Here is a 288,358-nt window from a genome sequence, read left to right on the forward strand (position 1 = left end):
GAAGAAAAGAATGTATTTCACTGGCTCTTGTAAAACTGAGGAGAGATAAAGGAGGGTCCTGAAGCAGGCCTGGCGAGAGATTTGAGTGACAAATCAGGCCTGCAGTGGCCCATCCAATGCATCGTTGGCCCACCAAATTAAAATTCCTGGAGCAGAGCCTGCCTGGGAGGCATCCCAATTGTGGTGGGAGCCATTGATGGTATCCACATTGGCCTAGTTCCGCCACAGGCAAGTGAACCCATCTATAGGAACTGGCTGAAACATGTAGACCGCCAACTGGATGCAGGAGTTCTTAACTATCACTCCACCTACATCCACCGCCTTGTTTTTATTATTACCAGAGGCCCATATATTAAAAGAAAACCCTCTGGGTATTGGGACCACTGGATAGTTTTTAAATTTCACTCTCACTTCACTATCACTCAGCCGTGGCCCGTGGAGGTAGTTCTGTGGGACCGGAAAGGCGGGGCAGGGGAGGAGCAGAGTGGAAGGTACTAAACACCGGAATATGGATAATTGGAGGTAAGTAAACAATTAAATAAATAAAATTGTTTCCTTACCTCCAATTATCCATGTTCCGGTGTTTAGTACCCCCTACCCTGCCCCTCTCCCGCCCCGCCTTACCACCCCACGGACCTCCCTCCACGGGCCGCGGCTGTTAACACTGCACACTCAGCAAAATACCCGCTTCGTTGTAATACAGGCATTGTAGCACACCCGGGACACATTCTGTATCACTGGGTGGGCCCGATGATGAAGCATGCCACCAACTAGGTTGGTGGGTGAGGGCTTCATAAAGAAATTTAAGTGTTTCTCATCTTCCCCTCTCATACAGTCCTGAGTCCTGTATCACGCATAAATAGACTAGTCCTCTTTGATGACACATAATAATTCTGGGGATATGGACTGGCCTTCTAGTCCTCTCTCTCTTTTTGATAATTGAATTGACTTTTACCTTGGCATTACTAGGCATTCATGTCAGTTTGTCATCAGTTGCACATGATATTGAGTTACATACAGGGCTTTAATTGGGCCTGGTCTCACCGGTGCTGGGCTCCATCATTTATTTGAAGTGGCCTCGGTACGGGTCTCTATCGGGCTCTGTTTTGTGCCCTGCCACAGGCAGTCCGTTCTTTTGACTTGAATGCATTGACAGCAGACGCATGGTCACACTCCTCACTTCTCACTGGTGGATAAGTTACGGTATGGAGTCATGCCAGTCAAAGGTTGCAGGGAAGTGAAATCCTTTAAGGAATAATTTTGTCTCTTGAATTCACTCCTTTGGAGACTCATGAGCAGCAACATCGTTGTGGTGTCACCAGGGCTTTCAGATGCAAGCCATAGTTGGAGCTGCTTATGCAACTGACAAACATTGACAAAGCGGGTAGTCCGGAATTGTTTTAGGCATCATGTTACTTGTTGTATCAATCAATCAATCAATCAATGACATTTATAAAGCGCACTACATACCCGTAGGGTCTCAAGGCGCTGGGGGTGGGGGGGGGGGGGGGTGCCGCTACTGCTCGAACAGCCAGGTCTTCAGCTTCTTCCTGAAGGAGAGGTGGTCTTGGGTCAGGCGCAGGCCGGTCGGGAGGGAGTTCCAGGTCTTGGCGGCCAGTTAGGAGAAGGACCTTCCTCCTGTAGTCGCTCTTCGGATGCGGGGGACGGCGGCGAGGGCGTGGTTGGCTGATCGGAGGTGGCGTTTGGGAGCGTAGAAGTTGATTCGGCTGTTGAGGTAGCTCGGGCCTTGGTCGTGTAGGGCTTTGTGTGCGTGGGTGAGGAGGCGGAAGGTGATTCTTTTGTTGACGGGGAGCCAGTGAAGGTCTTTTAGGTGTCCGGAGATGTGGCTGGTTCGTGGGATGTCGAGGATGAGTCTGGCTGAGGCGTTCTGGATCTGCTGGAGTCTCTTCTGGAGCTTGGCGGTGGTACCGGCGTAGAGGGCGTTGCCGTAGTCCAGTCGGCTAGTGACGAGGGCCTGGGTGACGGTCTTCCTGGTCTCGGTGGGGATCCACCAGAAGATCTTCCGTAGCATGCGTAGGATGTTGAAGCACGCCGAGGAAACGTTGTTGACTTGCCTGGTCATGGAGAGGGAGGAGTCCAGGATGAAGCCCAGGTTGCGTGCATGGTCTGTCGGTTTGGGTGCGGTGCCCAGGGCGGGAGGCCACCAGGAGTCGTCCCAGGCGGAGGGTGAGGGGCCCAGGATGAGGACCTCCGTCTTGTCCGAGTTCAGTTTCAGGCGGCTGGTCGTCATCCACTCGGCTACCTCTTTCATCCCTTCGTGCAGGTTGGCTCTGGCGGTGGCGGGGTCGTTGGTCAGGGAGAGGATCAGCTGGGTGTCGTCGGCGTAGGAGATTATGTTGAGGTTGTGTTGGCGTGCGATGGCCGCGAGGGGGCTCATGTAGACGTTGAAGAGGGTGGGGCTCAGAGAGGATCCTTGAGGGACGCCGCAGATGACTTCGGTGGCTTCTGACTTGTACGGTGGTAGGCGGACTCTCTGTGTTCTTCCGTCGAGGAAGGAGATGACCCATTCCAGCGCCTTGTCCTGGATTCCGACGTTGCTGAGGCGCTGTACTAGGGTGCGGTGGCAGACCGTGTCGAATGCCGCGGAGAGGTCTAGGAGGATGAGGGCCGCTGTTTCTCCGTTGTCCATCAGGGCTCGGATGTCATCGGTGGCGGCGATGAGGGCGGTCTCGGTGCTGTGATTGGCTCGGAAACCGGACTGTGAGGGGTCGAGGGATCCATTCGACTCGAGGAAGGCGGCCATCTGCTTGTTGACGGTCTTCTCGATGACTTTGGCTGGAAACGGGAGGAGCGAGATGGGGCGGTAATTCTTGAGTTCGGTGGGGTCCGCTGTGGGTTTCTTGAGTAGAGCGCTGAGTTCGGCGTGCTTCCAGCTCTCGGGGAAGGTGGCGGTGTCGAAGGATGTGTTGATGATGTCTCGCAGGTGGGGTGCGATGACAGCGTCAGCCTTGTTGAAGACGTGGTGAGGGCAGGGGTCAGTCGGTGATCCGGAGTGGATGGAGTTCATCGTGCGGATGGTGTCTTCGGTGCTGATCGGGGTCCAGGCGTGGAGGGTGGTGGTGGGGGGTGGTTGTTCGGTCTTGGTGTGTGTTGGTTGGTTGTTGAAGCTGTTGTGTATGTCCGCGATCTTGTTGTGGAAGTAGAGGTCTTGCGATGGGGTGATGTCGTTGTTTCCTGCGCTGGGGTTGGATAGGTCTTTCACGATGTTGAAGAGTTCCTTGCAGTTGTGTGCGTTGTTGTCCAGCCGGTCCTTGAATGCAGTTTTCTTGGCGGCGCTGATGAGCTGGTGGTGCTTCCGGGTGGCCAGCTTGAAGGTGGTCCTGTTGTCTGGTGTAGGTTCCCTTCTCCAGACTTTCTCGAGGGCTCGACAGTTCTTCTTGGAGCTCTTGAGTTCGTCGGTGAACCACGGGGCTTTCTTGCTGCCGGGTCTGCTGGGCGGGGTCCTCAGCGGGGCGAGTTCGTCCGCGCAGTTGCTGATCCACTTTGTGAGGTTGTCGGCGACCTGGCTGGGGTTCGCTGAGCTGGCAGGAGGGTGCTGGCTCAGGGAGGTGGCGAGCTGGTCTGCTGTGATCTTGTTCCAGCTTCTGCGGGCGGCCTGTTGCTGGTGGTGGTGGGTCGTCGTTCTCTTGAAGGTGAAGTGGACGCAGCTGTGGTCCGTCCAGTGGAGTCCGGTGGCGTGGTTGAAGACGATGTCTTTGCAGGATGAGAAGACTGCGTCAAGTGTGTGTCCGGCGAGGTGGGTGGGGGTGGACACCAGCTGCTTGAGTCCAAGATTGGCGAGGTTGTCGAGCAGGGTGCTGGTGTTGCGGTCGTTGTTGTTCTCCAGGTGGAAGTTGAGGTCCCCCAGGAGGATGTAGTCGGCGGAGGGGAGGGCATGCGGGCTGACGAAGTCGGCGATGTCCTCGCTGAATTGTGTGCGTGGTCCCGGGGGTCGGTAGATCAGGGTGCCTCTGAGGGTGGTGTTCGGGTCGGTGTGGATCTGGAAATGCAGGTGTTCGGCGGTGGTCAGGGTGTTGTCGGTGCTGGTCGTGAGACGGATGGTGTTCCTGTGGATGATGGCGATGCCTCCTCCCATCTGGTTGGCGTTGCGGTCCCTCCGGACGATCTTGTAGCCCTCTGGGATAGTGATGGCGATGTCGGGAGCTGAAGAGGCGTTCATCCAGGTCTCTGTGAGGAAGGCAACGTCTGGGGCTGTGGCGTCTAGGAGGTTCCAGAGTTCGATGGCGTGTCTGTGGACGGAGCGGGTGTTGAGCAGGATGCACTTGAGGTGGGTGCTGGTGGTGTTCGACTTGGCGGGTGCTGGTGCGGGGCAGGTCCGGATGCAGGTGAATTTGCAGGCGTGGCAGCTGAAGGGTCCGTGGGTGCGTCGTGGTGTGGCTTGGTGGCATTCTGGGAGTCGGCCGGTGTTGAGTGCGATGAGGGTGGCGGCGGAGTACGTCAGGCGGGTAGGTCGGGGTCTTCGTGGGCCAGGGGTCCTGGCGCTGGTCGCGATCCGGTCGCGGACGGGCGCAGACGGGCTTACCTTTGGCGCGCCTTCGGCGCACAATCGGCGCGCCCGCTGCGCGTGACCGCTGCGCGTTCGCACGGTCGCCATATAAGGCGAAGTGCGCGGGTGGGCGGGGCAGCTGGGAGGCGGGAGCGGGGAGGGAACAGAAGGAAAAAAGGGGCGGGGTCTGCGGTGGTGGCGGGAAGCGGGGAGCGGGGAGGGAAGACGGAGGGCGGCGAGGTAGGCGGGCAAACAGGAAGGAAAACGCTGAAAAAACAATAACAATGAAAAAGGAGAAGAAGACGCTAACACGGGCACAGAGATAGAATACAGGCACAAATGCAAGTCAAAACAAGGCAAAAACAACAACAGCGGAGTCAGCCGGCAGCCGGCAACGAGGCAGGCAGCGAGGCAGAGGGCAGGCAAAGGGGCACACGCAGCAGCTGGTGGCCGTGCGGCGCGGAGGTGTCCCACAAGGTATCATATATCTGGGTGCAATGGCAGTGACAGATAAATTCAAGTTGGGTAGCCCAATATGCTGAGTACCGAATTTTGGCTAAGGTTTTTAGGCCACACCCTTAATTACATTGACCAGGCCTCTTTGAGAGACCCCACCCCCCTGTTTTTTCATCCCACTTAAAACCCTGGGTACCTATATTGCTCGTTAGCGATGTGACATGGCTAAAGGGCCAATTTCATATGTACAGACATTGTATTGATATTGTATTTCCGAGGACATGTCCTCTGGTACTAACTTGTTGATCATCCCATTCAGTTAATGCTTGGACATTTGGGAATTTTCTATGTATATCTGACTACTATGCCCCAACTTCATGATTTGTGTTGTGCTTTTTGTGCTTACCTCCTGTGGTTTGTGAGGGCTGACAGAGTTTTCATGCATGTGTTGTGTTGACTCGAGTCTTTCTGCTTTGAGGTAATGGGACTTGCACACTGTATTGTTGTGGTTGCATTCTTGTACTCTGCTTTCAGTTGCATATGACTTCATCAGTGGCACTGTGAATCATGTGACCTCTTAAAGTTATTAGCTGTATGTGCACGGCCTAAATACATATGGGGGTATCCATAGTTAGCTACCGAGTGCGGGATGTGGTGGTCATTTGGCTCCATGCTGTTTGTGTGGGGAGTCAGAGGGCCTTGTGGGAGTTGTGGTCTTGCTGTCAGGCTTCAATGACCACTCCCCAGTAAGATGGCTATCTACCTGTTATGAGGCACTTTTAATGGAGTTACCTGCCACATGGGTGTGAGGTGGGGAGGGTGAGCCATGCTGTTTGGGAGGGAGGTCAAGGTGCCTGAGCTGACCACCTACCTGTGAGGTTGAGCTGATTAAGGAAATGCTGTCCTTGTGATCCATTCATATTCAAAGCATGCATTCAACATGAGTTTGATATGTTGGAGAGATTGGAACTCACATGTTGTGCACAACAGTGCATTGTAGTGTGATGTGATCATTTTGTTAGTACTTACCTGCCTCCAGTCCCCCCTCGATTCATGTGAGACTCTATGGATGCATTATGGCAGGCACCTTCTCCTCCAATTCAGTGAAGGTTAGTGTCGGAATGGGAGGGCTGCCACTAGTGTTCTGGGCTGCCTCATGGTTCCTCTGGGTCCGACGCTTGAGCCTGGCCTTGGGGTGGAGCCACCGCATCCTGTTGTCACGCATAGTGCATAGGGGGGTCCCTAAGGCCTTGACTTTGCTGTGGATCCTTGCCCACATCAGATTATTGTGCGCAAGTGGGGTGTATTGGACCAGGTGCCCAAAATGTGGTTCTCCCATGATTCTCTCGTCTATCATCACTGTCAACTCTGAGTCAGTCATGTTGTGCCTTTTCTTGTTGTGCATGCTACAAATGGATGCGGGGTGCAGGGTGCAAGGCGGTGCATATGTGATGTGGGTGAGGTGTGTGGGTGGGAGTGTGGTTGTGTGGAGATGGGTGGGTGTGATGTTGTGCAGTGTGAGTCAATGGTATTCTGTCTCTCTGTCTCGGTTTGTGGTGTGCAAAGGTTGCTGGCCCAGGAAGGGGTTGCTTTCTTACTGTGGTATGTAGGTGTGTCCACATGAGTTATGACCTCCAGATGTCTCTTCCATTCTGTGCATGACTTTCCTTACCAAAAGCAAGTTGGGGTGTATCATTGTGGCGTGTGTGTTGTGATTGAGGGTGGCTGGGAGAGCAAGCACATTTCGGGCCTTTTTGTGGAGTAGGTTGCGTCCGCCATGCATTTGGCCTATGTGCGTGCACGGCGGTCGGACGCAGTGCTCGGAGTGCCAGCTCCGCATTTGCATCGTAATTAGCCGTGCGGTAATGCTGCGGCGGGAGCAGGCTTTTCAAGCTGTTTTACAGTTTTCCTCGATAGCCGCAGTCGGATTTGTAGCTTTTCCGACCGTGGTGGACGGTCTTTTGTGACATCCAGCCACGGCGGTCTGATTTTACATACATTGCATCGTTATTTGACCAATGGAAATGCCACGGGTCATGCGGGGAGATTTTTCCCAATGCCATGGCGGTCGGAGGGCTTTTCCGTACGCCATCGTAATTGGGCCCTAAGTGAGAAACATATCCATTAGTTGTGGTGATTCTTAATGAACAGCAGATTAAGTGTCCCGCGTCCTCCTTCCAATGAGTTTTGAAAAGTCTTTGGAAGAAGGACTAATGGATATTTTCCTAGTGTGGTAGTGACTCCCTGGTTTTATATATGTATTTGTGGAGGACTGATTAGCCCCATTTTCGTGTTGCGGATTCAGGATTTGAATATTAAGATTTTAAACAAGTTTTCAATGTAATAATTCGACCCATATCCATTAGGAGAGAGATATATCTCAGCGACCGTTGACCCTGTCACCAGGCAGGTCGCCCCCCCAGCCACCGCGCAGTCCTCCTCGTGCCGTGTGCTGTGTGCTACGCTCTCTGAGCTCGCCGTATTTCACCCCGCTGTGTGTTCGCCGTTTTTTACCCCTCTGCGCTGTCCCATTAGTCTCCCCTCGCTCCCCTTGCCTTCCGCTTCCATTTAGCTTTGTTTTAACGCTGTGTGTTTGCCGTTTTTCCCCTCTGCACTGTCCCATTAGTTTCCCCTCGCTCCCCTTGCCTTCCGCTTCCATTTAGCTTGTTTAATTGTTTTTGTTGTCTTTTGTGCTTCCCCACGCTCCCCCTTGCCCTCTGTGCCCTCCCGCCTCGCCCTCGTTTTCCCACTACTGCTCCCTGCGGCCCGCCTCCCCGCCGCTCCCATTCGCCACCCCGCTCCCGTCTCCCAGATGCTCCTCCCTCCCTAAGCCCCTTTGGAGGACGCACAGTGTACGCAAACCCATCTGCGCCCGTCCGCGCCTGGACCGCGCCCAACACAAGAACCCCTGGTCCATGTCGATGCCAACGCACCCGGCGAACTTACGACGCAGCAACCCTCCACGCACTCAATGCCGGCCGAATCCCCGCCTGCTACTGAGCCACCCCGAAACGCACCCACGGACCCTTCACCTGCCGAGACTGCCGATTCACCTGCCTGCGAACCTGCACCGCACCCGCCATGCCGAGCCCCAGCGACAACCACCTCAAGTGCATCCTGCTCAACACCCGCTCCGTCCACAGGCACGCCGTCGAACTCTGGAACCTCCTCGACTCAACATCACCAGACGTCGCCTTCCTCACAGAAACCTGGATGAACGCCTCCTCAGCCCCCGACATCGCCATAGCCATCCCGAATGGCTACAAGATAAGCCGGAGAGACCGCGTCAACCAAACCGGTGGAGGCATCGCCATCATCCACAAAAACACCATCCGCATCACCACCAACTCTGAGGACACCCTCATCGCCGCCAAACACCTTCACTTCCAGATACAAACCGCCCCCAAGACCACCCTCAGAGGCACCCTCATCTACAGACCCCCGGGACCACGCACTCAATTCAGCGAAGCCATCGCAGACTTCGTCAGTCCACACGCCCTCACCTCCACAGACTACATCCTCCTAGGGGACCTCAACTTCCACCTGGTGAACAACAAGGACTGCAACTCCGCCTCCCTGCTGGACAACCTCGCCAACCTCGGACTCAAGCAACTGGTTAACAAACCCACCCACTACGCCGGCCAAACGCTCGACCCCGTCTTCCCCTCCAGCAAGCACATCTCCTTCAGCCACTCCACCGGACTACACTGGACAGACCACAGCTGCGTCCACTTCACCTTCAGGAAAACCACGACCCACCGCAACAGATCCCCCGCAGAAGCTGGAGTAAGATCACCGCCGACCAGCTCACCACCTCCCTCAGCCAGAACCCACCCACCAACACAACGGACCCCGACGAAGCAGCCCGCAACCTCACACAATGGCTCACCGAATGTGCTGACGTACTCGCACCAATGAAGAACCCTCCCAGCAGACCCCCCAGCAAGAAAGCCTTGTGGTTTACCAATGACCTCAAAAACTCAAAGAAAACCTGCCGCACCCTCGAGAAAGCCTGGCGCATCGACCAGACGGCAGAACGCATGACCGCCCTCAAGACCCGCATACACCACCAGCTGATCCGCACCACCAAGAAGAAAACCTTCAAAGAACGACTGGACAACAACACCTACAACAGCAAGGACCTTTTCAACATCGTCAAAGAGTTCTCCAACCCCGGCAACTGCAACACCGACATCACTCCCTCGCAAGACCTCTGCAACTCTCTCGCCTCGTTCTTCCACCACAAGATCGCCGACATACACAACAGCTTCGGCGCGCCGACCACGCACCCAACCACCGAACCAGCGCCCCCCACTACCACCCTCCGCACCTGGACCCCTGTCAGCACTGAAGACACCACCCGCATGATGAACACCATCCACTCCGACTCCCCCACGGACCCCTGCCCACACCACATCTTCAACAAAGCCAACGCCGTCATCGCACCCCAACTCCGGAACATCATCAACAACTCCTTCACATTCGCCACCTTCCCGGAGAGCTGGAAACACCCGGAGCTGAGCGCCCTCCTGAAAAAACCCACCGCGGACCCCACGGACCTCAAGAACTTCTGCCCCATCTCGCTCCTCCCTTTCCAGCCAAAGTCATCGAGAAGATCGTCAACAGACAACTCTCCGCCTTCCTCGAGACCAACGGCTCCCTCGACCCCTCACAGTCCGGCTTCCGACCAAACCACAGCACCGAGACCGCACTCATCGCAGCCACCAATGACATCAGGGCCCTGCTCGACAACGGAGAAACCTCTGCCCTCATCCTCCTGGACCTCTCAGCAGCCTTCGACACCGTATGCCACCGCACCCTAATACAACGCCTCAACAAAACCGGAATCCAAGGACCAACCCTGGAGTGGATCATCTCGTTCCTCGCCGGAAGAACCCAGAGAGTCCGCCTCCCCCGTTCCGATCCGCGCCCACCGAAGTCATCTGCGGCGTCCCGCAAGGATCCTCACTCAGGCCCACACTCTTCAACATCTACATGAGCCCTCTCGCAGTCATCGCCCGCCAACACAACCTCAACATGATCTCCTTCGCCGACAACACCCAGCTGATCCTCTCCCTCACCAATGACCCCACCACCGCCAAAGCCAACCTCCAGGAAGGAATGAGAGACCTCGCAGAATGGATGAAGATCAGCCGCCTGAAACTGAACTCCGACAAGACGGAAGTCCTCATCCTCGGACCCTCTCCCTCCGCCTGGGACGACTCCTGGTGGCCCCCTGCCCTGGGCAGCGCACCTAAACCAACGGACCATGCACGGAACCTGGGCTTCATCCTGGACTCCTCCCTCACCATGACCAAGCAAGTGAACGCCGTCTCATCATCTTGCTTCAACACCCTACGCATGCTCCGTAAGATCTTCCGATGGATCCCCACCGAAACCAGGAAGACGGTCACCCAGGCCCTCGTCACCAGCCATCTGGACTACGGGAATACCCTCTACGCCGGAACCACAGCCAAACTCCAGAAAAGACTCCAGCGCATTCAGAACGCCTCAGCACGACTCATCCTGGACAACCCTCGCCGCAGCCACATCTCTGCCCACCTGAAAGACCTTCACTGGCTCCCCGTCAACAAGAGGATCACGTTCAGACTCCTCACCCACGCACACAAGGCTCTCCACGACACGGGCCCGAAGTACCTCAACAGCCGCCTCACATTCTACACACCCACCCGCCAACTCCGCTCCGCCAGCCTTGCCCTTGTCTCCGTCCCACGATTTCGGAAATCCACCATTGGAGGAAGATCCTTCTCCTACCTGGCAGCCAAGACATGGAACTCCCTCCCCACTCACCTTCGGCTGACCCAAGACCATCTCTCCTTCAGGAAACAACTCAAGACCTGGCTGTTTGAGCAGTAGCGACCCCCCTCCCATCAGCGCCTTGAGACCCTTACGGGTGAGTAGCGCGCTATACAAATTCGATGATTGATTGATTGATTGATCAGTAATAACTTCTTAGAGAAATATAGGGGTCCTGCATAGGGAGAAGAGGAAAAATAGTTTTCCTGAATATACTATGAGTATCCCACCGACTTCTAAAAAGGTTTAACATCCAGTACCTTTGGGACCCATCAACTAAACAAGAACCTCATATGCTCTTGACCAGCCTTGTGACGGTGTATTAGGCCATTCACCCCTACTGTAACATCTATAGAATCTAGATGAATACTGCATAGTCAGTGAGAGAGATAATTTATATTGTTGTCCTGAAGAAGGTGGTCCTGTATTGTTTTCCCACCGAAACGCTTCAAGGCTCTCTTGGGTTTTGTTAAATTTGAGGAACATTGAGTAATCTGTGATATTTTTGTACTTTATCTTATTGATTCCTTCAAATTAACAAGTTTCTAATGACAAATTTGTATGTCTTGAATGTTGTGTCTCTCTTATTTGTGATGTTCGAACAATATATATTCTGAATACTTTTTATGATATCACTTGGAGTGTTTTTAACTATATGAATTCTATTAATTGTACAATTGTTTTTTAATCTTTATGCTTTATTAAACAAATTTTATTTAATTGCCTTTTGGGTCCCTTTAAGAATGACAGTGATGTATTTCTGCTTCATGAGATAGCGGAGTGTGAATGGTTTGACTGTTTGATTGATGATTCCTCCAAGAGATCCTTCTCTATTGACATATTGCTGGTTTAACCCCCTCACTGCGGCGGCTATTCCGCCGCAGTGCTAAGGGGGCGGGGCGGAAGAGCGGTGGGCACATGCTGGTGACGGAACCGCTCCGTCACCAGCGTCGGTTGCGCTATGCTTATGACGGAGCGGTTCCGTCATGGCCCCGCCCGCTCAATAGAACGCTCAGCGCAGGCGCGGAATTCGCGCCGCGCATGAGCGGCGAGCGGGCCATGACGGAACCGCTCCGTCATCAGCACAGCGCCACCGCAGCTGATGACGGAGCAGTTCCGTCATCAGCATACAAGGGGTTAAGGAACTCTGTCTCTTGGAGTAGTGGGGCCGCTCTCCTCTTCGTAGACAGTATTCTTTTTATGCAGGAAGAGACACCTTCCTGCACCAAAACAAACCTCTGGGGCATTATCCCCTCTTTCTAGGTGTACTGCAGAATGCACATTTCTCCTCGCTACACATCCCCAGGGAAGGCGTGGCATTTTGACTCATTCCCAGGTTTACTAATGTTAGTAAACCTGGGAATGAGCCAAAAACCATTGGTGTATGCATGGGAACACCTCTATCCGGGGAAAGCCTTTCCAGGGAAGAGTAACGTAAGGCAGCAGCTTGCTCTCCTTTGCGTTACTCCAGATTTACTATGCCATGCAGCACCATGCAAGGGGGCTCTGCGTGGTATAGAACATCTCATTTAAGAACTTGCATTGCCCTTGCGTCAACGTGTGTGATGCTATGGAAATGCAAGCCCTTAGTAAATCTGGGTCCTGGTTATCTAAAAATATGTTATATCCAAAGCCATCGACTAGGCTGTGACATATAATGATTTTTTTCATTGTGTTTTGATGATGCAACAATTAATAAGATAAAACCTAATGAACAAAAAAAATGTATGGAGGAAAGCTATGCATTTTTGAAAAGGTCCAAAAAAATCAGAGTTTAGAAATAACGGATATTTGTACCACTTTTAATTTGGGGTTATCCATAATGTCTGGTGATTTATATAGAATGTATTTTTTTGCATACTGTCTTGCATCTGGAAGCCAAAAATGTTAAGAAATTCAATAGACAATGACAATTGTTCTTACATTCCCATACTTCTGTCAAAAATAGTTCCCTCCCATGTGTTAATGGTCCTGTTGCTCATTACATTTAAAAACACTCAAAGGCAACGTTCAGGTTTTTTAGTTAAATTACACTGGGCCCGATTTATAGAACTAACTTAAGACAAAATCCTAAACTTACTACTTTTGGTATTCATAGAAGTTAGGATTTTGTCTTAAGACAGACTTAAGACAGACTTAAGACAGATTTAAGTTAGGATTCTGTCTTAAGTCTGTCTTAAGACAAAATCCTAACTTCTGTGAATACCAAAAATAGTAAGTTTAGGATTTTGTCTTAAGTTAGTTCTGTGAATCGGGCCCACTGATTCCTGAGAAAGGGATGGCCAGGCTATTTCAGTCTGGTTTTGGATGGACTCAAGGTAGCCTATCAACGCCATGCAAATAAAATAAACTAGACACTCCTCGGAATTTAAGGTAGTGTGGCTTGCAAGAACCCACTACTTTTTGTTACCGAGAATTCCCTGAAAATGTAAAATGTTGGCAAATTTCAATTTCTGTCATTTGCGGCAATCAACAAAATTCTTACCATGCCACATTCCCACACTCCTAGCAATAAAAAAAGGTAGGGTACTTGGATGGGTGGGTCTGCCACCCGCACTGGAGAGGTCTGAAAATGCAACATGGAGAGATAAATATATTTTCTTTGAGTTTTAATCATCCTGGGGATGAGGGTAGCTACCGTATTTGGGCCTTATGTTGGCAAGCACCTAGGGAAACCTCTCGACTGCAGACATTTCTGACAACTAGAGATGCGGGGTATCCAGGGTGTTGTGCCTCGCATGGCTCTAACTGCGTTTTCTCACACAGAATACCCTGGAAATGTCAAATTTAGGCTTAAATGACAGATTTTCCTCACATTTATGTGAGTGAAAAAATAAATTCTGGAATCTGAGGGAATCGATAATAACATTTCCACCCAGCATTCTCACACTTCTGATAAAAATGGTAATCTAAGTGTGAAGGAGGACCTGACATCTGGAACAGGGAAGTGCCCAAAATGCAGCGTGGAAACATGAAGATTTTTCTATTGAATTTCAATAAATCTGGGGTTGTGGGTAGCCACAGCACATGGGCCCTAGGTCTTTGAGGACTCAGAGAATTCTAACAACCCCAGACATTGATTGATGGAGTGAGAATTCGCACATTAAGCGACTTGCTCTTCTCATGAACCTCGTTAACATGTAATAGTACTAAACACTCCGGTTCGTCCTTAATATTACACTTTTTCAGTACACGCGGGTGTCCTAGAGATGCTTGCATATGTGTTTACTAACCGTAACACCGCTTGCATACTACTGAATGGCCGCTTCGCAGAAAATCAGTCTGCGCATGCGTCGGTCATACCCATGTGATGTGACGCACTCGCAGATTTGGAGGGAGAAGTACGCTCATGCGCATTGTAGCTGACATGTCCGCTTGTTTCTAACCATGCGACTTGCTTGCACACGCTGCTTTGCATTTCTATCTATTTTTGCATAATCACTAACCGCTATAGTTATTGTGAAGTAAGGGGTACAGAGTAGATTATCATGGTGTACAGTGTATTTTATTTTTCTGTGTTATTAATTTGTTTTCGCTTACTTTTCATGTACCACGCGTCATGGGCCTGGTGAGGGAACCAACTCCATATTGAAACCCGTTCCGACCCTGTCATGTGATGAGGGAAAACCCACACTGCGCAGAAGCAGAACCAAGCCAGCTGGCTTCTGAAGCAAGATACGCCTGGGAACCTACCTAGGTCCTGGGAGAAGATGCTGCTATCTACCTAAAATTTGTTACATTGTTTCTGTCTACTGTATGCAACTATTGTTTTTCCATACTCCTATGCCTGGGAACACGAATGTAGGGGGCGGGTATGAAAAATTAAATATTCATTGTGGGAACATAGGATTTAGGAGGTAATAGTGACCTAATCACCTCTCCTGCCCAATCATAAGTTGGGACCCTGTCACTTGCAACATTTGTGGCTGGTCTGGGGACCCAAGAAGAGTATAACTAGCCTAGTTAGTTAGGGAAAATTGTCCGACTTGTCCGTATAGCAGACCTGTCACCGACCCCACGACTCTATAGGTGATTGATACAGAGAGCTGCGGAGCGCTCTGTCCGAATTTTCCACCAAACTCCAAGGGGTGGAAATAGTCCTAAGTGCTGGCGAAGCACTTTGCTGGGAGATTCGAGAACCCAATCGGGGTTATTGGCGGATTCTGTGCAGTGAGGGGGTAACGCAGGCGTTGCATCCGAAGCTGTAGGGGTTGTTCGTGCCCTTTGGTGAGCCCAGTCCTGACCCAAACCTGAGGGGTATCCTGTCCTGGATTTCCGTGAGCTGTACCTGCTCACCTATTGGCATTCTGAATACTTGAGGGTCCTTGTCCTCGTCCTTTCCCGAAGCTGACCCGTGGCCAGGGTTAGTCCTCATTCCCGTCTTAGGTAAATATACCTGTGGGTGTCCGTCTTCTATCCTTTCCGTCCTGCTCTTTAATAAAGCCTCTATGCCCATGATATTTTCTCTCTGTTCTCTCCATTTATGCCTTTGCAAACTGTTTGTTAGCATGTTCCAATATTTCCCTTTCCTTTAGGACATATTTGACACTGTTTTGGCTTAATCAAAGTGTGGTGAACAATAATAAATGTGTGAGGACTAAGCTAGATAGAATAAGATTAGGGTATGAATCACTTATAGGCTATAGAAATTCACTGACTAAATGTGTTTAAACTTGTCGTCCCTAGTTTAAGCCCAAATTGAATAGCATGTTCCCTGTTACCCGTACCCTTTAGAAAACTCTATTGCCCTAAATGGTGTTATCCCTCATTCACAGTTATATAGTCTTTTTGATTCTGCTTATTGATGCTTTTATTAGCATTTGCCTTATTATTTTGTCACTTTAAGTTTTACATTTCTATATAAAGCTTTCAAAACGCCTCAGGTGTCTGTGGTCATTCAGAAAAGTATAAATTAATGTGGTGCAAGTAAACCAAGTGTTATTTGAAGTGTTATCACCTGTCCTCAAGCTCCTGATCCATCAGGAGGAGTTAGTGCCTGTGGTAAGTCAGGTGCTATGGTAATAGTGTTACAGGAAACACACATAGAATACTGATAGTGGCGTGTAAAATCACCCGGCTTACAAAATTGTTTTTCGTAAACGCGTCATGGGCCCAAGTGCGTGTAAATCTGGTAAAATCTGAGCCGGGTGACCTGCGCGCTCTATCACTGAACACTAGACATCCAGAGGAGTTCTGGGCGGTGTGGTGTGTGTGCATCCCACTGAATGTTCCGAGGTGCCTGCTGATTCCATGGTCCAAATACTGAAGCTCAACCCCTTGGAAATTGGGTGCAAATTGTATTCAGAACACATGTTTTAATGTTGTCAGGACATTATGGGTAAAGAATGTAGTGGGATCCATGCTAACCATACCACCATGGACTCCCTCTGGTGTATAGTTTCAGAAATGTCTGTGGAAGATAGGTTTCCCCAAGGTGCTGGGTGACGGGGGCCCAAATACTGCAGCCCCCCTTCCCCCAGGGAAACTGAGAGGAATTTTTTTTTAGGAATAGTTTGGACTTTAGCAGGGCATTCTGGGTCAAAACAATCCTAGTGGGATCCATGCAAGCCACACCACAGTGAAGGCCCCTGGGTGTCTAGTCGTCATAAATATAATGGGCCTCATTTGAGAGAAATGACGCATCGCTGCGTGAAAGCAGCGATGCATCACTTCTCAGTGCGCACTCCTTGCGACATTCCTGATGCGTCATATTTAATGTATGACGCATCATGTCGCAAGGAGTTACAGATACGTCAGTATTTCTGACGTATCTGTAAGCGCAAAAGTGACGCATTGCTGGGGTGTGTCACAAATGTGACGCAACTCCAGCAATGCGTCCTTTCACATGGGGCAAGCCCCATGTGAAAGGGCCTGCGTCAGTCTTACGCCTGCTGTGAGGCAGGCGCAAGATTTTGACGCAACGGTGTCCTAAAAGTGACGCAGTGAAATCTCATAGATTTCACTGCGTCACTTCTACGATCCTTTCTTGCGTCAATACGCCCCCCTTGCATACATTATACCTGGCGCAGGTATAATGTGGCACAGGGGTTTACAAAGTGACGCATCTACCTAGATGCGTCCCTTTGTAAATATGGAGCAGCAAGGCGCATTTTTTACGCCACTGGTGCGTCACAAAAAGTGACGCACCGGCGGCGTAAAAGTGACGCACAGCCTCATAAATGAGGCCCAATGTTACCAAAAGGCAGTTCAGTTTGAGATTCAGAACAGAAAATGCATAAATTCCATTTTGGCGTGTACATTAACCTTCACCATTTCTTTATTGTACAGTTTTCTTGTCTTGACTAAGTGACCAAAGTTATATAGGAAGTAATGCCTTAACCTACAGGGCGTGGTAAGTGTAATCATTTGATCCTCATCTAGCACTTGGAAACTTCCTTTTGTTGTGTTTTCTAGCATTTGTATAGTGCACAATGGCAACCAGTGTGGTGTGATTCCAGGCAGACCTGTGTGTGTGGCTGTAGAGGTGTGTGCTTGTAGTATTAGCTATGTGAATAGAGGCAGGTGTAGGGAGTGATCTGTGTGTCACTCCTACCTTGGCCTACTGCCTTCGACCTATACATGAGATCCTTATAAAATCAAGTCTAGGCAACACTTTGACTATATCTCCATGCCTTTTTGTGGTTGTTTGCCCTGGCTAAAATTCTACAAGTTGGAGGGTAAAACTTTATTGATGCCCACACCTCGGAAAGCTCAGAAGGACATTTCTTTCTTGTGCCTTTTGTGTGCTCATTGGACTTGGCAGGGGCCCTCCTAAAAGTGAAAATATGCAACTAACCTGCAGTGTGACTGCTAAAAATCCAATCAACATTTCCAAAAATCCAACTCCTTGCACTGCATAGTAGAACGTTGGGGTTAATTGGAGGACATCTCTGATACACAATCCTCCGACACTGTGAGCATAATTACATTCGAGCACACACCGAAAAATTCTAGAAAGACTCTCCTAAATTCCTAAAAATGCATTTCCATTAAGATTTAGCAAAATGAAGCACAGTGTTAGTAATCAGGCCATAAGTGTGACCAACGTGTACCCAATCACTTGAATCATACCAAATACAATGGCTTACATATTATTAATAAATATGAACAATTGTGGATGATGGTAATTCTTTTGGTGAAAAGTCTCGTACGATTTTACAATTGAGATTCAGTAATTTCAAAGATTGACTATGCAGGTCAAAAGAGCCATTGAAGATAGTATCTATGCATGTCCATTTATAATGACACACCCTCTCAAACTGAGCCTTCCAGAACTTCAAATGTGTGTGGTGTGAAGTGAAGCAAGTCAGAAAGCACATGCCTGGCGTATATGGTCAGGTGGCACTAGTCTTGAGTTTCCTGCCTCCTTCTCTGCATTTTCAACTGGGTGGACTCCTCTTCACTGTTGCAGAATCCGGTCAGCAAGTGTCAGTCCACCAGACTTGCAACACCCTCCACAATAGGTGAAGTGAAGACTGCTGCTTCTCACCAGTGAGACTGATGATAACGGGCAACTCACAGTCAAGGAAGGACATCAGGCTTATGGTGATGGTCTAACGATAGACAACAAGCGCATTGCCACCTGGATCAGGTGTGCACTGTGCAGACAATTTCTTTGACAAAGATCGGGATTTACGTGCTGCATCATATGGTTGAAGCACCTGGTCAGTTTTATCATCTCCACCCATGTTTTTGTTATAATTAAGTACAGATTTGGGCTTATTCCTTTCTGTCAAATGTTTGTGACAGGGGAAGGGCGCTCATTATGAATTGTCGTGAGCACATGGACTTCCAGTCTGCCACAAAATTTCTTAGTGAGCAGTTCATTTCAACACAAGGTACAGCACTGACCATTTGTAGCTTTTTAGCTTTTAACAAACAAATGCTGAGGGAATCCTTTGTGGTAGCTTCAAGTATTTCCACATGGCACAGTGCCAACAGTGGATAGTGCTCTAACCTGCTAAATTCCTGTATAGAAACTGTCTGTGTAAAGGCTATAACCTTTATGAAAGAGACTAAGCAAGGTCCTCACTAGGGTGACCGCCTGTCCGTAAATTTCACAGACCATCCTTTATTTGGGCCTCACGTCCATTGTCCATGATGATCAGGGCCGGACTGGGAACCGAAACCGGTCCTGGCAAATTGCTCGGCGGGGGGGCTGAGAGGTTGCGGCCGAGCAGTTTGCAAGGACCGGTTTCAGACGATTTTGTTACCGGGTGCCGATATTGCAGACCCCGGTAAAAAAAACAGCCCCCAGGGGCCCAAAACCGGCCCCCACCCTAGCCGCGTAATGGCGAAACGCCTGGTGCCCGCTACGACCAGTCCGGCCTTGATGATGATTCCTTTTACAGACACCTTTTATCCATAATTCTGGGGATTGCAGCGAGCTTTGCTGTTCCCCTGCGAGAAGCCTCAGTGTTCTGCAGATCTCTCTGTTGGGGCTGCTCGCAATCCTCCTCTGAACTCTAGAGCAGCCCCTTCCTGACCTCACACCGACTGTCGACCTACCTGTCATTCTGTGTGCTGGCTGATTGTCACATTCAGAATGACAATAGGCGATAATAAAGACATTTCAGTTTCATTCTGGTGATGAATTTGCCTAGTCCCAGTTTTGGCTGATCAAGTAGCACAGAGAAATAATGTGCCTCCTGCAAAGCACAAGGTGTAGCATGCCGATGATTGTTCTTTATGTAGATCCCTCATTGGTTACTGCTGTTTTCACTGAGTTGCTTTTGTTACTTGGAGTTGTTTTTTTTCCTGAATCTTTCATTATTCTAAGGTTGCTAATTAATGTTCCTTTGGATAATAATAATCCTTATCAGTAAAAACAACCCCAACCACTAGGTTATGTTTTAAATCCTGAGTTTTAATTTTTCCAGACAAGGCACTCCTAATGTATAATGCCTACCAGTATGGAAGACATGTAACTCCTACACCTTGTAGTCCTCATTATCTTAAGTAACATTTCCTATACATTGACTTGCACACCTATATAAGTCATTGACTCTGTATAATATGTTGGTGGCCTACTCCGACTCTGTACCCTACATGCTTGGAATGTGTAGCGCTATGGAAGAAATTAAATACCCTTGACAGAGTGTCCATGTAGAGATGTGGGGCACCCTGGGAGGGTACTAGAAGGGAATCTATGGATAAGTTGGTCTTTCTGGGGGCGGGGTGCCAACAAAGATTGCCACCCCAGCTCCCACCAGCACTTACGTTGGCCTTGTCTGGGACTTCGCCAGAGGTGGGCAAGACAATGAAAGCTTGAGGCAGCTTCGATTCTGAAGCCTGGCTCTGGTTCAGCTTGGGGTCCCAATGGTACCTCGAGCCCATTACGAGCCGCGATTCCATATGGCTCCTGTCTGCCACCCTCATTCTACCGTCTTGCTCAAAGAGGTAAAGCAAAGTATTAACATCTGAAGAAAAAAGGAGATTTGTACAAAGTGAAACCACAAACCTAAATTAATCGTGGCTTCCTCTTTCACCAAAATGTGTGATCTGAGACAAATATTTTACCGATCCATCTTCAATTTTTACATATGAAGGCACCTTCAAATAAGTGAGTTTAGAATACAAGCTGTACAAAACCTATTGTGTTTCATTTAATAGACTGTAATGTTGCTCTTTCTATAACAATCTAGGTCACATACAGGATTCCCATGATAACTGTTCACTAATGGCATCGTCTGTCGCCAGAATAGAGGCGGGCCAGTAATGGTTCTAAGTTCATGTTTAACCCCTTCAGTGCTCATGATGAGCTCAGCTCGTCATGACCACACCCGTTTCTATTATGGTCCAGCACAGCAGGGGAATATCTTAAGCAGCCAAGGTGTTAAAAACTATCACTTTTAATAAGTATTTCTCAGTGCAGTCCTATAATGTGATATATTGATCTGAAATCTCCCACAGGTTAAGAAATACATATTTTTGAATTATGAGTCAACTTTATCATCTTATATGTGAGGTTTGTTGTTTGATTTACATTGCAAACAATTTCACGGCTCGCATTATGTACAGGCTTTAGAAGCCAAACCTGAGCCTGGCTAGGGTCCGGCTCGACTTGTTCTGTTAACTTGTTGGCTCGCCCAGTTCTACTCGTAGCCATCATTCCTGCAGCCTGTGGCGGTCCCAGGCCCTGAGGCAATAGCACTCCAGAAGCTGATTGCAGGCTGGACTGATAGGAAGGCATAGTCTATGAACCGAGGGATTTCATTTTATTGTAATCCTTGTTTCTGTAAAGTTTTTATTTCTTCAGTTAATGGGAACGAAGAACCCAATTAGGAATGCCTAACATAACTTGGCCGGTACGCACTAATTCCAAAATCTCATAGTGCCGCACTGTGCTGGAACCTTGGATGGATTTCTCCCTCATTTGTTGAAAAAATAGCCTTTTCATAACAAACAGTGGTTTTCTGTCTGTATGTATATTTGATTTCAGTAGCACAACCCTAGCCAAAAGGCAGCAGAGCACTGTACAAGGTCCAAGTCATGATTTATGTCTGGGTACCTGTGTGAAGTCATTGAGGGGCAAATTTACTAACATTTCACATAACACAGCGCAGTAAGTGAATTGCGTGAAAGGGAAGGAGCAGAACAGCACCACAATCTTCAAAAATATGGTGCTTTTGGATTGAAAGCTCTGACTTGCAAGTTACAAAAAGTGAACCTCACATCATCTCTATGTTCACTCCTTATTCAACCTCTTCTTCTCTCCGTTCCCTTTTCGCTATCTGTTCCTTCCTCTTTCCTACCTTGCCATCTTCCTCTCTCTTTCCCCCACATGGTGTTTCTCGGTTCCCTCTACTTCAGATTTTATAGTCCCTCTCTTCCTTTTTTCTTTTTTTCAATCTTTTCTCTGTCACCCTCAGGATCTTTCCGTATCTGTTTTGTTCCTTTCGCTACCCCTACTTCTTCTGTGATCCTCTTTTCTCCATCCTTTCTTTTTCTCTCTCAGCTGGCATATCTTAGCTTGCTTTTCTCTTATCTCACTGTTCACTCTCACTTTTCCAAACATCTGTCTCTCCATCTCTGTATATATTCCTCTCTCCTCTTGTCTCACTATCATTTATCTTTCCATTTCACACTCTCTACTAGTGCTACTGCCTGTGAACACCAAGTCTACTTTCAGCAACACAGTGCTGCTTCTGGCACTATCATTCATGATGCGGGGTAGAACTGTGAAAACTACCCTATATATATTGGCATTCAAATTCTGCTTGGTGTGTATCTATTTGCTAGTTTTTTCATCTTCAAATACGTTCAACTATGTGTGAATGTTTGGTCAATACTGCAATGTGTAATATAAACTAAAGAACATAAACCTATTTTTGGTTTTACTTCTGTAAGCTGTCTATTTTATAATTGTGTGACATTCTCAGATGTGTCTGTAAAATTGACCTTTTGTCCAGAATTTCGACCCTTTATCCTGAATTTGTACTGTCACTTTCCCAAATTTACCTTCTTGTCAAGCCATCACCCTATTTATCACACTCTTCATATTAGTTCCCAATTAGGAAGAACAGGCATCAGGAATTCTACTGAAGTTCTTTCTAGTACACTCTAATGCTGTATTAACTAGTGGAATTCTTGCCCAACATATACATCTTGATGCCATTTCAAGCGCTCTTACTATATTTATGCTGCCTGAACAGCGGCTACACTCTGTAGGAGATTAAAGTTTTGACCATGCCTAAATTCTGCCTGGTGTGTACACCTCACAAAACTTTGCTGAAATATATATCAGGACAATCCACATTTTGAACATTCTTTCATGGTCTGGATGGTTCTTTGGCAGTGCCGTAGAGTTATTATTGCAATGCAGCATAAATCTAAAACAATCACTGATCATGTCAAGTGAGAAGTTGGGTGTTGCCCAAGCTGAGACAGAAGACTACTTAGGGGGTCATTAGGATGTCGGGCGGATTGCCTCCGCCAGGCTGGCAGTAGCCACTGCCGGCCTGGCAGAGGCAATCCGCCCGACATCCGTTGCCCAATCCCCCCCCGCCATATTAGGATGGCGGGGGGACCGCGGCGGTGAAAAACACCGCCCGCCTGTTTTCCGCCCAGGTCGCCTTGCAGCCGGGTAAGAAAATGTTTGACATGGTGGTGGTGTCTGTTAGACACCGCCAGCCATATTACAATGGGCATTTTTCAATGCCTTTCCGTGGCGGATATGCCGCCACGGAAAGACAGGCGGACTTCACTTTGGGGGCCCCCTGCGGGCCCCCAGCGTGAAGCACAGTAGGGGGATGCACACGGGGGGTACCTGTGGTACCCCCCTGCATTTGCATAATGAAAGCCGCAGGCACCGCGTGGTGCCTGCCGCTTTCATCATGCAAATACTGCAATGCATTGTCAGCATTTTGGCGGGCGGGTCAGAGAGCACCGCCCGCCACAATGCTGAATATACAGGATGTGCCCGCCACTGTGGCGGGCACATCCTAATACCACCCCCGGGAACCCTGCCCTTAAGGCGGGCGGTCCCGTTTCCTAATGAGCCCCTAAGTCTTTGCTAATGGTGTGCACAATATCCCCATGAGCAAAACAAGGACCCACAATTCTTTCAACTTCCCACATGACTGGGGATCTATAGGGAAGCACTAGAATGAGGCAGCAGAGTGCTCCCTCAAAAACTGATTAGCATGCAAATTAGTTTGCTGCATAATTTCCTCAAAGAACACCATATATAAGATGTTTCAAATAGTCAAAGTGAAAAATAAATTACAGTATCGACTTTATATCTAGCAACTCCAGTCAAAGCAGGAATTACAGGCTGGAAACCATCAGAGGTTGCAAGTGAGCACCCTTTCTGTGTTCCGCAAGACACCTGCATGTGATCTGGACTGTGCTTTGCTGCCACTATCTCTCAGCTGTAAATATTATGCTTGTGAAGGGACACCACAACTGTCTTGCTGTGCTGCATGGCCATGCTCTTCACCTTCACTTGAAAGAATGTGTCATCTGATAGGACTCCACCAATGGAAAAATGACTTCCAACTTCTGATCCATAATCATCTCCCTTGGATGCAGTCTCAGTATCTGATCTAGCTCAGAGACCTTCTTTATTACATGGCTTAAGGCCTGTGCAGCAGTCAACCAAGGGTGGGCCCCAGTGCTTGCATTTAAGCCGGTTGGGACAAATTGCATATTTGGGGACCTGTACTTGCATTTCTGCATCAGATGGATACATATACGAATTGTAAAGATGGTGTGAGAGAAGGACGGCAAAACTGTCACAAATGGAGAAAGCAGGAACCTGCAAGGATGACATAAATGGGCAGGGAGTGTCTGTAGTGGATTAAAGAGCCATGAGATGGAGTTAAGGCTACTAGCTTTGGGTCAATGGGTAGTGGCAGAAACACTGCCTTGCTCATGCCAAGGATAAACAAAAAAAAGTGATGAGTGGAATTCTTGAATTAACCAGTGGTACATATTCTGGCCAACATCCCAGTTCCTCATTATTTTGCCCACCATGCCATTTCAGCCAAGACCCAGCAGTATACAGGTCAGTCTTGGTCCTGCTATAATGGGAACAGAATAGCCCAAACTGTCAGGCCAGGTTCCATGGAAGAGGAGCAAAAGCAATCCCAGACTGGTTTTTAACCTATTTGGACTTTGCCACACGTGTGCAGCATGAGTCCGATGGCACAGTGAGAACAGGACCCGCATGCGGGCATGCCCATAGCTCTTAGGGCATTTCATTGAGGCAAACAAGACGTGATAGGTGGAGTGCTTGATATTAATATCAGCCACTGATTATTACTCTGAGCGGCCTTCCAGTCCATTTTTCTTTTGCCCACTATTCTGCTTTAAACAGAAACCAGCCATATGCAAAGGATGACAATAGTGGCATAGAGTTGAGTGGGATACAGCAGAACAGCATACAGTAGAGTAGCATACAGTGAAATGGTGTATGGTGGAGTATTGTAGAGTGGAATGGCATTCTGTGGAGTGGCATACAGTGGAGTGGCATACACTGTAGTGACATAGTTTGGAATAGCGTACAGTGTGTTGGTGTAGAGTGCAGTGGCATACAGTGGAGGGCTGTATAGTTGTGTGAGGTACAGTGGAGTGGCTTACAGTGTTGTGGGGGTAGAGTTAGTGGCATAGAGTGTATTTGGGTACAGTGGAGTACTGTATAGTGGAGAGGAGAGGAGTACAGTGGAGTGGTGTAGAGTGAATTGGCATACAGTGGAGTGGTGTACATTGGAATAGCATACAATGGAGTGCTGTAGAGTGTAGTGACATAGAGTGGAATGGCGTGCAGGAGAATAGCATACAGTGGAGTGGCGAAGAGTGGAGTGGCATAGATTGGAGTGTGGTAGAGTGAAATAGCGTAGACTGGAGTAGCGTAGAGTGCAATGGCATAGAGTGAAGTGGCGTACATTGCAGTGAGGTACATTATAGGGGCATACAGTAGAATAGCGTAAGGTGGAGTGGCGTAGAGTGGAGTGGCAAAGAGTGGACAAGCATACAGTTGAGTGGCATGGATTGGCATAGAGTGGAATAGTGTATAGTGGATTGGTGTAGACTGGAGTTGCATACAGTGGAATTGCGTATAGTAGAATAGTGTACAGTGAAATAGCATACAGTGGAGTAGAGTGGAGTAGCATGCGCTGTTGTGGCGTACACGAGTGGCATACATTCAAATAGCGTACAGTGGATTGGCGTAGAGTGCAGTGGCATCCAGTGGAGTTGAGTACCGTGGAGTGAGGTGCAGTGGAGTACCGTACAGTGGAATAGGGTACAGTGGACTGACCTATAGTGGTCTGGTGTACAGTGTAGTGTGGTAGAGTGCAGAGGCATAGAGTTAAATAGCATAGAGGTGAGCAGTGTAGAGTTTTTTGTAGAGTGTAGTGACTTAGAGGGGGGTGGCGTGCAGTAGAATAGCATACAGTAGAGTGGCAAAGAGTGGAGTGACATTGAATGGAGTGTGGTAGCATACAGTGGAGAAGCATAGAATGCAAAGGCATACAGTGGAGTAGCTTACAGTGGAGTGATGTACATTATAGTGGCATACAGTCGATTATCGTCGAATGGAATAGCTCATAGTGGAGTCGTATAGAGTGCAGTAGCGTAGAGTGGAGTGGCGTAGAGTAGAATAGCGCACAGTTGAGTGGCATAGAGTGGAGTAGCATACAGTGGAATAGCGTATAGTGGGGTGGCGTACAGTGGATTAGAGTACAGTGGAGTTATGCAAAGTGCAATGACTCAGAGTGGAGTAGCGTGCAGTAGAATAGCATACAGTAGAGTGGCAAAGAGTGGAGTGACGTATAATGGAGTGCGGAAGAGTGTAATAGCTTAACGTGGAGAAGCATAGAATGCAGTGGTGTACATTATGGTGGCATACAGTAGAACATCGTAGAATGGAATAGCACATAGTGGAGTGGCGTAGAGTGAAGTAGCGTAGAGTAGCGTAGAGTGGAGTGGCATAGAGTGCAATAGCATATAGCGGAGTAGCATACAGTGGATTAGTGTACAGTGGAGTGGCATTGAGTAGAGTGGAGTACAGTGGTGTGGGGCACAGGGGAGTGGCATAGAGTGGAGTGACTGGGTGTGGAGTATGCTAGAGTGGAGTGGTGTACAGTGGAATAGAGTACACTGGAGTGGCGTACAAGGGAAAGGTATAGAGTGGAGTGGCATACAGTGGAATAGCGTACAGTAGAATAGCAAACCCTGAAATAACGAACAGTGGAGTAGCATACAGTAGAGTGGCATGCAGTGAAGTGTCATACAAAGTCAAACACTGGCCCCTGCAGTGGATGCAGTAGTCCACTAAGCTACTGGGCTGGTATAGAAGCAGTTTACAATACATCACTAGGGCATTCAATGTGAATTCCACAGTACTGGAGCAGATTTACCACACTGTAAATCCACATGTAAACTTTATCATTACCGTGCAATAAATCAGACTCACTACTGTGCAATTGCAAGTTAAACCCCATGGAATGGGGTATTAAAATTTTAAACCCATTTTACTGGTCAGTAATATCAATTCACAATTTTGCGGGGTTTAACACAAACATCTACCACCTGCTTCCGAGCATGTTGTGAATGTATGTGGGATCACTAGCTGGGGTGAAGGGGAAGGGTATGGATATGGAAGCACTAGGGAAGGGACGTGAAAGGGTATTTCTGGCAGGGAGAGCATTGTTTAATTGCCCTTGTTTGAAAATAACAGACAAGAAATGGGGCTTGGCTGCAGCATTTTGCAGTGTGGGATTACCGCACAGTAAAACCGGGTCTCGTTCTCCCACACCGTGGAAAATCCGTCCTACTTAGAATCAGGCAGAGCAGAATTACAATACAATACAATACCTCTGAGCCTAAGGGCTTTTTAACAAATCACTGTTAAATTTAGTGTTATACTGACCAGAGGTTCCATTTGATGTCCACCATCACTAACAAAATATTTGTATGCATTAGTCTTTCTAACACCTTCCCACGTGCAATGAATTCTTGGATAATTATTGTCTCAATGGCACAAAAACAATCTACGGTACGTGCTTCATATTGTGAATGCTGGTTCCTTGATCCTCAGCAACTATTTGTTCACTTTTGTGCTCTGTGGGTTTTTGGATTCTGAGTGAAAGCCTTTGATAACTGGAAACGGTTTTGGCTGTAGACATTGGGCCTGATTCACAGAATGAACTTCAGACTCAATCCTAAACTTACTACTATTTTGGAATTCACAGAATGAACTTACTACTTTTGGTATTCAAAGAAGTTAGGATTTTGTCTTAAGTTTGTCTTAAGACATACTTAAGACAGACTTAAGACAAAATCCTAACTGAAGTCTGTCTTAAGTCTGTCTTAAGTTTTTCTTAAGAAAAACTTAGGACAAAATCCTAACTTCTGTGAATACCAAAAGTAGTAAATTCATTCTGTGAATGCCAAAAGTAATAAGTGCATTCTGTGAATGCCAAAATAGTAGTAAGCTTAGGATTGAGTCTTAAGTTCATTCTGTGAATCTGGCCCATTCTTCTTCCAGTGAACCTTGGTTGTAAGAAAGATTGAACCCTCTGTAAGCGCCTGATTCACAAAATGTTATTCCATGAGTAGGTGTGAATTGTTATTGGCTATTAGAGCTCTCTATACAATGTTGTCGGATAAGGATAGAGTATTTGCCACACGTGGTAAATACCTCCTAGTCCTATTTTTCAACAGCAAAATGAGGAATAACATGATGAATCGATCCTTAGCCCACTGAATCTGAAAGTTTCACCTATTGTTATGGGCCATTTCCCCCAATAAATCTTGGCAGGTTTGACAAACAGGAATTTATCAGGGAAAAACCACAACGGTGTAATAGTTATCACACAACTCGTATTTCCGATTTCTGCGTAAACATGTGTTCACACAGGGATCAGAATTTAGCCCTAAACTCGTAGTAAGTTGGGAGTAAGCCACATATACTCATTGAAAAATCTTTATGATGATTGACTTACAGAGCAAGGCAGATAGTCTTAGCAAGGACCTTCCAATATGCTGAAAATAATGTTGCATCAGTAAATAGCTGCAGGCAACTCACAACCATGACCAAATCCTATTGACAATTTGGAATAGAAACAAAACAATCGGATGGTCCAAAAGTTTGAAAAGCATTGTTTCCCTTTCTATGTAACTCAAAACCAACCAGGTTTGCCTTCTGAAACATCACCTCGAAAAAATGGTCACACTTGGATGCAGTACAAATCCACAGATTTTATTATTTACATTCTCAAAGCTGGAATAGGTTTGGCCAGTGCCAACAATATACATAATAAATATATTTGAAAAGAGAGAGTTAAAACAAAATTGTCTACCAACATCCCACATCAATGCCTGTTGTAGGAGTCAATGGAGAGAGCAATGTGTGTGATACTGTTGGATTGATGCTTCTTTGGCTTTTGGGTCTTAGGAGGTTTGGGTTGCAGCACCTTTAGTTGTGATATATGTTTTACTGGTAACTTTAAAAACAACTAGGTAAGTGACCATCATTTTATTACAATATAACCTGCAGAACCTTCTGAGGAAATGCTCTAAAAATGGATGTCAAGTAGAAAGGATGAAAAGTTATATCCAGTTTAAGACCAGTACGGCCGGATTCACAGAGGTTCTTCTGTGAATGGTTTTTTCATACCTTCACCTTATTTGTTAATTTCTCTTAAATTTCCAAGTCTGATTTACCAAGCATTTCTCAGGAGAAGAGGTGTGTGACTCTATAGTTGGGTCTACCATGTGAATTTCCAGGTGTCTGAAATGTGTATACCTGGAAGCTGCAGGTTTATAATGCACAAAAGGTTTTTTCTTTGCGAGTTGGTAGATCTTCCTCCTGTAAATACACCGGTCAAGGCAAAGCCTTTACTAACACACGAATATCCTGAGAAAAAACTTTGTAACCAGGTCCATAAGGTTGACACATCAACCATGTAAGCCCTGCACACATGCAACATTTAGACATGCTACTCGTCCCACCTTGTAGTTTTTGTAGGTTAGCTTCTGTTGGGTTTCGACAAAGTGTGAGTGTGTACTAAATGTTGTACTGCTCACCACTGAATTGGTTATTCCTCTGGCTGGACAGTATTTGATTGCAGTAGTGAGTGATTTTTAAGGGTTAGATTTTTAGGATGGTGAGTGCTAACTTGTAAATTGTGTGCTCCCATTTGTGTCACTGTTTAAGAAAAACAATTGATTAGTTGAGGTTTATCAGTCTAAGAAACATGCACTTCCTCGCCAAGTAAATGCCTACTTTTCTGTCTGTATGATGTGTGACAGATGGACAGGGGGAGTTATCCACCTGCCTGCTTTGCATAACTCCCTCAACAGTATAGTAAACTTCCTCCAACACTGTTCAGCTTTGCTAGAAAAAGACCCTGATAGCCCCCAAAACTTTGCCTGCAAGGTGTAAACAGATAAGAAACTTTTAGAAGTTTTCTAATTGACCCCAGGCTTCTGTTGCAAGTATGTACATACTCACTCACTCATTCACTCACACACATGCCACACAGAGTAACACATGCAGTCATAGTAAGACGTAAGAAGTTGGCAATATGTCGGACAACAGATAAGTCATGCATCACATGTTATACTGGAAAGGCTTCATTCTAAATAGGAGTACTGTCTCTGACAGTCAGCTCATACAGTTTACGGGTATTGCATCACAAAGTGAGTATTAATTTGAACAATGGTTATTCTTTGAACCCCTAGTCAAGATGATGATTATTGTAGACAAAAAAGGAATCTAAGTGTCCCGGCTGCGTCTGGTAAGAAGTTTAAAGATAAAATCTATGCCCGGTAGGTGCCATTATCCTTGCTCAGCCTATGGGTCTCAACTTGCCCCGCTCACATCCTTTTGTTATGGTATGGTGTGGGTATTTATATAGTGCTTACTTCCTCGGAAGAGGCGCTGCAAAGGATCCAACCATGGACTTTGAAAAGAACATCAGTATGGTTTGAAGTAATACAACTGACTGAGAAGAGAAATTAGCAATGGAGAAGAACTCATTAGATTTGGTTGAATTTGATCAAAGTTTTTGAATATGGGTATTGGGATTTGTATTTTTAAACTAAACTAGTTATGGTACATAATTTTCAGAACCAAAAAGTAGGAGCAGCAATAACAGAGCAAAGCAGATAGAATATGTGCAGAAGTCCCCTCATTGTGCACCCAATCTCAATGTTAAGACAAATTCAATAAAGAAGGCACTATCTCGCTGCTATAGCTCTAGTCAATTAAATAAAAACATTTTGTGTGAAAATTTGCAAAATTACAGAGTAGAATCCATTGCCATCCAGATGCTTCACGTGTGGCATTGCGATGTTATAAATGTTGGTACTTGTAGAAAGAGGTCAGCAAGTTAACAGGTAGATATAAACCTAATTGAAGGCTCTTAAAACATAATATAGTAAAACAAAAATGCAAGATATCCATCACATGGTTAGTGTAAGAAGGAACACAACTTGTAAGACTGACATGAAGCATAGAAAAATAGAGGAAGGAATCTGTAAACACTATTGGCTGAGGACAAAGTATGGTAGAGATGATGCATCATTATGCTGTTTTGACAATTATATTTTTTAATGGGGAGGATCCATTGTGCCTAACTGATTTTGGGTTACCTTAGATCCCTGAAAAACAACCATTGTAGGATAGTTTGTTGATTTTCTTTTTAGTTTCATATTTATATTTTATTGTAAACACTCTAGATGTGCAAGGCTCCGCCAAGCCCAAGGAACCTCAGTGCAATCAGAACAGAGTACTCAGTTTTCAAAGGGAGGAACTCCCTAAGTCCATGGTGGAGGATCACTTCATTGCAGCCAATCCTTTTCTTCCAAATCTGGTGACAAAGGTTCCGACACGCTGACGTGCCACTCTCCGCTCATCTACCAATCACTTGCCTCAGGAGACGCTTGAGGGGCTGTGCTGAACAGTACAGGGAAGGTATGTTTTCTTCAACGTGTTCCTTGGGTTTTTAGAGGAAATCCCAGATGGCTTTGGCCTTCATACTATATGCTGCAAATGCAAACAGAGAGAATTCAATAAGTGTTTAAATTATTCATCGCCTAGGCTTGACAGTTGCATTATTTAAGCGCTGAGTCCTATTAAAGCAACTATTTCCTGGATTAGTGGTTCAATATACTGTTGAATAACAACATTAGGTTTCAGTTCATATCACTCACCAGTTCTTTGATATGTGAGATCAGACTTTTTTATTAGTATTTCTAGCCACTCTAGAAGATGGCTTCCCTTGAGACTTTGAATTAGCTGCTGCTAGAACTTATTGCTTACTTTGTGTCTTACACAAATGGCTTCCTTACCTGTGCGTACAGTATTTCCTTAACCCCCCCCTCCCCCCAATCAGATATAGGGGCCCCTATTTTGCCTTTAAGTAGGAGGTCCATACCTGCAAGAGCAGGAAAAATGCAACCACTAGGTTAATTTCATGGTATGTATATTTGTATAGTGCATGACTGACACTGGTGTGGCCTCTCAGTGCTGTGTGATGTCTTGGGTGGGAATTACTACCCAGCTCTGGCAGGGATGGATGTGTGTTCCTACAAACCTCTGGTACATATGAATCAGCGTTCCAACACAGCTCCGGGAGGTATGGGTGTGTGTTCCTGCACAGTTCCGGGAGGTATGGGTGTGTGTTCCTGCACAGCTCCGGGAGGTATGGGTGTGTGTTCCTGCACAGTTCCGGGAGGTATGGGTGTGTGTTCCTGCACAGCTCTGGGAGGTATGAGTGTGTGTTCCTGCACAGCTCCGGGAGGTATGAGTGTGTGTTCCTGCACAGCTCTGGGGGGTATGGATGTGTGTTCCTGCACAGCTCCGGGAGGTATGAGTGTGTGTTCCTGCACAGCTCTGGGGGGTATGGATGTGTATTCCTGCACAACTCTGAGTGCTATGGAGGTGAATTCCTGCACATCTCTGGGAGGTATGAATGTACGTACCTACAAACCTCTGGGACATGTGAATCAGCGCTCCTGCACAACTCTGGGAGGTATGGGTGTGTAGTCCTGCACAGCTCTGGGAGGTACGACTGTGTGTGTGCCGGCACAGCTCTGGGAGATATGGGTGTGTGTTCCTGCACAGTTCTGGGAGGTATGGGTGTGTGCTCCTGCACAGGTCTCGGAGGTATGGATGTGTATTCCTGCACAGCATCAGGTGTTATGGAGGTGAATTCCTGCACAGCTCTGGGACGTATGGATGTGCGTTCCTACAAACCTTTGGGACATATCAATCTGCGTTCCTACTCAGCTCCGGGAGGTATGGGTGTGTGTTCCTGCGCAGCTCTGGGAGGTATGGATGTGCGTACCTACAAACCTCTGGGACTTGTGAATCAGCGCTTCTGCACAGCTCTGGGAGGTATGGGTGGGCATTCCTGCAAACCTTTGGAACCTATCAATCTGCGTTCCTACTCAGCTCTGGGAGGTATAGATGAGTGTTCCTGTTCAGCTCTCGGAGGTATGTGTCTGAGTTCCTGCACAGTTCTGACAGTTATGGATATGCATCCTGCACAGCTCTTGTTTACATGTCTATAGAGGTCTGAAGAAGTGAGGGTTGGTGTGGGGTGGCTAGAGGAGCTATGTTTTTCATACTTTATATTCTGCATGAGTTTTGTGTCTCTAGGGGGCATATTATCAAGCAGGCGAAATTAAATTATCGCCGCTTTTGTGGTAGTTTTCGGCTGCAAAGCGGCGATAATTTCATTGCCCTATTGGCAAGCTGTCGCTAACATCAGTTAGCGAAAGCTTTTAGGTTATAGCGAGCGGTTTGGGGTCCGCTTTGCATGTCAGCGATATTTATCGCTAATGACATGCAAAGTGGGCGTACCCAACCAGTTAGCGACTGAATGCAGTCGCTAACGTCGCTATCGCCTATCAGCAAGGCAGGCGTAGCGATAAAAAAGATAGCGCTAAGCGCGAATATCGCTAAAAACAAACACCTGCTCAGACCAGTTCTTAGCCATTATATCCAATAGGAGGTGGATATTCTGGCTAAGACCCTATTGGCGATGATGCGTGAATATCGATGGTTTTCTAGCTATATTCACGCATTTCGCCACTATCGCCGGATATTTTATCACTTGGAGATAAACGTTGCTAATAGCACGTTATCTCTGCAATAAAATCCGGCGATGCTTGGCAATAAAAAAAATGTCGCTGAGCTTCTTTAGCGATAAATATCGCTAGTTGTTGATAATATGCCCCTAGGTGCGGTGTGCAAGTCTTGAAGGCCGGATCGGTCTCTGCAGTACTGCAGTTAATCTTAGAAGCTGCGGATGGCTGGTGTCAGGGGCTGGATTTCCTGCGTGTGTATTGAAGGTTGTATGTATTGCTTGTGCAGTGTTTGCTTAATGAGTTCTCATTAGGCGTGACCCAGGAAACGTGATGATATATCCTTACCTGAGGAGTGACCTATACCGGCGGTACCTGCTAAATCCAGCCCATGAGTTACAATATGAGGGTGCAGTCAGAAATATGGAATTACCGAGGGAATCTGTACTTCTGGGCCCAATTCTCCCGGACGTTCCACACTTTCTCCTAGACTTTTCCCCAGAGATTTCTTTTGTTTTAAACAGCTGGAATCTCTGGGTGAAGTAAACCGGTTTGCGGTGTAGCCATGGCTCTCACACCATAACTGTCGCCATCAGCCTCATTAGAAGTAGGCGGCCTCTTGTAATGAGGTCCCAAGATGTTTTTTTAATTTTTTTTATTTTTATTTAAGTTTCAAGAAAGAAAACAGAAGCTGACAATTCTAACATAGAAAAGCCATCAGGACAATATATCAATATATGCAATATATCACCACAAAACAATGGATTACAGAGCATGGTAATAGGCAACGGGTGATTCCCCACTTGCAACTGTAGACAGTGTGTAGACATCTAGACCACAATCTTCATTTCAAAACATGGCAAGCATGAATATGAGATAAACCATAGGGGGAGCATGACCAGAAAAGGCACAGGCAGACCCACCCCTCCAGTACCTGAAATTCCAGAACATACCTAGTGGCTTAAGCAAATTAAAACAATACAGAGTCGCATCATACAACTAATCGTCAGCGGTGTGTACATGTACAGGAGACTCAGGCTGTTTCCGAGCCCAATCTAGAAATGGTTCCCATATGTTGAGGGGCCTTGAGGTTGGGGGCGTAAGTTCCCAAAAAGTGCTCAACTGTGTGTAGCCATACGTGACATCATGCAACCAATCCTTGATTGTGGGTGCCCTCTTCTGTCCCCAGCAAATAGCAACCTGTCTTTTAGCAGAAAGTAAAAGGAGTGCATGCAGCTTACGGTGCTTTGGCGGGGTATCCTTCACATATCCCAGAAGGCCCAGGACCGGGGAAGGAGCATCCACACAGGCTATCATTTGTTTCACAGCAGCAAAAATCTCAATCCAGAATCGGGCTACCTGTGGTCATTCCCAAGCAACATGCAAGAAAGCGGCAGGAGTATATTTACAGCGCCAGCAGCTCTCATCTTCCCTAAGCTTCATACGGTGCAGCCCCACAGGCGTCCTGTACAATCTATGTAAAAATATAAAATGAATCAGGCGTAGCCTATAGTTTGGAGAGATTTCAGTGAGCTGTCTACAGCAGAACTCCCACTGGTCTTCTGTCAGCGGCGTGGATAGCTCGCTATTCCAGCCCTGAAGGGACGTGGGATTCACCACCAGGTTAGTGTTTTGCATTTGGGTATATAGACGCGTGAAAAGCTTGCGGGGGAAGAGGATTTCAAAATTTTCTCTAAGGAAAGCAATGATGGAGCAGCCGCAGGGAACCCGTCCCATAGGGCCCGGCATGCCGTACGCAACTTGTGATGTAAAAAGAGCTCTGCAAAGGGTGTAGCCTGATCTGCGGCCGCTACTGGGGGAGGCCTAAACTCATCCTGACGATACATGTCTGCAAAAGTGTGGAGGTGCATGTCGTGAGCTTGAGTTTTTCTGATACCATCCAGGATACACGGAAGCATGGGATTCTGAGCCAGCGGGATGGAAGGAGCATAAAGTAATGGGATATCTGCCCTCTTCTGCAGCTCACCCCACTCCCAACGCAGAGTACACGCCGTGTCCACATCTCCTCGGCGACACTGTGACGTCTGATATACTGCCACCTTGATCGGGACAGGGGCTGCCATATCAATTTCAACTGCCACATGTGGCTGGTACGGTGTTGGGTGGACCCCAAATTGCAGAAATTGTGCCTGAGCACATAGAGAGTATAGGTGCATGTCTGGGGCTCCTAGGCCACCCTGCCACAGTGGGAGCGTCAGGAGATCCCAGGAAATTCTGGTTTGTCTACCGGCCCAAACCAAGGAAATCAGCTGAGATCTAAGGGTGGTAAAAAAATGTAGTGTAAGGGGGATTGGCACATTGACAAATAAATAAAGGAACTTTGGTAATATAACCATTTTCACCGAAGCTATTTTCCCAGCCACAGACAGAGGCAGGTTGGACCAGAGTGCAACCTTCTCCTCTAGCCAGGTAATCGCCCTTCCAAATGTAAGTTCCATATCTCCTGTGTGTCACGGCTCAGCCACACCCTAAAATATTTGACTTCCACGGCTTCCCATCTCAAAGGGAACTCAGATGTTTTTTGGGGTGTGCCATCAGTCAACGGAAACACCGCTGATATTGCCCAATTGATGGAAATGCCAGCAAGACCCCTAAAGCGAATGAACTCCCTGAGGATTGGGTTCAGGTTCTCCTGAGGTGTGGACGATGTACAGGGTAACATCGTCCACATACAGCGAGATCAGTAGACTCTGGGTACTAAATCCAATACCCAGGGCAGTGTGGTACTGTCTGATCCGGGCAGCCAGGGGCTCCAGAGCTATGGCAAAAAGCAGGGGCGAAAAGGGGCATCCCTGTCTAGTGCCACGCATTATGGGAAATGGAGCAGAAAGCAATCCGTTAACCCTTTTCGGAGCCATCGGCAGAGTGTATAATAGTCGGATACGATTAATAAAGAGTGGGCTCAGACCCTTACGTGATAAAATGGTCAACAAATATGTTATGTTATGTTATTTTGTGTCTTTTATAGCGCTCGGCTACTCAAGGAGTGTCCCGGCGCTTTATTGACAACCTGAAAAACACAAACACAACACATAGATTAAAAGAGAGCGGGGGCAGCAGAAAAAAGAAGTCTAGGAGGCAAAGAGTCAGGTTTTCAGGCTCTTCCTGACGGCCAGCAAGTTTGAAGTGCTGCGCAATGTCAGAGGCAAAGAGTTCCAAAGCTGTGGAGCCCGAGACTTATAGGCAAATAGGGCCATTCAAGCGTGTCAAACACCTTTGTGGCGTTTAAGAATATAGCAGCAGCATGCACCTCTGGATGGAGATAATGTAGGACGGAGAAAAGTGTCCGCAGATTATGAAAGGTCGACCTCCCAGGGATAAACCCTGATTAGTCTGGGAATGCAATCATAGGGAGCAGAAGTTGCAACCTATTCGCAAGTCGCGTAGCGAGGATTTTGACGTCCATGTTTATTAGGGATAGTGGCCGATAGAAATCAATCTCTGTTACTGCCTTCCCGGGTTTTAACAGAGTGATGATTATAGCTTCCCTCATGGACTGGGGTAGGACGCCCACCTCAAGGGCTTCCTCATAGGCGCAAATAGTAAATGTAAATTGTAATGTAAATTGATACTTGTATAGCGTACTACTCACCCGCAAGGGTCTCAAGGCGCTTGTACGAATACCGCTGTGGAACCCATCCTGGCTTTCCCTGTGAGGCGTCCACTCCTGGGCACCCCCAAGGTGGAGGCCAGGCATCCTTAGCGTTGTGGGGGCCGTTGTGGAGATTAAGCAAGCTATTGCCCAGAGTTGCAGAGTGGGACTCCATGATTGGAATAGGCACCGAGGCGAGAATTATCAGGTCCGTGGAATTTTGAGCCCAAGACCCACCCAGGCAGGGAATTGAACCCTGGTCCCGGGCTAGACTTCTGCATCAGGGTCTGCCGCTCTAACCATTGAGCCACACTTCTCCATAGTGTGGGTGCCAATTCCTCCACATATGTTTTAAATAACGAAGTAGTCAGGCAGTCAGGCCCAGGGGCCTTATCGAGTGGTAAGCTCTTTATGACCTGAGCTACATAATCCGCCGTGATGGAGAGGTCCATATATTGCCTATGAACATTATTGAACCAAACTATCGCAATGGAGTCCAGAAAGTCCTGCAAACACTCCGGGCTCGTCTGTTGTGTGGTCCAGTGTAAAGATTAGAGTAAAATGTCGAGAAGGTGTCCAAGACATCCGACTGACCCCTAATAACGTCTCCATCAGCGGTGTTAAGCTTGTGCACAAACATGGTGGATCTCGCTGGACGGATCATGCCAGCCAGCATGCGGCCTAGTCTGTCTCTCTCACCATACCTCCGCACTTCAGCATATTTACCCAGGAATTTGAAATCGCGCTGGGACTCTTCGGCAAATTCAAATAGTTTAGCTTTCAGGAGTGCAGCAGAGTCCGAGTCATTTGTGGAGTAAAACTGTTTTTCAAGATCTTTTATCTGAGCTTCCAGGGTAGAGATGCTACCCCTAATAGCCTTCAATACGCCAGCCTGTCTAGCTGTACATTGACCCCTAATAACCACTTTAAAGGCCTCCCATAGTGAGGCCTCGGTATCCACTGAGCCAGCATTAATAGAGAAGTAGTCAGTAATATCAGAGTGGATTTCTTCTTTAAATGCCTCATCTAGGAGAGCATGTGGGGGCAAACGCCAAGTGAAAGAGCGGGGTGCATTTGGGAGTCGTACCCTAAGCATACATGGGGCGTGGTCTGACAGAGCGCGCCAAGTGGAGGACCTCTAAAGGCTCAGGTAGCAACATCCCGTGAGACCAACCAAAAATGCAGGTGGGCCCAGGCGCTATGGTGACTAGAAATGCACGTCCCTTCTCCGAGTAATGGATGATGGATACGCTACACATCAAGTAAGTCACCATCAGACATAACAGCTTGTAATGCAGCACTAACTTGTGGATGTAGGGCGCGAGGCATGCCCCATCTGTCTAGGTCATAGTTCAATATAACATTGAAATCACCACCCCAAAATATCGTACTACAACCAGTAGTTCTGATTCTAGATCAGATATCACAAAAAATCTAAGATCTCCGCTACACCCCCCAGTTTACTATGTAATAGTATGAATCTTCCCTCAGGATCCATGAAGATGGCGTTCTCCTGCTAGTCCACCCCCTTCTTTATCAAAATTGCTACTCCATGAGCATAATTGGAATAGATAGAAGAGTACACTGATCCCCACCTATTGTGGCGCAATCTTTGGGATGGTGTGACATTTAAATGAGTTTCCTGTAAGAAACATATATCAATGTTGGGTCTGGTTAGATAGGCATGCACCAACCTGGCCTTACTATTGTCGTTTAACCCCCTTATATTACATGTAAGAAAATTCAGTGTATCAGTGTGCGGTCTGGCATAAATTGTTCACATGCAAAATGTTAGTCCAGGCAAGGCGTAGACACCCAATAACAGTCACATGTTTCAATCCACATCGTACCTGCATGTTGGCTAAAACAATGAAACAAACCCTACCCACCACCCACCATCCACCCCAACCCCCCAATTAGGTTGAGGCATACCCATTCCAAACTTAACAGGTAAGAAAATATAAAGCAATGACAGGAGATCTCCCATGAGGGCGGGGCGACACCGGCAAACTACCCCGTCTGCACAGGGTGGCCGAAAGTACTGCAGAAGAGCAGGAGGCAAGTACGGCTTGAAGGATATATAGAAGCGTTTATGGGCCACCGGGCCCCCGGTTACCCCACAGCAAAACAAAGGAACTGGACGGCGAAAAGGAACATGGATAAATTATAAATATTGCCTTCATCCCGGTCCACCACCACACACCAGAATGTCGCTCGAAGGCAGAACAGAGTTAGTCATTATCACTAAGATGGCCAGCCGGAGTTCCACCAGCAGCATCCGTTGCTTTCGCCTTCTTCCCACCTACATGCTTGGCAAACTTCAAAGCAGATTTCGCATCCGTGAAATAGGGAGCAGTGCCGTCGTGTGGGACCTTTAGCTTATCTGGATAGAATAGGGAGTAAGGGATCTGCGCCTGCATGGGGATACGCTTGGCGGGGAGGAATTCCTGGCGAGCCGCCTGCACCGCCAGGGTAAAGTCGGATAAAATGAAATAGTGTTACCTTTATGGGATATTTGGCCTTTTTCCCTCGCTAGGCGTAAAACCAGTTCTCTGTCCTGATAATTCAGCAACTTGGCCATGATCAGTCTAGGTGTCGCACCAACAGGCGGTTTCGGCCCCAGAAGAGCCCTGTTTGGAAGAGCCCTGTTCGCAATGTAGTCCTTTGCTGCGCCTCTGAGGTGTTAGCCAGGTTATTGTAATGACATCGATTTCCAAGCGCTTAGAGACCTGCAGGTGATTGGGCGCGCTATAAATCTAAAATAACAATAACAATAACAAACCTGTGGGCCCTCTCCACTTCGAAGACCGATGATAAGTGAGGGTCGAACAGTTCGTGTAGTAGGTCTGCAACAAAGGTTTCCATTTTGGAAATGGCGGTCGTCTCCGGTATGCCTGTAATGCAGAGGTTATTCCTTCTAGACCTCGCCTCCAAATCGTAATTTTTGGCCCTAATAATTCCCAACAGTTTATTCATATGCAGCAGCTGTTTTTTGGTTTCCACCTGGAACTTGTGGAACTCAGTGTGTCTATTTTCAAGGCCATCCAAACGGGTCTTGTGGGTGGTCTTGACAGAATCCAGTTGCGTAGTTAGAGTATCCAACTTGGTGTCTATGTTGCATAAATGAGAGCGCATCTCCACCATCAGAGTTATTAGGTCTTCCCCTGATCGTCCGCCATCAACTCGTTATGGCCAGAACCATGGGCATCTGATTCAGGGTCTTTCTGCCCTTTCTTGGGACCAAGGATCCTCCCTCAGCCCGACACTGTTCAACATTTACATGGGCCCGCTTGCACACGTCGCCCTACAGCATGACCTCAACATATTCTCCTACGCCGACGACACTCAAATGATCCTCTCCCTCACCGAGGACCCTATCACCACCAAAGCCAACCTCCATGAAGGAATGAAGGCCGTCACCGACTGGATGAAGATCAGCCCTCTGAAGCTGAACTCGGACAAGACGGAGGTCCTCATCCTCGGCTCCAACCAGTCAGCCTGGGACGACTCCTGGTGGCCAATAGCACTGGGGGCAGCCCCGACCCCCCGACCACGCCTACAACCTGGGAATCATCCTTGAATCAACGCTCTCAATGACCAAGCAAGTCAACGCCGTCTCCTCTTCCTGCTTCAACACCCTCCGCATTCTTCGCAATATCTACAGATGTATCCTGACAGATACAAGAAAGACAGTCACCCAGGCCCTCGTCAGCAGCAGACTCGACTACGGAAACGCCCTCTCTGCGGGAGCCCCGACCAAGCTCATCAATCGACTACAACGATTCCAAAACGCCTCGGCATGACTGATCCTCGATGTACCACGACACGGCCACATCACCCCCCACCTAGGAAACCAGCACTGGCTTCCCGTCAACAAGAGGATATCCTTCAAGCTCCTCATCCACGCACACAGGGCACTCCACAAGACCAGCCCAGCCTACCTGAACAGTCAGCTCTCCTTCTACACCCCCAACCGTCAGCTACGCTCTGCCGACCTCTCACTCGCCACTGTCCCGCGCATCCGAAGAACAACCACCGTCGGGAGATCCTTCTCCCACCTCGCTGCCAAGACATGGAACACCCTCCCACTGAGCTTACGACAGACTCAAGACCTGCTGACCTTCAGGAGGACACTAATGACCTGGCTGTTCGATCAGTAGCGGCCCCCACCTCCCCCCCCCCCCCCCCCCCCAGCGCCTTGAGACCCTCACGGGTATGTAGTGCGCTTAACAAATTACTGATTGATTGATTGATTTATTGTGTCTAGTGGAACGCTTGTTTTCAAAGTTCAGTTTGGGTTGCTTCGGATCTTGTTTGCCCATCTTGGCAGCAGCCCGCACCTGGCCACGCACCGTACGTGCGTGTGTCAGGTCCTGACGGCGGCACACGGCCAGAGCAATCCAGTAGCTCAGAGCCCGGGCCAGGGGTCCCACAAATTGCCACCACAACGTCACCCCCTGAAGTACACCTCTATTACCACCAAGTACAAGTTGATAGCGACACAGCAATTGTAGACTATCCGGGGACTGTTACACCTCAGCCAGGACTTATACAAGTTAGACCATGCAGCACCAGGCAGACGGAGATGAGCTACCTGTGATCGCAGAGCAATCAGGAGCTCACGCTCTATGTCACCGACTCGAATCTCCGTCTCTCCACCAGAAGCGTGTAGCGATGCCTCCTCAACTCGGCAGAACCAGCTTAACTCTGTGTCCCAGCTTAGCGGCAAGTATGGGTCCCAAGATGTTAGAACAATTTGTACTAATCAATTTTGAAATCTCGAACCCTGCAATTCGAAAAATCACAGGGTTTGTGGTTGCAATAAGGATATTTTCAATGTACAGAAACCATAATGCGGGTCGAAAAATGTTTTCTGTTACCCATACGGAATCACAGTTTTGAATGGGTGTGAAAGGGCCAATGGAGGGGTGTTCTTTCCAAATTATGATTCAGTATGGTATGTGTTAATGGCTTGTGACCCCAATCCCAGTTACCCACTCCTCAAAAGTGGTGGCATGAGGTTTGCAAAGGGGAAGGCGTCTTTGGGAATCGTTTTGGCAGGCTTAGCGAGAACACAAAGCAACCCTGGCAATTTTATCAGACCGGCCTCCCGGAGGGGGGAGGTTGCAGGGGGTGGGCGAGAGTGCAAGTGTGAAGCACTGCTGCATAATTAAACCAGCCCCGAGCACTGCTGCTTTTGTTACTGGGGACGGAGATTGCAGTGCCGCTGCAAAACTGACCACCACCGCTTCAAAACCGACCTCCACCCTTCCAGCCTCACAGGGAAAGGACAATGCCCGCTACGGCCAGTCCGGCCCTGTTAGCCAGAGTAAACAGTGACTGCCACCTCTCACTGATTTTTCCCAAACAGGAAAAATATTCTTTTTATACCAGCATTAGTTCCTCTAAGGAGCCCAGGCTGCTTTTTTAATTATTTATTAAAAAAAAAGAATGGGTTCCATTTAGGGATGCAAACACTTGGATGGTGGTTCTCTGTGTCTTGCAAGTCACTATCACTATATTTGTAACAAATCATATGAGGTTGCAACATGATTAATTAATAAAAAATATTAAGGTTGTTTTATGACCCCCTGCAAATGGATTGTACCATGGAAAATTGAACATAAGAATACCGTGGCATCAGAGTATCGGGGGCAGAGTAGAGAGAGGCAAAAAATGGAAAGGTGCTTTTGTGAACCGACCCAATAGTACATATGTCAGTATTATTCACAAAAAGTCGGCGTGCAATAGGTGACCACCTTTTTGTGAATCGATTCTTAATACGACAAGTGGCATATTTACTAGAAAATGGCACAGTGCTGCAAGCCATCTTGCTGCGATAAGCTGTGTCATTAGGAAAGTGCAGGGATACGTCATGTTTACACCAACTTGACCGGTCCCTGGACTTTCCTCTGCAATGATGTAGAAATGGCTGCCTAACGCCAATGCAGGCAGCCATTGTACCACGGTGCAAGGGGCCTGTGTTGCAGGGATGGTTGTTTTTGTGCATGAAGGGACACCTTCCTACACAAAAACAATCACTGATGGCTTTTTCCTCCTTCCATGTGTGCTGCAGAATGCAGAAGACATAGAAAGAGCAAATAATGAGCAGAAATATAGGTATTTATCCTCGTTGCACCACTTTAATGCCTCCCCAGGTTTACAACAACTTGTATATCTGGGACTATGTCAGAATTCATGGGTGTTGCTTGAGAACATCCAAAGTAACACCCATGGAACGCCCCTTTCACGCAGAGTAATGCGCAAAAGGGAGCCATATTTAAAAGGCAATGAAAAGCAATGCAGGGTGACTTTGCGTGGCCTTGTAAATATGACTCAGCATTGTGCGCCACGAGAGCGTCATACAAAGTGATGCTCCGGTGGCACAGGGGCCTCTTAAATATGCCCCTAAATGTTTCTACAGTTGCATGTGGGGATGTCATGCAGTTTATGGTGGGCCCAAGCGATCAGCCCCTGAGGGGGAGAGTGGGATGAATGGCTTCTCCAAGCCTGAACTGTGTGAGAAGGAGGTAGACTCTGGGCAGCAAGAAATGCATGTGTGGTTTCAGTACAAAACATTTGCCACTGGATTGACCTGAGGTGCAGTAGTGTTGGAGTGTCATGCAGGGATAGTGCAGACAGTGAAAGAATGTAAGAGATAGGCTGGACTGGAGCCTTACAGAGGGTCAAGCTATGATGCCAGCTGACAGCTTCAGTGGTGTCCGATGATCGCCTGAGCACATCATAGATACTCAGGTTCTGTTATGCTATTCTTGTTTTTGCTTAAGCGGTGCATGCCTCCCAGAGGGAGGCCACAGAGCACGAGGCGCTAACACAGTTGAAGTGCTGAACATGAGGGATAGATTAGGCACAATGAATCCAGGGCACAAAAGTAAAGAGAGAATTTGGGTGCCTGCTCCAGAAGGGTAATTCCTAAATTTATAGCAAAGTTCTGACTTTCCTGAAAGTCATTTGCAAAATTGCAGGAGTAGACATGTGCCTAGACATTTATCCATACACAACAAAAATATTGTAAGTTCACACTTTCTCTATGCGGAAATGTCACACTCATTTGCATTTATACTGATTATCTATTTTTGTGTTTTTCTTCTGGGAGCTATTTAGTTCCCTCCTATTTCTCACCCTGAAAACTGATTTTCTCATGCCCTGGAGCACATCTCCATTTTCAAAGTGGCAGTACTTAATTCGAGCCAGTAGTTGCTGGTGCTGCCCTATGGCAGCCACGGCCCGTGGAGGGAGTTGCGGTGGGGCAGAAAGGCGGGGCGGGAGAGGGGCAGGATGGGGGGTGCTAAAAAACGGAATATGGATAATTGGAGGTAAGTAACCAATTTAATAAATAAAACGAATTTCGTAGCACACCCTGCATCGAATAATGCGATGCAGCCCGCGCTACAAAATTCGTTTTTATTAATGTATTAATTATTAATTAGGCCTGGCCGGGGACAGTGGATCAGGCCCTTAACCTTATGTTGCTGACAAACATGTATACTAGAGCAAGGGGAGGGTCAATCCACTTAGCCTTCATGGACCTTAGTTCAGCCTTCGATTGTGTCAACAGAGCTAAGCTGTGGGCTGTACTTGGGTCCATGGGGGGGTCGAGCCAACCTTGCTTTCTTTCCTGCAAGCCCTCCATGAGGGCCTTTCTGCCATGGTTAGATTTGGATCAGAGGGGGAGTGCACTTCGCCCGTGGAATTGAAGAGAGGGGTGCGCTTGGAGTGTATTTTGGCCCCCTTTCTCTTCGCTCTGTATATCAATGGTTTGGAAGCAGCCTTGTTGGAACAAGATCTAGATGTCCCATTAGTGGGTGCTCGCCGTTCACCAGTTCTTCTATATGAGGTCAATGCAGTCCTCATGTCTAGGCCTGCAAACAGGCTGAAGCAATTGATAGAGCTGTGTGTAGGGTGTATGGAAGGTCTGGGCCTTTCCACAAACCATTTCAAATTCCGTGTGATGGTAGTGGGAGCTAAAAATACCAGTTAAAAAAGCTTTGTGTCAAAGCGTCAATCCATTTGTGGGGTAGAGCACTTTTCCTACCTGGGGATTCTTTTAGACTACAGGTTTTCTTGACAACCACTGATGAAGAAAAACTCAAAAACTCGCTGAAACTTAAATCGGGGGTTATGTATCATGTCCCCAGTTACAGTTGGTCGAAAACTCTTTTCTCAAGGGCCTCCTCAAAGTTCCTGCAAGCATCCCTTCAGAAATGTTGCGCGAGGAAGTAGGCATTTGTAACATACCAGACTGGCTTGCCCTTCGTCCCTTGATCTTCTGGCTATCAGTCTGGTTGAAAAAAGATCTCTCACTTAATTACCTCATAAAACGCGACTGTATGGTGGTGAAAGGAGCAATGAGTATTTCTTGGCTAGCCTATCAAGCTTGATTTTATGTCTTTGGGTCGACCTGAGCTGTTTTCTAATCCTGAAGGGATAGTCAAGAGTGGCATCCCTTGGGTAAAACATGCCATTTTTGAAAGGGCGGTTTCAGAACTGGAAGCCTTAGCCCTTCATCAGCTTTCGTTCTGACAATTCATTATGATCAAGACAGTGCAGGGTATTGAACCTTATCTACTGTGGTTATTGTCTTCATATCATAGGAGGCTCCTGACTTACTTCAGGTATAACAAGATTTATCAGCTTTTGTTACCTAGAGGGTCTTTATGTACAGTCTTGGATCTTCCTCCTTGCTCTTCCAATCACGTGTCCCTCCCTTATACTTTCCATCTTGTTATGATATGTCCTAGATTTAACCAGCGGCGCCACAGCTTAACCTGGTCTCTTCTGTTGTGTCACAATTTTATTCAAGTGCGGCCAGTTTTTTACTTTCTCCAGATGTTAAAAACACCCACTATTTGTTACTATTTAGCCCGTTGTTTATCAAGAGTTGTTCATGGGCGATGAGTTATAGATGGCTGGTTTTAACAGGACAGTTGTTCTTTTAAATGATGAGATTATCTATTTTCATCCCATGAGTTTTTATCTTTAAGTGGATTTTATGTACTTTTTATATCGATTGTTGGTAGATTTGGGATACCAATTTTATATATTGCATGAGGTATTTTCTATGTACTTTTATGATTTGAAAAAAAATCGAATAAAGTTATAACTAACTAACAATGCCTGTCTAAGGTTTACATTTATACAGATGTACTAATGAACACTTTTTGTCAGTTAACTCTAAATTATTTCCAAGAGAGTTCGAAACATGTTTTTCTAAAATGGGGTTTTTATATATATACACACACCACCTGCCTTTTAGTTGCGTCCGTTCTGAGGTGCAGTGAGACTGTAATGTAAGGGCCTGTTCGGCATTGAGGATCCCGTCAAAAGAGCTTGCGATGCAAAGTCCAGCACAGGGGATGTACCGCACAGTTGGGACGATGCGTTAGTTCAGAGGAGGAGCGAGGCTGTGATGCAGAGCCCAACGTCGAGTCACCGCCAACGAGGGATGTGAGGGTGTGTGGTGAGAATGCATTGTGAAGCTGCGGTTCCAATGGCGTGTGACACAGGTCGTTTTGATGAGTCCACTCCATGCAGCAGTGGCGATGTGACGGTTCTGCTTGGGTTTGCCCTGCCCAGTAGCGGAGTTGCATTGGTTCTGCTGGATCCACAGAGCACCTAAGCCAACTTCCAAGGGTCAAGTACTGGGGTGGCTTCACTCGGAAGCGTAGACTCATAGATGGATGATTTCAGGCGCAGTTGCAAGGTTGTTGGAAGCTTGGTGTGGCCCTGAGGCTTCAGGTCATGAGGGCAGTCAACTAGCTATTGGAGTCAGTCTGGGAACTGGGTTCGAGAGATGTAGGTCCAGTCCTTCATACCCAGGCAAGACACGCCAGACAGAAGGTCAGCGCAGCAGAGCAGCAGTTCTTCAGAGCATCAGTCCAGAAGAGTGGCATTACTTTCAGCAGCACAAGAGTCTTTCTGCCTGGCAGAGTATCCATAGGTCCAGAGGTGTACTGAAGAGTTGATGTCTGAGGTCCAATATTTATACCAGTTGTGCCTTTGAAGTTGGTAGAAGCTACTAGAAGTTTCCATTCCCCTGAGGTGTCAGGCATCCCCTTCTTCCCTGTACTGGCTCCAGCTTGTCTGGGGTCACAATAGCCAAGTGATATGCCCTTTGTGTGATTGCTCAGGCAGAGGCTTTGTGATGTGCAGGTGTGGTAGTTGATAGCTCTTCCCCTTGTTTACTCAGAGTGGCCCATCCTGCCAACCCCTATCTTCTTTTTGTCGCACTGTCTCGGAGAAATAAAAAAAAGACCAACTGCCAGCTACACCTAGTCATGTGACCCAGTATCAGGCTACAGTCACCAAATGGGTAGGACAAGAAAATGTCACATTTCTAAAAGTGGTATTTTCAGAATTGTGATTAAAAATCTGACTTTACTATTGAATAGGGATTTTAAATACAATTCATTAGACACAAAGCTCAACCTGTCTACCTGGTCCCAATTGGAAATTACAGTTTATTTAATATAATAAGGTAACTGCAATGTTATCCTTTAGGAGAGGTAGGCCTTACAGTAGTGAAAAATTAATGTAAGAGTTTTTCACTACTAGGACATGTAAATCTTAAAGGTACATGTTCTGCCAAGATCCTGGCGAAGGCCTTGGCCATCCGGCTGAAACTGTACATTACGGACCTGGTCCACCCGGACAAAGCAGGCTTTATGCCACAGCGGGCAACCTGCCATAATATTCGACGGGCCCAGGTCGCGATATCAGCATGGAGGTGCCTTGGGGAGCAGGCAGCGCTATTTCTTGCTGATATGGACCGGGCGTTTGACTTCCTGAGCTGGACATATTTGTTTGCTCTGTTGGGACGCCTTAACCTCGGCCCGCACTTCTAGGCATACGTGCGACTCCTCTACACAGATCTCATGGCCTCGGTGCGGGTTGTGGGGGGATTTCCCGATCCTTCTCCATCAGGCCGGGGACGAGACAGGATTGCCCCCTCTCCCCATACCTGTTCGCGCTCGCTATGGAGCCCCTCGCGGCCTGGGTGCGGATAGATGCCCAGCTTGAGGGATTTCGATGGTCGCCGGGCCTTACGGATCGGATCGCCCTATACGCCGACGACGTGTTATTTTTCCTTACTGACCTCCATTGATCTGGGCCGAGACTATTGCGCATACTGCAAATTTTCGGTGAAACTTCAGGTCTCTATATGAATCCGGGGAAATCCACACTCTGGATACTGGGAGGTCCGCAGTCGGTAGGGGAATGGGCACAGGGGCTTTGGCTGGCCACTGACGGAGTAAAATACTTAGGAGTCTTCTTGTCGGAGGACGCGGCGGTAGCTCATGAGCGTAACCTTGAACCAGTGTGGGATCGCACGCGTGCGGACCTGAAGGTGTGCTCGAAGATGCCGTTATCTATACCTGGTAGGTCTGCCATCTTTAAGATGGTGGCGCTCCCCCGCCTCGTGTACCAGCTGCAAAATCACCCCTCGCTGGACTCGCACTGTTGGTTCCGGCGCCTTAACTCGGTACTGAGCGGGTTCCTATGGGAGGGGGGCGCGGCGCGGGTGGCACTGCGTACGTGCTTCCTCTCGACATACACTGGGGGCCTGGCCACGTCAGACATACTTTCGTATTATCAAGCGTCCCATCTTCTCATGCTAAATGACTGGTGGTATGGCGACAGGGGCGATCCAGCGTACGCGGTTGAGAGGGCCTTGATGGGCACTGCGTCGGTGCATACGCTCTTGTACTCGGTGCCGCTTAGGAAGTCCCTTCCCTCTATCACGCAAGTGGTCTTTCTGGTGTGGCGGCAGGCCCTACGTAGGATGGGCTGGTGGAATGTCCTCACCCAAGAGACTCCGCTATGGCGCAATGGCCGGCTACCCCAGCTGGACAAATTGCTGGGTTTCCGGGGTTGGGACGAGATTGGCATCTCTACCCTAGGAGATGTCATGTCAGGGTGTGTGCTCAAATTGTTTGAAAACTTGCGGGACGAATTTGGAATGCCTCAAACTCAGTTCTTTAAGTACCTCCAGTTTTGACATGCCCTGACACCGTACCTGGCGGGGATGGAGCGACTCCCTGAGTTCAGTCCGCTGGAAAATAAAATCTTCATGGGGGAACTGCCCAACAAGAAGTTATCACGAATCTACCAGACCCTGGTGCGGCATTGCTCCTCGGACCTACAACGACTTAAAATTGCATGGGAATAGGATGTCGGGGACCTAGATGAGGAGGACTGGGTGGAGGCACTGGAGGGTCCTAGAGGGGCAGCAATCTCTACGCGGTTGAGGCTCATCCAATTTCGATACTTACATCGCACCTACTACACCAGACAGCGCTTGTGGAGGGCGGGCTTAGTGGTGTCTCCCGACTGTCTTCGGTGCGGGACGGAGGTAGGCACATTACTGCATACGGTCTGGGTCTGCAGGGCACTGCGGAGATTCTGGGATGGTGTGTTCCAATGCCTCAACGAGGTTCTGGCCTGGGTGCTCCAGAGGGATCCAAGACTGGCCCTGCTACACGTTATGGCTGGGGTAGGGGGAAATAGATACAAGCGTCACCTACTCTTATTGGGGCTCACACTGGCCAAAAGGGACATTGCACAGTCATGGAAGGAACCCCGGGCTCCCTCGCTTGCGGCCTGGAAGAATGGGCTGGACTTCTGCATGGGGTTAGAACAACCAATATTTATTGCACAGGGCTGCCCTCGAAAGCACTTTAAAATCTGGAAGAGGTGGGCAGACTATCGGGGACTGGAGCTGGACCCACCGCCTGAAGATACCGTCCTCCCGACCCTCTGATATGTGGACAGACGTGATGGTATTGTTGGTGCATTGGTGTACTTGGCATGCTTTATACATGATTTGCATTTTACAGGTGGAGCAGGCAGCGTCACGTGGGGGGATGGGTTGAGGGAGGGTGGAGGGGGGCGGGGGTTGTTCTTTCTTGGTTTCTGCATATTTGCAACTATGCGTCATTCTGGAAAAGGGCTGTTTTTGATGTAGTAGCATTGATAAGTGCACTTGCCTCTGGGTTACAGAGCTTTGCGTGGTATGTCATTTTTTTCTTACAGCCAATAAAATCTGTTTTTTTTAAAAAAAGGTACATGTTCTACTTTTTAAATACATTGTACCCTGCTTTCTGCACTGTTCAGGGCCTCGCCTAGGGGTGCCTTAAATGTATTAAAAAGGAAGGTTTGTGCCTGGCAAAAGGTTTATTTTGCCAAGTGGAAATGACAGTTCAAACCGCACACACAGGCTGCAATGGCAGGCCTGAGACATGTTTTACTTAAGTGGGTGGAATAATCAATGCTGCAGGCCCTCTAGCATTTAATTTACAGGCCCTGGGTACAGGTAGTGCCACATTTAGGGACTTACAAGTAAATTAAATATGATAATTGGGTAAAAGCCAAGCTAACGTGTTTTAAGGAGAGAGCACAAGCACTTATGCACTGGTTAGCAGTGGCAAAGTGTGCAGAGTCCTAAGGCCAGCAAAAACGAAGTACGTAAAAACAGGAGTTCTGAAGGCAAAAAGTTAGGGGGAAACGACACCAAAGATGCCATGGTCTAACAGTTTTTAAATATAGTGAAATACTGTTTTCACCTATAATCAACCAAGAATTTTTTTTAGTCTGAGCTTGGAAACTTTTAGGTTCCATAATGTTCCTTGATATAATACGATTTCTTTTTGAAAAAATATATTTCATCTCCCTTATTCAAATCGGTATGCTCATACTTACCCTTCTATGGCTATAATCCAATTAATACATGTCTTGCCCACATATTTTATTCTTTCTTTACACATGTATAATACATTTCTATATGCAGAACAGTCTTCTGCTCCTTGGTTGATATGTAAATGAATAGCAGGTATTACAGGAAGGTGATCACAGACATCCCAAATTACAATCTTAAAGTTCTTGCAAAACTTAGAAAAGGCCGAATTTTAAATCATAAGATAATTATTACGACTATATGGTTACCTCTTACTTGTCTATCACTTTGGGCGTGGCCATTAATGAAAAAAAAGTAATATCTTGAAGCCATTGGAAAATAACTTCACCTCTTTTACAATGAACGTCTATATCACGAGTAGGGTTTGGTATGCAGAATAAATCAAGCTTAACTCTTTCCACTACATTCCTTGAGAGTGCCCATGCACCACCTATGGAATGCCCCCTTGAGGCAAAGTAACGCATAGCAGTTCATTGGGTTACAATCCAACTCAAATCACGATTTGCGGTTGTTTGTAAATGCCACCTATCTACCTTACGTTGGGTCTGTATTAAAAAAAATAACGCAGCCCTGATGCAAAGTCATGTCACGGCTTGGTCATGGGGATGGTATTCACTCTTGTTAAAAGGAGTTATAGGTGGGTGCTGTGAAAAGCTGGCTGGGCAAATGATGTACACTTATGTAAGTGGATACCCTGTACCAGTCCAGACAACCCTTATGGTGATTTAAGAGGTCTTAGACAACCATAGAATGCCATCTACATGGTAGCTGTGTAGAGCAGCCTTCAGGCTTAGTCCAGAAAGAGTGTGAAGCAGCTTGTTTTACCAGAACACAATCTTGTATGTATAGATTAGGTGAAAAAGAACCACACAAGGTATTTATAAAAATATGTATTTATTATATGATACTCTCTAACACGTTTAGATATCCCCTACTAGGAGATATGCACAATGCACACAATACTTTTCAAAGAAATCACATAAATAGCATGGAATACACAGTGGACCCCAGGGGGGTACAACAAAGTGGTATGAGAACCATGACTCGGGTCAAGACAATGTCAAGAGGACGTAGAAATTCTGGGGCCTCAAGGAACCACCCAAAGTGAGTAACTAGGAACCCCACGGATAGCGGGAGCAGTGTGGGAACATGACCGCGTGCTCCGTACAAACCAATTTATAAGTCGTGGTTGGAGTTTTAAAGAAAAAGGACCCTTCCCAGGGAACCCTGAAAAAACTCAGTGGAAAACAGAATGTTGAAGAGCCACCCTACTCGTGGATACCCTAGTACCCACGTTACCGACACCAGAGAAGTCGGGTGCATGGGTGTGAATTGGCATCGGAAACTGTTGTGGAACCAAATGGAGGACTTCAGGAAAGTGCTGCTGCTGGTGAAGGAGAACGTGTCCGATGGAATTCGAAGTTGGATTCTAGTTCAGAGGTACCTGCAAGCAGAGGGGATAAAGTCTATGTCACTCAGGAGTGACCAGGAGATCTGGATGACGAATGCCCACCGATGTTGGGAGTTGCAGGAGAGTTGACGAGGACCTTGACTCTGCAGTTGTTAGGACCAGGTGATGCTGAGGAAGACCAGGAGCTGTGCACAAGCTGTCCCACATCTAATATTGAGTGCTGAGGGGTCGGTGTCGGGTGGGAGCACTAACAAGCCTTGGCAAATGCAGCCAATGTAGAAGTCGAAGAAGGTGCAGTGTCGGGACCAGAAAGGTCCAGGGGACCCACCACAAGCAGGGGAGTCAGGGCAGGCCCCAGCAAACAGGGGAGCCCAAAAGAAGTAAAGGTGACCCTCAAATGGACCCATAGGCCATAGGCCCTGGAGTTGCGAGAGGACCTCAAGCACCAAAAGATGCAGGTCATGATGCACAAGATGTGGGGTGGCCAAAGATTCTGGTCACTAGAGATGCTTGAGGTTGTGGCTACTTGGAGGCTAAAGATCTTTGGAAGCAAGCCAACAAGCCTTTGCGACTGCAAGTTGACACATTGCACAGGGGTTCTATTATTGCCGCCCCCACCAGGGATACTGGCCTCAAACTTAGTGAGAGAGCAGGGCAGGCATCAAGAGCTGTGGAGAACCACCACCTGTGTTGCAGAACCTTTCGGGGTTCGGAAGATCTCAGGATCAGCAGACCGGTCGACTTAGTTGCGGTGCCTCCGAAGGCAGGGAAGTGTCTCCTTCACTTCAAAGGAGGTTCCTTCAGGTGTCTTTTATGCCCACATGCCTTGGAAGGCTCCTGTATAGCGCACAGGCACAGACAAAGCAGCAGACTGGGAGGGGGGCGAAATCGAGCCCAAATGAAGTCTAGCAAAATCCAGTGTGTCCAGAGGGTAGAAGGAGTGGTATATAATCTGAATATTATCCCATGATGAATCTAGGGACCCACCCACAGGTTAGCCCCTAAGTACCCTTAGGAAAGGGTTGGGTCTATTCTGGGGATCCTCCATGGGGAGGAGCTGGACAGAGGGGAGGTCACTCCCATGTCCTTTGTCCTTTTTTGCACCAGAGCGGGAGCCAATGGTTCTCAGAGCTGGTTTGAAGTAGACTATACATGGGGACACCAAATATGCCCCTCATGCAGACTGAGTGGCACTGGCAAGCACCCCACCCTGCCCCAATACACTAAATCCTGTCTGGGAGGTGGTCACACCTCTCTTTGACAGGATGGCCATTGTTCTGCCTTTCCCTGCTCGAGCTTGGCTCAGCAGCAGGAGGGCAGCATCGTGTCTCTGGTTGGCAGCAACCATTTTGTGCTGTCCGGGTCTAGAAGACTGGTGCCGGGGACATGGAAGCCTAACGGAGGGCTCTTCCAGTGCTTGAAATCATACCTCCCACACCGTTTATGGAGTGGGGGTATGATTCCAACATGTTTGATACCAAACATGATAGGATTCGTTGCAGCAAGCTTCGAGATGGTCATTGCAAAATTACGCAGTGCCCCTCTATATGGTATATGGCTGCTTCACTTGCAACCCAGGAGAATGGACACCGTAGGCTGTAGGGGTGTCTTGCTCATACAGGGCCACCCTCACACTTAGAACCAAGCACCCTGCCTTCAGGATTGCAAAGGCCTGCTGTAGGGGCGACTTATAGGTTTTAAGAGCAGTGACCCTAGATATAGGAAACCTATATCTTTAGTAAGTGGTGCTAGCACCTTCTTACAGAGGCTGCACTGGCAGACCTGTAGTTCCATTTTGAATGGTCTCCCATGGGTGGCATAATGCATGCTTCATTCCATGGGGGGCTTCTGGGGTACCTATGCCCTGGGTACCTTAGTACCATATACTAGGGACTAATAAGGGTACCCCAGTATACAATCTGGGATGTACTTAAGTACCGAACACAACAATTTAAGGGAGAAAGCAGAGAGACTGGGGTCCTGACTGGCAGGATCCCAGTCAGATTAGTAAAAACAGCTTATCACTAGGCAAAAAGTGGGGGTAACCATGCAGAAGGATCCTACCTTCCTACAGGTGCCTACAAGTGAACAGATCTAAAACTCTGCAAGGTAGCACACCTGCAGGGGCACTCAAGGCAGATGGCACCAGGGCAGAAAAAAACAGAACCAAACCTGTCAGGAGGATGCTCTTAGGAGCAGCATGGCTTGTGGATATTGCACCAGGAAATTTCCGGTGTATATTAGCTTCAAAGTACTTAAAACTCTGCTGCGGAACAGCATCAAAATGCATAGATGACACATGCCAGACGTGGTTCTCCTGAGCTCATCAGAAGGATGAAATCTGGGGCCGGCAGGAACATAGCTATTGCACCAGGCACTTTCGACTCTATAATTGCATCAAAGCGCTATTTCCATTTTCCATGTACTAGTGATATATGTACATGTTCGTTTAGCATGCCGTTGCTCATAGCTAAGTTTGCGCTTCACAAATGTACACACTCAGGGGCTCATTAATGAGTTTGTCATCTTGCTGCGCTGCACTGTGTGAAAAGGAAAGGGTAGGCATTAACCGTATTTAAGGCAATGCAGCACATTCCTGTCCTTTCCCTTGTGCCCCTTTGGCAGCCTAGCGCCAAAGCTGGCACCCTGGCACCACCGTGCATGGGTGCCTGTGTTGCGCGCAGGATTGTTTTTTTTGGCAGGAAGGGACACCTTCTTCCACAAAAACAATCCTGGGAGACCTATTCCTCTTTCTATGTGTGCTGCAGAATGCAGCGCACCAGTAAAAAGGAAGAAGCAACGCCCATGGAACGCCTCCATGGGGCAAAGTCATGCAACACAGTGAATTGCGCTGCGTTGCGTTACTCCAGATCTTTTAAGCCACTCATAGCCAATTACAATGGCTTGGCGCGGCTTCAAAAATCTGACTTAGAGGTTTGCATCACGCATGCACCACGTTGCGTGGTGCAAACGTGACGCAACCCTCTGATAAATAAGCCCCGGCCTCACTGTGAAAAGGTGAGGTGTATTGAAAGACCCCAGCAAACCGTCCGAGCACTACGGGGTTAACGCAGCCAGTTCTCTGAGGGAGGCTGAAAGCAGCTGGAGTGAAGGGCTGATGGTCTTCCTGGCACTCCGCTTGGCTTCCTTCAGTGCAGCGCCTGCTCCCAAAGCCAGGTATTAGTGCCGGATGTAAGTGGAACGACGAGAATTGCATCCATTAACTTCCTGAAGTCTTTTTATTCATTTTCCTCTTCGAGTGCCTGACCCTGCACATTTGCTCAATTTGTACTCGAGCACCTCCCCCTCCAGTTTTAAGCGAGGGGAGGAACTGAGGCTCTGTAAGCAGTAAATGAGTGTTTTTTCAGCAAACAACACGGAGAGAGTCACTAATGGAGTCATGCTGGCCCAGCCGCGAGTGTAAAACCGCGTATTAGCTTTTATAGAGCGCACTGAAACCCCAAAAGACTTCCCAGCGCTTAGCCAAATAATCAATACCGAGTCAGAAAGGTAAAAAGACAGGCTCGATCTCAATCAAAAAGGACAAAGCAGTATTTTTCTGAAAGATTTGAGACATCTTTTTTAAAGAATTTCAATTGGGTGCTTGTTTAACATCTTGCGCGCCAGCGCAGTGAGAAAGCGGGAACATGCTACATATTAGTAAATAGGGTGCATTCCAGCCCTCTCCGTTTGGCACTTGTGAAGCAAGTTCTTTGCTGTTTTGTGCTGCATCAAATATTGATAAGTCTGGACTTTAGTGTTTGTGCAACAAGTACCACCAGGTCCTACTTGAAGGTATGTGCCTGGAAGTAATAATGCATCCAATGTGGATGCAAACATAATTTGAGCAAGTTATGTTTAATTACATAACACCTAGGTGTAAATCGCGAAGACATATGTTTCTGAGGCCTCATTTATGAGGCCGTGCGTCACTTTTACACCGCCGGTGCGTCACTTTTTGTGACGCACCAGTTGCGTAAAAAATGCACCTTGTTGCACCATATTTACAAAGTGACGCATCTAGGTAGATGCGTCACTTTGTAAACCCCTGCACCACATTATACCTGCGCCAGGTATAATGTATGCAAGGGGGGCGTATTGACGCAAGGAAGGGTCGTAGAAGTGACGCAGTGAAATCTATGAGATTTCACTGCGTCACTTTTAGGACACCGTTGCGTCAAAATCTTGCGCCTGCCTCACAGCAGGAGTAAGACTGATGCAGGCCCTTTCACATGGGGCTTGCCCCATGTGAAAGGACGCATTGCTGGAGTTGCGTCACTTTTGTGACACACTCCAGCAATGCGTCACTTTTGCGCTTACAGATACGTCAGAAATACTGACGTATCTGTAACTCCTTGCGACATGATGCGTCATACATTAAATATGACGCATCAGGAATGTCGCAAGGAGTGCGCACTGAGAAGTGACGCATCGCTGCTTTCACGCAGCGATGCGTCATTTCTCATAAATGAGGCCCCAGGTGTGAATTCCAGTTGACATGGCTCGTTTTAGCAAACACCATTTATGCCTGGTTGTAAAAGACCCCGCAAATCTATATATATGTTGTCGTTGTTGAGGAGTGTAGTGTTCTTCATGCCTCATATGAGTTGTTGGAGGCACCGTGGCCTAGTAGTAAAATTGATGACTTTAAACCCAGTGCACCTGAATTCAGATCCCACAATTTCATGCACAACTACTTTTCCAGGCACAGCCAGGAGTGCTTGAACCATGCTAAACATTACAAATCTAGTTCAAACCTACAGTACAAGCTTCAAAACCGGCAGCCCAGGGCAGAGAGTTGGACTTTAAAGTGCTGTAGCTTCAATAATTTCCACAATATTCATAAATTCACACCTCCCTCCCCAATAGCTTGAGTCAATTCAACACAACTTACCTAAAAAAACAACCCCACAATTGGACAGAAACATCTGTAAGCCCTAAGTCTTGAGCCACCAATTTATCATAAATGTCTGTCTTTCCCCCTCATATGTAATTGCTGCATATTTTCATATTATAAAAAAATATAGCAAGCGTCACCACCTAAACCAGATTTTCCTGATCGAGGATTTATCAGCAATATAAGAGCCTTCACCTTATGTGTCCTAATCCATGTTTCCCAAGCTTTACCTGGTAGCGGAGCTGTGCCATCCGGATGAGGGTAAGAGTGGTCTGCTCAATTCAGACACTCTGTTCATCACCACCCCCTTTTGTAAATCGATTTTGGCCACTATAGGTGTGGCAGGGTATACTCAGACATGAGTCCCTTTCTCACTGCTCCATCAGGATTCAAGCAAGCCGGGCCGAAGAGGCTGAAATGCCAGAAACCGGTCCCCGGTAGCTTGGCTCCTTTCTGGTAAAGAATTGGCTTGGTAGTTTAGTCTGCCCTGTTCCCATGATGCACTGGGCCAGGGACAGACTGATTTGCATATAGCCAGGTTCTGAGCTGGGATGGGGCAGTGAGATAAATAACGGTGATGGATCAAGCCCTGATCTTTGGACTGGGTAAGAGTGGTCTGCTCAATTCAGACACTCTGTTCATCACCACCCCCTTTTGTAAATCGATTTTGGCCACTATAGGTGTGGCAGGGTATACTCAGACATGAGTCCCTTTCTCACTGCTCCATCAGGATTCAAGCAAGCCGGGCCGAAGAGGCTGAAATGCCAGAAACCGGTCCCCGGTAGCTTGGCTCCTTTCTGGTAAAGAATTGGCTTGGTAGTTTAGTCTGCCCTGTTCCCATGATGCACTGGGCCAGGGACAGACTGATTTGCATATAGCCAGGTTCTGAGCTGGGATGGGGCAGTGAGATAAATAACGGTGATGGATCAAGCCCTGATCTTTGGACTGGGTAAGAGTGGTCTGCTCAATTCAGACACTCTGTTCATCACCACCCCCTTTTGTAAATCCATCCGGATGAGGGGCAGAGCTTAGGGCAAGATATGGCACCTACTGCGGAGAGAAGGAAGGGATGCCCTACTGCAGTTGGAACACTCTCTTGGGTGATCAGTGCGCCATACAAATCAATGTAACATACATTACATGGGAATCGTAAATATGACCCATTGGTTAGGAAGGAGGTGTGAGCACAGCAGCTTGCAACAATTCTTGCAGTCTTTGCAAAGCTATTAAACCACCTTTCATCAAGTTTTATGGGCATCGAGTGTTTTACTTTAGTTGATGCTGCAAAGTTATCACTCAAAGTTTATCAGGGGCAGGCTCTGGCTGCTGCCATATGTAGGGGTGAGCTTTGGGGGCGTGGGACTCACTAAACCCCTCAGCTTAATGGAGAACACTTCACTGCACAAGCTAGTCATGTATTGTACTCTCTTGCAGTCAAAGTTTGCTTGGAAGTATGGTTTCCCATCATTGAGATGCAGGCCAGGTCGAAATGGCTTTCATTTTGGGTTTGGTTTTGGGAAAGCCAACATGCAAGTGTATTCAAGGGTTCCTGAGCGAGTTCTGCCAGGCGGAAGGATGGCAGTAAATCTCCTGGTTAAAATCTGCTCTAATTACTCCTTGGACCCCTATCCTTGATCGCATCTGGCACGCTCCAGATACCTACCATACACCAAATGATCTTAGGAGACCATAGGAAACTTCTGCGAACAGTATCTGTCCATCGTGTATCCTACATTCTCTTCCATATGGTCTAGTATTCCTAGAGGTTGATTTGGGCCCATGGAAGAAAACACTACCCAGCTCTTGTATGTGAGTGTGTGTTGCAAGAGAGAATTTGAAGCTGTCACCCACTTCTTACTTCCTATTCTGTACACTCAGGGCCAGATTTCGTAAGTCCTAGCCATCCCATTGTGTCACGCAAGGAAACTCAAGGCAATGCAAGGGCTTAAGTGATATTTACTAAGCCACGCACAGCCTTGTAAATCCAGAGCAAGAGAGCGCAAATCGCTGCCTTGCGTTACTCTGCATTGTGAAGGCGTTCCACGGGCAGAGAGGGGATGTTCCCACGCATCCACACGTGTATTTTTGGTGCATTCACAAATTTCCTAAGGGTAGTAAACCGGAATGCGTCACATTGTTATACCATCCCAACAGAGGTATTACAAGGAGGAAGATGTTTATTTCTACTCATTATTTCCTCTTTCTACATGTTCTGAATTCTGCAGCAGGCGCAGAAAGAGGAAAATGCCTCCGAGTATTGTTTCTGTGCAGGAGAATTTTCCGTCCTGCACAAAAACAATCCTGCCTGTTAATCAGGCGCTCTGGTGCAGTGGTGCCTATGTTGGTGCTAGGCTACACACAACGCACTAGCGCTGAGAGAGAGCGCAGGAATGCGCCACATCTGAGTAAATATGGTGCATTTCTTCTCTCTCAATTTGATGCTGCAAGGCAGCTTGTTGTCTTGCTAGGCACGCAGGCACAGATTTAATAAACCCTTGTGTTTCGATTGTGTCACACAAGGCAGCGCAAGGGCTTAAGTGATATTTAATAAGCCACACAATGCCACCTTGCCTGGCTCTGTGTGGCATAGTAAATTGAGAGTAACCCAAGGCAACTTGGATTTAATCTCAGCTTCCTAGCTTGGCCAAACCATGTGACCCTACGTAATTACTTTTCTTCGCAGTGCCTCCTTTTCCATGATCATCACATTTGAAGCAACCTTGAAATAATTCAGATCAGGATGTTCAATGTACAAAACTGTCTCTTGTATAAGGTTCAGTAGGCCATAGTGGTGTTCCATCTATAAAAATAAAAGCTTATACAGGAGGCACAAGACAACTTAAAATTGTTAATATAAAAGGTGTGTGAAACACTAGACTGCTGAGTGCAGTGTTGTAATCTAATGCCCTAAAGTGAAATAACCTCCAATACACTTTTTTGAAAGTCTGAAATCCTGGACCTCAGCTGTACATAAAGTGCCAATCATCAACACTTGCAGCAGGAGGGGAGTCCAAGCTGAGCTAAGAGCTGTCCTCAGCCTCTATGACACTGTTGTTCCAGATGGAATGCCACACAGGCATGGCCGCAGAGATTTATGGGGCACGGTCCTCACCACCTCACTGCCACTGTCCTGTTGTTAGTCGTGCTGAGGAAGGATATCTTTGGGTGTTGGGTGAGTGACAAACAGCGACAAAGCCTACGTGTGCCCGACACCCATAATAAGTTAGCTGCAAGCACAACTTGTACGCATGGTTATGGCCTGTTTCATAGCTTAGGCTATGTTAATAGTGTTCAGAAAATCAATAGGTGTGGGGTTAGGGGGAAGCATAAAGCGGTTCACTCATCTTCCTATTGCAATCCTAGAAAATCAAAAGGGGAGTGAAACCACACCATTCTGGATTCAAAAGTCTCATAAAGAAGATTTTTGGAGACCGTCACCCACTGGTGTATATGATATCCACTCATGTACTTTTAGCAGATTGTATCATTATCGGGTCTCCTACCTGGGCCTCCTACCAGTTCAGTTAGGTAGCCAGGAGGGAGAGTATCTGGGTATAGACATTTTTTGGGATCTGCATCAATAGCTAAAATTACCTCCTATCCCCAATACAAAATCAAACGGGGATGGGGGTAAGATTAAAAAAACAAGGGATGTATTTGGGATATGCTATCAATCCTTCACATCTCACCAAGGCGGTCTACATGTTTCAGCCATCTTACGCCTAGGTAGGTTAGTTGGCCCTTTTTCAGGACCTATGATTATCAGATCCCAGTGTTCACAGTAAAGACACTACGTTTCGGAACTTTATAAAGCTATTGGTAAGTACATTTACATACATTTTCTGTGTTAAAATTATGCCATTCCTTTATGTAGGGTATGGACTAGTCCCATATGAAACGTGCTTGAGGTGGGCAGTCTTGTGACTAAGTAGTGGAGTAGGTCTTGCCTAGTTGAATTGCCTACAGCTTCCTCCCTGTCATGAATGGTCCTATTGGTAAGTACATTTACTAACATTTGCTGTGGAAATGTATGCCATTGCCTTATTCAAGGTTTGGACACGCGCAAAGCAAAAGGTGTGGAGGCAGGCAGTCTTGTGACTAAGTACTGGAGTAGATTTCGCATTACCTAGTGTCTTCCCCATCCTGAATGAAGCAAGACTGAGGAAATGAGTCAATGTACTTACCAATAGCTTTATAAAGTTGTTGTACCACACTGGGAGCACATCTTGGGCCAATCGCATACAGTGAACCAGCCCCTCTCGTTCGACTTGTTCTCTGCACACATGCCCCTCTCAAAAACTCCCGTCAACCACCCTTGCTGCCTTATGTTGCATCAAAGCCACTCTGACATGATCACAGCATCTCAGTAGTATGCACTCCCATTGCTCGCAAGAGCCATATCGGATCAATGAAAAAACACCCTGATATCCATACATGCTTTCTACTGTATGTGCCCCCCAAGATAATAGTACATTGACACTACACCACCACTTGCAATATTCTGATGAAATGAAATGCTTTATTCATGCAAGCTGGCTTGATGCAGAACGAAGCCTGATTAGAAAACCTACCTCGCGAGCAACATGAAAGTCATAAGGCATGTTAGAAATGGAGGCTTCTAACATCCTTAAGAATAAATGAGATTGCTTGGCATACAGGGGAAATGGAAGGGAATTCTAGGGTCCATATTACAGAAAGCACACGCAGCCCTCGTCTGTGCACTGTGCACAGAGACTGCCAATGCGCCCTATAACAGTGAATGCACTGGTCATGCCTACACTGGGAGCAGCACATTAGTCAAAGGTGGGCCAGCTGTTTGAAGTCACCAGTCTGCCTTTCACCTTGCCAGCTAGCCCCATTTAAAAGGGTAGATGCAACTTCAGGCAGGAATAGTGAGTGAGGGCACCTAGCCGCAGTGGGATGCCTAGGGACCGGGTCGTGCCGCTGTAACCTCCTTCCACCCCTCTAAAGGAGCACACTTGGGTGGCACACTGACTGTGTGCCACTGCTATATGGTGCAAAGTCAGCGTACTTCCAATGGCCTCTTTGCCTCTACGCCCATGGCGGGGGCACACAGGCATAGTGCTTCCTAATTTGCATGGTGCCTTTCCCTCTGGAAAATGAGGGAATTTTCCCTCGAGGTCATGCATCACTAGCTTGCGCACATAGGCCATGAGACTGGTGCAGTGGCTTGCAGTGGTCACCCTCCTTCCTGTAATGGAGATTTGTTACTCCAGAATCAGGGAATCCAGCACCCGCTCTTCCTCCACCGCACGGTCCAGTTGGGTGGATCGAATCCTCCGCGGAATGCTACCATGGTGAAATGACGGAATGTGCCTTAGCATGGGAGAGGAGCCCAGGCTGTGCCGCCTGTTGATCTTTTTCATGCGTAAATCCAACTGCTATAGAGAAATAAATCTATTGCAGGTGGTAAGCATGGTTCAGATAGCTGCTACACGCTCTCCAGATGCGGCCACTGCAGATTTCATTTTAATAATCATAAATTGTCTCCACAACTTCGGATGCACACTACAGGCTAGGTCAGTTCAACAGAAATGACTTAAAACTAAACTGACTTCCTCTTAAAGACACCTCAGAACTGTCTTTCATATTTTTCTCTGTGGCTTAGACATAACAAAATGTCGTTTTCCCCTTGAATCGTCCATTGTTTTGGTAAACCTTAAAGTGCTGCTGAGTCACGTTGAAAACTTATAAAATGTAAGAATCGCTGCCACTGCTCTTTTGTGTGACTTCATAAAAATGATATTGAACTGCTTTTGTTTAATAACTAGGAAGAGTAAACTCTTTGAGGAATGAATTCTCTGTGCTTGTGAGACTGTCCAAGAACTTGTTCGAACACACACGCCACACTCTATCGGAAGAGAGGTGTAATTACTATTAGCTACCTCGTGAGTATTTCCTTATGCTTGCCATATACTATATATTGGTGATTGTTGGTTGAACGTTGTTACTTGCCGCATGATACGCACGCCGCATTAAACATATTGGAAGGAAAATATAGCCCCTGCTATTTACTCGTCTATATATTTTTTATGCACCTGTTGCATGTAACTTATTGGACATGCTCTTGTAGCCAGAGTATTGGTTCCTATGTTTATGCCTAAATATTACTACATCCTATCATGACGGATTATTGGGGCCATGAGTAGCAAATGATATACTTTCTTTATGTCGCAATATTTAAGTTGTGTTCTAAATACGTAGTGGATTACTAAGATCTCCACCTGACTTTGTTCTTACACTTTGACCTCTATACTAGGCAGTCGCATAGGTAAGATATAGCCTTATTTCTCACTTTTATTATTAACCTCGTCCATGATCATGACGAGCCCAGGTCGTCATGAGTCACAGTGGAGCTGTGCTCATGACGAGCTGGGGTCGTCATAACTGCCACGGTTTGCCCACGCGCAATTGATTCGCCGCCTGTGAGGGTGAATTAATCAGTGGGCGGAGTCGTGATGAGCCCATCCTGTCATGAGCGCAGCTCTACTGTGACTCATGACGAGCTGGGCTTGTCACTAGCACCGCAGCGCCCCCCCCCACCCCACTCCGTGGGGGAATTACCCCCGTAGCGAAGGGGTTAAGGATGTTTAGACATATTTACTTCACAAACGGATGACTGTTTTATATAAGTAGGAACTATACCTAGAGTCCTATTTATGAGAAGTGTCGCATTGTTGTGACAAAGCAGCAATGCAACACTTCTCAGTGCAAGTGCACCCTCCTAGTGACACCATGGATGTGCAGTATTTACAGTACATGTCGCAAGGAGTTACAGATACGTCAGTAGGCTCAAAAGTGACCCATTGCTTGGGTGTGTCTGAAAACAGACGCAACTCAAGCAATTCTTTCTTTTTACTTGGGGCAAGGTTTTGACGCAATGGTGTCCTAGTCGTGGTGCACTGAAATCTTATAGATTTCAATACTCCACTTCTACAAGGCTTTAATGCAGGGGAATGCCCACCCTGCATACATTATTCCTGACACAGGTTTAATGTAGCGCAGGGGTTTACAAAGTGACGCATCTGCATAGATGTGTCACTTCGTAAACATGGAGCAATATGGCGCATTATTTACTCCGCCTCAGCATCACAAAAAGGGAATGCAATGGCAGCGTAAATGTAATGCAGGGCTTCATAAATAAGGCCCCTAGTTTTCAACCCTCATCCTCCAGATACAGTACCTTATGGACCATTTGACATTAGCATAAGGTCTTATGGTAAGAGACCTCATTTCACTATGAAATATCGGCCTTCTACAGAAGGTATGTATTGTAACAGTTTTTTTTACACTTTTCTTACCTTTTTTATGCAGCTGACAACATACATTGTTGGTGAAATTAAGAGTTCGATACCTGACATATATCTTCTACTTTTCATTTAGCACAGGAGTATACACCTGTTACAACGCATTTGTTACAACGCACTACCGTTACAACGCGACTTTTACAACGCATACCATTACAACGCATTGCACTGGGGGGCGCTCTAGGATAGGGAATAAGTATAATTTACTATCCAACACCTTCCCTAGGGTCCACGGGGACTGGAGTTAGAATAGTAAATTATACTTACCACTATCCAGCACCTCAAAGCGCTATGCGTTGTAATGGTATGCGTTGTAATGGTCGCGTTGTAACGGTAGGTAGTTGTAATAGTATGCGGAGTAACATGGTACATCCAGCACAGGTAATGTCATTAAAGAAAACATAGTTTGATGGTTTTTCATGATAATTTATATTTACTTCATGCCCTTTCTTTCTCCTTTCTCTTATACTCCGAGAATATATATAGTTATCCAGTGTTGCACTATCTGTCTGTCTTTGGGGGAGAGGTGTGGCGCCGCGGCCAGGGCGACTGACGCTGGAATCTGGGAATCACGGTTTGATCCCTGGTGCCGGTGGCTGATTAGCCCAGCACCATGTGACTCTGGGTAATAGCTTGCTTAATCTTCCAGACAGCGCCTAGAGACCTTTATTGGTGATTGTTTGCCCTTTACAAATGTGAATTATTATTATTATTACCTACATTACCTGGCCGGACCACCAATTTACTTTCCAAGTTACAGGTGGGTCCATCAGAATGCCATATCAAGCATGATGTAAATGGGACCGCCTTTATTTTGTCTAATTTCATTTTAACTGTTTTCTTTTTAAGACACAGCACCTTTTTAGAAAGTCTTCTCCAATCACAAGGTCTCTTCATATGACAAGATGAGATTTTGCTCACGATTGAATATTTAGGGTAGGTTATGCTCTTTGTATATATGTATAAAAACCTTTTTCTTTGGTCTTTTCCTTAAACACTGATAACTCTATTTGTATCCAGCTAGATAACTCGCCTCTGGATTTCTCGTAACTCGATACGGACATATACCCTGAGCAGCTGATTCTCACATATGATTGGCTGACTTGTGTAAGGACCACATGTAAGTTATTTTACTACAAGGAATGATGTTCATAGACCATTCACTTTAGGACTGGCATTTAGCATATACGAATATGGTTTGGTCTTTTTCCAGATGTTATTACTTCTGAGTCGATTTTTCTAGACGGACATCAAATATGACAGTACTATTCTCCTTCCTGATTCATAGTAGATGCATCATCTTACTATGGATCAACTTTAATTGGAGCCTTTATTACCACAACCTTTATTTACTTATTGCTAGGTTGGTTTACATTATCTCTTTTAAATACTTACCCCCACATTTGAACTCTTCACTTGGTGTCATGTCTTATGTTATGGGTGTGGAATCCTCAAAAATCTAATTCTTTGCACTCTCTCTCCTCTTCTTACTTTCTTGATCTTACTCCTTGTTCTATGGGTTATACTTTGGATTTCTTCTCATGGTCAATGAGTTATATGTTATTCATCACCAGTAATATAGTATATCTCAATAAGTTTCACTTAAGTTATTATATATTGTTTCACTGTCACTACAGTCTTTCCTGCCCACCACTGGTTCGGCAATTTTATTTTTATTGCACATACACGCACAAGGTTTGTCTCTATTTTTTCTCACATGTTTTCTGACATATTCTGACTGTTATATATTTACACATGATTTCACAGCCTTGAAAAAGTCACTCTGACGAAACACATTTCGGCTGTTATCCATTGTTGAATATACTAAAGATTGGCTGTTTCAATTACGAAAGTACGGAAGATTACAGAACCCTTTTTTCTTCATTAAACCATATAATTGAATCATCAAAACGAATCTTCACTTTCATGGACTTTATAACTTCTCTAGACTTCTCACTGAGTGCTGTGGTATCTTTTGTTGTTGAAAAACAGCATCCAATAGGTATTTGCAGAACTGTTTCCCTCCAAGTCTAGAAGGCTATGAGTCAATAGTTGTCTCTGTTTTCTCTTGCCTTTTTTTTATGAGTGGGGTGTATTATCATCCTAGTCCATAAAGGAGGCATTTGACCTGCTTGTAAATATATGCAAATAGATTATGTGGAAGAATCTCCAAGGGGGACCTGATTTGACCCTGCTTCCAGGCAGGTCGCTCCTCACGCAGCGTAGCTCCACCTGATTGCGCCCGTGCTACTCCCAAGCTTCCGCTGTGTTCAAGGCCCGTCTGGCAGGCCTTGGTCTGCTCTGTAATTGTCACTCAGTTTGTGTTTTGAAATACTGTTGTTCTGTTGTTTTGTAAATCGTGCTTTTTCCTACCCTCTGCCTGTGCTTTGTATTTTTGCCCTTTCCTGCGCCCCCTCGCCGGTCCCGCTTCCCGCCGCTGCGTCCACTGTGGCCCAGCATCCCCCGCTCCCATTCGTCCATCTCCGCCCACCCTGCTGCTCCTCCCTCCCACCTCCCCTTCTTATGGTGGCTGATACGCGGCAGTGAGAGCGACCCTTGACCCTGCCTTCAGAACAGGTCGCTCCCCCATGCTTCGTAGCTCCACCTGACTGCACCTGTGCTACTCCCCAGCTTCCGCCGAGTTCAAGGCCCGCCTGGCAGGCCTTGGTCTGCTCTGTAATTGTCACTCAGTTTGTGTTTTGAAATACTGTTATTCTGTTTTGTAAATTGTGCTTTCCTGCCCTGTTCTGTTGTTTTGTATATCGTGCTTTTTCCTGCCCTCTGCCTGTGCTTTGTATTTTTGCCCTTTCCTTTGCCCCCTCGCCAGTCCCGCTTCCCGTTGCTGTGTCCCCTGTTGCCCGCCCCCCCACTCCCATTCGTCCTTCTCCCCCCACCCAGCTGCTGCTCCCTGCCACCTCCCCTTCTTATGGCGGCCAAGCGCAGCGGGCGCACCGCTGGTGCGCCAAAGGCGCACCTAAAGCAAGCCCGTCTGCGCACGTCTGTGCCTAGACTGCGCCCAGCACCAGAACCCCTGGCCCCCGGGGATGCAACAACACCCAACTGAGCTATGATGCCAGCCCCCTCCATGCACTCAACACCGGCCGAGAACACACCTGCTACCGGGCCACCCTAAAGCGTACCCAAGGACCCTTCACCTGCAGGAGCTGCAGCTTCACCAGCATCAGTCCAGCCAAACCGCCAACTGAGATACCCAACTACCTCAGCTGCATCCTTCTCAACACCTGCTCCGCCCACAAACACGCCGTCGAACTCTAGGACCTTCTCGACTCCACCACCCCAGACTTCACCTTCCTGACAGAGACCTAGTTGAACCCTGCCTCAGCACCCGACATCGCCATACCCATCCCGGAAGGCTACAAGATCACCAGCAGAGACCGAACCAACGGAGTAGGAGGAGGGATCGCCATCATCCACAGGAACACTCTCGGAGTCTCAACCAACACCGACGACACCCTCAGCACTGCCGAACACATGCACTTCCAAATCCACACCGACCCCAACACCACCCTCAGAGGAACCCTCGTCTACAGACCCCCCGGACCCCGACCGCAGTTCAGCGACTCCTTCGCTGACTTCATCAGCACGCACGCCCTCGCCTCCACAGACTACATCCTCCTAGGAGACCTGAACTTCCACCTCGAGAACAACAACAACACCAACTCCACCACCCTGATCGCCAACCTCGGACTCAGACAGCTCGTGATAAAACCCACCCACGTCGCCGGCCACATGCTCGACCCCATCTTCACTGCAAGCCCCCACGTCGCCTTCAACCACACCACTGAACCCCACTGGACAGACCACCACTGCATCCACTTCACCTTCAGGAAGTCCACCATGCACCACCGCACTCAACAGAGGTCTCGACGCTGCTGGAGCAAAATCACCGACGACCAGCTAACCACCACCCTCACCCAGAACCCGCCCACCGACTGTACCGTTCCTGACAACGCCACCCGCAACCTCAGACAAAGGATCGACGACTGCGCTAACATCCTCGCCCCCTAAAGTCACCCTCCAACATCCACACCAGCAAGAAAGCCACCTGGTTCACCAAAGACCTCCAGGCCTCCAAACAAACGTGCCAAAAATTGGAGAAGAAATGGATCCGGACAGCTACACAGCCCTCAAGAACGCCACCCACAGACACCATCAACTCATCAGAGTCACCAAGAGGACCGCCTTCAAGGTCCGCCTAGATAACAATGCACAAAACAGCAAAGAGCTCTTTAACATCGTGAAGGAACTCTCCAACCCCAGCTCCAACACCAACGACATCCCGCCTTTGCAAGACCTATGTGACACAGTGGCCACCTTCTTCCACCTCAAGATTGCAGACATCTACGACAGCCTCAGCGCCACGACCACCCCGACAACCACCACCCCCATGACCACCACCCACACCAACCGCCTGCTATCTTGGGCCAGCATCAACGATGAGGACACCAGCAAGATCATGAACACCATTCACTCCGGTTCACCATTAGACCCATGCCCTCACCACATCTTCAACAAAGCCAGCACAGCCATTGCACCCCATCTCCGGAGAGTAATCAACATCTCCTTCGAGACAGCAACCTTCCCAGAGAGCTGGAAGCATGGCGAGATCAACGCCTTACTCAACATCATCTCCTACGCCGACGACACCCAGCTGATCATCTCCCTCACTAAAGACCCTCACACCGCCAAAACCAACCTCCACGAAGGAATGAAGGATGTCACTGAATGGATGAAAAACAGCCGACTGAAGCTATAGACAAGACGGAGGTCCTCATTCTCGGCCCCACCCCCTCAGCCTGGAGAGACTCCTGGTGGCCGACAACACTGGGAACAGCACCGACACCCACCGACCACGCACGCAACCTAGGGGTCATCCTCGACGCCACCCACTCCATGACTAAGCCGGTCAACACTGTCTCCTCATCCTGCTTCAACACCCTCCGAATGCTCCGCAGGATCTTCAAGTGGATCTCCACCGAAACGAGAAAAACAGTCACCCAGACCCTCGTCACCGGCAGGCTGGACTACGGACACGCCCTCTACGCAAGAACGTCGGCCAAGCTCCTGAGACGGCTTCAAAGCATCCAGAATGCCTCGGCACGCCTGATCCTCAACATCTCCCGCTGCAGCCACATCACCCCGCACCTGAGAGACCTGCACTGGCTTCCTGTCACCTAGAGGGTGACCTTCAAGCTCATCCTCCACGCGCACAAAGCTCTCCACAGCACCGGCCCAGCATACCTCAAAAGACGACTCAGCTTCTACACACCCACCCGCCAGCTCCGCTCCTCCGGCCTCGCCCTCCCACAGTCCCTCGCATTTGAAGAACGACCGCCGGCGGCAGATCCTTCTCCCACCTGGCCACCAAAACCTGGAACACCCTCCCCACAAAACTAATGCAGACCCAAGACCTACTGGCCTTCAAAAGGCTCCTCAAGACCTGGCTCTTCGATCAGTAGCAGCACCCCTCCCCTCGCCCCAGCGCCTTGAGACCCTAACGGGTATGTAGTGCACTTTATAAGTGTCTTGATTGATTGATTGATTTGATAATAATAATGGGAATTCTGTTTGGGCCAGCTGCCTTTGAAGAGTGTGGTTTTTTGACGAGTGAAAAGATCTGATCTTGTTTTATCTGGAGTGAAGAGTTGAAGTATTCCAAGAGATTAAAGGTGGATGAGGTCCTTTTCAAATAAAGTTTCTTAATGTAGGTGTGCCAAATTTCATATGGTATGAAGTGGTCAGTTGCACTCCTATGCAACCCAGTATTGCAGCAGATTTAGTCTGTATAGAAGTTTAATTACCCCTCCACAGCAATAGCTCATTGTTGGGTCGTTTGAAAAATAAGATGATTCTGTTTTGCTAAATAAACATTTTTGCATATAGTGGGACTGACTTGGAGGGCAACTGGTAGTCTGCAGAACCATTGGGTCAGCGGAGGCATGTGCTCACAGCAGAAGACTGCATATTCCATCTAGAGATCCCTGTGCATCCAAGTGGACCTCAAGAGGAGCCGCTGAAGGTTCCACTGGTGGTCAGTCAGCAGCTTCCTGCCACCATTGAATAATGCAAGGGAACTGTAGGTTTGGTTTTGCAGTTGCTCTGAAAATTCGCTGCGGGCTCCAGCAAACCTTATGTAAAGCCCTCTGACTCGGATCTAAGTTGCATTGTGTTGGTTACTAAAGGAATTTGTGATTTTTTAGGTATTCTTGTTGACCCTGCACTCAGGTGCTATGCGAAGCTCGATTCGCCATCCCCTCCCTATTCCTACCATGGGTTCTAACCATATCCTCCCTGAAATCCGTACCAGAGCACGTGTCACCTTTTTTACCGAACATCAGCTTGTTATTTTCTGAAAATACTTTCATGTTGCCACCAAATTGTAAACAAACATTCCTGTCTCCACATGCCACCTCGAAAACACACAATTTATTCCAAAATATCATCTTGTCTTTTGTTTCATTAACCCCAGCACTCATTTTCTGAAAATAACTAATTTTGAAAATAACTAATGTTGTCTTCTGAGAGACCTCCGGTGACTTCTGATGAACTAAAGAATTACCTTCAAGCTCCTCATGCATGCCTATGAAGATCTCCACAATGCCGGACCTGCAAACCTCAACCACCGCCTCTCCTTCTACACATCCACCAGCCATATCTGCTCCGTTCAACTCGCCCTGGCCACCATCCCATGGATCTGCAAGACCTTGACTAGAGGAAACTCCTTCTCCTACCTCCCTGCAAAGACCTGGAAATCCCTGCCTCTGCATCGCAGGCAATCATTGTCACTGCCTCAATTCAGAAAGGACCTCAAGACCTGGCTCTTCAACTGAACCTCAGATCCCCCCCACAGAGCCTTTCACACCCTTACAGTTGAGTAATTGTGCTTTACAAGAAACCTGATTGATTGCAATATAAGCATGTTACTTTCCATAAGTGCTCCCATGCTCACAAGCTACAATCTGGACAGGGCATTTATAAGGCACATATTTAAAAGTTCACCAGCTGCCAGCACTGAAGAATATTCTGCTTAAGGTTCATCTGTCAGCAATTTGTAAATACAGAAGGCAAAAAAAGAAGTCATCTTCATTATCTGAAAAGTTATAAAAAGGCGTTTAGGAAATGTCTTCCTGTTCATAAAAAAAGTTCTAAATAACATATTGCTCAGACCCAAAGTTAGACTGAATTACCCAACTAACCTTACAGAGAGCACCCAACAATATCACATATTGTGAGCACAAGGATAGGAAACACATAGACTTAGACAAAGGACCACAGAATACTACACTATGCTTCCTTCTTTCCAAAAGGAAAACACAAAGAGAAGACATTACCTCCACAGTACCAACAACAAACACGACAAACAGTGGTATTAGAACAATTTACTGGGGAGCTGCCATCAATGGTACATAACTGAAGTCATAGGGATAGTGAAACATCTGAGTGGTATACAAAGAACAAGTGTAACAAATGAGCCACACCTTTTCGGCAGGAGAGTGGTAAGGGTGTGGTATGTGTAGCTGGTGGTACATTTTGCATCGAAATAGCCACTAAATTTGCACAGATATGCGGTTTTAAATTTAGAACCATATAGCGCACAAATGATAATGTGTGGAAGTCGTGTTTGAGTTAGTTTTTGTCATTTAAACATCACCAAGTAAAGTATCTTGATTTATTTTGATCCAATTAATGTCTTTGCTTCCATTGAACTTCAGAATTACGAAAATGTGCTTCATTTATGCTTTCCTATATCTTGAAATCTTTGTACAGTTCATTTACAGGTATTTACATTTATAGCTTGTTAGGGAAAGAATTGACCTTTACAGGCTTTCCTTCCACACTTCTGTCCCGCAGCAAAATAGTGGCATAGTTCAATTTTACACAATCCGTCCACTTTGAAGTCAGAGAAAGAAAAGTAAAAAACAATCTGAAATCAAAAGAATAAGCAGCAACTTGTCAGAAGGCATAGCCTGATATTTGACCGCTATCCCTGAATGCACCGCAAATGTAACAAGATAAAAACAAAATGTAAAGGCATCATTATTGCTTATTCACCTTCTCAACTTCAGAACCCTACTTCGAATGTCTACACACTCCCAACCCTAGAACAAAAACGCACCAATACATCAGACAAACAACCAACACACCATTAAGAAATAAGCCACAGCACACCCATGCATGAACGGCTCTTCAAAGGCAGCAACCCCACATTCACACAGACCAAAACAAATACACTCTAGTGACCCATCCAAACATGACAGTCCCATATTCTTGCTCCCACACAGCCCCTCTATACCTTTCAGATCCATAGAGGGCATTCCCAGCGCCCCTCCCCATCCTTACAGGACGCCACTACACTCAACCTATACACAAATGCATCTCCATCCCCTCAGCTTGATAAACCTATCCCCCACTTGAGATTCTTTTTCCACACAGGGATATACCTTAATATAAATCTCCTCATCCACACAGGGCATCATCACCAACACGTGGCACTCTCTCTACCCTCTGAGGGCATTTTAACCCACACAGGGCCTCTCTGCCCATGCAGGGCTGCACCATTATACAAATCTATCCACTAACAAAGGGCAACCTCTCTGCCTAGACAGGGCGGTCTATTGGTCCACACATGGCATGCCCACCCAGAAAGGGCTTCTGCGCCCACACAGGGAACACTGGCAATTTTTGTGAAGTACAAAAAGTGCAGTAAAAAGAAACAAATACCTGGCAGACTTAACATACTGGCAGAGGATTGATCTGTATATTATGTTTAATCATCAAAAAAGAGCAGAAGATGAATTAATGAATGATTTACATTTGTGCAGCGCAACAGCTGACTCCAAAGAAGCGCCCCGGTGCTAACCAGCACAATGTCTATTTCAAGGACCAGAAAATGTTCAACCTTCTTTTAAGAAGGTCTTCGGAATTGATCTTTCTTAGCTCCAAGCTAAGCTCATGGCATCATTTTACTGCCACAGCGACATGGAATACATGACAGTCTTTGGTTTGGGGACTGCAACTCTCTTGTGGATACAAATTCTTTGAACCTCCTCCAGAGATAGATGGGCCCCTTCTATATATCACTATAAGAATGATCAGTAATCATCTTGCTTACTTGCAACCAGTGAAGTTGCTTCAAATAAGGGGAAACGGGCTGCTATCTCGGGAAAATAAGTATCAACAGTGCTGCTGCATTTTGGACATAAGGGTCCAGGATAAGGTTGTTGTGAAGTACAATTTATTATAATAGGAAATCTGGTTCCCTGAGACATACTGGATTATGTTGGCCTTTTTTCCTACCTACCTGCCCGCATGTGTGACTGTAGGTTCTTCTTCTCATCAATATTTGTGAAAGGGTAGTCTTGCTACAACTGTAACTGCCTTTATTCAATGCTGTTGTACCTTTGCAATGTTTGAATGTATTTGTTTTATTTTACCCCAAATCTAACTGAACTTTTTCTAATGCTGCTAAATGATTGTTTTTTTTATTGTTGTTGTTTTTATTTTGTATTTATTGTCCAATGTTATGTGTTTCAGGATATGTGGAGATACCAAATAAACTATGACAGTGACAACGTTTTTGTCAAGTAAAAAGCTCCAGGATTTGGAGTTGAAACCAATTTAATAAAGAGTATTTATAAAGCTGTCATTGAGACTTCTTGTTTGGTGGAAAAAGGGAATTTGTTTTGCCATCATTTAGCCTGTAAAAGATGCTTGCCAGGATATCTGGTTTTGTGTATTTGAAGACTTTGATGTGTGGTTGAGGGTTGTCAGCATATTGAATTAATTTGACACCTAATTATTTTAAGAGATAACCTAGTTGATTAATGGAGACATTGAAAAGCAGTGCGGCCACTATAAAAGAAAACATGCAGAACAAAAAAATGTAGTGGGGTCCTACTAAAAGAGTATTGCTGCATTTTTACATAGTGGGTTCTATTAGAAACGTAGGATTTCCTTCTAAGCCCATTGTTTTATTTAGAATCGTTTTGAGGATGCCATTGTTGACAGTGCCAGTGAAAATGAGAGGTTGAATATTTTTAATAGACACATGGAGTTCCAGAGTGGCAGTTTTTGTGGAAATCGGATTGGGGTTCTTGTCGAATTTTGTTAGATTTGTGGAAATGTTCTACTGTGCTCACAAGTAATGCTTACTGTGTTTTTAGGAGATGTTTTATAAGACCAGTTTTTAGAGAATATGGAATAGACCCTGCATTTAGTAATAGATTTAACATTTACAGCAATGTTGGACTAGATTTGTATTGCCAGATGGGGATATCAGGTTCACTGAGTAGTTGGAAGGCTCTGACCACAAGACTGGATCTTTCCTTAAATATGGGTATCCGAGAGGAGCTCTCATTCCATGTTTGTGATTTTATTTTGAAAAAAAGTGGCAAATGCTTTGTATCTTTCTTCAGACACAGAGTAAGTGTTCGCGGAGGTGCAAGATTCTTTTTATACTTGGAATTGTTTTTTCAATATGTTCTTGGCTAGATCAATCTGTGATGAGAAGACATTTTCTTCGTTTTTCAAAACGTTTCTCTTTTAATTTTGTCTTTTTGATTTCGGGAGGTGATTCTGAGATTTGGTGGGATTTTCCTCCATCTTGTCTCAAAGAAATGGGTGTTCCACTTTTTGGGGATCAGCTTTACTGGTCAGAAATGTACTTTATTTAGAGAGTAGGAGGTTAGTGGCATACTGTTCTATAAGTGTGGCTGTATCAGTACATGGGTTCACTCTTTCAGCAGTGTTTGAGTTGTCATTAGAGTGTAAAGTTTTGTATGCAAAATGCCCTAGAGGTTTTAGCTCTATGTTTCGGAGATCTCTGCTCCAGGTTTCTCTTTTTGGTGGTTGCCTATTAGGAATGTTCCTTTAGGTGCAGGTGGTAAAATGCATACGGGAGTGGTCATTCAAGTAAGCCAAGTTTAAGGCTTCTTTTTAAGAGGTATAGTGGGGACGTGAGTGTGTGTTCTGAGTGGTTGACATTGTCAAGGATGGGTGAGAGATTCGATTAGACTATGTTGACTGAAGAGTTCTGTTTCAAGTTAAAATCCCAAAGAAGATACTGTCTGAGGAAGGGTTTAGTTGATTTATCATGTGGTCTATACAGTCTGAAACAAATTTCTATTTTTTGCTAAGAGGGTAATGCAGGAGATGAAATACAGTGGGTATGCGGTACTGAAATTGATGTTATTGAGAAGAAATTGGAAGGAATGTAATGTGGGGTTGTTCAAGATAAGACAGATAAGGGGATCTTGTGATCATGGAGCTATCTACTACCCTTTCCTATCTGGTCTTGTTTTAATAAATGGTATTCATTTGGGACTAGGGTGTCAAAGTGAGATTGAGTTGTCTGAGTTAACCAGGCACTAGTAAGGGATAAGAGATCCATGTTGTCATTGTGAATCATAATGGCTGTGCAATTAACGAAGGAAGATTTCAAGTGAGTAAGGAATTCTGATTTTGTGTTTTGGGACATTGTTGGGATCAGAATGTTTTTAAAGTGGTCGACAAATGTTTAGAAGCTGGAGGTGGGGTTGGTGGCCTTCTGGATTCTTGGTCTGATTGGGCTATTCAAAGGAAGGATTAAGCAGTGCTGTTTCCAGGTGTGTTATTCCAAGAAAGGAAGTTTTCAACTCGTTGTGATTCTTGAATGGAGCTTTTCTTCATGATTGGTGGGTTTTGGTGACAGAGTTGAGGGGATATGGCTGTGAAGTTTGCGGACATCGAGATCTGTTTTTCACAGTGGGGGAAAATTGCCTTTTCTTGGGGCTTTAAGAGAATGGAAAATGCATTCTTAGATTTGAAGGCAGCTCTTGAGGACATTCAGGATAGTGGTGGAAGGTGAACTAGGAGTTTGTTGGAATCAAAACATTGTGGAAAATTTGTCGAGGAGGAGACTGCAGGATCGTTTCACAGAAGGGGATCATTATCCACTTGTGGGATAATTATTATTATTATTATAGGAGTTTATAAAGCGCCTGGTGACGCCTCCCGGCGTGTCCCCGCGCTTAGGAGAGAGTATTGCTTGGGTGGAAGAAGAAACAGGCAGCAAACATTGAAATTAGCTAGTGAAAAGATGTGTTTTTAGAAGTTTCCTAAAAGATGTTTCGCTTTTTTCCTGTCTGATATTCGTAGGGAGGGTGTTCCACTCCTTGGCCGCAAGAGTGCGAAAGGACCTGCCTCCAAGTCTGGCTTTTTTTGGGCGCGTGGTTTTAAGCAAACCTGTTCCCTTGGAACGTAGAATTCTGGAGGGTTCATAGAGAGAGACTAGGTCAGACAAATAGGAGGGTGCTCTCTGATGAATGATCCTATGGCACCAGAGAAGTGTAGTAATGGTTGATGGATGGGGACATATTGATCAGTCTTGGTTTGAATAGGTTCTGCTGTAGCTACACTCCATAGGAGTGTTAATTTTTATGTTTTGGAAAATACCTGAGGGTTTGATGCTGTATCTATAAAAATCATGATGGCTTTGTGCAAGCATGGCGTTTCAAGGGAAAGTATACGGAGACTAATGGGTTGAACAGGGTGTTACGGATGCATCCTGACTGTGAGATTGAGCACTGTTTGTGTCAGAGTACAAGCTTGGAAGCCCTGAAATAAAAATGCAGTTTGTTGGCTAGACCTGGAATTTATCACTGAAACGTAGGCCGACGCAGCTGCCGGGGACAAACTTGCCATACCAGTACCCATTGGATATTCAGTGCGCAGACTTGACCGGTGGGGAAATGAGGAATGGCATTGCTGTGATTCACCACAACTCTTTCACATCGTCATTTACTGAACTCAGTAGTAGTAAAGAACTAGAAGCAATGGGCTTTAAACTTCGACTCACTAAACACTGCACTTTCAATGGAATACTTATTTGCTGCCCACCAGGTCCCTGTGCAGAGTTTTTACTGAATTCCTCCCAGCTGTTAGACCTAAAAGACAATTCCTCAGATTTAACCATTTTGGGTGATTTTAACTTTCACCTGGAAAACACCTAAAGTAAGTAGACTGTGCAATTCACTGATATGTTGATGAGTCTTGGTTTAGAGCAGTTGGTTAATGAATCAACTCACGTAGCTGAGCATCTACTTGGTATTTTCTCAGACTGCCTGCACCTATCAATTGCGCCAGCCCTCCCTCTGGTTTGGTCTGACCATCTGGCAGTTATGTTTAATATCAAACCAGCCCTCTATATCCCCGACAATAAACAACCACTACCCACTAGGCTTTCCCATAAATGGCAAACTATTGGGTCACAAGAGCTGACAAAAGCCTCAATGGTGACTCGGCCACAGGTCACACATGACCCTAACACAGCAGCCAGATCATATCAGCTCTGGCTGGATAAGGCCCATGACAAGATAGCACCTCTCAAACCCAATAAGAGTAGCAGGGTCCTGCCCAAGTCAGAACCCTAGTTTAAGGAAAGTTTAAGGCTTCTAAAACAAGCTTGTTGGAGGCAGGAAAGAAAATGTAGACTCTACTATGCAGAGTCAGAAAATGAGCAATATAAGAGACTTTTAGCCACTTCTAAAGATATGATTTTCAAAGCTAAAACCTTCTATTTCCGCAAAAAATTGAAGAGGCAAAAAACTCAAAGGAACTCTTTGCCACAATTAAGAAGCTTTCTAAGCGCCTGAAAAGGTAAATTATGATTTCAATCAATCTTTCTGTGACTCACTGGCCATTTTCTTTCAAGAGTTGGTACATTCGGTGTTCAACCTTTTCTCCACAAATGCCTCAAGCTATAGGGACTATCTTAACAACCTCCAAACCAAAGGAAAGGAATATATGACAGTGTTAGCTACCTTCTCCGAACTATCCCCTGAACAAATTATCATCCCAATTTTGCAAACTAAGGGGTCGATTAGGATGGCGGGTGGACACCCTATTGGGAATGGGGACCCCCCGATATGCTGTCGGCGGTCCCACATGGCAAATTAGGATGTTATGTTATGTTACTGCGACTTATAGAGTACTACAGCTGCCCCAGCAAAGGGGCGTCCCGGCGCTGAATCACAGGAAGACTGACAAGCAGATGGAACAGACACAGACTATGGAGCAGGAAAGAGGTAGGTCTAAATGGCCTTCCTAAATTCTAAATAATTACTGAGGCCACGAATATGCCTAGGAAGAGCGTTCCAAAGGATGGCCGCTCTACTACGAAAAGAGCGTCCACCACCGCGAACACTTCGTATCCGGGGAACTACCACCAAGTGCTGCTTCTGTGAGTGGAGATGTCATGAGGGGACATAAGGTAGAAGGAGGTTGGCCAGAATAGTGGCCAATTTCAAAGCCTTGAAGGAAATGCATAAGGCCTTAAAATCAATGCGCCTGGCAACAGGTAACCAATGAAGACGGTGGATGGTCACAGTCACAGAGTAAGGCCTACGCACACCTAACAAGGTTCTAGTTGCTACGTTTTGTGCCCTTTGCAGCCTCCGAACCTCCGCCTTGTTAGACCCCAGATAAAGAGAACAGGCATAATCAAGTCTGGACAGTACAGACGCCTGAATGATAACCTGACGTGTAGGTGCATCAAAGAAGCCCTACAGAGGTCTGAGCCCCCGTAGGATTCCAAAGCAAGTCCCTGCCGACTTTTTGGTCTGCACTCGATAGTTAAGAGATGAGTCCAGCCATTCCCCTAAGTTTTTCACTGCCTGCTTACGGGAGGGGGCCATGCCCAGACTAGCTGGCCAGCAGAGTTCACTCCACCATGGTCCTTTCCCACTAACAATACCTCTGACTGTTTGGAATTCAGCTGGAGACAGTTGGCGGTCATCCACCCGGCCACTGCTGCAAGGTCGCCATGAAACTTCAGGGTGTCCCGCTCGATGTTATTTGAGAGTGCCACCACCAACTGTGCATCGTCAGCGTAGGAGACCATGGTCAGACCACTGCTGTTGGCGACTGCAGGCAACGGTTGGACATAGATATTAAACAGCATGGGACTAAGGGAGGAGCCCTGTGGTACCCTTGTTTAACAGAGTCTTTGCTAGCGGTAAACGGGGAGGCTATTACTGAGAATGACCTCTCACGAAGGAATAAAGCAAGCCACTCCAAGGCCAAGCCGATGATTCCCATTTCCTCCATACGTCTCAGCAGTATATCATGAGACACTGTGTCAAACACGGCGCTCAGATCCAACAGGATCAGTGCCGATGTTTTCCCCGCGTCCAATGCTGACCAGAGATGTTCTGTCACAGCCAGGAGGGCAGACTCCGTGCTGTGACCAGGTCGAAAGCCGTTCTGAGAGTCATCCAGGATGTCATTAGGAGTCAGGAAATCTGACAGGAGAGAGTTCACATATGCCTCCGTGATATTGGCCTCCCAAGGAAGTAGGGAAATAGGGCGGTAGTTCATTGATTTGGCTGGATCAAGTGCAGGTTTTTTAAGCAGGGGAATTACCTTGGCCTGTTTCCATGCCCTAGGCATGGTGGCCGTGGCAAGAGACCTGTTTATCACCTGCCTCAGAGATTGAAGAATAATAGGAAGTACTTTCCTGAATTGGTCGGGCTAAAGCGGGTCGGCGGGGGATCCTGACTTAACCCTACTGTAAAATGCTAACATCTTTTCTACCGGGATAGGTGGAAATTTATCTAACGTATTATCTTTTTGACAGCACCGTGCCACCGGCATCCACTTTTTTAACTGAAAAGATGGCAAGGTCCTCACAATGCTCATTAGACTTAATGGTCAACCCTGTGGTGGTCTGCCGATATTTGCAAGTTGTTGAGTATTGAGAAGATGCTTTCAGATGGATTATCACTCTCACTAATTTGATTTGCCTAAAAGGCCGTTTGTGCCGAGTGTATAGCTTTATGATATCTCTTAATTGCCACCCGATAGATATCCTTAGCAGCAGGGTTAAAGTCTGTTCTCCATATCCACTGCAGCCTCTTACATCCCTTGCGTAAAACATCCTTTACAACGCAAATTTTACCACGCAGTGCATTTATGACGCAACTTTTAGAACGCAAACCATTACAATGCATTGCGCTGGGGGGCGCTCTAGGATAGGGAACAGGTTTCATTTACTGTCCAACACCTTCCCTACTATCCACGGGGACTGGAGTTGGAATAGTAAATTAAACTATTCACTATCCAGCGCCCCAAAGCACTATGCGTTGTAATGGTATGCGTTGTAAAACCTGCGTTGTAAAAGCATGCGATGTAAAAGCATGCGTTGTAATGTCGTATATCCATCCCTTGCGCATAATGGCAAGTTCATTTTTAAACCATGGGCGCATTTTTGATTTGCGGTTGACAAACCATTTCATAGGGATTAGGCTGTCTGACGGCTGGTTTATCCACTCAGAGAACACCTTATGGGCCTCATTAGAGTCCTCAGGCAAATGGGACAGGTATCCGAGAGGCAGGCATCAAATTGCTCCCAGTTCAATTTGTGCCAGGGGCGTTTGAGGGAGGTCATCTGATACTCAGACAGCACGGAAAATGGGCCATGAAGTGACATTGAGACCAGAAAGTGGTCCGTCCATCCAGTCGTAATAGGCACATGCACAGTAACCGCTAATATATTAGTAAAGACTGGGTCTAAAAAGTGGCCGCAGTATGTGTTGGACCCGAAACCAGCTGAACCAACTGGCAAGCCGGGAGATCGGCCACCAGATTAGCCATATCAGTGTCCTCGAGTTTGTCCAAATGCAGGTTCAGATCCCCCAGGACTATGAAATTGGCGGTATTAACCCACAGTGCCACAGTGGCAGTCACATTGCCCATGTTTTACATTGCGGTGGGTGCTGCTAGCTGCAGCACCTGCCACAATGTAAAAATAGGATGTTTTGCATATCCCTGCACTACATGACAGGCACCATGTGGTGCCTGTCACATGGTATAGGGATATGTAGGGGGGTACCACAGGTGCCCCCCTGGTCCCATGTCTGGGGAGAAGATGAGTCCCACTCCGACGTGAATTGCAATGAAAAGGCTGGCAGGGAGAGACATTGTTATCCTTATGGCGGTGCCTGGCAGGCATCACCACCATTCTTGGGATGCAGTGCGGTCCAACAGGCAATCAGAAGGATTGCTACTGTCGGACCTGTGGCGGTCGTGCTTTCCGTCCGCCAGCTCACCGCCCACCATCAAGATCTGGTGGGCGGGAAAGTTGCTTAGAAAGGAGGGGAGACCGCCACCAACAGGCTGTCGATGGCGGTCTCCCTGCCATCCTAATCAGCCCCTAAGTCTGGATGGCCTCTCGATCCATGCCCACCTAAAATAACACACCTAGCACTAGAAATCATATCTTGTCATCTAGCTGATATCTTCAATCAAATGATTAAACTCGGGCACTTTCCAAGTGACTGGAAGATAGTTTCCATTCTCCTTATGCTTAGAAAAATTAACCTAAATCTTGCAGATCCCAACAATTACCGGCCGATCTCAAGTCTTCCTCTCCTAGCTAAGATAATTGAATATATGATAAACTCTCATCTGACCTCCATCATTGAGGACCACAGCAATCTAGATCCCTGCCAGTATGGGTTTAGGAAACAACACAGTACCAAACTAGCCTTGGTTAGCGTATCAGAACAAATCAGACAAGCATTAGATGGTGGTGGCAATGCCGTGTTCATTCTATTAGACCTATCTGCAGCTTTCGACACTGTTAATCACAACTTCCTACTGGATCGGCTTGCCACCATTGGAATAAAGGTCAAAGTTTACAAATCCTTTCTATCGGGAAGAAAGAAGGGCCATATTATCAAGAAAGGGCGATACATTATCTCCGCTTTTATCGGCAGGAAACTGCTGCTAAAGCGGCGATAATGGGCTTGATAATAGGCACTTGTGAATTCCCATAGAAGCCCAGGTCTGGTGTTAACCTGGGCTTCTATGGGAATTCACAAGGGCCTATTATCAAGCCCATTATCGCCGCTTTAGCGGCAGTTTCCTGCCTCTAAAAGCGGCGATAATGTATTGCCCTTTCTTGATAATATGGCCCCAAGTTTGTTGCAGCAGACAATTTAACCTATCCACCCTTTTCCCTGCCACGTGGTGTCACCCAGGGGTAGTCTCTCAGCCCAACACTCTTTTAATATATATGTGGCACCTCTGGCCAAACTCATCAGGTCCTTCGGATTCTCAGCAGTAGCATATGCAGATGGCTCCCAAATAGTGGTCTCAGTATAAACCAATCCAGAGGACACAGCAAGGTGGTTTCTCAGCTGTATGCAGGAGATAGTGAACTGGATGGCTCAAAGCTGTCTAAAGCTTAGCTCGGGTAAAACTGAGGCTCTCCTTTTCAGAAGGAACTGCACCTTCTGGTCCACAGACTTGTGGCCATCAGAATGTGGTTACCCCCCTATCGCAGTTAATAATGTAAAAAAATCTAAGAGTAGTCTTTGACAATCAACTCACCATTAACCCCTCCCCTGCTGATGACGGAACCGCTCCATCATCAGCTGCGGTGGCGCTGTGCTGATGGCAGAGCGGTTCCGTCATGGCCCGCCCGACGCTCCTGCGCGGCGCGAATTCCGCGCCTGCGCTGAGCGTTCTATTGAGCGGGAGGAGCCATGACAGAACCGCTCCGTCATAAGCACAGCGCAACCGACGCTGGTGACGGAGCGGTTCCGTCACCAGCATGCGCCCGCCGTATTTCCGCCCCGCCCCCTTAGCACTGCGGCGGAATAGCCGCTGCAGTGAAGGGGTTAAAGGACATGTCAACTCTTTTACCTCAGCCTCTTTTTTCACTACGAAACTCCTAAGGAAAATATTACCGTTAATACCTAAAGACCTGCAGAAAATGGTAACCTCTTCTCTGGTGCTCTCAGAAAATTGACTACACCAATGCCCTCTTTGTTAACATCCGAAAGAAAAACCTCAATAAACTGCAGATTGTGCGGAACGCGGCAGCATGCTTATTGTTAAAGTTCCTAAAAAAGAATCAGTTGCGAGCACTCTTCCCCTGCTTCACTGGTTACCTATAGAGAAACGTATCAATTTTAAGGCTCCATCAATCGCTTTTAGGACCTGCCACGGACAAGGCCCCAATTTTTTCAGGCAAAACTTTCTTTGGTACATCCCAGCCAGACCCTGGCGTTCAGAAACAGCATTCAATCTGACCATTCCCAGAGCCAAGAAAGCGCAATGGGGAGGAGGAAACTTTATTGGAAGAATATCACATCTTTGGATCACTCTCCTCCTGCCTATAAAAAAGAAAACTGACCTACTTACCTTTCAAGTCATTTCAGCCTGTCACCTTCTGAGGCTCGCACCTAGACACCCCAGGGTAGTAGTGCACCTTTATGAATGAATATTTCATTTAATTTAATTGGAAAGGTTTGGCATTTATGGTGGTTATCAACTTTGTATTCAAATATGCTCTTTTAAGTTAGCACATCGAAATGTCCTCCCCTCTCTACAAGGGATTCTTTTGTTGAAGAGTATCATGCTTGCTATTTTGCTGGATGTGGTTTCCTTTGGGTTAGTAATGTAGAATTACTGGCCCACTAACCGGCAATGGAGCATAAATCGCTAGGGCCCGATTCACAGAACTAACTTAAGACAAAATCCTAAACGTACTACTTTTGGTATTCACAGCAGTTAGGAGTTTGTCTTAAGTTTGTCTTAAGACAAACTTAAGACAGACTTAAGACAGACTTAAGACAAAATCCTAACTTAAGTCTGTCTTAAGTTTGTCTTAAGACAAACTTAAGACAAATCCTAACTTCTGTGAATACCAAAAGTAGTAAGTTTAGGATTTTGTCTTAAGTTAGTTCTGTGAATTGGGCCCTAGATTTTTATCAAACAGTGACATTCTGTCATATTGAAGTCTTTTATTCCTGCCTATTTGATGCTCAGATAGTGTTCTACTAATATAATACATCAGTAAAATGCTATATTTATACGCTTACTCACAAAGCGCTCTTGAATTTCAAAATGATAATAAGAAGTGTGTGCAATAAATAAAAATCTGAGTTTGGAAAACGATTGATGTTCAATAAATTGAGCTTTATAGCAAAAATATATTTCAGAACTTCTTTTGTGAAGGAACTTTTTTTTAAGGAATTAGAGAAGAGTACTCTACGAAAATCCCACTTTTTGCTACTCAATTTCCCATTTTTTTTTCTTTTTGTTTATATTCAATTTAAATTGTTGAGACACAGTGAAATGTACAATGGAGTCATAAAATGTTTTACAGAAGCCATATTCTGGCATGCTTGTTTTACCCATCTCCTTCACAACTTTTAACTTCCCTGCCCCATCTTTACCCCCGCCCACCACAGAAAGCTGTTCGGTCCCTCTAAAGCTAAGAGCCGCAGACACTGTTTGACACTGCACATCAAAACACCCAATCTCCTTTCAGTAATATCAAGTTTGACTCAACCCACCAGCAGGATGACAGACTCCAAACAGCACCAAGAGGAAGTTAAGAACAATGAAGATTTAGCTGCACAGACACTTTGTAACACAAATACCATGTTTTCCGCATACTTAGAAAAGTGTATATCAAATTCTCTTTTCAATTTACTCCAGTTTTCATGCGGATAGATCTTGCAGATGTATAGTGGTCTTACCGTTGTGAAATGGACTGTGCAGTATATGGCTATCATTAAAAGGCCGATGATGATGGATGCAACAGAAACCCAAAGCGCATTTCGACCTAACCGTCGCGAACCTTCTATGTCTCCCTGATTGTAGCTGTTTAGAGCCTGCAAGACACAAAAGGGATAGTTATTGGAAACTGCATCCGAAATGAAAAATAACACTAAGTAGCTTTATAACATTGTTTGTCAATCCTACAAGATTCCAGCTTGGATATATTGTTTGAAATCATGGTAATCATATTAAATGAGCAAAACACATAACAGCTGATGGAAGGAATGCCTGCAAATAGTCAAACCCCTGGCAATCGCTTGGCATAGCCTTATGACCCATCATCTTAATGTCCTCCAAACCAGGTCCCAAAGGCTCACTCTGCAGCATGTTGCACCCAATTGAAAAGGCCAAGAAAGGCTGACATTGTTCTTGAGTTGCTTTTTTTCCATGTCTGTATTGGTTTTTTTTGGGAGTATACAGACACAGGATTTCACCAACCCAACTCAACGATATCCATTATGTCAAATAATTTACACTGAAAACATATAACCATGCGTCATTAACACTATAACTTCCCCTCTCATGTATCTTCCATGCAGTAACCAAATATTGTTCCATAAGCAACTTCAATACATTATGTTGATAAGGTGAGTGGTTAGTCTACCTGTATTGGCCCATGGTAGATCATGTTCAGGTTGTCTCCTCTACCCTTGGGCTTTGCCCCTGCCCTTGAGTTGCTTGTATTCTCCTCAGAGAGGACATGGCTTGGCAGTTCAGGCTAGGCTATCCCTACTTAGCAGGGACAGGGCCATGACTGATCTGCCTATCACTGAGTCTCTTCTGCGTTGGCAGGATGGGCATAAAGCAATGGGTAGGACTGCTACCCCAAGCGACTGCCAGTGGTTAGGTGGTGTGCAAGCATTCCTACCATCCCCTTATGTGTGCTTGAAGCTTACTGAATGAGCCAGATCAATCATTGATTCATATGGTTCAGATCTGATCACACCTTGATATGACCTTTCTAATTAACTTTTTATATAGATGTCTGTCAGAATAGCAATAACAATTATATTGTCTGACATCAATATTGTGGACTAATATCATTTCCAAATATCACTCCATTGGGTGCAGATTTTCTAATATTCACTCCAACAGGGCAATATCTATGTAAATTATATTTAGTACACAATATTCATATCAGGCATATATTTTGTAAGTTAGATTATTATACAACAACACTTTGGTACCATACAAAACTGTGTATCTTATAACTATTGTTATCCATGTGCCCTTTACCGAAGCGCTCCTTCTCCCCGTGTTGGAGTCTCAGAGTCTCAGAGACCCCTCTGAGGGAGTCCACAGTGTGAAGGGAGTCACACACAGCAGAGGTGTGGGAATGGCGCCCCTTGCCAAAGCACTCCCTATCTCCTTGTTGGGGAGGGATACAGTATTTATGCCCTGGAGTCTTAGAGATCCCTCTGAGGGAGTCCACAGTGTGAAGGGAGTCACACACAGCAGAGGTGTGGGAATGGCGCCCCTTGCCAAAGCACTCCTTGTTGGGGAGGGATCCAGTATTTATGCCCTGGAGTCTTAGAGACCCCTTTGAGAGAGTCCACGGCGTATAGAGAGCCACACACAGTGGAGGTGTGGAAACGACGCCTTTCCCACTGGGATCACAGCACACCGGATGGTGGACACTGTTTTTCCGTGTCTCCTGATTACGTTTCCTTCTCCCTCTGCCCCCTCTTTCCCTCTTTCATTCTTGTTCTTCCTCTCCTGCTCCTATCCTCTCTCCCCTGAATCTCTCCCCTTGTCTGCTTTTTCCTTTAAGTATTTGTTTTTAACACATGAAACTGCGCTTTAGCAACTGGTAACTATGCTCTGAAACTGTGTATCTTGTAACAATGTAACTTGTAACTATGCTATGAACCAATGCTCGTCCTCATGCTCATGTAAAGCGCTCTGATACCTCTGGGTCTAGTCAGCGCTATATAAAACTTTTCAAATAAAAATAAATAAATACCTTTTGAATAGTAGCTTTTCTTGACAATGCATTCATTTTGATTGATTGATGCAGCAAAAAAGTTGAGTTCAGCCAAAGGCCAGCGTAAATACTCTTTTGAGTGGAACTTTGATTGGGCGCCTTGCGTAAGGGGTTCCTCCACTGGGAAAAATACCTTCCGGACTGAGAAATAAAATAATTTGCATTTAAATGGGATAATTAATTCCTCTTGCGTGGAGTTCTCCATCATAAGAACTCTATACAGGGGGAATGTACTCCCAACAAGGAAATCCCACGGAATCTACATGGAAATATGTCAGGTGCAGTATTTCTTGAGGATCCCTTGATGAGTTTGTGAATTTCAAAAAGTGGAAAATCTACACTCATCTATAAATATAAATATCCCAGAGTAGATTCTCTAATTTGTTTTGTGACTAGGCCACGAAACGTCCTGCTTCCACAAATGTGTATCCCATACGGTGTAGATTACCATAGGTATCTAGCCAATTAGACCATAGTGGGTTTCATGCACAAGCCTTAAGGTCTTGTAGTGAGCCATTTGTCGAACCCAGAGCCAGTGGAGAGACATCAGTTCTTTGGTGATGTAATTAGTGTTAGCTTCAGACCTATGTTGTGACATGCCACATTATTAAGAAACACTTTTAGATGTTAAGATTTGGGTTTCTGACCATGTAATCGAGGCAGCAATTCCTGCACTTCTGCTTGAAACATAAGGGCCCAGACTTATTATGATTTCACTTGTGTGGCGCAGCCCCAACGCAGAATTATTTTTGGCATTTATTAGGTTATGCAGCCAATTTGCGTAATGTAGTAAATACATAGTAACACAAAGCAGCATATTTATAGAACTGCCTTGTGTCACTTCGCGTCAGGTATGCGTTACATGGGTGGAGCATGGGCGTTCCCATGGCTCTAGGAAGCACACGGTGCCCAGCAAAAGAAGAGAGCAGAAATGCACCATATTTTTGTAAATATATTCATATTTATATTCAAGGTATGTCTTGAGTGCATGGCTACCCAACAGGCTTCCCAGCGGTAATGGGTCATCCAACCTTTTGTGTATCATGTTGTTAAGTAAACAGATGTATCTTGAGTTGTTTCCTAAAGCCGAGTAGTTTGTCGTTCAACCTGAGGGCTAGGGGTAAGGTGTTCCATAGTATGCAAACGAGCATCTCCCATTCCTGGCTTTCTTTACTCTGGGACTCTGGGAATGGACAGTAAACTAAGGTTGCTGGATCTTAGCTCTCTTCTGAGTTGGTTCGGGCAGGTCAGATGCTGCAGGATTTGCGGCCCTTTATTGTGCATCACACGATGGACTATGCAAAGAGCTTTGAGCTGAAGATCCTTTTGCATGGGCAGACAGTGTGACGTAGCTAGTGCGAGAGAGGCAGGCCCTCTCCTGCACTAGCTCTACATTGGGAGCATTTCTGCCCCCCCCCCCCCTTTCACGCAACACAGGGCAACAAGCTCCTCTGCTCCACTGCATTGCATGAAATAACAGTCAATGTGCACCAGAATGAGTGTGGAATGCTGGAGAGAAGCTACATTATTCTAGCTTATGAAACAGACCAGCATGAACATGACTCATTTTGAGTGTGCTGCATGTAATGGGAGGGTTAAAGTCATTAGAAGAAAGAACACAATTATAAAAACTGCTCTATGAGCACATAGAACATTTTATAATGCCCCCTAAAAGGACAAAAAACAAAGGTTACAGTGGGGGGTGGATTCTGCTGAATGTAAAGCTATTGGAGATCTTACAGTTTTAAATGTACATCTGATTATTTGGTTGATTGAGATGTGTTGGGCACAGGACTGGTTGCTTTGGAAATGTAATGCATTCAGGGAGATGACACACGAGTCACCAAGCATAAAGATTCATTTTAGAACAATGGCGGAATGCGGATGCACATCTAGGCCCAATTCAAATATACAGATGTATTACCAGGTGTAACTCTCCATTTTTTTTAATATTCAGAATTTCCGAGTGGAGATTTAATCTAGGTGTAGACTTACATGCCTTTTCCCACTTAACTGAGGGGTGAACCCTCCTAAAAGAGAAGGTATGAATGTAAAGTTACTATTAGTAACTTTTCACCTTTTGATGGAGAATCTCCATCATTAGGGTGGAGATCTCCCTATGGGAAAATATAGGAAAAACTAATAAAGTATACTATTTAAAAGTACAAAAAATAGAATATAATTTGGTGTAATATGTTAGTCTACCAGAAAATCATCAACACAAATTCATTGGGCCAAAATATTGTGTCAAGAATGTTGAGTATCATGAAGGTAAGTTTATATAGATAAGCATAGGTGTACTCTACTTAATTCCTCATGCAAAAACATTAAACATATAAATATATATCAAGGTACACACAAATATTAAAATAAGATAAACATTAATTTATTGTAAAAATATCATTTTTAAACAATAATATAAAAAGTTACTCACCAGCTAACTTTTATTTTTATGTTATTCACAGTAAACATGGTTTTAATTAATGTATTTATTTACATTAAATAATTCTGATATTTTTCAAAGTAAATTGAAAGGTTTAGTTTAATCTTTCGAAATATTGCTTACTTTCTTAATAGGTTATAAGAAAGAAAAGAAGAAACCAAAGCACAGTGGGTCATATTTACAAGCTCTTATGGCCACCACAATGTCACTTTTTCTGATGTTGTGGTGGCGATAGGGGCTTCACCTTATTCACAAGGTAGTGTTAAGCCACTTAATGTGGCTTAATTCCATTTTGTAAATAAGTCCCCCTTTCACACGATACTTAGCGTGAAAGGGGTGGGCAATGGGTGTTGCGGTGGGCTTTCCTCCTCAACACCCATTGATTTTGATGCTACACTATATTTACAAGGAAAGTGTAAATATGGGAAAGCGTCAAAATTAAGACCAGGGGAAAAACGGTCTTAAACAGGTGGAACGAGGAGAAATGTTTCATTTCTCCTAGTTTTTGCTGTTTCTATGTGTGCTGCATTAAGCAACACAAATAGAAGTTTCAAAAAACCATTTCAGATTATCACAAAAACGACCTTCCCCTACAATGCAGGCCCCTCTTGCACTATGATGCAAAGGTGTCTGTTTTTGGAACTAGGCAGCTAAAATTAGCCTCAGCGCGGGAGGAAATGCAGGGCTGCCGGTATCCTTGTAAATAAAGTAAACCCCTGCGTTTTGGAAGTGGCGGATCGCGGCGTTAACCCAAGGTGGCTAACGACGCACTCCGCCACTTCCTCGTAAATATGTCCCTAAGGATGCACACCCATGGTGCTGGAAGCTTGTCGAATGAATGCTAACTTTGTTATGCCAGTCCATTTTCACAGTATGGTGGCAAAGATGTGCCCTTCATTGCAGCTAGAATGTAATTAGTAGTCATTGTATCTTGCTTTCTTTGAAAACCTAAATACATTTTGGAATTGTTTGTAGCAATCTTGCTGCCTATTCTTGATTTTTTTCTTTGCATATCAAATATATCCACCAGATATAAAGGCCAGATACGAAGGCGGCAAACCTTGCACATTGCAAAATTATCGGATTCGCTGTCACAAAGTCAAGGTAGCAATCTACGAAATGCACAATATGAGTGTTAATGTATTTGTTGCTTTCAATGTACACTTTGAGGCTCAATAAACATGGTGTGAAAGAGCTGTCCGTCCCTTTCTGGTGATTTGCAAGGAGATGTATCAATGCTTTCAGCCGCGGCCCGTGCATTTAAGAGTGGTGGGGCCCGGTGGGCGGGATTTCGAAGGACGATGACAAGGGAAAATTAACCATTTATTTAATTTTCTCTCGTTATCGTCCGTCGATATCCCCCAACCCGGCCACCCGCTCTTACCTGCACGAGCCACAGCTGAATGCTTTGGGACCACAGACGCGGTTTCCAAGCATGCATTGTCTATAAACACTCAAAAAGGGGTAATACATCTTCACAAAGTGGAAGCTGTACACAAGGGATAGTTTCTACTTTTTAAATGAAGACTAAAGGCAATGTCATTTGCAATGTCATTTAAATCAAGCCACCACAATGCACTTTGAAAAATGCATTTTTTTTTGCATTTTTCAAAGGAATTGTAAATTACCATCAACTTGACATTGATGGTAATTTGTTATTCCAAATTGAGAAAACACAATTTGTGAATGCATAATGCATCACATTTGATTCCCTAACTGCATTTACAAAATAGGTCATCTCAAAATTTGCAATTACCTACTTTGCAAATTGCTTTTGGGTTGATACATCCCAAATGGCAAGATACCGGTTGCAAAGGGGCCGATTCTGCGATTCGGCCCTTTTGCAACCAGTATTTTGCTTGATGCATGTGGCCCAATGTGTTATTGTGTTCCCATGGCTGTAGGCCACCCCCTTGAGATTGATTATATTATGCGCACATGCAGGCACACTCCTGGAAACATATACAGGCATGCAAGCACACAGGCAAGGCAGAAGGCCATGTCCAGGAGCTGGCTCCACATATCTGAGCACTTAGCAACAGTAAACTCATGTAAGTGTCCACCGCTTGCCAAATTCTTTGCTAGAGAGAATTACCTGCCAGCAGCTGATGTGGTTTGCATGGGGATGCCCGATCCCCGTGACAGGCATGCACACTGATGAAACAATTCATAGGTTTTTGCCATCTTTTGCATAGCATATATTCAAAGAAAAGAGCATTTTTTAAAGAATAGATCTGCCTTGTGGACCTTGGTCAACTCCACTGATCGCTGGTTTCTCCTAAAACAAAGGGGCAGATTTATGAGGCCCTTGCGCCACGTTTACGCCGCTGTTGCGTCACGCAAGGCGGCGTAAACGTGGCGCATCCCTACGAACGATTTACAACGTGACGCATCTAGGCAGATGCGTCACGTTGTAAAGCCCTGCGCCGCTTGTGGGCGTTCCGGCGCAGGGTGGGCGTTCCGGGGCAGGTGCGCCTCGCAAAAGTGGCTGAGTGAAATCTATGAGATTTCACTCAGTCACTTTAAAGCCAATGCTGCATCAAAAGCCTGCGCCTGCTTGAAGCAGGCGTAGGTCTTGACGCAGCATTGTTAAAATGGGGCACCCCCGAGCCTTGCTGGAGCTGCTTCGCGCTTGCGACGCAACTCCAGCAATGTGCCACATTTTGCACCATGGTGCGCCGCATTATAAATGCGGCGTACCATGACTGGCGGAGATGTGGTGCACTGTGGCGCATGTTAACTGGCGCATCCCTGGGGATGCGCCAGTTAACATAAATCTGCCCCAAAGTGTATAGTGTTTCTGTGCAATAATTGTGAAAGCCGCTTCCATAATCCTCATGTCCCGGGTCTCCATGGCTGATTGTAGGTCTTGGAACTGAGAAGAAAGTCTTCTATTCCTGACCTACAATACAGGATTTTGCAATTTAATATAGACTTGAGCTTCTGTAGTGCAGAATGTCTTAAATGAGTCTGGTGGCTCAGTTGACTAATGTATCCTTCCACATAGTCACAGGTTTGCACACCATAACCCTTGTCCCACCATGTTTTGCTCTTCATAGACAGCCTTTGCTTTATACATGCCTTGAGCGTAGGTGTATACTGAGCATGGTGGGGAAGAGGGGGAAGTCATAGCATGTCCATAAGTGTCAAATTCCAGTGCTTTGATTTTTTTCAGTCAATTACATCTTTTTTTAATGGTGTACCACATTTAACTGCCATGTATCAATCATGCTCTGCTCACAACCGTCTGCCCAGCCCTGAAACCCAACTCGCTTTGGCCATATGCTGTGGGGGTTGGCCAAGGGGCCTCCTTGGGCTTGCACTGCACTCAATTTGCTATCTGTCAAACCTTTTGCAGGTTCATCAAACAGCACCAATGTTATTAGTGAATGTAGAATAAACATTTTATTGCCCCATTTATCTTTGCCCCCCAGATGGAAGTGCTCAAAACTTGATATAACCACAAAAAGTTAAACCTTCCAAAATTCTGAGAAATTTGGCACAAATGTATCAAATTCCTTCTCCCCCTCTTCTAATCTGCCCCATTAGAAAGACCAAAGAAAGTATAAGCAACAGGAGTAAATCCATAGACCAGGTTGAGATCTGGGTGAGGAAGTATAAGCAAACAACAATATCTCAACCGGTATTATTTAGAGGACTGGTTGTCAAACATGCACAAAACATTACAAGAAAGTAAGGTAGGGAAACTCATAGTTTTTTTAGATGTGCTCAAGGCATCATATAGTTGAAAGAATGCAAGACATTTGCAGAACAAAAGAAACAAGGGTTTAGGAAGAATTGGAAACAGTTGTATCTGCACTGTAAGCCATTAATATGCTAGTAACCCAAAAACTTTGTGCACGCAAGTGCTCTTGACACTCAAAGGTGAACGGCGAAGGTGACACGTGAAGGGGGAGAGTACGGATGGGTCAGCAAGGCTCAAACCCACTGGAAGAATATCAAAGTTGCAGGGGGATGGGTGTTGATGAGCGAAGAGGAGGCGAGGGGGGCGGATAAGACCCGTAGGAACTAGGAGGCAAAGTTCTGCTGGAAATTCGTCCCCTGTGAGGTAATGCCAATCAATGGATGTAGACCTGAGAGGTGGGGAGGGGTGTAGGATGGGGAGCACGTCCAGTCCCAGTGGAATCTAGAAGGAGTGTAGGTGTTCTTCAAGACGGAAGGTCAGAGGTCTGAAGGCAGATGTGGGACCCGGGTCAGAGCCCCGGTCATCAGGTGGCTGCCCAAGATGCAGACACAGAGGGTGATGGTCGGTGTGCTGAAACGGAATATTGTGGAAGCAGCCAGGGCCTGTGATGAGGCTGAAGTCCTGATCTGCTTGTCCTGGGTCAGATCTCTGATCCACAGGGTGATAGGCGGTATTTTAATCCTGAAGGCAGTGGTTTTCGCTTTCGGCGCACCGTCCATCACCCTCTCTAGCTGCATCTTGGGCAGCCACCTGAGGATTACGGGGCATATTACCAACAACTAGCGATAATTATCGCTATGTTGGCTTAGCGGTAATATTTTTATCGCCGAGCTGCGGCGATTTTTATCGCTTAGGAACCCTGCTATTATCAAGGTTTATCTCCTAAGCGATAAAAATCGGCCGAAATACATGAATATCGCTGAAAAGTCAGCGATATTCTTGCATTACCGAGCTAATGCTCTTAGCCATGTTATCCACCTACCATTGGATAACATGGCTAAGAACTGCTCAGGGGCAGGTGTTAGCTTTTGGAGATAATCGCGCTTAGCCAGCGGGTCCACCTTTTTTAGCCACTAGGAAACTTCTAACTTGTAAATATTAAAAAAAAATCCTTGAGTCAAGGCCATATCAGAGAATTGCATCATTCCCTCTGCCCCCATCATATCTCCCAGCTTCCTTATTCCCTGCCTCCCCCATTCTACAAACACAGCATCTGAGAATATCTCCTGAGGGAGTGCAGGGTTACCAATCAGTCTAGTATACGCATTATACCTCCCCAGGCCAAATTTTTTCGTAAAAGCCATCCAGATATTGTGTGCTGCAATCACAGTTTTGAATTTGGTTCTTTTGAAGTAGCCAGGGTCAGTATATTTCAAAAAGGCGTTCTCTGCCTCAGCACCCAGCACCAGTGCATATATAGCTACTGTTCCTAGTGCCTCCTCCACCTCCGTTTTCGCTCCCCCCAATAACCCCGTCATATATTGTAGGGCTGCTGTCCAGTAGTACAACTTCAAATCGGGTAAGGCCCATCCTCCTCTCTCACTAGGCAGTGACATGTACCTCAACGCTCTTCTAGTCTTGCCATGTGCCCAAACGAACCTATTTATCATGTGTTCTAAAATAGTGAATCACTTTGTTTCGAACATGAGCGGGATTGCCCTAAATAGATAGAGAAACTTCAGGAGGAGAATCATCTTGACGATGTTGGTGCGCCCTACTATGGAGAGATGAAGGTTGTGCAATCTATCCAGATCTTTCTTAGCTTTAGTGATTATTGGCCCAATGTTTGTCTCCACTAAACTATCCAAATCTGCGGTAATGCTTACCCCTAAATAAACTCCTGATTGTACCACACGAGGATCAGAGCATTCTACAGTCCCATTCTTTTTTTTTTTTTGGAAAACCTTTATTTGACATTTCAACCAAGTACAAACATGGGCCTACAACCCCCAGGGCCGGCCGCTAAGCAGTTGCAACACAATAAAACAATCAAAACCCAGACTCAGCATCCCGGGGAGCAGATCTGCCACTTCCACAGTACGTACTGGTTGTAAAACATATCACGTTGGTAACAGGATAAAAAGGTTTCCATTTTATAATATAAGATAGAAGGATCAGGTGCCATACAATATCACAAGTTGCGAAAAAGGGGGGGGGGCGAAATAGCAATATGTCCACAGGTAAATCATCTTCGTGTAAGTCAGCGGCGTTAAAACATACTATTCAGGATAAGCGAGCGTACAAATATAGTTCGCACCAGCTGAATGTCCGCCCAGTAGCACTGAAACATCGCGAGAATTAAGGGACACATAGGAAACAGCAGAGATGGCCAGAAAAATGAACCCATTACACTGACCCGGAAAAGAAGAAAAGAAAAGGGCAAAGGAAGATAAGAAGAAAAAAGGCCATAGAAATAAAACGAAAAACAAAACACCCATCCCCCAACCCCCCACCCTGCACCCCTGCAGATGACTACGACCTACCCCCCTAGCCTGTCGCCCAAGAACTGAAACCCGAAATATAGAAAGATCCAGAGAAAGACAGAAAGAAATTAAACCCCACCCAAAGAGGGGAAATGGAGGAGGGTTATCTTCTACTTGCTCCCGGTCTCTCCCCCCGGCCCTAACAAAGGAGTCCCCCCGAAACTGTCGCATCTGAATAGTCCAAACTGAGAAAACATCCCGGGGGGAACCACCAACCCTGCCCCGGACTCCGTTAAGTTAATGAAGCAGTCCTGTTACCGATAAAACCACAATGAACAACCCAAACAACAGTCTCAGCCTTGGCCCCGTCGATCGAATTCGCCGAATCCCTCAGACAAATAAAGCCCCATCATCAAAATGTCAAAAGATACACAGAAGTGGTCGGAACATAGTTCAATAGATGGAAAAAGAACAGTAGATCCCAAAGTAAGCAGCTGGTACCAACGATGACCCTCCCCGTCTCCGAGGCCAGGCATTATCACATCCGCCATCTTGATAGACCGACAGGGGAGGGGGTTCGACACAATCCAAAACAGTTCACAGTACCAATTAAAAGGTTCCAGGATAGGGACAGCAGTTGAATGTTCCGACAGCTGCAAAACCGGGGATTCCAAAAAATTAGTTAAGTCACCGATCACAGCCCATTCGACTAGATCCACTTCTGTAGGGGCAGGCACCGCTTCCAGCACCGGGTCTAAGTGCGCCACTGGGGCGTCGATCAAAAAGCAAGCTGGCTGCCGGGTCTCGGGCATCGAGTCAGGATCCGATCTCAGTCCTTTAAGTCCATCTGCCGCCGACAAGAGGCCGTGAGTCTGAGCTGCCACAGTCGCCTGAAGTGCCTCTAGGGCCGCCAGCACCGCCCGCAATGACGGGCCACTTTGGGCCTGCTCCGCCCGGTTCCATATTTCCTCAGGCATAATGATCCCCACAGAGAGGCGCCTTCTCCGGGGTAAGATCAGCCGGGGCAGGACTGAGCCGTGAGGGACCAACCGTCAGCATGCATTAGTGCGCGACGAGACTCCAACCCAAGGTGCGCCGGCGATACAAGTGCCGGGCCTCCGGGTCAGTGACCCCCGCAACACAGCACCGTGCGTCACTCGTCTCCTCACCTCCAACACAACACCAGGCTGCAGATGGTAGCAAAGCAATCCAAAAATTTCGAAAGTTCCAGAGACCGGACCCTGCCGCCCTCAACAGTCCGCTGTTGTTCAACTCAGACCCGGCTAAACCAGCACTCGAGACCCCGGCTTCCAGACTGGGTTAGGCCACAAATCGGTCCTCGACGTTACTCCGCTCCACAATGTCAGAAAAACCCCGGGATCACACCATCTGAGTGCGGATTAGTTCACACATACGGATCCTGTGCAGGAAATCAGGATAAGTGACAGGATCTTGGAGCGTAAGACGGAGGTCAGCGGAGCTACAGTCCCATTCTTAATAATTTGCGTCTTAGAGGTGTTCAAGGCATATCCTGAGACCTGACCAAAGCGCAAAGCTTCCGCCTCCACCTGTCTTATAGCCTCTGTGGGATCTTGGGTAATGACAGCCATGTCATCAGCATATGCCAAGATCTTGCTATGCCCTCTATGAGTATCTAATGGGGGAATCCTGTCATTCAGCTCCATTTTGCGAATTAAAGGGTCCATATACATGGCAAAAAGGAGTGGAGAGCACGGACAGCCCTGCCTCGTGCCTCGTTTAATCTGCAACGGCATTGTATATCATGTATTCACTCAAATTCGAGTTGTGGGGGCTACATATAATACTTGTATAGCTTTAATGAAACCCTCCCCGAAGCCGACGCGCCTTAAAATTGACCATTGAAAAATCCCAGGAGACCCGATCGAATGCTTTCTCGGCATCTAGTAGCATAACTGCCATCGGGTCTCCTGGAACTTCCATGGCATCAAATAAAGTAATAACCTTACGTATGTGATGTGTCGTGCCTCTTCCTGGAATAAAGCCATGTTGATTAATGCTCACCACTGCGCCTATTATCCTTGCAAACCTGAGTGCCAATGCTTTAGAAAAAATCTTCGTATCCGTGTTCATGAGCGTGATTGGCCTGTATGATCCTGGTTCTGCAGGTGGCTTTCCTTTCTTTAGAATAATCACTATATCTGCCCCTGCCCAGGTACCTGGTATAGATGCCCCTGACTGTGCCTGCTGCATTGTAGTAATTAGATCCTGACTAATTATATCCCAGAAGGTTTTAAAAAATTCAATTGGGATCTGGTCTGTCCCTGCTGCTTTACCAGAGCGGAGACTTAACAGGGCGACCATAATCTCTTCTGCCTCCAAGGGTGCATCTAATCTCTTCCCATCCTCATCAGAAAGAGTGGAAACTGGAATATCCTGCAGGTATGCCTTTATTTCAGAAGGGTATTTTTATTGCGCCTCATTATATACCGTGAGATAGAACTGTCTAAAGACTTCACGTATCCCTTCAGGGTCTGTAAGGAGTCACCCAGCAGGGTCCGTGATTTCCTTCACTTCACCTGTAGCTGCTTTCTGTCTAGCATGAACCGCTAGTGTACGGCCCACGGATTCACTAAGCTCGTAACACTGCCCCCTATTTGCTAAAAAGATTTTGACGGCCTTAGTAGCTATATTCTCATCTGCCTCTGCTTTTGCCCTAGCTACTTTAATAAGCACCTGCTCTAGCGGTACACCTGTTATCACGAGTGAGCCAACTCTTCTTCAGCATTTAATAACACCCTGGTTAGTTCTACTATCCTTAACCGCTCTTGCTTCTGTTTGAAGGTGCTAAAGCTTACTGTCTCCCCCCGAACATCCTTACCTGGCACAATATGTGATCATGGTTAATATAATAGAGCAACGGATGTATGACGTTACAACGCATGCTTTTACTATGCATGTCTTTACAACGCGTTTTTTACATCGCAATCCATTACAACGCATAGCGCTTTGGGGTACTGGATAGTGAAAAGTTTAATTTTCTATTCCAACTCCAGTCCCCGTGGACACTAGGGAAGGTGTTGGATAGAAAATTAAAAAAGTTTTTAGGAGAAACCCTTTTATGAAAAGGGAGGGGTTAAGTACTATGAAACAAATATAAAGGTTCCCTTTTCATATGTTTTTAGTAAGGAGACTGCCCTGAAGGACGGTCCGTGAAGTCGTCGTTTTTGGAAGCAGAGAACAATTTTTGAAAAATTGAAGCAAGCACTGCTACAAACAAAAGCACCGCTGCATCATCTAGAAAGCAACCATAAGTCTGCACTTCGCACACAGAGTTGTCAGGAAGGAAACTTTATCCGTTTTCAGTAAATAAAGTAACGACCGTCCTTCTAAGGATTCAAATACAAGAAATCCAGTGAATATTGATAAATCACCCAGAGGGTCTGTAATAATAAGAAGAAAATAAAAACTCCTTCTACTAAGAATAACAGTCATAAGAACGAGAAATGATGTAAATATTGGGATAGCTTGAAATCGCCCATTGATAAAAGCGACTTTCCAGCAGCTCATTCAGAGTGGTTTTAAATGAAATATTGTCCTGAAGAAGGTGACGATCTATATCACCGAAACGCTGCGTCGACATATTTTCTTTGTTCATATGTATATTGTTTTTAAATCATGAAATGTTTTTTATGAATAAATGTGATGTTTTTAATCAACATTTGTATAAATAGATAATAAATCTTGGAGATATACTTGATAAATCTTTTTGTCAGCACATTCTCATTGGCTCTACTCGATGCATGATTCAAATTCTTGAAATAGATTTATTTCGCTGAAATTGTAAATTTGTCAATCCTTACACAACCTCAGATACAACTTATGTCTCACCAACTATCCCTGATTTGGATCCCTTAGAGACCTCAGTCTCCTTACTAAAAACATATGAAAAGGGAACCTTTATATTTGTTTCATAGTACTTGGATAGAAAATTAAACTTATTCCCTATCCTAGAGCGCCCCCCAGCGCAATGCGTTGTAATGGTGTGCGTTGTAATGCCTGCGTTGTAATGGTAGTGCGTTGTAAAAGTTTCGTTGTAAAGGTTGTTCACCTAGAGCAACCTGTGTGGGGGGCCCTCGGTAGCAGTGGTTGAGCTGGAACTCTGTGAGCATAGAATGAGGAGAGGCCCTTCACCGCAACTTCCTCTCAGAGCCATCGTTCTAAAAAGTCCATCATACTATTCCCCTCAACTCGCTCTGGTAGGCCCACCGCTCATATGTTGTTTCAGCGAGCTCTATTTTCTGTGTCTTCTGCTCTCTTTTCCAAAGTACGTATCTTTGCCTCCAAGGTGGATGGTCACTCAGTCACTGAGGACAGCATGGGAGATACTTCTGTCAGGTCTTTTTCTGTCGTGGTGACTCTTTCTGTCCGGTGGCGATGGTCATTGCGCAGGATCTCCATATCCGTCACCAATGTATTGATTTTGGCCTCAAGCAGCACTCAAGAGGCTCTAATCGCTTGTAAGATATCTTGGAGGGTGGGGCATCTGGGGGGGCAGGGTTAGAGGTCTGGCTTTCATCAGCTCATGGAGATTCAACAATCTCCTCCGCAGGTGCGCCTCCCACCTCCTGGTCTTTTCTGTGGGCGAACTTCCCCATATTCCCTGTGGGAATAGATATCTCCCATCACAGTAAGTGGTGTCTACCCCCTACTGTGTCTGGTTGACCGGTGTTGCTTCTATGTCCCTCCCGGTAAGGAGCAGGGGGAAGGAGACAGGGGCAAGTCCGTCAGTGGTGTTCTATGTACCAATTGTATATTTAAGGGATGCAATGTATGTCCTATATTTAGGACCCTTTAGCACTCTTCCAGAGTCTGTTATTCACTTACTAAATATCAAGGCCAGTAGCCATCAGAATACCAGGGTAGCCTGCTGACAACAGTTTTGTGAGCCCTCTCAGTGGCCCCTATAAGAGCTGTGATGTACTTATAATCTGGTATGTGCATTTTCTCTGTCCTCCACTGCTCTGCCTGCACTTCTTCGCTGCCCCCCACTACATGCCCATGTTGGTGCAGGCCCAGTTCCAAGCCAGTCCTCACTACCATTCTCGCCTCAGGATTTCTCATTTTCCTGGTCCAGTTATGTCAGGGCTTGTGGCTGCATGAGACTCGTGACTGACAATGTGGGGCACAAGCTTTCTGTACCTCCGCCGCCTGACTGTAATGCAGTGGGCCTAAGCGCGAACCATCTGTCCTCCTGCGCTCTCTGATGTCCCCTCCATCGAGCTCAGCAATGGTGTTCGCGCCAGTTGCTCTTCTCATGTAGTTCATGCAGGACCCATTTCCAACAGGACCCATGGCAGATGATGGGAGTTTGCCAGTCAACTCCTCCTGAAACGCCTGTCCTCAGGCCACACCACTCAGGCCCCTGCAGCGCTCACAGCACTGAATCCAGAAGGGGGACCCCAATAGTAGCAAAGGTTCCATTTGTGGTCTGACTCACCACCAAGGTATTGTCATGCTTCAGTAGAGGAGGCAGGGAATGGCAGTGCCTGAAGGCTTCACTCACTGTTTGGTGTGCTTGATAAGCCCTCGGGCATCTCAGGTGGGTTAGTTCCATGCCGCCTCCCACTGGCCTCATTTTGTCAGTCCTCATCACATTTCCACGCTGTCATTCGCATGCCATTCCGGGGCCCAGTGCAGGAATCACCCGGGCTACAGCGGGCATGATCACTTTTACCCCTCTTTTTGCAGTAACCTGCTCTGCCCCTGTGATTAAGGTCTGCCCTCATCTTTCAGGTGTCCGGAGGTGCTGCTGGTGGCCAGTCGCCATCATAGACGGCTTATTAGGTCTTCAGCAGCCCGTGGCCACAATCTTGAAATCACTGCCTCACAGTGATATCTCCTCCCTCTGCTGGCGTCAAGGATCGCCAAGCTCCACCACTCATACGGAGGCCATGGGTGTCGGGGGACTCATCACTACTGTTTTGGGTCCCCGGAGCCAGCTAGTAGTTACACGATGGCGCTGGATGGAGATTTATCAGCAGGAATGCTTCCTAAATCATTAAGTGTCAAGCCATGTTTCTCCAATCCACATTTGATGCAAAGTTACCAAACAGAACTAATGTTATAAGCAAATTTAGATTTTATTGCCCAACCCACTTTAACTGTGCCCCTGATGGATTGGCACAAAACTTGACATACCAATAAAAAACAATCCTTCCATACGTTTTGATACAGTGGCAGCATAATTAGTAAATTATCAATTTTTTCACCAGAAAAGGGAGATGATGCTTCTTTTCAGAATTGCTGCTGGTAAATTTGATGATAGAATGGATACTGTTGATATAAGCTATAACTTCTTCCAATGTGTTACTTCCTGCATTATCTTAGCCATACCAGTCGTTTGATGCTAGAAGTAGCAACGATATAGCCCTCTAGTTTGCCCAGGAAGATATCTGCATAAGGTGAAGCCACCCGATTGCCCATGGATGTCCCTTTATCTGCAGATAGTGTTTACCATTGAAAGTTGTTGGATTTAAGGATAACTCTTGCAAAGTTGGTAAGCACATTGGTTGATGTCTTTTTCTCAGTTCTTATATTAAGAGTTTCAGATAATGGCATAAGACCATCCTCATGTGGTATGTGGTGTATAATGATGTAGCCTCAAATGTAGCCAGAAAAGTGTTACCATCAAATGTTTAGGTTTGGTTTCATTTTTCAATAATCTGAAGGAAGTGACGAGTATTCTTAACAAATGATGGAAGCTCCTGGTCAATGGGCTGGAGGTGCAGGTTAACAAATAAAGATAGTCTCTCAGTGGCTCTATCATTGCCAGAGATGATGGGACAGCCACTATTGTTAATTTTGTCAATTTTCGGATATATCTCAATAAAAATCTCACAGGCCTAGGTTAGGAGTGAACAAGTATATCTGCTTTTCAATTATAAATAATCCTTTGTACTTTACATCTATGTTCTTAATTTCTTTATTCAAGTCTTCTGTGGGATCAGTTTCTAAAGATATGTAAGTGTTGGTATCCATTAGTTGTCTCATTACCACCTCAATATAATCACTTTCATGGCAACCATTGCACCGCCTTTGTCTGCCGGTTTATAATGACATCCATTCTCTGGTGAAGGTGGTGCTGGGCTTCTCTTCCGCGTGTGTAATGCAAAAATCAATTTTAGGTGTTGGTTCCTCAATGAGTTTGTTGATTTGTAAAATGTATGTATCAAGAAGAGGATTTCTACCACATTGCTGAGTCCATGATTTGGGATGGCGGAACTTCCTAATTGGATCTGGAAGGTAGCTTGATAGATCAATATTGAAATTATCGTTAAAGTATTCTGCAAGTTTGTGTTTCTTCTCAAATTTCTTTAGGTCTTTCATCATCTTGGCCATATTATGGTCCTTAGGTGGAGGTCGTTGCTCAAAAGGCTTATTTCACATGGTAATAGGAGCCCTCCAGTTAAGTCAATAACTGTGCCTGATGTCTGGAAGGGTTGTAGCTGGTTGATGCTTTGCAGTCTTTTTTGTCTTATAAACCTTTGTCCTTTTTATGCTGTTTACTCACATAACTTGCACTGAAAAGAGAATCTCCAGAAACAGATTGATTTATGAAGTGGTGAGTTGGAAGAGAAGGTATATAAAATCTTAACATGTTTCTTTTTAGTTTTGCAGATTTTATTCTAAAAGCAATCCTGGCTGTCATCTTTTTTACTTCTGCACTCTTCTGTAGTATGTGTACCACTTCAAGGCACTTTAAGGTTCGCACTTTTTGGTTACTTTTACAGATGCTGATAGTAGAGTCACTGGCATGTTATGCAGTCAAATATTCCACAGAGCAGACCATACAGAGTTAGTTAGTTTAAATGGTGGCTTAGACCTAATCTCAAACAACATGGGCTAGATGTGAAGTTGTTTTTTTATAGATTTGTAAATGTGCTATTGTAAATTGCCACTTACTGATTTTCTCCTTGATGAACAGTGCATATCTAGGATGTAGATTTGTTCTTGACATGGTGGTTGCTTCTGGCTTGAGCAATCCCAAAAACAGTACACTAGAAGACGAAGGATCACAAGGAAACAACAGATAGCAAGGGCAACAATATGGATTTCAAAGTATACAATGAGTCACAAAGAATTGAAATACCCAAGAAAGAAGTGACTCAAAAAGATTGCCTCAATAAAGAACAAAAATATATTCCTTCCTCAGATAGAACAAGATTGTTTAATCGGTGGCTGCACAGCTGACACTGCTGGATTTTCAAAAAGCATCATGAGTGAAGATTCCATTTGGAATGCGGAATCAATGCAGTTGTGAAATCTCTTGAGATTTGCAGCAATCAGGTGGTATTATCAGTGATGTTCATTACATCTGGATGTGATGATTTTAAAAGATACATACAGTAATTTTGTCTACAACCCAGTAGTTCTTCCTTTAAACATGTTCCGCAGGAAAAATCTTCGAATCTGGTAGCAAAAGGTACACAAAGTTAAAAGGATTGGCTACAAGCTGGAGATGTTTCTTACTCATTATTGCAGATTTGTGGTTCCTGAATTGTGTACGGAGGTCATTCACTATTTGGCCTACATATTTGTTTACATCTTTGGCCCTGAATCACATAGATAATGCATGTTGAGAGGCGTGTAAGATGCCATCTTATCTCATAGGTCTTTTAGAATTACAGCAATGAACTATGCATTTGTTACAGCTTGCTTGAGTTCATCGCTCACAACAAGAGATCATAAATTGGGAGCTCTGTGGTAAGCAGTGACTGGCGGTTTTGGAAAAACCTTCACAAATGGAAATCTGTCACTTTGTTTGTGCTATTGGTATTCAAAATAAGTGCTTTCCTAGGTAACGGCAAAGACATATCAATTTGTTGCTGTATGATATGCAGTATAAAATGATCTAGCAAGCATCTGTAGATGTTCTTTACAGGTGTCCTCACTGCTGCAGATGCTTCTTATTCTGAATGCTTGACTGTAGATGATTCAGAAAAGAGGGTGGTGATGAACAGAGTGTCTGAATTAAGCAGACCACTCTTACCCAGTCCAAAGATCAGGGCTTGATCCATCACCGTTTTTTAGCTCACTGCACCATCCCAGCTCAGAACTTGGCTAAATGCAAATTAGTCTGACCCTGGTCCAGTGCATCATGGGGACAGGGCAGACCAAACTACCAAGCCAATTCTTATACTGGGAAGGAAACAAGCTACCGGGGACCGGTTTCTGGCATTTCAGCCGTCTTCGGCTTGGCTTGCTTGAATCCTGATGGTGCAATGAGCTAGGGACTCACATCTGAGTATACCCTTCCACGCTTATGGTGGACAAAAATGATTCAGAAAAGGGGGTGGTGATAAACAGAGTGTCTGAATTAAGCAGACCACTCTTACCCAGTCCAAAGATCAGGGCTTGATCCATCACCGTTTTTTAGCTCACTGCACCATCCCAGCTCAGAACTTGGCTATATGCAAATTAGTCTGACCCTGGCCCAGTGCATCATGGGAACAGGGCAGACCAAACTACCAAGCCAATTCTTATACTGGGATGGAAACAAGCTACCGGGGACCGGTTTCTGGCATTTCAGCCATCTTCGGCCCGGCTTGCTTGAATCCTGATGGTGCAATGAGCTAGGGACTCACATCTGAGTATACCCTTCCACGCTTATGGTGGACAAAAATGATTCAGAAAAGGGGGTGGTGATGAACAGAGTGTCTGAATTAAGCAGACCACTCTTACCCAGTCCAAAGATCAGGGCTTGATCCATCACCGTTTTTTAGCTCACTGCACCATCCCAGCTCAGAACTTGGCTATATGCAAATTAGTCTGACCCTGGCCCAATGCATCATGGGAACAGGGCAGACCAAACTACCAAGCCAATTCTTATACTGGGAAGGAAACAAGCTACCGGGGACCGGTTTCTGGCATTTCAGCCGTCTTCGGCCCGGCTTGCTTGAATCCTGATGGTGCAATGAGGTAGGGACTCACATCTGAGTATACCCTTCCACGCTTATGGTCGTGACTGTAGATGATGCTGCGTTTAGTATGGTGTGGATTACATGAAGCTGAGTATAGATACAAATGTGCATCTGCAGGCTTTTGGTGCGGATCAGTTATAATTTGTTGTTCATAAATGGTGAGAAGCATATCCAGAAAAGGGAGATGATGCTTCAAATTAGTATTGCTGGCGGTGAATTTTATTTTAGGATGGATACTGTTGATATAAGCTGTAAATTCCGTCAAATTTCTACTTCCTGCGTTCCATATTACAAATATGTCATCGACTTTTGTCATGTGCTTATAACTTTGGATCCGCTTGGCAAATCTTCACAAAACCTTCCAAAAAAGTGCTCTTTTTTGACTAGTTTGTGTATGGAAAGTTTTGGAATGATCCATCAAGCGGGAGTCGAGAAAATGGAAGGTCCCAAAATACAAAATCCCCATACATTTTCCATAGACTTTTTTAGACAGCACTGCCACAGAAATTGCTAACGGAATTATACCAAATGAGGCAGGAAGCTAGATCTTGGTCCATAAAACGTGCTTTTTATGATTTGGCGTAAATCTGTTCAGTAGTTTTTGAGAAATTAAGGTTAAAAATATTTGCATGTCTGATCGGTTCGGACCATGAGAGTCTTGCGAGAATCTTGCAGGAGCGCACGTTTAAAAATAGAGCATTCAGATTGGCCCAGGGAGCTTCTTTTCCCTTGGGATGATTTGCTCCCACGGCAGTCAGACTCCCATGGGAGCCAGAACTCTGATTGGCTGCCAGCAACATTGAAAAAAAAATTTGCTGCCAGCAACATTGGAAAATACTTAGGGTCCTGTCCTGTAGTATTTGCAATGTAATCTGTCTTGCATTTGTGAAAGTTAGAGCTATTGGGGTTGCAAATTACAATGTTTCTTAGTTATGTTTTTTTCTAAAATATATCCCAAGAGTAGAATCAGCTATAAAAGAAAATTCACGAATCAAGAAAAGAGTGCATAACCACAGGTTGTTACGAGTTGTCCTTCTGAAGTTTTAAAGGGACCTATATTAGCAACATAAGGTACTGCACCCTTAATGCAGCCTTCTAAAGGATGTTGTTGCATAGTTTGCCCTTAAATCTGTTCACTTGTTTTTTTATAGCTAATTAGATGGAGTCACCAGAGAACCACTACACTAACTTGTCAGAAATTTTGAAGAGCGTCATGATCTAGCCTATCTTGTGAAGAAACCTAAAGAAATAATTTCCTAGCGTCGTTAAGTGGATGAAACTAGAATCTATTTTCATTTGTCAGTGCGCAAGCAAGGGCGATTCTCCAGACATGCAGCCTGCAGATCAGGAATGCATAATAACTTGCAAGCCTTGTTACTGCTAGTTTGTTCCGAGTGGGCTGGGCAGGAGCTCCACGATCCATTTGTTGCTTTCACTGATCATGATGCACACACTGGGTTTAATGTATCCTTTTTAGGTGATACCCTCCCTGCAGACATGAAATGTGCCTTTATCTATGAGTTTGCAATCAACCTCTGCCGGGCACCCCGAAAAATGATAAGGAAAGAAAATAGATGCCAGACAAAGTAAACTGCAGCATTTTATGGGTCCTGAAGAGGAATGGGGGAGGGGAGGAGAGAGTGGGAGGGAATGAGGAAGAGAGGAAGAGTGAAGGGGCGGGCGGGGAGACAGTAAAGGGGCAGGTGGATGGGAAAGAGAGATAAGAAAGAGTGCTAAAGAAACAGTAGATGGGGGAGGAGCTTTGCGGGCAACCAAGATGGCCGCGTGAGCTTGGAGCTCCGAAGACCCTCCGATCCTCCGCATTAATCCTGTTACATATCCTTGTCTGTGTTTGTGGAATATTAACTGTGAACCGACGCTGACACGGGACCCATTGTCCGATCTCAAATCCGACGTTCCTTGGCGCAGTTACACCGTGTGGAAGTTCGCGGACTGCAGTGGGACCAGGGCCCGGGCCGGGGCTGGCGGGTGCGACACTGCCAGCCGGAGGTGACGAGGCGCTCGACTGACTGTTCCAGCCCACAGCGGAGCTGGCGTAGTGGCGGAGTGAGTGCGTACCAGACGGAGTGCGGGGCAACTAATCCCTAGCATCGGTGGGCGAGACCCAAAGACCTACACCGAGAAGTGTCGCCTGAGGCTCAAGACCCCACGCTCCGCGACATAATGGGCGCCATTGAAGGCATGAAGGCCGAAATGCACCAGCAGCACAAGGTGATGGCGCACAAGGTGGACACCCTGGCAATTGAAGTTAACCTGACTAGAGCGGACTTGGGCAAAACAAATGAGCGGGTCAAGTCGCTAGACATCAAGACCTCGAGCCTCACCACGGACGTCTCGGACCTGCAACTGAGGTCCGGAATTTGAAGTCGGCCAACGACCTTTTTGCGAGGAGGCTTGAGGATTATGAGGGTCGGGCCAGGCGGCAGAACGTCCGCATTATCGGTGTACCGGAGGGGGTAGAGGATTCGGCTGTGGACCTTTTCGTCGAGGACTTGGTCAGAACCATCTAGCCCCTAAGGGACTAAGTAAGTTCTTCTCCATGGAACGGGCGCACAGGATGCCTGGGGGCCGGCCGAAGGAGGGTGCCCCTCCGAGACCCATCATCGCCCGAGTGTTCAACTTTAGGGACCGTGACTCCATTTTGCAGGCCTCAAGGAGCGGTGGGCCATTGCAGTTCCAGAACGCTGGCATTAACTTCATTCCGGACTTCACTCAGTCCGTGCAGAGACGGAGACAAAGCTTCATGGGAGTGAAACGGCGCTTGCGGGACATGGGCATGAAATATGCTATGCTGTTTCCTGCAAAACTGAGGATCGAACATGGAGGCCGGGCTCTGTTCTTTGACTTGCCGGAGGTGGTGGCGGACTGGCTCGACACCTTACCCCAGCGGCGTGAAGACAACGAGGAGCGGTCGGAAGAGGCTACAGGCGGCCACGACCGGCAGGAGTGATTGATGGCTACATGACTTTTGGGACAATGGGTCTACCCTAAGCAGTTCGGTTTGGTAATCCTGTACTCATGGGGGGCTTTCCTGTATTTTTCTATTTGGAGGATGGGGGGATAGGGTCACCGCCTTTCTCCTCAGGGGCTTTTCGTAGATTAGTTTTTTTTAGGGGCGACAGGCACACTACGAGTTGGGTGGGCTCTTTAGTCTAATGCAGGGGTGCAGGGTGGGGGGTGGACGGTTTCCTTGTTTTTGTTCTTGGTTTGATCCCTTTTTCTCTTCGCTCCCTTTTTGGCAAGGCAACTGGTGGTTTGATTCTGGTCATGTAGCGACTGTGCCTGCTGAGGGTGGGATGGGTGTGGATTTCGATGATGGGGGGTAGGAAACTGAATGTTTTAAGCTGGAATGTCAATGGGCTGGGGGACCGTATTAAGAGGGGTATCGTACTACAAATGTTCAAGAGGTGTGTGCCTGATGTAATACTGTTGCAGAAAACGCATTTGGTAGGGAACACGTGCCACGCACTTAACAGAAAGGGCTTCAAAATGGTGGCACACTCGGGGTTCTCCTCAGGGTCCCGGGGGGTGGGGATTATGGTGCGCTCAACCCTCCCCTTGGAGATAGACTCAAGAGTGGTCGATGAGCGAGGACGTTACGTCGCCGTCACGGGGAGGTGGGAGGGGCATACCCTGGTTTTAGTTTCGATCTATGCTCCCCCGGGGTTACAGACGGACACCTTTAAGGACCTTGGGGGCACCATTTTAGGTCTTCCTGAGGGGCTGCTTCTTATGGGAGGTGACTTCAATGCTGTAGGCTCAGGGACGTTAGATAGATTCCCATCCAGAGACCTCCGAGGTGCGCAGACCTGGCTTCCCGACTTTCTGGACACCTTGGGACTTGTTAACTGCTGGAGGCTTCTGCATCCTACCCAGAGTCAATACTCGTTTCATTCAGGGGCTCTCGATGGCCTCTCCAGAATTGATTATGTCCTGACATTAGCGGTGCACGCATCGGCGGTCTCTGAGGCCAGACTGATGGCGAGGGGCATCTCAGACCATTCTCCGGTCTGGGTGTCCTTTGATTTTGATATTGGGGTAGCTGAGAGGGTGGCGCCGATTAACCCTGGTACTTTCGTGATCCCAAGACTCGTGGACTCCTGGCCAAATCCATGGAGTTCTACTTCTCCGAAAACACGGGCTCGGTTACATCCGCTGTCTCCTTATGGGAGGCCTTTAAAACCGTCCTGAGGGGGGAGGCGTTCTCCTTAATAGCTGAGGTGCGGAGACGCAGAGACGTGGACGTGGTGTCAATCGAGTCCGATACAGCGGATATAGACTCTCAATTGGAGGTCGGCTCGACGCCGGGCCTCCTATCAATCAAACAGTCGGAGTACAGGGCTATTGTCACGGAGCGGCGAAGGCCATGGGTAGAGAGCAGCAGGGGCGAATCTATGAGGTCGGGGACAAGGCCGGCAAGCTCATTGCCTGGCTTGATAAGAAGGAGAGAGCCAGCCGCGTGGTCCCGGAGGTGCTGGGGAAGGATGGCACGGTTGTCACCGACCCCAGTGCTATTGCTCTGGTCTTCGCTGAATATTTCGCGTCCATCTATGCCTCGGCCTCCGAGATGTCGGAGGAAGACTTTGGCGTCTTGCTGCGAGACATAGAGGTACCGTGTTTGTCGGAGACTGAAAAAGAGGACATGGATAGGGACATCGCGGTGGACGAGATCGCTCTGGCGATACGCTCCCTGCGATCTGGCAAGGCTCCTGGCCCCAACGGCATCCCAGTGGAGCTGTATAAGATTAAACAGGATCTCGTTGCTTCGCCCTTGCGGGCTATGTTTCTTGAGGCGCGGGAGTCGGGTACACTTCCCCCCGACCAGAGGCTGGCCACCATTGTGGTCATTCACAAGGAAGGGAAGCCCAGAGATTTGTGTCGGTCGTATCGTCCTATCTCGTTACTGAACGCCGAGCCCAAGATCTTGGCTAAATTGCTCGCCAACCGACTGGTTGGAGCGATTGGCGACTTGGTGCACCCGGACCAGTCTGGCTTTATCCCACATCTTAACACCGCCCTCAATTTGAGCAGACTTCACGGGGCCCTCGCGAGGGTCCGCACCCTCCAGGAGCCGGCCATCTTGGCGTCCTTGGATGCCGCTATGGCCTTTGACTCCCTTGAGTGGTCATACTTGTGGGCGGTGCTGGAGAAGTTTGGGTTTGGTCCGGGGTTCATAGGATGGGTCAAGCTCCTATACGACAGCCCGCTTGCCAACGTGGCGGTTAACGGCCGCGCATCAGCTTCATTTGCTCTCGGCAGGGGTACCAGGCAGGGATGCCCCCTGTCGCCCCTTTTGTTTGCACTGGCACTGGAACCACTGGCGGCGTGGCTGAGAGGGCATCCGGACATCAGGGGGATCAAGTGGTCCCCGGGCTTTGAGGATAGGGTGTCTCTGTACGCAGATGACATTCTCCTGTACCTCACCTCGCCGTGTATGTCCCTTATTGTTGTATGTGATGTACTCCGCACCTTCGGCAGACATGCTGGCCTCGTCATTAATTGGTCGAAGTCCCACCTGTATGTCCTGAGGTGTGAGGTCCCGAGGCTCCCGCGGGACTGTAACATACAGGTCGCGAGGCAGGGGTTTAAATACCTGGGTATCTACATTTCTGCTGATCCCAAAGTACGTTATACGAACAATTTGCTTCCCCCTCTTGCGCGCCTTTGGCGTGATGTAGAAGGGTGGCGGAAGTTGCCGCTTTTCCTGCTTGGACGGGCGGCCTTGTTCAAGATGATGTCCCTGCCCCGGTTTCTATACGTGCTTCAGAACACCCAGCATTTGGTCCCATCTGGGTATTTTAGAGAGGTCGAGGGCCTACAGCGGACCCTGCTTTGGGATGGTAGGCCGCGCATCGCCATTACTAAACTGACCCTCCCGTGGTATGACGGGGGGGATTGCGCTGCCTGACATCCGTAGGTATTATTGGGCGTCTCAGCTGGCTGCCCTTAATCACGGCTTCTATGGTCCAACCATAAATCCGGGCTTTGCCATGGACCGGTGGCTCCTGGGTGATGGGAAATATTACAGGGCTCTGTACTCGAGGTCTCTGGATGGAAGAATGACAGGTCCCACTAAGACATCGGTCCACATCTGGAACTTGAAAAATTAATTGTATTCTCTGTCTTCTTAATTTCTACCAGTCCGCCCACATACCTGCACTTAAATTGTGTCCCCACTGTGGTTTATTAGTGTAGCTCGAGGCGCCCGGCCGCCATCTTGGGACTGCTCTGGATTAAGTGTGCCACTGGTCAGAGCGCTCTAGTGCTCTGCGTGGACACCAGGTGAGCCTGTATTTAAAGCTCACATTCTCCCGCGCAGCAGTGACGCGCAGCGGAAGCGCCTGTCTCTCGCCTGAGTCAAGCCAGAGTCTGCCCGTCTGCGCCCGTCAGCGCTAAGGAGGCGCGAGAGGCGGGAGACTCTGATCTTCACTCTTATCGCCCCAGGATGCCTCCTGATTCAAGTATGTCACGTGATTATTTAATATCACTTTGAGGTCCTCATGCTCCCTGTCATCACTCCTTAGTTCCCCACACTTGGTATGGCCCGGCTTGCTGTGCTCACTGCCGGCTAACTTTAAATTCTGATTTGCCGTCAGAGACATCCAGCGATTCTATTTTACTTCGAGGTGGGCTAATTAACGCCCGCTCCTTAGTAAAAAACGCTCAGAACATCTTTGATCTTATTACTGAATCTCATCTGGATTGTCTTTTCATCACGGAAACATGGCTGAAGCCATGGTCTAATCCTGCCCTTGCCATTGCCCTACCACATGACTATCATATCCTACGGTTGGATAGACAGGAACAACGAGGAGGGGGTCTTGCAATTATCTATCGGAACAATCTTAAATGCACTATTGAAGCATTGACGGAGCTAAAAGAGTCAGAAGCACTAGCTTTCTCTCTAGCAATTCATGACTCTCTTGTATTTTCTGGAGTCCTTATATATCGCCCCCCAGGCCCACCCTCCACATTTCTAGACTCTGTTGGTGACGTGTTGAGTGATTTAACTCTCAGGTTCTCTAATTTTACGGTGTTGGGGGACCTCAACTTACATCTTGAAGCCCCAACTGATCCTGGAGTCAGTGGCTTCCTAGACACAATTGAAGTGTTGGGACTCACTTTGTTGAATCGTGAACCAACACATCAAGCAGGACATCTATTAGATGGTATCTGCTCTAATTTTTCCAGCCTGATAGTTAAACCTCCCTGCCCTCAGGTATGGACTGATCATTTTTTAATTCCCTTCCTTATAGCTGAAACCCGGAAATCCTTTTCTAACTCCCTAAAAGGTACAGATAACCTCTATATAAAACCCACTCCGAATTGGAAGACATTAGCCAGAAGAGCCGACATTGTTGAAAAACTTAAAAATTAATTACCAACTTTCGCCGATTGTACTTCTTCAGACTATCAAATCTTTTGTGATTGGATTGCTGGAGCGGGCAAGTTGCTTATACCAGCTAATAATGAGAACATGAAACCTAGGAATAAGAAAAAAAATGCCCCGTGGTTTTCATCAGCTCTTAAGGCTGAGCTAGGCGAAGTGAAAACTCTAGAACGGAGATGGCGTCGTAATTACGACACAGCCGCACGTAATATCTATATAGCAGCTAGACGGAAGTATCATGTAGGATTAAAACTAGCAAAAAAAGCCCATTACCTACAGGCCATTTCTTCTGCAGGCCAAGAACAAAAAGCTATCTTTAGGATTGTTAGGGATTTTATCAAGCCCTCAGCTCTATCGCAAGAGATCCCTCCATCACAAGATCTCTGTAACGCGATATCTGATTATTTTGATAACAAAATCCTAACTATCACTAATACCTTCCCATCAGAACCTACCATCACAACAGATGGTGAACAGATAGCGAAGATGACTTCCCCCCTCCGTTTTGACGAGTTTTGCCCAGTCCCCCTGGAGGAAACTGCCAAAGCTATTTTAGCCAGCAAATCAGGTTCCCCTTTTGATCCCTGTCCTCCTCCGGTGTTGCACCATCTAATAGAGATAGTTAATCCTATGTTTAACAGTATCATCAATTCTTCTCTAGCAACAGCAAGTATCCCAGAGGACTGGAAACTTGCAGCTGTCAAGCCACTCCAAAAAAAGGCCCTGGCCGATCCTACTACCCTTTCCAACCTGCGCCCGATCTCTCTGCTACCCATCTTATCTAAGCTGACTGAAAAGTTTGTCAATAGCCAACTGACAAACTTTTTGGAGAAGAATAACGTTCTCCATCCGAATCAGTCCGGCTTTCGGTCAGAACACTCTACCGAATCAGCTTTACTATACTCTGCTGAAACCTTAAGAGCAGCAATGGATCGGGGAAAACAGGCTGTCCTTATCCTTCTTGACCTGTCGGCAGCCTTCGATACCGTGTCCCATAACATCTTACTGGACCGGTTGGCTGCCGCAGGTGTGGGAGGACAGGTGTTGACTTGGTGTAGGAACTTCCTTACAAACAGACGCCAAATAACAGAGCTTGGCCCATATCAGTCTGAGGCTAAAAACGTCAGCTCAGGGGTGCCACAGGGCTCCAGTTTGAGCCCTGTTCTTTTCAATCTATATATGGCACCCCTGATGAACTTGATCGAGTCATTCAGGATCAGTTCTATTTCATACGCTGACGACACCCAACTGATTTTGGTGCTGGATCAGGAACAACCAGGTGCCGAGGAAGACCTTAGGAACTGTCTTGCAGCTACATTCAAGTGGATGAATAACAACCATCTAAAGTGCAACGCCGGAAAAACGGAAATTTTACCCATAGGGATCAATAATCCTTTTTCCCCCACAGTATGCTGGCCATCGGATGCAGAAGCTCCACCTAACACAATTGCATCCGCCCGTAACCTAGGCATAAAGTTTGACAACTGCCTATCCTTCAAACCTCAGGCTGTAGCAGTGGCAGGTATGTGCTTCCAAATTATTAAAGCACTTAGGAAATTTTTTGACCTCCTTCCCCACTCGGCGAGGAAAACAGTCGCAGTGGCCTTAATAAATTCTAGGCTGGATTACTGCAATGGACTTTATGCTGGAGCAAACAAAACCGTGCTCCACAAATTGCAGCCCGCCTCGTACTGCGTCTGCCCCGTAGATCATCTGCCTCTGAAGCTCTAAATATCTTACACTGGCTGCCAATAGGAAAGAGAATTCTGTTTAAACTTCTCTTGATTACTTTTAGGGCCTTCCATCAACGTGGCCCGACCTATTTACGTAGGGGGTTCAAAAGATACTACCCAGCACGCTGCCTAAGATCCGGTAGTCAGAACTTACTTACCATTCCCCGCTTTAAACTGGCTACAAAGGGTGGCAAATCCATCTTTGTACTAGGAACCAAGGCCTGGAACAAACTCCCCCTTTCCTTGCGGTCTTTCTCCCAAGAAGCCCCTTTTATAAAGGCATTGAAAACTTGGATTTTCTCCATGTCTGACTCTCTGTGTAGAACCCTAGTGTAGTGGCTGTGTTTAAGAAACTGGACTTCTTTCCCTATCCAACTCTTCCACCTGGGTTGTGTAAGCGCCAAGATACTCCTTGGAGTGGTAGTAGCGCTCTATAAATGCCCACTACATTACATTACATTACAGGGGTGGAAAGGCAGACTCACGATGGCGACTCCACTCTATGATTCTGATCTGTTGGGCAAATTGTGGCATACCAAGGGGTTTGATCGCTGGGACTTGATAGGCATCTCTAGGGTGAAAGACATGATTGCTAAGGGACAGATCAAACCCTTCGAGGTGCTGCATAGAGAGTTTCAGTTGGGGGAGAGGGAGTTCTTTAGATACGCCCAGTTGAAACACGCCCTTCTGGCAGTCATGCCGGAGGGTGAAAAGATCCCTGAATCTTCCCCGTTGGAGGACAGGTTGCTGGACGGCTACATGCCCGACAGCGCTATCTCACTGACCTACAAGAAACTGATTAACGTCCGTACAGACCTTCTCCTGGGGGTGCGAGATCAGTGGACCCGTGATGGAATTGAATTGGACGACGAGGACTGGCAGTGTGCGGTCTTGTCTCCGAAGGAGGTGGCAATCCCGGCCAGACTGAGGCTAGTACAATTGAAAATCCTACACAGGGTCTATGTCACTGGCCCCCGACTGATCCACATGGGCCACTCGGTGGATGGTCTTTGTCGACGAGGGTGTGATTCCCTAGCAACCTTCTTGCATATCATATGGGAATGTAGGGCGGTGGCTGCATATTGGAGGCATATACACGTAGTGATGGGTGAAGTGACTGGAGTTGACTTGTTGGCTGAAGCCCGGCGCTATCTGTTAAATGTGTGGGGCCCCACGGATTATACCAGTTCACAGACTCAATGGGTCACTCTAGGCAACATGGTGGCAAAAAGGGACATTGCACAGAAATGGGGAGCGGCTTTGCCCCCCACAGTAGAGATGTGGAAGGCTAACATGGACTGGTGCATGTTCCGGGAGAAGACGGTGTATGTTGCCAGAGGCAGGCCCAAGAAATGGAACAAGATTTGGGGGCCCTGGAATGAGCATAGGGGTGATATCTGCCTCCCGCCGGACACAGCGCCCTCGGAGGAGCGACTGTCCCCTTAGCTCTTGACTCCAGCTGAATTATTGGTATGCAATGTCCTGTCTCCCTTCCTCCCCCGTTATCCATACATATGACCTGTTCGCATTTCTTGTTCCGCATATAGGCCCATCCTTCCCCTGGTGTGGGGCGATGCCGCATTCACGTTCCTTTGCCTTGCCTTCTTGCACTGTTTTAGGTGCCTTTCCTTTATTGCACTGTTTTTTCTCTTTTTCATAAAATAAAATAAACCTCATATGATTTTGCACTGTATTCTGTGTGCACCACTCATTCTGCATAACGACTTGCTGCCTAGCCTCCGGGATGTATGGCTGAATAGCTGTGTACTACTGTGTGGTAAATAAAGGTTTTCCAAAAAAAAAAAAAAAACAGTAGAGAGGCTTATTAAAGTTAGGTATGCTACAGCGAATGTTTTTTAAACAGTATTTTAACATGACACTAACTACAATGCACATGTTTACATCCTATTATAAAGCTATTTATAACATATTGGAATAGTAACATTGCTTGTAATATTTTACATGGCATTCACATGGCATTATTTACATGGGCAAATGAAAAAGTGCCTAAATAAATCTCACAGGGTACACGGTGTGCTCCTTTGTTTGCCTGCAGTGCCCACAAGCCCCCCCCCCCATAGAATCGCTTTCATCTGGAGCCGTGTAAGTGGAACCGTTGCCATTAATCACAGCAGAGCAGAGGGGGGAGGCCAGTGTGTGACGGGAGACAGGCCAGCTCCCTGAAGACATTTTTGAGTTTCCGGAAAAGAGCAGCACACCTGAGGTCGGCCGGTGTGCTCTGGCAAAGCTGCCCTGTTCTCCTTACCATGCCTGCCATGCCTGCTGTCTGGTGCTCAAGCAGTCATAAGAGTATTAAAAGCAAACTCAACCAGCGCATTGGACCTGCGCACCTAATTAGGAATATCTAAATAATTTAAATGTATTCATTGGTATTTATTTTGAATTAATTGTTAATTAATGTTTAATTGGTAATTAATTACATTTTAATTGGCAATTAATTCTACTTAATTGATTAATTGATAATGATGTTAATTTTATTAAATTATTTTCCGTAGTAGGTTGTGGGTTTATAGGGGAATAGGGTGGGAAGTAATTTAATTATAATTAATGAAATATTTTTATTTATTTACTGGTATTTATCTTGAATTAATTGTTAATTATTTTTTATTTGGTAATTAATAACATTTTAATTGGTAATTAATTTTTATTAATTGATTAATTGATAATTATGTTAATTTTATAAATTCATTTCCTGTAGTGGGTTGTGGGTTTATAGGGGAATAGGGTGGGAAGTAATTTAATTGTAATTAATTAAATATTTTAATGTATGTATTGGTATTTATTTTGAATTAATTGTTAATTAATTTTCAATTGCTAATTAATTGTTAATTGCTAATTAATTTGTATTAATAGGTAATGAATTTTAATTATTAATTTGTATTTGTATTTGTATTTTTAATTGAATAATTATTATATTATATTAACTTGGTAATTACTTTTAATTAATTGTTTATTGATATTAATATTTAATGTATTTTTATTAATATATGAAGTATTTACTTTCTCTACTGTTGCACTCACTGGAGTGGGAATAGTAATTTTTACCCCTACGCTATCCAAAGCTTTCCCTACTGTTGCATTCACTGGAGTGGGAAAAGTCATTTTTACCCCTATGCTATCCAACGCTTTCCCTACTGTTCCACTTACTGGAGTGGGAAAAGTAATTTTTACCCCTACGCTATCCAACGCTTTCCCTACTGTTGCACTCTCTGGAGTGGGAATAGTAATTTCTATCCCTACGCTATCCAACGCTTTCCCTACTGTTGCACGCTCTGGAGTGGAAATAGTCATTTTTACCCCTATGCTATCCAACACTTTCCCTATTGTTGCACTCTCTGGAGTGGGAATAGTAGTTTTTACCCCTACGCTGTCCAACGCTTTCCCTACTGTTGCACTCACTGGAGTGGGAATAGTATTTTTACCTCTACGCTATCCAATGCTTTCCCTACTGTTGCACTCACTGGAGTGGGAATAGTAATTTTTACCCCTACGCTATCCAACTCTTTCCCTACTGTTGCACTCTCTGGAGTGGGAATAGTAATTTTTGCCCCTACGCTATCCAAAGCTTTCCCTACTGTTGCATTCACTGGAGTGGGAATAGTCATTTTTACCCCTATGCTATCCAATGCTTTCCCTACTGTTCCACTTACTGGAGTGGGAAAAGTAATTTTACCCCTACGCTATCCAACGCTTTCCCTACTGTTGCATTCTCTGGAGTGGGAATAGTAATTTTTACCCCTACGCTATCCAACGCTTTCCCTACTGTTGCACGCTGTGGAGTGGGAATAGTAATTTTTACCCCCACGCTATCCAACGCTTTCCCTACTGTTGCACTCCCTGGAGTGGGAATAGTATTTTTACCCCTACGCTATCCAACGCTTTCCCTACTGTTGCACTCACTGGAGTGGGAATAGTCATTTTTACCCCTACGCTATCCAGCGCTTTCCCTACTGTTGCACTCTCTGGAGTGGTAATAGTAAATTTTACCCTCCCTCTATCCTACAGTAAAAATATTGTATATTTTTTTATTATTTTTTTGTAAAAAGATTTTATTGTTTTCAACTTCCCCCAGAACCTTTCAGATGATAATCATATACAAAACCGTTATACAGGTGGCCCATCAAATATTGTCATTTAAATCAAGGTTACTCAATAAACCCCCCACCCTCCAACAATCCTAACACCCCCTCCCCTCTACCCCCACACCTGTCAGTGAGCCCTTCCTATTTAGCCCCCAGTTGGAACAACCCAACTGTCTTGTCTTCCAGCCAAACAAACAACACAATACTTCTTAGAAAAGAATTGGAGCCAGAAAAAAATAGAAAAAAAAGAAAACTCAGTTGGTAAGAAATATGTTCCCTGGGGTCACCACTATGGTTCACCTGTGTCACTAAGCCCAGAATATGCAAGGTGGCCCTCCCTCATACAACAACTTGGTACATCATCTCATGCCTTTCTTCCTATTAGTTCGCCAATACTGCCCTCTCAACCTGATCCACGTCTACATCCTCCTCCCCTTCTTCAGCATCCACAGCAGGAGTTTGGAGATCCGCCACCAAAGCCCCCCATGCCTTATCATTAGCAGTGCGCCTAGCTAGTTGTAATCGAAGTGTCTCCTTGCTCCCCGCCCAACTTAAAAAATCCGCTCTCCATCTCAGATAATTAGGCCCTGTCTTCGACTTCCAGTGCATGGTAAGCTCCCTTTTTGCCATAATTAACCCTAAGTCATAGAACCTACTAGTAATCTTCGTGCGAGGGGTATGTGGGAACCAAAGTAACAAGCACGTCCCCATCTCTGCCTCTATCGTTCATCCTGTCGCCTGATTCAAACATGCTATCACCTCCTCCCAGTAAGACCCCAACCCCGTACAAGACCAGAACATGTGCCGGAAATCACCCCCCTCTGCATTACACCTTGGGCACTGAAACAGGGAGCCACCGAAATACTGTAGGATTTTTACCTGCGTCAAATAGGCCCTATGTATTGTGAAGAACTGAACCAATTGGAACCTGGCGTTTCGTGTACCCTTCCAGGCACGTCGCACTAGTTGAAGCCATGTTGCCTCTGGTATGGGCTTACCAATATCCTATTCCCACTTGCCTCTCAGAAGATCCAGGGGTGGGAGTCGCTCGGTCGATAAGCGTCCGTATATGCACGTGATAGCCTTGAACGTACCTGCCGCCATGACTTCATACTGGCAACCCAGTGAAGTCGGGGTTCCAATAGTCCCATCCTCCACTGCCGTTGAATCCCCATTATTAGGGCAGCATGCAATAAATAATCTCCCGGCAGTAACCCAAAAGTGCTCTGCAAGTCTTGAAAAGATAACAGAGCCCCGTCTCTGAATAATTCCCCCAACATATGGAGCCTAAGCTCCTCCCAAACAGCCAACACAGACCTGTTCCCCCCATGCGGAAGGGCTGTGCACATGCCAAGAGGGATCTCCGGAGCATATTGGCGTGGGAATCCCTCTCGTCTTTGGCTCCGGTTCCAGCATAAACGGAGTGTCGGTTCCTCAAGGGTGAACTGATCGAGACTGATCTTCTGCTGGAGAACTATAAATGACAGTACATGCCGGGGAATCACTCTACCCTGCGGTCCTTCAGGGCCTCTAAACTCCCGAGCCACCGCCTGCGTGAGCCACTGTCACTGCACTGCTAGATAGTACCACTAAAAGTCAGGGACCGCCAGTCCCCCCTCTGCCCTTAGTCGCATCAACGCGAGCAACGCAACCCGCCTCCTACCCGAACCCCAGATGAACCCTGTAGTCAAGGTCCTAAGCCTCTGAAAGATTGACGCCAGGATCCATACAGGTAAAGTGCGAAAAAAGTAGAGCAAACGTGGGAGCGCCACCATTTTCAACAGTGCCACCCTCCCCGCCACTGACAGTGGGAGGGTTCGCCAGAACCCCATGCTGCTCTGGAGCCCCCTCATCGCTCTGCCCACATTACCCTCCAGTAGGTCGGGTTGAGTGTGATAGATGTTAGTACCCAGGTACAGTAGACAATGAGGTTCCCATTGCAAATCCCCCACAGACAGAGGCACACGGTCACCCGGGGTCAAAGGGAACAAGCAGGTCTTACCCCAATTCACCCTTAGCCCAGAAAAGCAACCGAACTCCCGAAGCAGGGCTTTGGCACCCTGCAGAGAGTCATCCACATCATCCAAATACAACAATAAATCATCCGCATATAAGGAAATGTAGTGGTTCACCCCCGCATCGATAGACCCTCATAAGATCGTCCCAATCGAGCGTGCGATGCCAGTGGTTCAATGGCCAAGGCAAACAACAAGGGGGATAAGGAACAGCCCTGGGGGGTACCTCTCCCCACCCGATATGCCGCTGAGATGGTAGGTCCCGTTCGAACCCTAGCAGTAGCTGAGTTGTATAATAGTTCAGTCCACCGTACAAAGTGTTCCCCAAGGCCAAATTCCCTCAAGACTTGAAACAGATACGGCCACTCCACACTATCGAAGGCGTTCTCTATGTCGACCGAGAGCACCACCGCGCCCGGCGCCCTATCGTGTCCTTCTCCCATAACCCTAATAAGCTGGCGTATACACGTCGCTGTGTTCCTGGTGGGGATGAAGCCCGCCTGATCCGGGTGTATCAGAGTACCCATATGTTCCAGGAGTCGATTTGCAAGAATCTTACTCAGAATTTTGCAATCCACTGTAAGCATCGAGAGTGGTCGATATGCCGATCGAGAACGGGCATCCCCCCATCTTTTCAACAATGGTATTATGATCGCTTCTCTGGCAGTCGAAGGCAACCTACCCAGTTCCCACGCCTCCCTGTACATAGACTGTAAGTGTGGTGCAAGGAGGTCTACATACGCCGCATAAAACTCCACAGGGAGGCCGTCTACTCCCGGTGTTTTCCGCCGAGCCATGTGTTTAATCGCCGTTCGGATCCCTCCTAGTGAGATTTCCCCCCCCAGTTTGCTCCCCTGTTCTGGGTCAAAGCGCGGGAGCTGCGCTGCTGACAGGAAGTCGCTAACGCCATCTGGAAGGTCCTGCATCGTAGTCTTATAGAGCGACGTATAATAGGTCAAGAATTGATCATTAATCTCCTTTTGTGAGTATACTAGGTTCCCGGCTGTGGTAGTCAGCGATAAGATCGGAGTGCCCCGGACTGCCGGGTTAGCCAACGAAGCCAGTAGGGACCCCACCCTGTCCCTCTCTGCATGAGCCCGTACTTGGTATTCCTTATGGTCAAAACAGCGTAACCTTTCAACTTGAGTAGCCACTTTTTTGCGTGCGGCAAGGACTGCCTCCTGCCCCTTTGGTTGTATATGGCTAGCCTTTTCTGCCCGGCGCAAGTGATCCTCTTCCTGCTCTATATCAAGCAATAATGTCTTGCGAGCCCCTGCTGTGGACGAAATACACACCCCTCTCACCACTGCTTTAAAAGTGTCCCAGTCCAGGGCCCTGCTCGATGCCGTCCCCCTACTTTCTGTGAAGTAATGCTCAATACCATCTCGGACCTCAGCACAAAACACCGGGTTCAAGCGCCAAGTGGGGATCGCCTGTCGCTGCCTGGTCCACTGTACAGTAACCAGACAAGGGTTGTGATCAGATATCGTCCTTGCAAAATATTCAATATGGCAAGTCAGTTCCTGAGCTTCCGGCGAACATAAAATACTATCAAGCCGCACATGTAAATCATGCAGCACCGAATAGAAAGAATAATCTCTATCCGTAGGGTCATGCATCCGCCAGGCATCGACTAGACCCCAAGTGTTTTGCCACTCCCGCCTCACCTTTGCCAGCCGGTGAACCGCAGATTGAGCCAACGGAGGGTGAGATCGGTCCAAATCTACATCAGTGATTGAATTAAAATCTCCCCCCAGAAAAACCGTGCCAGTCAAGAATGTCGCCAGCTTCCCAGACAATCGTGAGAAGAAAGCGGGTTGTTCTACATTCGGGACATAAACAGTGCACAGTGCTACATCCCTCCCATCTAGTCGTCCTTGTACAGCCACAAATCTCCCCTCTGGATCAATCACCGTCGTCAAAGGCTGAAAGGGAACACCTGATCTCACCCAAACCAATGTCCCCCATGCATATGCGGAATAAGTAGTATAAAACAATTGGCCCCTCCATCTCCTCTGCAGTGCCCGCCCCTCCATCTGATCAATGTGTGTTTCCTGTAAAAAGGCCACTTGAATCCCCCTACGCACTAAATAGGCATGGACCTTGTAACGTTTCGTCATGGAACACAGCCCCCGCACATTCCAGGTGATACATTTCAACCCAGGTCGGGTCCCCATACGTGAGCATGCAACAGCACAACCACCCCATTAGCCCGGTAGGCACACTGACAGTCCCCTTAAGCCTCAAACATCCCCAACAAACCCTCATCCCTCCCCTCCCCAGAACAGGTGCTAAACCACAGTTACCCATCCAAACCCAATCCCACATAATGGGAACTCCATGGTAGCTACCAGAGTCTCACAAACCGCGTGAGGTTGAGGGGGTAGCTCTACACCAAGACAAGCCGGACAGCAACTCCGCCGCCCCTCCTCCCACGCTCAGCATCAAATGAAAAGTCCCCGATCACCTACGTCCCAGAGGAGCCCCCCTCCAAACAACCACAGCTCGCATTCCACTAATCTGTAAAACATTGGAATAAACCTCCCGCCAATGTCTCAAGGCCTACAGCTGCACCCTCCTCCAACGTGCTCCCTAGCTAGGATTTCACCTCCTTACTGTATACAAATGGGAACAGGTAAGGTTCATTAGTCTAGAAGGCCATCCTCAGTCCCCGGAGTAACATGGGGCAGTGAAGTAGTGTGGCTCACTGGTTAGAGGCGGCAGACCCGAGAGCAGAGGACGGCCCGGGACCAGGGTTCGATTCCCGGCGCGGCAGGTTTCTGGACCAGGGTCAGCGGACTCGATAATTCTCTCGCCTCAGTGCCCACTCTGATCAGCGATCACACTCGGCAACTCTGGGCATTAGCTTGCCTCATCTTCACTAACGGCCCCACCAGACCGCCGGGGATGCCTGGTCTCACCCTGGAGATACCCATTAAGGGACCATCTCTCAGGGAAGCCAGGAAGGGTTTCGCAGCGGTCGAAGCGCCTTGGGACCCTACGGGTAAGTAGTGCGCTATATAAATGCCAATACATTTACATTTACATTTACATGGGGCAAGGTCGGGCCATCTTCCTTCGAGCCCTCCGACACCAACTCCTCCGAACCCCGTTGAGATCCTGAGTCCGCCAAAGGGGCAGCGGCCGCTGCTCCCGATATGGTGGAGACCGCGCGGAGGGCCGCCTGCCGTTCCAATTCTGTCTGAGACGTTGTTGGTGTTTGGCTAATTGCCGCTTGTTTTCTGGTTCGTCTGCATCTTCGAGGTTTTGGCCGGGTCTCCCCTGTCCTCTCATTCTCTTTATGGACATCAGTCCCAGCTCAATATGATTCTAGCCAGCTCCATTCGTCATCCGGGGTACTATAAAAGGATGCCTTACCATCCACCATCACCCTCAGGCGAGCCAGGAACAGAAGACAGTACTGTATGCCCTCGTCTCAGAGGGCCATTTTGACTGCCAGAAATGAAGAGCGGTTGCGCTGGACCTCATAGGAGAAGTCTGGGTAGATGGAGACAGAAGCATTATCCACTCGGTAGGGGCCCATTGTTTGCGCTTTCTGTAGGATAGCATCCCGGTCTTTAAAGTGCAATAGGCGTGCCACCACAGGCCGAGGGGGCCGGCCAAGAGCCGGCGGGCGGGCCGGGACTCGATGAGCCCGTTCCAGCGTACAGAACTGCGACAGTCTTTCAGGAGCAACCACATCACGCAACCAGGCTTCCAAGTAGTTTATCATACTGTCCCCTTCGATTTCGTCGATTGCGCCCGCCAGCATCCTCAGCCCTTTTCTCCAGGTGCTGCACCCTCCGCAGCAAATCCCCCACCACCACATCTGTCGCCTTCTGGGCCGGTTCCAGCGTCTCCAAGGTAAGTTCCATTTGCTTGACACGATCCACCAATTTTCCGTGGTCCGCCCGCAACAGCCCCAAACTCGTCGATACCTGCACTATGTCATGGTGTAGAGCTTTCCTTGTGTCCGAAATGGCCTTCAGAATTTGGTCGATCTGCTGTTGTTGTAGCCCTGCCATCTGTGCTCTGGATGGATCTTGGTCCTGACTGTCGGGCAGCTCCTCAGTGGGGTCAGGAGGCATCACGCCCGGTTTTGGCCGTGGCTTCCCCATATCCCAAGCCTCCAGTCACTTTCCAATACGGTCGCCAGCCAGGATCTCACAACGGCTGTCCCCAGAGGTATGGGCGTCGGCACAGGCGGACAGCTTTCGCCAATCAATGCAGGCAGGGGTCCAACAATTCTGGCCTTTCTTCCACAAGTCCCTCAGCGGTTTCAGGGGGACATCTCAGGTGCCCAGGCGCACCCACCCAAGACCTCCGCTGTGAGGCGGCTCTCCAAGCACCACCAGGCGTTGTACAAATGTAGACGAACTACACCCTCAGAGATGGAGCACCCCACCGTGGTAGCCCCCGCCAGGCCGGCTCCAGCCATAAAGGGCCAGCACTTATTTCACTGTCCTAACCTCTGGGCGAATGGTCCTGTGGAGGCCGTTCTTGTAAGCCCTGCGGTACCACCGGCCCTCCAGCACTGCCGCGCTCACCAGCGATGTCCCCTCGGGCGCACAATTTGCCTCAAACACCCCCTAGAGTAGGGGGGATGCCCGTTAATCGGCCATAATCCAGCTCGGCAATCCGCAGGTCAAGGAGGCCCGAGGTCTCGTCCAGCTCCGCAGGTTCCTCAGGAGTCCCGGCTGCGTTAGGCGGGCATCAGCAGCCAAACCCAGGAGTCCCGTCTGCGATCGGGAGGGGCCGCCGGTTAGTCGCTGATGGTCCAGTGGTGGGTGGCGCGTCCCCGCACCTCCCCTATGCCTCTCGGTCTTTTCCCCAGCAGCCCGTCAACAAGCACTCTCTGCCACCTCCACTGGCCGGCGCCTCCTCCTCGAGTCCTCCGCCCGTCCCTAGCACCTATCAGGCCACTACGCCGGTTCCGCGGGGACCCGACTTCTTCAATCCCCCAACAGCCGCAACACTCACAGAAAGGGCTGGGCCCCCGCTGGAACCGCGGCGATGTCCTGTCGCTGGGAGTGCATGCGTGTCTCCGAGCTGGCTGGCCTTACAGGCGCTTGGGGGCCCTCCGCTCTTGCGCCACCACTGTGTGTTGCACGGGCGTCCTTCAGCTGCCACCAGTTCTCAGCTGCAATGTCCCTCGGCGATCGGAGCCCCCCGCGGCACTCCACCATCGGCTCTGGCCACTGTCCAGGCCGTGCTAACGTTGCCTCCAAACGCTGGTGTCAGGTGCACCACATCGGGTCCACCCGCAGCAGCAGCCGGCCGGCCCCCTCTCCGCAACGGCCTCCCAGTCACGCAAGGCAGAGGATGCAGCAGCGGAAACAGGCCTCAACAAGATGGTCGGCGCCCCTCGGAAGGCCGGCAGAGATCCCAGCTCCGGTGCAGCCGGCAATCGCCTCCCGTGATCCCAGGTGTCGCACAGGGATCCACGTGGTCCGAGGGGCTCCCCCGATTCACAGGTGCCGTTGGGTCAGCACTTAAACCAGGATAATTATTGAGGCAAGCGCGGAGCTCTCAGCTCACGTGTCCATGCTCATCGTGGTCAAGCCACGCCCCCCTATTTTTTTATTATTATATTAATATATATATATGTTTTGAAAAATTAAATTGTATGTTTTTTTTATAACTCAAATTAATTATTTTATAATTTTAAGGTTATTTAAGTATTTTTAAGTATATTTTAGTTAAATATTGTTAATATGTCATTAATTTTAAATTATTTTTAAGACATTTTAAAAAAATCGATATTTTGACTAACTATATTTTTTTAAACGATATTTTTGATTCAATATTTTTGTACTTACCTGTTTGCAGATAGGAATTCGATATTTTTGTAATTCTGTATTAGTGTAATCGATATTATGTCAGTGATCCGCATGCATGCAGGTAGTTCTGAACATGGCTGCCTACCTTGAAATTGGTCTACAACATAGGGAGAGCACTTCTAAGCATCTTGTCCCTCAGTTACCGATGTAAACCACACTCTATCTATCAAACTCGGGCCAATACTGGGACTGCTTCTCTTTTCCACAGGTCCATACAACCTTTAATCACAAGATTCTTTAGTACTAATCTTTTGGTACTTCATCGTATTAGGCGTACCAGATACAGAGGTCATTTTTTTCTTTTCTCATTGCTAAAGAAGTGCAACTCCCTACTGAAGTCTACTGGGGGCGCCTTTTACATCTTCCTTTCTTCAAGGCGCAAAAACACCTGGCCCAGGGGTCTAATGCAGGCCCCTGTTGTTCAGGGGCTTCCCCATCCCTTCAGGGGGCCTCTAAACCTTCAGTGGGCCACAGTCAACCAAAGGCCAATAAATATTTGTGAGATATCGAAGCGCTGGGCGCATTGTGCCCCCCCCCCCCCTCGCCCCACCACTTTCAACAACACCTGCACCCAAATATACTTGAGAACAGCCTTGGAAAAGAGACGCGTGTCTTTGATGAGTGTTTAGGACATGGGAAGAAGGAAAAAAGGCACAGACACTACCACTGGAGCAGGACGCCAATCATTGACCGAGAGGTAACACACCGAGACTGTAACAGGGAACACCGTAACACCTGAACAGATACAACATTGCAGAGAGGGAGTGAAAACACCTACACCTTGGATAGGGAATGGTGTGAGGTTTGTATCCTGTGGGAAACTACATCAACTGAGAACGAGAGGCATTCACGGTGACGAAACTACATCAATAACTAATAACAATTGATTACTCACAACCCATGGACTTTGTCCTCTCTCTCTTCCTCTCTCTTTCTTTCTTTCTGTCTCTTACACACACAGACACAAAGACAAATACAATTATCATGATCCCTACGGCATCCTCCATTGGATCTATCCAAATTCGGATCACTCAGAAACAACAAAGTAGCTGATCCCACACACAGGCTCTACTGAAAGTTTGAATACGCATCCCCTTTCTTACCGCCTTTTACTGGCACCAAGCACAGCTCTTGGACAGGCTTACCACCCACAAACACACTGATCAAACACATGCAGGTTTCACAGAGGGTTGCAAGACCACCTCTGTAGAGTATTCAAGCTTGGGATTGCCCACAGACACACTGATCACCCAAACCTGAGACTCATTTGCCAGATACACACAACCACACAACAGCATGGTTGTATACACACAAACACGCACAGACATACGGAATGTCTGAAATCCTCTGCTTCCCTTTGATGCCCCTCATTTTTGGACTACACACCAGCAACAGACAACAGAAAGGTGGAAGATTGAAAAAAAACAGACAACTCCCTACGGAAGCAGCTTCACTAAAAAAAAACACAGTCTGTAGACAACTATGTTCACCTTACTGCCAGTCAACAGTGCTAGGATGCAAAGAAATTGGCAAACACTGTGCTGTACAAAAACTTAACAAACTGTACAAAAACTCATAAGATAACAGAGCATTACACTAATCCTTGCAGTCGAGAGGTGAACACAGGGCTGACATAAGCACATAGCACTGTTACTAACACAGGCCAAGCCAATGAATTTTGAAAAGCTCAGCTTGCAAGTGCTGACACTTCTGCCAGCGTGATTCAGCTGAGATAGAATTCCTCAACACCAGCTGGCAACACACCAGAACCTTGACTGCAGACCTGGAATCCCAGAAAGGCGAGGGTATTTCATACAACTAATGAGATTGCGCTGTGATACACAGCAGAATACACGCTAGCACATTTTACAAGAACATTTTAATATGTTTCCAAAGTTTACAATTGTTGGTAACTATATTATTTATATATAATCTGTAAATGTAAAGTCACCAGTGGCGGCTCCTCCGCTATGGCGGAGGACCGTGCCCCTCCTACTAGCAGCCTCAAAACTTTGAAAAATAAAACGCTAATAAAACGGGTTTATTATTGTTATCTTTTTCTTTCCTGGGCGAGTCTTGGAGGTGAGGCCATCACGTGGCAGTCATGAGGGGGAGTGGTGGGCACTGCTATCAGTGATAGTGTCTGTTTGGCCGCCTGTCTCAGGTCAGCCAAACCAATATGTGCTCTGAGATGTCTCCACCCCAAGCCGCGTTGTCGGGTTGGAGACAGCAGGTACAGGATCCCAGTCTCCCAGTCTCACTGGCAGTGCAAATCCAGGGCGCTCAACCCAATCCTGGCGCTGCTCTCATTATGAGAGCAGCATCTGGATTGGCCACAGGGGAGTTCGGGAGCCTTTGCCTGCAGTGGACTGGAGCCAGAGAGCAGGAGAAGATGGGCGATGCGGCAGGTAAGTCATTTTTTTTGTTTGTATTTTCATCGTCGTTCCCCGCCCTACCACTTTGCCCTGACACCAGCCACAACTGAGAGTCACCAAGGCCCAGCTATAGAACTCGACTGACATTAAGAGATTGCAACACTGCATGCTGTTCAAACACCATTTATTCCGCTGACCTTGTTTTTTTTGTCTTTGCTAAGTGCTGTATTGATCTCAGTACTTTACTCTTGTCGAAACCACGCATTTACTCTAAGAAACAATGGACGTTAATGTTACATTTGCACACCACTTGCTTCTAATACCTAAAAGTGCTTGGAGTTGGTAAAAAATGTAGAATGGCCTGTTGCACTAAGACAATCATTACAATGAGTAGCAACAAATGGGATTGTCCTGAATGTGGTTTCTACCAAAATAATGATGGTTAAATATCCACCTGTGATTCACAATAGCAACTACCCAGATTTCACCGCAGCAGGCAGACGTGGAGTTGAGAAGAGTGCATCAGTGCTCCCCTACCTAGGCACACCTTGACCATGCTGGCAACCGACATTGTTGAGTTGATATTTGTGCAGGTCAACATTCTTGATTTCAATATTTTGATATAAAATCCTTGGAGTCATAGCTTTTGTGTGGTTACTGGGGAGGCAGCACAGAGCTGGGCAAATGTACATCTGGGGAGGCAAAATAAAGTTGTAGACTGGTACTTAACGCTGACCCAGCTCCTTTTGAATGAATAATGAATAAAGCATTTCTATAGCGCATGGCTAATCAAAAAGAGTGTCCCGGCGCTTTTCAGTATTCCAAAGGGGAAAACAGGAGATTGTTGCCCTCACATCCCACACCATAGGAATATCTGGCAGGCATCACACACCTAGACCACTGTCTGTCTAAACAGTGAGGCAGAAGTTCTGGGTCACCAAAGAGGGTAGTTCAGGTGCAGTCTACCAGCCCTTGGGTACAAAGCATTCTGGGAATTCGAAGTCACTTCCCAGCAGAAATGGAGGAAAAGCCTTGCAGGATCCCTCAATAAAAAGAAGTTTGGAGCAAGATTGAAAACCTAAGTGACTTAGGGCCCGATGTAGGTAGCCCTTTACCGGTCGGAAACGGCCGAAAATACTGATTTTTGGCCGTTTCCGATCGGTAAAGGGCTACCGAGATGTAGGGGCACATTTTCGGTAATTTTACCGAATCGGTATCATTACCAAATCGGTAAATGTACCGATTCGGTAATATGTACCGAATCGGTAAAATAATTACTGATTCGGTAATATTTACCGATTCGGTAAAATTACCGAAAATGCTATGTAGGTAGGCAATGTACCTTCTGCACATGGCTTACAGAATCGGTATTTTACCATGGAATACAAATCCATGGTAAAATACCGATTCCGGTGTGCATGCACATGTGTGCATGCACACCTATGTCATGTGACAGGCAGACCTGCCCTTAGGGCAGGTATGCCTGCCACATGGCACCTGTGCCTGTTTTGGGGGTGCCAGAGGGTGTCAAAGTGACACCCCCTGCACCCTTGTGAATTCTTTAATTACCGATTCGGTAAATACCGAATCGGTAATGCCTAATCATTCCTATGGGCTTCAAAGCCCATAGATGAATGGGCATTACCGATTCGGTATTTACCGAATCGGTAATTAAAGAATTGTTAAGGATTCGGTAACGAATCCAGATGTTGGGACCTACATACCATTTACCGATTTTGAAATACCGAATCGGTAGGATTCGGTATTTTAAAATCGGTAAATGGCATTTACCTACATCGGGCCCTAAGGCCTAGATGTAGGTAATAGCAATTTACCGAATGGTAAATACCGAATTTTACAGATTCGGTATTCACTATTCGGTAATTGCTATGTAGGTAAAATATTCTGTAAAAATACCTAATCTGTAAGATTCGGTAATTACCGATTCTGTAATTACAGAATCGGTATTTGCCATTGATTCCTAGGGGCCTTGAAGCCCATAGGATTCAATAGCAAATACCGATTCTGTAATTACAGACTGGGTAAAATTACCGATTTTGCAAGGGTGACAGGGTGTCACTTTGACACCCTGTTGCACCCCTGTTTCTGGCTTGTGTGCCATGTGACACACAGACATGCCCTTAGGGCATGTCTGTGTGCCACATGGCACAGGTGTACATGCACAGATGTGCATGTACACTGGAATTCGTTATTTACCATGAGATAGTATTCCATGGTAAATAACGATTCGGTAAGGGCCTGTGGCACTGATTACAGTGCCACCTACATCTTGATTTACAGAATCGGTATATTTACCGATTCGGTATTTTACCGATTCTGTATATTTACCGAATCGGTAAATATACCGATTCTGTAAATAAAATGCCCCCTACATCTCAAAAGTCAAATACCGGTCGGAAACGGCCGAAATCGGCCGTTTCCGACCGGTATTAAGGCTCCTACATCTGGCCCTTAGTACACTATTGTTCGAATTTAGTGATGGACAAATATGTTTCCTTCTTTAGACAGGTGTCCCTGGCTTACACGTGACTGCTGCTGGCACAAACTCCCCCTCACTTTATCCTAAGACTCCGAGAGCTGGAGTGAGAAATAGGGTGCTACAATTCTACATATATTTTGAAATGGGCAGGGGGAGTGGGGCGGTGGGTGGATGACGACTAGAGAGATGGTGAATGAATGCAAGACATTATAAAACAAAAGTTCCGATTGGCTGTTTGGTTTTCTAAATGCATAGGGGCTGATTTATGAGGCTGTTGCGCCTCTTTGCGCCGCAATTGCGACACTTTATTTGACGCAACTGTGGCGCAAACAATGCGCCCTATTTACAACGTAAAGCACTGCGCCATAAGGAGGCGTTCCTGCGCAGGGGGGGCGTTCCTGCGCAGGAACGCCTCCTGAAAGTGGCTGAGTGAAATCTATGAGATTTCACTCTGTCACTTTCAGGGCAATGCTGCATCAAAACCCTGCGCCTGCTTGAAGCAGTCGTAGGTCTTGACGCAGCATTGTGCAGATGGTGTACCCCGAGCCTTGCTGAAGCAATGCGCCACATTTCCGGCACAGATGCGTCACGCATCTGTGCCGTTTTTGCACCATGGTGCGCCGCATTATAAATGCGGCTCACCATGGGTGGCGGAGCTGTGGCGCACTGTGGCGCACGTTAACTGGCGCATCCCTGGGGATGCGCCAGTAAACATAAATCTGCCCCATAGTTTGGGGAGACCTTGGTTTCACTTGAACTGAAATGTCTTGGATGAGCTATTCCCCTCTGAGATATAATGAAATGTTTCTAAAGTAGTTTAGGTTTTACTCTTGAACGGAATGGCTTGTATTTTGTCAAACCAAATTCCCTAATGCTTTTTACCCCGGAGGTAGGGTACCAAACTATTGTAGTTAGAATATTGTCTGACATAAATATTGTTTATAAAAATATGATTCTATAGAGTTAATAACAGAAAATCAACACTGAAGAGGAAAATAATTTTGTGAACGATTATTAGGACCCAAAGGGGCAGATTTGTTAATTTTTAGCACAATACAACTTTGCCCGAGGAGAAAAAAGCCAGTGCAGAGAAATATTTATTAAAAATTGCCTTCTGCTGCTGCCATGCCCTACTCTGGCGCATAAACACACATGTAATGCATGACATGTTTGGAGAAATAATAACATTCCTCCAAATCAGCTCCTTTAGCAAGGAGTCATAATTCTTCTTTTGCTCTTTTTTTGCAAAGAACATTGGGGCATATTATCAAGGAACGACGTTAAAATTATTGCCGCATTAGCGGCAGGAAACTACTGCTAAAGCGGCGATAATGGGCTTGATAATATGCCCTTGAGAATTCCAATAGAAGCCCACGTTCTGGTGGTAATGGGTTTCTATTGGAATTCTCTACGGCATATTATCAAGCCCATTATCGCCGTTCCTTGATAATATGCCCCATTGTGACTATCTCAGTAAATCGGGTTTGCGTCCAAATGAAGGGTGTTTGCATTTTACACCCATGTAACGCCCCCTTGACGAAAAGTGATAAGGAGGCGTTCCTGCGCAGGGGGGGCGTTCCTGCGCAGGAACGCCTCCTGAAAGTGGCTGAGTGAAATCTATGAGATTTCACTCTGTCACTTTCAGGGCAATGCTGCATCAAAACCCTGCGCCTGCTTGAAGCAGTCGTAGGTCTTGACGCAGCATTGTGCAGATGGTGTACCCCCGAGCCTTGCTGAAGCAATGCGCCACATTTCCGGCACAGATGCGTCACGCATCTGTGCCGTTTTTGCACCATGGTGCGCCGCATTATAAATGCGGCTCACCATGGGTGGCGGAGCTGTGGCGCACTGTGGCGCACGTTAACTGGCGCATCCCTGGGGATGCGCCAGTAAACATAAATCTGCCCCATAGTTTGGGGAGACCTTGGTTTCACTTGAACTGAAATGTCTTGGATGAGCTATTCCCCTCTGAGATATAATGAAATGTTTCTAAAGTAGTTTAGGTTTTACTCTTGAACGGAATGGCTTGTATTTTGTCAAACCAAATTCCCTAATGCTTTTTACCCCGGAGGTAGGGTACCAAACTATTGTAGTTAGAATATTGTCTGACATAAATATTGTTTATAAAAATATGATTCTATAGAGTTAATAACAGAAAATCAACACTGAAGAGGAAAATAATTTTGTGAACGATTATTAGGACCCAAAGGGGCAGATTTGTTAATTTTTAGCACAATGCAACTTTGCCCGAGGAGAAAAAAGCCAGTGCAGAGAAATATTTATTAAAAATTGCCTTCTGCTGCTGCCATGCCCTACTCTGGCGCATAAACACACATGTAATGCATGACATGTTTGGAGAAATAATAACATTCCTCCAAATCAGCTCCTGTAGCAAGGAGTCATAATTCTTCTTTTGCTCTTTTTTTGCAAAGAACATTGGGGCATATTATCAAGGAACGACGTTAAAATTATTGCCGCATTAGCGGCAGGAAACTACTGCTAAAGCGGCGATAATGGGCTTGATAATATGCCCTTGAGAATTCCAATAGAAGCCCACATTCTGGTGGTAATGGGTTTCTATTGGAATTCTCTACGGCATATTATCAAGCCCATTATCGCCGTTCCTTGATAATATGCCCCATTGTGACTATCTCAGTAAATCGGGTTTGCGTCCAAATGAAGGGTGTTTGCATTTTACACCCATGTAACGCCCCCTTGACGAAAAGTGATGCAAAGCAGCGCAAAGCGCTATTTGGTGCAAAAACAGTGCACCTTTTCAGTGCAAAAAGCTTTTGCACTAATCGGTAAATACCATTTCAAGAACGTTGCCGCTTTGGGACACGTTTCATCATGTTGCCCCAGCGGAAAGTCTTAATAAATATTCACCAATCTGTATGTCAGATGATATTTCTGTATACCTTATTGTGACATACAACCTTACCTTGTGTTCTTGTCGTGTATGGCTATTACCTAACTGTTAGACCTGGCACCTTGGCGTGAGTCTCCCTTCCACTTTTTGCTGATGTGCCTCCGATGTTTTTCTGGTTTTCCGATACTCAGGGCACTGCGCCACGGCTGATCCGTGCCGCAGTGCAAGTGCCCCCTACTGTAAACTGTACATACGATTGGTATCCATGATTGGTGCATTGGATTTACTGTTAGTCCCTAGTAAAGCGCACGAGGGAGTGCCGGGGCTTGTAGATGCCAATACTGCTGGTGGACCTGCAGCGCTGGTTGCGCCACCCACCTAAGCAGCCGTAAAAATATGTCTGGGAACTGCGACCGCAGAACCCGCGTGCGGTCTCGTACTGTCACGCTAGCTGGGCAAGTGTCCCCACTTGCCAGCCCCGACCCTTCCCTTGACTACATATTAGACACCCCTATGGTAGGCCTGCGGGCAGGGTGCTTTGGAGGTGCAAGGTAGGACAAGCCCTGATGTGCGTGGCCTGTCCTGGTAGTGACTTACAACGAAGACCGTAGTTCACTACTGAAGGCTACCTGCTCCATTAGGCCAGACTGAGCTGCGAGGATTATTACGACCTATAACCCTCGCAGGCTCAAGGAGCATGGTAGTGAGTCATGTTTAGTATGCCTGAACTCAGGATAATGAGATATTTCTTGTAGTCAAGTTTATTTCGGTATCCTGGGTTTGCAAATGCTACTTTTAGGAAGCTAGCATTTGCTTGCTTAACCATTTCAGTTGCCTCTGCCAGTATGTGTATCCGACTGTCTGGGATGTGTGAGTGACAGGGCTGGAGGGATGACAGGTGGTGAATGCGCAGATTACACCTTAGTGGGAGGTAGGAGTGCCTCTTGACTCGAACTGTCACTGTGCTCGGCCACCACAATGCTGGCTCCACCCTCCTGGGGAGCGGCGGATGACTCTGCCGGCACCTGGCCCAGGAAGGGCGGAGCCCCCATCAACAAGGTACTCTGGCCACTCCTGTCCGGACAATGCTGGCTCCACCTCCTGTGGGGCGTCTGATGCGCCTGCCCCTCACACTGAAAGCGGAAGCCGGAGTACACCCGCCGGGGTACTCCAGAACTGAGAGTGGCTATGCAAAGGCCCCCCTGGCCTGCGAGAACAAAAGAATTGGCCTATAAAAGATGGAGCCCTGCTCCTTGAAAGTTAGATCCAGTTTGGGCCACAGAACGACTCTGCCCTACGAGAAGGACCGCGAGAAGACAAGGAAGGGTGCTGACTCTTGCCTGTGTCTGGTGCCTTGCTGCTGAAGGAGAGGAAGACAATAAGACTACGAAAAGACTATTGTGCTACTTGTGCCAAACTCGGCAAAGAGATCTCCAAGGGCTTGGAACTGAACTTGCCCCCTGACCAGCGTCCCAGGACCAGTGGACGCTACCCCCTTGGAAAAGCGACTGCGGGTGTTGACCATCGCCGCGGCACCGACAAAGAGGAAGCTCCTCTAAGGCATCCAAACCCTCCCGACCACCGTGACCGGGGCCCAAAGCTACAGCGGAAGCACAGTGAGGACCAGCCGCCGCTGGCCCGAACATCGTGACCACAACTGCGCTGGGAGCCCGAGAGCAAAGCAAAGGAGGACCCGTCCGGTCCAAGCTATCGAGGCGACTGCATAGCGAGCCGTCCCTCACCTGCAAGGACAGACAGTTGCCCTACGAGAATCCACAAGGTCGGTAGCCTGCCCGACAGCCCAGCTGTGAGCCCACAGCTGCATCGACATTTGGTTGGGTACGTCCTGCACTTAGGGACCGTACTGCCACTTGTCACCGCCACACAGCCGCCGTCTCCAAGACCGGAGCGAGCAACAAGGAAAGGACCGTGCCGCCACAGAGCACCGCTGCCCCGGACGACCAGTGACCTGCTCGGCCGAAGAGCCGCAACGATCAGCGACACCGGGAAGGCAACGCGACGTGGGACAGATCCCCTGGAAGCCGCTGGCTCCACCAAGAACTTTGTTCAACGCCGGCCTACGGGCCCCAACGAACTACAATAAGAACTGTGGTAACCTAAAAGCTGATATCCTGCAACCGTATCCGTAAAGTTATTGACTGTATTCATAAGCCTGCGTAAAGTTTATATAAAGAGATATATTTTTACAAGAATACAGTCTGGTCTCGTTGTGTGGTGGGTTGGTTGTAAAGGTGTACTGTTGCAAGTGTTTAACCCTATGTGCCCCAAAGATTAGCCTAAGACTGCTTAAGCCACACTACCTAGAGGGTAAGCAGAGGTTGTCTGGAAGGTAACCCTCAGCCCTGACGAGGAAGAGAGAGTCCCTGCTTGACGCTAGTGTTTCACTGCGCCAACTAGAGCCTCCCCCTTCCTACATTGGACGCAGCGGTGAGGATTTTTTCGAATTTACACTTGCAATAGTTATACCTGAGCTTCTGACCGCTACACAGGGATTACGGTACAGTTACTAAACCACCGACTTGGCTTTTTGAAAGAAGATTCCGAGTGCAGAAACCATGCCGGGCACAAAGAGCCTGGATGGAGCAGAGTCCACGACCTCCGAGGTGTTGGAGGTAGAGTGGGACGCCGCAAAGCTGGACAAATACACACGGATGGAACTGAAATTTTTCTGTAGGAAACTCAAAGTTCCGCACGCTGGCTGCAGAAACAAGCCGGAGCTCTACAAGGCCCTGAGAGCCTGGGTGGAGTCCAGAAAGACCCCGGAAGAGCAAGACGTCCTCGCCGAGCAAGATACGACGGAGGAGCAGAATGCGCTTGGGGACCTGATCGACCTGGAAAGGCAGGACAGCGAGCACAGCTTGGGTAAAGGCCTGTCGCCAGAGGAGCTGGCGGACAGGAAGGAAACCCGGAATCACGAAAGAAAGTTGGCAGAATTGAAAATCCAGCTGGAGCTGGAAACAAAAAGAATGGCGCTGGAAGAACGAAAGCACCAAATGAATTACGAAATCAAAATGAGGGAGATGAGTCTCAAGGAGAGAGACTTGGATCGGCCTCCCTCTGGTGGCAGCACATCGCCAGTGCAGGTAGAGTCAAGAGTGCATATCCCGAAGGACGTAGTCAAGGAGTTCTTTAAGGGGGATGACATAGGACAATGGTTTAGGGCATATGAGGTAGCCATGTCCTCCCACCGGGTCCCTGAAAAGGATTGGGGAGCGGGGTTGTGGGGAAGGTTCCTTAGCGAAGGGAGAGATACCTTGCTAGATTTGCCCGTTGAGAATCAGAGGTCCTATACCCACATGAAAGAAGCTTTGTTGAACAGGTATGGGCTTACCCCTGAAATGTATAGACAGAAGTTTAGGGGATGTACTAAGCGGCCTGGGAATACGTATGTGGAGTATGTGACTTACTTTTGCAGAGCGCTGGATGGTTGGGTGAAAGGTAACAAAGTGAATGATTTTCAAGGTCTCTTTGATTTAATTGCATGGGAGCACTTGTCTGATCACTGTTTTCCTGAGTTACGCCAACACCTGATCGATAGCAAGCTGTCCAACCCGAGGAAGCTTGCTGAAGAAGCGGACCGCTGGCTCAGCACCAGGGTCCACAAGGGTCCCGTGGGAGATTCCGCCAAGAGTGGGCAGGGTCCCCAGCAGAAGAGTGGGGGGGACAAGGGGGGAAAACAGAAGGGGTTCCAGAAAGGCCCCCAAAGTAGTTCCCAAGGGAATCCGCAGCAGGGTTCTCAGCCTCCCCCACCCCCGAAGCAGAACGGGGCCCCGACAGGTAAACCTGTTCCAAAGGGGCCCTTCAATTGTTTCAAATGTGGCGAGCCTGGGCACATATCGAGTGACCCCAAGTGTCGCCTATTTGGAAAACCCGCACCCACTGGTGCTCCGCCCCGACAAGTGACTAGCGTTCACCTGGGAGAAGAAATGATGGTCCCGGGGGGTGGAGATCCCGTTCACATGACCCTGGTCTCGTTAGGAGACAGTGAGATGATCCCTACGAGCTACCTGCCCTCTAACACTAAGAAATATGGGCAGGTGGTGATCATCAATGGCAAGGAAGCTGAGGCTCTTAGAGACACAGGAGCCAGTGTGACTGCAGTGAGGCAGCACCTGGTGTCTCAAGAGCAGGTTGTACCCCATGCCTACTGTAGGGTTAGCAACGCTGATAATTCTGAGAGTCAGTGTCCGATGGCTCAAGTTCCCTTCGAGTGGGGGGGGGTCTCTGGTACTCTGCAGGTCTGTGTGAGAAAAACCATGCCTGTTGACTGTTTGCTAGGGAACGACTTGGAGCACTCCCCTTGGGAAAAGGTGGAGAAAGCGACTCACCTGCGGATGGTGGGTCTGCCTGACTGGGCGTGCGTGACCACCCGGTCGATGGCAGCCAGTAAGGGTGATCGAGAGATCCTGGGGCCTGATGGAGAGGCCCAGGAACCGGCTTTAGGGAGAAGGCGCAGGGGGCGCGGGAAACCGGCCCCTGAAGTTCCTACGGTCCAGGAGGAAGCAGACCTTGAGGGGGATGCCCTGGAGCCTACAGGGGAACAGATCGCCGAACTGGGGGACCTGCCTGAGCTGACCCATTGGCAGCAAGAAGGAGGACCCGCCAGGGAGGAATTCTGCAGGGAGCAGAAAGAATGCCCTTCTCTCGTGGGTATGCGGCAGCAGGCTGCAGACCAGGCCAATGGTGGTCAGGCCAAAACACATTACGTATACTGGGAGAACGACCTCCTGTATTCGGAGCCTAAGGCTGCTGAACCGGGGTCAGCCCGTGTGCTGGTGGTACCCCAGAAGTTCAGAGCCTTCCTACTGGGTCTGGCTCATGATGTGCCTTTAGCAGGACATTTGGGGATGGACAAGACCTATGACAGGCTTGTCACCCACTTTTACTGGCCCCAAATGCATAAGAGTTCAGATACTTATTGCAGAACCTGTCCGACTTGCCAGGCAAGTGGGAAGACGGGAGGGAAGAACAAGGCCCCCCTCCAACCCTTCCCTGTGGTCGGTACGCCATTCCAGCGAGTGGGTATTGACATCGTTGGGCCTCTGGACCCCAAGACAGCCATGGGCAACAGGTTTATCCTGGTCTTGGTGGACCATGCCACCCGGTACCCTGAAGCCATTCCTCTGAGGACAGTGACGGCTCCCGTGGTGGGGCGTGCACTGATGGGAATTTTCTCACGAGTAGGATTCCCTCTAGAGGTAGTGAGCGACAGAGGGACCAATTTCATATCGAAATATATGAAATCCCTTTGGCAGGAGTGTGGCGTAACGTATAAGTTCACCACACCCTACCATCCCCAAGGTAACGGGTTGGTTGAGAGATTCAACCGAACCCTCAAAGGCATGATCATGGGCCTGGAAGGTCCGATGAGGCGTAAGTGGGACGTCCTCTTACCATGCCTGCTGTTTGCATATCGCGAGGTACCACAGAAGTCCCTAGGGTTCAGCCCCTTTGAACTGCTGTACGGCCACCCCGTGAGAGGACCACTGAGTTTGGTAAAGGAAGGCTGGGAGCAATCTCCCAGGAAACCTCCCCAGAATGTATATAGCTACATGCTGGCCTTCAGAAACCAGACCAGGCGCTTCAGACAACTTGCCGAGGCAAATCTGGAAGCGAGCCAGGAAGAAATGAAGCGGTGGTACGATCAGAATGCCACTCTGGTCGAGCTTCAACCTGGACAAGAGGTGTATGTCCTGGCCCCAGTGGAGCCCTGTGCCCTTCAAGATAAGTGGACAGGACCATTTGAGGTTGTGGAGCGGAAGAGCCCCGTGACATACTTGGTGGACATGAAGACGCCCAGGAACCCTTTGCGGGTCCTACATGTCAACCGCCTCAAGCCCCACTTGCGAAGGTCCGAAGTGGGCATGTTGTTGGCAACCGATGACGGAATGGAGGAGGAGTCAGAGCCTCTCCCGGACCTCTTGGTGGCCTGTGAGAAGGATGGGTCAGTGGATGGAGTTAACCTCTCACCCTCCCTGACCGCCGAACAACAGGAGGACTGCCGCCAGTTGCTGGGGCAGTTTCCAGACCTGTTCTCCCTGGTTCCGAGTGTCACAGATTGGTGCGTCCATGATGTGGACACTGGAGACAGCTTACCGGTGAAGCATAAGGCTTACCGGGTAACTGACAGGGTACGGGCCTGCATCAAGGAGGAGGTCTCCAAGATGCTTGCCCTCGGGGTGGTTGAGTCTTCCAGCAGTCCTTGGTCCAGCCCCGTGGTCTTGGTTCCGAAGGCTGCTGCGCCGGGAGCCACACCCGAACTACGGTTCTGTGTGGACTACAGAGGACTCAATTCAGTCACGAAGACTGACGCGCACCCCATCCCCAGAGCTGACGAGCTCATTGATCGGCTAGGGGCTGCCCGGTTCCTCAGCACGTTTGATTTAACGTCTGGGTACTGGCAGATCGCCTTGACCGATGGGGCAAAGGAGAGGTCGGCATTCTCTACACCAGATGGGCATTTCCAGTTCCGGGTCATGCCATTTGGATTGAAGAATGCCCCTGCCACCTTTCAGAGATTGGTCAACCAGGTGTTGGCTGGACTGGACGAGTTCAGTGCCGCCTACCTGGATGACATCGCGGTGTTCAGCGGCACCTGGCCCGAACACCTGCGACACCTCTGGGAAGTGTTGATGGCCCTGCGCAGAGCAGGCCTCACAATCAAGGCAAGCAAGTGCCAGATTGGGCAGGGTTCCGTGGTGTACTTGGGACACCAAGTTGGGAGTGGCAAGGTAGCCCCCTTGCAGCCCAAAATCGAAACCATCCTGGCTTGGGAACCCCCCAAAACCCAGACTGCAGTGAGAGCCTTCCTGGGGCTCACTGGGTATTACAGGAGGTTTGTCAAGGGCTATGGCACGATTGTGACCCCCTTGACAGAGCTGACTTCGAAAAAGCAGCCCAGGAATGTGATTTGGACTGACACCTGTCAGAAAGCTTTCGACACCCTGAAGACTGCCATGTGCACGGCGCCCGTGCTCCTGGCCCCTGATTTCTCCAAAGAGTTCATTGTGCAAACAGACGCTTCAGAGCATGGTGTAGGGGCTGTTCTTTCACAGATGACTGAGGAGGGCTTTGACCAACCCGTAGCCTTCATAAGTCGGAGGTTACTTCCACGGGAACGTAGGTGGAGTGCAATAGAGCGTGAAGCATTTGCTGTGGTCTGGGCGCTGAAGAAGCTAAGACCCTACTTGTTTGGGTCTCACTTCCGAGTTCAGACGGACCACAGGCCCCTCAGATGGTTGATGCAAATGAGGGGTGAGAACCCGAAACTGTTGAGGTGGTCCATTTCTCTACAGAGTATGGACTTTACGGTGGAACACCGCCCTGGCACCGATCACGCCAACGCTGACGGTCTGTCCAGATTTTTCCGCCTTAGTGATGTGGAACTCCCTGGGGAAGGGTAGTTCCCCCCACATTTCAGCTGGAGGGGACACATGTTAGACCTGGCACCTTGGCGTGAGTCTCCCTTCCACTTTTTGCTGATGTGCCTCCGATGTTTTTCTGGTTTTCCGATACTCAGGGCACTGCGCCACGGCTGATCCGTGCCGCAGTGCAAGTGCCCCCTACTGTAAACTGTACATACGATTGGTATCCATGATTGGTGCATTGGATTTACTGTTAGTCCCTAGTAAAGCGCACGAGGGAGTGCCGGGGCTTGTAGATGCCAATACTGCTGGTGGACCTGCAGCGCTGGTTGCGCCACCCACCTAAGCAGCCGTAAAAATATGTCTGGGAACTGCGACCGGAGAACCCGCGTGCGGTCTCGTACTGTCACGCTAGCTGGGCAAGTGTCCCCACTTGCCAGCCCCGACCCTTCCCTTGACTACATATTAGACACCCCTATGGTAGGCCTGCGGGCAGGGTGCTTTGGAGGTGCAAGGTAGGACAAGCCCTGATGTGCGTGGCCTGTCCTGGTAGTGACTTACAACGAAGACCGTAGTTCACTACTGAAGGCTACCTGCTCCATTAGGCCAGACTGAGCTGCGAGGATTATTACGACCTATAACCCTCGCAGGCTCAAGGAGCATGGTAGTGAGTCATGTTTAGTATGCCTGAACTCAGGATAATGAGATATTTCTTGTAGTCAAGTTTATTTCGGTATCCTGGGTTTGCAAATGCTACTTTTAGGAAGCTAGCATTTGCTTGCTTAACCATTTCAGTTGCCTCTGCCAGTATGTGTATCCGACTGTCTGGGATGTGTGAGTGACAGGGCTGGAGGGATGACAGGTGGTGAATGCGCAGATTACACCTTAGTGGGAGGTAGGAGTGCCTCTTGACTCGAACTGTCACTGTGCTCGGCCACCACAATGCTGGCTCCACCCTCCTGGGGAGCGGCGGATGACTCTGCCGGCACCTGGCCCAGGAAGGGCGGAGCCCCCATCAACAAGGTACTCTGGCCACTCCTGTCCGGACAATGCTGGCTCCACCTCCTGTGGGGCGTCTGATGCGCCTGCCCCTCACACTGAAAGCGGAAGCCGGAGTACACCCGCCGGGGTACTCCAGAACTGAGAGTGGCTATGCAAAGGCCCCCCTGGCCTGCGAGAACAAAAGAATTGGCCTATAAAAGATGGAGCCCTGCTCCTTGAAAGTTAGATCCAGTTTGGGCCACAGAACGACTCTGCCCTACGAGAAGGACCGCGAGAAGACAAGGAAGGGTGCTGACTCTTGCCTGTGTCTGGTGCCTTGCTGCTGAAGGAGAGGAAGACAATAAGACTACGAAAAGACTATTGTGCTACTTGTGCCAAACTCGGCAAAGAGATCTCCAAGGGCTTGGAACTGAACTTGCCCCCTGACCAGCGTCCCAGGACCAGTGGACGCTACCCCCTTGGAAAAGCGACTGCGGGTGTTGACCATCGCCGCGGCACCGACAAAGAGGAAGCTCCTCTAAGGCATCCAAACCCTCCCGACCACCGTGACCGGGGCCCAAAGCTACAGCGGAAGCACAGTGAGGACCAGCCGCCGCTGGCCCGAACATCGTGACCACAACTGCGCTGGGAGCCCGAGAGCAAAGCAAAGGAGGACCCGTCCGGTCCAAGCTATCGAGGCGACTGCATAGCGAGCCGTCCCTCACCTGCAAGGACAGACAGTTGCCCTACGAGAATCCACAAGGTCGGTAGCCTGCCCGACAGCCCAGCTGTGAGCCCACAGCTGCATCGACATTTGGTTGGGTACGTCCTGCACTTAGGGACCGTACTGCCACTTGTCACCGCCACACAGCCGCCGTCTCCAAGACCGGAGCGAGCAACAAGGAAAGGACCGTGCCGCCACAGAGCACCGCTGCCCCGGACGACCAGTGACCTGCTCGGCCGAAGAGCCGCAACGATCAGCGACACCGGGAAGGCAACGCGACGTGGGACAGATCCCCTGGAAGCCGCTGGCTCCACCAAGAACTTTGTTCAACGCCGGCCTACGGGCCCCAACGAACTACAATAAGAACTGTGGTAACCTAAAAGCTGATATCCTGCAACCGTATCCGTAAAGTTATTGACTGTATTCATAAGCCTGCGTAAAGTTTATATAAAGAGATATATTTTTACAAGAATACAGTCTGGTCTCGTTGTGTGGTGGGTTGGTTGTAAAGGTGTACTGTTGCAAGTGTTTAACCCTATGTGCCCCAAAGATTAGCCTAAGACTGCTTAAGCCACACTACCTAGAGGGTAAGCAGAGGTTGTCTGGAAGGTAACCCTCAGCCCTGACGAGGAAGAGAGAGTCCCTGCTTGACGCTAGTGTTTCACTGCGCCAACTAGAGCCTCCCCCTTCCTACACTAACTAATCTAGTGCTTAAAACATTGCCAGAAATAAACCGAATGCAGGGGCAAAGTTGAGTGTCATTGTTATAATAATAATGCTCACCCGGAAGTGTTCCTGCTTGTCTACTTCACACATCTTAGTTTTATTGGCCCTGTAAACACATACGTCAAAGGGGAAGGTGACTTGTTCCTGCAGTGCACCTGGTATTATTTACCAAGTGCGTGACTTTGAGAAAGGTGTGGCTTCTGTAAGAGGAAGAAAATCTATTGTTTAGATAATAGTCACTGCACACTGGTCTTCATATGAACTACCCTTCATTAACACATTCATCCCATTGCAGTCTCAGCACTCTGTGGTGCTTTAGCTAGACCTGTGCCATACAAATGGCATTATTTACATACATAAATGCATTCCCTCTGAGCAGGATAGTTTATCCAAACAGCACTTAGCAGCACATCAATTTACAATAACCTTAATTATATGTAATCCCAAAATGTGAGAGCTGTGGCATTTGGGTGCATTAAAAGCCGCAGAGGATATGCTTATACCACAAAGCACAATTTGTTCCTGGTGCCTGTTTAACTCCTCTTCCTGTCTGTGCAAGTCTGAATGGACTATAATGCAGGAATATTAAATGTCCTCCCCTATCCTGAACTAAAAACTCGGGGGCATATTAATGTAGGTTTTGTGTCACCCTCGCACTGCACAAGGGGATGAAAGGGCGATGCTAAAACTAAGGGGTTTGATCCTGAGTGGATTGATAAATACAGAGCAACGCAACGCATCGCAAATGGCTGCTGCGTTACTCTGCCCCAGAGAGGAGGTCCATGGGTGAAGCGTGGGTGTTCTCATGCATCCACCCATGGATTTTGATGTATTCCGAGATTCGCTATCAGTGGTAAACCTGAGAGTGAGTCAAATTGCTCAGCCGCCCCAAGGGAGGTGTAACAAGGATAAATAGCTTCATTTCTACTCGTTACTGCCTCGTTCTATCTGTGCTACATTCTGCAGCACTCGTAGAAAGAGGAAAATGCCTCAGCCTTAGGGGATCGTTTTTGTGCAGGAAGGTGTCCTTTCCTGCACAAAGACTTTTTTGTTATGAAACTCCCTAATCTCCTCATTTAGTGCAGTGTCCTCAGAAGAAAATACTTTCAGTTTTCCACTTCGATTCCATCAAGATGGCGGTCGGATGTGCCACACTTTTGGCATAAATTTGGAATGTTAGCACTCTAGTTGCTCATAAGAACATTGTAGTAAACTGCTAATCACAAGGGAGTTAACTGGCGGTGTGCTGCTGGCGTTGAAAGTGCATTTCAGAAAGTTTTAATGAAATAGAAATGGAAGATATATCACTTAAAATGTGTCCTATGTTTTCTTTCTACAGCACTAACCATAATTTATATGAAAAAATGAAACCCCTTGTTGTGTTCCTTTCCAAATTAAATGTTTTAAGTTTTACCAGTTTGATGCACTCAAAAAAGCTTCAGGTGTCCTACACTTTTGTCATAAGTAAGACCGTTAGCGTGCCAGTTGTTCTTTATAACACTCTGAGACGCTGCAGTAGAACACAATGGAATCATACTAACAGGCTGCTCCTGTTGGAAATACATGTTTGACTGAGAATGTCAGACTTCATTCTCATATGGCTGAGATACATAGTGTGAATTTACAGAAAATATGCCCTAATTTTAACATCTGGAGTACCTTCTAGAACCCCAATGGCAAAATAATGAGAAAACAGTTTTCTCTCAAACATGATTCTTGAAATCCCATCAGAAGGCTTTTCCACAGGGTAAAATCACGTTGGCTACAAATTATTTATATTGTAACTAAAATCAGTTATCACTTTTTATACGTTCTCCTTTTTGAGCCCCTCAAAACCTGCCATTTACTCAAATGCGTTTCAATGGAGTACTATCATGTATATTGGTCCCAAGGTGGCTGCCAGCACTTTCTGGTTGAAGTGCTGACAGCCAACCAGAGCTCACCATGAGATCCGTGCTTAGGCTCTGCCCAGATATCCAAAGGTGGATTTCCTTTAATTTCTTGAAAACTGCTGACCGGATTTACACCAAATAACAAAATATGTGATCTGCGGAACAACATCTTCCTTTTATACAAATTTGGTGTAATTTGGTCCGGCGGTTGGGGCTGCAGCTGTGTCTAAAGACTCTATTGGAATTAACATGGGAAAATCACTTTTTGACACGCCCCCTTTTTCTAGGGCCCCACTTGACGGATCACCCCAAAACGTTCATTGCACAAAAAGAAGAGCCAATAGACCACTGCCCTGTGTTTTTAACTATTCCCAATGAGTAGCAAATTGCGACCTACCTCATGAATATTAACAGGCAGGTCAATGTGCGACCTACTAGGAATCACAATGAATGTAAAATACACTGTTGTACAGAGCTGTTCGTGATTCCCTAATAGCGAATCGCAAAGATTCACTATTAGGTAAACACAAACGGAAGTCTATGTACATCTGCCCCTAGTCCCAGAAATAGAAGTCTGTGTATGACAGCAGAAATAATAATCCCTACGGCAGTGCCTGGCAGGCACCATCATTGTAGGTATCGGAGTGGCCTCTGACAGGCTCCTTTAGCCTGTCGCATCCGTGGCGGTCGGTTTCTCCATCCGCCTCCTCTCTGCCCGCCATCCTAATGGGGTGGGCGGAAAACATGCATTACGATGGCGATGAGACAAGCTGTCGGTGGCGGTCTTACCACCATTGTAATGAGGCCCTAATTTCCAACAGTGATGAACACTTACCTAAATTCACTGGGACTTGGCTCAATGACAGATTGTTTCCAATTTTTAGAGATCTTACCCACACTGTGTTTAAATGATTCATAAAACAAAGAGACTATAAAAGGATGGGCGCACTTTATTTGCTCACCTGAAATGTGCTGAACTGGAAAACCCACCCCAAACTATTCATTATTGCAATGTTTGGTAACAAAATGCACAATGACCTCAAATAGCTATGCAGTTGTCACAACTATATGCAAATCGTCAGGATACAACTAAAAATTGCTTGAGAATTACTTCAACTGACCCGACACTTGTAAACCCTAAATCTGAAGCCTTACTGATCAGTGACTTCAACATATTAGTATACAAGCATGACAAGAGACATTTATTAGGCCTAATCAATAATATGAATACACCTGGACTCAGTCAAGTTGTTAGTGGCTACAAAAGTAAAGCAGGATATGCACTTGATCTCATTGTCAAATACTGCATCAAACCAGGGCTTAATTTGTAAAAAAAAACATAAGTGCCGGACCCTCGTCAGGAGGCCACTGCAGTTTGCACCACACATTGCTAATGCACTTACACAACTACTAACCATTACACAGCTGCAACTTGACAATTCAGACTGTACGAGGCCGCCAAACGCTGTAAGAATGGCTTGTTGTCCAGGTATTAGTTGTTTTTAATGTATATTGAATTACATGTGGCAGCTGTTATAAGTGCAGCTGTCATGAGTGCAGGTTATGACAATTAAGTGCCGGTGCCACCAATTAGATGCTTGTGCAGAGCACCGGGAACTACCAGCTCATATTTGGCAATGCATCAAACAATGCAATATATTACATCCAATCTCAAATATGGACAGATCATATTTATCTCTCAATATGTCCTAAATCTGTGTCACCACCCACACTATAATCTTAGAACTGAACAAGCACCTAAATCCAGTAGACTTAGTAAAGCTGTCAATGAGTTAGATTTTATCAAAGAATACAAAGAGGCTGTAGCCACAGTGATACCCATCAACGAACTATGCTATGCAATTATGACCATTTACCACAACATCACATCAGTCCCCAAAAAGCTAGCCCTAAAGAAGATGAGAAACCCAAAGAAGGTCAAAAAAATGGGAACCAGCATTGATGCGGACAGCCATTCACCTTCAAAGTCTCGCTACAATTCAATTGTCCAAGCTCTGGATAATTCTTCCTCACCTTCAAACCGCCAATTCAAGTGAGCTAGCAATTTGCTTGGCCATGGAGCACCGAGGCTACGTAATATGATCAGTAAAGGCCTCCCAACAAGCCGGTTAATAATCTTCACTTCTTCAAAAACAAAGCCTCCAAGGTGTAAATGGACTTTGCACATTTGTCAAACCACCCATGAAAGCACTTTCTTGGCTCAGTACCATAAAGCAAGGATCAAATTTAAGTCATTATGAATTTTTCCAACCAGGAACCTTGGTGTAGCCTCTGGTGCTTAATTTGAGCCTGTGGCTTCTGGTGCTCAGACCAGCACTTAATTTTTAGCACTAGCAATTATGAAAGTTTGCCACATGGTGGCAATGTCTGTCTAATTTACAGATGCGCACGCCAACAGTTTATTAATTCAATGTATGTTAAAAAAAAGACTAATACCTGCCACCCAAACCATTGTCATAGCTTTGGGGGCATGGAATAGTCTGAATTGTCATACGTGAAAGAGTGTGACTGTTAGTAGTTGTGTTGGTACTGCGATTGGCAGAGCTGGCAGGGGAAATGGGTGGTGAAGCTGCAGTGGCCTCCTGACGAGGGAGGGCCCTGGAAATCATTTTTTTCTAAATAATAAACTGGTAGCCTCTCTACCCACAACATCCCTTCAAGTGGGTAAAACACTGGGACCGTAAATGGTGGAGGGCACTAGGCCTTCATATCAGAACTATCTGAGGTATGTTCTTTTTTCTATTCCATGCTGCCACTGGTTTTGTGTTATTAGTTTTGAGTAAGTTTGGGTGGTGAACTCCACTCCACTCAAGGAGTTTGCAGAGTTTTCCGCACTCCGTGTTACGTGGAGCTCGCAGAGTTCTGAAAAACTCCGCTCTGCTAAGTTTTTCTCCTTGTTCGCGCTCATCAACATCAAGTGTGGGCAGTCCGAGCGAGGAAAATCCACCTCCCAGAGAGATTTTTCATCATTTGCGTTCATCAACGTCAAGTTGGAAAGAGTGAGCGAGGGAAATCAACGACACAGCAGAGATTTTTTTGCACTGCGGAGTTTCGCTTAGGGGAACTCCGCGTACTCCGCCCAGGCTTAGTTTTGAGTTAACTCGTATGTTTTAAGACTCAAACCACCACAATGCCAACTGTTTTTACATGTTTGTTTTCCTTTCATTATATGAAGAGAGTGTATATTTTCTACTATGTGCATCAGGTATTTAGGAGACTAAGGGCCAGATGTAGGTGGCCCATTACCGGTCGCTAAACCCGAAATTCTGTAAATTTCAGGTTTACTGACCTGTATTGAGCCAATTGTGATGTAGGGGAGGATTCGGTAAATAACGAATCGGTATTTACAGATTCTGTATTTACCGAATCATCATTTACCCAGTCGGTATTTACCGAATCAGTAAATGACATGTAGGAAGCACTTTAAAGAGTGCTCATGTGCTTTAAGGATTCGTCATTTATCACTAACTATTAGTACGTGGTAAATAACGAGTACCTTTGAAAATGCAAATCTGTGCATTTTCAACTGTGCCATGTGACAGCAAACATGCCCATAGGGCATGTATGTGTGCCACATGTGCACACAACCACTATTCAGGGGTGCAACAGGGTGTCAATGTGACACCCTGCCACCCTTGAAGCTTTCCCTATTTTACCGAATCGGTATTTATCGATTCGGTAATTCCCATTTGGTAATTTTTACCGATTTTTTAGCTACATAGCATTTACCGATTCTAAAATACCAAATCGGTAAAATTTAATAAAGACTCTCACACATTGTGTGTTCCTGTGTGCGTGCTACACTATGATGAACTCGGCTTCTCTATTTCACGTCAGTGGACTGGAGGTCCCAATATGCTCAATTGCTTGGTGTACTTTCCTAAAAGTGTCTAGTCAGCCCTCAACAAATGTCATAATCCATAGCGCAGACTTCTTGTGTTGTACTACAGCGGCCTGGGGAGTTTGATCTTAAATGTCATATTAGCAGGAAAGTTCATACATCTCTTCAGGGCACAAAGATTAAAATGAAGTGCATCTCAGGCTGTATGTCAAAGAAGAATTCCAGTGAAGATTTCCTTGCCAGAGAGGCGGAAATAAAATTCATAGGATTTTTGTCAGAGCACACTGTACCCTTTGCTGCTTATGATCGTTTGGGCCATCTCATAAGGACATATTTCCCGACACTAAAATTGTGCAGGGGTATGCTTGCACTAGAACAAAAGCAACCTGTGTGTATTAAATTATGTCGTCACTGTCCCAGAGTTGTTGGTTGACTTAGTGGCTGATATGACATCTTCAGCTTTTACTCTGTGTGTTGATCATAGCAATGATCAAGGCATTAAAAAAATTAACCCATTACTGTATTTATTTTTGATATGAAGCAGGGGTTGGTATGCTGCAAATTTAAGCAAGGAAAGTACAGCTGCAGGTATATTTACTGCAGTATCCAATGTTATGGCAATGCATTACAATATTGTATTGGCTTTGATATAGATAGTGCCTCAGTTAATATGGGAAAGCATAACTGTGTTAAAACTAGAGTACTGTCTTTGAATTGGTTCATAATGCAGCATCCCATGCAGCTTCTGCCTTCTGTTCTAACTTGAAACATTTTGATATAGAAGACTTGCTTGCAGATGTCTACTTCTGGTTTGACTATTCTTCAAAATGTAAGAATGTGTTTGCTGAATTCTGCCAATTTGTTGATTCTGATTACGTCTGGATGCTAAAATGTATTTCTGTGAGGTGGTTAGGAATGTCTACATGTTTGGATAGACTGATTCTTCAGTTTGCTGCTCTGCGATCATAGTTTCTATCAACACCAGACAGTGACAGAACTAGCAAGGCCAGCCAAGGAGACTTGTTCAGAGCTTTAAGAACCCTATGTCTGAGGTCTAATATCTATTTCTTCAGGCTGTGGTACCTGCTTTTGTTAATTTTAACCTTTTGCTTCAAAGTCATTCACCTCCTGTATGATGCCATGATCAAACTAATTGTTGTGCTCTTGAGTGTTTCATGTAGCTGTCGTACTGTCATTCAAGGGGAGCCCAGATGCCAGTTTACCTGATTTAACATCAGAAGAATGCCAGATCCCAGAATCAAGTCTGTATGTTGGCATTATTGTCCGTGGAATGTTAAGAAACATGCTAGAAAGCGGGGACATTGATCCAGGAACCCAGAAAGCTTTCTATGAAGCAGTGCGCAGCTTTCACCAGAATGGAGTAAAGTATGCTTTAAAAGTCCTTCCGGTTAATGACAATGTGCTTAAGCATGCACAGGTCTTTAACTTTTTGGAGAAACAAAAGCATTGTTTTGATGGTGTGCTATTCTTGGTAGAATGGTTTGCGACTTACCTCAAGTTTACAGAGCAGGACCTAGTTTGCTTAGAGCAATAATTTGCAAATTACCAAGTCACCGACTATGGGTCACATAAAAAAATGCAAGAGAAAGGGCTGCTATTAAAATAAACTGTGGTACTGGTGAGGTTGTCTCTCACAAGATGGTTCTCATTTGGCATTCCCTTGTCACAGAAACTACTGTTTTTGGCACTCAGAGAGGCAGATTTTTCCTTCTATCTAAAGTATCCAAACGTATCTTTATGTTGCCACACAGCAATGTTGATGAAGAAAGGGTGTTCTCAAGGATAACTAGGAATAAAACCAAATTTCGCCCCAGCTTATCATGTGATAGGACAATGTCTTCTATTTTAATGTTTTAAGTGAATAGGCCTCAAGGTGAAATGTGTTATAAATATTCTACATCTGAAATCATGAAAAAGAAGGCAAGAACTGTGACATGGGGTTAGAATAAGTTGCATGGAGGCACATAATACCATCTTAGCCTGTGTGTTAATTTGGTTTCAGATGTAAGTGCCCATAACCCTGATACAGGTTAGTGTAAGGAACGTGTTACTGTCAGCCTCTGATACTGGACACTGTGAATGATCTGACTGGGCTGTTCGCGCTGGTTTTAGTGTTTACTCTTATTTCAAGGTTTGTCAAGTTGGACAGGTGTTGTGCTTGGTCTAGACATTATGTACATATGGACTTCAACTGTATATTGTTTATTTCATAATGCAAATAACAATCTGTTGCATCCAGTAAGTATTTTTGTATTTAAGTGTGCATGTGTCTGCATATGTGCTCAGAACTTTAATAAAGTACTGTTTCTGAAATACTTGTTTAATATCATGGTAGTGCATTTGTTTACAGTACGATTAGGTTACAGGGGCACTAGCTTAGTGCCCTTCCATTTCTTGTGCTCTGCAGCAGTTTCAAGATCTTCTTGGAGTTTCTTGTTGCTTAAATGGCTGTAATGTGGGATATTTATAAGTTTCCCTCATCTTCATTGCATGACTTTTGCTCTTGAGAAGGATTGACTCATAGTCATTGAAATGTCCCTCATAATTTCAGTGAAATTATGAACATGTCACACAGCAATCTGAAACCTTGGCAGCTATGGATATTAAGAACCCTCCCGAAAACGGAACTCTAGAAGAAATCATTTGCCTGAATCCAATTTGCTCGTCAAATCCAGGTGATGGCTTTCTCTCAATCCTTCTGGACTAACCACCTTCGATCATCTGTACCTGGGGTGCAGCACCTGACTTCAGTTCTATGATGTTTTTGGAAGATGCTAGCCAGTTCTTCACAGACACCAAAATTAATAATGTCTTCAATGCCCATTCTTCCACTTCAGATCTATGATAGCTTCTCTGTTCTTGACATTTGACCTATTTATCATAATATGAACATGTTTATTCAAATGCACCTGCCCTGCCTTGTCAAATTTTCTTTCTCCCCCCCCTTGCTCTTTGAAAAACAGTCCTACCTCTCTCTTTAACTCCAGGAGGTCCAGTGTTTGTCACTTCAGGAGCACTGGATTCTGATTTCGTAGAGTCTCTGCCACTGAGAAAAGGCTCAGGACTGATGTGAGGTAAAGTACCTGTGTGTGTGTGTGCGCATGCGTGTGTATGTCCCATGGCTTTGAGAAGGGTATCTTACTGTTACCAGCATCTGTTTCCCAGAAATCCTGTAGTGGAATAGTAATATTGGTGCGCCCTAGAATGTGTATTCCATCGTAACTTGGTTCCAACATATCCACTGACCTTGATGGGCCTAGACAGCTGGTCACTCACCAGTAGCCCAGGATGAAACTAAAGCGTTGACAGCTTCGGACATAGTGTCCGAGAGCGAAAAGTCACAAGGCGTGCATAAAACACCCTGAAAAGGACCTCTCCCTGTTCCTTCTTCGAACCTTAATATCACACAAGCCTGACTCGGAGGGAAATGAAGGAGTTTTCAAATGGCAGCCATCTACTCTATTTCTTTCCAGCTTTCCAGCTGAAGACTCTGCTGGTAAATGTACTGAATAAGTACAGGGTGTAGGATGGACCTGGTGGTAGTCTTGATGAATATTTGTGCAAACACACCAACACTGGGGATAGAAACAAATACAATAGACCAAGCACACACTGCACAAAACCATTCCATAACTTCATTCAAAACTCAAGGATCACCGCATTCCCAAGAATGAGGTTGGGTAAGGTCTTATGGAATATTATGTGCCATACAAAGAAGTGACCTATATCTAGTCTATGTATTTATATAGGAATGGGCACAGTACGTGCTCAAACGAAGTCAGAATGGCATGGTCAATGCCTGGTCAATGCAATCTAGTGGGGACAGGAAGGGGAAGGACTTATGATTGGAGGGTGCGGTAGAAGCTGACATTCCTTGTCAGCTCTCTTGATGCTTACAACAGAGCTAGTAAGAAAGTACCTTCTCTGGACCAGTCTTTTCGCATTATGTGTGGTAACTCTCAATACCAGCATCCCTTTGCCCCACTCAACAACAGATATGCTAACTTCACAATTGTGAAGGCACAGCCACCTATATCACACGCCAATGACAAGTTTTAATTGCATTGTAAGCATCAATTTTGCATTCGATTGGCAGTAATCCACAAAACCAGCCCCTAAGATGATAGTGTTGATGGCCAGGGAGCACATGTAGAATGAGAGTGGGAACACAGGACTGCCTAGAAAGTCTCACACAAGAGGAGAAGTGAACACGGAATCAAGTACAATGGACAGATGCTCTCAGTATAGATAGCGCGGTTCATCTAGGGATACAAAAACACGAATTCCAGGACGGCTGTGGGTCACAATGTCCAATCCCTCATAGGGGGACTCTCCTTTTGGATCAATCCATCACCAGGCTTTTCCGCTCCGAACAGCACCAAAGTCTAGATGCAAATGGTGAATGTTGTGCTATATAGAAGTAGTGCATGAAACACTGTAACACAGTAACTCGCACCAGCAGGACAATTAGACAAGCCATCATCCACCACCAAGTAATTTCATCTTGTCACACCCCAGTGGTTATGTAACATTTGGGCGCATAGATGGAAGTCAGGTTGGATTACAGGAGGGCAGGGATCCCCCGGCCCATTGGCCTGGATCAATCTAGAAAACACACCAGGCTCTCTGTTGACACTATTGTCATACATTCTGGAGCAGCGCCATTTTGGCTCCACCCTTACACGTTACAAACGCGCAATATATATATGCACTTAGCACATGTACTCTTTGTGCTCTATCATTATTAATGTAAAGTGTTGCACTAAGACGTATTACTGGAGTGCATTCACTGTTGAGGTAGAGACTTGTATATTCTGTGTGCTTTAACCTTATTAAAATTAATTATACTCCTTAGTGACTTGAAAAAAACACGTTCACATTATTAAATGTACTTACTTTAGAAAACGAGTACAATTTATGTAATGTGTGCACTAATGTTTTCATATTTGCTTTTATAATGTATTGCTTAGTCACATTTATATCCATGTACTTAAAGTTATTTCACCTTTATGCAAAGTGTAACATGAATCTAAAGTACTGACATTCTCTGTTCATTTGTAGTTGTATGTGCACACGCAAAATAATTGTGCACTATGGATTTAATATGTTAAGTTACCATGACTACGCCCGTATTTCTTTCTGCATAAAATACTGATTTCCATTTTCTGCTAGCATGTCTTTTTCTTGCAGGTATGGTCACATGGTTTATGAGTTTGAGAATCGATGTAACACTGTTCTAGTGATATGAGAAAAGAGAGTTCTCCCAAATATTTTGAGGCCCAGAGGAGGGAGACAAACCAAGCAAAAAGAAGACAGAACCTCTGGAGGGACCTATATTTCTTTCAACATTGAATATATCCAAATGGTTAGTAAAAAATATGCCAAAGGGAGATCCTTGAAATATTATTCAAACATGAAAAATTTTTATTAGACTATTTTGTCATTTAAAAAAAAAGTTTTTAGAGACTCTTATATATAAATACATTTCATTATCACTGTGCAAATTAACATTTTTACATGCATTTGGTGATAATCCTATCATTCAATAATTTTGCTTAGTTGTTTATGTTGTTAGGTATGTCCTTTATTCTTTATTGATACTGTGTGACAAATGTGTGATTCTGTGTTCCTGATCAATAGGATCAATTGCTACCAGAGGGCATTTTGAATGATAGGATCTCCCTTTGGCATCTTTTTTACTAACCATTTGGATATATTCAATGTTGAAAGAAATATAGGTCCCTCCAGAGGTTCTTTTTGCTTACACTGTTCTAGTGATAGAAAGAGCCCGAGAGGAAAAGACCTAGACAAGGAACATGGCGAGCCAGAGCGTTAACTGACAGACTCTGTTCATTAATGCTGTGAGGAGTCACAGGTACTCAAGGACAATATTGCTCCCAGGTTTGGCCTTGGAGAACTCCTCAATGCTGCAGTCCTGAATGTGAGACTGGAAAGGACAATGGAGCCCCTGATGATGAGCATAGAGGAGTGTTACTTTGGAGACTCTTGTGGTAATAATTGATGCTCACACTGTCTAATGTCAGAGCCCTTTGCTTTGTATTTTGAGAGATGCAGACCTGTATGCTTACCCATTTGACTCTATGCTGAGAGTGGCTTAGGCTAAAACTTGTTACCTTATCCCTAGATGACTCTTGACCGAGCTTCTGAAATGCTGACATCGTCTCACACTTCCCTGCTTTTTCCCAATTTTCTGCATTTCCCCAACTTTTTGAGATCCATTCAGAGTTAAATGCCTTTATTAGTTAAACTCCGATTTTTGATGCCTTTAGATATGACTCATGTTTAGGCGAGAGGACCAGAGGCGTTTCTCCAAGCATCAAGTCTTACTGTTGCTTTTCTGTATTGCTGTGACTGAGCTTCTTGTCGGTCTTTTGCTGATGCACCTGAACTTCTTTAGAAGGTTGGGCTACCCTGTTGTCATTCTGTATCTTTGCAGCATGGTGTTGAGATTTATATAGCTTAGCCTGACTGCTAATTTGTAATACACCCTTTTAACTTTAGTCACTGATTCCTGGTCTTTTTTGTGTAGCCAAATGGGTTACATGGTCAATCTGATTGCTTGATTAATGCTAACTCCTTTTGCCTCTTAGTTGGCGGAAAAGGTTCATCGGATTACCAATGGTAAGAGGGTTGGTCCAGCCCTGGATCAATTCTAGGACCTCTGTCAGCTGCCCCCAGACACAGATGCAAAAACCTTTGGAGGTGTATTTCATTGATGTTTTACACTTACATCCCAAACTGAATATGGTAATTGTTACTTAGGCAAAAATCTTTTTTTTTATCAGCCAACCAATGACAATTAAGAGAGCCTGAACTTGAGTAGAAATTCTGGGGCATATTATCAAGAAAGCTCGATACATTTTCGCTGCTTTTATCGGCAGGAAACTGCCGATAAAGCGGCGATAATGGGCTTGATAATATGCTCTATGGAATTCCAATCGAAGCCCAGGTCAACATGGGCTTCGATAAGAATTCCATAGAGCATATTATCAAGCCCATTATCGCTGTTTTATCGGCGGTTTCCTGCCGATAAAAGCAGCGAAAATGTATCGAGCTTTCTTGATAATATGCACCTCTGAACTTTAGGCTAAGCCTAGATACCAATAAACATTTACATACTGATATTTCAAAACTATCCAATAGATTGGAATCAAACAATATTAGAATCCAGGTCGGACCAAGGAATTCCTTCCTGCAAAGTCTAGTGCAAGTCGGGCTGGAAATGCTTTGTTGTAAAAGAGAACAAAATGTACAAGAGGAGTTTTGCTTGCAGCAAAACCAGACCGAATTTTAAGACCCCCCTCCAACCCCCCCACCCTATTACATTGGCTCCCACCTATCAGTTTGCATGAAAAATTGCCAAAGCAGTTCAGGGGTAGGAGTCATGATGATTGCACATTTTCATGGAAATTTATCTAAAAGGACCGAAGCTGTAAAACATTCAAAACAGATTTGCATATGTAAGTTCATCTTGAAAATAACCACAGGGCATCTCTCGCTCCTCTGTGTATAATTTTGTGAGGCATTGACTATTTTCTTAAAACTCGGCAGGCAACAGCGGAAGCAAAATAAACCCTTCTTCAGACGCACCTTCTGCTAATGGTGCATAATGAGAGGAAACAAATCGATCTGTTCTGCAGAGAGATTCCTTTCGGGTGTCGAGGGAATACTGCTCCAAAGTGGGATGTTATTGATGGCTCTTGCTACCTGCCAGAGCTGAAGTAGCAGGACAGTGAGCTGAGGATGACAGGTCACCACGGTGGGGTTCTGTCTGTATGTACAGAAGTTTAAAGATTATAGGTCACCATGGTGGGCATATGTGCTCTTAGGGAGCAATACAGTCAATAAAGGATAATGGGTCACCATGGTGGACATTTAGCTGTTTAGGTCGAGCAGTACAGTGAGTTATACATTATAGATCGCCGTGGTGGACATGTGTCTGTATATATAGAGTAACCGGGTGAATAAAGGGTGATGGGTCACTGTGGGGACATATGTCAGTATATATGATGCAATATAATGAGTTACAAGTTATGGGCCTCATTTACAATACTTTGACGCACGGCGGCGCAGAAAGCCTTCCTACTGCGCCGCCGGGCATAAATACACCACGAGGTACATTGCATTCCTGTCCTTCTCCCCTGCGCTGGAGCACAAACATCAGCCGTGTGTCAGCGCAGATACCCTTGTCCCATTTTCCAAGGGTGCCTGCACTGAAGGGATGATAGTTTTTGTGCAGGAAGGGACACCTTCCTGCACAAAAACAATCATTAAAGGCATTTTCTTCTTGCTATGCGTGCCGCAGAATGCAGCACACAAAGAAAGAGGAAGAAACTAAGAGAAATAAAAGTATTTCTCCTCGTTGCGCCTCCTTATGCCTCACTTGGGGAGGCGTAGGATTCTCGCGGATTCTCAGGTTTACCAAATGTTGTAAATCTGGGAATGCTTCACGTTCCATGGATGTTGTGTGGGAACAGCCGCTGCAACACCCATGGAACGCCCCTTTCATGCAGAGTAATGTGTGAAAGGGAAACATATTCACAAGGCCATGAAAAGTCACGCTGGGTGAATTTACATGACCTTGTAAATATGAAGAAGCCCATTGCGCTTTCGGTGCCTCAATAAAAGTGACGCACCAGCGGCGCAATGGGCTTGTAAATAAGCCCCTTTATGTCACCATGAGGGGCACATATCTGCATGTATTGAGCAATACAGTGAATAAAGGATAACAGATCACAATGGTGGGCTTATGTCTGCGTATCTAGAGCAATGCAGCGACTAAAAAAGTTCGCCATGGTGGACCTTCATCTGTACATACAGAGGACTGGGGTAGAGAAGCACATGAAAGTTTAGACGACAATCCGACTGGACTAACCACTAAAACAGATGAGAGGCCCCCATGAACAATATACAAATATGAGATGTAAGACACATAATATTACGTAATATCATGAGATAACAAATAATCAACATAGAAGAGCAAGAAAAGAAGCATAACACAGATGATGAGGCACTGTTGGAGTGTGAAAGGGATAAACACCACTAACAGCAGCGACATTACATCACCACATAGGGCAGAGAGAGAGAGACCAGACCTGGCAATATTGTGATCGAAAAAAGGATAACAGGTCACCATGGTGCAATTGATATATTTGGAGCAATACGGTAAGTTAAAGGTTAGGTTTCACCATTGGGGACATACATTTGTATATGTAGAGAACAGACATATAGAGAATATCTCTTTTGCATATTGAACAATGAATTGTTGAGTATGTTATGTTAAAGTATTTGTAAAGCGCATGGCTGCCCTAGCAACGTGGCCTCCCAGCGATAGTCTTATGAGGGACAGCATAAGAAGATATACAGAGGGTTAGAAAGAAAATAGCCAGGTCTTCATGGCCCTTCTGTAGGCCCAGTGATTCTGAATTCATGTAATGGATAAAGGTAGTGCTTTCCAAAGGGCAGGACAGAAAGAGCGCCTTCCAGCTCTCTCTCTCTTGACACAGGGGACACAAGCTAGCTAAAGATTAGTTGAGTGCAGGGTCCGCAAGACGACATATGGGTGGAGCAGATTGGAAAGAATGGAGGTCCCCTGAGAGGTAAGAATTTCATGAGCAATGTATAGAACCTTGAAATTTATTCTCTTCTCTACAGGGAGCCAGTGCAGCCTGTGGAAGAAGCTGGAAACCGAGCAGAACTTAGGAAGGGAAGATAAGAGCCAGGCCGTAGCGTTTTGGGCAGCTGCAGTCTTTTGGTCACTGTCCATTGGATCCTAGATACAGTGCATTGCAGTAGTCCAGCCTAGAAAGTATAATAGACTGGATAACAACCTGGTGAGTATGTGAATCAACAAATCCCAGAATGGGAAGAGGTGTGGCGCCGCGGCCAGGGCGACTGACTCCGGAATCTGGGGATCATGGTTCGATCCCCCGGCACCGGCAGCAGATTAGCCCAGCACCATGTGACTCTGGGCAATAGCTTGCTTAATCTTCCCGACAGCGCCTAGAGACCCTTAAGGGTGATTGTGCGCTTTATAAAATGTGGATTATTATTATTATTATTATCAGCCTATGAAGGAGTCCAAAACAAACCCTTACCATCGATGTTGCCTGAGCTTCACAAGTCAAGGCGCGGTCAACCCAGACACCCACATTTTTACTGCCGCTTTGGGCTGGAGGGTGGTCCTAATGACATACACTTCATCATTGCAAAATCTGTTTGACTTTTCTGGTTGCACAGCTGTGGATGTTGCCATTCTCTTTAAATGCTTCTGTTAATGTCTTAAAGTTGTTACGTGTTGTTGACTTAGTATAATCAGTAACACAAATGTTAGGCTTCAGGTGCTTGGTCGACAAGGATCTCAGTTTTCAGAGCTGCTGCATGACCTCTTCTTATTATCCAACAACTTCCTGTTGCATGCAGGTTTCTAAGCCACCCAGGGCTGCATTGATGTATAGCAACTAATTATGTATTCTATTATGTCAAAATATATGATTCTCCATCATGAGACATTCCACACATACTGCAATCTCACTGTGAAATTAGGAGGTGCCAGTTCGAGATTTCCCAATGACTTCTGAATGAAAAAGATGGTATGAGGATTTATTGGTGCGGATGTGGGAGGTATTGGGAGGTGGTGGTGAAGGGTGGTGAGTGGATCATTGTTTGAGGATGTTAGGAGTGTCAGGAGGAAGAAGGATGGTATTCTGAAAAGTAAACAGTAGTCCTTTAAATCCATCCAACAGAAACCTTGGCAAGATTGTTGATCTGAGCACATTCCATAGAAAATGGCTACTTACAGCTTCTAAGCTCCAGTTCCAATTATACAACCAAGGAGATTCACCATGTAAGATGCAGGTCACAAGATCCAATGTATTTTGTGGGTTAATGCACCCATGTGAGTGTTATGTCAGCTGAAGAAAACCTCAAAACTGTTTTTATGTCAGCAGAAACCCCTAAAACTTAAAGTTCTTCACAGGCAGCAGTCATTTATGCATGTTGTCTGGATGGAACAAAGTTTAAGAAACAGAATGTGGTTAGTAGGCGGGTGACAACAATGTGTTATTGGGACACTAACAAACTACCACGCTACTCAATATGTTTTTATATTTACATGCCTTTTTTGATCTTAAACATATTTACAATTTGAGATGCCCACAATCACACATTTTTGGTTACGTGTCAGAAATGTTATTAGAATGCATGTTTTAGGTCCAGTGAGTTCAGGCTTTATTATGAGTTGCCTGGAGCAGTATCCGTAGGGGAAATACAACTCCAGGTGATTCTATGTGGTCTGGTGTTTCCAAACCTTGGATTACCTTGGTCCTGAAGTACTGGGCCAGGTGTTTCCAGACCTGAATATATCATGCCTGATATCAACGCTTGCAGATTTGCACTCAGTAAAACCATGGCAGGGCAGTGAGCAGAAGCACAGCCTGGCACCTGCAGCACCGTTTGGGGGCGGACAGAGCCCCCCCCCTTCCACGTTAGACCTGACACCTTTGGTGTGGTACTACCCAGACTTTTTCCCTTTAGTATCCTCTTTTGGCTGAACCTGTTATTGTGGGCATTCGGACTCTGTTAACCAGTTGTCCAGTGCTTGTGCTCTCTCCCTTACAAATGGTAAAAAACACCCATGATTGACACATTTAATTTACTAATTTGACCCTATTATATGATACGGTTTCTCACACCGTATTAGTAAAGTCTTTACGGGCATTGGGCATCTCTGGATTGGCGCTTGGCTGGCTGTCTTCCTTTTTATCAGAACGAACATTCCAAGTCTTCTCCACTAGGGCAACCTCAAAGTCCTACACATCCCTGCTTGAGGTGCCAAAGGGCTCAAATTTCAGTCCACTCTTCTTTAATATCTACGTGCAACCCCTGGCAGTGATTGCTGACGAAGCAGGATTGGCACTTTTTTCATATGCCGATGATACTCAAATCATCTTTTCTCTATCGGCTGATAAGAGATTGGGACTTTCTGCTCTGCAATTGGGCTTGAGCAATATTGCATCGTGGATGCAATTAAATTTGCTCAAGCTCAATGGAGATAAGACGGAAGTGCTTATTTTTAGTAAAAATTCTGAACATTGGGGCCCTCAACATTGGCCAGCTGAAATGGGGCCTTTACCAACGCCTTCCTCTCAGGTCCGCAATCTAGGCTTTATTATTGACAATACATTGTCAATGAAACAACAGGCTGTCCAAAGTGTAGCCACCTGTTTTACCATCTTGAAATGGTTAAAAAAATCATTTGGATGCTCCCTGTCGATACCCAAAGGACGGTAGTCCAGCCATTCGTAACATCTCGCCTGGACTAAGGTAACATCCTATTTCTGGTTTCAAACAGGGATGTATTGCGCAAGCGTCAGGTGGTGCAGAACTCTGCTGCCAGATTGCTGCTTGGACTTCCTAGAATGTCCAGTACGGTTAATGCCCGGAGAGAATTACACTGGCTCAGGGTGGAACAGCGTCCTAAATTTAAAGCCCTGTGTTATATGTTCAGAATTAGGATTAGCTCAGCTCCGAAATACCTACAAGATCTGGTACGCCCTTACCTTCCTTCTCGCCTGCTTCGCTCCTCCTCAGAAGAGAAATTCGATGTGCCCAGGATCAAATTAATAAGAATGGGAGGGCGATCCTTTTTTTTTCTTGGGCCAACGTTGTGGAATTCTCTACCTGACGTGATGCGGAAGGAGAAGCTGTATTCCAATTTCCACAAGCAATTAAAAACTTGGCTGTTCACTCAACAATTCTAATTTTAGATTTCTAGAGTCTCTTTATGGCCTGTGCTGGGAAACCCTTGGTTGGGTAGCTGTGCGCATTAGAAAAATAAACTAACATAACATAACATAACATAACATATATGGTGCTACCTGTGCCCCGGGCCTGTAAATTAAATGCTACTAATGGGGAGACAGTGCTTAACATGCAAAATGATGAGTGCCAGTACCAGGGCTCTGCACAGAAGCCCCCAGGTGGTGCAATTAAATGTCAGAGTGCCAAATACCAAGGATGCATAGGCCTGAATCCACCTCATGCCTCATTAATCCACTACCAGGCACTCCCTGCTCTTTTATTTCCTGCTTTCTGTTTTTGTAGCATTTTTTCCATCTTTCTCTTCTCCGTCTTTCCATTTTGTCTGTTTTTTCCTCTCTTTTGCTCTCCTAAATGTTTGATACTTTAAAGTATGTATTGGTCCCCTAACATGAGTGCCAGTAGCCCCCACCAGCAACCACCAGATGAAATTAAGCACTGGCTGCAGCACTCATTGATCCACCCACTAAAGTAGCTCCTCAAAACATGTCTCAGGTCTATAACTGCAACCGGTAGTGCAGTTTTAAACTGCAATTTCAACCTGCAAATTAAAAAAAATTCCAGGGCTACACCTTCCAATTTTACTACTTATAAATCAACCCTAAGGTAGGCTCTAAAGCACGGGTACTCATAGTACGGCCCGCGGGCCGGCAGCGGCCCGGCAAGCCTTCCGTGGCGGCCCGCAGACCATGAGACATCGTACCAGTGTTAAAAAAAATAAAAATCCAAGAGTGTCGGCAAACACTGCCGGTTGCAGAGACACGCTGAGAGAGACTGCTGCTCTGTGGGGCCGGGCGATTCATTCCAGGAGGCCAGAGTGGGGCTGAAGGGGCGCTAAGAGGTGAACAAAGTCCCATTCACATGCAAATGGCCTTTTTAAAGACCTGATAAGTGCTCGGGTGGGGCTGTGTGTCTGTGCGCGCTGGGGAAGCTGTCTTTCTCAGCCCAGTGACACACAGGCAGGGTGAGATGATAGAGTGAGGTAGAGGGACAGAGACCGAGGGAGAGGGAGGGAAAGGGAGACCGAGACATGGAGACAGAGAAAGGGAGACAGACAGAGGGAGGAGGGCGACAGAGGGAGGGAGACGGAGTGAGGGAAGGGAGTGAGGGAGGGGGTGAGGGAAGGGAGTGAGGGAGGGAGTGAGTGAGTGAGGGAAGGAGAGGGAGTGAGGGAAGGGGAGTGAGGGAGGGAGGGAAGGGGAGTGAGGGAGGGAGTGAGGGAAGGGAGGGCAGGGGAGTGAAGGAAGTGAGTGAGGGAAGGAGAGGGAGTGAGAGAGGGAGTGAGGGAAGGGGAATGAGGGAAGGGAGTGAGGGAGGGAGGGAAGGGGAGTGAGGGAGGGAAGGGGAGTGAGGGAGGGGAGTGAGGGAGGGGGTGATTGAGGGAAGGGTAGTGAGGTGGGAGTAAGGAAGGGGTGTGAGGGAGTGAGGGGAGGGGAGGGAGCGAGGGAGGGAGGGAAGGGGAGTGTGGGAGGAAGTGAGAGAAGGGGAGTGAGGGGAGGGGAGTGAGGGAGGGAGTGAGGGAAGGGGAGTGCGGGATGGAGAGAGTGAAGGGGAGTGAGGGTGAGGGAAGGGGAGTGAGGGAGGGAGAGGGGGAAGGGAGAGAGGGATGGGAGGGAGGGGAGGGAGGGAGTGAGGGAAGGGAAGTGAGGGAAGGGAAGTGAGGAAAGGGGAGGGAGGGAGTGAGGGAAGCGGAGTGATGGAAGGGGTGGGAGTGAGTGAAGAGGAGAGAGGGTGAGGGAAGGGGAGTGAGGGAGGGAGTGAGGGAAGGGAAGGGAAGGGAAGTGAGGAAAGGAGAGGGAGGGAGGGAGGGAGGGAAGGGGAGAGTGAAGGAGTGAGGGTGAGGGAAGGGGAGTGAGGGAAGGAGAGGAGGAAGGGACTGAGGGAAGGGAGTGAGTAGAGGGAGTGAGGGAAGGGAAGTGAGGAAAGAGGAGTGAGGGAGGGAGTGAGGGAAGCAGAGTGAGGGAAGAGGAGTGAGGGAGGGAGTGAGTGAAGGGGTGTGAGGGTGAGGGAAGGGGAGTGAGGGAGGGAGAGGGGGAAGGGAGTGAGGGAAGGGAGCGAGGGGAGGGAGTGAGGGAAGGGAAGTGAGGAAAGGGGAGTGAGGGAGGGAGGGAGAGAAGCAGAGTGAGGGAAAGGGAGTGAGGGAGGGAGTGAGGGAAGGGGAGTGAGGGAGGGAAGAGGAGTGAGGGAAGGGGAGTGAGGGAGGGAGAGGGGGAAGGGGAGTGGGGGTGAGGGAAGGAGAGTGAGGGTGAGGGAGGGAAGGAGAGGAAATAGAGGGAAGGAGAGGGAGAGGGAGGGAGGGAGGGAGAAGGAAGGAGAGGGAGGGAGAGGGAAGGAGAGAGGGAGAGGGAGTGAGACAGTCAGAGTGAGGAAGACAAGGAGGGAGAGAGGGAGATAGAGGGATGGAGGGAGGCAGAGATATATATATATATATATGTTGGGTCTGGTGGCTCAGTGAACGAATGCGTCCGCTGCAGGGACCTGTGTTCAACCTCATGCTCACAGTTTTTTTTGTTGCTCTAGCCCCGCCCCCTCCCTCACTGACCCCGCCCCCACCGGTGCGGCCCTCGGACACACACCACTGTAAATTTGGCCCATGAGAGAAAGTTTGTGAGTACCCATGCTCTAAAGGCTCACAGAATGTGGTGCATGGTATATTAAAAGCAGGACATGTGAAGTTACGTTTTACCTGTTTTGACAGTGAAAACCTCCTAAAGATGTTTTTCACTGTAGCAAGGCTAACTCTCCCAAAGGCTAACACTGGGTTAACTTATTACACTTAAGAAATGACAACTTCCGTTTGGGAGCAGATAGAAAAATACTTCTTCCACTAATTTAAAGTCCTCTTTAATTGTAAAGTCAGATTTAAAATTACTTTTCCAAAAACACCACTTTTAGGAAGTTGGCATTTTTATGCCTAAACCAAATGTGCCTTTCCGCAAGTGTTCAATGTCATATGACTGTTAATGGCTCTCCTGTGGTGTGATGTGTATTCCTTTCAGACTGGGTACAATAGGACCTTAGGTGTTGGGAAGGGTGATCCTTTCCTGAGCAGGATGGCCTAGGAGAGTTGTATTTAGCCCTTCCTGGGCTTCAAAGAGTAGTCAGAGGGCTGTGCCCACTCCACTCCTCGCTTCCAAAGCTGCCTGCCCTGTTACTGGCAAATGCAGCCTATACCTGGGTCTGTCTGCCCTTTGTTATCCTAGACAGTTTGGATCCAGGCTCAGAGGAAAAACTGACCAGAAGCAGTTTAGGGGTATACAAAGATAGAGACCCCTACACAGAGGTCGGCACTGGGTATTAAAGTGGCACCCTCAGAAACTTTCATCAGAATTCTCCTGGACCTTGGAGGATGCAGAAGAAGGACTGCCCTACTGTCTAAAGAACGAATATTGGACCTGCTTGCTGTGAACCCAGGAACCCATAACTGACTCCAAGGGTCAGTTGGGTGGCCTCCTTTTGGAGTTACAGGGGTACAAATTGCTTCCAGGGCTCTCCCCTGCAACTGCCCAGCTGACCTTCACCAATAATACCTACCTGGACCCTGCTGCTGGCCTCCACTGTAGTGAGTCTTTACCCCAGGATTTGCCTCCCCAGATCCTGGACTCTTGGCTGGTATGTGCTCCTCCTACCTTAAGAAAGACAGCAATAACTGAACTCCAGGTGAAAATACAGAGGACCTGTGCTCTTCACATTAGAAAAAGATGCCTGTGTCTCCTCCCAATGCACAGATTCACTGGTGACCTGATCTTTGGGTCAGCAACAACTGCCCATGTCTGCAGCCAAAACAAACTCTGACAGCGCCCTTTTCTCCGTGCCGAAAATGATCTTGCAAATGCAAAGCTCTGCTGAGGCTACTCACGTGGTGCTGGACTGAGTGAGAAGGTAAGCTCTCCACCAGGACAAAACAGGACCCTGTACTGGAGCCCCACTTCATTGTAGTCGGCCTGAACATTTGACTTTGTGACTGTCCAGCATAACCAGATGACCACAATTGGCACTTTGTGCTTCCTGGTGCTCTTTTTTCCTGAAACTTTACACATTCTTAATTCCAGTTCTACTCACTGGATATGTGTTGTTTTGGTGTCATTTATCTATTAAAATGTACTCTATTATCTAAAGTGTCTTGAGTTTTGATTGTGTTTTGTTTTCACTTTATTACAGTTTGAGTGCTGAATAAATACTTTACAAATTGCCTCTAGAGTTAGCCTGATTGCTTGTGTTCCAAGCTACCAGAGGATTAGGCACAGGTATTTTAGTAACTTTTGTGTTCCACCCTGACAAGGATTGTGTTTATTATTTGAGTGGGGTCTTCACCCACTCAAATAATAAACACAACGGTGCTCAACTTCCCTGTAGCTTGCCACAGAGCAGTCAGGCTTAACTTAGAGGCAATGTGTAAGTGCAACATTTCAAACAGTAATACAGTGAAAACACCACACTAAAAGGATCCCAGACCAAGTTTGAACAATAGAGTCTAATGTAATAAATAGAACAAGACCGAAACAAAACAAAATCCAATTAGATGAACCGAAGTTATGATTTTTTTAAAGAATACACTGCAGAATGGTGGCTAACTGCGCCAACCGCTGCTATCTGGCCATGCTAGACTGGGTCAAAGTCAAACGTTCAGGCCGACCGTGATGAAGCGTAGGACGGATGCAGTACCAGATTAGTCCAGCAGAAGTTTTACTTTCTCAAGTTTTGTGCCTACAGTCTCATTCGCGTAGGAGACGGTTGCAGGGAGCAAAGAGACTGTTGCAGGTGGTCGTCGGCATGAAGTGAAGAGCAGGCCAGGCGTAACGGATGGGTGGACTGGAGCTTTGTGGTGGAGGCTCTCCACGTGCATTTGATGCTTGCTATGTGAAGAGGCAGGCTGGTGGCAGCTTGTGCTGAATTTTGGTGCGAGCGGCTTGATTCTGGTGGGAATGGGCACGATAGCGGGAAGAACACAAAACCTTGATTTACAGAGCCTGTGAGGCACACCAAGAGTCCAGGAGAAAAGAGGCACCCCTTGTTGGTCGGGAACACAATACAACTGGGTCCAGGAGCTGGTTGGGGTACCTCTTATGTCCCTGAGGCTCAGTCAGGAGGCCAGCAGACTAACTGTTTGAGTCACTTTGGGGTGCTGGGTTAAAGATGGAGATGCAAGTCCCCAGACAAGAGTGCAGCAGGTCACCACACAGAGTACCAGTTTCTTTAGAGCAGTGGTCCAGCAGAGTGGCAGTCCTTGTAGCAGCACAGCAGTACTTACTGACAGAGTATCCACAGGTCCAGAAATGTACTGAAGAGGTGGTGCTTGAGATCCTTCTTTTATACAACATTATGCCTTTGAAGTGGGGAGAAAATTCTAGAGGCTTGCCTTTGAAGTTCAGAGATGCCCTGCCTTCCTGGCTCCAGTCTAACTTCAGGGGGTATGCAGCCCTTTCTGTGTAGGCAGGACACAGCCTATTAAAGGGTATGTGGGGCAGTGCTCAGCTCATCCCTCCCATCCTGCCGGTGATGGCCCATCCAGTCACACCTAAGCTCCCATTTTGTGTGACTGCCTAGGGAGAATACACAAAGCCCAACTGTCACCTATGCCCAGTCATGTGACCCAGAGACAGGCGGCTAAGGCAGGAAAATGCCAACTTACTAAAAGGGACATTTTAGTATTATAATTTAAAATCTGATTTCACCACAAGTTAGGATTTTAAATTAGGATTCCAGAGACACCAAACATAACCCAGTTACCTTTTCCCATTTTGAAATTACACTTATAAAATGTAATAAGGTAATTCCATTGTTATTCTACTGGAGAGGGAGGCCCTTGCCATTGTGAAAAACACATTTATAAACTTAACTGTAAAATTTAAAAGCACATGTCCTTATTTTTAAATATACTGCACACTACTGTAGGCGCCATCCAGGGCCTACCTTAGGGGTGACGTATATGTATTAAAAAGGAGGTTTAGGGTCTGTCAAAAGGTTTATTTTGTCAGGTCGAAATGGCAGTTTAAACTATACACACAGCCTCTGCGATGGCAGGCCTGAGACATGTTTAAAGGGCTACTTAAGTGGGAGGCACAATCAGTGCTGCAGACCCACTAGTAGCATTTAATTTCCAGAGACTGTGCACATGTGGTGCCAGTTTACTAGGGACTTACAAGTAAATTAAATATGCCAATTCTGCCATGTTTTGAGAAGGGAGTACAAGCCCTTTAGCACTGGTTAGCAGTGGTAATGTGCACAGAATTCTAAGGCCAACAAAAATTAATTCAGCAAAAATGGAGGCGTGCAGGCAAAAATTCTGGGCATGGCATTTCAAAAGGGGGCAAGTCCATCTCTACCTATCTGCTTCTGTAAGCAAAATCAGATATCTAGCATTTGCAATTGTCTTAATCACTTGAGGAAAAAATAGGGCCTAAGGTAAGGGAATAGACATGTTTGTGTTGAAGCCATTGCATAATTTTTCTAGACAATTTACAATTTTTATTGCCTAAGAGAAAAACGTCAAAATATGTTTGTATAAAGCAATGTGAAATCACCGATGCAAAAGCATTGCCTCGACTTGGATAAATAGAACTTACTACATTTAACTATTTGGGGAAAGGTGAATTGCGCAAGAATAATGTCAGTCCAAGAATTTCATTTAAAGTACTGGTTGGTCCAATTAAAATTCCAGAATTATGTTGCAAAAATCTTGATGAGCAATTAACCAACTTCCCTTGACAACTGTTGTGTGATCCGTCCCGGCAGCATCTGATCAATCTTCCCGTTACCATGGCTTCTCAGGAACACCCTTCAGCGCTTCAAGGCCAAGCCATGCACTAAAATAGGTGAGGATACACTGCCAGCTCTGACAGTGGAATTCAACCTGGAACCACACCAGGGTTTTCAAAGAGACGGTGTGGCTGGGTTGGTCAGAAGGGGGTTGGAGGGTCAGATTGACGGTACAGCGGAAAGTGTGATGTATGTAACGTGCCTATTCAGTTGCCTGAAAATCAAGAAGAACAAAGTTAAACCTAAAATAGGTGAGGAATTTTCTGTCCCCATCTGTCCTGTGGCACTTCTGGTTACAGCCATTTTCCCACAATTGTTGACAAATTTTTCAGTAGCCTACAAGATGCTCATTGAGAAGAGTCCCCTGGTGCTGTTTGGTCTACTTGACCTCATTTTCAAAAGGAGATGTGTGAAGGACTAAGTGGCAATTCAGAGATGCCACTCTGAGAATACTTGTGATATATTTTTGCACTGCAATGTATTTTAAACTGCTGAATTTTCCTTGGATTTCCAATAATCCATGCTTTAATTTGTCCTCTCAGTTAAGTCTCAAGAAGTACCTAAGGCCTGAAGTAAGATGAAGTAAGTGCAAAGTTGTGAACAAATGGCTAAGTTAGTGACCAGTATTTAAAATGAATTTTCACCGCAGTTAAAGTCATTGATGTGATCACGGTAAAAACCTCAAAATGAACAGTCGAGTTTCCTGTGTCTAGCTTGCAGGCTGATAGCCACCAGAGAAAGGTTGTTCTAGAGAGCCTCCGGTAAAGAGTTTTATGTTTGTTTGGGACAACCTGGCTGATAACCTATCAAACACGGTGTGGACCTGCCATCCCACTCCGCCAGGTTACACGGAGATGGGCAAAGAAACGCTGCACCGGCCACCCACATTGAGACAGGCCTGAGTGACACAAATCTTCAGAATTGTGAAATACCGAAGAGAAACAGGAGCATTTCAGCTGTTTCACATGGTTCTCCCTTGTCAGAAAACCACGAAACACACAAACTACATAACCTGACCAAAAACTCCTTGGTTCATGGTTTGCAACGGGGTTGCTGGCTGCCTTCTACTTTTTCCCCATCCACGGCAGGTGGACGCAAACCAGCAAGGTTCTGCAGATTTACCGCAGGGTCAACTTCAGCTTACTGTGGAATGGGGAAAAAAATTAGCCAAGTCCATTTGAGAATCTCTAATCCATCCATCGTAATGGTGCTTCTGGCCGGTCAAAGTTGTTGTGCTATGTTGCACCTGGGGGAGAGCGCAGCACAGAATCATATGGACTAAATATGGCAGGTGCTCTCTTCCCCTACATGGGTGCCCTTAAGACAGTCTTGTGCCACGCACATATCCTTGCATACCCTGGTAACATAGCACAAAAGTGTGTGAATGCTGTTTTGCATAGGTTTTGTGCTTCATGTCCTTCCAGTACAAATTCCTATGCAGAGGCCATTTTTTTGCATATCACACATTGGATGTCTGCTGTACAGTGAAGTTAAATGTTTTAAGAAATGAAAACTGCCTGGTTAAAGGAGCTGTTATTTTTTGGCTCAAAGGCAGGTCTCACAATCTCTGTAGATCTGGCTTTGTATCAAAATCAAAGATGGTAGCGATGGAACGCTCAAGTACCACCCATGGATGGAATGCCTCCTCGATGAAAAGTAGCAAAAAGTACTATTTGAATTACATTAAGAGCAACTTGCAACTTTCTTTTCTCGAAAGTAAATACTTTTTCAAGGCCTTGCGCAGCATTGCCTAACACCTTGCATGACTTTGTATCTACTCTGGGGCATATTTACAAGGGGATTGTGCCACCGGAGTGTCACTTTTTATGATGGTGGCCTAATGCCCTGCTCCATATTTACAATGCAGTGCTCAGCTACTTTGCCTGGCTTAACTCTGCATTGTAAATATTGTACCCTATCAAGCAGTTTTCTGTGTCAAAGAGGCTTGCAATGGGTGTTACTGTGGGCATTCCACGTCAAGCCACATTGCTTTTTGACGCTGCCCCAGACTTACAAGGATCTGTATATCTGAGGCACAATGCCATTAAAAAGCAGGCTTTAGAGGGGTGCTACGAGGAGAAATACTTTTATTTCTTCTCGTTTTTATCTCTTTTTATGTGTGTGGCATTCTGCAGCACACATAGAAGGAGCAAGACACCTTTAACACCTTCGCTGCGGCGGCTATTCCGCCGCAGCGCTAACGGTCGCGGGGGGGGCGCGGCTCACCTGCGCGGGTGACAGAACCGTTCCCGTCACGGCTCGCGGGTGAGCTGTGCTTGTGACGGAACGGTTCCGTCACGGCCCCGCCCATTTTATGAACCGCGCAGGCGCAAAATCAGTGCCGCGCAGGCGCGGCGAGTGGGCCGCGACGGAACCGTTCCGTCATGAGCACAGCCCACCCGAGGGGCGTGATGGAACGGTTCCGTCAATAGCGCCGAAAGGGTTAAAGATTGGATATGTGCAGGAGGGTGTCCGTTCCTGCACATAAACAATCATCCCTGCAATGGCGCAAGGGTGTCTGCATTGGCGCTTGGCAGCTCTTTATCGCTGGCATAAGAAAAAAACGCAGGGGTGAACTGTATCCTTGTGAATACGGTGCATCCCTGCGTTTTTTAAATAACACAGCATGGTGCTTCTAACTTGCTTGCAGCGCCGCGTTATTTCTTCGTAAACATGCCCCACAATGTCTGTCTAAATCTGCCCCGTTGTTTTAGACTGGGAACTGTGTTGAATTTACATAATAATGAAAGAGGAAACAAGCATTATTATAAAGATTTATATGGTATAGATTGTCAAGTTGTCAGAGCAAAGATTGTGTAAACTATGAAGCATCCTTGATTAGATTTCTTAAATAATCGAAAAAGAATCAGCCTTCAAATAAAAATGAATATTTGTTAATAGTATGGAGTAGTATCCTTATTCGGGATAACATGGAACAATGAAATGGGAATTTTGAAATCAGGAGAGAAATTATAAAATTGAGGATGCGTGTGGCTTGGTTTCATGGGGAGTCACGTGCTAAGATGAAAGCGGGGTGTCAAGTGTCAACTCTCTGCTACTGCGAGTAACATTACTGGCCTCTGATGCAGTGATCTACTGTAATTGACTTATTTGTTATTGTTTTTCTTCCCGCTTTCTGCATGGAACCGAAATGGATTTTCTGGAATGACAAAATATATAAGATTGTATGTATATATATGCATGTGAGAGCAGGTCATGGCAGCGGAGCAGGAAACCTACACGCTAAGCTTGTCTCTAGTCCTGTGTCCCATGAATGTACACATTCTTAGGAATCGCAGGCAGAGACCCCGCTACATTACTTTTTGGGTTGCAATGTTTACAACCCGTGTCTCACTAACCAATATAACCTTGCAACGCAGTCCCAGCCTGCCTGCCGGATCATGTGTCGCTGAGGTGACACTCCTGGAGACCGCGCTGTCGCAGGTTTTCATGTCACAGATCAGAAACGCACTCTGGAGGGTGCCAGGATTCAGGAATCTTTGCAATTGGAGACTTCCTGGCTGGGGTCCAAAGCTTTAAGGTATCATTTTGTTTCTGGAATGCACACATGCAGGGCCCATGAGAACTGGCCGGTTGCTGATGAGAAGAGACCTTTAGAATTTTCAGGATTGATGATTTGGATGCAAAAAAGAGAAACTGACTTAATTTCCAGGCAGTTCAGTAACTCAGGGGCATATTACCAACGAATAGCGATATTTATCGCTAACTATGCTTAGCGACGATTTTTTTTATCGCTTAGCGTCGCCGAAAACTATCGCTGAGATAACGTGCTATTAGCTACGTTTATCTCCAAAGCGATAATTTTTCCGGCGATAGCGTGAATATCGCTGAGAATACAGCGATATTCACGCATTAGCGACTAGGGGGCATATTACCAAGCAATAGCGATAATTATCGCTATTGCTTGGTTAGAGACAAAAATTTACCGCTGAACTGCAGCGATTTTTATCGCAGATAAACCTTGGTATTACCAAGGTTTATCGCTAATGCGATAAAAATCGGCCGCAATGCATGAATATCGCTGAAAAGTCAGCGATATTCATGCATTACCGAGCTAATGCTCTTAGCCATGTTATCGACCTCCCATTGGATAACATGGCTAAGAACTGCTCAGGAGATATTCGCGCTTAGTGCGAATATCTCCAAAAGTTGGTAATAGGAGATAGCGATGTTAGAGACTGTTTCCAGTCGCTAACATCTTGGCACGCCCACTTTGCATGTCATTAGTGATAAATATCACTGACATGCAAAGTGGGGCCCAAGATTGTCGCTATCTCCTACTAGCTGTTGCTAAATGGTGTTAGCGACAGCTAGGTAATAGGGAGATAATTTTATCTCCGCTTTCTTGGCTTTTAAAGCCAAAAAAGCGGAGATAAACCCCCTTGATAATATGCCCCTAAATGTTCTTAGCCATGTTATCCACCTCCCATTGGATAACATGGCTAAGAACTGGTCTGGGCAGGTGTTAGTTTTTGGCAATATTTGCGCTTAGAGCGAATATTGCCATTGCTAAGCCTGCCTTGCTAAAAGGCGTTAGCGACGTTAGAGACTGCTTTCAGTCGCTAACGGGTTGGGAACGCCCACTTTGCATGTCATTAGTGATAATTATCGCTAACATGCAAAGCGGGCCCCAAACCGCTCGCTATCGCCTACAAGCTGTCGCTAACTGCTGTTAGCGACAGCTTGCTATAGTTGCGATAGAACTTTCGCCGCTTAGCGTCTGAAAACGGCTGCTAAAGCGGCGAAAATTGCCTATCGACCCCTTGATAATATGGCCCTATATTCCTCTGTACTACTCAATTCTAGAGACATGCTCAATTTTGTTTGGTTTGGTGCAGGGAATTAACCCAATCATGTGCAGGCCCTGCAGCGCAGGGGGCCCCCAACCCTTCCTGTGGGCCCTAGTCAGACCAAGGACAATAACAATCTATGAGATATGGGAGACTGAAAGGGTTCTCATCACATTCTGCAGGGGGGCTCCATGCTTTCTGTGTTATGCCACTGGATTGCCGCTTACACCAAAACAGATTAACAGTCACTTTACTTCTTTCAGTCTCTCTAGTCTATTGAAGGGACCTCTCATCTTACAAATGTGGTTGGGAGGGTGTCTGGATACCAGGCCTCGTGTTTGTGCATGTCTATGGGAGGATTGTACTATTGAATATCAAGAAAATGAATATCTTGATACAAGAATATTGTGGACAAAATATTGAAAGGTTAGTGCAAATAGGGAAGTATACGTTTACTATTCCTAACTCCACATCTACGTACCTTGAAGATATATATACCATCAAGGTACATGTATGTGGAGTTATTGTGACAATAAAGACCACAGTGTGGCACCTTATCTACTAAGTAATTATCTTTTTCACTCAACTTATTCAAGTTTTCTTGGTCTAGAAAGTCCAGATTGACGCAGCGGTGCATGGTAACATGCTGTTTTGAAATGGCTGGGCTTTTCTCAGAGGGGACCCTCATACATGCCCTCCTATGCAGTTTTACAGCACAAACGTACAAACGACTCCTCAGCCTACATGGACCTGGTTCAGTGACGCAGTTTCATCCAGCTTTGCAGCACTGCATCGAGCAGGTGAGAACAAACAGCCCAGAGCCATATCTACTGGGACTGGTCTGCTGATGCTGTCGTCCATGGTGCCAGCATGTAAACAAGGCTGCCTTTCACAATGCACAGGTTGGCACCTTGGTGCAGAGGTGAGAGAGAGCTGTCTGGCATAGGATTTGTATGTGAAGAATACCTTTCTAGTACAAATTCATATGCACAGATAAACTCAGACATGTCCCATTCATTGGATGGGTGCTGTGCATGGCAGCACACATTCAATGTGTCTGCTTTTGGAGACATGAAAACATTTCCCCTTGTTCATGCCTGCTTCATGTAGGTGGCCGTTTGTTGATGTATAGCCCAGTGTAACTATCTTAGTAGACTGGATTTTGCATGAAATCCTGTGAGTGTTGGTGCTGATCTGATGCAGCCATGCCCCTTCGATACCCGCTGGATGCAGAACCATGCGAAGAAACATAAAGATGTATTTGTGCCGAGAAAAGGGCAGTTTTGCAGTACAAAGCGCAGTTAGTTGCTTGGAAATAGGTAGCATCTGCTGCTTTGAGTTCCTGGCCTCAGTATTTGCATTACTTTGTGCTGGTGCAAAGCCTTAGTAAATTGATGCCTAAAACTCGTATACCCATAAGACATGTTCCACACAGAGGGTGGATGCCACTATGAGAGAAAAAAAGGGACTGCAGGCATGAGACATGGGGATAGATGACGTCTGCCGAACTCCACTCCCTGTCGCCAAAGATGGCCAACTCTTTCCGAGTTGTATATTAGACCATTGAAGTCCGCCCTGCTGGGCACTCCCTTTACTCTCTAATGCGAGGGATCTCCCCTGCAATCTGGAAGCTCGCCTGTTACCAACATTGTACCCAATGAGCCATGACGGGGCCGTCTGAACAGCATTATAGGCCCCCCGGGCAAAGCAGTGCACTGGGCCCCGCCTGCGCAACCACTCACAGGAATAAAAATGTTAAACGGAAAATTGGTGTTCAATTCTGGTCTGCATGGAGCCCCTATCCTCGTGGGGCCACGGGCATTTCCCAGCATGCCCATGCGTTAAGACGGCACTGAGCCACGAGGCGGGCAACCTCATTGTAAGTGTGCTGAGGTCTGCAGAGTGGAAGGGCAGGTGCCCTGGATGTTTTCTGTTCATAAAATACGAGCAAGCAAGAGAGGACCAAGGTGACTGTGGCCCCCACGGATAGAAAGCTGAATAAGGCTTCTTTATCTAGAATCCAAAAAGAAGAATTGATGATGGGCAGAAGGAAAGGTTGTTTTAAAATCTGTGTTTCATTCTCCCAGAGAAATAAGCAGACCTCCATTTGTGAATGGGTAAATTCTGGTATGATAGAAGCAGTGTTGTGTAATGTGGTTTTAGGGGGGGGGGGGGTATCAGTGGAATGACATTAGCCCCCCCCCCTAGCCCCACGGTGCCATGAGATCCAGGAGCCCCCCCCCCCCCCCCCCCCGCACTGTGCAGGGGCGGCAGGCCCCTGGCCTGAGAGCGCCTGACTGGGTCCAGGGGAGCCTCCATGTACTTGTTAGTGACACATCAGTCCCTCAAAATGTTCTGTTTACCAAACCTGTCACTCACACACTCACTCTCAATTCGTGTCCTGTTTGGGGTGAACCCTAACCTGATTCTGCTGTGAGTACTCCTCTGCCACCGGTTCTGCAGTCTTGAAACCCAACAGAGTGCAGCATTAACAGCAGGTCTTTCTGTAAACTAATATTTTAGGCACTCTGGGTTCAATGGGCTGCCCTTTAGTAACAGAAGGGAGCAACTGCAGCACAGGAAGTGCTAAGGTTTTTGATATGCATTTCAATACTGGGGAGCCAGGGGGCCCTCTCAGAAGTGCCACAGCCATCTTGCAATGCCTTCTGGGAGGGGGTGAGGGCTGTCAGACCACCAGATTTATGGCATTGAACGTACAGACTAAGGCTCCCCCTCTTGACTGAGTGAGCCCAGTCCCACTCAAATAACGTACTCATGAACTTTCATCACATACCCTTTACTGTCCTGCTTTTGTTCTGGTGATCTGCATGCTTGCAGTGTTCAGGGTGCTCTAGAGCATCTGTAAGGCTATAGAGCACCTGGCGGCAGCCCACTGTTGTCCTCCGCTAACCAACAAACGATGGTGGGGTTCACATTCGACTTCAATGCATTGCTATTAAACAATTAACCAGCCACAAATCTAGCTTCATGAAGCTGCAGTGGGACCTGTTTGTCCTTGTCCTATTCATTACCCCGAGGTGACATACCTTTGAGTGCCATAGTCCTTTCTTGACAGGTAATTTCATGGCGCCCACTGAATTTGAGCATGCATTCAATCCTAGGCACGCCCATACCATATGGTAACAATCTTCAATGAATTCCTGACATCCAGAACAGGACTAAAAATGTGGAAGTTCAGGGGTGTAAGCCTCAGTCATGCCTGTTATTGTGAGGCACCGGTCCCCGCTTTAGTTTGCTACTCTCTGCACTAAGGGCATGCCCCTCCTATGTGTCTTGTGTCCCGACAGCTATGCCGCTAAGTCAACTCCTCTTAGCTCTAGCTGGAGAGTTTGCCCCTCCATATGAGGTGAGTGGTGGTGGTCGAGTCAGATGGTCAAGTTGAAGTTGTGATACTAGGTAACACAGTTCAAAGTCCGGCCCTCTCCGCCTCTCCCTCCTTCATGTTATGTTAAGTTATCGAATTTGTAAAGTGCATGGCTGCCCCAGCAACGGGGCCTGTCAGCGCTGATTCCTCAATGGACATTCTCAGAATTTGCAACAACCCAGGCTCCTCATAAAATCTGCTAGCATTACGTTTCATTCTCAGAAAATTGCTGCCAGCAAGGATATGCAAAGTAGTACAAGAGTTGTGGCAATGCAACCATTTTTGTTGGTAGTTTTTCCTGGAAGTGTTGTGCTGCTATGTACGTAGTTGTTGACTGCCCTAATTTTATCTACAGCTCTCTTTTACTTCCTAGCTAGCTTCACGTTTCAAATACCAACATCAAAGGATGCACAAGAAAGAAATCCAATTACAGTAGAAGTTACACTAGATTGTTTGACATCTGAAACATATTTAAGTCTACACAAAGTTGCATCAGAGCCTGGAATAGTTGCTTGGGACATTTCACCCCAGACACAGGTTCATGCTGCTGTGCAACCCTACCACTGCAATCAGCAGCATCAGTAAATTCTACTATACTGTTTCCTAGCACACCGCAGCAAGACACCATTACACGGCAATTGGTAAAAATGATTTTACTTGACGTGATGCACAATGACAGCCATAGCAGTTCTTTCTTTTTTTTTTTCCAAAACCTTTATTGTATCTTACAGTTTCACACAGCTTTTGGCCTACAACCCATGGGGCCGGCCGCAATCTTGTTTCGGCAGTTGTGTATCAACAGGTTAAAGCCTCAAACTGGTTGTCATGTTCTGGAGTTGACAATTTCGCAATAAATTGAAGGCACATAATTCACAATAGTTTGCTGATCTATATAGGTTTGGTTTTCTATTTTGTAACAAAAACAACGTAAAACACAAAGAAATCACATTGCGGTCATCAGTGATTAATTAGTTTCGCATTAGCTGAGTCTGTCGCGTTCCCACTGTGTATACCTACACTTACTCCCTTAGAGCCGGTCACAAATACAATACTGGGAATGAGTGTGCTCTCGTGTACGTGACTCTTCTAGGGCCCGCCCTTTTGTCCCTCTAATCCTTGTCATCTAGGTCCTTAGTTCCTCCCCGTGTCCCGTGGCCACCCCTCCCCTGTTTCACCTTTAGAGTACATTAGTCATCCTCCCCCTCCTCCTCTGATGTTGCTGGGTCTTCCTCCGATAGGGCCTCACAGATCTCCCCTCTGTACACATTCCATGGGGTCCAAATGTTATTCCATTTCCCTGGGCATGCCCGGCTAGTGTATACCGCCCTTTCTGTTATCATCACCCTGTCCATGTTCATGCACCATTGTGTTTTTGTTGGTACTTCCACCGCCCCCCAGCGCTGCGCAATGTCCTGTTTGGCTATTATCATGCCAAAAGTGACCCAAAGTTGGCCATGTCTGGACAGATCGTTGGGTCCCCACACATTCAGCAGGCACTTTCGTGGCTCGGGGACCAGGAGGTCTCCAAGGTCTGTGATATTGTGCGCATTATTTGCCTCCAGTATTCCTGGATACGCTGGCAATCCTATATTGTGTGGAAGAACGTACCCTCCTCCCCACAACCGCGAAGACAGTAGGGATGCTGTGCTCTGTGTATGCGATGTAGCATCGATCTTGTATAGTATACTCTTTGTAAAACTTTAAGCTGTACGAGCCTTAATTTTGTAGAGATGCCAACTTCTTTTGGTGACGCCAGTGCGTCATTCCATTCGTGTTCATCCATAGCATCTATGTCACCCTCCCATTTGTCTTTCAATTTAAGTATTGGGTCCGGCAAGTTGTTAATTAACTTGCGGTATGTAAGTTACATCGCTCGTTCAATCATAAAATCTGTGAGGAGGCGATCCTCAAGTGGGGAAGATTCCGGCACCCCCGCTTCAGGGGAGATGGCCGTGAGTAGTGCGTGGCATATCTGAACGTAGCGGTATGACTCCCGTGCCCCCAGGTCGTACTGTTCCCTCAATCGGTCAAATGGAATTACCTCTCCTTTTTTCCATAGGTCTCCCACCGTAGATATTCCTATAGTGTCCCAATGAGAGAAGCCCTTACTGTGCCTCAGGTTTCCCAGGGCCCGAGAGTCCCACAATGATGTGAGCTTGGTTATTTTTCCTTTCCAACCTAGCACCGCTAGCGCTGTATGCCATAGCACTGCGGTAAGTCTCGTGGGTCCCACCAACTTGCGCACCTCTCGCTGGTCATAGAGTGGGGCCAGCAGACTATTTGTGCCGAGTTGCACCCTGTCTGCCTAGAATGCTGAGTCATTTTGTGGAGCATGAATCCATTGATTTATGGGTTTCAAGTGCGCTGCCCAATAATACAGTTTTAGATTCGGCAGCGTGATTCCCCCGTCAAACCATCCCCTGTGCATTTTGGCCTGTGCGATGCGTGCCGGGCGGTTACCCCATAAAAGATTAGACACCACTGCCGCTACTTTCCTGAAGTACCCTGGTGCCACCGGGTATGGTGTGTTCTCAAGTACGTATGAAAAACGGGGCAGGGACATCATTTCATAAAGTGCCGCTTTACCCAGCATCGTTAGGGGCAACCCCGCCCAGAATTTAACGTCCTGCTTAAGCTGCTTCATGGGGGCACCAGATTTTTTGCATAAATTCCATTGGGTCCCTTGTAGCATGGATGCCCAAATACTTAAAGGAAGAACCGGCTGCCCTTAAGGGGCATTCCGCGCACAATGCCGGGACCGGGCCCCGCAGAACATACATCTCCGATTTAGTCCAGTTCAGCATGTATCCCGAGACCTTGCCATGTTCATCACAAAGAGTCAGGAGCGCCGGAACTCCACGTTCTTGATCCGTTAGGTACACCAGCATGTCGTCCGCGTATAGGGAGAGGCGGTCTTCCCAGCCCTCCGTCCAGTGTATTCCCTTCAGTAGCGGTGTCGTTCGTATCAAGGTTGCCAAGGGTTCTGAAGCGATTGCAAAGAGTAATGGTGACAGGGGGCATCCTTGACGGGTGCCTCTCCCCAAAGGGAATGTTCGTGAAATGTGACCATTTGCTACCACATGTGCAACCGGTTTAGTGTACAGTAGCCTGACCCATGCTATAAACTTTGAGTCGATACCAAGACATGCCAGGACCTCGAACAGATAGTTCCATTCCACTAGGTCCAAAGCCATCTTTGCATCTAGAGCCAGTATTACTGCTTGTTCGGGGATCGATTCCGCCTTTGCCAACACCCCTTGCACCCGGCGCAAATTCAGCGCAGTGTTTCTGTGAGGCATAAACCCGGATTGGTCGGGATGTATGAGGTCGGGTAGATGCGCCATCATTCGAGTAGCTAGGAATTTTGGCCAAGATTTTAACTTCTGCATTAAGCAGGGAGATAGGGCGGTATGAGGAGCAATCCTCTGGCGGTTTCCAAAGTTTGGGGATTGCTACTATGGTAGCTATTCTCTGATCCAGTGGAAGTTCGCCTTTCTCCAGACATTCCTTATACATAGCTAGTAAGTGTTTACTACCTGGTCTGGTACCACTCTGGTACCACTCTATTGGGATGCCATTTGGTCCGAGCGCCTTGCCGGGCTTCAGTGCTCGTATAGCCATATGTATCTCTTCCATAGTTATGTCAGCTTCTAACTCAGCTGATGCCTCTGGCTGCAGCGTCGGAGTCCTGATCGGTTCTAGAGCAGCCCTGGCCATTTCAGCTGATACCTCCCTTTCTGGGGTGTAAACCTCTTCGAAGTGGACTGCGAGTGCCTCCACTATTTGTTCAGGGCTTGTGTGAACTACTCCTAGTCTTGCTGGATACCTCTGGAGCTCCCCCCCTTCTTATCTAGCCAGGCCAGCATCTTACCCGCCTTATCCCCTACATCATAAATCCTGTTCTGTGTGTCGGTTATTTGCCCCTTCACTTGATGTCGCACATGTTCTGTGTACAATTGTTGTTGGAGGTGTAGTGCGTGGGACGTGTCAGGCGTGGGGTGTGTCTCTTGTGTTGTTGTTGTGTCTCGCAAAGCCAATTCTAGCCTAGCCAGATCGGTTGCTTTTTCCCTTTTGTAGCCCGTGATCGAATTAATGGCTTGTCCCCTTAACACCGCCTTATATATGCTTCCCATAAAATCTCCGAGGATCGCATCGAGGCGACATTTTCCGTGAAGTACTGTGTTGTCGCCGTTCTGAGTGCCTTCCTGACCTTAGGGACCTTAAGATATGCGGCTTGTATGGGATAGATTCTTTTACGAGATTTCTCTTGGGTGGAGACTGTTAGGGTGATTGGAGAGTGGTCTGATATACCTCTAGGGTGGATGTCTATGGTGTCTACGTGTTGTATGCCATCGCCCAGCGCTAGGAAATAATCGATTCTCGACAAACTATTATGGATAGTGGAGTGGAAGGTGTATTGTCTCTCTTGAGGGTGAGCATGGCACCATATATCGATTAGACCCATAGGCGTCAAGAATCGTTGGAAGCGGGAGGGTCCCCCAGTCGGGGGCGTCGCCGGGAATTTGTCGAACTGTGCATCTATTGTGGCATTAAAATCTCCCCCAAGAATAACATCTCCCTCAGGAAGGGTCAGGAGAAATTCACCTAATGCTGGAAGTTTCACAGAGTGAAGCGCCGGGGGGATGTACACCGAGACCACGTTGACGAGCCGCCCCTCCCATTGTCCTTGCAGGGCCGCAAAGCATCCCTGTCCATCAGTCTTGGTGCTCAGTGGAATGAATTGTGAGGACTTCTTGATTAAAATGCCAGTACCCCGAGAACCTGAAGTGAACTCTGAAAGCACTATCATTTTGTATCCTCTCCTGTCTAGAGCCTTGGACGCTCCCCCGTTAAGTGTGTCTCTTGCAAGAGTGCTAGGACTGGCCTCTGTCTCTTCAGTGCGGTTAATACTAGGCCGCGTTTCACCTTATCTCCCAGACCTCTCACATTCCATGTCAGAATTCGTAGGGGTGCGCCTTGTGATTTTGACTCGTCCCCCTCCGCACTACGTATCAGGCCGTCGGCCATATCTAGTCATGTATTTGCATGTGTGCCTATCGTGGCTTGTGGCCCAGACTCTTTGTTTCTTCCTGTCAGCTAAGCAACGGAGATGGAAAACTTCATATCTCGACCTTACATGTGGATTTCTAACAAATACTAAACAATCCCCCCTCTCCTCCCCTCCCTGCTTCCCTGCTTAACGGACCTTCAACTGCCCGCCTCCCCAACTGAGCAGAGCGCTTAACCCATCCCAAAACCAGAGTACTTGCGTGTTGGGGGAGAGCGTCTCCCCAGGCAGGCGGCATCCCTGCACTCTTCAGGGTTACCCAGGCCAGCGTCCAACCGCGACCCTTAAGCATTTAGTTTAGGCAAAAGAAGTCAGCGTCCAGTGTTGCACTAGGGGCTTCGAGTTATTCTCCTCCGTCGGCCTCGGTTAGTTCTTGTGTCGGTGACTTGCCCGCGCCTCCTCTGCCTGATGTTTGTGACCCAGTCCGACTGTCATCGTGGTGTCCATGGTTTGTTCTATGCGTTCTGCGTGGAGGTCCCGCGGTGCGCCATCCCTCGAGCCAGTCCCTGGCTGCCTCTGGGGTATCAAAGAACCAGACCTTTTTGTCAGCGACCACCCGAAGCCGGGCCGGGAACAACATTGAGTAGGGCAGCTCTTGTTCTCGCAACGTCCTTTTCACTTCCAGGAATGTCCTCCTTCTCCACGAGACCTCCGCCGTGTAGTCCGGGAAAAAGGATACTTTGGAGTTCTGGATTTGGATGGCCGGCGCCACTCTGGCCGCCTGCAAGAAGGCGTCTCGGTCGCGAAAGTTAAAGAGTCTCGCTAGAATTGGCCTCGGTGGGACCCTGGTTTCGGCTTTTCTCCTGGTACTCTGTGGGCCCTTTCCACCTAGAAGAAGTGCGAGAGTCCCTTGGGATTAAGCTGGTTTTTAATCAAGTGTTCCACATAGAGGTCCATAGCACCTGTAGCTTCCGTCTCCGGAACTCCTAGTATTCGGACGTTGTTCCTCTGGGAGCGTCCTTCCTGGTCGTCCAGCTTCTCCCTGAGCGATTTGTTATCAGCTTGCATTTTCTCCATTTCCACTTGCAGCTCCGACACATCCTCCACTAATGATTTGGTCACAACTTCAACTTGTTTCACCCTTTCATTCATCTTTTGGAGATCCGCGCGTATAAGGGTTACCTCTGTTGCCGTTGCCCCCACTGTCGCTTGCACCTGGGCCAGGGAGTTCAGCACGTCATCCAGGGTGGCTTTTTTTGTCCCTTCGCCCTTCCACCGTTTTCCCAAAGGACTTGCGTTGTTCCGTCAGGGGGGATTCTGCTTGTCATATGCGAATTTGTCAAGCTTGGCTTGTGTGGAATTATGTTTAGACCCTCTGCCTGCCATGGTTACGAACCAGGGCCCTTATTTATGAGGCCTTCCGTCAGTTTTGCGCCGCCGATGCGTCACTTTTTGTGACGCACCAGCGGCGTACAAAATGCGCCTTGTTGCGCCATATTTAAAAAGTGACGCATCTAGGTAGATGCGTCACTTTTTAAACCCCTGCGCCACATTATACCTGCGTCAGGTATAATGTATGCAAAGGGGGCGTTCCCCCGCAAAAAGCCTTGTAATAGTGACGCAGTGAAATCTATGAGATTTCACTGCGTCACTTTTAGGATGCTGTTGCGTCAAAATCTTGCGCCTGCCTCACAGCAGGCGTAAGACTGATGCAAGCCCTTTCACATAGGGCTTTCCCCATGTGAAAGGACGCATTGCTGGAGTTGCGTCACTTTTATGACACACTCCAGCAATGCGTCACTTTTGCGCTTACAGATGCGTCAGAAATACTGATGTATCTGTAAGTCCTTGCGACATGATGCGTCATACATTAAATATGACGCATCATTGGTGTCGCAAGGAGTGCGCAGTGAAAAGTGACGCATCGCTGTGTTCACGCAGCGATGCGTCACTTTTTATAAATGAGGCCCCAGGAATCTTCTCACCACTGAGCAGTGTGTCGCACGTTTTAGAGTGGGGGTTGGTTATACACTCCTCTCATTTGAGTCCTGTTTTGCTGTATGATTTTCGTGCGCCCGTTCCTACTGTTGCTGGAGTGTGTAGGCACGCTGCGTTTCGCTGGTCCTTATGTCCGTCGTATGCACTATCAGACCTGGCTTGCGCTCTAGTACACTGCCGAGTGTTGCCCCAACTGCACTGAGTGGGGGGTCGCCAAGCACAGGTTGCGCTTCAGTTATCTGGATGTTTGCTTTGCCCAGGTTATATTGAATGGGCGTTATGGTCAGGTGCTCAGCAGGGAGACTGCGCCACTTCCTCAGCCGCCGTGCTTATGTTTTCCACTCTTGTACACTTGCTAAGTCTTCAGCGCGGGTGTGCAGTGTCCGTTTTCCAAAAGACATTGTGCCCGGGATGGCGTAGCCTTGGAAAATGGCGGCTCCGTCACTCGCTTCTCGGCGTCCGTTTCTTTTCTTTGTTGCCGCTTCCCGCAGTGTTGCGCTGTAGCACGATGTCACTCACCGCTCGCGGATGGTCTGAGAGGGTCGCCAGGCTTACCACCGCCGTACTCGTTTTATCCTTCGCCTCGATCACTTCCGGTATGCGGTATCCGCTGGGGCCTCACTCCCGCCGGGGCACCGCTCCTACTACAGCCCGCTGCTCGCTGTCTGGCACTAGGCCCCTTTAGGTGCACCGTCTCCCCACCATTTCCCGGTGCGTCGCTGCTTCGAAACTTCTTCTCCGGTTTCCGCTCAGTCACTGGACCCGGGGCACCCCTTCCGAGTAAGTTATTGGGCGGATTGGCATGCGGATTGTTGCGGGATGCCGCCTTACGCCGGGAGCCTCTCTAGTTTGCTGCCGCCATTGTCGGCCGCTAGCCACGCCCCCCCCTAGCAGTTCTTTCTTGAGAATGACAAAAGATGCTAAGACTGCTCACACACAAAGTGATTCAATAATTGCATGTTAAGTTTTTAAAACCCTATGTTCCCGAATTAATACATCATTAAATTCCATATTGAAAATCATCACAGCTTCTACCACAAATCACATATCCAAGGCAGGCAAATCACATCTCAAATGCAGACAGGTAAAGCGCAAAGTTTAGGATACATGTTTGTGGATAGAATACAAAGAGAGGTCACCAGAGTCATCTAATTGTGATTGTATAAACCTTCCAAATGTATTAATAGATGTTCAAAAAAGTCACTCGATTTGGCTGTAAGGCGGCAGGGTCTCTGATCCTGACAGTTATGGAACTTGTAGGTCAAACACTGAAATCACGGTAAGAGCAACTCAACTTTTCATCTGTCCAAAGTGGATCAACTGATTGCCATTAAATGAGATAATACCTTAATTATTACAATGTGTAGAAGTGGCAAACTGCTGTATCAAGTGGTAAAGCAAAAACAAGTTATTATTAATCTTGAAATGCCTCCCCAAATGTAAATCTTTAACTGCTGAACATCATTAAAACACAAATAGTACATTATTATATTAAGTAAAATTAATACAAAATAATATATTTTATATATTGAAGAATTATAGTGAAAAGAAAACTGCAAGAGGTTTAAAAAATACAACACCAAACATTGCACCAATGCCAGACGCAGTTGAAATACCACCAAAGGAAAACTAAGTGGGTTGGAACGCCCTCAAATTCCAACCCCCAATAACCAAAGGAAAACTAACTGGGGTGGAGCACCATCAACTTCAAACCCACAATAACTACAGAGTAGGCTGCATACATGCAAAAGTATTTGATCACATTCACAAAATATGGTGCGCACCTAGATTCAACAACTAGGATCCGCTGACATGTGTGACCTTTTGCAACAGTGCACTTGGAAAATCAACAAGAATTGCAGATTCCCATTGGGACTGTTGTGAAAATCCAGGAAACTGTAACATTGAACGTACTCATCAGCATTAACAATGCTTGTTTCATGAATCTGAATTCTAGCAGCATCTGTTCTGACAATCGAAATCTACCTGCAAATCACCTTGTGTCAGATAATAATGTAACTGGACTGAAACTGCACCAGATTTCTATTGAAATGCAGTGAACATGCAGCAGGTAATCAATATGAATGTAAGTATATAGTGGAGTGGGATCCAACTGCATGAAAATGCTCAACATTTTGAAAGGTAGCATATCATAAACTGCACCAGAGGGAAATGTACACTACCACAGAAGAGGGTCCAAGTTGAGGTTTAAAAAATGTAGCAGGCGTAGGTGTAAAGCACTCATCCACCCAGCTGGGTATATTGGGCGCTATTCACAGATAATTATTGTTGGATACAATTCTACCTCAGAAAAATGTAAGTATGAGTGGACCTTCCAGGATTTTAATCTGTGGCCAAAGGGTCAAATGCACCTTCATGCAGTGAATGCTTTACTCCACTGGGCAACAAGACCTGGTGGGTGAATTTACACGACAGGGGAAGCTCGTTGCCTGGGGAAGATCAGGACTGGGAACCAAAACCGGCCCTGGCAAAGTGCTCTGCCGTCCCCCCTCCCCCCGGGGGTTGGCGGTGCCGCCGAGCTCTTTGACAGGGCCGGTTTTCGGTCGTTTTTGTTACAGGGCCGATTTTGCAGCTACGGCCCTGTAACAAAAACGGCCCCCTGGGGCCCAAAACCGGCCCCCACCCGTGTGGCGCACCGGCGGATTGCCCGGTGCCCGCTACGGCCAGTCCGGCCTGAAGATGCAAGACACTGGAAGCTAGGAGCAGTGAATGCTGCAACGGAAGTCATCGAAGGGTTACAGCTGGTACTGTTGGGTAACAGTTTGACATCCTTGGCACCGCTATTGCTATATCTGTTTTTAGGTTTCATACAGTTAGCAGCAGGAACATAAGCTATTCATGTATCTAAGTCAATGGTCTTCAAACTTTTTACTGCTGCACCCACCTCTTGTAACTACATTTCATCAGCAATGGCCAACATATTTTCTCACAATAATTCTATGAATTCTGCAGCTCTGAACGCCTTTAACATTTCAAACATTGCAGTATTTATTAGTTATCCCTTTTAGAATACAAAAACAATACTTGGTTGCAACATGGTTTGACAGGACGGTCTCCATAAAATGTGAAAGTGTCCACAGTGTAAGGGACTTTGAGGGCTATTTGGATTACCAATCTTGTTACAAGCATTTTTGTGAGTAACAACTTTTTTATTGATGGCCCAGTACAGAGTGACTCACTGCCATTCTGTTTTTTCTGGCTACAAACCCAGCACTGTGTTCAGCATCATGTTTGTATTTGTTCCTCAGGGGCCTAGAACATTCTCCTCCATCAGTGCCCTTGACCTGAATGCTTACTATTGCCTCCATCAGGTGAACCAAGGGATGTATGATTGTAGGAAATGGGGGGATTTCCTTACAATTTGTTTTGCTGGACTTACAATTCTGTGCACTTTACCACTACTAAACTGGAGTAAAATGCGTGCGCTCCCTCTTTAAACAAGGGGAAATTGGTGTACCCCTGATTGACATAATTAACTTGCATAGACATCCCTATTATATGGCATAGAAAATAGACCCAGAGACTTGTAGGCACGTGCTCCCTGTGAACTGCAGCACCTGTTGTCTTGTCTACAAATTTGGCCTGCAAAACATGGCTTCAGACCTACCATTTGTAGTGTAGACATGCTCCTGCAGCCTGAAAACCTACTGTCAAACCTATCAAAATAGCCCTTTCTGACAGTCAAGAAACCCTGCTTTTAAATGTTATTAAGTCAGCCCTAAGTACATATTGTTGTCCTCAAAGTAATTGATTTTTAAAAGTGGAACATGTGCATCGCCCTATTAAATGTATTTTCTGGCAAATAGTTGGGTACAGGTGCTTTCAATCGGGTATGGCGGACTTCACCAGGAATTTTTTGCATAAACACAGACAAAAACGCAAGTACACTCTATCGCTCTCTGCTTTGAAACTCTTAAAAATGTTTGGCGCCTTGAGACCCTTATGGGTGCGTAGTCGCGCTTAACAAACACCTGATTGATTGATTTTACAAAACATTGTGGGGCATATTACCAATGAGTAGCGATATTTATCGCTAACTAGGCTTTGCAACAATTTTTTTATCGCTAAGCATCACCGGAAATTATTGCTGAGATAACTTGCTATTAGCAACGTTTATCTCCAAAGCGATAATTTTTCCGGCGATAGCGTGAATATCGCTTAGAATACAGCGATATTCACGCATTAGTGACAAAATGCTCTTAGCCATGTTATCCACCCCCATTGGATAACATGGCTAAGAACAGGTCTGAGCAGGCGTTAGTTTTTGGCGATAGCGGGAATATTTCCATCGCTATGCCTGTCTTGCTAATAGGCGATAGCGACGTTAGCGACTGCTTTCAGTCGCTAACAGGTTGGGTACACCCACTTTGCATGTCATTTGCGATATATATCGCTGACATGCAAAGCATGCCCCAAACCGCTCGCTATCGCCTAAAAGCTGCTGTTAGCGACAGCTTGCTAATAAACGATAGAATTATCGGCGATAATTGCCTATCGCCACCCTTGGTAATAAGCCCCTGTGTTTTTCTCACTTACTACCCCTGCCAATATGTATTCATCTCTCTTTCCATCGGCCCTTTAGCCCCTCTCAAAAGCCCAGCTTGTCGTATAATGTGTTTTGACATTACATGCCAGCGTGGTTGTCGGAATACTTGATACCCCCAATCTTACTGACCAAGCTACGCCCCTAAGAACACTGTGTGACCCAGCTTCCAGATATGACACTTAAAGTGCATGGCAGCCTGAAGGCAACCAAAGTAAAGCCTGAGTAAGACAATGTTGGTAACATAATCAGGACAAAACAGTGAAAGAACCAAAACATATGTACTTCATTGGTATTCAAAGGCATTTTTTTAAATAAGATGTTTTAAGAGGTTTCCAGAAGCTGACAAGATTTAAAATGCAGTGGGGTGGGCCAGCCGGTGACCATGCTGAGCAGATGCGCCCAGCTGCAAGGACAAAGAGTCATTAGTGGACCGCAGTTTACACCTTAGGCCATAAATAATGAATATTTCTGCTATTACAGCATGACCACATCTATCCTTGTCCCCTCGCTGACCCACACTAAGGCAGATCCCTCAACAAAGTATATGTTCCTGCTTTTCTCCTTGAGAAGGGAACCATGGCAAGTGACTCATTATGTTTATTTTTTATTTTATTTTTATTTGCGGGTTTATAACGTGCTAGGATCACCTCCCAAAGGAGTATCTCCGCGCCTTTGGCACCTTCCAGCACATAAACAGTGGGTATATACAATTTACACTAGTTTTGGAATAAAAAGGTTTTTAGCTGTTTTCTGAACGGGAGATACTCCTTGCAAAGTCTCAAGGAAAGTGGGAGGCTGTTCCACAGCGTTGGTCTCTGAAAAGCGAATAAGCATTAATATTTCTTGTGGGAGTTGTTCTTGCATCTAGTTTAACAAAGTTTCATTATGGAACAGGTGGCATGGCTGCCACGGATTCTAGAAAGGTCCCATTTTTCTTTGCTGATGTTTTTCCTCACCTTTATTTCATCTACCCCTTTTCTGTATTGCTCATCCATGCTGCAGTGCTCAGAAGTGGTTTTAATGGCCTGCATGCAATACATGTCACATACATACTGTAAATAAATACATGTTACCAGAAGTGTACCCCATGCAAATGCCCCATCCATCATAACATACCATTCACAGTCGGATCAGAGAACAAATGGAAGCTGTGGATTTCCATAAAATTTGGACCAGTTTTTTACTGGTTGTATATGTGTTTGTAGCCAATCACATGGGTGGCTAATAGGAAACCTCCATCACTAGTTATTATTTTGTAAGCAGGTCCTACAATCCCCTGCGACGGATCATATAGTGACATGACCTAATAGTACATAAATCAAACTGGAAAAACGGAAAGAGGTCACAAAATGTCAGCACACAATGTGGGATCACTTTTTGCAACCTGTCTGTCAGTACGTTGAGCTCTTTGTTCCTCAGACACTCCAAGGATGCTTCTCTCATGTGTTCAGGGATTTTGGTAACTTCTTGTGAGCCGAACCCTCTCACTATTTCCACATTAAAAACTAAAGCCAGATTACATACGTATTTTACTTTTGATAAACACATCTAATCATTGTCCCACTCATATACGTGCGCATCAGGAAGACGTTATCGAATTAAGGGGCATATTACCAACAAATAGCGATATTTATCGCTACATAGGCTTAGCGGCAATTTTTTTATCTCCACGCATCACTAGATTTTATCGCTGAGATAACGTGCTATTAGCAACGTTTATCTCAAAAGCGATAAAATTACAGGCGAAGGCAGCAAAATCTGTGAATATCGCTGAGAATACAGCGATATTCGTGCTTTATCGCTAACAGGGTCATAGCCATTATATCCACCTCCCATTGGATATAATGGCTAAGAACTGGTCTGAGCAGGCGTTAGTTTTTGGAGATATTCGCACTTAGCGTGAATATTTTCAACGCTACGCCTGTGTTGGTAATAGCGAACTGCTTTCAGTCGCTAACAGGTTGGGTACACCCACTTTGCATGTCATTAGCGATAAATATCGCTGGCATGCAAAGCGGGCCTGAAACCGTTCGCTTTCGCCTACAAGCTGTCGCTAACTGCTGTTAGTGACAGCTTGCTAATAGGGCAATAGAATTATCGCCGCTAAAGCGGCGATAATTCCCTATCGCCACCCTTGATAATATGCCCCTCAATCCTTCATTCCTGTGTCTATATGTTCTTTTTCCAGCCTTTTAAGAATGTCATTTGTTTTGGGTCGATGGCAGGCTCCTCAATTCAACCAGCGGTGTCTTGGTGCATGCCATCACTAGAATATGGCAGGGACGGCAGCTGAGCTCCACCGCCTTGTGAAAGCAGAAACTAAAAACAGTTTTCACATAAATGATGGACAAATTATTGCTTTTTTACATTTAACGTACATTTAAAGACTTTTTTTAGCCTACAATACATCATCATATATTGCCTCAAATAACAATTTAAAAGCCTCGGTAGAGACATTCTACTCTCAAACGACAGGAAATAAAAACTTGACGAGGAAGTTGGGTCAGGGGAGAACAATTAGAAGCCAGCCCAACACCTCAGACCAATTATAAAGGTCTGACCAACAGAGAGATCATTAAACCGGGTATATACTATAAGGATGAAGTCTAGAACACACAGAAAAGATGGACAGAGTTTTATGACTTTCATGTGAGGACAGCAATTTATATTTATAATTACAATTAAGTTAGGGAGATAAGAATGCAAACGTCTTCCCTTTCAACCAAAAAATCTGCAGACCTACTATTCTTCCTGAGAAGAAAAAGCTGTGGACAGAATGTGTGTCATATGGAAAAATTACAGTGTTCGATGCTAAAGTTACAATCTATGGCAAATTCTTGGCCCGCAGACTGACAGTAATCATACAAGATTTAGTCTCTGCCTGGCAAAATGGATTCATACCTTGGTGTAGTACTTGTGAACATACCAACTCCCTGGTGACCTTGATGGACCTTGATGGTGGAGACTGAGATCCATCAGAAAACCATTGCTACATTATTTCTTGATGATGAAAACTTATTTGATTGGGTCTCTTGAGTCTTGATCTGGACCCTTCTAGAATCCATAAGTTTTGCTAGACCTGTAATCATATGGATTATCACTTTATAGAAAATGTCACTTGTATTAATATGTGTGAACGGGGAAATAGCGCAAACATTTAGAATAAGCTCCTTGTCACTACTGATATAAGCATTCGATATGGAACCACTCATAGAGGGAAGCATCAATATCTCCAGGTTTAGTTAAGTTTAACTATCAATAGGAAATACCTGATTGATCTAACGATTTTGAATCAATTTTGAATCTGTTGCACATGGTGGCCATTATGATAAGGGATAATTTGCAAGGCCAGATGAGTAATCACTTAACGTCGCAAGAGTTCCCCATTACAAGGTGAAGTAATATTAGTGGTTTTGGTTAGTCCTCCAAACATAAAATAAATATTCTACAAATGGACCCAGTAATTGGGATTGTTGTGAGGTACAAATCTATAGGCCCCCGAAGCTTTATGTTTCATATCATCAATACAATATATTGGTTTTCTATAGAATAACTAATAATAAATATTTTAATGAGAAGTTAGCTCTTGTTATACAGAGCCCCAGAGGTAGAAGGGTGATTAAAAGATGTTGAAGGAAACTGGTCCAAACCAACCCTTAAGGTTGTAGATGACTTGGAACTGTGGCATGGGCTGACCAGGGCATTAAGGTTTCTGCCAGGCAAACACCCAACATGAGGGGGGCACTGATAAGTTCCATAGGCAAACTGTAGCCATATATTCCACTGTTGCTACATAGACGACTGTAGTGATCAAGCTGGGAGGACTTCCACTGTACAGACACTGATGGATAGCCTTTAGTAGCTTCAAGTCTTAAGGAAAGAGCTCTGCCACAAGAAATGTGTTACTTGATTGAATATTTAGCAGGGGACAAATGTTTGTAATTGTATTATGTTGTTTTTTTTACTTGATGTGCACTGATACAATGGAGACACAATACAAGAAAGAGTATTAGATGTCTGCAGGTCCATGTAATGTGATACTAAAAAATGTATTAAAATATATATTTTTCAATTACCTCTTGTAATAGGATTTATTAGAATGGGACCATCTGTGCTCCTGTGTCAACTTGGCAAGTTAAAGCTGTATATAACCTCACCCACACTATGGAAATCTAAGAGCATCACTAGTCAAATGCAGGTTAACTGAATTGTTGGAAATGGCCCTTTCTGCAGGGTCACCCCCTAATGTTTTGCCTTCCTCCTCCTCTTTTTGCTGAATTAATTTTAGTTGGCCTTTGGATTCTGGGCACTTCACCACTGATAACCAGTGCTATGCTCTCTGCTTTAAACACTGTAGCATTGGCTTATTCACAATTGTCATATTTAATTTACTTATAGGTCCCTAGTAAGGTGCACCACAGGTGCCCAGAGCCTGTACATAAAATGCTGCTAGTGGGCCTGCAGCACTATATGTGCCACCTACTTAAGTAGCCTTTAACATGTCTCATGCCTGCAATTGCAGAGCCAGTATGTGCAGTTTTAGACTGCCATGTCGACCTGGTAAGTTAACCCTCATGCCAGGCCCAAACCATCTTTTTTAATGCACAAAAGTCACCCCTAAGGTAGGCCCTGAGCAGTCCAAGGATAGGGTGCAGTGTATTTAAAATGTAGGACATGGTACTTTAAACATTAAAGTTTTACCTGTCCTAGTAGTCTAAACTCTTAAATAGGTTTTTCACTGCTGCAAGAACTATCTCTCACATAGGTTAACATTGGGATTACTATAATATATTTTATAAGTGTAAGTTCTAATTGGGAAGAGATGGGACCTCCAAGTTTGGTGTCTCTGGAATCCACAATCTAAACTCCTATCTTAAGGTGGAGTTAGATTTTAAATTGTAATTCTGAAAATGCCACTTTTAAAAAGTTGAGTTTTTCTTACTGTAGCCATTTGGTACCTTCTGCCTGTCTTTAAATACACATCTGGGGTGGGTAACAGCTGGGTTTTCTGCATCGCCCTCTAGACAGCCACACACATAGGGAGCTTAGGTGAGACTGATGGGCCATCCACAGCCTGATTGCACTTCCTGGGCAGGATGGGAGGTAGGAGCTGACACTTACAACTGAATGGGCTGTACCCTGTTCCCACACAAAGGGCTGCATACCCCCCTGTAGTGGTGTAGTGCAGAGCAGGAAAAGCAGGGACTCTGTGCACTTCAAAGGCCTCTCGTTGAAGTCTCCTTCACTTAAAAGGCACAACTGGGTGTAAATACTGGACCTCTGACGCCACCACTTCAACATATTTCAAGACCTGTGGATACTCTACCAGGAAGAAAGACTGTTGTGCTGCTGAAGGTACTGTCACTCTGCTGGACTTATGCTCTTCTGTGCTGACTTGCTGCCCTCTGCCCTCCTTGCCTAGGAGTGGGAAGAACCAGACCTGCATCTTTACAACCCAGAACCAAAGTGACTGCAAGGGCTTGCTAACTTACCTCCTGTTAGAAGTCTCAGAGACACCAAAGACTTCAATCCACTCATCTACAGCACCTCGACTCTGCCATCTGAGAGTCTTGCCTTGCTAAGTGGTGCCAATCAAGTCCTTGGCCTTTGGAAGTGGGTATAGAGTGCTGCCCCAGTAAAAGCTCATGTATCACTGTTGTTGCATGGCTCAGAACCAGCATGGCTCAGAATCAACGCATCTCCCTCCATGCCAATGCACTGCCGCTGCTGTAGACATCACATCGCCGACTGGAGGGCGCATCATCTCAAGCTCTCGACACATCCTCGACTTGCGTGGCTCGATGATGACACATCACCTATATATTTGGGTTTAACTATGATGCCTCTCTGACTAGTGCAGATTGGAACCAACTCATTGCCCACATCCAAAGGGATTGACAACAACATGTAGCCTCCTCTGCTTCTCGCAACTTATCCTCGACGTCGACGCAACCACGCACCAAGGTACTGTTTCAGCGGCCAAGGTTGGTCCCTGTATCTGACCCACGCTCTGTCACGGTTGGCCTGAACTTTTGTATTTGACCCAATTTAGCACAAACGGATAGCCCCGGTTGGAGCTTTATGTTTTTAAGTACTACATTTGAGTTTATTCTTTAAAAATTCATAACTCTAGGTGTGGTATCTTTTTTTTTTGTGGTTTTTCATAGTTTGACTGTTTGAAGTGTTGCACAAATATTTTACACATTGCCTCTTTAGATACGCTTCACTGGTCTGTGAAAAGCTACTACAGGGGGAGTAAAGGTTTATTTAGGGCATGCATCTGACTTACCCTGACTAGGACTGTAAATCCTGCTTGGACAGGATGCATACCTCGGGCAACCAGAAACCAAATTTCTAATGTGAATTAATAGCAGTATTTAGATAGCATCAACAACAAATGCCAGTCTGAACATAAGCACTATGACTACATATGGGACACCTGCACCAATGATTAACCAAAAGCTATAAATGCAGTGATGGGAAAAGCTGAAAGCAAGAAAGACAAATACCATTCTGGATCACCTGAAAGACCAATCAATCGGCCATCTTATACCCCGAAACCATCCCCCTAGAAAAGCATATTTTGTTGGCCATTTGCCTCATCATAAGGATGATGCCTAATTTTGAAGAGAGGACAACACTGGATGTATATTTGCTAACATATCGACCACTTCACTTGGGACTCTCGCTGTACTGGCGAAAGTTCTAAAACAGATTCAAAAGGAGTATGCTGCATCCCCTGCTGTAGATTAGGGGATGAAAGAAAAGTGGACACTTTGATACAGTTACTGAGATTACTCTTAGCATAATTAAAAGAGCTGCAGAGCTCCTGGTCATGTCACTACTTAAATACCATATAGAGAGATTAGAGTGAAAGCAAAAGCTACCTAAAATTATATTGGTAATTTATAACCGATGGATAGTGGAACCTTTGGCACATACAGACGGATACTGCAACTCAAGCCAAAGGTAGAAATTGAGAGAAAAGGCAAGAAGAGAAAAGATACAGAATCCATATCCTCGACTAGAACACCACAACCTCCAACCCACACTTTCTAACAGATAGATACTGGAGTAGGTTGGGACTATCATTTGAGGGACTGTAAGAGCTTGAAAGCGCCTGATAGATTTCAGTATTCTGCTGAATATTTTTCACAATATCTACAGGAATAGAGAGTTATCAAAGTGAAGAGAGGCAACTGGACTGATTATCGAAGAAAGAGGATTTCTCCTAAAACAAAGCTGCTGTCAAATGGTATCCCCACCAACTGGAAGTCAATAAGAGAGGTAAAGGGGACAAGCAAGTTTTGGGATGAAAGGCCCACAACAAGTAAAAGAAAGGGGATGAATTAGCCACTAAAAAGGAGCCTGCCCTGGAAAAAGAGAAAGATGCTTCCGACTGGGTCATAGGTGGGGGTGCTTCTAGACCGCACAGTCAAGGTCACCATAGTCTGACAGATCTCCAGAACGTTCTGGCAATGACACTGACTGATGCTTTCAGTCAAGTTGAGTCGCCAACTGGATGCTTAGATTTTGCAGACAGTGTATAATTCACAGCGTTCCAAAGAGAGGGCGACTCAATGGGTACCCTTGACACACTTTTCTGGTGACAACTATCAACGGGCGATGACATCGCTCTATCTGAGGATGACTGGCTTTGTGAAGGACCCTCCTTATGGCAATGAACTCATAGTTAATGCATTCTGTCCAATCATATTAATACCACTTTGGAATAAATATGCACTAGGACAGACCTCTCAAGCTAGATCTACCATTGCATAAAAAGAGACATGGGTTGGCAAGAAATCAGCTCCACAAGTTATTCCTGTTGTGGGGGAGGCACCACAGTCGTATGGGAGTCTGCGCACTCAGGGAAGAATCTCCACAATGAGAATCCTCATTGTGAAGAGTCTGCCCGCAAGTGGAGAGTCCCGCACAAATGTGGGGTCTATGCCATGAGTGCAGAGGTCCTTTTGTGAATAAGGCCCATACTGTGCAAATGATTATGGTACCCTAGGGGCACAGCAACCTTCAATGTAGTACATCAGTCAAAATAAAGTGTCTGAATACAATTCTTGACTGCATTTATATCTGGGGCATTTGATATTTATATAATTATGTACCGCTGGGCTACAAATTAGCAGTGTGCCGCCTTCAGTCAGAATCATTGAGCTTCTGCAGTAAGGCCATTATATTGGATATTACAGTAAAAATTCTTAGTTTATGGACGACAAGATATGAAAGGAAAAGGAGCACAAGGGCAACTGACAAGAGCCCAGGGGAGCAGTGAAATCTGATTTTTTTTTAAACTTGAATTCATTCTTCCTAATGGGCAGTTTACAGCTGTTGTATTGTCTTGTTTACAAAGGCAAACAGGGAGCCTGGTCTGCTGTCCTCCCCCACCATGAAAGCAATGACCGTGAAGCAGAACTGAGACCTTTAACAGCTGTCCCACTGTCCAGCTCACAAACACAAACAGGATATAAGGGCATCAGTCAGCTCTACCAGTTCCCCTCACCCTCATACACATTACATTAAAGAAGGGCCAGGATAGCTGGCCCTGTGCCCTGCTCAAAGCAATGTGCGGCTATTTGTTCATAATGTATTTCAACTGTTAACCCACATAGCAATATGGAGTCGCACTTGTGAAGCTTTCCAAACGTGTGTGTGTGCATACAGTCTCTGCCCATTTGCTCATAAATGCACACACATATTTCAAGGCACACAGCTCTACATAAGTGGTTGTTGCCTCAACACTGCAACGCAAAGAAAAAGTACAAGACCATGCTTTCACTTGCCTACTTTTGCTAGTGCCCTGTCTCATTTCAGCACCTATATAAGAGGCAGTGATTGCATAAATCTATGGATGCACCCCAACATTTGTCTACACCATTGTTACTATGGTAGGTGTAGACAAACACAGGGGGCAAAATAAGGTCTCAAATGCTACTTTGATTGGGTTTAGCACTCATACCACATAATGTTTGCAAGCAAAACTAAAGTAAGGGCAAAGTACCTTACTCTTGTGTTTCACCGCTACGACGACAGCTGAGGCCTGAGTTTCTGGTTATCCCTTGAGAATTTCCCCTGTAATGGGTAATGAGTGGTGAGAAGAGATGCAGGTATGGAGACCATGGTTAGTTTCTCAAAGCTGTCATGTTGGACAGTGAACTCTTAGAAGGTAAATCGTAGCAAACACTGTATCTGGCAATTCTTGAAAAGAAAAAGCATTGTGCTAAAAGAGGATCTGTGACAGTCGGTGCCCAAGCCAACGAGCTAGCAGACCTCCAAGTGCACTTTCAAAACAGCTAGAATCAGGTTGTACCTGCCAAGCAGATAGGAAAGGTATGGGTTCTCAGCCTGATCAAGCATCCCTGTCAAGATGAGTTCACCTGGTGTTGCACACATCATTAAGGGACTTAATTATTCAATGAGTGTCCATTAGAAAATAGAGCTATATGCTGGGAGTATGTTGGGGAATAATCCTACCCCAAGAGCATATTCAACAAGCACAATCGGCTGCGTACATTCATTATCCCATGTTAAAAATGACGCAAAAGTGGCGCAAGGGGCTTGTAAATCTGCCCCTTAGTGCTCTTTCTAAGTGCAAAAAAGCCCTCTCGCTGCCATTTTGGATGCAAGGGTGCATTTTTCCGCTAGGAAATAGCGGTAAAGGCAGAATTTTTCTTCTCGTTTATCCACGCAATCTCGTGGAATTCTCAGAAAATTCTGTGTGAATATGCTACATGGAATTACGAGAGTTAGGCCCACCCCTAGACATTTGTTTACAGTCTAGCGTGTCTTTTTGTACACTAATTCACAATAGGATCTATCTGGGCTAAAACCCATTTCATGTACATATGAGACTCTGACATCTATGTAATATGGCATGGCCAAAAACAATTTTGGCAATGGAGTTCGTAAGTTGACTCAACTCTCAGAATCCATTTCTTAAATTTACTTACACCATCTACAAATTTAAAATTTCCTTTCTTGGCCTTACTTTCCAGGCAAACCAGGATAGTTTACGCATCAAGGTTTTAATAAACACACTGACAAAAACAACCTATTACATTTTGGGCGTACACATCTGCTATCTTTGAGGAAAAACTTACCTTTTGGCCAGTTTCTAAAAATAAGGCAGAACTGTTCTGGTGTGCTTGACTTCGAAAAAGGCTGCAGCCCTCTTAAACAAACTATCTTTCTGACACTATCCCGAAAAGATTATCAAAAGGGCAAGGAAAAGAGCTTGCAACAATATACTCCCCGAGGACCCAGCCAGAGAAGAATCTACCTCATTGAATTGTGTCACAACATACTGCAGTGTATCAACCGAGGTAAAGAAAAAAACACTCTATAAACTCTGGTGAACACTAAGGGGCCCATTAGGATGTCGGATCGCCACCGCCATGCGGGCGGTGGCGATCCGCCCGACATCCTTGCCAGCCCGCACCCATTTCCCCCCGCCATATTACTATGGCGGAGGGACCGCGGCGGACGGAAAGACCGTCCGCCGCTTTTCCGCCCCGGTCGCCTTGCGACCGGTGTGGAAAAGGTGTAATCTGGTGGCGGTGTCTATCAGACACCGCCAGACATATTAGTATGAGCTAAAACAGATGCCTTTCCGGCGGGCGGGTCTTCACTTCGGGGGCCATCTGAGGGCCCCCATGGTGAAGGCGAGGTGTGGGTGCACATGGGGGGGTACCTGTGGTACCCCCCTGCATTTGCATATTCAATGCGGCAGGCACCGCGCAGTGACTGCCGCTTTTTGTATGCAAATGCATACATGCATTTTTTAGCATTGTGTTGGGCTTTGATGAGAGCACCGCCCGCTACAATGTTAAAAATGCAGGATGCACCCGCCACTGTGGTGGGCGCATCCTAAAACCCCCCACGGGACACCCCCCCTTATGGCAGGCGGTCCCATTATCCGATAGGATGGCGGGCGGACTAATTCCGCCCGTCATCCTAATGATCCCCTCAATTTGAATGAGCTATCATTTGAAATACCAATGTTTTCCTTCAAACGTAATATGAATTTAAAAGACATCCTTAAAAAAAGAGAGAATAACGTGCGGTTTACTTACAGTGCAAGGTCATTTACCCCGTGCACAGTGTTCTAAATGTAGGGGTGTAAAATCCACAAAGATTATTAAAGTGCAAGGGGGAAGGATTAGATGGGGTAAGGTCATTCCGGAGGATTTTTTGAGGAATCTGGTACAGGTGTAAAGCTGGGAATTTGAGGTGTGTTTCAATACTGACTCCCTTGACCAGGCCATTGTGGATTCATTCTCTAGCATTTGCACAGAGGTTCGGTTAGCCTTGACTAGATATAATAATGGGACAATACGTTCTGGACCTAAATAGTTCGATAAGAGCTTTACAAGGGCTTACAAAGAATTAAAGGCACCCCTCAAACAAAAGCCAAGGTTGACAGGAGAAGTAGAAGCAGCTAGGAAGGTGTATAAGATGGCTCGCCGGACTCGAATAAGCGTCTTGAAGAGAGAAGCCTGGGATAAGCTCATGGTGGTTTGTAGCTCTAGAGACGGCGCTGACTTCTGGAAAGTTGTGAACCAGCCACAATTCACTGAGGGAACCATACCGGATATGAGCTCAGTTATTCCTGCGGAAAAGTGGGTTTCTCACTTTGGTCATTTATATGCGGGTAACAGTGACTCTAATCTTATTGCACCTCCGCCCAGATAAATAAATGTTTATTTTGAGCAGGAAGAGGTGAGGGAAAGTATAATGGAACTTACACCTGGAGACTTTTACAAATCATGTGTAGACCGTTGGGCCCTACTAAGAAGTTAACACCTGAATGCTGTAACATATATTCCTTCTTCATCGAAGAAATCAGTAATAGTTCCTATTTTGTAAAAAGGGAACTAAGCCAACCCAGCGTGCTACCATCCAATCTCCCTGATAGATGCGGATGTAAAAGTGCAGGTTAGGGTCTTGCTGAAGCGATTAACGGATTGGACAAATAACAAGAATATCTTGTCAGAAATTCAATTTGGCTTTAGACTGGGACGAGGTACTTTTGAACAAAATTTGAATTTATATCTCTTAGTTAATAAATACACAGTGGCCAAAAGAGAAAGCATACTACTAGCCTTCATGGACCTCCGCACATATTTTGACACAGTGGTGAGATCTAAACTTTGGACTGTGCTGAGGGAAATGGGGGTGGGTGAAGCCCTAATGGCCTTTTTGCATGATTTGCACACTGGTCTTGAAACCTCCGTAAGATATGGCCCATCAGGAAAATGCACTGTGCACTTTCAGTTTGGGAAGGGGTCCAGCAGGGCTGTATATTAGCCCCTATGGTTTATATTTTATATATCAATCAATTAGATTAGTTTTTAAGGGAACATTGTAAAGATGTACCGAAGGTAGGAAATAGAATGGTCCTTGTTCTGCTGTACATAGGCGATACTGTTCTTATCGTGCGTACAGCCAAGGGTTTATAATAATTATTATGTCGATTTGATGATTTGATGGAAAATTTGAGCCTAAAAATGAATTATACTAAATCATATACTATGATAATAGGAACCAAAAATACCAAAAACTAAAAACTATATAATAAAGGATAACTATATAGGAAAGGCAGACAAGTTCTGCTATTTAGGCATCTTGCTCGATGACAAACTGGCCTGGGATCACTTACTGAAATCACATATTCCAATTTTTAATTGAGTCACCCAAGGTATGGATGCCTTCTCTAGGTGACTAGGCCATAGCCACATAATGTCTCTATTACACCTTTATAACGCAAAGTGTGTCTCAACTGTATCCTTTAGAGTGGAGATCTGGGGATATAAATCTTGACTTTCCATAAAAGTGGCTGAAAACAAATTTTTTAGAAGATTGTTATCAATTCCTCAAAGTGTACCAATAGAAATAGTGCATGATGAGTTGTGAGCAGGCTATATAGCAGATCACATCAGCGCCCCATACTCTTATGGTTCTCGATAAGGGTTAAAAGAGAGTTTGAATTTATTAGAATGATTCTGAGAGATTGTTTGAATATGTAACATAGTCTGTACATCCCTTGGTTGAGTTATATGTAAACTACTCTGACAGATTTGGGTAAATCCATCTCCCTACAACTTACCAGAGTTAATCTCCAAATTACATATCGCATTGGGTTGAGGGAGCATTTAAGGCATCTACCCAAGAAGTAAATACTTTAGGCTCCGAGCATAAAAACTGCTGTACCTATTATGCAATGGTGAAAACCATGAATAAAATAGAACCGAACTTAAAATTGTATATACCGGTTTTGCAAAGAAGGTTTTTAATATATTTTCATCTGAATATGTTCCCTCAGTTAATAGTGGGATGCAAAAGCCATCAGAGCCCCCTATTTTTACATGTGACATGACCTCTGCAAAGGACACTTTACATATTGTTCTAATTTGCCCTAAATGGACCAATCTGCAACATAAGTAGATTCGTCTTCTACTCTTGCCTTTGAATTTTCAGCAAGGAAGACCAGCCTTATCATATTTCCAATTTTTAGATAATATTAATGTACGTTGTTATTTATCCAAGGTTTTATCAGGGGTATATAATGCTCAGTTCTGATACTGTATTTTATGGTGTATATTTGATTTTGGATTTTATGCCATGTTTATGAATTTACCAATGCTTTTATGGAGTTTTTTGTAATTTTATGATTGCTTTTGCCAATTGAATAAAGATATTCAATCAATCATGACAAAGATGCTTGACTAACGCCTCAGTACCACGCGGAGACTAAAGAATTATACAAATAGCAGCTCTACCAATGTGGTTTACAAGATTCAATATCCATGAGTTCTAAAATAGGACAACAATTACAAAATAGGGATTATCTATAAATCCTGATGAAAGTTGTGGGCCCACAGTGGCCGCCAAAAATTACTGAAATATGTTGTCAAAAAAGATTCCGGGAGAATTATATCCGTGAGCATCCAAACAGTACTTCCTTTCACTTTGCGAGGGGCAACCAAACAAAAGGAACAGCAGGGTAGCCCCTAGGAATTGTTATCTTCTCAATCACCCTAAAAAGAAATACTAAAGTGCTCCCTCCACTGAGGTTGAACCCTTCCTAGTTTCTAGAGTATTAAGATGAGGCCCGATGCGGAACCATGCCACCACTAGAGTAGGTGAGGGTTTTAAAAAAAAGTTATATATTTGTTAGGTTATTAATACTTCATTCAGTAGTAGATTATAGGTTTGAGGATACCTTTGTGGTTTATTACTTTGGTGGAAGGACAGTCAAAGGTTGGAGATGGGGTGCTATTCTTGTTTCAGTCACAACCAAAACAGTGCAGAAGGGGGAAATTTCACTCTCTCACTCAGGCAATATGTCCGCCATGCCTAAGTGAAAGAGATTTGATAATGCGGATCCTCCCTGTGACCTGAACAGACTTGATGAAACCTAAGCTGCTCCAGTCCAGCACAATTTAACTCACGAACAAGAAATAATACATGTTCCCCTCGTGCTTATTTATGATGAGATTTAGGGCCTTTTTTAGATAATGATAATTCCTATTTGTAAGGTGCGAACATATCACCTCTTTAAAGGTTTCAAGGCACTGGGGGCTGCCAGGGAGATTAAGTGAGCTATTGCCCAGAGTCACATGATGCTGAGCTGAGGTGCCGCTGGTGATCGAACCGTGAACCCCTCGATCCAGAGTCAGCCGCTCTGGCCGCTGAGCAACACCTCTTCCTCTTTAGAGTTTGGTGATAGCTGAAATCTTCATTTAGCACTCTCTCTAGAAATCTAACAGTGTTCTATTGCCACCCGACTCTGAATCAGAACCTTAAATGGAACTGGTATCTATAAAAACATTATTACTGCACACTTTGAAGCGTAGCTTGCATTGTCATAATATTGCTACCATACATTAGAAATTGATTACTATATCATATTTAGTGGGGTTCATTATAATTTCTCTTAGTTGCTACATAATCAATCACGCATTCGATGTACTGAATGGGCCGCTTATAATTCAGGGTTGACTCTGTTATCTTATTTGTTTTCGGAAAAATGCAATGAATTTTTCAAGGGCACTCGGGTATTGAATTATATTATTAGGGATTTAATATTTGGTTTAAAGGTTTTTACGTTTATGTAACACTCCACAACATTGATGATATGAATGAGCATTTTTTACATAGTGTTTCATCTATGTCTATACAGGAAGAAGAGTTGTATAAATACTAGTACTAAGATGGCGCTCTGACATGTGACCAAGACAGTTGCATAAGCCGAAACACGTTATGGGGATACTTGGTAAATGAATTACGCATTATCCGGTACAGCGTTGGAGGCTCCTCTCCTGGATTTGGCATTGGAATCCAGTATTATGGAGATTGTTGGCACCATGAATACCTTGTTCAAGCAGCACCGCAGCAGCCAGAGGGTATATGAGAAGGAGTTTACAGACACCGCAGAGCCCACCCACCACCGGCCACACAAGCAAGGATAATGATGCCGTTAACTGGGAGTCAGAGGGTGCCTGATACACCGGTTTGTTTACTACCGGTAAGTGTGCTTAATGAAGGTGGGGGAAGGGTACAGCACTACTACCTAGGATGGCGTGCTGTAAAAGGAGCTTGATTATAATTTTCAAACACGCAAGATGGCCATTGATTGGTTGAAGGAAAGGGAGGAGGCAGCAATATTAGTCTTTAATGACTATGAAATATCTTCTGGCACAAATAGACATGGAACTGTAGTTGCTGGGCCATCTATTAGTGAAGATCTATGTACTATATTAAAAAGGATTTTAAAAAACTCTCTAGAAATGAAATTTCTAAATGGTGGGGAAACAAGTCACTCCAAAGGTATCTGGAAGATGGTCGAATACCACAAAGCTTACGAATTTTAATTGCTCTGAACTATGAAAATTCCAACCCGAGATGTTGAAGAGGTGAGCGGCCAACTACATAAGCGCCTCCACTCAAATTATGGAAATACTGACCTAGTATGCAGACCTAGATTGCAAAGATTTGCTGGAGGAAATAGAAAAGCTGACATGTGATCGCAAAAGTGGCTCTGAGCAGGATACAGTAAATAAATGTGTCAATGATATGAACAAGAGACTGAAAAAATATGAACCAACGACAATTGACAGACAGAAACACTTTTAAAATAAGAAGGGAAAAGTTGGACTATGAGAGAGGCCAAATCTTTCCATTCTCTAAAAGATTTGGAAATTTACAGAGATAAAAGTTGACTGACAGCAAACGGAGACTGGCGATTCCTGTTTCTTCTGTAGTGGATGAGTTATGTTTTTTACGGTTAGACCGAAAGGCAGATCTCAGGCCCAGGGCCAATCGAAAACAAGACCTTAAAGGAGGAGGAAAGACAATGCAGGAGGCAAAGAACATTATAATTAGACTCAGTCCAAACAAGTTAGACACAAGAGAAAATAGGTAATGTGAACCTAAGGACTACTGTCCTGGTATAAAATTAATCAAAGAGAAGGGAAACATCTTATTATTGGGACTGTCAGACTTTGTACCAGCCCTGTTCAATTATAGTCAAACTAGGGTCGACTTCTTCAGATTTGTAAGGAAGCTGAAATTTTACAACTATTTTGCAAGGCAACCGAAAAAGGTCAAACCTAAAGACCAATATACCTGGAATATTACAGGCAACGTACAGGTACCAGATAGAAAGCTTGTGATGAAGCTGGACCAGTTAAGAAAGGGAATATTGGGAATTCAAGATACATGTATGCCATTAATGTTTCCTTTTAGTTTATTAGTGCCCATTTTATGGGGACTTGTAGGATTGCTTGGTAACCAACCCCTCCACCCTTTTGTAGCACTCATTTATTACGGTAACTTTATTACTTGCCCAGACAGACGGTAGTGCACCCAAACTTAAACCTGGTTACTGAATTTGCAGATACATTTATGCCATCTACGCAGAGTGACTACATTGACAACTTTTTCAATGTGGTGAAGCAAGACTTAAAAGTCTTGTATGTAAACAAGCCTCGAAGAAAAGTCAAATCCTCCATCCAGCAAAGGAACTTTTATGTTCTCATGAACAAACTGAAGAAGAGGTCTGATGTGGTCATATGTGAATCTGACAAAGGGGGCAATCCAGCCTTGTGGCTAATGAAAATGTACTAAGAGGCATACAGACAACTAAATGATAGAGCCTGTTACATCATGGCCTCTAGTCAAGACATGAATAACTCCACAATTGCATACCATTCTGATTGTGGAGTGGTGTGGCTCACTGGTTAGAGGCAAATATTAACAACAAACGAATAGGCATCTGGGATAATGTAGCTAACTAAAGACAAGTGATGCCAACGGTATCTTACTTAAAGAAAGGTTATTTGTAAGGACAGATACTACTAATTATCTATCTCAACACATTAGAAATTGTACTGTATCAATCTATCATATTATTATAACGTTCATCAAGTGGCTATTAACACCAACTGAAAAAAGGGACACGCTAACAGAAATTATGATTTGTAACTTTCTTTTAGAAATCCTTTTTCATTTTTTTCATTTTTTTGTTCATATGTACAAATCAACTTGTCACACAATATTTAATCTTGTGTACAAACAATCTCCAAGATCCAAGAAACAAAATTTCTTCTTGTTAACCCTTAATCCATGGGTTATGTATGAAGCCCAATAATTTATATACAAGGAAAATACTGGCAATGTCTTTTCTTGGCCTAATTTCCTTTTCGAACACCAACGTATCAAGGAGCATAAGAAGCAATAATCAATGTCTTTATGGCTTCTAATCAAAATAATACTTCTAAGGATTGTATTCAAGAACTTTCAAAATCAAAGAGGTGTCGAAATTGGTGATAACTGTCGACTCGTTTCGGCCTGTCAAGCAGTTTCAGGCCTCATCAGGACAATGGGCAACAAAAATCATAATATTATACCACAGCATAGTTTCACAATTCTTCTAGCCCGATTCCAGCTAGAATGTCCCGGGGCTATAGTCTTATTGACGGAAGTGAAATGTTCCAGGAAGAACAAGAGCGGAATTATTTTGGTAAGCACAACCTGTGCTTATCTGTATATCCTATGTCTCACCACACTGGTAATCCAAAAACCTTGCTCAACTCTCTCATGATTCTTCAAGGTCTCAATGTGTATGCCGGACGATTACGGCGAACACGCTAATTCCAAACAACGCCCGAGTCTTCTACTACTCGGCGCTCAAACCAGCTTCTCAGAAATAGGTGCCGGACTGGAAACAGTGGTTAGAGGCGGCAGACCCGAGAGCAGAAGTTGGCCCGGGACCAGGGTTCAATTCCCGACGCGGCAGGGTCGTGGACCAGGGTCAGCGGACTCGACAATTCTCGCCTCGGTGCCTACTCTAACCTGGGGTCCCACTCAGCGGGGAAGGGAGTAGGAGCGACACGCGGCGGCGGTCGGCGGGTGGCTGGGGCGCCGAATCGGGGAGGAGGGACGGGGAAGAAGCGAGGAGGGGCGCAGAAGATGCCTTTGCAGTTCGTGGAGGGGGCGGGTGGGCGAGATGGGGCGGACGGTGACATGGGGGCAAGCGGGTCACTTGATGGAGGCGCAGGGGGGGAAAGGGGGCTGCCAGTGGGAAGAGGGGTGGGGGGTGCACGGAAGGCGAGGAGGAGTGCCAGGCTGGAGGGTTTGGTGGGGGGAAGGGGGGCAGGTGCCCGTAGGGCAGGAGAGAGTGTGCCGGGGGGGGAGGGGGCAGCGGGGGGTTGCATGGCTGCCAAGGTGTGGGGAGTGGGGGGGTGGGGGGAGGGGGGCCGGCCCACAGTGTGGTCGGGGGGTGGGGCTGGGGGGTCAGCTGGAGGGGGGCTCTCCGTTGCTGATTGAGGAATCGGAGGGGAAGGGGGGTGCAGGGGGAGGGGGGAGAATGGCCTGGATTGGGGGTCATCATCGGATGGGGGCACGGTGGGGTCCAGCAGGACGGTGTCGCCGCGGGGGGTGAGGGTGGATGGAGGGCAGGGGGGTGCAGCAAGGGTGGACGGGGGGTGGGGAAGGGGGGAGGCATTGCCACGGGGGCTGGGGGCGGACGTGGTGGGGGAGGGGAGGAGGGAGGGGGTGGTTCGGAGGGTGGAGTCACGAGGGGGGGAGGGTAGTGGGGGTGGGTCGTGGGGTTGTGGAGCATGTGAGGGTTTGGGGGTGGGCGCGGGCACGGGGGATGAGGGGGTGCGGGGGGGATGGGGGGCACAGGGGGTTCGGGTGGGTGGGGGGACCGGCGTGACGGGGAGGGCATTCGATGGCTCTGGGAAGGGGTGCGACAGGAGGTTAGGGGGGTGAGTTTTCCTCGGCATGCTGGACTTCCCCGCTTTTTTCTTGGCAGGAGCAGTTGGCAGGGTGCTCGGGTGAGCAGCATGCGCTCCAACCCGCCGAGAGGATGGGCCGGCTCTGCCTAGTACAGGCAGTCGTGCTCCAACGAGGGACCATGCACGTGAGGACAGCGGATGGCAGGGCCATAGGTCTCCACCGCCCCCCTCCCGATGGGTCGAGACGGCCGCCGGGGGACGGGGATGGAGTGAGACTGTGTCAGGCTACACGGATTACCAAGCAGAGAGGGGGATGAGGGAGAGCGTGGATTTGGGGGCACTGATGAAGGCGTGCAGGGACAATGCAGGTTTAAGCAGGGTGAGCACAGGAGGTGGCCAGGCCAGACAGTGGGGGGATGGAGATGGAGGCGGAGAGATGGAGTCCGAGGAGGAAGGGGAGCTGCCGGAGGGGGAGGGGGAAATGAGTAATGCTGTTGGAAGTATTTTACAGGGGTGTGTACGGAGGCGTAGGAGGCGGCGGGAGAAGTGGCGTCGGTGAGCACTGGGATGGGAGATGCGGCGAAGTCCGGAGGGTCGGCGGCATCTGGCATCGGGGCGAAGGAGAGGTGTGAGGTACCGGTCAGGAAGCTGCCTTATATGGGGGTAGCGAAACCGCTGGGGGCGCATTTGCCACTGGCAACTAAGGAGAAGATCTGGAAAGGGGAGTATGTGGAGATTTTGAAGTTGCTTCACAGGGAATTGATGGGTTCGAAGGAAGAGGAGCAGGAGTTAGCTAGGCGCCCCAAGGTGCCAGTGACCATTGAGAATTGGTCGGCTGCTTTCCTGATATACGCCAGTGTGTACTGCGAAAACAGGTCGGCCGCTTTGTTCAAATATATGGACGTGGTGCGGCGGGCGCAGGTGACGTACTGAGGTTACGCTTGGTCGCATTATGACGAGGAGTTTCGGGCGCGCATGGCGTCGGATCCAGAGGCACAGTGGGGAGAGTTGGATGCAGACTTGTATCAGCAGACGATGAGCAGGGCAAAGTTCGGCCGCACCATCTACACGGCCAGTGGGCTTCTGCTGGTGCCGTCCCCCTTTACGGCCCGCCCCACCCGTGGGGCGGTGGGGTCGGGTGACACCGGGAATACACACAGCATCAGGGCCTGCTGGGACTTCAACAGGGGGTCCTGTCTCAGGCAAGTGTGCCGCTTTCGGCATGAATGCTCCAAGTGCGGGAGGAGACACCCAGTGGTGCGCTGCTGGGGGCTCGGGGGAGGGCCCGCACAGGGGCAACAGCCGGCGACAGCCCCCGGTGGGGGGAGAGGGGGCGACAGGGGGGGTGGGGGAGCCATGGGATAAGGCTCATACACCGGTTAGGCTGGACGGGCTCGAACCTCTTTTGGCGACTTATCCGCGTGCGGACGAGGCGGTCGTGCTGCGTCGGGGCTTCAGGGAGGGTTTTCGGTTGGGGTACGAGGGTCCGCGGATCGCTCGGTGGGCAGAGAACCTGAAGTCCGTGCTCCCGCACAGAGGTATCATCCGGGAGAAGCTTTTCAAGGAGGTGAAAGAAGGGAGGATGGTGGGTCCTTTTCTGGAGCCGCCCCTGCCGGACTTGATCATTTCACCAATTGGAGTGGTTCCAAAGAAGGAGCCGGGTCAATTTCGACTGATTCAACATCTATCATGGCCGGAGGGCACGTCTTTGAATGATTATATCTCGGCGGAGTTGGCGTTGGTGTCGTACTCGTCTGTGGACGTGGCGAGGAGGCTGGTGACAGCAGCTGGTCGGGGTGCGCTCATGGCAAAATGTGATGTGAAATCTGCATTTCGGTTGTTGCCGGTGCATCCGGCGGATCATCAGCAGCTGGGGATCCAGTTTGACGGCCTCATTTTCGTGGATAGAGCGCTGCCCATGGGGTGCTCGGTGTCATGTGCATTGTTTGAGAGGTTCAGCTCCTTATTGCAGTGGGCTTTTTCCTGACGCACAGGCTCTGAGGCGATGACGCACTACCTGGACGAATTCTTCCTGGTGGGTCGGCCCGGTTCGACGGACTGCCAGCGGCAGCTGGACAGTTTTACAGACTTGATGGGTTACCTGGGGGTTCCTTTGGCGCTGGAGAAGACTCAAGGTCCCAGCAAGGTGCTGTCATTCCTCGGTATAGAGCTCGACTCGGCGGCCATGGAAGCACGCCTACCGGAGGATAAGCGAGCGGTGATGATGAACTTGGTGAGTGGCATGTTGGCCAGGCGGAAGGTGAAGGTGCGGGAGGTGCAGGTGTTGCTGGGACATTTGAACTTTGCGTGCCGTGTTGTGTGGGCGGGACGGACGTTTTGTTGTCGGCTGGGGCTGGCATTGTCCGGTCTGACGTTGCCCACACCATCACGTACGCCTGTCGCAGGGTTTGAGAGAGGACTTGAGCATGTGGCTGGCTTTTCTGGGGCATTTTAATGGAGTTCCAATGGCGCCCCCGGAGGACTGGGAGTGGGATGTCACGATGTCCTCGGAAGCGGCGGGAGTCGGCGGCTTCGGTCTGTACTGGGCAGGGAGATGGTGCGCGGAGCAATGGCCGGCTACTTGGCAGGCGGGGGGAAGGAGTATCCCGTTCCTGGAGCTTTTCCCGTTGGTGGTGGCAGTGACTGTTTGGGCGCAGGAGTTGGCGCACAGGCGTGTCTTGTTCAGGGTGGACAATATGTCGGTGGTCCAGGTGGTGAATCGACAGTCCACGAGGGAGCCACAGGTGCTGAAGTTGATGCGTGTTTTCGTCTTGAAGTGCTTGGTGCATGACATTTTGTTTCAAGCTCAGCATTTACCGGAGGTGGACAATGACATTGCGGATGCTTTGTCTCGTTCACAGTGGCAGAGGTTCCATGGGCTAGCCACGGAGGCGGCTGCAGTCAAGACGAAGGTGCTGGAGGAGCTTTGGTTGGTGGGAGAGCGCGGGTCGTTCAGTTGGTGAAGGCGTCTCTGGCGGCGTCCACGTGGAAGACTTATGAGCAGGCTTGGCTGGAGTTTCTACGTTTTGGAGCGGTAAGGCAGCATGGCAAGTGGCGGTGGGAGGAACAGGTGGTGCGGTCCATGCTTGGTTTGATGGACAAGTGGCTGGCGGGGGTAACGATTGCGGGGAAGTTGGCAGGGGTGGCGTTCATGGGGAAGCTCTGGTGGGGTTATGCGCCTTCGGCGGGAGAGTTGGGGGGGCGGCTTTTGGAGGGTTGGGAGAGAGATAAGGGGGCGCGGGTGCGGCGGCGACTTCCTATTACGGAAGTGATGCTGGAAGGCTTGGTGCGCCGCCTGCCGGGGGTGTGCAGGGATCAGGCGGAGACGGTGCTGTTTTCCACGCTGATGTTGTGGATGTTTTTGGAGCGTTCCGGATGTCGGAGATGGTGGGGTTGCTGGGACGGCCGGGTGTGAAGTGGGGGGAGGTAGATTTGCGCGGCCGGGAGGTGGCGCTGCGTCTGCGACGGTCAAAGACGGATCAGCGTGGAGAGGGTACTTGGGTGGTACTGGGTCCTGGGGGGTCAGAGGCGGAATGTCCAGCGGGGTGGGGGAGACGACTGGCGGACGGGCAGGTACAGGACGGTGCGGAGGTTTTTGGCCGGGGAGAGGCCGGTCGGGTGATGGCGGCCCAGCTGCTGTGGGTCCTGCGGCACGCCCTACAGGCTATGGGTGAGGACCAGAAGGAATTCGGGACACATTCCTTCCGCATTGGGACGGCAACGGAGGCGGCACGAAAGGGTTGGGGTAAAGAGGAGATCAAAAGACTGGGACGCTGGAAATCGGACTGTTATAGGACGTACGTCAGGATGCGGGAGGTAGGAGTGGAGTGAGGTTGACATGCTTGGCCCATTGCTTACATATGTATCTTTGCAGGTGCGGTGGTGGGGTCTACTGCGGCAGCAATGAGCATTTACGTGGTGGGCCATTCCTTTTTTTAAGAGAGCAGAAAGAGCCGAATGGGAGAAACACAGGAACCTCAATTTGGAGTTGGACGAACAGTTGTTTAGGTGTCATTGGAGGGGAAAAGGGGGCATGCGTTGGCACGAGTTGGTGCCGGTTTTAAACAATGTTGTGCGGGGGGCGGGGGGGCGGGGGGGAGTCTGTCCGGATGTGGTAGTCATCCATTTGGGTGAAAATGACTTGGTGCAGTGTAAGGGACTGGCACTTGTGAAACAAATGAAGAGGGATTTGCTGGAAATTCAGAGGCAGTGGGCGGGGTGTTATGTCATTTGGTCGGAATTCATTCCCAGACGATGCTGGAGAGGGGCAGAGAGGCCAGCGGCTATTGACAGGACAAGGAGGAAAATTAACAGGGAGATGAGGGCTTTCTGTGAGAAAGAAGGTTTGGGTAGGATGGAGCACCCGGAGCTGAGGTATGGGGCGGTATATTTTTTCAGTGAAGACGGCGTGCATTTGTCACGATATGGGATGGAGCTCTATATTGTGCAGCTGAAGGAGGCAGTAGATCAGGCCGTTGGGGTGCGCAGGTATCCAAAGGCGCAGGGGCTCTAGGGGGGGTCGAAAGTCGTAGGTGGGCTTTTGAGTGGCGCTTTTTCCTAGTTAAAGGGGGGGGGTAGGATAGGAGGAATGAGTTTTCCTGGACAGAGGGGGAGGGAGTGTACATATGGCAAGTGTTTAAACAGTTGAGGCAGGCGTTTGGGTAGTTGGTACTTATGCTTATGTTGTTGGCGGGGGAACTTTTTAGGGGTGGGTGTGGGGGTTTGGTCAGGTATGTGTATATTTAGTTAGGTCTAGTTTTGTACGGCAAAGGCCAAGGATGTGGTATTGTGTTAAGATGCACCTGTTCCCAATAAAGCGGCCTTTATCACACCTTAATTTGTCTCTGGTCGGTCTTTGCCCTCCCAGTCTCCCGATGGGCCCCAATAGGCCAGACTATTCAAACTTTACTAAATTGATTGTCCACAGTTTTTTGACAAAATATTCATATTTTTTACAAAGCCACTAGAATTCCTTCTAAGCTGTAAAAGCATGCCATGATTGCAACTTTACAAGTCTATATACTTAGGTGGTGAAAAGCTAAATCTAGTGCTTCTCACAAACATTATGAATTCACAATAAAATTATAAAAAATTATTAAGACAAAAATGAGGGATTCGATTGATCATGAATGTAAGTTTACAACCTGACTTAACTGTATTACACCAGCCAAAAACTCATGGAGAGATCTCCAGCAGGCGTAAACGCTTCCACGTCTGCAAAGGTCCCCATCAAGAGTTCTCAGCACCTGTAAATCCCACACAAAGTTTAGGAAAATTGGGAATCCTTGACGAGGTTAGCTTTAAAAGACTGATCCTGCACAAACATGTGTTTTCACAAACTCTTTGCATTCCCTTTCCCACCCTATAATCTTTAGGAATTTTACTCCAGACAAGGAACGAACTAAGTTAATTCTCAGGGTGGGAAGAGGATTGAATCACATCCAGATTTGGTGGGGTGTGGATAAGATGTTTCTCCACAGGGAAAAATATTTTCACTGTTGAAGGAAATAAATCCATTTGCCTGGGAGATCCTACTCCCAGTGTGAGGAGTCCTGTAATGTAAGTAACTCCACGCAACAGGAATAGGATCCCGAAAGGAATGTCTCATGACCTTCTGCAGTTTCTGCATGGAAATCTGCGCCTAGCGCGGTTTTCAAGGAGTGCATCTGTGAACATTTGTGAATTCCAGATAGTCTGAAAATTACATCCAGGTGGAAGCGGGCATCTCTGCCAATAATTTTCCCACCCTCTTTGTGCATCGGAAGATGTCTGGGGGAATTTTCTTTAACATAAACACAGCAAACCTTAATGCGCAGTCAACAATTGGTAACCTTTTCAGCGATGATGTCTCACAAATTCAATACAGTCCATAACGAGATTAAGAACAGATCAATATATGGCGAAGTGCACCTACAATATCCCGAAAATCAAAGCTTTGAGCTCTGACGTGTATAAATGACTTTTGCTTCTGCAGCACCATCCACTTAAGGATGCCGGCGCTGTGTGTCTGGTTGCATCCCTGATTGTCTTTGAGTGAGGGCCATTAGAAGTTAAAATGAGATCCCTCTGGCACACAGCACTTATGCTCCACTGCACGTGGCTCACTCAGTGGCCTTCAGCCAAATGCTGGTTTCTTTTACAGTAAATTGAAAATGGCCTACTGCATTTTCTGAATGACTGTATTAGGAGTCGTTTTATAAAGTCTTTCTCTGAAGTGGAATGAACAGGCGACATCTTTGTTTCGTAAGCCAATGACATGATGTTATTTTTGTAATGGTTATCCTAATGCCTGTCTGATATTACTATTTAATTGACCATGTGTATTTTTATTACTTTTGTATTGTTTTGCATCGTGTGTTCATGTGATTTTAATTATGGGCATCGTTTTATAGATTTTCTGTTTCGTAATAAGCCAAAGTTGATGGGGCAGATCTACGAGGAAGTGCTGCAGCGTGGCACTGCAAGCCTTTTGGCTGCGCCATGCTGCGGCACTTCCGAAGCACAGGGATGCGACATATTTACAAGAATATGTCGCATCTCTGTTCTTCCCCCTGCGTTGGAGCATAAACTGCAGCCATGCGCTGGTGCGGGCTCCCTTGCACCATGGCGCAAGGATGCCTGTGTCATGGGGAGATTGTTTTTTGTGCAAGAAGGGGCACCTTCCTGTACAAAAACAATCACAACAGGCATTTTCTTCTTTCAATGTGTGCTGTAGAATGCAGCACACATTTAAAGAGGAAAACACGAGGAGAAATAAAAACATTTCTCCTTGTTGCGCCACGCTACGCCACCTTTAGGGTGGTGTAGCATTCAGGCACATCTCCAGATTTACGATTTCTCGTAAATCTGGAGATGTCTGGTTCCATGGGTGTTGCGTGGGAACACCCACAACAACACCCATGGAACACCCCTACAATGCAAAACGCTGCGTGTAAAGGGGCCGTATTTACAAGGAGTGGAAAAGTCACGCAGGGTGGCTTTTTCTCTCCTTGTAAATATGGAGGAGCCCCTGCGCCACTGGTACGTCATGAAAAGTTACGTACTGGTGGCGCAAGGGGGCTTGTAAATCTGCCCCCCTGAGTTTAAGTAATTGTTTAGGAGTGGTTCAGCTCAGTGGTTTGAAAATGTGGGAGGTGGACAGTCCAGTTACTTGGGAAATGGTTTGAAAGATCCCTCAGAGGCTGTAAGAGCTGAGTAACAATGTCATGTTAATGATTTTTGGTCTCTGAGCAAGATTTATCTTGGGGTTCCTGTCCGGAGCGACTTTGAATTTCATCACATATTTTCTGCTAGATCAAGTCTGCATTATGCCAAAAATTACAGAATTAGACTTAAAACTTGCACACAAAATCTGAAATATGTCTTGCCCAGATGTCCAAAACTCCTTAAACTGAAACTGGGCACAGGGACTGGAACAGAGGTAGAGGCAAGCAGATAGAATTTCTGATAGAGAAATCAACAAAGGTGAGACTGGGTGAGAGAATTACCACTTTGCTAGGGGACCTTTGAAATGTGGGACCGTGGACAATTGCTCACTTTGCTTGTGCCTTACACGTTTCTGCTGATCAGCATGAAAGTTTACCACAGGTCGTGGAATGGAGTCTGCTTGATGATAGTCTGGCACAAGCTGTGTACGATGAAAAGTGTAATGGTTTGCAGAGGATGTTGGAGATGTAAGAGTCATTGGGTCAACACTGGGAGACAAATGCACTATTTTTTCCTGCAAAGCATCACAGCCACAAAAGTTGCTTTGTGTGACAGGGAGAAAGCAGGACAAAGCCACAGTAAAAAAAAGTGTAATGGCCAGAATTTGGTGCTGAGACACCTGCCAGTAATTTTAATTCCAACCTCCTTGTATCACCATGCCAAAGTCCAACAAACGTGTTGGCCAAAGATTGTGTACCACTGTGTCACAATGTACAAGCCTGTCTCAATAATTTACACATATATACAAAGGAGCTGAAGGGGGGTAAAGAACAGGTGGCCCCCCACTTACAGAATTATAACCAAAAATGGACCTGTTCTATAGGAGAATAAAGTGTTCGGAGATCCCACCATAAGTATAAGGTCAATAATTTACTCGCCAATCCATCAATAGAACATGTTAAAACAAACGCTTTCCATCCACCCGCATAACCTGTATAGACCGGTAAATCATGGCTCGCCAGCACCTGCAGGAACTGCAATCAACACATTCACATAACAAGATGCCAAGCAATGGGCAAGCCAATTAAATGAGACACCAACCAAATGCTCTTGGCAATATCCCTGGCCACACCGATAAAACTCAATAACTTATTAATCTAGGCATTGTAAACAGTAACAGAACTATGAACACACTACTGTCATGACACGTAGACCAAACCAGATTATTCACTACGCCAGAACCCTCAAAAACAGGGTAAGATGGAACCTGGACCCCAATGGTTCCTTAGGGCTATGCTAATGGCAGGATGCACACAATATAAATATGTCTGACATAACATGACATAACAAGCATTTGCAATGCAATAGGTCTCACATTTGTCAGAGTTAGAGCTATTGGCGTTGTAAATGACAATGTCTTTTATCTATGTGTTTTGGTTTGGAGTGTTGGGGAAGTATGAACAAAGACACAGTGGCAGCACTATCTAGAGGACTTAGAATGAGGAATTACCACTGGTACCAGAGAAGAAGCTAGCAGCACCGTCTACAGGACTTAGAATGAGTAATTGCTGACAGGACCAGAGTGGCAAGTAGCAGCACTGTCTACAGGACTTAGAATGAGGAATTACCACTAGGACCAGAGAAGCAGCTAGCAGCACTGACCAGAACACTAAGAAAAAGGAATTACAACTGTGACAGGAGAAGCAGCTATCAGTTCTGTCTAGAGGACTAAGAATGAGGAATTACCACTGTGATCAGAGACACAGTTGCAGCACCACCTAGAGGACTAAGAATGGTTTACTACCACTGAGAACAGAGACACAGCTAGCAGCGCTGTTTAGAGGTCTTAGAATGAGGCATTACCAACAGGGCCCAGAGAAGCAGCTAGACCTAATGAATAACAGAAAAGCTCACCCTAAGACCAAAAATCCAGCTGCCAAGACTTAGACCACTGGCAGACAGTGGACTAAAGAGGTGGGGGAGCAACAGGCAGGAGCAAGAAGAGGAGGCAGGGAGATACCCTCCTCTGCAGTTAGTACATAATGCAGCGGCTCGCTCCATCAGGGGGCTCTCCAGATGTGAGCCATCACCCCGACTTGACTCACAGTAAATGTACCCATCTGTAGCACTTTACTTTTTAGTCAAATTTTTGGCACCCACAGACCGGCCACATGAATGTTCCTGGTTTGCTGTCTGCTGATGGTAAACCCCAGAAAGAGCTCCAGGGTCAAGGGTCAAATCACCTGCACCCCTCCCCCTTCCGCACCCTTAATATGCCTACATGTAGAAGCATTACACAGCTTTCTCTATGTACACTGCTGGATGCTGCCACTCCCTCCCTCCCTTAGCACTGAAATGTATTATTTGGGAATACGGGAAAGTCACAAAACTAGGGGGCTTATTTACTATAAGCCTTGTGCACTGCTGGAACCTCACTTTCAGTGACATTCCGGTGGCACACAGTGCTTAGCCATATCTACAAGGCCATGCTTAGCCACCCTGCATAGCATTTCAGGCCTTGTAGATATGGAGTGAGGCACTTCAGCACAAGTTGCTGGGTTGCCTCATGCTAAGATGGGTAGGCGTGCCATGTGTGTTACGCTGGGAATCAGAGGCGCAACTAGAGCCAAATTTCGGGGGGGGGGCTAAGAAAAAATTTCGGGGGGGGGGGCTGAACCTTTAATCAGTAGGTAGAGTGGGGCTGCAGGGGCTCTTAGAAGGGGTGAAACAACTGCAAGGCCTAATTAACATTCAAATGGTCTTTTAAAGACCTGTTAAACGTTCGGGTGCGGCTCTGTGTGTGCCTGGGATCTGTCTCATCCCGGGCTGCCACACACGAGGGGGGGGGGAGGGGAGGTGGTTGGCTGAAGCCCGGTGAGTTCAATGGGTGTTGCGCGCCTGCTGGGAATGCATTAAAAGCCTACGACTCACCAGGGGAGGTGTAGGGGAGGCATAACGAGGAAAAATAACATTATTTCTCCTCGTTTTTTCCTTTCAGCAGCACACATAGAAAGAGGAATACACCTCCAATGATTATTTTTATGCAGGACGGCGACGCTTCCTGCTCAAAAACAATCATGCCAACAGCACAGACACCCTTGCACCATGGTGGAAGGGTGCCTGCGTAGATGCACAGCTGCTAATTGTGCACCGCGCTGACTGAAAGGACAGGAATTCACTGTATTGTGTAACTACAGTGCATTCACGCCCTTTCAAATTGGCGTAGGGCAGTGCAGCAAAATAACTTGCAGCGTTGCCTTATGCCAATTCTTTGTAAATATGCCCTCAGGTTGATTTACCGCGTGCATATCACAATACTGAGGACAAAAACTTGTACCACCAAAGTATCTTAGCCTGTTAAAATATCACGAAGGCGAGTACACACTGTATGTAGTGTGAAAATGCACTGTTCGAAACTCCGCACCAAGGTACAAGGAAGGTCCGCGGAAGTGTAGTTAAGAATAATACATAGATACTTATCAAGATGTACTCACCGTCATGCTATTTTTTAGGTGGTCGAGGTTCTGGCCACACTATTTTATAAAATCACAAAATTTGAAATTCGATATTTGGGTGAGGGATATACCTGTTCGACCAACATTTTTGGGGGCATTGGATGTCTTACTCTATATTGAGGGTTTTTTCTCATTATTTTTTTAGACTTATTCTGCTTGGTGTGTTACCAAGGCAATGCCACAAAGTGTTTTTGCAAGCAAGCGCATCACAAAAACAAATATCGTGATACAGCACAACCATCGTGCGTTTCTGCTGCCGCCGCCTGACGAAGTAGTTCCCACCTCTGCACTGCATAAACCATATGATGCATAACAAGGTGGTGTCAATTTAAATGGTTTCTAGTTCAAATGGAACACAAGTTATTAAAAAGCGCGCGTGGCATGTTTCCAAGAAGCAATTTGCCTTCTTGCGCACTGCGCAGTGACCCTATTCCGAATCTGCATGTATTGAGAAGGCACGTGCCAGGAAACCTGAGAGCCGTTCAGAGCACGGATGGTGTTCCCTGGATTGATGGGAAAACGCCCCTTGCCACCCCGCCCGGGGACTCCTCTCGGCACAGGTCGCGGTGTCTTCTTTCTCACCGCAGTCATCCTCTGCCTTGGCACACACGACCCGCTTTCACAACTGGCACCTGAAGCATGTCTTGCTATTAGCCCACTTAACCCTTCCACCCGCCGCACCCGGAGCCCTTGGAGCCACTGCCCTTTGGAACACGTCCATCTCGCACAAACATATTTAACTCCTGCCACAGACAATCCTTCTCAGGTCAGACTCAGAGACAACTTTTTACTTCAATCACAGCAGATCTTTCTCGTCTGTGGAACGCACTTATCCTAGGGCCCCTGGACCCCGGCACACACGACCTCACTCCTACGGCTTTACACCAGCTCCATGGCGCTGCGCGGCTGCACTTCTCACCCTGGCACATACAGAAACACCCGTGGCGCACTGCACTTCTCACCCTAGCGCGCACTCTTGTATACCCCTGGCACATACAGAAACACCCGTGGCGCACTGCACTTCTCACCCTAGAGTGCACTCTTGTATACCCCTGGCACATACAGAAACACCCGTGGCGCACTGCACTTCTCACCCTAGAGTGCACTCTTGTATACCCCTGGCACATACAGAAACACCCGTGGCGCTCTGCACTTCTCACCCTAGAGTGCACTCTTGTATACCCCTGGCACATACAGAAACACCCGTGGCGCACTGCACTTCTCACCCTAGAGTGCACTCTTGTATACCCCTGGCACATACAGAAACACCCGTGGCGCACTGCACTTCTCACCCTAGAGTGCACTCTTGTATACCCCTGGCACATACAGAAACACCCGTGGCGCACTGCACTTCTCACCCTAGAGTGCACTCTTGTATACCCCTGGCACATACAGAAACACCCGTGGCGCACTGCACTTCTCACCCTAGAGTGCACTCTGGTATACCCCTGGCACATACAGAAACACCCGTGGCGCACTGCACTTCTCACCCTAGAGTGCACTCTTGTATACCCCTGGCACATACAGAAACACCCGTGGCGCTCTGCACTTCTCACCCTAGAGTGCACTCTGGTATACCCCTGGCACATACAGAAACACCCGTGGCGCTCTGCACTTCTCACCCTAGAGTGCACTCTTGTATACCCCTGGCACATACAGAAACACCCGTGGCGCTCTGCACTTCTCACCCTAGAGTGCACTCTGGTATACCCCTGGCACATACAGAAACACCCGTGGCGCACTGCACTTCTCACCCTAGAATGCACTCTGGTATACCCCTAACCTAGTACATACAGAAACACCTGTGGCGCCCTGCACTTCTCACCCTAGAGTGCACTCTGGTATACCCCTGGCACATACAGAAACACCCGTGGCGCTCTGCACTTCTCACCCTAGAGTGCACTCTGGTATACCCCTGGCACATACAGAAACACCCGTGGCGCTCTGCACTTCTCACCCTAGAGTGCACTCTTGTATACCCCTGGCACATACAGAAACACCCGTGGCGCTCTGCACTTCTCACCCTAGAGTGCACTCTGGTATACCCCTGGCACATACAGAAACACCCGTGGCGCTCTGCACTTCTCACCCTAGAGTGCACTCTTGTATACCCCTGGCACATACAGAAACACCCGTGGCGCTCTGCACTTCTCACCCTAGAGTGCACTCTGGTATACCCCTGGCACATACAGAAACACCCGTGGCGCACTGCACTTCTCACCCTAGAATGCACTCTGGTATACCCCTAACCTAGTACATACAGAAACACCTGTGGCGCACTGCACTTCTCACCCTAGAGTGCACTCTTGTATACCCCTGGCACATACAGAAACACCCGTGGCGCACTGCACTTCTCACCCTAGCGTGCACTCTGCTATACCCTGAGCACATACAGAAACACCTGTGGCGCACTGCACTTCTCACCCTAGAGTGCACTCTGGTATACCCCTGGCACATACAGAAACACCCGTGGCGCACTGCACTTCTCACCCTAGAGTGCACTCTGGTATACCCCTGGCACATACAGAAACACCCGTGGCGCACTGCACTTCTCACCCTAGAGTGCACTCTTGTATACCCCTGGCACATACAGAAACACCCGTGGCGCACTGCACTTCTCACCCTAGAATGCACTCTGGTATACCCCTAACCTAGTACATACAGAAACACCTGTGGCGCACTGCACTTCTCACCCTAGAGTGCACTCTTGTATACCCCTGGCACATACAGAAACACCCGTGGCGCGCTGCACTTCTCACCCTAGAGTGCACTCTGGTATACCCCTGGCACATACAGAAACACCCGTGGCGCACTGCACTTCTCACCCTAGCGCGCACTCTGCTATACCCTGAGCACATACAGAAACACCCGTGGCGCACTGCACTTCTCACCCTAGAGTGCACTCTTGTATACCCCTGGCACATACAGAAACACCCGTGGCGCTCTGCACTTCTCACCCTAGAGTGCACTCTGGTATACCCCTGGCACATACAGAAACACCCGTGGCGCACTGCACTTCTCACCCTAGAATGCACTCTGGTATACCCCTAACCTAGTACATACAGAAACACCTGTGGCGCACTGCACTTCTCACCCTAGAGTGCACTCTTGTATACCCCTGGCAGATACAGAAACACCCGTGGCGCACTGCACTTCTCACCCTAGCGTGCACTCTGCTATACCCTGAGCACATACAGAAACACCCGTGGCGCACTGCACTTCTCACCCTAGAGTGCACTCTGGTATACCCCTGGCACATACAGAAACACCCGTGGCGCACTGCACTTCTCACCCTAGAGTGCACTCTGGTATACCCCTGGCACATACAGAAACACCCGTGGCGCACTGCACTTCTCACCCTAGAGTGCACTCTTGTATACCCCTGGCACATACAGAAACACCCGTGGCGCACTGCACTTCTCACCCTAGAATGCACTCTGGTATACCCCTAACCTAGTACATACAGAAACACCTGTGGCGCACTGCACTTCTCACCCTAGAGTGCACTCTTGTATACCCCTGGCACATACAGAAACACCCGTGGCGCGCTGCACTTCTCACCCTAGAGTGCACTCTGGTATACCCCTGGCACATACAGAAACACCCGTGGCGCACTGCACTTCTCACCCTAGCGTGCACTCTGCTATACCCTGAGCACATACAGAAACACCCGTGGCGCACTGCACTTCTCACCCTAGAGTGCACTCTTGTATACCCCTGGCACATACAGAAACACCCGTGGCGCTCTGCACTTCTCACCCTAGAGCGCACTCTGGTATACCCCTAGCACATACAGAAACACCCATGGAGCACTGCACTTCTCACCCTAGAGCGCGCTCTGGTATACCCCTGGCACATACAGAAACACCCGTGGCGCACTGCACTTCTCACCCTAGCGTGCACTCTGCTATACCCTGAGCACATACAGAAACACCCGTGGCGCACTGCACTTCTCACCCTAGAGTGCACTCTTGAATACCCCTGGCACATACAGAAACACCCGTGGCGCACTGCACTTCTCACCCTAGAGTGCACTCTGGTATACCCCTGGCACATACAGAAACACCCGTGGCGCACTGCACTTCTCACCCTAGAGTGCACTCTTGTATACCCCTGGCACATACAGAAACACCCGTGGCGCACTGCACTTCTCACCCTAGAATGCACTCTGGTATACCCCTAACCTAGTACATACAGAAACACCTGTGGCGCACTGCACTTCTCACCCTAGAGTGCACTCTTGTATACCCCTGGCACATACAGAAACACCCGTGGCGCGCTGCACTTCTCACCCTAGAGTGCACTCTGGTATACCCCTGGCACATACAGAAACACACGTGGCGCACTGCACTTCTCACCCTAGCGTGCACTCTGCTATACCCTGAGCACATACAGAAACACCCATGGCGCACTGCACTTCTCACCCTAGAGTGCACTCTGGTATACCCCTGGCACATACAGAAACACCCGTGGCGCACTGCACTTCTCACCCTAGAGTGCACTCTGGTATACCCCTGGCACATACAGAAACACCCGTTGCGCACTGCACTTCTCACCCTAGAGTGCACTCTGGTATACCCCTGGCACATACAGAAACACCCGTGGCGCACTGCACTTCTCACCCTAGAATGCACTCTGGTATACCCCTAACCTAGTACATACAGAAACACCTGTGGCGCACTGCACTTCTCACCCTAGAGTGCACTCTTGTATACCCCTGGCACATACAGAAACACCCGTGGCGCACTGCACTTCTTACCCTAGAGTGCACTCTGGTATACCCCTGGCACATACAGAAACACCCGTGGCGCACTGCACTTCTCACCCTAGAGTGCACTCTTGTATACCCCTGGCACATACAGAAACACCCGTGGCGCACTGCACTTCTCACCCTAGAGTGCACTCTTGTATACCCCTGGCACATACAGAAACACCCGTGGCGCACTGCACTTCCCACCCTAGCGCGCACTCTGCTATACCCTGAGCACATACAGAAACACCCGTGGCGCACTGCACTTCTCACCCTAGAGTGCACTCTTGTATACCCCTGGCACATACAGAAACACCCGTGGCGCACTGCACTTCTCACCCTAGCGTGCACTCTGCTATACCCTGAGCACATACAGAAACACCCGTGGCGCACTGCACTTCTCACCCTGGAGTGCACTCTTGTATACCCCTGGCACATACAGAAACACCCGTGGCGCATTGCACTTCTCACCCTAGAGTGCACTCTGGTATACCCCTGGCACATACAGAAACACCCGTGGCGCACTGCACTTCTCACCCTAGAATGCACTCTGGTATACCCCTAACCTAGTACATACAGAAACACCTGTGGCGCACTGCACTTCTCACCCTAGAGTGCACTCTTGTATACCCCTGGCACATACAGAAACACCCGTGGCGCACTGCACTTCTCACCCTAGAGTGCACTCTTGTATACCCCTGGCACATACAGAAACACCCGTGGCGCACTGCACTTCTCACCCTAGAGTGCACTCTTGTATACCCCTGGCACATACAGAAACACCCGTGGCGCACTGCACTTCTCACCCTAGAGTGCACTCTGGTATACCCCTGGCACATACAGAAACACCCGTGGCGCACTGCACTTCTCACCCTAGAGTGCACTCTTGTATACCCCTGGCACATACAGAAACACCCGTGGCGCACTGCACTTCTCACCCTAGAGTGCACTCTTGTATACCCCTGGCACATACAGAAACACCCGTGGCGCACTGCACTTCTCACCCTAGCGCGCGCTCTGCTATACCCCTACCACATACAGAAACACCCGTGGCGCACTGCACTTATCACCCTAGCGCGCGCTCTGGTATACCCCTAGCACATACAGAAACACCGGTGACGCACTGCACTTCTCACCCTAGCGTGCGTTCTGGTATACCCTTGGCACATACAGAAACACTTGCGGTGCACTGCACTTCCCACCCTAGAGCGCACTCTGGTATACCCCTAGCTCATACAGAAACACCTGTGGCGCACTGCACTTCTTACCCTAGCGCGCACTCTGGTATACCCCTGGCACATACAGAAACACCTGTGGCGCACTGCCCTTCTCACCCTAGTGCGCACTCTGGTATACCCCTAGCTCATACAGAAACACCTGTGGCGCACTGCACTTCTTACCCTAGCGCGCACTCTGGTATACCCCTGGCACATACAGAAACACCTGTGGCGCACTGCCCTTCTCACCCTAGTGCGCACTCTGGTATACCCCTAGCTCATACAGAAACACCTGTGGCGCACTGCACTTCTTACCCTAGCGCGCACTCTGGTATACCCCTGGCACATACAGAAACACCCGTGGCGCACTGCACTTCTCACCCTAGAGTGCACTCTGGTAAACCCCTGGCACATACAAAAACACTTGTGGAGCACTGCACTTCTTACCCTAGCGCGCACTCTGGTATACCCCTAGCACATACAGAAACACCCGTGGCACACTGCACTACTCACACTAGCGCTTACTCTGGGAAACTCCTGGCAAATACAGAAACACTTGTGGAGCACTGCACTTCTCACCCTAGCGCTCACTCTGGTAAACCCCTGGCACATACAAAAACACCCGTGGCGCACTGCACTTCTCACTCTAGCGTGCACTCTGGTATACCCCTAGCACATACAGAAACACCTGTGGCGCACTACACTTCTCACCATAGAGCGCACTCTGGTATACCCCTAGCACATACAGAAACACCTGTGGCGCACTGCACTTCTCACCCTAGGGCGCACTCTGGTATACCCTTAGGACGTACAGAAACACCCGTGGCGCACTGCACTTCTCACCCTAGCGCGCACTCTAGTATACCCCTAGCACATACAGAAACACCAGTGGCCCACTGCACTTCTCACCCTATCGCGCACTCTGGTATACCCCTAGCACATACAGAAACATCTGTGGCGCACTGCACTTCTCACCCTAGCACGCACTCTGGTATACCCCTGGCACATACAGAAACACCTGTGGCACACTGCACTTCTCACTCTAGCGTGCATTCTCTTATACCACTAGCACATAGGCACATTCCCAGGCGTGGCGTGCAGCACTTCTCTCCCTGGCGCCACGCTTATACCCCTAGGGCCTCATTTATGAAAAGTGACGCATTGCTGCGTGAAAACAGCGATGCGTCACTTTTGACTGCGCCCTCCTTGCGAGACCAATGATGCGTCATATTTACAGTATGATGCATCATGGCGCAAGGAGTTACAAATACGTCAGTATTTCTGACGTATCTGTATGGCGCAAAAATGACGCATTGCTGGAGTGTTTCACAAAAGTGACGCAACTCCAGCAATGTGTCCTTTCACATGGGGCAAGCCCCATGTGAAAGGGCCTGCGTCAGTCTTACGCCTGCTGTGAGGCAGGCGTAAGAAATTGACGCATTTGTGTCCTAGAAGTGGAGCAGTGAAATCTTATAGATTTCACTGCGTCACTTCTATGACCTTTTCCTGCGTCAGAATGCCCGCTTGCATACATTATACCTGGCGCAGGTATAATGTAGCGCAGGGGTATACAAAGTGACACATCGACCTAGATGCGTCACTTTGTAAATATGGTGCAACAAGGCAAATTTTTTACGCTGCTGGTGCGTCACAAAAAGTGACGCACCGGTGTCATAAAAGTGACGCACGGCCTCATAAATGAGGCCCCTAGCACATAGGCAAACTCCCAGGCAGGCGCGCAGCACTTGTTACCCTGGCGCGCGCGCCCTGATACACCGGCACATACAGTCATTATCAGATGCCGCTCACGAATCAGCAGTTCCCTGCATCTTGGCACGCTGGTACACTCAGCCCCTTTCCTCCTCCCTTCCCCTCCCTGCAGACGCTCTGAACGTTTGCGCGCACGGTGTTTTTATATCATTCGTGGCGCTGTATTTTTCACCATCTGTTTTACAGTTCTTGACAGCACGCCACTTAGAGCTCTCTCCCACTAGCCCACGCCCCTTCCCCCCCCCCTCCTCCGCCCCCCCCCCCCCCAACAGCTCATGCGGTCCATATGATTTAGAGGTAATGGAATGAGATGCACGCCTTTCTCCTTGTTCAATTATAAACATTAAATTCCTCCTGCCATTTTTTTAGCGGCGTGCAAAACTTGCTCCGCGCCCGTCTCATTGCGCTGCAACATAACAAGTCCACGAAAGGAACCAACCTTGATCCCATCAAGCTGCACAGCCTAACATCATTTGAATCAAATAAACCAAATTTATATATATATTTCTGTATTTTATTCTTTTCATTTCCTTTTCATCCATTATTCTGGTCTATTTTTTCGTGCAGCTTGATGGGATCAAGGTTGGTTCATTTCGTGGACTTGTCCATATGATTTAGACACGCTTCAATGAACTTTGAGTGTTAATTTTATCTGTAATATTTCTTCCTTTTAAATACTCTTTATAAATTACTGTATATTTTATGCCTGTGCTTTTATGGTCATTCACTTGTACCGAATATTGCTTCATGAATTGAATTGAATTGAATTGATTTAGACACGGGCACGCACGCCGCTGCAGCCACAGTGCAGAAGGCCACGCCTTTGAGCCCTGTAAGCCTATGGATTTCTGTGACATTTGGGAGTCTCGGGACCCCTTCGGAGTCCCATTCTGCAGAGACCTAACACCCTATGTTACTCCGCTGGCACCCAAGCACACGCTCACTTGTACAAGGGTCATCTTTCACCAGTGATGTGCGTTCTTGCCCGTGGGTGGCACGCGCAGGCCTCCTAACCCCAGGACTACACACCCCGGCATCTCCTTTGGCTTTCCTTTGACGCGCAACCAGTGCTCTCCCTGGGCACGCAGACCCCTAGCCTCGCCAGCTGGGCAAACACATTGCCATTCTCCCTGGTACACACACTAGCGTCTCTCCCAATAGCAAATCCAGCCACCCTCGACACACATAGGCACCTATCAAATCAGATACAACACGCGTGTCTTCCCTGGCACAAGTAGAACTCATGGCCCTTGGCATGCGCCCAGGCACATGCCGGGCATTCACTCCTCGCCCTGGGGCCACGCGCCCCTCAGTCGCCCACCCAGTGCACGTGCGCCCCTCTGTCGCTCCGCGCAAGCACGCACGCCCCATGCCCACCCTGGCACGCACGCCCTTCCGCCAGCCTCGTCCCGCACACTTCAGATGTCTGTGGCCCTCAGCTCTCTCGTGGGTTGGGCAGGCGTGGCTGGCACTGAGCTGGGGAGCCGAGGACTGAAGCAACTCGAGCTGCCCGAGTGACCATCTGACATTCCCATTAGGAGTTCTGCCCGTCACGAGCGCGCACCACCCTGCGAACGGCTCCCCTTTCAGTCCGGAGACCGTCTTTAGCAACATTTTTACGCAGAATATATCCATCAAGAGTCCTTTCCCGCCCATTAATGTGTCCAAACGGGCAAAAGATGCTACAATAAGTTCCGCGTCCCTCCTTGAGGCTAAAACACGCGGAAACTGAAGTCTCAACTTTGCCACAAAAATCCACCTGTTCATTCTCACTTTAGTTACGGAGTTTGTATAGCTGTAAAAGGAAATAAAAACCGGACGCGCCATTCCCGATAAACTTCACCGCGGGCGGTCAAAGAGCGCCACTCACTCACCATGATCGAGAAGACGAAGGCCACGATATTGATGGGGTAGGCTGGGCAAAAGCAGCTGAAAATGGTGAGGAAAAGGTAGTTGTTGGGCTGCGGGGGCTGCGGGATTTCATCGTCGACGTTGGTCTCCCGGCTGGTCTCGAGGGTCCGCTTGAGGTCCGAGTTGGAGGTGGGTTGAGACATAGAAAGGCCTGGAGGGCTGGGTGAGTGCGGTCCAAAGCGGTGCAGTCACTGAGTCCGCGCGCTGCTTGGCTGGGGCTCCGCGAGCTGCTCTGAAATCCAAGTCGGTGGCTCAGGGGAGACATTACCTCATCTCTCCTCCTCCTCGCCAGTCAGAGCAGCAGGAAGACGAGCAGAACTGGGCGCCAAGTGAGCGTGGAGAGGGGCCAGGTGGGCGCTGCGGGCTCGACGGCCAGGATGGAGCGCTGTGGGAGAGGATTGCTCCACTGGGAGTTCAGGAGATATCCAGGTGACCTATGAAAATCTGGTGGGACTGGGGCAGAAGCAGCCCACATTGGACAGAGCCCCACTGCCACTGCCCCATCCTACCAGACTTCCAAAATCACACAAATGCCAGGCATAGTGGAAGTGACATCACACGCCCTTTGAACCCTGGTTACAGTACAGTGTTCACCCCTTGTCTCACCCATTTAGTCTCAAAAGACTCATATTTGAGGCTGCGAGGTTGAGGCAGGGGTAGCAAGGGCAGTGCCAACTGTACCAATGGGCAGGCCAAAGACAGCACCAGTGACCAATGGTGAGCCCTGACTTCTGTCAGTGTGACTTGCTGCAGGACTGGTGCTACTCACCAGAAAGCCTGAGAAAGAGGAGAGCGCTGTGGGTGTCTCAGAGCTGAGACACTTTAGCGGTGGTGCTCCGTGGAACCTGGGGTTGGAGGGCTCAGTCGGCCATGTTGCCTGTGACGCCTCATGGCCTCACTTACAGCCCTGCCCAAAACAGTTCTGCCTTGGGCATTTTCCGCAGTGCCCATGGTCCTGGTGGCATCATGTTGAGCCAGGAAGAGTATTCCAGATGTGACCATTGGCCACTGGAAGGGCTCGCTTCAGCACCTAATGGAGATTAAGGTTGTGGGATTGAAGGGCTGAGGTGGAGCATAGGCTAAAGGTGGGCACATAACAATAGAACTTGTCCCTCAAGTAGTTGGAAACTGTTGGGTGGAAGGCTCCATGTTCATGGCGGCCATTCTGAAGAAGACTGTTTGGGAGAGGGGGGCAGGAAGTGACTACAAGACCTGGAGAATAGGAGTGGTTTGTTTCTGCCACTGCCTAAAACTCCAACTGGAAGCACATGGTTTGACCTTAGGAATTACCCACCTTTCAATAACACATTAATCCATTTTGGATAAAGTGATCAAGAAAGCTGTAGCACGTCAGCAGCAAGTGCTTACTGGCAACCATGATCTATATCTGGCTTTGCTGCAGTAAGAGCTGGCCGCCACCCAGTGGACGGACAACACCCTCCATTTAATGTGGCTCTGGCGGTGGGGTTGTCTTCTTAGTTGCTGCTGATCCCTGGGAGGCGTGACATGGCGGACCACGAGGCGCTGTTGTGCCTCTTCTCTGCTTGCGTAGTGTTCGAAGTGGCTGGTCCTAAATGTATTGCCTCTTTTGAGAGGCAGATCTCGATTTGCTAAGACTGTAGATTCAGTATCCTCCCCCTGCCTGTTTCATGCTGGGCGCCATGGGGTCCACCCACTCACACAAGATATGAATCCTTTCATCAAGCAGTTACTGCTAGATCCCGTGGATTGCAGTGGCATTTCCACCCAGACGCACCAGTCCATCTGAATGGCTCATCACTGGAGGGCATTCACTGGTTGGCGGATGTCCTGTCCCCTCATTGTGACCTCTCTGGCATCTCATTCACTTAAATTCAATCCATCGTAAACCACAGAAGTTCACATTTGAGTCAAGAACTCGTGAATTTTGCACACATCTCAAATCAAGAGGTAGTTCCTGTTTGTGCCCGATTCAGGGTTCAAATTCTTGTGCACAATGAGCACCCCACGAAATTTTCCGGCAATATCTTTTTGAAGTAAAACTTAAGGGAAAAAGGGACAGATTTCCGATTTGCTCACATTAGAAAAGGGCACAACATGCTTTTCCAGGGTCCGAAACTAGGGCAGGTGCGGTAATTGCGCCTTTACTAATTACCGGGATGTGCAATTACAACTTGTTTTACTGCCCAAGCTGGAATAAAGGGCCTCAAAGTTTGACTTAGGCTTTTGCTTGCAAATGGCGGAACTTGTGGAGGGGCTTGCGAGTAAACGAAATGATGTGGCGGGCGTTATTAATGAAGCAATGTGTTTGTACAACAAATGTACATATAATTAATCACAGCACAAAGAACACATTTGAACACATCAGCATTTGGTGATTTCATAGAAACGTATTTACGGCAAAAACAACGAGCACCTGATAGGCCGAAAAAATGGAGAAGGAAAGCAAAATATATGCACAGAAAGAAACTTTAAAAGCAAAGAGGGAGTGGATAGAGCAGATTGCAAAGACATTTTTACAGACAGATATTTGATCTCATTTGCACCTTCTTGGTAGTGGCAACATGTGCGGGATCGGCATTACCACACACACACATCTCGCTGCAGCATTACCTCCAGATTCAGCATGGACGACCACGGAGGCTGATTGGCTGAGGCTCTTTAGCTATACATGCTGTGCCTTGATTCAGCGATGGAGTTTACAGAGGTCTTTCTTCTCATTTGTGGATTAAATATCGCCCGCAGAAAATGTAGCAGCAAAAATACTGACTACCAAAATGTCATCAATGTAAGTATATGTAAGTATAGGTTTTCTATGCTTAACTCAACGTTAGCTAAACATATTAGATAGATCGATAGATAGATAGATAGATATATAGATATCTTCAAAGAGTTAAAAATAGGAAATCTATACTTAGCAGGTGGTCTTGTATGTATGGTATGGCAAAACATCCGGAGGTGCCGGGGACATGTGAATTCAGTTTGGATCCACTCACACAATAAATGACATGTACACAGCCATGAATAATGTACTCTAGCTGTGTCTTTATCACTGCAGCTATACCTGCTAAAACCTTTAGATCAGAAGGAGGTGTGAAGTCAGAGAATCCTATCAGAGGAGCAGACCTTAATTGACCCCGTGTCTGCATGAGGAGGGCTGAGCGGCTCAGAGCCCCTTACCACAATAAACCCTCCTCCACTAGAGGATGAAGATTTATGACGCTGCCATACAATAAAAGTCTGAACTGAAGAAGCACTTTCTTTGCTTCCTTAAATAATTCATGGGAAATAACAAGAACTATATGTTATATTTACCGCTAGAGAAACAGGAAGCTCTTCACCACCAGTAAACTACCATCCATTACAAATGGGTGGACGGAGAGGAAAAATGTGATCTGCTGTTCAAATGCTGACGGAGCTCTTACTCCGCACGCAGTGAGTGTACCTTGCAGAATTACAAAGCCAGCGGAGAAGCGAAAAAGAATAATGAAAAACATTGTGCTTATTTTTTCTGCCTAATAAAAGCCATCGGTTTAGAACGGCTGATTTCGAAGCAATGGAAGTAACTGGTTCAGGCTACATGCCTTTACAGTTCTGGGACTATCTAGAGGAAATATTTCTTTTTTGTAGGGTCGAAAGTCTGGAGCAGTGTCCACATGGTTTTTGTGCAGGAGGCAGGTTCCATCAGTCTTCTGACTCGTGCTTTACCTTTACATGATTTTGGTAAATGTATCCCCAACAGTGTGCTAAGCTGATGGATGGTATGAAGACTTTGTCAAACGTCTTTTGGGTCGACGGGCATTTTGCTAACTGCACTTCCCAATTAAACAGTGCTGCAGTTGTAGGTGGCAAAATTGCTGTTGGCAAGGTGGGAAGGAGAGCAAAAAAAGAAATCGGGAATGACCGTGGGGCAATCGCTGGCTTAGAAAGCGAGTCGTGTTTGTCCCTGTGTGAACTGTCTGCAGGTCTAAACTGGCTTGGGTGGATAGCATTCTCATGACCAGGCCATGACACTACTCACAGTTGGTGGCAGCTGATTGTAGTAGAGGGTTACAGGCCATTTGACCTGACCTCATTATTGGATTTCCATGGTACAGTAGGTAAATAACAGACATCATCATTCCCTCTGTTTGTAGGTAAGTATGCATTAGAGTTGTCGGCTACATGCAATTTTCAAATTACCAAGCCGGGTTACCCGCCAATATATGGAGGCCCTGGAGTATTAGGGTGCTCATACTTTTCATGCTAGTCAGCACCTGATTTCTAGCTCTCTCCCTTCATATGCACCTGCTCTTCTTTATTTATTCCTACCTCCCTCTAGAACTATTGGTATAGCCAAGGGTAACTGTCTCGCTGAAATACACATTCCTGGAGGAATATAAAGGAAAAGCTTTTGCTGTTGACTGACCCTGGTCCAGAAAATGTAGCAGCAAAAATATTGACTACCAAAATATCATCAATGCAAGTATATGTACAGTAAGTATAGGTTTTCTATGCTTAAGTCAACGTTAGCTAATCATATTAGATAGATCGATAGATAGATATCTTCAAAGAGTTAAGAATAGGAAATCTATACTTAGCAGGTGGTCTTGTGTGTATGGTATGGCAATACATCCGGAGGTGCCTGGGACATGTGAATTCAGTTTGGATCCACTCACACAATAAATGACATGTACACAGTCATGAATAATGTACTCTAGCTGTGTCTTTGTCACTGCAGCTATACCTGCTACAACCTTTAGATCAGAAGGAGGTGTGAAGTCATAGAATCCTCTCAGAGGAGCAGTCCTTAATGGACCCCGTGTCTGCATGAGGAGGGCTGAGCGGCTCAGAGCCCCTTACCACAATAAACCCTCCTCCACTAGAGGATGAAGATTTATGACGCTGCCATACAATAAAAGTCTGAACTGAAGAAGCACTTTCTTTGCTTCCTTAAATAATTCATAGGAAATAACAAGAAGTATATGTTATATTTACCGCTAGAGAAACAGGAAGCTCTTCACCACCAGTAAACTACCATCCATTACAAATGGGTGGGCGGAGAGGAAAAATGTGATCTGCTGTTCAAATGATGACCGAGCTCTTACTCCGCACACAGTGAGTATACCTTGCAGAATTACAAAGCCAGCGGAGAAGCGAAAAAGAATAAGGAAAAACATTGTGCTTATTTTTTCTGCCTCATAAAAGCCATCGGTTTAGAACGGCTGATGGCGAAGCAATAGAAGTAACTGATTCAGGCTACATGCCTTTACAGTTCTGGGACTATCTAGAGAAAATATTTCTCTTTTTGTAGGGTCGAAAGTCTGGAGCAGTGTCCACATGGTTTTTGTGCAGGAGGCAGGTCCCATCAGTCTTCTGACTCGTGCTTTACATGATTTTGGTAAATGTATCCCCGACAGTGTGCTAAGCTTATGGATGGTATGAAGACTTTGTCAAACGTCATTTGGGTCGACGGGCATTTTGCTAACTGCACGTCACAATTAAACAGTGCTGCAGTTGTAGGTGGCAAAATTGCTGTTGGCAAGGTGGGAAGGAGAGCAAAAAAAGAAATCGGGAATGACCGTGGGGCAATCGCTGGCTTAGAAAGCGAGTCGTGTTTGTCCCTGTGTGAACTGTCTGCAGGTCTAAACTGGCTTGGGTGGATAGCATTCTCATGACCAGGCCATGACACTACTCACAGTTGGTGGCAGCTGATTGTAGTAGTGGGTTACAGGCCATTTGACCTGACCTCATTATTGGATTTCCATGGTACAGTAGGTAAATAACAGACATCATCATTTCCTCTGTTTGTAGGTAAGTATGCATTAGAGTTGTCGGCTACATGCGATTTCCAAATTGCCAAGCCGGGTTACCCACCAATATATGGAGGCCCTGGAGTATTAGGGTGCTCATACTTTTCGTGCTAGTCAGCACCTGATTTCTAGCTCTCTCCCTTCATATGCACCTGCTCTTCTTTATTTATTCCTACCTCCCTCTAGAACTATTGGTATAGCCAAGGGTAACTGTCTCGCTGAAATACACATTCCTGGAGGAATATAAAGGAAAAGCTTTTGCTGTTGACTGACCCTGGTCCAAATAGTTCCAGTAGGTCAGAGTGTGAGCTGGCCCAGATCCATGCATTAAACAATGGCTTTAGTCTGAACAGAAGCCCGAAGCGCACCTCTTACAGTGAAGAGGGCCTGCCTACACCACCCATGTATCGAGTGGTCTGTGCGGCTGGACAGAACTGTCTGAGCTGCAAAGCACAACAATAGGCAGGCTGTTTCACTTGAAACTGGTTATCAGACATAAGAAACTTGTTTGTCTTCTGTGCAGGAGTAAGAATGAAGAAGGAACTTATGCTACTGCTGGAGCCCCAGGAATCCCCTGAAGGTGGGTTGTCCCCAGTGATTTCGTGAACCTTCCTTTCCAGTATATAAGTATCTTTATTTGATAGTTAATTAAAACTATTCAAATCTTTATAAAATCAGTGTATTCCATATATAACAGAAGAATACTCTTGTAAAACTAAAGCCTATATCAGATCTTTGAAGCTTGGATGACAAACTCTAAAAGTTAGTCAAAAGTGAGAATGCCAAGAAATGGACGCGAATCTGGGGCAAGTGGAATCACTACCGGAGTGACATATGCGAACCTCCCCTGCCTGAGCAAGAATCAGGCGATAGTGACTGATTTATACACCATACTACGGCAAGATCAGCCACACTCTACTATACCAGAGAGACAGAGAGGGGTTGAGGTAGTTGAGTTTCTTGTACAAGATCCTATGACATGTCTATGTTTCTTCTGGACTATCATTGATGTATGCTAATGCTTATCCGGTATGGTAGCGCCTACTGAATGTTTTGTGCCAAATTTTCAATAAAAACTTTTTCAAAAAAAGTTTGAATGCCAGATGTGTATTAGAAAAAGTCACAGATGTTCAAACAGATCTTGCAGCCACTCTGTCCATGAACTTGACAAAGCATGCGGAGAGCCTGCAGTCCCTACTCTAGAAATCACCTCCTGACATAGGGTAATGTTCAGTTCTTGAAATGATGGCTTAAGCCAGAATCGTCTTTCCCATTCAAAACCAGAACAGACGCGCAGTACGTGGGCCAATGATTCCTTCCAGTATGGGAAGAGCAGCAGGCGACTCCTGCCCGTGTGAATTTCCATCTTTGGGCTATTTCCCCTTCATCAAATAGGCCTACCTGTAATCTTAGGAACCTTAGTTTTGACAAAGAGAGAATCAGGTAGGATTGAAGGTTCAACTCACCATATGTCACTACTACAAACAAGCTATGAGACTTAGCTTGTAGTATGAGAATGTCTTTTTATGCTTACTAGCTTTTGATAAGTCTCCATAAGAGACCTTTGAATGAGTCGTATGAAATATTCAGAGCCCAAGAGAGGGTCTTTTGTAGATTGTTCATAGTCTTACAAATGACCACTTGTCAGGGTGAAGAGGACAAATTAGACATCTCTTGGCCAATGTGAAATCTGAAGCAAAACTAGCGTCTCCGATTCGATAACTGTATGCAGGCAGTTAGCGCCTGGATGACAAGGAACTGCTTGTAGCCTAATTCAGAGAAAACAGAAGTCATCCTATTTGGTTTCCACTTCCTTCTGGTCCCCTTCGTGCTGGCCGTGAAACTGGGTTTACTCCCTAACACAGTCAAAAAAGTTTTCAACTTGGGAGTACTTGTTGATTACAATCTTACCTTTGGGTCCCAGGTAAATGCAGTTTTCTTACGCTTCTTTCTACACCCTGAAAACCTTAAAAAAATCTTCCTTATATCCCAGCAGATCTACAAAAGACAGTAGTCACCTCTATGGTCATGTCCAGAATTGACTACTGTAATGGTTTATATACAAACATGCAACAACACATAAGTAAATTGCAAATCCTGCAGAATTCACCTGCACGTCTACTGTAGGGAATTCCAAAGTTCAAATCGGCCTCCACAGCACTAAAGACACTACATCGATTAGCAGTTAGGCAAAGAGTCACTTTTAAGGCACTATGCATCACCTTTAAGGCTCTTCGCGGTATCGGTCTGGACTACTTGAAAAGAAAATTTAAATAGTATGCACCACCCAGGACATTACGCTCCTTCTCAGCAAAACACTGAGTGGTCTCATCATTTAGTCTCTGCTCCTGGGGAGGAAAACGTTTTATGCTATATGCATCCAAAACCTTGAATTCATTATCCACTGATATAAAACTGAGGATTTCCTTGCTTTCGTTTAGCAAAGCTCTAAAAACATGGATCTTTAGGTCACAGTGAGCACTCGTTTCAGGCTTCAGTCAAAGTAGCGCCATGACACCTCCGGGTAAACATGCACTTTAGAAATAAATATTACATAACATAACAAGATGCCAGCATCTGAATTCTTAACCACAGGTTCAATAAATTGGCCCTCTGTGCCAGAGATTGGTCTATAAGGCCGAATTCTAATTGGATCTGAGATTCCCTGGAGAAAGTTGGGAGCTGAAAGATTTGCGGGAATAGAATGATTGCTGCTGATCTAACCACCACCAAAATTTATTAGGAAACGTTTCCAGTCCACATACCAGCAAGGGCAGAAGCTTAGCTTTTATGACTTGCAGTACTCAATAATGAGTGGCTGTAAATGTAGATGAAACTTTACTTAAACCCGCAGCTATCTCTGTGGTCCTTTTTTTGCAGGGCTCCCATGTGGAGACTTGGAGCACCTGAGGCCTGAAACTTGATGTCGATATATTTATAGGAATTTGTCTTTTCTATGATATGATCTCCTAATTTTCACGACCAGGAGTGCCGCTTACATGACCTGATAAAAATGACAATTTTGTTTTTTTCTGGATTAATTTATAGCTTGTTGGTGTTTCAGTAAATAGCCTAGTTTTTAAATGAGGATTGGAGCCCAATGGCTGAAAAATCTAACAGTACTATGTCTTCAGCGTATTGCATAATGGAAAGCATTGATTGTTAATTCTTGGAGAGCAAGATTTTGGGTTTATCAAAGCGGGTTCTATGTCTCTCTCCATCTATCTAAAAAGTTTTATATAGCGCTGGCTGGACCCAGGGGTATCAGAGCGCTTTACCAGAGGAACATTGCGTTATATATTACATCAGTTACAATAGCGTGGGAAAGTAAATTAAACAAACAATGAGGTTGAGAGAATTAGAAGGAAGGGAGGGGAGGAAGGAGCCATAGCAGGGAAATGAGGAAGAACTGTGCCTAATGTCCGGCTGCATAGGTGACGGTCGAGGGGATGCCAGGGCCAATCTCCTCATTAGCGGTCTAGCAGCTCCACCGGGCATCAGCCATGTTGCTCAGGTCTCAGCGTTCAGGATAAAACGTTTTAAATAGATACATAGGCTACAGTAGTATAGTCAAGTAGTGGAAAAGCAAGTCCCCACTAGAGGATAGAGGTAAAAGAAGGGGGGGGGGATAAAAACAAACCAGAGAAGCAGTTGAGGCTGCCATTTAGGCCGGATGGGGGGATGTGTTCGAGGTCTGGTCGAAGGCCATTTTTTTCTCAGAGGAGTAGCACGACCTGGTAGGGAACACTGTGGCAGCCATCTTGGGGTCAGGCAAGGGATTCAGACCTTGGAGATAGAAACAGCTGGTAACCATTTTAGACTTTGGCTCAAGGGGAAGTAGCCACTGGCTTCTTCAGGCCAATTCTTCTGGATTTCCGCTGGTGTAATCTCACCCTTTCCACGCTGCCTCGGTGCTGCCAAAACCAGGGACATGCCCCCTGGTTCCTGAATCTTCCACCAGGCACAATATCGAAGCCCTGTGATCAGCACCCACTCCATATCTGCGGTGAATATGTTAAAAAGAATGGGGGCTAGAACATAGCCCTGTTTTAGCCCTTTGTTAATGGATACTCTGTTCGACAGGGTACCATCCTCAATGATTTAACTTGCACCCAATAGTTTGAATAAAGTACTACAATGGTGTTAAGTATTTTTGTCGTAGGCCGCAGTTACTTAGTTTCTGCCACAGTTTTGAACTATTGCTGCTGTCAAAAGCATTTTTGTGGTCTAGAAAGCATGTGTGCAAGGCTCATTTGTTAGCCAGAGCTGAATAAACTAAGTGAGCCAGACCTATGATATTGTTGGGTGTCCCAGTGTTTTTGCGAAACCCAGCCTGGAACCATGAGAATATATCCGCTTAAGAGGCCTGTAGGAGAGTAGGGTCTGCTATCCTATGGTCACCCCAATTTTTGCTTTTTGCTTCACTGGTTTTCGACTTACTGAGGCTGTGGGCCTGCTAATCAGACCCCCAGCCTGCTGTTCTCTCTCTAAATTTATAATACATGTGCTATAGGTACATACCACAATTGGAAATGGACTCCTTGTCAGCCCCTGTACCATGCACTATAGGTGCTCAGGGCATAGGTGCCACCAAGGCCTACCAGGGGCTGAAGCATAGCTTTTGCCACCCCTGGCTGGTTCTTAAATTGACACAACTGGCTGATCACTCAGCTGGGGCAAGTGGGTGTAACCACCCCTTGCTTAGATATAGTATACCTATATCTAAACCTATATCTGGACACATATATAACCTGTGAGCCACTCCTATGGAAGGCCTCATCAATCCTGGAGGCAGAGTGCGTGGTTTTATGTGAGATGGAGCTCTGGCATGAGCTGAGCCTGTCTGCAGCTGTCGGGAACAACTCCCTAAGCTGATCCGGGATAATGCCATACCATATACTCTTAAGCGCCTTATAATCCTCGCGGTTATATAGCAACTTTGGTTTGGCTTTATCAAAACATGTCGTGTAAGGTGTCATACGAATTGGAATACTACCCCCTCGCCAGTTCTGGCGACGGGGGTAGCATTCCACCCTTCTAGAGGGAGAAGACATGTTACTTTACTGAAACGCGGTTGATTTAAAATGAGCCTCAGATCCACAAAATGGATGCCCCTGCCACAGACACGGGTCTGGCCTCCTGCTGCTGACCGAAACCCGGCAGAGGAGGCCTGGACAAAGAGTTTCCTGTCACAGGGCGGTGTCAAACCACCCCAGACAGGAGATAGTGGATTGGAGTAGGGAGGTTTCAAAGAAACCAGACACTGCCTGGGGAGCACAAGGCTGCCCCTTGCAGGATCCGGCCAAACCGGTTCTGGGGCCTCCCAGCCCCTGTCCCAGCGCGGCCAGGATCAAAGGAGAGGGGTGTAACCACCCCCTTCCTGGGTCCCACCCATAGGAGGGGACCTAGCAGGATGTCCAACCCCCTAGATTCGAATAAGAGGGGGAGCAGTCCCAACGGACTTCAGATCATCCTGAAGAAACATAAGAAACGAAATCTGGACCCTTCGACTTTCTACACGACGTGAGAAGACTGAAGAATCTCCCTTGTGGTCAAGGAGTGACCACCCTGTGCAAACAGGCACCATCCAGCCCTCGACCCTTGCTTTGTTGCAGTTCCCGCCGGAACTCGAGCGACAGAGATCGACGAGATCAAGCTTGCCTGCCTTCTACCTGCCCGATCCACAGTCCCTGCAGAGCTGAGACCCGTGGAGGCGACCGGAAGCGTGGGGCACGCCATCTTGAAAAGGCCACGAGACGCTGACCGTGCAGCCCACGAGTGACCCTCGAAGCTGTACACCGGGGTTTGAGAAGCCCCAGCCCCGAGCTCCACTTGCACCAAAGCTCACCCCTCCACACTCGACGAGTGCTGCGTGGGGCCCTTCTGCTTGTGTGCGCTCGACGCGTTGGCCCGGTCACTTGCCAGCTGGCTTGTGGCCCCTGTGCCAACGAAACTTGAAATACGACTTGCTTTTCTGGTTGCTCCAGATCTGCACCAGCTCCTGTGAAAAGGAGCACCCACTCTGACCCTCCTGGTTCGAGTGATAAGCAATCTCCCGGTTCCGCGTGGATTGCTTTTGCCAAGTGCTGTTTGCTGCAATCTTGAAGCCGACGGTGCTGACGGCGAGAGCCTACGTGGGACAGATCGTGACCTGCTCCTGGACGTCGCAGATGCCCCAGAGCCCACGTGACAGCGGAGAGAAGCCTATCGACAACCGCCTGATTGCGCCCGACATTGCCTGGTTCCGTCCTGGTTCCACCCTGGTCACTGCTGAGTGACCCAGACTCTGTCCCCTCTGCTTTCAGGTACTTTTCTACTTCGATCCACCCTCGGATCGCACCGGACACTTCTGCTTCACAGCGCCTGCAGCTGCAACAGCTCCAAGCACCAAGAACCTGCGTGACAGAACCCGACGCCACTTCGACCCTGTGCACCCACGGCCTGTGGGTGAGGTAACTTTGCAACGCCGGTGTCCTTACACTGGTACACACCTCTAGGGTCTGTGTCTAAAGTTTTGTGTTCCTAGGTTCAGCGGAAGTATCATTTAATTCACTTTAACTAACTTTTACGCACCATTGACTTTACATTGGTGCGCGCCGCACTTTCCGTGCTGCACCCGTCTCCTGTGGGCTACTCCCGACTTCTTCATTGCTTGTCCTGACTGCTCCCAGCGAATCTCTAGGCCCTAGGCCTAACCATTGTTCGATAAGTGTTCCTTATACCATTTTTTTAGTATATGGTCTGAGTGGCCCCCCGCCCTCAGCCATAATTGTGCCAACTTTATATGTTTAACAGTGCTTTTGATTTAACGCTTGTGCCCCTTTCCTCATAAAGAGTACTGGGGAGTAATTTAGAAATAAATACATATATTTTTACAATATATACTTGTGTGGTGTCCTTTCATTTGATTACAGGATTGTATGTGGTAAAACAAGCTCGCTTAACACGACCTCTTAAGTTAAGCCTTTAAGGCTGCTTAGTCCATGCTACCATTAGGATAGCTTGTCTACAAGGTTGACTTACAACCTGACATCTTTGGGGTTTGTTTGGACTGATACCCAGTGGTTCCAGAATTGGAAACACTACATATCAGGCCAACTTCTCACATTGGTGTGCAGCGGTGCGGATTTGAGCTTGCTGTTTGTTTTACCATTGCAATCTTTATCAAATTGAAAGATCACATCAAGTACCTCTAGGTACATATAAATCAAAAGCTTAGCATATTAAGTTCTACTGAACTTAGTAGTTGTAGATTAAAGGGATTAGCACACCCTGACTACAACTCACTAGCAAGGTACAGTAGGAAACCACTTAGTGTAGGTAAGTGCACCACTTACACCTCACTAGCAGTCATGTCTGATACAGGTAGACCCTCAGGTTCTGCTCCTGTAGAAGTTGATCCTATAGGGACAACATCCAGATATGACAACCTTAGCCACAAAGACCTGAGTGCCTTGTGCACAGCCAGGGGGCTAAAAAAGGGCAGAGGCCCTACCATTCCTTCCCTAATAGCTCTCCTAGAAAAGGATGACCTAGATAAGGTGAGTCAGGCTCCCTTAGAATCAGGTGAAGGGATAAACTCCCCTGAGAATGAGGATCTTCCAGATGATGATGTAGTGGAGGAGGAAGAGGAAGAGGAAGGCTCTGATTTAGAAGAGCCTGAAGATCAGGACCAGAGGGGAAACCAGGTACAGGTTGCCAGCCTTAACCAGGCCAACTTGGACCTACATGGGAATGGGGGGGGGCAGCACCACCCCAGATCTCATAACCTAATTCTCCCAGGCAATAGAAGGGAGAGATCTCTGTCAAGGGACTCTCACCTTTCTAGTGCCTCAAGAGAATCTCAAAGAGGAATGACTTCCTCCCAGAGAAAAGAGCATAGGGCCAGGATGAGGGCTGTCCAACTCCAAATAGAAAGGGAAGAGGTAGCCTTGGCTCAAGCTAAACTTGCTTTAGCAAGAGAGAGAAAATTGTGTGGCTTAGATGCCACTGGTGGCAGTAAAGTTCCTAAAGAAAAAGACAGGGCCTATGACAATAGAAACCTGACAAAAATTGTGCCCCCCTACAAGGAAGGGGATGATATCCACAAATGGATGACTGCTCTTGAGAGGGCCTGCATGGTACAGCAGGTCCCTGAGGATCAGTGGGCAGCAATTTTATGGTACTCCTTTTCTGAGAAAGGGAGGGACAGGCTCCTCACTGTTAGACCTGAGGATGCCAAAAACTACTCTGTTCTGAAGAGTGCTCTTATTGAAGGGTTTGGCCTAACCACTGAGCAATACAGGTTGTTGTTCAGAGACACCCAAAAAGCACAGACTCAGGACTGGACTGATTTTGTAGATTGTGCCACTAAGGCTCTGGAGGGTTGGCTGCAGGGAAGTAAAGTTTCAGACTATACAGGATTGTACAATCTTATGATGAGAGAGCAGATCCTTAATAACTGTCAGAACCAGCTGTTGCATCAATACCTTGTTGACTCTGATTTGACCTCTCCCCAAGAATTGGGAAAGAAGGCAGACAAATGGGTCAGAACAAGGATTAAGCAGAAAAACCAGAACCAAGGTGACCAGAAGAAAACAGACCAGAAGGGTGGGAATCAGAAAGATAAAGAAAAGGACCAGAAGTCTTCAGGCCCCCAAACTAGCAATAAGGAGGGGGGTTCCCAAAATGGAAACAAGAAAAAGAAGAATGATGGCCCAAAGAAACCTTGGTGTAATACCTGCAAATCAGTTTCACACTGGGGCAGTGAATGCACTAAGAAAAATCCAGTCCCCACCACTGCAGCTCCTAAAGCAACTGCACCCCCTAGTACAGTCAGCAGTGGTGGTACACAGCCAAAGGGTTTAGTAGGGTTGACCCTGGGTACTGAGGTGGAATCTGGCCTAGTCAGAATCCCCACACAGGCAGTTCTCCTATATGATGTGGACTTATCTTTGCCCACTGCAGTAAGCCCCAGTAATCTGGGCAAATATAGGCAGACTCCCTTAATTAATGAGAAACTGGCTCAGGCCTACAGGGACACTTGTGCCAGTGTCACAATGGTGACACCTGGCTTTGTGGACCCTGGACAGATTGTACTAGGTGAAAGTTACCTAGTGACCAATGCAAGCAACTCCACTACTTCCCATAGTGTGGCTGTTGTGAACTTCTCCTGGGGAGGGGTAGATGGCCTAAAGAAAGTTGTTGTGAGTGCAGACCTCCCAGTAGACTGTCTGTTAGGCAATGATCTTGAAAGCTCAGTTTGGTCAGAAGTGGAGTACAGGACTCATGCAGAAATGCTAGGGATTTCAGCTCATGTCCTTGCAGTGACAAGGTCTCAGGCTAAGAAGTGCCTTCCTGAACCAGTGGTGGATCTTGAAACAATAGACCAACCACAACCCAAGAGGAGGAGCAAGAGGGTTAAGGCTGTGCCTTCCCACTTGCCCCAGGTTGAGGATCAAGTTTCACAGGAAACTGATTCTGCAGTCCAAGAGGAGACTGTCTCAGATGAGCTTGAACCTGAACAGGTTGAGTTTCTGGGGACAGGGGGACCCTCAAGGGCAGACCTGGGGCAGGCCCAATTAGATTGCCCTTCACTTGAACCCCTCAGACAGCAAGCTGCTGCTGAGGCTGCAGGGAATGCTCAAGGTACCCATAAGGTGTATTGGGATGAAGGGCTCCTTTATTCAGAGGCTAGAGACCCCAAGCCTGGCACCACCAGGAGGTTGGTTATACCTTTGAAGTTTAGGGGCTTCCTTCTTACCTTGGCCCATGATATTCCCCTTGCAGGACACTTAGGCCAGAATAAGACTTGGGACAGGCTTGTTCCACACTTTCACTGGCCTCACATGTCAGAAAATGTCAAGGAGTTTTGTCGCTCCTGTGTCACTTGCCAAGCCAGTGGTAAGTCAGGTGGCACCACAAAGGCCCCCCTGATACCACTACCTGTGGTGGGGGTACCCTTTGAAAGAGTTGGAATAGACATTGTGGGTCCCATGGATCCTCAAACAGCATCTGGGCACAGATTTATACTGGTGGTAGTGGATCATGCCACCAGGTACCCAGAGGCAATTCCCCTGAGGACCACCACAGCTCCTGTGGTGGCAAAAGCCCTCATTGCAGTTTTCTCAAGAGTGGGCTTTCCAAAGGAGGTTCTTTCAGACAGAGGTACTAACTTTATGTCTGGATACTTAAAAGCAATGTGGAAAGAGTGTGGAGTAAACTATAAGTTTACCACACCCTACCATCCACAGTGCAATGGGCTTGTGGAAAGGTTCAACAAGACCCTAAAGGGAATGATAAAAGGTTTACCAGAGAAGCTTAGGCGGAAATGGGACATCCTTTTACCCTGCTTGCTCTTTGCTTACAGAGAGGTCCCACAGAAGGGGGTTGGCTACAGCCCTTTTGAACTTTTGTTTGGCCACCCTGTAAGAGGTCCATTGAGTTTGGTGAAGGAAGGATGGGAGTTACCTCTCAAAAAGCCTAAACTAGACATTGTGGACTATGTACTTGGTCTCCGCTCCAGGATGGCTGAATACATGGAGAGAGCATCCAAAAACCTTGAGGCAAGTCAGGAATTACAGAAAGCCTGGCATGACCAAAAGGCTGTTATGGTTGAGTTCCAGCCAGGACAGAAGGTGTGGGTGTTGGACCCAGTGGGGCCAGCAGCTCTCCAGGACAAATGGACTGGACCCTACCCTATCATTGAAAAGAAGGGAGAAGTCACCTACTTGGTTGACTTTGGTACCCCTAGGAGCCCCCACAGGGTGCTCCATGTGAACAGATTGAAAGCATTTGTTGACAGGGAGGACATGAGTCTCCTCATGGCCACAGATGGGGAACAGGAGGAAGAGAGTGACCCTCTCCCAGACCTGCTTTCCCAGAACCCTGATGATGGTTCAGTTGATGGAGTAGCCTTGGCAGGCAGCCTCACTGAGCAGCAACAGGTGGACTGCAGACAGGTGTTGCAGGCCCACAGACAATTGTTTTCACTCACACCCAGTCAGACTAACTGGTGCACCCATGAGGTGGATACTGGTGACAATCTGCCTGTGAAGAATAAGATCTACAGGCAACCTGACCATGTCAGGGATTGTATAAAGGCTGAGGTGCAAAAGATGTTGGAGCTTGGAGTGATTGAGCCATCAGAGAGCCCATGGGCTAGCCCAGTGGTCCTTGTGCCAAAACCTCATACCAAAGATGGGAAGAGAGAAATGAGGTTTTGTGTGGACTACAGAGGTCTCAATGCTGTCACTAGGACAGATGCTCATCCCATTCCAAGAGCAGATGAGCTCATTGATAAATTGGCTTCTGCCAAGTTTCTGAGCACATTTGATTTGACAGCTGGCTACTGGCAAATCAGACTAGCTGAGGAGTCAAAAGCCAAAACAGCATTTTCGACCCCTAGTGGACATTATCAGTTTGTGGTAATGCCCTTTGGCTTGAAAAATGCACCTGCCACTTTCCAAAGGTTGGTGAACCAAGTCCTTGCTGGGCTGGATGACTTTTGTGCAGCATATCTAGATGATATTGCTGTCTTTAGCTCCACCTGGGAGGATCACCTGATCCACCTGAAGAAGGTTCTGGAGGCCCTGCAAAAGGCAGGCCTGACTATCAAGGCTACTAAGTGCCAGATAGGGCAGAGCAAGGTTGTGTACTTGGGCCACCTAGTAGGTGGGGGTCAAGTTCAACCACTGGAGAGCAAGATCCAGACCATACAGGACTGGGCTCCTCCAACTACCCAGACACAAGTCAGAGCCTTCTTGGGCCTGACTGGGTATTACAGAAAATTTGTAAAGAACTATGGGTCCATTGTGACACCATTGAATGACTTGACATCCAAGAAGATGCCCAAAAAGGTTCAGTGGACAGTTAGCTGTCAAAAGGCATTTGATGACCTGAAGAAGGCCATGTGCTCTGCACCTATCCTGAAGAGTCCTGACTACTCCAAACAGTTCATTGTACAGACAGATGCTTCTGAGTTGGGGGTGGGAGCTGTGCTTTCACAACTTAATCAAGATGGTCAAGACCAGCCCATTGCTTTTATTAGCAGAAGGCTGACCCCCAGGGAGAAACGTTGGTCAGCTATTGAGAGGGAGGCCTTTGCTGTGGTTTGGGCCCTGAAGAAGTTGAGGCCATACTTGTTTGGTACTCACTTCCTAATTCAGACAGACCATAAGCCCCTCTTGTGGCTAAATCAGATGAAGGGTGAAAATCCCAAACTGCTCAGGTGGTCCATTTCCCTACAGGGGATGGACTTTACAGTGGAGCACCGCCCAGGGACTGACCATGGTAATGCAGATGGTCTCTCCAGGTACTTCCACTTAGAACATGAAGACTTATCTGGTCAAGGTTAAGTTTAATGTCCCTGCGTTTGGGGGGGGGTTATGTAGGAGAGTAGGGTCTGCTATCCTATGGTCACCCCAATTTTTGCTTTTTGCTTCACTGGTTTTCGACTTACTGAGGCTGTGGGCCTGCTAATCAGACCCCCAGCCTGCTGTTCTCTCTCTAAATTTATAATACATGTGCTATAGGTACATACCACAATTGGAAATGGACTCCTTGTCAGCCCCTGTACCATGCACTATAGGTGCTCAGGGCATAGGTGCCACCAAGGCCTACCAGGGGCTGAAGCATAGCTTTTGCCACCCCTGGCTGGTTCTTAAATTGACACAACTGGCTGATCACTCAGCTGGGGCAAGTGGGTGTAACCACCCCTTGCTTAGATATAGTATACCTATATCTAAACCTATATCTGGACACATATATAACCTGTGAGCCACTCCTATGGAAGGCCTCATCAATCCTGGAGGCAGAGTGCGTGGTTTTATGTGAGATGGAGCTCTGGCATGAGCTGAGCCTGTCTGCAGCTGTCGGGAACAACTCCCTAAGCTGATCCGGGATAATGCCATACCATATACTCTTAAGCGCCTTATAATCCTCGCGGTTATATAGCAACTTTGGTTTGGCTTTATCAAAACATGTCGTGTAAGGTGTCATACGAATTGGAATACTACCCCCTCGCCAGTTCTGGCGACGGGGGTAGCATTCCACCCTTCTAGAGGGAGAAGACATGTTACTTTACTGAAACGCGGTTGATTTAAAATGAGCCTCAGATCCACAAAATGGATGCCCCTGCCACAGACACGGGTCTGGCCTCCTGCTGCTGACCGAAACCCGGCAGAGGAGGCCTGGACAAAGAGTTTCCTGTCACAGGGCGGTGTCAAACCACCCCAGACAGGAGATAGTGGATTGGAGTAGGGAGGTTTCAAAGAAACCAGACACTGCCTGGGGAGCACAAGGCTGCCCCTTGCAGGATCCGGCCAAACCGGTTCTGGGGCCTCCCAGCCCCTGTCCCAGCGCGGCCAGGATCAAAGGAGAGGGGTGTAACCACCCCCTTCCTGGGTCCCACCCATAGGAGGGGACCTAGCAGGATGTCCAACCCCCTAGATTCGAATAAGAGGGGGAGCAGTCCCAACGGACTTCAGATCATCCTGAAGAAACATAAGAAACGAAATCTGGACCCTTCGACTTTCTACACGACGTGAGAAGACTGAAGAATCTCCCTTGTGGTCAAGGAGTGACCACCCTGTGCAAACAGGCACCATCCAGCCCTCGACCCTTGCTTTGTTGCAGTTCCCGCCGGAACTCGAGCGACAGAGATCGACGAGATCAAGCTTGCCTGCCTTCTACCTGCCCGATCCACAGTCCCTGCAGAGCTGAGACCCGTGGAGGCGACCGGAAGCGTGGGGCACGCCATCTTGAAAAGGCCACGAGACGCTGACCGTGCAGCCCACGAGTGACCCTCGAAGCTGTACACCGGGGTTTGAGAAGCCCCAGCCCCGAGCTCCACTTGCACCAAAGCTCACCCCTCCACACTCGACGAGTGCTGCGTGGGGCCCTTCTGCTTGTGTGCGCTCGACGCGTTGGCCCGGTCACTTGCCAGCTGGCTTGTGGCCCCTGTGCCGACGAAACTTGAAATACGACTTGCTTTTCTGGTTGCTCCAGATCTGCACCAGCTCCTGTGAAAAGGAGCACCCACTCTGACCCTCCTGGTTCGAGTGATAAGCAATCTCCCGGTTCCGCGTGGATTGCTTTTGCCAAGTGCTGTTTGCTGCAATCTTGAAGCCGACGGTGCTGACGGCGAGAGCCTACGTGGGACAGATCGTGACCTGCTCCTGGACGTCGCAGATGCCCCAGAGCCCACGTGACAGCGGAGAGAAGCCTATCGACAACCGCCTGATTGCGCCCGACATTGCCTGGTTCCGTCCTGGTTCCACCCTGGTCACTGCTGAGTGACCCAGACTCTGTCCCCTCTGCTTTCAGGTACTTTTCTACTTCGATCCACCCTCGGATCGCACCGGACACTTCTGCTTCACAGCGCCTGCAGCTGCAACAGCTCCAAGCACCAAGAACCTGCGTGACAGAACCCGACGCCACTTCGACCCTGTGCACCCACGGCCTGTGGGTGAGGTAACTTTGCAACGCCGGTGTCCTTACACTGGTACACACCTCTAGGGTCTGTGTCTAAAGTTTTGTGTTCCTAGGTTCAGCGGAAGTATCATTTAATTCACTTTAACTAACTTTTACGCACCATTGACTTTACATTGGTGCGCGCCGCACTTTCCGTGCTGCACCCGTCTCCTGTGGGCTACTCCCGACTTCTTCATTGCTTGTCCTGACTGCTCCCAGCGAATCTCTAGGCCCTAGGCCTAACCATTGTTCGATAAGTGTTCCTTATACCATTTTTTTAGTATATGGTCTGAGTGGCCCCCCGCCCTCAGCCATAATTGTGCCAACTTTATATGTTTAACAGTGCTTTTGATTTAACGCTTGTGCCCCTTTCCTCATAAAGAGTACTGGGGAGTAATTTAGAAATAAATACATATATTTTTACAATATATACTTGTGTGGTGTCCTTTCATTTGATTACAGGATTGTATGTGGTAAAACAAGCTCGCTTAACACGACCTCTTAAGTTAAGCCTTTAAGGCTGCTTAGTCCATGCTACCATTAGGATAGCTTGTCTACAAGGTTGACTTACAACCTGACATCTTTGGGGTTTGTTTGGACTGATACCCAGTGGTTCCAGAATTGGAAACACTACATATCAGGCCAACTTCTCACAAGGCCCAATCTTGCAGGTCTTGAAGGACTAACGAAACAAAGAATTTAGGATCCACATCAAGCAGGGCTAGCAATTTGTAATTTGCTGGATCATCCCTACTCCTCTTTTTGTGAATTTGGATGATATATAAGCCCTGCCAGGACACAGGGACCAATCTAGTTAGCAGAACGTTGTCAAGAACACTGCTCATTCCTTTGATCCAGGTTAGAGGGATTGCTTTGAAGATTTCTGGAAACAAGCCATTCAGTCCCAGGGCACCATTGCTTCTTCCTCTAACAATGATCTTTTCTATAGCTATGGGCTTAAACCTGACGGGAATGTGGCATAACGATGGCTCAACTGAGTTCATTGGGTGTGACAATGGTGTATCTTGCTATTAGTACATACTGGTGGCCCATTTGAAGCATCAGTGGTAGTGCTATACAAGCTGACAATAGAAGTTTCCCATGTCGTGTTGTTTAATTGATTATGTCTCTGTGGGTTTAATGGCGTGAGATGATTTACCCACTTCCAGAAAAGCTGACAATTAGCAGGTGCTACTGCTTAATATAAGAAAGACCAGGGGGCATATTACCAATGTTAAGCAATATTTATTGCTAACGATGCGTAGCAACACATTTTTTAACGCTAAGCATCGACGGAAATTATCGCAGAGATAACTTGCTATTAGCAAGGTTTATCTCAGAAGTGATAAAAATCCTCACGCTAACTGCCAATTGACAGATTATCGCTGGAAAACCACAGATAATCTCTCAAAGTTTGGCGTTAGCTTGATGATACGGGCTCACAAACTTAGCCATGATATCCACCTTCCATAGGATATCATGGCTAAGTCAGGAAAATACCAGGTGTTACAAAAAGCAGTGCTAACCGCGGTTAGCGCTGCTTTTGTTATCACTAACAGGGTTAGCTCAATCCTTGATAATAGGAGAAATGTCGCTTAACAACATTTCTCCTATTATTTTTCTCTGGAACGCCCCCTTTGCATCTCATTAGAGATGCAAGGGGAAGCGTAGAGAAAAAGGGTGCTAACATGCGAATTTGCGTGTTAGCACCCTGTTGCTGATAGGGAGATAATTTTCTCTCCGCTTTCTTGGCTTTTAAAGCCAAAAAAGCAGAGATAAATCCCTTGATAATATGCCCCCAGATTTGTTCCTGTGCTGCTTGCTTGACTTCCCAGATAAGCATCTTGTATTGAATTTGTAGTTGAAAGAGTGCAGCTGATTTGCATATAGCCATTGTCTGACCTAGGGTGGTGTGGAGTGCAAAAAAACGATGGATTTAGGCCCAGATCTTTGTACTGGGGTGAATGTAAGACATTGTTCTGTTTTCTGTCCATCAACTGTGTTTTTTGCAAATTTCACCCCGAGTGGGCTGGGTATGCTCAGACGTGAGTCCCAGGCTCTCCACATCACTGGAGTCAAGCTATCCTGGCTGAAGAAGGCTGATAGCCAGAAACCGGTCCTTGGATGCTTGATTCCGGTCTGGGAAAGACATGGCTTGGTAGTGTGGGCTGGACTGTTCCCATGAGGCACAGGGTCAAGGCTGATTTGCATATAGCCATTGTCTGACCTAGGGCGGTGTGGAGTGCAAAAAAACGATGGATTTAGGCCCAGATCTTTGTACTGGGGTGAATGTAAGACAATGTTCTGCATTCTGTCCATCAACTGTGTTTTTTGCATTATGTTTTACAGCACCTTGGGTTCCATTGCTGATTGATCTGGTTGCTTTTGCCACCTTTTGTTTTTTGATATGTAGACTAGTTGTGTACATTGATGTTCTCTCAGTTGCAGGAGCACCTACCTGGATAGCTACATTGTTTGCCAGTGTGTTTGGCTTAGCTCAGAGTGCAGTTCTAACATAGCACAATCCCAGGTTGAAGGGTTGAAGAGTTGGTTATCAATTGCAATGGAGTTTAAACAATTGAAGCTTTTGTCACTGTAGTTGTCCATCCAAACCACAAGGTGTTTTTTGGTGTTGAAGGTCTAATTGATGCAGTTTAGTCTTAGAGAGGGAGCACCTTCTCCTACCTGCGCACCCCAGTCCTTCTCTTATAACTTTGAATCTGTAACATTGCATTGCAGCGCCGGCCCCACAAGGAGCTAAGCCATTTGATGGAACATGACACCCAAAAGGGCACTACCTTCTAATAAGGAAGACTCCTTCACAGTGGCGTAGGTACACCTTTTGCCCTTCCCCGCGAAGGGCACAGGTAAAAACAGGGGGTTGGGGGGTCACCACTGCTCCCTCACTCCTGCTATTTTCCAATCACATCTTTCTTAGGAACACTTACCCTCCAAGTGTTTTCATATCTGCAAAGCAGTCAGTTGGTTAAAAAGAGACAGTGATACAAAGGTGTAGTTTAAGACAGCCTACGTTTAGTGGCCGAGTGTGTGTGGGCTGCCAGTCAATCACTGCTTTGTTACCCATTCAAAGCATGTAAATGTAAATGTCATGGTACTTATAGAGCGCACTGTCACCAGACGGTCACCTTGCGGTGTCGCCTATTCGGCTTCCTGGAGCTGATACTCATACCGCTGTGGAACCCCTCCTGGATTTCCCTGTGAAAGGTCCACTCCTGGGCACCCGCAGGGTGAAGCCAGGCATCCTTAGCGCTGTTGGGGCCGGTGTGGAGGATAAGCAAGCTATTGCCCAGAGTTGCAGCATGGGGCCCGTGATTAGAATAGGCACCAAGACGAGAATTAACAGGTCCAAGAAAATTGAGCCCGAGACCCAGCCGAGGCGGGAATCAAACCCTGGTCCCTGGCCAGAGCTCTGCATCAGGGTCTGCCGGTCTAACCATTGAGCCACACTCCCCCAAGTTAAAGAACAGCTTCAACTAAGATGTCGCTCATTGCGTCTCGTCATTGTGGGTGGAAAAGAGGTGGTGTGATGTGCCAGATTATATCCATTTTCCTTGCCCATTCTAGGCTATACAGTAATTGAAAAGGTTCAGGTTGATGTCCCCTGTAATGATTATTTTTCCACTTGGGTTAGCGATAGTAATGTTGTGCAAGTAATTGCTAATATAGTCGACTTTGGCTTGAAGAGTTTTCCTTTCTGGATTTAGGTATACTCAAAACAAGAGCAAGTTCTTGAAGTGGTGGTTCGGCAGATTTATTGAAATCCCTAGAATCCATGGTTTATTTGTGTTAATTTGGACCACTTTACCGTTAAGCTTTGTATGACATAATTTTAACAAGCCCCCAGCTTGAATTCTTTCCTCTCTATAAGATTGTCCATCATTTTCTGTTTTGTGGTAATTTCAGTTTCTGTATCGCATACATTATTATTAGATATTGTATGTTTGTCAATTCTTTTTCTCTCAATAAAAAAAAGCCCCCAGCTGATCGGCCTTTTGCAGCTTTTTTTGACACCGGTAAGACAAGCGATTCATAGCCTGCAAATATTATTGATCACCAAACCAGGGGGCAGATTTACAAGAAAGCGACGCATCTGTAGAGATGCGTCACTTTCCCTGCGCCACCATGCAAAACCCTTGCGTCACCATGGATGTGTCGTATTTACAATACGACGCACATGCCGCAAGGATTGACCGATGCGTCAGAAATTCTGACGCATCTGTAGACGGAAAAGTCACTCATTGCTGGAGCCGCGTCACAAGCACAACGTAACTCCAGTAATGTGTGTTGCAGCCTATTCCAAATACACTGCATCACTCCTTATGCCTTCTTCAAGCAATCTCAATTTGAGATTCCTTAAATGCAATTCATGAACCATTTTAAAATTGCGAATTCGCAATCTGGGGCCGCTATTTACCGCGAAGTGTAACTACGTGGTAAATAGCGAAAACTTAGAAAAATGCACTTTAGTGCATTTTCTAAGTTGTATGTTACACACACACATGTCCTTTGGACATGTGTGTGTGCAACACCTGTGTACATTACCATTTCAGGGGTGCTACAGGGTGTCCTTTGGACACCCTGGCACCCTTGATATCGCTTCCTTATTTGCGAATCGCTATTTGGTAATCGCAAATAAGGAATGACTCCCCATTCATTCCTATGGGCCCATAGGAATGAATGGGGAGTCATTCCTTATTTGTGATTCGCAATTAGCGAATCACAAATAAGGAAGCTGTAGAAATCGCAATAAATATTGCGATTTCTACATGAATCCCGTTTTGAGAGTCTTTAATAGCGATTCCTTAATAATCGCTATTAACCTCATGCGCGCTAGCGGAATTCCGCTAGCGCGCTGAGAATTCGAAAATCGCACTTTGCGTGATGAGCTGGGCTCAGCATCAGCGTGCGAGGAGGCTACGCGATGACGAGCCCAGCTCGTCATCAGCCCCGAAGGGGTTAAGGACTCGCAAAACATGACAATGATGAATCTGGGGGTTAGAGAAGAAAATCAGCTACAAAAAATCATAGTAGAGTTCCAATGCAGTGATCTGTATGTAAAGTAGGTAGTACTAACTAAATTGATTCGTGGACTCCACCTGACGACCTACTCCAACACTGTTGCCTCTGAGTGGAGGAGCAAGAATAAGGGTTGTCTTAAATCCACTCTCTGCAGTGATTGACAGGTGTGGACTTTTTTTCTATTTCACGGCCCGTCTAGACTGTGAGAAGCTTTTGGTGGCATCAGCGCAATCTTGGGTGCCCCGAACTAGTCACAAAAATGCAGTGGAACTACTGCTTGGGAGGAATGCAGCCAAGGAATAGTGCCCCATCGTACCCCCCCCCCCCGAGAACAAGCAGGACCCCAGTGGAAGAACCGGGCTCACTCCAATAAGTTGGCCGTACGTGAGGATAGGCGGCGGTTCTTTTCAGTGCCATCTTGGAGTGGAGTGAACTCCATAGAAGTAACTTGACTGGCTTTGAATAGCTGGACGCGCAGGTGCATGGGGGCTGATCGGCCCGGGAAGAAAGGTTCGCCATTATATCAGGTTGCAATGAAGAGTAGTCTGCACCCATGTAGCTTCTTAATTGTCTGGTGAAGGGGTCTAAAAAGGGAACCCAACTAGCATGGGGGTGTTTGGTTATGTGTAGAGAACAAAATGGTCAGCTGCCTTAGGTGGGTAATAATGATAAAAGGCTGTACTTAACTGCACAGTGTTCGCAGTCCATAAGACATCAAGTAGCTTAATAGACAACCCTCGGGGGAGTAATCAATTAGTCAATTCGCTTCATGGGATGTCGTCATTTAACCCACTAATGTGAGTTGATGGTGGAAAATCCAGTTTTGGTCTCTTCTGAATAGGGTGTCCTGGGTTGCATGTGTGTGCTTCCAGGACCGTCCACCGTACGTCATCAGGGGAATGTCTCTCAGTCAAAAAATGTGTGCACATCTTGGTGCTTCTCTTCTTACACCAGATGTTGCTATGGTGTTCCATGATTCACGTTTTGACCTGTCCTGTGGTCATCCCAACATATCGCTTGTTGAAGGGACACATCACCGTATATATGCAATTTTTGTGTTGCACTTTGTGTGTGTTCTCTGCTGCCAGTTGAATGTACTTGTAAGTTTGACCTCTTTAGTTGCATTTGCGAAGGCACAAACTGTGCACGAGTCACAGGGGAAGTGCCCTGTCCCTGCAGGTAGATCCCATAAAGGTCTTTGTTCAGTTCTTGTGGGCAAACGTGGTCTAGTGTGCAATAGCATGTCTTTTAAATTGGAGGTGCGTTTGAAGGCAAACCAGGGTGGAGGTAATGATAAGCTTCCTGTTTGTAAGATTCTCCAATGTTTTCTTATGATTTTCTGTATTCTGTTGGAATCAGGTGTGAAAGTGGTCACACAGGCCAATATGTCCTCTTGAGGTCATGTGTGTATTCCAATAAGGTTTTTCTGTTATTATTCCTGGCACTTTTTTTGAAGTTCTAACACAGTGTGGTGAGTAGTCCCTAGCCTCCAGATTGTTAGATAGCTGTTATGGCTGTGTGTGAAAGTCTTGTGTGGTACTTCAGTTGCGATGCAGTTGTAGAACTGCCGTGGAGAAGGTTATCCCATAATGATTTATGGTGGCGGCTAATGTACAAGAAGAGACTATTGCAATCAGTGGGTTTTCTATATGTGGTAGTCTGTAGTTTATCCTCTCTTCCACAAATCATAAGGTCAATGAAGGGGAGCTCCTCTTCAGATATATTGCTAGAAAAGTGTAAGTAGGTATTTAGGGTATTAATCCAATCATAGAAATTTTCACATGTTATCCTGTCTCCATTCCAGAATTTGAGGATGTCGTCAATATATCTGCGGCAGAGTGAGATGTTGGCGCTGAAGGGGTTCGAAGCATGGAAGATCTTTGTCTCTTTCAAATATAGTCACTTAGAGGAATGCTAAACTAGGAACAAATGTACTTCCAATGGCAGTCTTCTGTGTTTGGTGATTAAATTGGGCGACATATTGGAAAAAGTTCTCAATCAGAGCCAGAGAGGTACATTTCACGATAAAACTCATGGGTGGGTGATGCCCATTCTCCTGAAGGAAGGACACTCTCTTCTACATCCATGGTTGCTGTTTGTGGGATGTTGGTATAGAGTGTCTCTACGTTGAGGGTATCTAGTAGGTCAATCTGAAGAGATGGCCTTATCTTTGCTGTTACTGCAGCTGACTTTTGCAACCAGTGGATATACTTTCTTCTGGATTTTCGCAAAGGGCAACATATCCTAACTATTGTTGTTTAATTTCTTCAGCCTGTTATGATTATTTTTTAGACAACACTGGTATAAAGTATTCTTTAGTATTTGGAAAGATGGTGGAGGGTGCTTGCGTCGATTTGAGCTTTGGTTTTAACTCTGCAGTTTCTGAAGAGACAATCCGTAACTTCTCTGTTTGTGGAAAGTGTGATACCTCACTTGGACAGACTTCAATTGGTGGGTTTTCTGCAAAATGGTGCACATCATCAATGAGGGATTCTGGTTTGGTAGGTTCAGGGTCTAGGGGAGGCCAAGAAGATAATTCTATTTATTTGCCAGTTGGCTTGCCAGATGGCCCTCCTTTTTCAACCATTGAGTAAGGATGTCTGGCAGGTTGAAAGAGTGCCTGTAATAACCTGCTATGCACATCCACTGTGGTAATAATGACTACATTGGTTTGGGTACCTATGTTGGTTTTGCTTGGGTAACGCTACTACTGATTACATGCACGAGAGGCTTTGTTGCTTTGAAATCGTTTGTGATTGATTTCAGGATGGCCAGAACCTTTTCTACTTCGGCTATAATTGCTTGACACAAATCTGAGTATACACCAATTGTGGAGGAGCTATGGCTGCTTGGGTATTATTGATTATGGATTTAGACCTTGAAGTCTTTCTTCAATCATTTCCACATGAGAATTCAAGACGAGGATGGCCATTAATTGCATTTCCATGATAATGATTTGCTTGGAGAAGGCTGAGATAATTCCACTTAGGGCTACCAAGAGCTCATACTAGTTGGAGGATTCATAATTTGCATGCTGCGATCTATTAATTTCAGCCTTGGACTGAGAGAGATCATTCCATGAATTATTGGTGCTAAAATCCATGAGCTCCTGATCAGTGAGATAATGAGAGCTCCTAATGGGCTCAAAGTCCGGAGCTACGAAGATCTTGCGAGACGGGTATGAATTGCCTGCATTAAAGACAGTATCTGTCATTAGCCTTAGTCGCGGGTCTGCTTGATTGTTAGATGACAGTGGTGCAGATTGTAGTAGAATTGTGGATGTATGCAAAGCCATCATAGTGGAGGCCGAAATATGGCCAGATTAAAGGTGATGTACTGGAAACTGATGAGTTATCATTGCCTTGGTCCTTCGACCAGAGGCATAGATACTGTGTAGAAAGTACCCCTCCCATGCATGCTTATTGTGCTTCTTATTCCTTCAAAAGTGCATACTCTTCAAGGCTACATGTTTCCTCATAATGGACACCATTAGTTTAAAACAATGATAAAATTGGGAGGTTCTAAAGTGTGAGTAGGATATGGGTTTGAGGCAGTAGAAAAGCTACATTTTTACAAGAGTTGTCCTAAGGGGACAATATGCTGACAGATATTGGTACGTGGCACTCTTGTTGAATTTAAAACTATTCTGGGGCATATTATCAAGAATGGAGTTAAAAATTATTGCCGGTTCCGCAGCAGAAAACTGCAGCTAAAGCAGCGATAACAGGCTTGATAATATGCCCTTGAGAATTTCAATAAAAGTCCTTGTTCTGGCGTGAACATGGGCTTCTATTGGAATTCTTCAGGGCATATTATCAAGTCCATTATCGCCGCTTTGATTCAGAAAGGGGGTGGTGATGGACAGAGTATCTGAATTAAGCAGAACACTCCTACCCAGTACAAAGATCAGGGCTTGATCCATCACCGTTATTTATCTCACTGCACCATCCCAGCTCAGAACCTGGCCACATGCAAATTAGTCTGTCCCTGGCCCAGTGCATCATGGGAACAGGCCAGACCAAACTACCAAGCCAATTCTTATACTGGGAAGGAAACAAGCTACCGGGGACCGGTTTCTGGCATTTCAGCCGCTTTAGCAGCAGTTTTCTGCCGCTAAACCGGCGATAATTGTAACGCCGTTCTTGATAATATACCCTTCTGTGTCTTATTTCCAGGGGCAACACACAACCTTTGGTGATATGCCCTGGGGCTGCTGGGAGGGGCTTTGGTCTGTACAAATAAGGAGGTACAGATAGTGATGAATAATAGCGGATGATGGCAAGTGAACGCAAGTGCAATAATTAAGACACTCTTGTTCTGAGTTTCACCTTACATTTCTCTCCTGGATTTTTTCTTTTGAGCTATTGCGTTATAAGTATCGGGGACTCATGTGAGGAGTCCCATATAGATGTATGCACTCAGCTTGAACTCCTCGCTCTCATCTTCACAAACTGCTTGAGTAACGTTGCTTGCCCTGCTTGCCTTGGGATACAGCTATGTGAGCCGTAAATGCAGTGTGGACTTTCAGGCCCTGCATATACTACAGGTGGAGCAAGCCGAAGGCAAAGGGGAAGATGGAGGCCAGGTTGTGAATAACTGCCAAGATTTCAGATTGCTTATGTGTTACATTTTCCTAATTTCAGTGTAATTATGAGTGACATTCAACTACTATGAGTGACACTTTCTCGCGAGGAACATCACATTTAGAAGATGAGGGAAACATAAATATCTGAAATTATACCCGTTTGAGCAATTTGACACTCTAAGAAGACCTTAAAACTGCTGCAAAGCACTAGACATAGGTGCCAAGTTTTCAGATTGCATATGTGTTTCATGGTTGAAGTTCATTTATGAGTGATATTCAAATGCCAAAAGTGTGACAAGCCAAGCAGTAAAGTGCATATAAAAGATAAATACCAAAAATTACAACCTCAGAGCATTGAGAATCTCTAAAAAAATACCTTGAAACTTCTACAAAACACCTTACATTGAAGGTTAAAACTTGCTCTATACACTAAGGGGGTGATTATGATGGCGGGCAGATCACCACCTCCCGGCCGGCTGTGCCGATCCGCCCGCCATCACAACCTAATTTACCCCCCACCATATTACCATGGCGAGGGGTATCGCGGCGGACGCAAAGTGCCTTCGCCACTTTTTTGCCGGTCAGCAATCGTTACGATTGCCGGCCGGGGGGACTTGGGCACTAATATGGTGGTGGTGCCTACCAGGCACCGCCATCCATATTAGGATGGATGTTTTCAAAGGCCTTTCCATGGCGGCGATGCAGCCATGGAAAGGCTGGCGGGGAATTGCTTTGGCGCCTGTTGCGGGCCCCGGGGAAGGTGGGGGGTATCTATGGTACCTCCCTACATTGCTGTGCACAAGGTGGCAGGCACCACACGGTGCCTTCCACGTTGTGCATGGCAATGCACAACATGCCATTTTGGCATTGCAGTGGGTGCTGCTTACAGGAGCACCTCCCACAATGTCAGGATTGCAGAATGCGACCGCCAGGGTGGCGGTCACATGCTAATCAGTGGTAAGGAACTGGCGCACGTCTGGCGGCCGGTCCCAGCACCGCTAGGGTGGGGGCGGACAAAAGTCCGCCTGCCATTCTAATGGGCCCCTAAATGTCTGTACATTTTGTGTCAGCCTATTTAATACACTGTGTAATATAATTCAAAAACAATGTGCATGTTCACAGTGCTTTAAGTCAATAGGCTATTCCCCACTGCCTCAATCAAGACTCAATTCTGTTTCTGATTACACACAAAACCTTTGCAGAGAATGCATCAAGCAAAGGAGGTATCATAACGTCAGTGTAAATAATGTATTTCCTCTTAAATATTTCCCTTCCCAGCCTGCAAATCTTCAGTGCTGCATACCTGATGCTTCTAGAACACACATTCCTGTGATATGTGTAGCGCACAATCATGCATTCATTTCAGACGTTAATGATGCCTGTGCTGAGTGGATTTTAATAATAATCTACTCTTGAATCCCTATTTACACTGCAGTGGCCATAGGGAATCTAAGGGCTTTAGCAGCCAAGGTCTAAAAAAAAAGAGAAACAAGGAAAAAATAATCTATAACTATTTCGTTTTTGAGTAACCTCATACGAAATAACCACACACCTAAATGAAAGATGAAAAATCAAACAAATTAAATAAATTTGGCAGAAACACATTATTTTACACTGCCGTTATGATACTTCAATTGCTTAATGCATTCTCTGCAGAGGGATGGTGTGCAAATAGGAACAGAATTGAGACCTGATTGACGCAGTGGGGAATAGCCTATGACTTAAAGCACTGTGATTATGCACATTGTTTTAAAATTATATTACACGCAATATTAAATAGGCTGACACAAAATGTACAGACATTAAGGGGCCCATTATGATGGCGGGCGGACTTTAGGACTTTAGGGCCATTACGATGCGCCCGCCACACTGGCGGGCGCATCCTGCATTTTTAACATTGCGGCGGGCAGTGCTGAAAGCACCCCCTGCCGCAATGCTTAAAATGCTAAAAATACACATTGTGCACTTCAATGCACAACGTGACAGGCACCGTATGGTGCCTGCCACGTTGTACAGTAAAGTGCTGGGGGGTTACATAGGTACCCCCCATGTGCACCCCTCACCCTCATGGAGTCTCTGGGGGCCCGCAACGGGCCCCCACAAGACATTCCCGCATGCCTTTCCTTGGCGGCAATGCGGGTGGGGAAGGATGTCGGGTGGATCACCACCGCCCGCATGGCGGTGGCGATCCGCCCAACATCCTAATGGGGCCCTGAAGAACCGGGTTTTAGAACCCAGCGGCGCCAGGGAAAACGCCCAATGTCTTTGAGTTCCCCTGTCTTGGCAAACAGAGTCACGGGACACTTCTAGGTGACGTCAAAGACCAAGTTTATTGGCTGCAACCAGGAACAGAGGTCTACGAAGCACAACAAGGGTGGTTCGCTAGAGACTGCACAATTTAGTAGAGCGAGACATCGTCTTTTATGCCAAAAATCACATTCCTGACTAGCATCAATTACTTTCAAACGGACCAATCAAAAAGTGACATTTCAAAAGTTTCGCATAACGACAAACCCACTTTCAGTTATCCAGCCCACCAGAAATGACAAGGCAAAATCCAACATTCCTGCTCGGACAGGCCAGACAAATCCATAATAAAAGGACCTCAACCCAAATCATAAATAAGCCATACAAGGAAGGAACAGAAACAGATGAGAAGCAAGATAGAAGGGTGTGTGCATGTACCATAAACTCAGCAATGTCCTGCTCTTTGATCTCTATCTGACCAGCTGCCTAACAAGGAACTGGCTCAAAGAGGTCAGCCTCGGGCAAGGGAGTCAGTTCGTTCAGGTCACTCAGAAGTCAGCTAAAGGTGTACGTGTCCCAAGGACTCGTTTGGCCGCAGTCATCGGCCTATGTGAGGGCAACCACAAAATGGCTGCCGTACACAAAATGGAACCCGTAGGTTCGAACGAAATCCCTGAATACGTAGTGTTTCCATTGATCGATTATGACGAAAACACTCGCACATACCGCACTCGTCATTTGCGGTCCGCTGATACCAAAATTGTCTAGATACGACGACTTTTATTGAACGGGTTCAGAATCACAGCACCTCAGACCCTCCTTTTGCCCTTACATAGGCAATAAACCCAAACTCATGTCAGTCTGAATCCAGGTCTATATTCATCAGATCATCAAGATGTTGCTGTAGCATCATCCTATTACTTAGCAACTCTCTCTGGACAGGTCTCCTTGCACACGAAGTAGTACAAAGGCCACAAATAGCAGGAGCACACTGTACACAAAGACAGAACAGGAAAAGGACAGCTAAGATCATCCCAATGACCATCAGAATCTTCCATCCCCAGGTGGATAATAATCCCCAAAACCATCCCATTAATGACCAATCTCCTTCGTCCACATGTACAGACACGGAGATCTTATGTAGCTTGGAAAGGGCTTGGAAAACCGTCGGAGCGTTGTCTGGAATGAAAACGCAGCAGCTTGATTGAATCAATTTACATACCCCTCCTCTATCTGCAAGTATGACATCTAATGCAACTCTGTTCTGAAGAGTCATAAGACGATCCGACTGGAGCTCAGCAGTCAAGTTACTAAGGGCACCGGCAGTTTCGACTATGGTGGACTCAACCACTCTCGTCAAATGTCGAATGTTCCTGCTGTTAGCCATAGGTCCCCAAAACGGCAGAAAACCCTTCAAGAAATTTCCTAATTCTTGTCCTGCAGTATCTTTCTTACTGAAGACACCTCTAACAACTCTCGTCTTGTGGTAATCTGCCGCAGCATTATACGTAGGAGGCAACAGGAACGAGACCAAACATGTGCCCGAGTAATCAGGGGGCAACCATGTATACACTCTATCGAAGCAGATTAAATAAGTACCCTTAGCTGCTAGAAACGCTGGAGAAGGCTGGGACGCAAAAACATACGTCTCAGTGCAGACACTCTTCCCTAACTGAGCTCTCGTATTCTTGCCATTACCTTGCAGACAATAATGACCCTGATGGGGCACTATCCAAATCGGAGGGTATTTTTTCGCTCGCTGGTAAACACTCAGACTAACTCCATATCCAGTCACGTTCCAACCAATGTATGCTTGCGTCTCATCTCTCGGGATAGTCTCATAGGAACTAATTCCTCTAATCATGTCAACTATACCCTTGACTAGAGCACTAGGCTTCGGACTATCTTTCACAGAACGTAGGGGGTAGACTTCACCAGCATAGATGAACATCGTTCTGTATGCCCACACAGAACCATTGTAACTAAAAGGCAAAACCAGGTAAGGAATACCTTTATCGGTAGTATGAGGCATAAGACCACACACCCAACAATTAGTCGTGTTCACTACTAGCTGGTGTTGGTGCAGAAGCTGAACAAAGGAATTATTAGCGAATTCCAATCTTCTAACAGATTCATGTTCGGGCAGAGGGTGAAAAGAATGCGAAGAAACAGTAGGAGGAGGCATAGGTTGTGTAGTGGGTACAAACGTCACTTGATAAGAGAATGTCACATATCCAATTAAAAACATCATTAAGCTAAACAACATAAACAAACATAATATTTAAAAAAAAATTCTGCTCATTACAATACAGATTTTGCTCTTGAAGCTCATTCTTTCAACAGGTCTCTCCATCTCGAAAAACTCCATCCTCTAATCGTGCTGTTCGCGGCAGTAGGGTGTTCCGTGCTACGGAATGCTTCTGTCAGTCCAGGGAACGCCCAAAGACCAACCAGAACCGTTGACCTAACGTCTTCGGCTTGCACTCCAAAGAGTTGACACCGCGACCTTACAGCGGAACCCGGATGGTGGTTCGAAAAACAAAAATCAAAACAGTTCCTCGGAGGAGAGCTTAACCTTAAAAGTCAGAAAAGAAAGAATTTAATTTTTTATTAGTCCAGTGAATCTTGGTCGCAAATTATAACACTCTTTGCCAGGCAATGTCTGTTCTCAAAACAAAAGCTCAGGTTCAGAAGTATCCAAAATGATTCGACGGAGGCACAGCTTCTTGCAGAAGATTGTCGCTTTCTCGTTCAGAGTTCGTTCCAATCAAACGTGCATCGCTAAAGGGAAGAAAACGAGGCACGGTTTCAGTCTCAGAGTCAGGAAGTCCATTCTGGACCCACCGGTCGTACGGCAGAGGCAAAGGGGCCCTCTTACAATGTACTCCGTGGATCCAGTTCTTTTTACCGCGCACTCGCACTGCTGAACGTGTGGATAAAAGCACCAAGTAAGGACCAATCCAGCGGGGCTGCTGGTTCTTAGTCCGCTGGAAATTCTTCACGAAGATCCACGATCCAGGTTCGATAGCATTTCCTGGATCTTCAGATGCTTGTGGCAAGGTATCATGAACCTGTTGATGCAAAACACGCAATTTAGCCGTCAATTCATAAAGGTAATCAAGCAACACAGGATGCTCTATTTCGCTGAATTTGGTCGGCCGCGGCACTCCCCATATATTCGCCGGGCGACCAAAAACGATCTCATACGGACTAAGTCCCATTCGTGAATGCACAGTCATTCTTGTGGACAGAAGTGCTAACTGCAAGGCATCAGGCCATTGTAGACCAGAGCTTGTCTGAATTTTGGCTAGTTTTAGCTTAAGGGTGTCATTATAGCATTCAACTAAACCAGCTGATTGGGGATGATTTGCAGCGTGGAATTTTTGGCGATTTCCTAACCCATCACACACTCTCTTCATCACTTGACCCACAAATTCACTCCCATTGTCACTCCCGACCATTCTCGGCAATCCATACCTAGAGAAAAATTCCTTAATAAGGGCTTTAGCTGTGGACAAGGCAGTATTATCTTTCAAAGGGTATGCTTTCACCCATCTTGAAAAAGAGCAAACAACCACGAGCATGTACTTCAGGTTGTTGCACCTCTCCTTGTGGATGAAATCCAGCTGCAAAGCCTCGAACGGATACGTTGGAGGAGCAAAATGACCAGCTGGAGTTGGAGTTCCCTTACCAGGATTATACATCAAACAAACCATACAATTCTTAACCAAATTCTCTGCACACTTAGGAATTCCTGCATTGTGCCATACTGGAGCTAACAACTTGCAAATCCCCTTCACACTGATATGAGCCATTCCATGAGCCATCGTAACCACTGGAAGTACATACGCATCGGGTAACATCCATCGCTGATGCTCTGACAACTCAATCCAACAACCATTCGAATCCAATTTACCCTTACTTTCTCTCCATTCATTCAACTCTTTCTCTGTAGCTTCAGCTTGGATGGACTTCACGCACTCTCTATCGTTTCTTCACACATGCTTCTATCCGGAACCCATCTCGCCGGACCCGCAACATACATTCGACTCATCACATCTCTTGCAGTTTCTTTCGCAACTTCATCTGCAAACGCATTACCACGACCAACATCATCAGTAATTTTCTTATGCGCACTGCATTTCACGATCGCAACTTGCAACGGCAAAGTAAGTGACTCAAGAAGTTCATTCACCAACTGACCATGCTGAATCTTAGTTCCATGCGAAGTCAGGAACCCACGCTCTTTCCACAAACGTCCAAAACTATGAGCCACACCGAACGCGTACTGGCTATCGGTGTAAACAGTCACTCGTTTTTCTTTCGACAACACACACGCTCTAGTAAATGCAATCAACTCTGCTGCTTGTGCTGAATTATGTGGGATACGTGCAGCTTCAACAATTGTATGCAAAGTCGTAACAGCATATGCCGCAGTCGTATCACCATTCGGAAGCTTGAAGCACGAACCATCAACCCATAAGGTACCATCACACTCTGGAAGAGGAGTGTCCCTAAGGTCTATTCTCCCTTTCGTTTCTTCCTCTGTCCTAAGGAAGCAATCATGCTGTTCAGTAACATCTGTCTCAACTGAAATCGGCAACAACGTAGCTGGATTCAACGTGTTGCATCTCTTTATATGCACATGACTCGCTAAGAATGTCAATTCGTAACCTGACAACCGAGCACTAGTTAAGTACTGTGTATTAGTGCGATTCAACAAGGTATCCACTGCATGTGGAACCATCACGATCAATGTATTATCCATCACCAAACCAGCAGACTGTCACTGCTGCTGTAGCTCTCAAACAACTCAGCAACGCTCTAGCTACCGGATCCAAAGTCGCTGAAAAATAAGCACATAGACGTTGCTTATCGCCAAACTGCTGTGTCAAAACTGACAATGCACATCCCTCTCTCTCGTGGACATAGAGTGTAAAAGGCTTACTGTAGTCGGGAGTACCCAACACAGGAGCCGAACACAACGCGTTGCACAATTCTGAAAAGCTCTTCTGACATTCGTCAGTCCAAGGAATAGGATTTGGAGTATCCTTAACAGTAAGGGCAATCAAAGGTTTCAAAAGCAAAGAACAATTAGGGATACACTGTCTACAGTACGATGTAATACCCGGAAAAGCATGCACTTCTCTCTGTGTCATAGGCACACTCATTTTCGCAATCGCTTGAATTCTTTCTGGGGTCAATCATCTTCCTTTTGCAAGTAAGAAGAACAGGAAACAGGTGTGGTTCTGTAGTTTATTTGTAGATTAGACCCTAAGATGTCACTGGCAGAAAAGCCCAGCTCCAACTGAACTTTACATTCCTATGTACACACAGTGGAGTCACCAACATTCCACCAGAATTAAAGGAACAGTAGTAAACATTGAAACAAGAGAATGTAACACATCTTCCCTGTTAAAATAAAAAAAAACAAATAAAAAAACTATATACATTGCAATGAAATAAGAAATCATTCTATATATATACAGAGTTACAGCATGTAATCTTTGAGCTTGACAGGTTTCACAATAATACGTCCTGACAACCTTCTGGGCTTAGAAACATCCTCTTTTGGAAGTTCAGATGACATGGATTGAACAAGGGGAGAACGAACAGAATTTGAAGCAAAATTAGAACCAGACCCCTTCAGAGAACTGTTAGGCATCTTTTCCAACCAAAGATCACGTTCCAAATCATTGCACCTAACAACATTGCATAAATTCCATTTTTGTCCGTCATCTAGCAGTACACAATTACCTAATATTTTTAACACCTTTTTGGGACGAGACCATCTAGAAGAACCATCCTTGGACAACCCAAAGCGAGAAGATCTCACCAAATCACCAACCTGAAAACTACCTACACGTTTGATAATTTTGTCATTATGCCTGTCCACATACTTCTTCTGGTAAGTACTCATTCTACTGTTGAGGTTTTCTTTATAATTACGACCAGCAGAAATCTTAAGCATCCATGCAGGAGTCACCTTATTACCAGCAGAACGCCCCTTTAAAAGATGGAATGGAGATACCATGGTAGCAGAATGTGGAGTATTCCTATAACTCCAGACCAAATTTTTGACAGCAACCTTGCAATCATTGCCACCCGACACAGCTAATTGTATGCAATCCTTTAAAACACGGTTGAACCTTTCTACCATGCCGTTCTCCCTAGGACAATAAACAGCCGTAGTAATATGTTTTATACCACATAAATGCAAGTAACTTTGAAACTCTGAAGCAATGAACTGTGGACCATTATCTGTCGTGATGCTCTCAGGAAAACCTTCCCTATGGAAAACTTCCTCACAAAAGTTGACAATACTGGAAGCTTTAACTTCCTTAACAAATGCAACCTCTGGCCATTTGCTATAATAATCCATTAACACAATGGCAAACTTCCCAGTAATACTACCAACGCTGAACGGACCACAAATATCCATAGCTAATTTCTGCCATGGTCCGTCAGGAAATGAAACAGCAGTAATCATAGTTTCTTGAGAAACATGAGATTTATCACTGCATGTACAAGCGGCACAATTCCTTACACACCTTTCAACATCCTTGTCCATACCTGGCCACCAGAAATCACACCTACATCTTCTTTTCATGCCTGACATGCCTGAATGCCCTTCATGCATAAGATCCAGTAACTTATTGCGTAATGAAGACGGTACCACAAGTTTGTCAGCTCTTCTAACCACACCAACCTCAAAGTCATAAGAAAGTTCAGCCCATACTGTTTTATATTCGGACAAGTCAGAATTGCTCCAAGAGAAATTATTGCATGGTGATGTTAAGCGTGCAATTACTTCCTTCAATACCACATCATCTTGAACAGCTTGTTTCCATACTTCCAAACTTATAGCACCATTACAAGCTTCATCCACGGTAGCAATTGACCAGTCTTCATCTTGTTCAACCACAACATCTTCACCTCCAACAGGAAGTCGAGATAGACAATCAGCATTGACATTTTTGATACCAGGTACATATTCCATTGAAAAGTCATATTCTTGTAACTTATAAATCCATTTAGCAATTCTAGGCGTGGCTTTCCCTGCACCCTTAGTAGAAAAAATATCAACAAGGGGTTTATGATCTGTTCTTAACTCAAAGTTAGTGCCCCAGACATAGTTCCTGAAATAATTCACACCCCAAAAGCAAGCTAAAGCCTCTTTCTCAATAACAGAGTAAGAAGGCTCAGCACCTTTCAATGTACGTGAGGCAAAAGCTACCACCCACTCGAATTTGTCTTTCCCTTGCATTAAAACAGCTCCAAGCCCATATGCACTCGCATCCACAACGATGATCGATTTCTTGCTGGGATCATAAGGTTTAAGTGCAACAGCATTTGCAATCTCTTTTTTCACATCATCAAACACAGTTTGACACTCTGTGGTCCATAAAAATTTCGCACCTTTTTTCATTAACAACCTTAAGCAAAAGACTTTAGAAGCAAAAATTTGGCACAAATTTTGAGTAGTACTCGGCAAGACCTAAAAAAGAACGGAGTTGGTCTTTATCAGATGGTGCCGGAGCGTTCTTGATGGCATCTAATAAATTTTTTTTAGGTTTAACACCATCAGCAGATAAAGTGTGCCCAAGATATTCTATTTCATTGGTGGCAAATTTGCATTTCTCAGCAGCTACAGTCAACCCAGCCTTTTGAAGTTTACCCAATACATCATGCAGAATCATGTCATGGTCGCTTTTATCTGCACCCCATACAAGTACGTCATCTTGAAACACTAACATATTAGGTGTGCCTTCAAGGACCTTGCACATAACTCTTTGAAAAACAGCTGAAGCAGAAGATAAACCAAAAGGCATTCTCAAGAACTGAAATGCACCCTCAGGAGTGATGAAAGATGTCAGATGACGGGATTCTGGATGTAATTTTATTTGATGGTATGCATTGGATAAATCAATGGACGAGAAAAATTTTGCATCTTTAACAGAAGCAACCATTTCATTGATTTTGGGTAAGGGATAGCGATCCACCCAAATATTTTTGTTCAAATCTCTTAAATCGACACACATGCGCAATTTTCCGTTTGGTTTTCGTGCCAAAACCACTGGACTAAGCCAATCAGATGCCTCAATTGGTTCAATAATGTTTTGATGACAAAGGTGATCTAATTTCAATTTGAGTTGAGATCTTAATACTAACGGCACATTACGTACTTTATGGACAATAGGAATACAATCAGGTTTAAGAATTATTCTATGTTCAAATTTTTTGAGACATCCTAATTTAGGATTAAACAAATCAGGGAATGTTTTATGCCATTCTAACACAGCATTGTCGTCCTGAGTTACTAAAACTTCTTCAGAAGTTTTTTTATGCCAATTAGGAGATAGTAAAACTTGGTCTGGATGATTTGGATCAAGAGTCAACCCTAAATTCCATAGTTCCTTCCACCCTAATAATGCTCTCCCTTTTTCCACAACATAGACAGTTCCAAAAGTGCTCCTATCCTTAAAAATTATTTCAGATGTGAAACACCCAATCACAGGCAATTTAATGCATAAATAACCCACAGGAGATCTTTGTGAATGAACTAAAATGGGTTTACCACAAGTTTCCCACATGGTCTTATCAATGATGGTATATAATGAGCAAGAATCAGCCCAAAGAAATAACTTGTGGTTATTGATAGTGACCTCACATTTAGGTGGTTGAATTTCTTCAGAGATTTGATTAACTTCATCATCATTCCAAATAGTCATAACTTCAATGTCGCTATCGCTATTAGAGTAAACAGATTCATCAATAAAATTTACAGAACTTTTCCAAGCATTAGGATTCCCTGATCTGCACATTTTTGCAAAATGACCAGATTTGTTACACTTGAAGCAAGTGACATTTGACGCAGGACACCAAGAATTGTCAGTGGTATGCTTGGCATTTCCACATCTGAAACAAAATTGCTTATTGTTAGGAATCACAGTCTTACTAGAAGACGCTTTGTTAATATGATACAGTGCTTTTGTTGATACCAGAAAAATTGCGAGGTTTAATTCTATTATCACGCTTAACATTACATCTACTATTAAAAGTTTTTGGCTTACTGGATACGGTACATACTTCACCAGAATCTTTGTGTTCAGTTAACTTACGATCTGTACTATGTGTATTGTTTAACTCTTTAACATAACGTGAATTGTTTTCAACTCTCCTGGCAACAGAAATAGTTTTATGAAGAGATGGATTTTTCAAGTCAAGTAATTTCTCCTGAATTTTAACATTGTTAGTTCTATTGATGAACTGATCTCTTATGATTTCTTCATGTAATTCTTTAAATTTACAAGTAACTGCTAACCTCCTTAAAGCAGTAACATATTGTTCTACTGTCTCACCAACCATTTGTGCTCTTGAAAAGAATTTATGTCTTTCTACAACAATACTGGTTTTCTTACCAAAATTTTCTTCTAACGCATTAAGTGCATCTAGATATTCATCAGATAAAACTGATTCAAGTTTTGAGCAATCAAATACAACTTCTTCTTCTTCACTGAGATCTTCATCTCCGCCTACACATACCTTTGAATTAACAGAAGATACAATTGGTAATGTTTTCAGTACTTTCCTACCTTCGACACCAAGACTGTGCTTGAGTAATGCTAATTTTCGTGAGGCAAGGAATACCTCTCCTCCAATTGCCTCCAAATAAGTTTCAAAAGATTCGCGCCAATCCTCCCAATTCATAGGAGGTACACCAGGATCTTGTAAGAATTTGGGTGGAGCTAAAATATTATTAGTTTCCATGTTAAGTAATGACTAATTATAATATGGTATACACAATAACGTAACAATGATAATAGTACAATTAAAGTGAATATTTTGAAAGAATGGAGAGAAACAAAAAATAAATTAACAAACAAAAAGTAGTCACCGTTGTCTGCGTCGATTTCAAGGAGGAAAACTGGTTTTTCTGTAAAGATAATACTGAAAAACTGTTTGTTGTGAAGATTAATAAAGTATGTTTTTTTTTTAATTAAAATGTCCCAGAATGCATTGCCGATTTCTCAGAGTACATTGCGATGAAAAATGAAGAAGAATAGTAGGTGAGTGAGTGTGTCGTGTCGATTCTGTAGTTCTAGTTAAAGTTAACGTAAAGATAACTGACAAAATGCCCGTTTGATGGAAGAAACTTGACGAGTAATTCACTTGAGTCAAGTCGATCGTTGTTTGTCTTTATTTAGGTGAGCGTCGCTTAGTTAATGCAGATCCGATGCAGAAAATCGGGGAAAACGCGTTGCTAAGCAACCGGAAATCAAAATGGCCGCTACGCGACGTAGCGTTATTGTATCCGCCTGACGCTGTCCAAAGTGTTCCGCCTGACGTGTGGTCTTTGAGAGATGATGCTGAATGCTGATGTAAGAATCAGCTGGGGATGTTCAACGCGTGTACACATGCTCGCGCGTTGTTGAACAGATGTTTTTAAAAGATGCAAAGCAAAAATGTTGTAGGTCTTCTCAATCACAACACAATCTTTAAAGCAAGGCAATGTCTTGAGAAACGTCGTTTTTCACCAATTATAAACACTTTCAGAGGAACTCAAAATAATAATCTTAATAAACGCTGTTTTTCGGTATTTACAAGCGTTTTCCAGTGAAAGTCGAAATAACAAGGTAATAATAAAAAAAATTAGACACAACTCACTGTATGAGATGCTGCTTTTTCTGGAAATCGTTTTGAAGATCTTACTTTGTTTGTTTGTTGTAGAAACGTTTCTTTGGTTTTCTTTTTCTTTGTAGACAATTTTTAAAATGAGAATGAAGACATCAAAGGGTCAGGTGGGTTGTTTTCTCCCTCGTCGCCACTTTTGCAAGTAAGAAGAACAGGAAACAGGTGTGGTTCTGTAGTTTATTTGTAGATTAGACCCTAAGATGTCACTGGCAGAAAAGCCCAGCTCCAACTGAACTTTACATTCCTATGTACACACAGTGGAGTCACCAACATTCCACCAGAATTAAAGGAACAGTAGTAAACATTGAAACAAGAGAATGTAACACTTCCCTCCTTCGATAAGAGGTGACCTAAGTAGGTTGCTTCTTGACGACAATATTGCAACTTCGAAAGAGACACCTTATGATGGAACTCAGACAAATGCCGTAACAACGACAATGTAGCCTCTTTACAAATCTCTTCACTGTCAGCCGCAACTAACAAATCGTCGACATACTGAATAATGGCAGCACCATCAGGTAAGACAATCGAATCAAGCTGTGTTTTCAAAGCCTGACTATAGATCGATGGACTTTTGCAATAGCCTTGAGGAGCACGCTTAAACCGGAAACTTCAGCCTCCTAAAGAGAAGCCAAAAAAAACCTCTACTCTCCACGGCAATCGGGATGCTGAAGAAAGCATTCTTTAAGTCAATCACTGAGAACCACGTGGCTGAAGCCGGAATCAAAGTCAGTAAAGCGGTAATATCTGGAACAACCGGAAATTGCGGAACAACAATCTTATTCACCTCTCGAAGGTCGATCACGAACCTATACACAGGAGGCTGTGAAGAATCAGTATGTTTCAAAACAGGCAAAACCGGACTATTGCACACATTACCTCTCGTCTCTTCAATCACACCTTTCTCAATCAGATCATAAATGATCGCTGAAAGTGCTCTTTCACCATCACTAGAAATACGATATTGGGGAATAGGTGGCAATGTAGCATTCGCTTTCAACGTCACAACGTATGGCGGAATCTCCAAAAGACCCACATCATTAGGACCAGTAGCCCAAAGAGAATCAGGGAGAGAAGACAATTCAACTGGAAGTTTATCTTTAGACAAGTACATCAGAGAGATCACTCTCCTACCTAATGTAAGCTGTACTCCTGAAGGGGAACAATGTAGCGTTGCATACAATCTTTTCAACAAGTCTAATCCCAACAAGTTCTCACCACAACCTGTCGTCAGAATAAGGGGTGCTTCGAATTCACAAGGTCCAACAGAAATAGACAACAGACTGGAATTCGGATTCGTAACCGGGGCGCCAGAAAAACCTACAGAACCATTCGTTAAGCCAGACAAAGGTGCGCCAGGGAGTTTAGAGTGCATACTAGAACTCTTCGCAGCACCAGTATCCAACAGAAAAGGCTCTGACACACCTGATGCAATCACTTTAACATAAGGTCCTCTCTGATCTACTGGAACTGAAACAACTCCCTCTCTTTGTCTATGGCTGTTCTAGCAATCATTACCGTCCATATTCTCACCTTCGACATAGTAATCGTCCGCATAGTAATGAGCCGTCCTACCAGACGCACCATTCTGCTTATCAAAGCTAATCATTGAATTCTGTGGAGGCAAGGAACGTGCATTCTGAGGAAACACACCACGTCCTCTACCTCTAGGAGCTTGCTGAACACCTCGACCTCTCACACCAGAAGCACCATTTGTGCGTTGTAACAGAACCGGATAACTATTCTTGAAATGACCCTCTTCTTTACAATACGCACACTGATTAGGGCCTACAGGAAAACGCGGTTGAGAAGACTCGAACCTTTGCGAGTTTCTCTGATATTGCTGAGGCTGCTGATAATCGCGTTGATTATTACGAGGCGGATACGCTTGCTGCAAAAGAACCTTCATCTTTAACTCTTTAGTCTTCTTGTCGGCTTAATCTTTCTCGTCCTTATCTCTATTCTCGTAGTACTGTGCAGTAGCCAAAATCTGCGCTGACGAAGGAACAGCCCAAGCACTCTCAGAATCCTTCAACTTATTGCACAACTCGGGAAGTAAATTATGCACAAACTTGTCAACGAACAACCGTTGACCACCTTCCGTACTCATGTCCTGACCACTATGGTCGACAAACGTCTCTTCGAACCTAGTGAAAAAGTCAGACACACTTTCGTCTTTCTTCTGCTTACATGCAGACAACGTGTCTCAATTAACACTTACCGCAGGCATCAAAGTCTTCATGTAATTGACAATCCTACCAGGGAGTTCTGCAACTAAAGCCTCTGGTTTTGCACAAACCAACTTGTCTAGCATCCGCAGCACCAATATTAGCCCATATATCACCTAACTCTTGCGCATGATCCGTATGACGAATCATTCCCCATATAGGCTGTGGAACAACATTCCCAAACATGTCGGCTAGATTCATAATACATGAATCTGCAGTCTGTGATAATTCCTTATAGTACCCTGCAGGATTTTTACGTGGATCAGGCAAAGACTGCTTAAGAGCCAAAACTTCAACTCGCTTCCATGGAACATGTACCCAAACACGCTGAAAATGTGGCGGAATAGCTGGATTAGCAGCTGCATCTCCCGCTCTCCAAACTGGGGGAACCTCTCTCATCGGATATTGTCGTACTTTACTCCTAACTGAAGAATCAGGCTCAAACAACGGCCTAGAAGGAGACTCACTCCTAAACGACAACAATGTTGCAACTGCTTTCTCAACATCAACACCCACTATAGTTCCCTTCGCAAACTGGGACTGTATACGGACAACTCAGGCGGAGACTGTCCCAATTCACCATCTTCCCATTCTTCACGAAGGAAAGTGCACATTGTCCCAAAAACATATCTCTGCATCAGTGCTTCCCATTGACGGAAAACATCCATAACAGACTCAAAATTATACCTTAAAGGATAAGTAACCCATTTACGCGCTAAATGATCCAAAACTGTCTGCTCATCGGGACCAGGCAATTGGCTACGCAATTGTTTACGCTCTGAAACAGGGGTCATACCCAATGACCCAAACAGAGAAGAAAAGAGACCAGTAACAGTATCGGTCATTCTTTGTCGAACAGAAAGAGAAGGTGACAACAGAACAGGAGGAAAAACAGGATGAGTCAAAGTATAAATAGGAGTAGTAGCAGAAGGAGTAGATAATACAGGCGTAGGAGTTGGAGACGAAGCAGGTAGCAAAGTCGGCGGCCCTTGAGAAGGCTGCACCAAAGGAATAGGAGCCAACTGAAGAGGAGCTGGCTGTTGTAGAACCACGGGTGGCAAAGCAATTGGAGGTTGCGCAACTAAAGGTGGCGGAGGTGCTGTAGCACTCTACACATAAGGGGGTGGCGAACTCAACAAATGTGCCATCCAAGGATCTTTCTCAAGGTCTTTCTTTGCATCTTGTTGCTGAGGTGGCAAAGCTGGATAACATTTATCAATCGCCATTTTACGTTGCCTAAGCAACTGCTCACTCTCTTGTTCTTCTTCGTTATCTCTAAACTGTATAGCAGCTTGCACCATCGAAACACCTCGTTCTCTTTTATTTCTCTTCGCTAACTTAATTTCTTTCTGTTTGGCTTCCTTTCGCCAAAGGCGGAAAGAGTCAAACATCGCCGGCCGGGCTTTCTTTTTGAACAGTTTGACTTCTAAATTATCTAAAATGTCTGTTTCATAGCTACCATATTGGGGCCACTTTAGGACACCATCCTTCCTAGTATATCGAACCCACACTTCATTATACATGATAGGGCCCACACCATGTTTTAAATAGAGCTCATAGGTCGGAGTTCCAATTGGAGGCACCGGACACGAGTCCTCCAATCGGGAATCCCTATTACAACCACACCAAAATATCTTTCCAAGTCTGCTAAGACAATGCATCTTCGCTCTCTAGTCTAGCTTCAACCTTCAAGGGAATATCGAATACGATAGCCTCGCGAAAACACGTGTCACTCGGCTTTGGAGCTTGCAAGTCCCAAATCAAAGATCCCAAGGGGATACCCAAAACAAAACTAAGGACTGGGAGACGCTCCACTCATACTTAACTGAAATATCAATGACGTCGCCAGAAGACCCGTCTATTGTCTCGCATTACAAATCGTCTAATGGCTCCTAGACAGGGCGACAGTCAGGGTAGCAGTCCTTCGTAGCTGTCGGAAAGCGGAGAACCTCGCAGCAAAGACTTTCGACGACATCGATGAAGCAGCAGGCCTTCCTCCAGAATTTTCACACGAACCTCCTCACGATCTTGAGGCTTGGACCGGTACCGCTGAAGTCGCCCATGTTGGGCGCCAACTGAAGAACCGGGTTTTAGAACCCAGCGGCGCTAGGGCAAACGCCCGATGTCTTCGAGTTCCCCTGTCTTGGCAAACAGAGTCACGGGACACTTCTAGGTGACGTCAAAGACCAAGTTTATTGGCTGCAACCAGGAACAGAGGTCTACGAAGCACAACACAGGTGGTTCGCTAGAGACTGCACAATTTAGTAGAGCGAGACATCGTCTTATATGCCAAAAATCACATTCCTGACTAGCATCAATTACTTTCAAACGGACCAATCAAACAGTGACATTTCAAAAGTATCACATAACGACAAACCCACTTTCAGTTGTCCAGCCCACCAGAAATTACAAGGCAAAATCCAACATTCCTGCTCGGACAGGCCGGACAAACCCATAATAAAAGGACCTCAACCCAAATCATAAATAAGCCATAAAAGGAAGGGACAGAAACAGATGAGAAGCAAGATAGAAGGGTGTGTGCATGTACCATAAACTCAGCAATGTCCTGCTCTTTGATCTCTATCTGACCAGCTGCCTAACAAGGAACTGGCTCAACGAGGTCAGCCTCAGGCAAGGGAGTCAGTTCGTTCAGGTCACTCAGAAGTCAGCTAAAGGTGTACGTGTCCCAAGGACTTGTTCGGCCGCAGTCATCGGCCTATGTGAGGGCAACCACAAAATGGCTGCCGTACACAAAATGGAACCCGTAGGTTCGAACGAAACCCCTGAATACGTAGTGTTTCCATTGATCGATTATGACAAAAACACTCGCACATACCGCACTCGTCATTTGCGGTCCGCTGATACCAAAATCGTCTAGATACGATGACTTTTATTGAACGGGTTCAGAATCACGGAACCTCAGCCCTTAGTGTTCATTATAAAGCAAGGTTTTAACCTTCCATTTCAGGTGTTTTGCTGCAGTTTCAATATATTTTAAGAGATTCTCATTGATCCAAGGGTATATTTATCTTTTATATTAATTTTATAGCTTAGCATTACTCACAAAAAAGTGTCACCCCAAGTGTCACACAGTTGGCAGTTGAATGTCACTCATAAGTGCACTTGAACCATAAAAATGTGACACATAATCAAACTGAAAACCTGACAGCTATGATCATTTCTGGTGCTTTGCAGCAATTTTAAGATATTCATAGAGCTTCTTGTTGCTCAAATGGGTGTAATTTCTGATATTTATATTTTTCCCTCGTCTTCATTGCTTGATGTTGCTTGCGAGAAAGTCTCACTCATAGTCTGAAACCTTGGCAGTTATGATGAGGTGCACTGTTGGATGTTGGTGGTGAGGGAATCCGTGGAGAACGAAGCCGTGGGAGAGGGTAGTAAAGATTTTCTCATTAGGTGCCACTAGAGGTAAACACTCACCCTAACCGGTCCCTACAACTGCATGTTCTTTTTCAACCACTGAACAACCATGCAATCCCCCATGCATGGCTCTCATGAAGCCACACTGTAAAAAAGCTGACTCAAGTATCCAGTTGTGTTCAAATGAACTCCAACAAGCAGATTCTGAGCTTGGCTATGAAGCAGAAGGGTCACGTTATGTAAAACATCTTCACTCAACAGGATTGAGTCAAAGGCTAGTATAGTAGAACTGCAGAACCGCAGTCAGAATAGAATTAAAAAAAAAAACAACTTTTTATTAACTAAAAGACAAAAAAAATACATTACAAAAAGGAAAATGAAACGTAAATAAAACATCAGGTGATGCCATACATTCTTCATCACATGGGTTATTAAGGATAGGTACAGAATCATATGTGACAATGTTTCGTACTTGGATCATAGGGATTCCTGCGCTTCCAATTCCAGTCATGGCGTCGGCGGTTCACAAATCTCTCCTCGGTGACTATTCCACGTCCCCCCATACCTTCCCCCATTTCTCCGGGCAACCCCTGGCCACATACACTGATTTCTTCCTAAGCATACACCAGTCCAGATCTTCAGCCCACCTAGAGACTCGGGCGGCTGACTTGCACCCCAAAGCTGAGCAATATTTTGTTTAGCCACCATATACGCCAGCGTCACCCATTGCTTCCGATACACATTCAAATCTGTAGGCTCCCACACATTCAATAGACACCTTTGGGCTTCTGGTCGTATCTCCTCACCCAATACTTCTTTTAGTTCATCATGGATCTTCGTCCAAAATTGCAGTGCCAATGAATATGAATTAAGGTGCCAGGTTCTCCACACTCTCTTGTACACTCGCCAATCCCCCCTTGCCCCATTCGCACCAGCCGAGGCCCAGTTATATATGACCTATGCAGTATCTTCAGTTGCACAAGTCGGAGCCTCATCTGAATCGCCACTACCTTCGGGGAGGAAACTGCCTCCACCCAATCTTCGTCATCCAATCCCAAACCATCTGCACTCCACTGGGCTCTAATTCGCCCCAGCGGGCTCTCCATATTATTAACCAGTTTCCTACATATCAAAGGGAATGTGCCCATCCAGCACCCGGTCTTCAAGAGGCGACGCCTCCGGGAGCACCGTGCCCCTGGGTATGTGGGTGATGAGGACATGCCTCACTTGCCGATATCGATAGTGTTCATTATCGTGTAGACTATACTGTTTTTTAAGAGACTCGAATGTGTGTACTGTGTCCCTTCCCCAAACATACTTTATCTGGGTGATTCCAATAAGATCTCACTTATCAAACCCCTTAGTTTTCCACAGGCTCCCCAGCTTCTCCGAATTCAACAGGGGAGTGGCCAACGTCAGTTTGCCTTCCCAACCTAGATATCCATTAGCCGCGTGCCACACCTGTATCGCATGCGCAGTTGGGCCAAATAGTGAGAACTTCCCTGGTTTGGCATATAGAGCTCTATCTATCATTCCACCCAGAGCCAGCCCACGGTCCATGGCATAGCCCGGATCTCCCGGGGGTACGTAGACGTTATGGTTCACAGCAGCCAGCTGTGAAGCCCAATAGTACTTCCTTAAATCCGGTAGTCCGATTCTGCCATCATACCACGGGAGAGTTAATTTAATAAACGCTATTCGTGGTTTACCATCCCACAGAAGCTGCCTCTGGAGAGTCTCAATTTCTCTGAAATAGGAGGTCGGTACTGGGTCCATCGAATTCTGCAGGGCATAGAGGAACCGGGGCAGAGCCATCATCTTGAAGAGAGCGGCCCTTCCGAGTAAGGACAGTGGAAGAGCTCTCCAGCGCTCCACATCTTTCTTACATCTATTCAATGGGAAGCCAAATTAGTGGCGTACCGTAACTGTGAATCAAGCGTTATATATATACCTAAATACTAAATCCTACTGTCTCAATCTGAATTGGGCACGATTGCGGGATCCTCTTCCGGTCGCCCACAAGGACAAAAAACACAGACTTTGACCAGTTTATAGCTAATCCTGAGTACCTACCAAAAGTGGCTAGTACATCTAGAAAATTGCCCAAAGATTCCCTGGGATTATATCTGCATATATGAGATCTTACCGTCCCATTCAGGTGTCCATCTCAAGCCCCTTATCGATCTATCCCATCTGACCCAGGCCGCCAATGGCTCCATTGCGAGCGCAAAGAGCAGCGGGGACAGCGGGCATCCCTGCCTCGTGCCCCTCTCCAACGAAAAATCCTTTGATCTACAGTTATTGACGACCACCCTGGCCAGGGGGTTTGCATACAATAGTCGGACCCACCCAAAAATCTCACTTCCAAAACCCAGCTTTGCCAACACTGCAAACAGATAGCTCCATTCAACCCTATCAAACGCCATAGTGGCGTCTAGGGACTCCAAGACCGTCGGTTTATGTATCCTCGAAGAGCCCCCAAGGACACAGTGCAACCTCCGCAAATTCAGCGCAGTGTTCCGACGCTACATGAAGCCTGATTGATCCGGGTGTATCAAAGTCGTGATTACCTTTACCAGCCGAGTGGCGAGCAGTTTCACCAGAATTTTAGGCTCTGCATTAAGGAGCGAAATAGGCCTATGTGAGGAACATTGGGCCTTGGGCTTACCCACTTTATGTATGACCACTATATTTGCCACTCGCTGGTCATATGAAAGCTGACCCTTCTCCTTACTCTTCAAGAACATGGCTCGGACACGCGGGGCAAGCCTCTTGGCATTTAATTTGTACAACTCAATCGGTATTCCATTAGGGCCAGTCGCCTTACCGGATTTTATCTGCCTTATAGCCTGCGCAATCTCATCGTCGGAAAATGGAGAGTCCAGATAGCACCTATCTTCCTCCAACAACCCCGGCATAATAATATCTCCAATCATTTCGCTATTCTCAGCCTCGGTAAACCCACTACCGGCGGTATAAACCTTCTTGTAGTACTCCGAAAATGCATCAGCTACAGCCAGTGGATCTGTAACTTTATCTGACTCCTATCCTTATAACTCAGGTACCAGCCCAGATGCCCATTCCCCATGCTCGAGCAACGCGATCAAATTACCGGCTTTATCATCATATATGCGGCTCTGTACAGCAATGTTTTGAGTAATCCTCCTGCCGGAGTTTCAGTAGGTGGAGGTCCGCCGGCGCGTGTGACCTAGCAACTCTCTCCTCCAAAGCCATGACTTCTGCCTCTTTCTGATTTGCCACTCGCCTGACTTTTCCTCTTTTTCCCCGCTACCAGATATAGTACCTCACCTCTTGCTACCGTTTTGTAAGCTTCCCATATTTTCCTGGAAATAACGTTCCGACATCTGGAATACCTCTTTTTTAATGGCCATGTCCTTTAACTGCCAAGCACTAATAGGAGCTATCCTTCCAAGCACCGGTCGCCCGAGCGTAAGCTGTAACCACAGTGGAGAATGATCAGAAATACCTTTGCCAAGGTATCGCACATCTTGGATCATGGTAGCCATTGCTGCCTGCAGCAATATGTAATCCAACCTGGACAAACTACTGTGTGCTGTTGATATGTGAGTGAAATGTGTCTGCGTTGGGTTACGTCCTCGCCAGCTATCGACCAATCCCAGCATCTCCAGGAAGTCTGAGAGCCATCTCTGCAATTGCCTAAGCACTCGTGGCGGGCTATGGTCAACCTTTCCATCCAGTACGGCATTAAAGTTGCCCCCCAAAACTAAAAGTGTTGTTAAGCACAGATTGGCATGAATTATTGACTTCCTTGTGACATTACGACCATATCAGATGCTTTGTTGTGTCTTATCTTGGGGTTGTTCCGGTGATAAAGTTTCCAATCTACCTTTAAGTAATAACTGCCAATTTTGCACACTTCTTGCTTACTTGCCTCAGTGGCATTACTTGTATACCTGCCTTCGTTCAGTTTCTTTTTTGCATCTCTGAGTTTATCCTTTACAATAGCAACTAGTCAAGGAGTTGTCCACCCACCACCTTTTTTGCAAAAAGCTGATATGGAGTGAGTGGGTGCAAATATTAAAAAACTATCTGAGGGCTATTTATGCAAATGGATATGAATCTCTCAGGAAATTCACACTTTTGTCTAATCATTTGGGGGTTGCCAGTCAAAGAGTGGTTGACAATATGCCTCCTTTTTCTGTGCCATTTGGATGATGATGGTCTATGGAATGTCCACTTGGTAGGAAAAAAGAGGATTAAAAATAAATATTCTGATAAGTCGTGTCCTTTTAGAAAGATTCAATTTTATAATGTGTAAACAATAAGTGATGAAACAGTGGAGGAATGCATTGCTACTTTACTAGTGTTACCATCTAAGTATGATTTTGGAAATAATGTGTTTATTTACATACAAGATCAGTTTGTATTTCATTGTTTTTCAAAGAAAGTTCAGAAACGTTTGTTTACTTGTCATAAGCCAACACTGGCTGAGACCTTTGATGTTACTAAATGCATAGAGAGGTCAATCATTACCTCAAAGGTATTGTCCAGCCATGGGGGCAACCACCTCTTAGTTGTCTCTTAGAGGATGATATCATTTTTGTTGTCAACAAAAAAACTTTTAAGGGCAAGAGGGGCAGAAAGGGCAAGGGCAGCAAGTCTACTATCGTTGTGGTTCTAAAAACCACATTGGAAACAATCCTTCTTGTCCTGCAATTGGGAAAAGGTGCAATCAGTGTTACAAAATTTGACACTTCCAAGGGGTATGTAAGAGTGCTTTCTGTTTAAGTAATGGTTCAGACAAAGGGGCTCATTAGGATTGCGGTTAATCCGCATCCTCCGGCCCGGCGGAAGCCACCGCCGGCTCGGAGGATGCGGATTAACCGCTGCGGACTGAAAAAAGACCCCCGCCAGATTAGGATGGCTGGGGATCTTTTTTACTTCTGCCGCTTTTCCGCTGCGGCCGCCTTCCGACCGCGGCGGAAAAGCTCTAACATGGCTGGCGGTGTCTATCAGACACCGCCAGCCATGTTAGGATGTCAGCGGTCCTATTCCTTTACACGGCGGCATTTCCGCCGTGGAAAGGCATACAGACTTTTCTTTGGGGGCCCGTTGCGGGCCCCCAGGGGTGAAGGTGGGGTGGGGGGTGCACATAGGGGGTACCTATGGTACCCCCCTGCCTTTGCGTGCATGAAGCGGCAGGCACCACGCGGTGCCTGCAGCTTTGTGCACGCAAAGGAAAACATGGTGTTTTTAGCATTGCTGCGTGTGCTGCTTCAAGCAGCACCCGCCGCAATGTTAAAAATACAGGATGTGACCGCCAGGGTGGCAGTCACATCCTAATTAGCACGGAGGGACTGCCACTGCCCCTGCGGACGGTCCCTCTTCCTCTGGGGTGGCGGACGGACGCAGGTCCGTCCGCCATCCTAATGAGCCCCAAAGTTAGGATCAGCAATGTATATGCTTGTCACTCACCTGATGAGACACAGGAATGTGTGGACAGGTTTTCTAAGGTGTTGTTGACAGCCAATATGCCTGATGCCTGTGGTCCATGGGCACAGAAGCATGTTACAGGCCAATGTGTGAAGCAATCATTTACAGTAAACATCTGACAGTCATGGTTGATTCAGGAGGCACCCTATCACAATTTTAGCTGATCGCACTTTCAACAAACTAAAGTCACAATTTTTCAAATTGGTTCATCCAGGAAATAACCTTGAAAGTAAGCATGGGCGGAAAATCCGTTTCGCTCGCGGATTTTGCGGATTTTCGGTAAATTCGCAATCCGCGAGATCCGCGAATCTCCCGCAAAATCCGCAAATCCGCGAGCAGCGGATTTTATGGCTTGCTCGCACTGTTCGCGTGAGTTCGCGGCTTGCCAGTACAACTTCGCACCCCGCGAGTAAGTGCTAAATTGCAGAAATACGATCTTAGCAAAACTGAAACTACTTACCAGGTTCAAAAGTTCAGGCTCATCATTAGTAGCCATTTCCTGTAGTGCTTCCTGAGGGGCCCCTCCAGAGTTCAGTTGCCAGTTGCAACTATTATGTGACCCTGCTCTGAACCTCAGAATAGTTACACATATGCCACAAAGGTCCCGAATTACAGCTAAGGGAGACAAGCAGGAGCCAGGCTGGAAGTTAAAATCCATTAATCAGCCCCTAATTCATTATTGTCAGTTGGGGCAGGGCAGGTGTTGTAACTAATTTTGCAACAATGAAAGCACTTAGCAAGTGCAAAAGATCACTAATCAGGAAGCACTAAGGAAGCAGGTGCCAGCTAAAAAAATATTCTGTGACACATTAATCAGCCCCAAATTAATTCAGGTCACTTGAGGCAGGGAAGGTGTGCTTTGCTTTGCCGAAAATAATGTACACTGGACAACCAGAGGGTGTGGTGATGAAACAGAGGGTGGCATGGGTGGGCCAGAGGGTGGCATGAGTAGTCAGAGAGTGGCAGTGGTGACAGAGAGTGGCAGTGATGAAGAAGAGTGTCCCAAACAGGCTGGACACGTAGAAACAACAAGTTCGCGAATCTTGCGACCCGACAGGTAAGTTCGCAAATTGCGAAATTGTAAAAACCCTCGCGAACTGGCAGAAACACGCGCGAACACACAAAAAAAAAAAATCCGCAAATTCGCGGGAATTCGCGGATTTTGCGGATTGCGAGTTCGCAAATCCGCAAAATTTGCGAACGCGAGATTCGCAAAATTCGCCCATGCTTTCTTGAAAGCCTTTGGTGAGCAGGATATTGATCTCATTGTTTTTTTTTTCTGGTCATCTTTGGAGAGCTTAGGCAGATCTATTGTCACCAAAGTTTATGTGGTAATTAATGGAAGGTACATTGTGGGCTGAAAGTTTTTGGCCAAATTGGGAATAATCTTACCCCCATGGCTTGATATACCCATTGTCTTGGGAGATTTGCCTGAGTTGTTAGAGGATGCACCAGTGTTGTCAGTGAATATGAAAAGTGAAGTTATGGATCATATGATCACAACATTTCCTAATGTTTTCAAAGATATTGTGGGCATTGCTCAATGGTTTGAGTATGTTATGTTTGTTATGTTTTAAACTCTTTTATAGCGCACGGCTACCCCACGGGGCGTCCCGGCACTTTGGCAAAGAGAGATGCTGAAAAGAAACACAACACAGCAGCTCACGTGGGTCCTGTCAGAAAAAAATCATGCTGCAAAGAGCCAAGTTTTCTGCTCCTTTCTGAAGGCAAGGAGACTGTTTAACTTTCTTAAGGAAAGAGGTAGCTCATTCCAGCAACGCGCGACCAAGTATCGGAAGGAACGCCCTCCGATCCTGGCAAGTTTAATAGGGGGGACGACGGCTTTGGCCAACAAGGCCGACCGAAGCGACCTCCTTGGGACATAGAAAGCCAGACGCTTCTCCATATACTTTGGGCCAATTGAATGGAGGGCTTTAAATGCTAGGGTCAACACCTTAAAGGTGATTCTTTTGGCAATGGGCAGCCAATGCAGTCTCCTTAGAAGTTCCGAGGCTTTCGCCCTGCGTGGGAGTCCAAAGATGGCTCTTGCGGCCGAGTTCTGCACAATCTGCAATCAGGCCAACAGGTATTTAGGCAGCCCGATATATAGGGCATTCGCGTAGTCTAAACGCGAGCCGATCAGAGACTGCACAATGATTTTTTTGTGCCGCAGAGATAGCAAAGGAAGAAACTTACGAAGCATTTTCAAAATGCCAAAGCATTTCCCAGATAGACCGATGATTTGGGGTCCGAAAGAAAGGCTGTCGTCACATTGTACCCCGAGGTTTTTAGCCTTCACAGAGGCCACATCGGGTGGAAACATGTCCTGGGGCCACCAGGTCTTCCAGTTGGGGTCCGGCGGACAGCCAAAAAAAAGCAGCTCCGACTTGTCGGAGTTGCATTTCAGACTGTGCCGCCTAAACCAGTCGAAGACCGCACCCAGGCATTCCCTGAGTAGGCCACCATCAAAAGCCTCTCCCTTTTTAGATGCAAACAGGAGCTGGGTGTCATCAGCGTAGGATATGATCCGGGCACCAAAGGACTCCGCTACCGCTGCCAGAGGGGCCATATAGATATTGAAAAGGATGGGGCTCAGGATAGACCCCTGAGGAACCCCCACCTCGAGCGGCGGCATTTCCGCGGAGAACGGCGGTGCCCAGACCACTTGCCGACGGCCGGTCGGAAAGGATTTAAACCAGTTCCACACCGTCCCACGAAAGCCGATCACCCAGAGTCTAGAAAGGAGACCGGCATGGGGGAAGGTGTCAAACGCCGCCGACAAGTCCAGCATAACCAGAATTAACTTCCCCCCCAGATCAAGCGTCTCCCTGATGGCATCGGTGATCTCAAGCAAGGCTGTCTCCGTGCTATAATTAGCACGGAAGCCCGATTGGGAATCATGTAGGATGTTATTGCTCTCTATATAGTTGGAAATAGAGAGCTGTACATATTTCTCGATCACCTTTGCCAGAGCAGGAAGAAGGGAGATTGGCCTGTAGTTAGCATGGACAAGGGGATCCAGAGTGGGCTTTTTGAGTAGTGGCAAGATCAGCGCGTGCTTCCAGACCGGCGGAACTTCGCCCGTAGTCAAGGAAAGGTTAAGCAGCGGATTAATCAAGCTGTTGAGTGCAGGCACTAATTTTCCAAGACATTTCGCTGGGCAAGGATCCAGTGGCGATCCAGATTGAAGCCGCAAGAGAAGGTCAAGGGAAGAAGTTACAGATAGGGAAGGAAAGTCCGAAAGGACAGTACTCCTATCATCAGGTGACGAACAGACAGTGGCCCGATAACTTGTGGAAGCGCCGAGGCCATCGTCTGGGAAGGAGTCCTGAATGGACTTGATTTTGTAATGAAAAAGTCCCCCAGCTGACTGATCCAGGCCTCAGAGTGAGAGTGGGAGGGTGAGCTCGCAAGAGGGGAAATGAACTCCTTTACAATCCTAAAGAGTTCTTTGCTCCTGTTTTCCGCCTCGTCGAGTATTGCATCAAACTTAAGGAAAATGCTTTACCAGTCGTGCACAAGGTTAGGCCTGTACCACTCAGCGTTAGACAAGACTTAAAGGATTTACTGAATAAATTAAAATCTGATGGGATCATTGCTCTAACTAATTCTTCTGAGCGGGTCTCTCTGGTCGTTCTGACTAAAAAAAGGTCTGGACACCTGAGATTATATGTTGACTTGAGGTCTGTAAATCAAAATATTTTGGTGTATTGTCATCCCCTACCTCACATTAATGGGATGATTGCCAATATTGGGGGATCAAAATATCTCTCCATGATTGATCTGCATCTACAGCAAGTGTTTTCCAGAAAATTATGGATGCCCTGTTTTGAGATATGCCCCATGTGCAGGCTTTCCAGGATGATATATTGTTTTTTACCGAAATCAAAGAGGAACGTATACAAGTATTAGAAAAGTGTTGCAGGTATTACAAAACAGGGTCATCACAGCGAAACCTAATAAATGTAAACTATTAGTGCAAGAGGATAAAGTACTTGGGTCGCATAATTGCTGAGCAAGGCATAATGCCTAAGTTTTGTAATTTAGAAGCCATAGGAGTGCTCCTCCGCCTGCTGACAAGGATGCCCTGCGTTCTTTTCTTTGGCTCTGTGAGTACTAAGCCCGGTTTGTGCCTGGTTATGATTTGGCTGTACAACCTTTGAGGTAACCTTTTAAATAAGCATTTGCAATGCACATTGTTCTCGCATTTGTGAGAGTTAGAGGTATAGGCGTTGTAAATGACAATTTCTTTTACTGACCAAAGGAGTGAAAGAGAAAAGAAAATGGAAACAGAAAGGATGCTAGAGAAAGGAGGAAAATGAAACGGAGCTGGAACGAATCTGAGGAAATGGGACAACTGGGGTGCAAAGACAATAGAGGGTAAAATGGATATGGCACAATAAATATAGAATGATCAAAACGAAAAGTAAAGAAAGCAAAATTTTCCAAACAGTAATGAAGTAAAGAAAGCAGGAAATAGAGACGAACAAATAGAAACAGGAGAAGAAAATAACAAATGAAAGTAGAGCGAGACAGAAAAAAAGCACGGTTAATGAAATGGAGCAGAAAGGCATGGTTTGTCAATCAATGTTTCTAATTTCCATGAAATACCCCTTCATAGATCAACAAAACATTTAATTTCTCAAGATTGTGCAAGCTGTAGGGAAAACAGCCAATTCATAAAATCGATACAGAAAGGGGGTGGTGATGAACAGAGTGTCTGAATTAAGCAGACCACTCTTACCCAGTCCAAAGATCAGGGCTTGATCCATCACCGTTATTTATCTCACTGCCCCATCCCAGCTCAGAACCTGGCTCTATGCAAATTAGTCTGTCCTTGGCCCAGTGCATCATGGGAACAGGGCAGACCAAACTACCAAGCCAATTCTTCACCAGAAAGGAGACAAGCTACCAGGGACCGGTTTCTGGCATTTCAGCCTCTTCGGCCCGGCTTGCTTGAATCCTGATCTCTTGACTGGGTGAGAGCTTTCTGCTTAATTCAGAGACTCTGTCCCTCACCACCCCTTGTTGTAAATATTTTGTCCACCCTAAGCGTGGAAGGGTATTCTCAGATGTGAGACCCTTGCTCATTGCACCATCAGGATTCAAGCAAACCGGGCCGAAGACGGCTGTAATGCCAGAAACCGGTCCCCGGGAGCTTGTTTCCTTCCCAGTGTAAGAATTGGCTTTTGTAGTTTGGTTTGCCCTGTTCCCATCATGCACTGGGACAGGAACAGACTAATTTGCATACAGCCAGGTTCTGAAACTGGGATGGTGCAGTGAGCTAAAAAACGGTGTTGGATCTAGCCCTGATCTCTTGACTGGGTGAGAGCTTTCTGCTTAATTCAGAGACTCTGTCCCTCACCACCCCTTGTTGTAAATATTTTGTCCACCCTAAGCGTGGAAGGGTATTCTCAGATGTGAGACCCTTGCTCATTGCACCATCAGGATTCAAGCAAACCGGGCCGAAGACGGCTGTAATGCCAGAAACCGGTCCCCGGGAGCTTGTTTCCTTCCCAGTGTAAGAATTGGCTTTTGTAGTTTGGTTTGCCCTGTTCCCATCATGCACTGGGACAGGAACAGACTAATTTGCATACAGCCAGGTTCTGAAACTGGGATGGTGCAGTGAGCTAAAAAACGGTGTTGGATCTAGCCCTGATCTCTTGACTGGGTGAGAGCTT

At 46.6% G+C, this 288,358-nt stretch overlaps 1 protein-coding gene and 1 pseudogene across 1 annotated transcript; one reads left to right on the plus strand and one right to left on the minus strand.

The window, feature by feature from the left end:
• Positions 1–28,466: 28,466 nt before the first annotated feature.
• On the minus strand, positions 28,467–229,042 carry TMEM233 (transmembrane protein 233). Its single transcript, XM_086942882.1, has 3 exons — positions 228,768–229,042; positions 84,835–84,969; positions 28,467–31,277 (listed from the first exon to the last, which is right to left on the minus strand). The coding sequence occupies exons 1-3, from the start codon at positions 228,945–228,947 to the stop codon at positions 31,266–31,268; spliced, it is 327 nt and encodes a 108-aa protein (XP_086799008.1). The 5' UTR covers positions 228,948–229,042; the 3' UTR covers positions 28,467–31,265.
• On the plus strand, positions 128,936–183,500 carry LOC147679367 (uncharacterized; annotated as a pseudogene).
• Positions 229,043–288,358: the final 59,316 nt, after the last annotated feature.

This window comes from Lissotriton vulgaris, chromosome 11 (assembly GCF_964263255.1).
Source record: "Lissotriton vulgaris chromosome 11, aLisVul1.2, whole genome shotgun sequence".
In the NCBI taxonomy this organism is placed as follows: Eukaryota; Metazoa; Chordata; class Amphibia; order Caudata; family Salamandridae; genus Lissotriton; species Lissotriton vulgaris.

Coding starts and splice junctions, on each gene's coding strand:
- TMEM233 (XM_086942882.1), bottom strand. CDS start 228,947: ATGTCTCAACCCACCTCCAACTCGGACCTCAAGCGGACCCTCGAGACC. Junction 84,970..228,767: donor CCTTCGTCTTCTCGATCATG/GTGAGTGAGTGG, acceptor TGTGTCTTGCAG/GCTCTAAACAGCTACAATCA.